This window comes from Phyllobates terribilis, unplaced genomic scaffold (assembly GCF_046119375.1).
Source record: "Phyllobates terribilis strain yellow unplaced genomic scaffold, ASM4611937v1 Scaffold_1__5_contigs__length_1240528914, whole genome shotgun sequence".
NCBI lineage: Eukaryota > Metazoa > Chordata > Amphibia > Anura > Dendrobatidae > Phyllobates > Phyllobates terribilis.
This window is the reverse complement of record NW_027362761.1, coordinates 576880775-577169132: the sequence shown is the minus strand read 5'-3', so window position 1 is coordinate 577169132 and position 288358 is coordinate 576880775.

The following is a 288358-nucleotide window of genomic DNA, read 5'->3' as shown; positions in this document are numbered from 1 at the left end:
CAGAAAAAATATTGGGCTTTTAGCTGTGTGTGGGACTTGTTGTATTAGTCCATCTATACTGACCTCCATCAGGTTGCAAACTGAATATATTTTTTTCTGCATCTACCTCTGAAAAAATATTGGGCTTCTAGCTGTGTGTGGGACTTGTTGTATTAGTCCATCTATACTGACCTCCATCAGGTTGCAAACTGAATATATTTTTTTCTGCATCTACCTCTGAAAAAATATTGGGCTTCTAGCTGTGTGTGGGACTTGTTGTATTAGTCCATCTATACTGACCTCCATCAGGTTGCAAACTGAATATATTTTTTTTCTGCATCTACCTCTGAAAAAATATTGGGCTTCTAGCTGTGTGTGGGACTTGTTCTATTAATCCATCTATACAGACCTCCATCAGGTTGCAAACTGAATATATTTTTTTCTGCATCTACCTCTGAAAAAATATTGGGCTTCTAGCTGTGTGTGGGACTTGTTGTATTAGTCCATCTATACTGACCTCCATCAGGTTGCAAACTGAATATATTTTTTTCTGCATCTACCTCTGAAAAAATATTGGGCTTCTAGCTGTGTGTGGGACTTGTTCTATTAATCCATCTATACAGACCTCCATCAGGTTGCAAACTGAATATATTTTTTTCTGCATCTAGCTCTGAAAAAATATTTGGCCTTCTAGCAGTGTGTGGGACTTTCTCTATTAGTCCATCTATACTGACCTCCATTAGGTTGCAAATTGAATATAATTTTTTTCTGCATCTAACCCAGCCAATAGTTTTGGCCTAATACCACAGTTTGGCCACTCAGCTCTGCTCGGTTCCCATCCATTGTTTTTTTGTGCAAACAACTCCAGAGTTGTTAATTAGTTAACCACCAAAATGAGTGGAAAAAGGCCTGCTGCTGGTGGAAAGGGGAATAGGCGTGTTGGGAAGGGGAAAAAAGGTTGTGTCCGTGGGGTAGGTGTTAAAGCAACAGTAACATCTGCAGAAGAAAGACCATCTTCCAGCCAAACTAAAATGTCTACTTCTTTTAGCGGACAATGTGATAAGATCCCTTTCTTACTGCCACGCCAATCGCTACAAATTCCAGATGAGGCACAAAAACAGCAGGTGCTTCAACGGATATCAAGTGCTCCTTTAAGTGGGCTCTCCTCCACATCAACTTCAACATCACAAATACTCCAGTCCTCAAAGGTGTCACCCCAATCGCACTTGCTTCCTCACAGCTCCCAAATCTCCAGCTGCCCGTCTGAGTATGAGGTAGAACAGATGGTTGAGTCTGCAGAGCTGTTTACTCATACTATAGCCTGGGAATCAGAGGTCGACTCCAGCGCTTCTGTGAATCCAGACGAGGAAATGATCTGCACTGATGCCCAGAATCTTTATGAGTCGGATCCAGGACCAGACGCAGAAGGTTCTGACCATAATGTAGACCCTCATTCCCAAACTGTAACTCCTGTTGGTGGAGACAATGAGGAAGACGATGATAAGACTCAAATACCTGATTGGAGCGACAACTTTAGTTTTTTGTCAGGGCAGGAACAGGTTGGCTCTGAGGACGACGGGTGTGATAACGCACAGGGTGATGATGATGAGGTTGGAGATCCCACTTACTGTCAACCCACAGTCAGCCAAGAGATGAGGTCAGTAGAGGAGGTGGAGGAAGATGCTAGTGACGACGAGGTCAGGTTGCGCCTTCCTGGACAGAGACGTAGTACTGGAAGCACGTCAACAACTGCATCCTCAAACACAACTCTGCCTCTCACCACAAGTCGTGGTGGCTCTTCAGGTCGCATGGGTGCTAAGCCTTGCATAGGCTGGGCATTTTTTCAGATCGATAAAGATGACCCAACTCGTGTTATCTGTAACATTTGTCAGCAAAAGCTAAGTAGAGGCCAAAAAATACATAGTTTGAGTACTTCATGCATGAACCGGCACATGGACATGAAGCATAAGTTGCAGTGGGAAGCTCAGTGTGCTACAATGCGGCCTAGCCGGCCGGGCCAACCACCGTCTGCCATATCTTGTGCATCCGCGGCCTCTTCATCCTCTGTGACTGGGGGGACAGCAGTCACACCTGTTTTGGAGCGCAGACCTGCCACCTCTTTACCCGCAACAGCCAGCGTGATTGGCAGGTCATCATTTTCTTTGGAGGTGGTAACACCAGCTGGTGTTGAGCGCTGTCCGACATCGATAGCACCACCTTTGGATCAAGGCAACCTAACATGTCCGCCTGCATCTTCCTCACAGACCGGCAGTTTGCCGGGGACACCCTTATCAACCCCGTCTAAGCACAATAGCCAGCCCTCGGTCCCTCAGATGTGGACAAGTAAAAGACCATTTCCTCCTAGCCATGAGAAAGCTAAGAGGTTGAATTTCACCATCTGCAAGTTCTTGGCTACAGAAATGCTGCCTTTCCGCCTGGTGGACACAGAGGATTTTTGAGACCTTATGTCCGTCGCAGTGCCCCAGTACCAGATGCCCAGTCGGCACTACTTCTCAAAGAAAGGTGTGCCTGCGCTCCACCAGCATGTCACACACAACATCACCGCTTCTTTGAGAAACTCTGTGTGTGACAGGGTGCATTTCACCACAGACACTTGGACGAGTAGGCATGGACAGGGGCGTTACATGTCGCTGACTGGGCACTGGGTAACTATGGTGACAGCAGGACAAGCGGCTGCTGTCCAAGTCTTGCCGTCCCCACGAGTTGTGCGTCAATCCTCTTTATGTCAAAGTTCCTCCACTGCTTCTGCCTCCTCAACCTCCTCTCGGTCTTCCACCTGCACCCAAAGCCTGTCTGGTCATGCCACAAGCTTTCTAACTGCGCAGAAGGGATCCTGCACACCTCCTTACTATGCTGGCAGTAGGGCTCAACGTCATCAGGCGGTTTTTACATTGAAATGTCTGGGAAATGTGAGTCACACAGCTGAGGAGTTGTGGTCAGCTCTGGAGAACCAATTTCATGAATGGTTGTCTCCACTGGACCTGAAACCAGGGAAGGCCGTGTGCGACAATGCTGCAAACCTGGGTGCGGCCCTTCGCCGGGGCAATGTCACACACGTGTCTTGTATGGCTCACGTGTTGAACCTGGTTGTCCAGCAATTTTTAGCCCACTATCCCAGACTAGATGGCCTTCTGCAGAGGGCACGGTCGCTGTGTGCTCACTTTCGCCGTTCGCATACCGCAGCTCAGCGACTTACATCTCTACAGAAGTCGTTGGGCCTGCCACTTCACCGGCTAAAATGCGATGTGCCTACCCGGTGGAATTCAACTCTGCACATGTTGCAGCGACTGTGGCAGCACCGACAAGCCCTGGTGCAATACGTTCTGACGTATAGCCTGGGCCAGCGAGATCCAGAGGTGGGGCAAATCACGCTGGAGGAGTGGTCTCAGATCAGGGACCTATGCACCCTTCTGCACAGTTTTGAAATGGCGACGAAGATGTTTAGTGCTGACGATGCCATTATCAGCATGACTATTCCGGTGATTTACATGCTGGAGCACATGTTAAACAGAATTCGGATTCAGGTGGTGGCACAAGAGGAGGTGGAGGAAGTAGAGGAGGAGGAGTTGTATGCGGAAGGGCTAACATCTGCAAGGTCCAGACGGTCGGCAGCACCAAGGCGGCAGGCATGTGAGGGTGGGGGAGATGGTTTTACCAGGGCGCATGGTAGCAGCCAAACTAGTGAGGAAGGTGCAGGAGCCCAGGAAGAAGTGGAGGACGAACTGATGGAAGACTCATCAGATGAGGGAGACCTTGATCACATTTCTGTTGTGCGAGGTTGGGGGGAGAGGACAGAGGAAGGAAGCATGATTGTTACCTCGCCATCAACACAACAGGGACTTGGTGCTCCTGGATGCGCAACACACATGAGTGCCTTCTTGCTGCACTACCTGCAACATGACCCTCGAATTGTGAGAATTAGAAATAATCCTGACTACTGGGTTGCCACACTGTTAGATCCCCGGTACAAAAGTAAATTTGCAGAAATTATTCCTGCCATAGAAAGGGATGCACGCATGCAGGAGTATCAGCAGAGACTGTTGCAGAATCTTACATGTGCTTTTCCACAAAATACCAGTGGTGCACGTAGTGAATCTCACAGTTCCAACTTGCCAACCGTGGGACCGTCAAGTGTTCAGCACTCAAACCGTAACAGAACCACAGTATCTGCTGGTAACATCAATTTTGCGGAATCATTTCACCACTTTTTTAGCCCATCCTTTGCAAGGCCACAGGAGACAAGAAGTCTGACACATAGTCAACGCCTAGAGACGATGGTACAGGAGTATCTCCAAGTAAACATTGAAGCCACGACTGTGTCACGGGACCCTTGCTCTTTTTGGGCTTCCAATCTGGATAAATGGCCGGAGCTAGCCACTTACGCCTTGGAGATCTTGTCATGCCCTGCAGCCAGCGTTCTGTCTGAACGTGTGTTCAGCGCTGCTGGTGGTGTGCTGACAGATAAGCGCACGCGGCTCTCCACTGATAATGTAGACAGACTCACGTTCATAAAGATGAACAAATCATGGATCCGAAACGACTTTTCTACCCCTGTGTCATCCTGGGGAGAGTAAAAGCTTGATGATTGGTTAAAATCACCCTACCAACCGTTTTAAGCTTTCAAATTACTAATCATGTTTATCTGTATCTTGGCTGGAAAATAATTTGGGCTTTGTAGCAGTGTGCAGCACTGATTCTATTAGGCCATCTATAATAAGCTCCACCAGATTTAAAATTACTAATCATGTTTATCTGTATCTTGACTGGAAAATAATTTGGGCTTTGTAGCAGTGTGCAGCACTGATCCTATTAGGCCATCTATACTAAAGCTTCACCAGATTTAAAATTAATAATAATTTTTAGCTGCACCTAGCCCGGAAAATAATTTTGGGGCTCCGAGATGCGCAAGACACATAAGTGCCTTCTTGCTGCACTACCTGCAGCATGACCCTCATATTGTCAGAATTCAAAGTAATCATGACTACTGGGTTGCCACACTCTTAGATCCCCCAAACTTTTCGATCAACCTTTTCAATTTAATAAAGACCAAAAAAATGGTCATTTTTGAAATTATAAGCATTAGCAGGTTGTTAGAAACTGAAATCAAACAGTTTTCAACTCAAAACTTTATTCTAGGTGATGTTACATTTTCACATAGGACCCCTTGTTCGAAAGGAGCTTCTGAACTCTCTCGTCCATTGAATTTGTCAGGTTTGGGATGGTTTCTGCTTCAATTGATTTGCATGAGGACAGAATACCCTCCCAGAGCTGTTGCTTAGATGTGAACTGCCTCCCGCCATCATAGACACTCCTTTTAATGATGCTCCAAAGGTTCTGAATGGGGTAGAGGTCAGGCGAGCATGGGGGTCACACCATAAGTTTGTCCCCTTTTATGCCCATATCAGCCAGAGATGCAGATGTTTTAAGTGCAGCATGAGATGGTGCATTATCATGCAGAAAAATGATCTTGCTGTGAAATACACGGTTCTTCTTCTTGAACCATGGCAGGAAGTGCTGTTTGAGAAAATCCACATACATTATGGAGTTCATCTTTAGCGCCTTCAGGGATCCTAAAGGGGCCGACAATCTCTCTCCCCATGATTCCAGCCCAAAACATTACTCCACCTCCTCCTTGTTGGCGCTGTAGCCGTGTTTGCGTGGGGTGTCCATCAACCAGCCATCCTCCACTCCATCCATCTGGACCATCGAGCGCTGCACGGCACTCATCCGTGAACAAAACAGTTTTGAAATCAGTCTTCATGTAATGTTTGGCCCACTGGAGCCGTTTCTGCTTGTGTGAAGTGGATAGAGGAGGTCGACAGGATGGCGTATGCACAGCTGCAAACCTCTGAAGGACCCTGCATCTTGTTGTTCGGGGGACGTTGGAGGCACAAGCAGCTTCAAAAACTTGTCTGCTGCTATGACAAGGCTTTTTTGCCGCTGCTCTTTCAACCTGACGTAATTGCCTGTAGGAAAGAGTCCTCAATTTGCCCTTATCAGCACGCACACGTGTGTACTGTGAATCAGCTACATACTTCTTGATTGCCAAGACACTTCATCCTGATCATCGCACAACGTTGATTGTAGTCATGCCTTGACCTAAACACTCCACAATTTGTTACTTCTCAGCAGCCGACACATCCTTTTTCTTTCCCATTTTGGCAGAAAATGTAGGCTGCTTAATAATGTGAGACAGCCTTCTTAAGTAGTCTTGCCTTTCATTGGACACACCTGCCAAACTAATTAGCACAGGTGTCTGCAATTGCTTACAGTGATATAAAGAGCCCTGACACACATCACCATCAATGAGTTTAACTGACAAACAAACAAATTCTTCCCTTATCACTCCTAAACACTTTTTGCATAATAATTTGGAACACAGTGTACATGTGCTTTTCCACAAAACACCAGTGGTTCACGTAGTGAATCTTACAGTTCTAACTTGCCAACCGTGGTCTGTATGGAGTTGTTCAATAAAGGGCCCAAAATGAAGATAACATAGATGGGAGAGGTCTCTATGAATAGGAATTCCTAAGTATTTGATACCCTGTGAGGGCCAGGCAAAGGGAAAGTTGGACTGGATGGAGTCCTATATGGATTTGGGGAGGGAGACATCGAGGGCCTCAGACTTCGCTGCATTGATTTTAAAATTTGACCATGTAACAAAGTGATCTATTTCAGCCATAACAGCATGGATGGATATATGTGATTGAGTGATATATACTAGGACATCATCAGCAAATAGAGAGCACTTGTACTCGGTGCCTCCCACCTCAATCCACCTAATATTGGGGTTATGGCGAATTGATGAGAGCAGGTGCTCCGTCACTAGGATGTATAAGAGAGGGGACAGAGAACATCCCTGCCTTGTCCCATTGGTGATTGTGAAAGGTGATGAAAATGTTCTGACGCGCCCCCTGGGCCTTGGGACACCCGGAGCCGGACCCTTTTTGGTGGATGCTGGTGGTTGTAGTCTCCGTGGCGGCAACCCGGTTCCGTGGCTCAGGGCGGTCAAACCAGTGGCGGAACTATTTATGTGGTTTTGATGTTTAAATGTCCGAATACGCCACCCGTGGATTGCGGTCAGAGTGAACCGCCGCTCCAGGGCAGACCGCTGAGGCTGGTGTTGTGGGTGCAGCAGAGCGTAGCATAGCTCCCCACGGGAGGAGTATAGCCTCAGGGCAGTGTATGCGGAGGATGGGGGTGATGGTGCAGGGCAGCAGCAGTAATGACACGGAGTCAGTGATGCAGTCCAGGGCCTTTACTCACAGTTCTTATTATCCAGACCACGTCTGCAGGTAACGGCTGCCCACGTCGTACTGTGCTCACCAGGTGAGGGGCTCAGACAACTCCCAGATAACTTTGGAGTGCTTCACAGGACCCCCTTTGTGTGTCCTTTGTCTGGCCTTTCTTACCAACCCTTCTGTCCGGCTGCCTCGGGCCTCCTCTTGGTAAACTTGGCGCCAGTTTCCCTGACCCTATGTGGTGCCTTCCTAGCGGGTGTAGCGAGGGGCTGCGCCACATAAAATGTCACAGCCTCCTGTTTCTAGCTGAGGGTCGTTTCCTGCCTCCACTAGTTTCGGGGACCGGTCTCCCCCTTTGGCCTGACCCCTCCACGCAGGTGGATTCGGGCGTGCGGTGGCGACTCGCCCGTCCGCACCCCTGAGATCCCTTCGTTCCTCGTTCCTGGAGCCTTCTCCGCTCCTCTTCCTTCCTTCTCCCTCTTCCAGGCCTGGGCCTCTGTTACTAGGCCCGCCTCCGGAGCAGAGCTCATGCAGAGCCCCTGCTCCCTGCCACTTCTGCTCAGACTTCTCTGCACTGAACTAAGATGGTGCCCACCTTTTATACTCCCTTCTCAATGCACCCAGGAACTGCTTCCTCCCTGCTCCTGCACTACAGGGTTCCCCTTCCTCAGTGTTCCCTCCCCCCACTCCAGCCAGGGACAGGGACTGTCGTGCCCATCTCAGGGGCATATTGGTCGCCCTGCCCCACGGTGGTGTAATGCATGCAGGTGTCGGGTCCTGATCCACACTACATCCTTACCTGAGAGTGAGATATCACACCTCTGGGTGAGGTGCAATACCTCTGTAGCAACCGAGCCCTCAGGGTGCTACAGTTCCATTTATCTTCAGCCTAGGTGACGTATTGCGATACAGGGCCGTGATTTTGTCTATAAAAGGGTCCCCTAGACCCCTACCCCAAGCTTTTTAAGAGAATCATATATGGCGTGCCAGGAGACTCTATGGAATGCTTTCTCAGCATCCAACGAGAGTAACTAATTACAAATTTTTAACTGCATCTAGCCCAGGAAATACTTTGTGCCTAGTAGCAGTGTCTGCTAGTCAGCGGATTATCCCGGCTGTTAAGCAAGCTACACCACCTGTAGTTTGGACACTTCATTTTTTCAAAGGAAATGCTTCGGGACCACGGGATACTCAGTGAAGAGCATCAGGAGGCACCCCAAGGCATAGGGGCTCGGACTGGCAGTAGGATGCCTTGCGGTGGACAGCCGAGCTCGATCCTTATAAAAGCTTTTTAACTGCAGCAGCTTTAGTGGACGCTACTGGAGCTGGAATTACGCGGCTGCTGGCATGAGACTTGCCCTCCAATAGATCCTTGTAAATGGATTTAAAGTGTATTTATTCAAATTAGAGAGACATTTTAAATTAAAAAGCTTAGAGCTGCCTCCACCACAGGGGGGCTCGCTCGACCCACCAGCGGACAGGCACCAGTATTGGGAGAGGGGGGCTGGCCGTCAGGGTTCACCGCGGCTCTGGCACAAACCCGGCGACACGGAGGTGGCACGGGCAGGAGCGGACTGAACGTGTCGGCTTCTCACTTTTTGGATTTTAGAAGGGCATGACATGCCTATATCTGTGTCTCCCCCTCCTTTTACTCCTCACCTCTTTTCTTTTCGCATGACTATATGTACTTGTCACTTTTCCATGTGTTAGTTGTGTCTTCTGAGCAGTTTGTCAGCTTTTGGACACCTTTGAAGGTGTTTTCTATGTGTTTCTATGTGTTTTTGTTTGCCTGCCATTGGTTTTAACGGTGTTCGAAGGTGTTCGACGAACCGAACCGAACTCGAACACTACGGGGGTGGCTCAACACTACCAAGGACCAAGAACAATCCTAGCACATCTACAGAAGAAATGATTTCTACATCTTCACAAAAGGAATTCTCTAGTGTAACAACAGTGAGACCATAGCAGACAATAAGATTGCAGTTAGAACACTATGCATTCTTCAATTATTAGATGTTAAAGAAAATAAAAAACTCCTAAAGAAGTGTCACTATTTTACAGAACCTTAGTATGACATAAATCCACCAAACCCCGTTTGGTTTTTGGATATTGCACTTTGGGGCCTCAATGTATACGTGCAATCCCAGTTTAAAGGATGAAATCCTACAAGCTGCCAGGTAGATTGTTAATGCGTGTCCCACTTTAACATCGTGGCTGTTTGGTTGATTTGTGAACATTAACATTCGGCACCTGGGGAGATAGGTGACATTACCATAATTAGTGCTGTCAACACCACCTGGTTAGCACTCGACATGAAGGCAGGTTGTAATTCCTCTGTGACCGACCTGACCTAGTTACAGGTTATGAAATCATGTCACTGATCTCATAAGTCAGATATATAATCGAGGATGTCTCATAATAACCACGCAGATAAATTATTAACGAGGCTCTGAATATGCTGTCATATACTGAGAAAGTGACTCACTTTGTATTTGCAGCTATGTTTCAATTTATGTAAAGTTGTTTTAAAGGGGTTTTCCACTTTTATAAGAGGTGACTCAAATGTTTCCTGTCATGTAAAATAACAAGATCAGCTAGTACTCCCCCTCCGCATATCTGATTTTGTTATTTTACATGACAGGAAACATTTGGGTCTACTCTTCTAAAAGTGGAAAACCCTTTTAATTTTTATTGACTTTTTGCAAGGGTGCAATGGGCTGATTCTTTATTTTACTTATACAATATCTTGATCATTCTTTCCCTTGGTGACAGAGAAATTTTGCCCTCCGACACCATCTCCCTACATATCTCCAACAAATGTGGGAAAATGAGGTCCCACAGAACTACATGGGGAGATATGACAACACTGGGTTCTGCTGGGCTTGAAGGGTTTATTGTGCAGCTGTCCATGCCCAAGTTACCTGTAGAATCAAGGGAGTTATTGATACCAGACTTAACAGTATCCATATTGATGGTCTTTGGAAAGCAGAGGTTTCTGGAGAAGTCATTGATGTCCTGCAGGGCCCATTCCGGGGTTCATCTTGTCCTTGCTGGTCTATGGTTCCTGGTCACACTAAGAACATGCAGCAAATGACTGGAGATGCCTGGTCAGCCAATCATCAGCTTCAGCGGTGACCCACTTCAGCCAGTGATTGGCTAAGTGGACAGGAGTGCCCATTCTGTGTGTCTTCACTTTGTATTCGCACATGACCTTGGAATAATAAAGTAGAAAATAATGCGCCAGTGGTGAGTGCCACTCATTTTCCTTCTATACGCATAATTTTTGAAGATTGTATTTTGGCACATTTTAGCACCACCATGTCTGGCCTTCTCTCCTAACCAGCATTGCATGCTCCTGTGGCACATTTTATTATTATTATTATTTATTATTATAGCGCCATTTATTCCGCTTTACACGTGAAAGAGATATACATAGCACAAACAATTACAATAAATCTTGAGCAATACAAGTCAGCGACTGGTACAGGAGGAGCGAGGACCCTGCCCGCGAGGACTCACAATCTACAAGGGATGGATGAGGATATAGTAGGTGAGGATAGAGCTGGTCGTGCAGCGGTATGGTGGAGCGAGGGTTACTGCAGGTTGTAGGATTGTCAGAAGAGGTGGGTCTTCAGGTTCCTTTTGAAGGTTTCCACGGTAGGCGAGAGTCTGATATGTTGGGGTAGAGAGTTCCAGAGTAGGGGGGACGCAAGGGAGAAATCTTGTATACGATTGTGGGAAGAGGAGAAGGAGATAAGAGGGGATATATATTGAGGAGACAGGCTGTGGATGGCTTTGTATATATTTGCAACATTGCCGGTCTGCTGATCTTTTGAAAAGGATGTCATGGTGATTAACAGTTCTTTAATTTTTTAGGCATAATTTATATTTTCAAGGCAAACCTTTAACTTTTAATTACCATACGTAGGTTTTCCTAAATGGAGCTGGATATCATGGATGGAACGTGGAACAGTAAGGACCAGAGAAGCTGGATATGCAGGAAAGGCAACTTGGTACAGCAGAGCTGAGTGTGTGGACAGGCAACTTGATGTGTGGTGCCCCTGCGGGTTCAGTCGCCACAGAGGTACTGCATCTCACCCAGAGGTGTGGTACACAACTCTCAGGTAAGGAGGAAGTACTACTCGGGACCCACCCACCTGCATCCAAGACTACACCATTCCAGACCAGCAGGAGGGGCAAGATGCATGAATCCACTGCTGAACCCTGTCCCTGGTTGGAAGGGGGGGAACCAAGAGAGGGGGAACCATGTAGTGGGTGTGGGTAGAGGAAGTAGTTCAGGGGAGCACCGCCAGGAAGAGTATAAGAAGAAGGGGAATTATCTAGAAGGAGTTCAGAGAGTCAGAGTGAGAGTTGGGAGTGGGAGCTCAGAAGGAGCTCCGCTCTGGAGAAAGGAGAGTGGGCCTGGTAAGAGAGGTCCAGGAGAAAGAGATTGGAGCAGAGGGAAGGCTCCAGAGACAGAGGGGATCCTAGGGGCATGGGAAGTGCAGGAAGCCACCCGTGCGCCCGAATTTACACGGACGTGGAGGGATCAGGCCGCAGAGGGGACCGGCCCCTAAACTAGTGGAGAATAATCAGGCTCAGCTAGATAACCGGAGGTTACTGTACTTGCAAGGTGCAGCTGCCAACCACCACAATTACATCGCCGAAAAGGTGGCCACAGAGGATCCAGGGGACTGTACGTCGCCCGACAAGATCCGAGGCTACTGGCTTGGGACACTGATTGTGAGGTGCAGGGCTGGAGGGTGATAGCCAGCGCAAGGAAGACGACCGAGAAAGGAACACAGAACGGGGTCCCGTTTAAGTACTCCTGAAATACTTGAGAGTTGCTGAACCCCTTCCTTGGTGAACACAGGACAACGTGGGCAGTTATAATCCGGAAAGTGTAACCTGAGGAACTTAACAACTGTGAGTAAAACCTGAAGACTGCACCCCACTGTGTCCTTGAATAATTGCTGCGCCATCACCAGCCCTGCACTACACAGCACCAACAACATCTACCTCATAGTATCACTATATCCTGCTCTGGAGCTTAGCTCTACCTGTGGAGAGCTGAACCAACTCTGCTGCGTCACCATCAGCTCCAGTGGATATGCACCGCAGCGGCGGCCCCATTTAGCCGCATTCCACAGGTGGCATCACGAATATTATCTCTATAAAAACTTCATCTCCCTTTCACCTTTCCCTTTTATTGACCGCCCTGGGTCACGGACCGGGTCACTGCCACTGTGACATCCCCCAGCACCGACCGGCCCGGCTGCCGAGTACCCCACGGCCCAGGGGGGCCGTCATACTTGGCGTCACGAACAGGATGAACCGACCCGTTATCACGGGTCCGTGCGCCTATAGACTGTGCTTTGATACTGAATGTTGCATCCGCCCCAGAAGAACGGGCACCATTATGTGCGTGATCTAGGACGACAAGAAACCTCCCATCATGGGCTGGGTTTCAGAATAGCGCCAAAAGCAGAGCCCGCCCCATGCACCTGTGACCATATACCTAGACGTGTACATCAGTCTGGGAAAACCGCCCCCCAGGTGTGTCTGACAGCAAACTGCCACGGAACCGCCCCAGAAAGGGGAGAGGAGAAGAAAAACCTAACAGACAGGGTGGGGCCTCCAGCAGTGCAGACAGACCGAACCCGGCAGGCAACATGGACGGAGACAAGCAGCAGACTCCCGCCCATGGCCTGCAGCCAGCTGAATCTTCCCTCATCCTGGAGGGGGTCCTCACCAAGCTGTCCCTGGAGGATACTGGTTTCCTCCGCGCTGAGGTACAGGAGCTGGGCCGGCGGATGGAAGAGGCCCAGCACCCTGCCGTCGCGCTGTGGAAAGAAGAGCTGCTGGAGAAGCTGATGACCCAGCAGCAGGCCGCGCAGTGTTCCACCGTCAGCATCCCAGCCCCGGCGGAGCCTCTCCTGGACCTGGAGGCGATATGCAGTGCCGGAGTGGCCGCAGGAGCAGGTAACGACGACATCCCTGCCCCGGCGCCGACAGCGCTAACCTGCTCCTTGGCCCCCTACAGGAGCCTCCTTCTCCGGGCGCTGACAACGCTAACCTGCTCCTGGGCCCCCTACAGGAACCCCCGGCCCCCACACCTGAATGGGTGTACGGATGCCCCACGTGGGACTGATCCGCGAAATATGAGGATCAGCAGGGAGCCCCTCTGAAGCCCACGATCGCGCCCCCGGTCACCTGTAAAGAAGATGGAGAGGAATACAGGTGGGATAATCCGGAGGGTAATCTCATGGGGTTCCCACGGGAGACCCAAGCTGAGGCCCTTAGAAGGGAGGAGCACTGCGAGTGGGAGCTCCGGAAGCTGGCAGCGGAGCGTAAGGAGTGACAGGAGAGTGGGAAAGGATGGCGGCCCGCAATATGCAGGAAAAGACCTGGGCCCGCAAGACCAAGTCCGCCACACCCAGTCCACGTGACGTGCTCCCTGGGCCGTGGGGTACTCGGTGCCGGGCCAGTGGATGCTGGGGAAGGTCACAGTGGCGGTGACCCGGTCCATGACCCAGGGCGGTCAATAAAAGGGGGTTATGGATAGGGGATTTATAGTGTTTTTATAGAGTTCATGATGCCACCTGTGGAATGCAGCTGAAGGGAGCCGCCGCTGCGGAGCAGTCCTCTGAAGCTGATGTTACTGCAGCAGGGATGGTGTGGCTCTCCACAGGAAGAGCTAGCTCCAGGGCAGTGTAGATGTTGTAGGTTAGGCTGGGTGTTGTAGTGCAGGGGTTGATGGCACAGCAAGAAACACAGAAACAAGATAATGCAGTCCCAGGGTCTTTACTCACAGTTGTTGCAGTCCAGATTACAGGGATCCATGTAACTGCCCTCGTTGTCCTGTGCTTACTCAGGGAGGGGTTCAATCTACCCCCAGGTAACTCTGGAGTACTTAGCAGGACCCCCTTCTGTGTGTCCTTGCTCTCTGGCCTTCTTCCTGCACCTCACACCTAGTATCTCCAATTCAGTACCCGCGGGCCTTGGCGGACGACGTCTGTTCCGTCCCCTGGGTCCTATATGGCTACCTTCTCGGTGAGGCTGGCGTGGACTTGCGGCTACAGGACCTAAAGTACTGCAGCCTCCGTTTTCTAGTTGGGCATAAAGTCCTCTGCTAGTTGAGGGACCGGTTCCCTTTGTGTGGCCTGACCCCTACACCGCCTGGTAGATTCGGGCATATGGGTGGCCTTCTGCACGGCCCGTACCCCTGGGGTCCTTTCTTGGTTCCTGGAGCCTTTCTCCTGCTCCCTCTCCTCTCTTCTCTCCTTCTCTTCAGACTTGGGCCTCACTGGCTAGGCCCAACTCTGGAGCAGAGCTCCTGCAGAGCCTCTGCTCCCCTCACTTCTCCTCCTCTGACTGGCTTCGAACTCCCACTCTAAGATGGCTTCCCTTTTTATACCTTACTCTCATGTGCTCCCCTAAGCTAATTCCTCCACCCACACCCACTATGTGGTTCCCCCTCTCCAGGTTCCCCTCCACTCCAACCAGGGACCAGGGACTGTGCTCTCCCTTAGGAGCAATCTCGCCCTGCCCTGCTGAAGTGGACATGTTGGATGCAGGTGTTAGGGTCCTGAGCTGTACTCCTTCCTTACCTGAGAGTGAGATGCCACATCTCTGGCTGAGATGCAACACTTCTGTGGTGACCGAACCCTCAGGGGCGCCACACACGCGCCGAGGGGACTATGGTAAAGTTTGATCTGGACGCCGGATGGGGCTTCATTAGGGAGCCGCAATTGGCTAAGGACTTTTTTTGTCAACCGGCGCGACGTGGAGTCCCATCTCCAACAGGGACATCCCGGCCGGGATCTATACCCTAGTGACAGGGTCACCTATACCCGGCACAAGGGAGAGCGTGGATGGTACGCCCTCCACGTACACAGTGTGGTGGAGGAGGAGAGTATGCCCTCGCCATCTGAAGAAGATGACCCGGCTGGGCCATCTAGTGGTGGGCCAATGTTCCCCTGGAGGGAGCACCACTACTGAACTGCACTGCTTGCATAAAGAGAGACTGTAAATAGTTACCCGGAAGGGTATAGACATGTAATCATTGTGTGTGTTTACAAAGTTTGTCCATTTATTTAACATACCCGGTTAAAAGGACTTATAGGCTGTGGACGGTGAACAACCAAAACACTTTCCCTTGTAAATAGCTTTGCACGTCTTAAAGTGCTTCTTGTTGGTTTTATCATGACCACCGAACAAAAACCCGTTTGGCGAGGCCGAAGACATGGTCCTACCACTGGATCACCTATGCCCTGCAGTCACGCCCAGGGCCTACGTTGAGGGTTTTCGGACGGGTCCCTCAAATTGCACCTTCAGTGTGAGAAAGAATGTTATTAAAAGTGGTTTTATAATGTTTTATATATAAAGATAGAAACATGTAACTTTCAAGGAAATGTGCCTTCCATAAAGGGAAGAAAAATTTATGATTATTCTTCTATGCGAATGCATTCTAAAAAAAATTTTTGTATGTCTTAAAATTAGTTTTACTCTGTTCCAGCCCGAGGACGTGCTGTGTTTAACGAAGGGGGTATGTGGCACTCCTACGGATTCAGTCGCCACAGAGGTACTGCAACTCACCCAGAGGTGTGGTACCCAACTCTCAGGTAAGGAGGGAGTACTGCCCGGGACCCACCCACCTGCATCCAACACTACACAATTCCAGACTAGCAGGAGGGGCAAGATGCATGAATCCACTGCTGAGCCCTGTCCCTGATTGGAAGGGGGGGAACCGAGAGATGGGGAACCATGTAGTGGGTGTGGGTGGAGAAGTAGTTCAGGGGAGCACCGTCAGGAAGAGTATAAGAAGAAGGAAAACCATCTAGAAGGAGTTCAGAGAGTCACAGTGCGAGATGGGAGTGGGAGTTCAGAAGGAGCTCTGCTCTGGAGAGAGGAGAGCGGGCCTGGTAAGAGAGGCCCAGGAGAAAGAGATTGGAGCAGAGGGATTCTCCAGAGACAGAGGGGATCCTAGGAGCATGGGGAATGCAGGAAGCCACCCGTGCGCCCGAATCTACACGGACGTGGAGGGATCAGGCCGCAGAGGGGACCGGCCCCTAAACTAGTGGAGAATAATCAGGCTCAGCTAGATAACCGGAGGCTGATGTACTTGCAAGGTGCAGCTGCCAACCACCACAATTACATCGCCGAAAAGGTGGCCACAGAGGGTCCAGGGGACTGCACGTCGTCTGACAAGATCTGAGGCTACTGGCTTGGGACACTGATTGTGAGGCGCAGGGCAGGAGGGTGAGAGCCAGCGCAAGGAAGACGACCGAGAAAGGAACACAGAACAGGGTCCCATTTAAGTACTCCTGAAATACTTGAGAGTTGCTGAACCCCTTCCTTGGTGAACACAGGACGACGTGGGCGGTTATAATCCAGAAAGTGTAACCTGAGGAACTTAACAACTGTGAGTAAAACCTGAAGACTGCACCCCACTGTGTCCTTGAATAATTGCTGCGCCATCACCAGCCCTGCACTACACAGCACCAGCAACATTTTCCTCAGAGTATCACTATATCCTGCCCTGGGGCTAAGCTCTGCCTGTGGAGAGCTGAACCAACTCTGCTGCGTCACCATCAGCTCCAGTGGATATGCACCGCATCGGCGGCCCCATTTAGCCACATACCACAGGTGGCGTCACAAACATTATCTCTATAAAAACTTCATTCCCCTTTCACCTTTCCCTTTTATTGACCGCTCCTGGGTCATGGACCTGGTCACTGCCACTGTGACATTCCCCAGCACCGACCGGCCCGGCTGCCGAGTACCCCATGGTCCAGGGGGCGCGACTTAGATGCAGCAAAGATGAGCATGAGGACAAGCAACTTGGTACAACTTGGAACAGCAGAATCGAGTGTCTGGAAAGGCAACTTCGTAAAGCAGAGCTAAGTGTGCAGTCAAGCAATTTGGTACAGCACAGCTGAGACTGCAGAAAAGCATCTTGGTACAGCAGTGCTGAGTTTTCAGACAGGCACCTTGGTACAGCAGAGCCAGATGTGTGGGCAGACAGAGTTATATTTATCAGAAGGCCTACTATGGTAGAGAAAGTTGGCCGCTGAGGAGGGCAGAAGAAGATCCTGAGGATGGAGCCGGGCCTGGTGAGTAATAACTTGTTCCTGTTCCTTGTAATCATCCTCACTACCAGATGTTGCAGACAACGTCCTTATCTCAGGACCACCTAAAACTATGTTGAAAACTACCATAATAATTGTAATAACTTCATGAATGAGTTCCAACAGATGTGATATTATATAAAAAAAAAGTAACAGTAAAGCGTCACTTGGAGATAGCAGAGCAACAACTCCTCAGACACAATTCCACAAACAGAAGTGTGAACACACATCCCACGGCAGCATGTTACACAACAGGAACAGGGTGAGCCAGGAACAATCATAATAAGTCACAGCATCTCCAAAAAATGAATACAGATTTACCGCTACAAACTTCACATAGCTGAGATATGTGACCAGACGATCAATATGATGTAAAGTGCTAAAAGTTAAGGATAATGACCCAAAAATCCCAATATGTAACACATAACATTAATGGAAGCAATGGCGCATCCAGGATATTACAATATGTGAAGACACTGTATGATATTACCCCCTTCTTATAAACTAGGGATTGACAAAAAGCATACGCAGGGCATCAACCCATGGCTGGCATCAGCACCCGGCGCACCCGGGCAATGCTGGGGCCCTGGACCATCAGGGGGCCCACTCGCCATCAGGGCCTGGGCCGTTCCCCCAGCAGCTGTGCAGGGCTGCCGGTGCTGTTAGATGGCAGTCACTTTACCATACATGGCCGTGCGCAGTGCACTGTGCGGCTGTGTCTGCTAATAATGACCTGTCCGGGGCGACACACAAGCAAAATTCAAAGCTCAGTGCCGACCTGGCTGCGTCATTGCTAACAGACACAACTGCACAGTGCACTGCGTGTGACCATGTATGTGAAAGTGAGGCAATCAAGCAGCACTCTCTGAATCTGCACAGCCACATGCCAGAGGAGCTGGATGGGAGACAGGCCAGGGCGAGGTGAGCGAGGCTTGTTGCCAGCTTCCCCATAATAAAAATATTTCTAATGTGTCTGTGTGTGTGCATGTATGATGTGAATATCTGTGTATGTCAGTGTGTATGATTGTGTATATATATTTATGTCTGTTTATATGTGTTTTTATGAATCGGTCTTCAAATATGTACATATGCCTGTATGTGTACATATCTGTGTATATGTTTGTGTGTGCGCATATCTGCGTACCATGTGTGTATATGTCTGTGTTTTGTGTGGGTGCAAGTTTGCGTGTGTGCGCATGTCTGCGTACTGTATGTGTGTGAATGTCTGTATACTGTGTGTGTGTGCATGTCTGCGTACTGTGTGTGTGTGAATGTCTGCGTACTGTATGTGTGTGAATGTCTGCATACTGTGTGTGTGAATGTCTGTGTGCTGTGAGTGTGCATGAATGTCTGCGTGCTGTGAGTGTGCATGAATGTCTGCGTGCTGTGAGTGTGCATGTCTGCGTACTGTGTGTGTGCATGTCTGTGTACTGTATGTGTGTGCATGTCTGCGTACTGTATGTATGTGCATGTCTGCATGCTGTGAGTGTGCATGTCTGTGTACTGTATGTGTGTGAATGTCTGTATACTGTGTGTGCGCATATCTGTGTACCATGTGTGTATATGTCTGTGTATTGTGTGGGTGCAAGTTTGTGTGTGTGCGCATGTCGGCGTACTGTATGTGTGTGAATGTCTGTATACTGTGTGTGTGTGCATGTCTGCGTACTGTATGTGTGTGAATGTCTGCGTACTGTATGTATGTGCATGTCTGCGTGCTGTGAGTGTGCATGTCTGTGTACTGTGTGTGTGTGAATGTCTGCGCACTGTATGTGTGTGAATGTCTGCGTACTGTGTGTGTGAATGTCTGTGTACTGTATGTATGTGCATGTCTGCGTACTGTGTGTGTGCATGTCCGCGTACTGTATGTGTGTGCATGTCTGTGTACTGTGTGTGTGGTGGGCCACTGGGGAGGCGCCAGATGTTGCAGAAGGGCCAGCTGGGGTGCGTAGCCTCACTGGCAACAGATAATGATTACATGGTAGCTGAAGTGGGTCCCTGGACCCTTCAATGCTTCCCTCGTGTCCACATCAATTTCAAAAGCGGGAGGTGGCACTTGTGGATGGTATAGGACCCCCCGGGGGCACTCCTGTAGCGGTGGTGTCTGGGTGCAGGGTTTGGAGTGCCCGTGATGTTTGTGCAATCTCAAGCAGGTGAACTTGTAAACAGAACAATTTCACTGAATGAGGTAACAGGGTAAAGTCTCTCTTACAGGCAAAGTTCACAGTATATTGTGCACATAAAAGTTATGGTTTTCTCCTCATGAGACAAGCATTGTTATTGTCCAGGGCGGCTGGAGCAGAGTTCTCTTCACTTGCTTGTACAGTAAATGCTATGCGCAGTCCAGGAAATATTACACTGATGGAGGGACCTTCAAGGATTGTCTCTCTGTGGAAAACACTAAAGTGTGGATGTACTCACAGTTTTTATCCCACCGTTCCCTCTCACAGGGGGTAGGTTTAAGCAAAGTTGGTGGCGTAGCAGCTACGTGGATCTGGTCCTGGCTAGAATCGATCAGGATAACCAGAGAGCAGGAGAGTCCATGTACAGCTTTCTCTCTCCTGAATAGAAGACACTTCACTCTTTTTGTGAAGGAGATTATGTGAGGAAAAATGTCCCCTCAGCGTAGACTGGCATTGAAAACACTTCTCTGAGAGAATAATGTCTCTCCTCAATCTTCCTGAGGCAACAGGAACCTCCCACAACTGGTTTGTACCAGCGTTCTGTCAGAGTGAGCTGGGAGACTGCTCCCAGCCGTTGCTATGGCCACCACTTGTTGCTAGGAGAATAATCATTACTTCATATACACACATTGGCCAGCACATGGCAGGAAAGTACAATTTACAATGAAAGGAAGTACAATTTACAATGTAATGTATTTATATCCCCTAATTTAGTGCACAAAATGGAACAAATCTAGTACCACACTACAACTGTCTCATTTAGCAGCAGTAGAACGGGTACCGGGATGCCACATGTGCATGTCTGCGTACTGTATGTGTGTGCATGTCTGCGTACTGTGTGTGTGCATGTCTGCGTACTGTGTGTGTGCATGTCTGCATACTGTATGTGTGCATGTCAGCGTACTGTGTGTGTGCATGTCTGCGTACTGTGTGTGTGCATGTCTGTGTACTGTGTGTGTGTGTGTCTGCGTACTGTGTGTGTGCATGTCTGCGTACTGTGTGTGTGCATGTCTGCGTACTGTGTGTGTGTCTGCGTACTGTATGTGTGCATGTCAGCGTACTGTGTGTGTGCATGTCTGCGTACTGTGTGTGTGCATGTCTGTGTACTGTGTGTGTGTGTGTCTGCGTACTGTGTGTGTGCATGTCTGCGTACTGTGTGTGTGCATGTCTGTGTACTGTGTGTGTGTGTGTCTGCGTACTGTATGTGTGCATGTCAGCATACTGTGTGTGTGCATGTCTGCATACTGTGTGTGTGCATGTCTGTGTACTGTGTGTGTGTGTGTCTGCGTACTGTGTGTGTGCATGTCTGCATACTGTATGTGTGCATGTCAGCGTACTGTGTGTGTGCATATCTGCGTACTGTGTGTGTGCATGTCTGTGTACTGTGTGTGCATGTCTGCGTACTGTGTGTGTGCATGTCTGCGTACTGTGTGTGCATGTCTGCGTGCTGTGAGTGTGCATGTCTGCGTACTGTGTGTGTGCATGTCTGCGTACTGTGTGTGCAAGTCTGCGTACTGTGTGTGCATGTCTGCGTACTGTGTGTGCATGTCTGCGTACTGTGTGTGTGCATGTCTGCATACTGTGTGGGTGCATGTCTGCATACTGTGTGGGTGCATGTCTGCATACTGTGTGTGTGCATGTCTGCGTACTGTGTGTGCATGTCTGCGTACTGTGTGTGTGCATGTCTGTGTACTGTGTGTGTGCATGTCTGCGTACTGTGTGTGTGCATGTCTGCGTACTGTGAGTGCATGTCTGCGTACTGTGTGTGTGCATGTCTGCATACTGTGTGTGTGCATGTCTGCGCACTGTGTGTGCATGTCTGCGTACTGTGTGTGTGCATGTCTGCGTACTGTGTGTGCATGTCTGCGTACTGTGTGCGTGCATGTCTGTGTACTGTGTGTGTGCATGTCTGCATACTGTGTGCGTGCATGTCTGTGTACTGTGTGTGTGCATGTCTGCGTACTGTGTGTGTGCATGTCTGCGTACTGTGTGTGCATGTCTGCCTACTGTGTGTGTGCATGTCTGCATACTGTGTGTGTGCATGTCTGCGTACTGTGTGTGTGCATGTCTGCATACTGTGTGTGTGCATGTCTGCGTACTGTGTGTGTGCATGTCTGCGTACTCGTATGTGTGTGCATGTCTGTGTACTGTGTTTGTGCATGTCTGCGTATTGTGTGTGTGCATGTCTGTGTACTGTGTGTGTGCATGTCTGCGTACTGTGTGTGTGCATGTCTGCGTACTGTGTGTGTGCATGTCTGCGTATTGTATGTGTGCATGTCTGCGTACTGTGTGTGTGCATGTCTGCGTACTGTGTGTGTGCATGTCTGCGTACTGTGTGTGTGCATGTCTGCGTACTGTGTGTGTGCACATCTGGCTTTTGTATGTGTGCATATCTGCATACCGGGTGTGGATATGACTGCATATTGTGTCTGTGCATGTCTGTGTGTGTGCGCATGTCTGTGTATTGTATGTGTGTGAATGTCTGCATACTGTACTGTTCACTATATAAGGCCAGAGAAATATTACCGAGACAGAACCCTTGTACCTGCATAAATGCTATGCCCCTGCAGTGTTGTGGTTTGTCCAGGGGTTCTTTGTCTTGGTGATTACTTCTCTGATATTCCAGACTGATGATGTTTAAAAGCTCCTTGGTGATGATGTGAGTATGTATATGTAGCACCCCGAGGGCTCGGCTGCTACAGGGGTATTGCACCTCAATCCAGAGGTATGATATTCCACTCCCGGGTAAGGATGGAGTGTGGACTAGGGCTCAGTAAGCTGCATGTACCACACACACCCCATTTCCGAGGGACAGGTCAACGGTGCTCCCACTAGACAGAAGTGCAGGCACGACAGCATCTGTCCCTGGCTGGAGGGGGGCGGGGGGTGGAATACCCAGTGGTGTAGGAGCAGATAGGGGTGGGTTTCTGGGCATAGGTAGGAGCCCATTGGTTGCTAGTCACCTGGGCTCACACATAGAGGGAGGTATATAAGGTGGGCACCATCTTAGGACAGGTTGAGTTCAGTGTTCAGTTCAGTCAGGAGTTCAGCCAGAGAGGGCTGACAGGGAGCTGTGGCTCAGTCTGGGCCCAGCTCAAGAGGCAGGCCTGGAGTGGAGGCCAGAAACAGCAGAAAGAGAGAGGAGAAGGAGCGGAAAGGAAAGTAAGAAAGGAACTGGAACAGAGGAGAAAGGAAGCAAGGAACACAGAGAAAGGCCCAGAGACGCAAGTAAAGAAGGAACCCCATATGCCCAGGAGATACAGGGTGAAGGGTTGGCAGAGCAGGGTACCGGAACACAAATTGGTGGAGGCAACAGATTCCTCAGCCAAAGGCCGGAGCTTGTGTCCACATCTTGGTGCGACCCCTCACTACATCCACCTGGAAAGCATACCGCATAGGGTCAGGGAAACCGGAGATAGGTTTCGCCAAGAGAAGGCCCGAGGGAGCTGGACAAAGGTGGGTCACTGGTGGGGAAGGCCAGAGAAAGGAAAGGAAGGGAGCCCTGTGCCACGCTCTGGAATTGCCTGTGAGTTGGTCGAGTCTCTTGCCTGGTGAACGCAGCACGGCCCAGGCGGTCCCTCATGTGCACAAGTGACCAGAATAACAACTATGAGTAAAGCATTGGAAACTGCAATTACAAGTCTCTGTGTTTCATCGCCGCACCAGCACCATTAGGACTGGGACGCTCACACCATCACTCCCATCATCCACACAAGCTGCCCTGAGGCAATACTTCTCCCGTGGGGAGTTATCCCATACTCGGCTGCGCAAACAACATCAGCCTCAGCGGTCTGCAGCGCAGCGGCGGTCCCCACTGACCGCAATCCACGGGTGGCGAAGTCGGACATTGTTATTACTTAAGACTGCCACTGGTTCGACCACCCTGGGCACGGACCGGGTCACCGCCACACTGAGACTACAACCCCCAGCAATCCAGCTCCGGGTATCCCCTGCACAACACAGGCCCAGGGGGCGCGTCATATATATGTAATTAACCTTTATATGTTAACATATACAAAAGTGTACGCAATATTATAATATCATACTATTCCTTTAATTTTGTATTTTATCTTTTAAATCAACTATTATAAATAAAATTGCAAGTGGTTGCCTTCTTTAAAGCCGTATCCGAACCTTAGTGTTAAAAACTTGGCAAAACAGGCCCACAAAAATCTGCCGCCGGCCCTACATAAATCAAATAGCATGCGGTTTTACTGTGTCTTCCCGCACTCACCCCGTGACGCCGCGAAACCAGAGCAACCGAACAGCTCAAGACAACAACACCCCTGGCTCTGCTGCTCCGCTAGTTGGTACATATCGACGTTGATCTATCCAAAGGGAGAAATGCGGATGTGCTGCGCTGCTGGTGAGGAATTTACAGGATTCAGATGAATAGAAATAGATTATAGTTTATACCCGACGCCTTTCTAGGTGGAACGGTCCTCTTCCTCACCTGCGGCTCCCCTGAGGTAGAGGTCCTCTTGATCTAGAAACACTTTGGGAATAAATTACAATCTATTTCTATTCATCTGAATCTGTCAGCAGGTTTTTGCTATGGAATCTGAGAACAACATGATGTAGAGGCTGAGACCCTGATTTAGCACTTACTGGGCTGCTTGCTGCTGTTTTGATAGAATCCCAGTTTTTTCTGGTGTAGATGTAGCGGTGCTCAGAATGCTGAGCTGTGTATAACCCCGCCCATACCACTGATTGGCTGCTTCCTGTGTACACTGTGCATTGTTAGCAAGCAGCCAATCAATCAGTGCTGGGGGCGGCGTTACACAGATTAGCTGGACTGGATTGCAGGTGACACCAAGTCCTGCAGTGATAATCTCCTTCAGATAAAACACTGATTGTATGGAAACTACAGAAAGCTGCTGAGCAAGTGACATATCCCTGGAATCAGGCTCTCTGCCCCTACATCATGGTGCTGTCAAAATAAATAGCAAAAACACCTGCTGGCAGATTCTCTTTAAATGTCACTGGGTTTGTGTTTATTTAAGTGGATGGGCTGGAGTCTTTATTTTGAAAGCTTGGTCCAGGGTCTGTATTTGTTTAGGGCATGAGGTCTAGTTTATGTTATATTTTTAAGCGGTTTGGTCTGGGGGTCTGCACTTATTTAGAAGGTCTGAAGTCTGTATATTGTTCATGGGTCTGTTTTTCTCTAGCGTGCCTTTACATGGGTCTGTAATTCTTTAGGGAACGTGGTTTGCTTTGGCCATCTTTTTTGGGTTCTATGTTTTTTTAGCTGGTCTGAATTCATTATATATTTTTAAGTAAAAAAAAAATGTAATAAGTGATACCTTCTTTTTTTTTCATGCTCTTATAAAGTGCTTAAAATAATAAAAATAATTTGAATTGAAAGAATTAATAATGAAACAGATAAAAAAGTAAAACAATATAAATGATCATAAAGTTCTCCGTTAAACCCCACACACTACACGGACATCTGGTTCAGTTTCAAGTTTCGCCTCCCAAAAGTCATTCTTGCTATTTGTAAGCAAAAAACAAAGAAGCTCGAAGTTCTTTGGATAATGTAGTTTATTCTAAACACGAGGCAGCGGCACCATAAAGAAAGAATTGGTACAAATTACTGCTACTTTATTCCGTATGATCAAACAAGGCTTAATTTTTCACTTGAAAATGCTAAACAGCCAACTACAAAAGCCCAGCATCTGCTCTGCGGCTGCCACAATGTAACTGTCAGCAGGTAGGAGATTTATTTTTTTAACCCATTTAAATTATCTAGTAAACCCAAGACAACAAAATGAAGGCGAAGCCTTTGATAAAATTTGATAAGATATTTAAATATAGGAATAAAAAAAAAAATGATGAAAGAAGAAGAAAAAGCATCAGAAAACACAAAGCCGCTCTTCAACACAATGGACTGACGGATAGATGTTAAATTATAGAGTAGGAGAGATAACGGTATTTTGCTTCCCGTATTTACCAATCAGGATGTAATGTATCATTTTATATCTCAAGTAAATAAAGATGCAAATGGGACTTTTTTTTTTCTGTAGAAACATAGTGACAAGTAATGAAGGAAACTTTTAAGGGTGGGGAAAGGGAATGTCACTTGTATATAATTATACTCTCATTTCGCGCAGGTTTGTGGTATAATGTGTTCTTTCCTAATGATATAAATATATATATATGTATTCATTGTATTGTGCAAATTTTTAGGGAGGAGTGGAAAAAATGCTGCAAAGTAAAGGTCCATTTACAATGAAAGATTATCGTGAACGAGGAATGGTTTTCTCGTGATAATCTTGCAGTGCAAACAGTCGGCCAATCTCTCATTGAATGAGCAAAACGTTCATTCATCAGGTGAAATTATATCTTGTGCTGATGAGAGCAATGGCAGCCGATGTGCACTGTACAATGCATTGCATATCATTTAGAGCATATTATTTAGAGTGTTCTGCCTGTTTAAACAGGCTGCTAAATGACAAATAAGTAACTTATTGGTGGTTGTTTAGTGGCACCAGACATTAGGTGTAAAGGCCCCTTAAGAACTCCCATACACATGTGACAACCTGCCGAAATTGACGGGTTCGTCAGTGCCATCTAATGGTATGAGGGCGTCAGATGACTAATGGACATGATTGATGTCGATCGTGCATGTCCAATTTTATTGTTCTCCCTGAGATAAGCCGCCGCAAAAGAAAGCTTGGTGTTCGGTGTTGGCTGACATGGCTGTTGGCTGAATGATTGGCCAAAGCGTTGTTTGGTCAACAGCCATCTAATGTGTACATCCGGCCGAGGAATGGTTTACAAAATAGAAGTGTTAATAGTTTTTTTTATCAATTAACAAAAAGTGAATGAACAAGAGAGAAATCTGCATCAAGTCAATATTTGGTGATCACCCTTTGCCTGCAAAACTGCATGGATTCTGTTTTTGAAAGAATTCGGCAGGAGGCTGTTCCAAATGTTTTGGAGAACTGTGGATGTCGCTTGGGCAGATCCTTCTGTCTCTTCATAGTAATCCCAGACAGACTGGATGATGTGAGATCAGGACTTTGTGGGGCCGGATCATCACTTTCAGAAATCCTTGATCTTAATGACATTGGGTAAATGTCTGGGTTGGTTGTCCTGCTGCAGAATAAATTTGGAGCCAATCAGATCCTGATGGTATTACAGGATGGATAAGTATTTGCTTGTATTTCTGAGCGTTGACGACACTAAGAAATGGGCAACGTTGAGGACAGTAGACTCAGTGATGGACCAAGGAAACATGCAGCAGATGAAATACACATCATGCTTACTTTCCTTCAAAATCAGAAGATGACCAGCAGTGCCATCAGCTCGGAACTGGTATCAACCAGTGGGACCCAGTTACACCCATATACTGTTCGGAGAAGTCTGGCCAGAAGTAGTCTTCATAAAAGAATTGTGGTCAAAAACCCTAAACCTTCTACATTTAAATAAGGACCAGTGGCTCAAATTTGTATGAAAACATAAGAACTGGGTGCAGAAAAATGGCAGCAGTTCCTGCAGACTGATGAGTCACAATTAGTGATGAGCGAGCATGCTCTCTACTGCTCGGTGCTCGCCCGAGCATCTCATTGCTTGAGATGCTCGGCGTTCGCCGAGTATTTCCGGGGTTGCTCGGCGGGAGCTCGGGTCCCCTCCCTGCATGTTTGGTGCTCTTTACTGAGCCAATGAACATGCAGGGATTGTCTGCCACTCACTGTAAAGCCATAGCCATGTTGGTTGTGGCATTACAGTGATTGGCTGGCTGCACAGCGTCATCAGGTCTATATCAGACCTGGCGCCGCTGTGCTCGTCACAGTCACTCCAGAATCAGGCAGAGTAGGGAGAGGTGCTGCGGAGCTAGGGAGAGATTCGCTTGCTTCAAGTTAGTGTAGGTATACCAAACTATGTTAGAGACACATATCCATCTCAACAAACAGTCCTTCTGAGGACTAATCCATCTGCAGAGATATCAGGCAGGCAGTGTATATAGGCAGGCAGGCAGGCAGTGTATATAGCAGACTGCAGTGCGTATAGCACAAGAGGCTCCATTCCAGTTTTGTCTGCTGATGCTGCTGTTAGATATTTCTAGAACTAGGCCCAGGTCTCAGGGGCCAGGAATAATTTTTTTTTGAATCTTAATCCTGATTATTTGCTTAAAAAGCAATCCAGAGAACACCGTTTTTCTGCGCCATTTGCTTGTTGGCACTGCAGAATACAGCTAGGTCCTTTCCATATTACAGAGCTAAAAATCCAGCTATTTAAAACTGTGGTTTATCCGTCACATGGATCACATATAATTGCGCTGAAAATACTTCCATTTCTGGCCTCCATTAAACATTTGTTTCAGTGTGTCAGTGAAGCTATTGACACCAGTTTGCTGTTCAAAATAGTTACCTACAGGCCAGGTATTTAATGCTGTGTTTTCTCCGTCACACGGATCACATATACGTTTTCAGAAAATACTGCCATTTCTGGCCTCCATTAAAAATTTGTTTTGTTACAGTGTGTCAGTGAAACTATTGACACCAGTTTGCTGTTCAAAATAGTTACCTACAGGCCAGGTATTTAAAACTGTGGTTTGTCCGTCACACGGATCACATATAAGTTCGCTCCAAATTCAGCCATTTATAGTGAGCGTGGAAGATATTGTCCTCCATTTAAAATGGGCAAGGCACGTGGCAAAAGGACGGGGATATGATGGTGCATGCAGAGGCCAAGGCTCTACCTTCCTGTCCCAATTAATAGGGGACCGCAGAATACCACTATTGAGCACAGAGCAGTGTGAAATGGTTATTGATTGGATAGCAGATAATGCTTCCAGTCATTTAGCCACCACCACCACCACCCTGTCTTCCACACGGTCAAGTCTCAGTAGCTGTGAGTCTGGACCACATATTCCTCACCCTGAACCTCCGTCCTCCCACCATGCCAAGTGCCCAGAGACAACTGATCCCACACTTGGACACTCCGAAGAGCTGTTCACTTTTCCATTTATAGATTCGGGCATCTCGCCTGGTCTACTTGAAGCGGGGCAAGAGGAGATCGCATGTAGTGATGCCCAAATGTTTGAGCAGCCACAGTCACACGAAGGTGACAGTGGGAAAGTGTCACAAGAGGTGGATGATTATGAGACACAATTGCCAAAAAGTCAGGAGGAGGACCAGGGTGCGGAAGTGGAAGACGAGGTGGTGGATGATATAGTAACTGACCCAACCTGGCAGGAGGACATGCAGAGCGAGGAGAGCTGCACATAGGGGGAAGTAGGCAGAGCACCCCAACAGGCAGGAAAAAGCAGTGTGGTGACCGCAGACAGAAGGCAGGCAACCGTTCCGTGTAACACCAGCACGAAGAAAGTTACCAGTACAACTGTTAGGTCTTCCCGAGTCTGGTTGTTTTTTAAAGACTCTGCCGATAACCCCAAAAAGGCCATTTGCACCACCTGCCAGGCCAGCATCAACAGGGGTGGCAAAACGACCAGCCTGACCACCACCAGCATGATCAGGCACATGGCAGCAAAGCACCCGACTTTGTGGGCCGAACCCCAGGGTCCAGTAACAGTGACTGCGGGTGGCACTACTGCTTCTTCCACTTTTGGGCATACAAGCCCAATCCTCTGTCCATGGTGCATGCGAAGATGCCTTGCACCTGTCATTGCACACTCTCAAGTAACAGCATCAGGAGGCACGTCCACATCCTTGACCCAGCACAGCGTTCAGTTGTCCATACCCCAGACCTTGGAACGCAAGAGCAAATATTCAGCCAACGCCCCAACGGCCACACTACTAAATTCCCACATTTTGTGACTGCTTGTGCTCGAAATGTTGCCTTTTAGGCTCGCGGAGATGGAATCATTCCGCAACCTGATGGCGGTGGCCGCTCCTCAGTACTTGGTCCCCAGCTGCCACTATTTCTCCAGGTGTGCCATCCCCACATTACAAAAGCACATGTCCCAGAGCATTACTCGTGCCCTCAACAACGCAGTTACCGGGAAAGTCCACCTAACCATGGACACGTGGACAAGTGTTTGTGGGCAGGGATGGTACATCTCGCTGATGGCACACTGGGTTAACATAGTGGAAGCCGGGACCCAGTGGGCCCTTGGGACAGAACACATCCTCCCGACACCAAGGATTGCAGGCCCTAGGTCAATCAGCGTTGCCCCCATAGTCTACAGCTCCTGCACCTCATCCTCCTCAGCCTCCTCCTCCTCTTCAGCCTCCATCTCCGAAATGACCACATCAGTCAAAAGCTGGAAGCACTGCAGGACTGCCTCAGCCAAGCGGCAACAGGCTGTGTTGAAGCTAATATGCTTAGCTGACAAACCGCACAATGCTAAAGAGCTGTGGACAGCTCTGAAAGAGCAGGCAGTCTGTGGCTCACACCGCTGAACCTACAGCCATGCATGGCCGTGTGTGACAATGGCCGGAACCTGGTAGTGGCTCTGAGGCGAGGCAAGGTCACACGCATACCATGCCTGGCCCAGGTGCTTAACCTCGTGGTTCAGCGGTTTCTCATATCCTACCCGGAGCTGCCGGATCTGATTGTTAGAGTACGCCGCCTGTGGTCACCTACAGCTTCCGCCGCCCTTGCCGTGATTAAGCAGCGCTTGCAACTTCCGGCTCACAGACTGGTGTGTGATGTCCCCACGCATTGGGACTCTACACTGCAGATGTTGGGAAGGATTTGTGAGCAGAAGAGGGAAGTTGTTGAGTACCAGCATCAACAAGGCCGTTGGTATTCAGATCAGACTCCACAGATAAGACCTCAGGAGTAGACATGGATGTCAGACATATGTACCATCCTCCAAAACTTTGAGGACTCCACCAAGATGGTGAGCGGCGATGACGCCATAATTAGCGTCACCGTCCCGCTTCTCTGTCTTCTGAAACGCTCTCTGCTCACAATCAAAGAGGATGCATTGCAGGCGGAGCACGATGAGATGGAGCAAGGAACCATACAGGGTGATTACACACAGCCCAACCTCATCTCATCCCAACATGGATTGGGTGACAATGAGGAAGAGGAGGAGGAGGAGGAAGAACAGGAGCTAGTTTCATGCGCTATAGACGGTACTACCTGCACAACTGTCATACCGTCTGTTCAGCGTGGATGGCCTGAGGACAGAGAGGAGGAGGAGAGCATTGTCACTCGTCCTCTTGGTGAGGACATGGAAGTCTTGCCTGTTAGCAGTCTGGCACGCATGGCTGAGTTTATATTACGCTGCCTTTCCCATGACCCTCGCGTTCTTAAAATTTTGGGTGACTTTCATTACTGGTTGGTGACACTTCTAGACCCACGCTACGAGGAGAACTTTAGATCTCTTATTCCTGAGGCGGACAGGTCTACAAAAATGGGGCAGTACCAGAAGGCCCTTGTTATGGAACTATTAAAAAAATAGAGGCCATAGTTCGCTGGAAAACCAAGGACTACAGGTGAGAGAGACACAACGCCAATCCAGCAGAGGCAGGGGAACACTGTCAAAGCTCTGGGAGAATTTTCTCAGCCCCTCCCATCGCACAGGCCCTGAGGTGCGGGGTACTCTCACAAGGAGTGCAAAGTTTGGAAAGATGCTGAGGGAGTACCTTGCGACCGTACAAACATCCTCCGTGATTCCTCTGTACCTTATAATTATTGGGTAGCCAAGGTGGATACGTGGAATGAACTGGCTCTCTATGCCTTGGAGGTCCTGGCCTGCCTCGCCGCTATAAAAATGAACAAGGGCTGGATTGGGCCAGACTTCTCAACACCACCGAATGATAGCAGCATAACATAAACTCAAATCCAGCGTCTTTTTTTGGGAGGTGTATTCCCATGCACCTTTTCACATCCAAACATGGCTATACGCTTCCTGATTTTGGTTATTTGCTCTTGTCCTCCTCCTTCTCCTCATCCTCACCCTCCACCATCATATCACCAGGGTGACGGTGGTCCGTGATGCAACACCCACATAATTTTTTTAAAGGGTGTTTATGATGCCCGTAAATTTTTTTATACAGTATGTTCATGTATACCCCCCAGGGGTAAATGTTTGTCAGCCCATACACTTAGTGCATGGGCATTACAAGTATAGGAGACCTGCTCCTTTCTAATGGGAAGATTTTTTTATGAGGCTCTCCTCCACGTCTCTTCCAAGGGACATTGGAGTGCCTCACAAATTTTTGGCAGCCCTTGCATTCACTGCATAGGCCAACACTATGGGAGACCCACTTCCTAATAATTGGAACATTTTTTCATGAGGCCCTCTACGTCTCTTCCAAGGGACATTGGAGTGCCTCCCAATTTTTGGCAGCTTTTGCATTCACTGCATGGACAAACACTATGGGAGACCCACTTCCTAATAATGGGAACATTGTTTTTAGGAGGCTCTCTGACCTCTACGTCTCTTGCAAGGGGCATTGGAGTTCCTCCAAATCTTTGGCGGCCGTTGCTTCACTGCAGAGGCAAACAGTATGGGAGACCCTCTCCTTTCTAATGGGAATTTGTCGTTACTGTGGCCCTTTTCTATGTGTCTTTAATATGTTAGTGGGTTTTTTCCTAAATTTTATCGATCGTTGGACTCACTGCATACTCTATAACTGTATAGCACACCCGCTCCTTTGTAATGGAAATATGTCATTACTGTGGCCCTGCTCTATGTTTCTTTAAATTGTTAGTGGGGTTTTTCCCAAATTTTGGCAGACCTTGCAGTCACAGCATGGGCATTACCACTATACGAGACCCGCTCCTTTATAATGGGAACATTTTTTTTACTGAGACCCTCCTCTATGTCTCTTCAAAGGGGTATTGGGTTGCGTCCGAATTCTTGGCAGCCCTTACAATCACTGCATATGCAATAACGGTATAGGAAACCCACTCATTAATAATAGGAACAAAAAAGCATAGCCGGCTGATGACTCTCTAACAATAGCGACGGCCGACTGCTGGCCCTTTAAGAATAGTAAGGGCCGCCTGATGGCCCTATAAAAACAGGCTTTGTGACTTTCAGAGTCCCTCCATAATAAATGAAACAGGATGTGTCTGATGATGTGTCACGCACCACATGGCCAGATAAGGTTGTAGAATGTTAAAATGACATTTCCCATTGAATGCATTTGTCTTAAAAAATAACGTAAAAAAAACAAAACAGTAGGATCTTTCTTTAGTACAAAAAACAGAGTCTCCAATGTAATCTCAATGTAATCACATTGTTCAGATCCTGCACCTCCTCCTCCATCTCCAAAATGACCACACCAGTCACAAGCTGACAGCACTGCAGCACTGCCTTGGCCAAGCGGCAACAGGCTGTGCTGAAGATAACATGCTTAATGCTTAGGTGACAAACGGCCCAGCACTGCAGAGTTGTTGAAAGCTGTAACACAGCAGCCTGATCTGTGGCTCTCACTGCTGAACATACAGCCAGGCATGGTCGTGTGTGACAATGGCCGGAACCTGGTGACGGAGAAATGACAGCCGGAGTAGATACGGTTTCCCTCTATGCCAGTCCTTTCACTGAGCTAAAGAACATGGCTGTGGTGAAATACAATTCCCACTGAGAAGCTGTTTCAGATTGAAAAACATTGGGCCCACCAGAGGATTTGATTCTGAGGGCTCACCTTTCTCCCTCGCTCAAGAGCCCCATAGCAGCTGCAAAGTTAGCGCTATCATGAACTCTCCTGATGTAGAAGCCAGGGCACACCAGAGGATTCTCTGGTTGGACCGTCCAACCCTGCCAAGGAGCAGTCCTGTCTAAGAAAAGTGTGTGGGAAGGTTTACGGACACTCTATGGCTGTTTTTTTACTGAGGTGGAAACCCACACAAACATGGGGAGAACATACAAAATCCTTGCAGCTGTTGTCCTTGCTGGGATTTGAACCCAGGATCGCAGCGCTGCAAGGCTTCAGTGCTAACCACTGATCCAATGTGCTGCCGTTCACCCTCTAATATCTAACAGGCTGGAGAAACTTGCACCTACTGCCACTCTATCTTCAGCTCCTTTGTGAGAAACTAATGTATTTGGGCAGCCACTCAGTCTACCAAATAAAATTCATGAGAAAGAAATTGGGGATGGCTTCGCTACTGGTACTGGGGGCAGTGCTAATACCATGCCGTCATACCATAGTTTACTGGAAATATTTCAGGCTGGTAGGAGGCAAGCAGATTCCCACAGAAAAGTACCAGCAGTAATGTTCAGGGACCCGCGCTTGTAGAAGACGGAGACAATATCGGTAGAAATAGTGGCGGCTGGGGAACGAGTATGGACCCCCGGCTGCCGCCGCCATGAGGGTGTGGACAGCTTCCACCTCCATGAGCCTAAAAGGCCACATTTCAAGTGCAAGCAGCTGCCCAGAAATCTGACAGTTTAGTATTGCGGCCTGTGGGTGGGTGGCTGGCTGCATACTTGCGCTCGCATTCCAAGTAACAGAAAACTAAGCAGATGGTGGCCTCTATCATCATCATGGTCTCACCTCGGCACTATGAACTCTCCTGAGGGAGAAGCCAGGGCCCACCAGAGGAGTCTACGGTTCTCTGGTGGGCCCGTCCAACCCTGCCGAGAAGCAGCCCTGGCTAAGAAAAGTGTGTGGGAAGGTTCCCGGACACTCTATGGCTGATTTTTTAATGTGGATCGGACATGCTTATGCATGTTATTTCTCAAACCGCATTGCAGATCAGGCCATTGCCCAATTCTGTAGTCATGAAATTAAAGGCGCAAAGAAAGATGTTTGTGTGTCGAAGCACCACCGACAAGTGCGAGCTGATGTTCGACGGGCTGCCATTGCTTCTGCAACAAGCTGCATTAGATGTCCTCCTGGGAGAAACGACACCCAGATAGATACGGCTTCCCTCTATGCCAGTCCTTTCACCGAGCTAAAGAATATGGCTGTGGTGAAATACAACTCTCAGCAAAAAAAGCTGTGGACTGGCTCCGTCCCATCCCTGGCCACATTCACTTGACCACGTGTTTGTGGGTAGGCGGTCCTTCCCAGTAAGTGCACTGTGGGACCCGTGCTTGAGGAACGCGGAGACGACACTGGGACAAATAGTGGCGGCTGGGGACCGAGTATGGATACCCGGTCGCAGCCGCCATAAGGTTGTGGACAGCTTCCGCTTTCACGAGCCTAAAAGGCCACATCTCAAGTGCAAACAGCTGTCAAAAATTTGGCAGTATAGTATTGCAGCCTGTGGGTGGGTGGCTGGCTGCATACTTGCGCTTGCATTCCAAGGAATGGGGTAGGGACAACTGAACGCTGCACTGGGACAATGACGTTAACGGTGATTGTTGCAAGTCTGCAATGACAGGTTCATGGCTGGAGGTATCTTCGCATGCGTGAAGGATCACTTATGATGGGCACACTTTTACGCAGTGACCTGGGAGTCAGAGATGCTTCCAGAGGTCTTCCCCATGATTTTCCCATGTCTTTTCAGCACTGTATGCATGTGTCTGATGATGTGTCACACAGCACGTGGCCAGATAAGGTTGTAAAATGTTAAAATGACATTTCCCAGTGAATGCATTTGTCTTGGTTGAAAGCAATGCAAAAGTGCAAAAACGTATCAAAAACGCTATGTGTGAACATAGCCAAGGTGTGAAGGAGCATTTTTGTTTTGGGCTATTTATTTTGCCTTATATACAAGTCATTACCCTGGAAAGGATGTTCCTTAACATATTTCCCAGGAAAATCCATTTTGGTTTCATTTTTGTATGTTTTATTGTGAGTCCGTAAAATTGGCGTAATACCCTGACCACGTTGCTGATAGCAGTGATCTGGGAGTCAGAAATGCTTCCAGGGGTCTTCCCAATGCTGTCCCCATGTCATTTGAGCACTGTTCCCATCTATTTGTGCAATTTTTAGGCCCTCTGCAGACCGCCGGGGGGAGCCGCCTGAAAAATGCTCGAGTTTCCCATAGACTTACATTGGGCTCTTTGCTCGGGTCGAGCACCCGAGTATTCCAATGTGCTCGTCCCGAGCAACGAGTACCTGAGCATTTTAGTGCTTGCTCTACACTAGTCACAATGTGAAATATTTGGTGTAACAGAAGGCAGTCTGTCACCAACGCACGGTGGAGAATCCTGCAAGTTTGGGGCTGCACTTCAGCAAATGGTGCTGGGAATTTGGTCAAGATTAATGGTGTCCTCATTCACACGTAAGTGTTTCACAGATAGAACTCATACCCATTATAGTGTAAGGGACTGTTCACATGTTCAAATATTACTGCGGAGTGAGTGTCAAACACCAAAATCTGGAGATATGTCCCTTTTTGATCTGTGTCATGGATTAAATTCGCCAATGCAAGTCTCTGGGTCCATGAAAAAAAATCGGATAACGCTCAGATCCCATCCATCTACTGTCGAATTTTCATGTCTGTTTGCTTGAAACTAGAAAAAGACTTCTCGTACTCAAAAAAACAAAACAAAAAAGAAAAACTGATGAAACTCTGACAAACTGATAAAACACTGGGAACAGAAGCATTTTCACCAGGTAAAAAAATATTTAGAGTAAGTGATAGATCCTCTTTAAATGGTTTGTCCCCGGAATCATATTTGTCACTTATGAGATGATAAATGTATAATTGCTGTGGGTCTGGCTGCTGAGACCACCACTGGTACCAAGAACTGGGGGTCCAAAGTGATCTGTGTCAACAGAGCATGTGTGACCACCAATCTTACACTCAGTGAATGGAGCAGAGGTCGCACATGCTCACTACTACTCCATTCACACATGGGACTTTCTTTTTGGGAATTCTCAGGATAGGTGGAGGTCCCAGCGGTCATACTTATCTCACCTATCCTGGGAATAAATATTGTTTATGGGAGCCCCTTTAATTACTTAATTTGGATCCTCTTTACTCTTCATTCTTTCCAATTCTGTTTAGACATTTTAAAAATATTATTGTTATAATAAAATAACATTTCTTTAAGATATTGAGAAGTGGCCAGTCTGGTTTAACTTTTTTTGGTAAAAAAAAACCCTGTTTTCTTGTTTGCTTTATTTGTTCACAGCTAAAGATTTCTTCAATGAAAATCAAAGTAAGCCACATTGCGCTTCCTTGATACATTGTAGCCATAATCTTAACATTAGCATAATTGAAGAGCCCGGCATTGTCCGTGCGCACCGCGAATGGTGCGGCAGCTGCTAGGAACAACTTGGTGTTTGATCATTTCCAAGGCTGATCCCACAAAGTAAAGAAATAGAAAGTAGACTGTAATTTTCAGCCATTAAGTCACCGGTAATGAATGCAGACGACGCTCGCTCAGTCACGGATGGAGACTTTAATCCTAAATAAAGTTTTTATTTATTTATTTTTTAAGACAATATACAAAATATAAACATAAATTTGCTTTATTACTGTTATTATTAAGCACAAGACAGGAACAGCTTGGAAATTACTGGTGTGAAGTAAAGGAAATCTGTTGCTTTGATTTCTTTTTTTTTTTTTTATTTTAAGCTAATGCTCTCAGCGGGTGCAATAGAAAGATAGAGAGATAGATAAATATATATAAATATATACAGTACAGACCAAAAGTTTGGACACACCTTCTCATTTAAAGATTTTTCTGTATTTTCATGACTATGAAAATTGTACATTCACACTGAAGGCATCAAAACTATGAATTAACACATGTGGAATTATATACTTAACAAAAAAGTGTGAAACAACTGAAAATATGTCTTATATTCTAGGTTCTTCAAAGTAGCCACCTTTTGCTTTGATGACTGCTTTGCACACTCTTGGCATTCTCTTGATGAAAATACAGAAAAATCTTTAACCAGTTCAGGACCGCCCACTGTACATAAACGTCGGCGCTTGCTGGGCTCTGTGCAGTGCCGACGTTTAAAAATGGTGGGTGGTCCCGCAGCGCTCAGGACCCCCAGGGTCCTGCAAGCGCTGCGGTTCCGGTGCAGAGCGATAGCTCTGATAGGGGACATCATCGGGACCTGATTGGATCAGGTCCCAATGATGTTAACCCTTTGCTATCTTCTATATGCCACGATCTATAGTGATCGCGGCATATAGAAGATAGTGAGAGGAGAGGGGGTTGTCAACTTACCTCTCCGACGGCCCCCTGATGCCTTCCAGGACCTTACGTTGTTATGGCAGCTGGAGGTCACATGACCGCCTCCAGATCTGCCATATATGGTGTCCTGCTAGGCTCAGCCTGCAGCTGAAGCCAGGCAGGAGACTGACTGTGAAACAGTCAGGGAAGATCTCATGTAATGTAATACATGTCTATTACATTGCATGACATCAGTGATTAGAAAAATAAAAATTAATGTTCCATACAGGGACTAAGTAAAAAATGTAAAAAAAAAGTAAAAAAAAATGTTTTCAAACTGTTAAAAAAAAATCACAAAATAAATAAAAATAAATAAATAAAATATTAAACCAATAAATCCGTATATTTATGCAAAAACAAAAAAAGTACACCTATTTGGTATCGCCGCGTCCAAAACAACCCGATCTATAAAACTGTCACACTAATTAACTCCTTCTGTGCTCACCGTAATAAAAATAAATAAAAAACGGAGCAAAAAACTATGCTTTTTCATCATATCGCCAAACAAAAAGTGGAAAAAAATGCAATCAAAAAGCAAAATGGAAATAAAAATGGTACCGCTGAAAACGTCATCTTGATCCGCAAAAAAAAATGCCGCTATATAGCTCAGTCAGCCGAAAAATAAAAAAAGTTATAGCGCTCAGAATAAAGCAATGCAAAAAAAATATTTTTTCTATAAAATTGTTTTATTGTGTAAAAGCGCCAAAACATAAAAAAATATACAGTAAGTGTAGCATCGCTGTAAACGTACTGACCCGAAGAATAATGCTGCCAGATCACTTTTACCACACGCAGAACGGCATAAAAAAAAACCTCAAAAAACAATTCCTGAATTGTTGGTTTTGTTAATTTTACCTCCCAAAAAACGGAATAGAAAGCGATCAAAAAATGTCACGTACCCAAAAATGGTACCAATAAAAATGTAAACTCGTCCCGCAAAAAACAAGCCGTCACATGACTCTGTCGGCCGAAATATGGAAAAATTATAGCTCTCAAAATATGGCGATGCAAAAACTAGATTTTGCAAAAATAAAGCGTCTTTTAGTGTGTGACAGCTGTCAATCATAAAAGCCCAATATAAATCTGGTATCTCTGTAATCGCACCGACCCGAAGAATAAAGTAATCTAATCAGTTATATCACACTAGGAACGGCGTAAAAAATAAATAAAACCAATTCTTCACCTGCTACTGATTGATTATGTCTCCCCAAGATCGCAGTAAGGCTCTGCTCACATTTATCCTGTGCGCTGCGCTGAGCACTTACCCCTGAGTTTCCGTGTAAATCTCTGAAATATGTGATTCAGCCGGAACCTATGACGGAAGATTCCCTGTAATGAGGCAGATATAGGCCACTGTGGATGCCATCTGGTCTGTGATCCCACGGTGTCAGTTTTTTTAGGCGTGCATAAAAGTGCGGTTGGCCACAGTTTTGTGCTCTTCCGAACCCTGCCGTACACCAAAGCAGTGGTTTTCCCCCACATATGGGGTATCGGTGTACTCAAGAGAAATTGCACAACAAATTTCATGGTGCAATTTATCCTATTACCCTTATGACAATGCAAAATTAGGGAATGAAAAACATTTTTTGTGGGAAAAATGTGAAAATTTTATTTTTACGGCTCAATATTATAAACTTCTGTGAAGCACCTGGGGGTTCAAGGTGCTCACCACACATCTAGATAAGTTCCCTAAGGGGTCTAGTTTCCAAAATGGTGTCACTTGTGGGGGGTTTCCACTGTTTAGGCACATCAGGGGCTCTCCAAACGCAACATGGCGTCTGCTAATTATTCAAACAAATTTTACATTCAAAAAGTCTAATGGCGCTCCTTCCCTTCCGAACCCTGCCGTACGCCCAAACAGTGGTTTTCCCTCACATATGGGGTATCAGCACACTCATGAGAAATTGCACTACAGATTGTGTATTCCATTTTTTTCTGTTACCCTTGTGAAAATAAAAAAATTGGGTCTAAAGTAACATTTTTGTGAAAAAAAGTTAAATGTTCATTGTTTTCTTCCACATTCCAAAAATTCCCGTGAAACACCTGAAGGGTTAATAAACTTCTTGAATGTGATTTTGAGCACCTTGAGCGGTGCAGTTTTTAGAATGGTGTCACTTTTGGGTATTTTCTGTCATAAAGGCCCCTCAAAGTGACTTCAAATAAGATGTGGTCCCTAAAAAAATGTTTTTGTAAATTTTGTTGGAAAAATGAGAAATCGCTGGTCAACTTTTAACCCTTATAGCTTCCTAACAAAAAAAAATTTGGGTTCCAAAATTGTGCTGATGTAAAGTAGACATGTGGGAAATGTTATGTAACGGGTCTGGGAGGCGGAACCTCTGAGCTACTATACAAGGGGGCGGTCCTTGTAAAGGAGCGGGTGGCGACCAGGGAAGACGGGCTGGAAGTCTCAGCAGGTGAACGGGACAGTCTCTGAGTGAACGGGACAGTCTCTGAGTGAACGGGCAGGAGGTCACGGCAAGTGACCGGGGCAGTCTCTAGGTATAGGGTTGGTACGACCTGTGGCGGCAGAAGATAGACGTGAGCTCCCAGGTGAGCAGGCGAGAGTCTCTGGATGAACGGGTGGTCACAGCATGTGACGGCGGAGCCTCCAGGAAGACCAGCGGACAGGCGACAGATGAGCGCTCCCAGGTGAGCGGGCAGAAGTCTCTGGACAGGCGGGTGGTCACAGCACGTGACGGCAGAGCCTCCGGGTAGGCAAGCAGACTGGTAGCAGATGAGCGCTCCCAGGTGAGCGGGCAGGAGTCACTGGACAGGCATGTGGTCACAGCACGTGACGGCGGAGCCTCCAGGTAGGCTAGCAGGCAGGTAGCAGATGTGCGCTCCCAGGTGAGCGGGCAAGCTGGTCCATAGACAGACTGACAGGAGTTGGAAGGCAGACCGTCGGACCACAGGCAAGCAGACAGGTAGCTGATGTGCGCTCCCAGGTGAGCGGGCAGGCTGGTCCTTAGACAGACTGACAGGATTAGTAAGGCAGACCGTCGGACCTCAGACTAGCAGGCAGGTAGCAAGTAATCAGGCAGGAATCTGGCAGGTAACTGGCAGGTAACTGGCAACGGGACCTGAGGGCTGAAGCACAGGTGAGACACAGGTGCAAACAACATTGCTCGGGCACCTCCATTTTGGAGGAGGTGCCTTATATATGGTAAAGTCCTCCGGCCATTGGCCGGGGACTCCTTAGGACGGCGCGCGCGGCCCCTTTAAGAGGGAGGGAGGGCGCACGCGCGCGCCCTAAGCACAGTGGCCGGGAAGGAGCGCGCGCTGCCAGCAGAGCGGGAGAGGGACGCCGGGCACGGAGCAGAGCGGTGAGGGGAACAGCGTCCCTGCCTAGCAGAGGGCAGGGACGCCGGCACTACAGTACCCCCCCCTTTAGGCCCCCCCTTTTTTAGGCCAGATAGAAATTTAGCTAGGATGAGAGGGGCATGGATGTTCTCCCGGGGCTCCCACGTTCTCTCCTCAGGACCAAACCCCTTCCAATCTACCAGAAAAAAGGTCTTTCCTCTTACCCTTTTGGTGGCAAGAATGTTCTCTACCTCAAACTCGTCCTCAGCAGAAACCGGAGCAGGAGGCGTACCTGTAGACTTGGAAAAAGAGTTAAGCACCACGGGTTTGAGGAGAGATACATGGAAGGAGTTAGGGATCCGTAAGTTGGCCGGGAGTTTCAATTTATAGGCCACCGGGTTGATCTGACTGATGACCTCCAGAGGACCGATGAACCGAGGACCAAACTTGTAAGAAGGTATCTTAAGTCGAACATATTTAGATGAGAGCCAGACTTTATCTCCTGGACGAAATTGTGGAGGATCCAGGCGTTTTTTGTCAGCGTGTCTTTTCATACGCTCGGATGACCGAAGGAGTGCGGACCGGGTACTCTCCCATATGGAGGAAAATTTGCTAACGAGAGATTCCGCAGCCGGGTTGTCCACAGAGGTGGAGACAGGAAAAGGAATCCGAGGATGCTGACCAAAGACTACAAAAAACGGGGATTTGGAGGAGGATTCACTCTCGTGATTATTATAAGAGAACTCGGCCCATGGTAGGAGATCCACCCAGTCAGAATGGTGGGCATTAACGAAGTGCCGGAGGTAACTGGTCAGGTTCTGATTGATCCGCTCCACTTGACCATTGGACTGTGGGTGGTAAGCGGAAGAGAAGTCCAGGGTGACGTCTAGTAGTTTACAAGTGGCTCTCCAGAAACGTGAGGTGAACTGTACCCCACGATCCGACACGATGTGGAGGGGCAGGCCATGAAGACGGAAGATGTGGCGGATAAAGTGTTTAGCCAGCTCGGGTGCAGACGGAAGGCCTGGCAGGGGAATAAAGTGAGCCATCTTGGAAAAGCGGTCAGCGACCACCCAAATGACCGTACAACCGGCAGAGACGGGGAGATCAGTTATAAAGTCCATTGCTATATGCTGCCAGGGGGCAGCAGGTACAGGAAGCGGAAGGAGGCGTCCGGTTGGCAGATGTCTCGGGACTTTGTTGCGGGCGCAGGACACACAGGCAGAAACAAAGTCTATTGTGTCCTTGTGCAGGGTAGGCCACCAATAGTGCCGGGCAATAAGCTGGAGGGTCTTTTTCTGACCGGCGTGGCCAGCTAGTTTAGACGAATGGCCCCAGTGTAGGATCTTCTCCCGATCAGGTACTGAAACAAACGTCTTACCGGGAGGGAGACGATTTAGACTCACGGGAGCCACCTGCATTACTCTGGCGGGATCGATGATATGTTTAGGTTCTTCCTCGAGATCGGACACCAGAAAGGATTGGGACAAGGCGTCTGCTTTGACGTTTTTGTCAGCCGGGCGAAAATGAAGAACAAAATCAAAGCGAGCAAAAAACAAGGACCACCGGGCTTGGCGCGGGTTAAGTCTCTGGGCATGCTGGAGGTAAGCCAAGTTCTTGTGGTCAGTGTAAATTATTACCGGATAAAGAGCCCCCTCGAGTAGGTAACGCCACTCCTCCAACGCCAGCTTGATGGCCAATAACTCTTGGTCTCCTATGGAATAGTTGCGCTCAGAAGAGGAGAAGAGTTTGGAGAAGAAGCCACAAGTTACCATTCTCCCGGAAGATGATTTTTGAGTAAGTACCGCTCCGGCTCCAGAGGAGGAGGCGTCAACTTCCAGGAAGAACTGCTTGTTGCCGTCCGGGCGATGCAGCACCGGGGCGGAAGAGAAGGCCTGTTTTAGGGAAAGAAAGGCCTCCTCTGCTTCGGGCGGCCACTCTTTGGGATTAGTACCCTTACGGGTGAGCGCGGAAATTGGGGCAGTCCGGGAAGAGAAGTGCGGGATGAAGAGGCGGTAATAGTTGGCGAAGCCCAGGAACCGTTGAATAGCCTTCAACCCCTCTGGTCGGGGCCATTTCTCGATGGCAGACAGTTTCTCAGGATCCATTTGTAGGCCGGTCTGAGAGATAATGTAGCCCAGAAATGGAAGCGAGGTCTGCTCAAAGAGGCACTTCTCATATTTAGCGTAGAGATGGTTCTGCCTGAGCCTGAGCAGGACCTGACGAACATCCCTCCGGTGAGTTTGGAGATCCGGAGAGAAGACCAAGATGTCGTCCAGGTACACCACTACGCAGGAGTAGAGAAGGTCCCGGAAGATGTCATTGACCAACTCCTGAAAGACGGCAGGAGCGTTACAGAGGCCAAAGGGCATTACCAGATATTCATAGTGGCCGTCCCGGGTGTTGAATGCCGTCTTCCATTCATCCCCTGACGGATACGAACCAGGTTGTACGCCCCACGGAGGTCCAGTTTGGTGAAGATTCTAGCCCCCCTCAGACGATCAAATAACTCCGGAATGAGCGGAAGGGGGTACTTATTCTTCACCGTGATCTGGTTAAGGCCTCTATAGTCTATACAGGGACGGAGAGAGCCGTCCTTCTTTTTGACGAAAAAGAAGCCTGCTCCCGCCGGGGAGGTAGATTTCCGGATGAATCCCCTGGCCAGATTCTCCTCAATATATTCGGACATCGACCGGGTCTCAGCAGCGGATAATGGATAAATACGCCCACGGGGAGGAGAAGTACCAGGTAACAGGTCGATAGGGCAGTCGTATGGTCTATGAGGGGGTAGTGTCTCTGCCTCCTTTTTATTAAAGACATCAGCATAAGACCAATAAGGAATCGGAAGTCCAGGTAGATTAGCTGGGGTAGGAGAAGGACGGACGGGATGAACGGGAACCAGACAGGTCTTATGGCAGCCCTGTCCCCAGCGAAGGACTTCTCCGGTCTGCCAGTCAAGAACGGGTGCATGTTTCTGGAGCCAAGGTAGGCCTAGCAAGAGGGCGTGAGAGAGTCCAGGCAGAACATGGAAGGAGATACTTTCAGAATGCAGCATTCCCACCTGCAGAGTAATGGATTCGGTGATGAGTTGGATGGGGTGTGGTAAGAGCCCCCCATCCACGGCAGCAACAGACAAGGGTACAGCCAGAGGTTTGGTGGGGATGCGGTATTTCTCTACCAGGGACTGTGAAATAAGATTCCCGGCTGCTCCAGAGTCCAGTTGGGCTAGTTCGAAATAACGGTTCTCCCCGTAGACGATTGAAACTGACAACAGCAGGGATGGAGAGGATTTATTCTTGTCTAGGTGGACCTCTCTGAGCGAACCTAGACACAGGCGTTTCCCGACCTCTCCGGGCAGGCACGGATCCGGTGCTCCTTACTGCCACAGTAGAAGCAGGTCCCCTCGGCACGGCGTAAGTCCTGACGGGTCTTGACCATCTTGGTCTGGTCGACCTGCATAGGCTCAGGAGGGTGTACCTGGTTAGAGACAGAAGGAGTGACGGGTTTCTGAAAAGTAGGAGCTAGACGTGGTAACCTCCTCTCACGGGTGACCTCTCTGGCACGCTCCTGGAACCGTAGGTCAATCCGGGTGGCAAGAGTTATTAAGTCATCGAGAGTGGTAGGAATGTCCCGACCGGCAAGTTCATCTTTAATACGGCCGGACAGACCCTCCCAGAAGACGGAAACCAGAGCGTCGTTATCCCAGGCCAGCTCCGAGGCAAGGGTACGGAACCGTATGGCATATTGGCCCACGGTGAGACTCTCCTGACGGAGGCGTAGCAACGATGATGCGGATGAGGTCTTCCGTCCGGGTTCGTCGAAGACTTTCCGGAAAGCCGAGAGAAAGGCAGTCAAGTCGGACACCAGGGGGTCTCCTCTCTCCCATAGAGGATTTAGCCAGGCCAGGGCCTCCCCGGTGAGATGGGACATGATGAAGGCAATTTTGGCCCGGTCGGAGTTAAACTGGAGGGACAACAGTTCAAAGTGCAGGGTGCACTGGTTTATGAAGCCCCTAGCTTGAGCGGGGTCGCCTCCGAAGCGTGGAGGTGTAGAAAGCCGGGGTCCGGGGCAGGATGCCATGGTATTGGTGGGCAGCGGCGCTGCCGGGCTTCGAGTCATGACACTAGCGGTGGTTGCTGGTGGAGCAGTCAGAGTGTCCAGGAAAGAGTTGACAATCCGCAGATGACTCAGGATGGACTCCTGTTGGGACCTCTGACGGGACAGTTCATGACGTAGGTCCGAAAGCGAGAGAGCTTGGGTGCCACCGGGTTCCATGGCCCGAGCAAACTGTAACGGGTCTGGGAGGCGGAACCTCTGAGCTACTATACAAGGGGGCGGTCCTTGTAAAGGAGCGGGTGGCGACCAGGGAAGACGGGCTGGAAGTCTCAGCAGGTGAACGGGACAGTCTCTGAGTGAACGGGACAGTCTCTGAGTGAACGGGCAGGAGGTCACGGCAAGTGACCGGGGCAGTCTCTAGGTATAGGGTTGGTACGACCTGTGGCGGCAGAAGATAGACGTGAGCTCCCAGGTGAGCAGGCGAGACTCTCTGGATGAACGGGTGGTCACAGCATGTGACGGCGGAGCCTCCAGGAAGACCAGCGGACAGGCGACAGATGAGCGCTCCCAGGTGAGCGGGCAGAAGTCTCTGGACAGGCGGGTGGTCACAGCACGTGACGGCAGAGCCTCCGGGTAGGCAAGCAGACTGGTAGCAGATGAGCGCTCCCAGGTGAGCGGGCAGGAGTCACTGGACAGGCAGGTGGTCACAGCACGTGACGGCGGAGCCTCCAGGTAGGCTAGCAGGCAGGTAGCAGATGTGCGCTCCCAGGTGAGCGGGCAAGCTGGTCCATAGACAGACTGACAGGAGTTGGAAGGCAGACCGTCGGACCACAGGCAAGCAGGCAGGTAGCTGATGTGCGCTCCCAGGTGAGCGGGCAGGCTGGTCCTTAGACAGACTGACAGGATTAGTAAGGCAGACCGTCGGACCTCAGACTAGCAGGCAGGTAGCAAGTAATCAGGCAGGAATCTGGCAGGTAACTGGCAGGTAACTGGCAACGGGACCTGAGGGCTGAAGCACAGGTGAGACACAGGTGCAAACAACATTGCTCGGGCACCTCCATTTTGGAGGAGGTGCCTTATATATGGTAAAGTCCTCCGGCCATTGGCCGGGGACTCCTTAGGACGGCGCGCGCGGCCCCTTTAAGAGGGAGGGAGGGCGCGCGCGCGCGCCCTAAGCACAGTGGCCGGGAAGGAGCGCGCGCTGCCAGCAGAGCGGGAGAGGGACGCCGGGCACGGAGCAGAGCGGTGAGGGGAACAGCGTCCCTGCCTAGCAGAGGGCAGGGACGCCGGCACTACATTTTATTTATTAAGTATTTTGTGTGACATATCTCTCTGATATAAGGGCATGAAAATTCAAAGTTTGAAAATTGCAAAATTTTCAACATTTTCGCCAAATTTCCGATTTTTTCACATATAAACGCAAGTGATATCGAAGAAATTTTACCACTATCATGAAGTACAATATATCACGAAAAAACATTCTCAGAATCAGGGGAATACGTTGAAGCGTTCCAGAGTAATTACTTCATAAAATGACAGTGGTCAGAAAAAATTGGCCTGGTCACGAAGGAAAAAACAGGCTCTGGCGGGAAGTGGTTAATGAGAAGGTGTGTCCAAACTTTTGGTCTGTACTGTATATATGAGCTAAATAGATAACAGAAAGATAGAAATTAGGTGTTAGATAGATAGACAGACAGACAGATAGTTTTCGTCATGTGACCGCTGATATGCAATTTGCACATTTAGAGTCACTTGCCAACGAGCTGCTGTTCCTGATTCTCTCAATGTTCAATGATAAACTACAGGCCCTGCTTCACTGAAAGGCTGTGTGCCCACTATGCATTTTTTAAGCGTTTCTGCAGCGCCAATTCCGCTGCAGAAACGCTTAAATAACGCTTGGTAGAAGGTCTGCAATATTCCCCAATGATAATCCGCATGTGCTATGCACATGCTGTGGAAATTTCCGCTGCGGATTATCATTGCGGAAAAATCCGCAGCACTACCAATTATTTTGTGTAATCATGGCGATTTTTCCGCCGTTGACTTGCATTGAATCGCTTAATATCCGCATGACTACATGTGCACATGCGGATATTAAGCGATTCAATGTGCGGATGGTACCCGGGTCTGGAGAAGAGGAGACTCTCCTCCAGACCCGGGTACCATAGTACCTGTAAAAAAAAAATTTAAATAAAAAATATACATTATACTCACCTTCTGATGGCCCCCGCTCTCCATAGTGATGCGTCCTGGCTCCCCGACATCTCGCGATGGTCTAAAAGGACCTTCCATGATTTAATTTAGTCATGTGACAGGTCACGCGTCCGCTGATGTCGGCACATGACTAAATGACTTCATGGAAGGTCATTTTACACCACCGCGAGACACCGGGGAGACCGGACGCATTGGATAAGGAGACCGGGGGCCATCGGAAGGTGAGTATATATTTTTTTTGTACTTTGTACAGCCGTGTCTCTGAGCATTGTACACCTTGTACTTCTGTGTCTTGCTCAGTGGTGGTCGAGCTCAGCCTCCTCACCTCGGCCATGTCCCTGAGCACTGAACACCTCGTACTTCTGTGTCTTGCTCAGTGGTGGTCGGGCTCAGCCTCCTCTCCTCAGCCGTGTCTCTGAGCATTGTACACCTTGTACTTCTGTGTCTTGCTCAGTGGTGGTCGAGCTCAGCCTCCTCATCTCGGCCATGTCCCTGAGCACTGAACACCTCGTACTTCTGTGTCTTGCTCAGTGGTGGTCAGGCTTAGCCTCTTCACCTGGGCCATGTCCCTGAGCACTGAACACCTCGTACTTCCGTGTCTTGCTCAGTGGTGGTCGGGCTCAGCCTCCTCACCTCAGCCGTGTCTCTGAGCACTGAACACCTTGTACTTCTGGCCTTCAGGGAGGCTGCAGTTTTGGTATATGACAGCACTGGAGGATGTTGAATATTTGCAACAAAACTTTTGCTGATTCTGTGAACTCCCAAATGTCTGAGGATTTTCTGGAGCTGCATCCAGTGGCATAAAGACCACGGTCGCAGCTGTGTCTGAGGCTGGCAGGCTAGGGACCTGCCTATGCCAGCAGAAACTTCATCTTGATGGGCGTCCTCGGACACCCATCAAGTAGAAGTGTTTTGCACCGCACAGACCCATCAGGTCCATGTGACGCGCCCCCTGGGCCTGTGCTGCTGCTGCTGTGCAGGGGGAATACCCGGAGCCGGATCGCTGGGGGTTGTAGTTCTCCGTGGCGGTGACCCGGTCCGTGCCCAGGGTGGTCAAACCAGTGGCAGTCTATTTGTATGGTAATAAGTGTCCGACTACGCCACCCGTGGATTGCGGTCAGTGGGGACCGCCGCTGCGCTGCAGACCGCTGAGGCTGATGTTGTTTGTGCAGCTGAGTATGGGATGACTCCCCACGGGAGAAGCATTGCCTCAGGGCAGCTAATGTGGAAGATGATGGGAGTGATGGTGTGAGGGTCCCAGTGCTAGTCGTGCAGGAGCGGCAAGGAATCACAGAGACGTGTGGTGCAGTTCAGGGTCTTTACTGATGGTACAAGGCAGACCCTCCCGGGAGTACTGGCTAGTATAAGGGGCCTGGTCAGTCTGCGAGCAAGCAGGAGTTCCCCTGGCCAGGTGGAGTTGTAGGCCTCCCCGTTAATCTGCACTCTTCCTGGCTACCTTGCTGTCAGCGGTTACAAGTAGCCCACGTCCCTGAGTATACCGTGTGGTGCTCACCCGTATGGCTGGTGACTTGGGGCCTTCTGTTAGCCTCCGCTCCTGGATGGCGGCGCTGGTCCCTTGTTTGTGACTGAGCCTCCGGGCTTCTATGGCCAGAGGACCTGGAATCCCCTGCCGGCTGGTTTCTGCTGCTGGGTGTATATCAGTCCCCACAGCCTCGGACTCCTGTGTCCGGTTTTAGTGTCTTCGTCCAGGGCGAGCTCTGCTCAGCTCCAGCCCCTGGACTTCAGCTACTGCTCCTCCAGAGCTCCTAGTTCTTCCTTTCCCTCTCCAGGCTCTGACTGCTCTAATCCCGCCCCAGACCCAGTTTATAAGGGCAGATTCCTCCCCTCCCAGGTCTGGGCGGACCGTGTTGCATGCTTAGGGATCCTGACCAGAGAAACCTCCAACTTGCTCTCAGACATAATATCTCTGTTACTGTGGCAACCAGACCCCTGGGGTGTCACATTCCCCCCTAGTAAATTTTAGTACTCCGTGACTAAACACATTTTTTTAAAGAAACATAAATACAAGGTATAACAATAGTACAATAACATATTCATAAGAAACTTTAGTCTGTAGAGGTCACGGCGTTTCCGTGACCGGGTGTCCATATCACCCAAGGTGAAGTTTATGAAACAAAGGGGGTGTCCATGTCACCCAACAAGGCGAAGTCTTGGCACAGAATAGGGGACCTGTCCAAAGCAAACCCCTTGCGTTGTCCTTGGGCGTGGCTGCAAGGCTAGAGCTAGCTACTTTGGGCCGCAAGTAGACCACGCCAGACAGGTTTTCTCTTCTGCGACCGTCTTCGCAAGAGGCACCAAGGTGCAACTATCTACAAAACTGTTCCGGTTATCCAGTGTCCATAACCTGTTAGTCCAAATAAATCTGCAGGGTAACTGAGAAACATAATTAATAACAGGCAACAAACATAAACCATAAACATTTTTCAATAAACAGTCAACTTTACAGTGCATTGGTTTAGATTCTCCAGCGAGCGGGCATCTGACCTCTAGTGACTCTAGTGGACCTACGGAGCTCACTACCTGGTCCTGCACTACAGGGTGTAGGAGGTCTTATGGGCAAGCTGGGCAGCTTTCTGCGCACTCTTTGGCTCACTAGGGGCACAGCAGGCTCACTACTAGCAGAGGGTTGATCCTCCTGTACTGCTGGTGTGGACTCTTCTGCCTCTTGGGCCGGCTGCTCTTCCAGCTCTACCGGTTCCTCTGTAGGCACTTGCGGGGCTGGCTGGAGAAAGGTGAGGACGGGTACCACAACAGCGCCGTTTACTTGTGTCCAAGACCGGGGGAAGTCTCCGAGTACGGTACTGATCATTTCTTCCCTTTCCTCTGCGGGTTGAGGGTTTTCTTGATCTTCTTCAGGGCTTTGCAGCTGCTCGGGACACTTCTTCAGGTGGTCTCTGGAGACAATGGCTGTGGTTTCTCCTCCATCCTTACTGATTACACAGATTTTTGGGTTCTCATGGCTTGATGGCAGTACGGTGTACGGGTCCTTCTCCCACTGGTCGTCCAACTTGTGGAGCTGTCTCTTCCTCTTCAAGATCTGCTCTCCAGGTACCAGGGGAACAGCGGGAGCATACTGGTTATAAGTAGTGTTGAGCATTCCGATACTGAAATATCGGGTATCGGCCGATATTCGCGGTATCGGAATTCCGATACTTAATTCCGATACTATTGCAATATCGTATACCGGAATCGGAAGTTCCCATAATGCAATGAGACATTTTCATTTTATTCAGCCAATGAGGATCCTAAGAAGTGTGGGCACATCCTGTTAGGCATGTAGGCATCTTAACTAATGGCATGGCTGTGATTGGCTGCTGAAATGATGTCATGATGCACTATAAAAGCCACCGCCGCCATTTTGAGCTCACTCTGCTGTGAATTCAGTTAGGGATAGGACGCTGTTGTTCTGAGGGACAGTTTTAGCTACCTATTTGCTCTATACTGCTTTACCCAAGCTACTTTCTAAATCACTGTGCCTTGCAGTGCTAGTGCACAGTTCCCTGTGCTGTTCACCGCTATCTGCAAGGTCTGTGTGTGTGAGTGCAGCTCACCCTGTAGTGTGTGCTTCAGCCAAGTCTGGTTGTAGTGCACTCAGTGTGTGTCACTGCCTCATACATTGTCCTTTTTTGCCAATTCATAATTTTTCCTGATATCTCCTATTAGTGTGGTGGTTCCATCTGTATTCAGCTAAATTGGTTCCAAACACACTATATAGGAGTAGATAGAGAAATTTTTTTCCGTCTTGCAGCACTAGTGCACAGTGCTCTGCATCTGTACTGTTCACCGCTGTCTGCAAGGTCTGGTGTGTGAGTGCAGCTCACCCTGTAGTGTGTGCTTCAACCCCGTCTGGTTGTAGTGCACTCAGTGTGTGTCACTGCCTCATACATTGTCCTTTATTGCCAATTCATAATTTTTCCTGATATCTCCTATTAGTGTGGTGGTTCCATCTGTATTCAGCTAAATTGGTTCCAAACACACTATATAGGAGTAGATAGAGAAATTTTTTTCCATCTTGCAGCACTAGTGCACAGTGCTCTGCATCTGTACTGTTCACCGCTGTCTGCAAGGTCTGGTGTGTGAGTGCAGCTCACCCTGTAGTGTGTGCTTCAACCCCGTCTGGTTGTAGTGCACTCAGTGTGTGTCACTGCCTCATACATTGTCCTTTATTGCCAATTCATAATTTTTCCTGATATCTCCTATTAGTGTGGTGGTTCCATCTGTATTCAGCTAAATTGGTTCCAAACACACTATATAGGAGTAGATAGAGAATTTTTTTTCCGTCTTGCAGCACTAGTGCACAGTGCTCTGCATCTGTACTGTTCACCGCTGTCTGCAAGGTCTGGTGTGTGAGTGCAGCTCACCCTGTAGTGTGTGCTTCAACCCCGTCTGGTTGTAGTGCACTCAGTGTGTGTCACTGCCTCATACATTGTCCTTTATTGCCAATTCATAATTTTTCCTGATATCTCCTATTAGTGTGGTGGTTCCATCCATATTCAGCTAAATTGATTCCAAACACACTATATAGGAGTAGATAGAGGAGCCTTTCTGCAGCATTGGGCCCTGCAGCCCCAGCCAGATTAGTATTAGCCTATTTTTTGCAGCCTCATCTATTGCATTGTAGGTTACCTTCCTACATTGTAATAGCTACAAAAAGTTTGTGATACTATCGTTATTACATCTTTAGGCACATCCAGTGTCTTTTTGTGACAAAAAAAACCTAAATAAAGTTCACCAAACACTCCACTTTACAGTTGTGTAGGCCACATTAGCTCATATTAAAGTCTAGTCCACACTTTATAAAATTAGTGTTTCTTATACCTGTTAGCAGCTGTTCAGGAATAAGCACACTAAGCCCTTAGTACTTTTCTGCCTATCTTTATCAGTCTACCAAGATGAAGAAGGCAGGGAGTAAGGCATGTGGTCGTGGTCGTGGGCGTGGGCGTGGAGTTTCTGCAGGGAGAGGACGTGAGGATTCTGTGCCTGCAGGGAGAGGACGTGGGGATTCTGTGCCTGCTGCGGGCACCAGTGACTCAGCATCCCCCAGTTTTACCAGGGAACAGTCCTTTATGCGCAGCTTTGTAGGAGCTAGCCGTACCCCACTGCTGCGCGAGGACCAAATTGAAGCCGTTGTCGGATGGATGGCAGCTAACGCATCGACTTCAATTAGTTCCAGATCCTCTCAGGTCCTGAGCACTGAAGAGCACCCATCTGTCTCTTCACCACCTGCCAAATTGCCCAGGCAGTCAGAGAGCCCTGGACAGGAGCCATCTCTACTTCTGTTCTCTGAATCTCTTGGCTTGGAAAGAGGGGGCCAGCCAAGCAGAATTCGAGAATTTGAAGAAGAGGTAGTATGCAGTGATGCGCAACCGTTTTGTCTCTCTGAATCTGAAGAGGCGGGTGGGCCAGTGCCTATGGTCAGCAGCACACCTCAGTACGCATCTGATGATGAGACTCAGGTGCCACTTTCTGGTGCGTACTGTGCTGTCGAGACTACCCAGGAGAAGCAGTTGTTTGAAGAGGGTGGTGTAGATGATGAGGTCCTTGACCCATCATGGCGTGAGGGACAGGAAGGTGGTGGGAGCAGCTCTGAGGAAGAGATTCCCCGAACGGCCCAAAAAGGAGGGAGAGGGAGGGGGCAGACTTGGTTGCCTGTAGCCTCCACTTCGGCACCCATTAGGAGCATGGCTCTTCCAAAATCCAAAGCGGGCGCTCCCAAGACTTGCAGTGCCTGGTCCTTTTTTGACACAGTTGCAGATGACATTTGCTTTGTCAAATGCAAGCTGTGTAATCAGAAGGTGAAAAGAGGGAAAAGTGTCAGCAACCTCAATACCACAAATATGTGGAAACATGTGCGGACCAAGCACGTGGTGGAGTTACACAAACACACTGAAGACCTAGGCCAACCTACAGCGCCACCTACCACCTCTTCAGCTCGTGTTGTAGCCTCTTCCTCCAGCTCACACACAGCTGGTTCGGCTTCCTCACAGGATCGCCATGGAAGAATCTCTGGCACTGTTGTACAGAGACACAGTGTAATTCCACCCACAGCACCACTTTCCCAGTCATCCTCACACTCCCAGGCCAGTCTACAGCCATCGTTAGCACAGGCATGGGAGAAAAGGCGCCCATACTCGGCAAACCACCCCCGAGCACAGGCTCTGAATGCTGGCATTGCTAAACTACTGGCCCTTGAAATGCTATCATTCAGGCTGGTGGAGACTGACACATTCCGTAACTTTATGGCATTGGCAGTCCCACAATACAACGTGCCCAGTTGCTTTTATTTCAGCAGGCAAGCCGTCCCTGCCCTGCAACATCATTTGGAGGGAAAAATTAAACATGCGCTACAAAACGCCGTCAGTAGCAAGGTCCACCTGACCACTGATGCGTGGACCAGTAAGCATGGACAGGGACGATACCTTTCCCTCACTGCCCATTGGGTAAATGTTGTGGAGCCGGGTACAGATCTTGAGAGTGGCGCTGTACGTGTTCTGCCAACTCCAAGGATTGCAGGAATCCAGTCTGTACACATTGACTCCTCCTCATACTCCAGTTCCTCTGAATCAGCGCTGCAGGAGCCGTCACGGTCTACCTCCACATCGACCCGTGAACGGTTACCTGTTATGATGACCGATATGAGCACAGCCGTGGCCAAACGTCAACAGGCCGTATTAAAATTAATTTCTTTGGGGAATCGAAGCCACACAGCGCAGGAGCTCTGGAATGCCATCAAGCAGCAGAGTGACATGTGGTTTGTGCCAGCGAATCTCCAGCCAGGCATGGTAGTGTGTGACAATGGCCGAAATCTGGTGGCAGCTCTGGGCCTAGGCAACCTCACTCACATCCCATGTCTGGCACATGTGCTCAACTTGGTCGTGCAGAGTTTTTTGAGGGACTATCCGGATCTTGATGCACTGCTTCACAAGGTCCGCATAGAGTGCGCTCACTTGCGGCGTTCCAGCAATGCAAGATCACGCATTGCAGCTCTGCAGCGCCGATTATGTCTTCCGGAACATCGCATCATATGTGACCTACCCACCAGGTGGAATTCAACGTTACATATGTTGGAGAGGTTGTGTGAGCAGCAGGCAGCAGTAATGGAGTACCAGCTGCAGCAGGCGCAAACAAGTCGCAGTGCGCGCCGTTCACACTTCACCACCACTGAGTGGGCCTCTATGAAGGACATTTGCCACGTTTTGCGTGCCTTCGATTATTCCACGCGGATGGCGAGTGCAGATGATGCACTAGTCAGCATGACTATCCCCCTTATCTGCCTGCTTGAAAAAACACTGCAAGCACTAAGGGACGAGGTTTTGGAAGAGGTGGAGGATGAGGAGTCACAAATGCCATCTGCTTCTCTACAGTCTGCGCAACGTGGTTCCTCACAAAGGCCTAGGCAGGGGACACTTTGTGAGGAGGATGAGGAGGAGTCAATGGATGAGGAAGACATCTGTCCAGAGGAGGGAGGTACACAATGCTCTAGTAGTCAGTATCTAGAGCGAGGGTGGGGTGATGCAGAGCAGGCAGAGATCACGCCTCAAGCAGGGGACAGCGTTTCTTGGCCAGTTGGCAGTCTGCAGCACATGGTTGATTTCATGCTGCAGTGCCTCAGAAACGACCGCCGCATCGCCCACATTCTCAACACGGCTGATTATTGGGTGTCCACCCTCCTAGATCCTCGCTACCGGGACAACTTACAAAGCCTCATAACACCATTGAACCGGGAGCGTAAAATGCGGGAGTACCAAGACGCACTGGTGCATTCCATCATGTTCTCCATTCCAACCGAGAGCAGTGCTGCTAGTGCTTTACAAAGCAGCTCAGTGCGTCGAGGCAGTGGAGGAAGCTCTGCACAAAGAGGGAGCAGAAGCAGCGCCTCAGCACAAGGCAAGACCAGTATGGCCGAAATGTGGCAAAGTTTTGTGTCCCCGCCGCCACAAATGTCTACACCATCACAGACAGCTCCAGTCAGCAGGAGGCAACGTTTCCGTCAGATGGTGACAGACTACATGTCTTGCCCTCTTAGTGTACTCCCAGACGGCTCTTCTCCCTTCAAGTTTTGGGTCTGTAAGCTGGATACATGGCCAGAGCTTAGTCAGTATGCACTGGAGGTGCTAGCTTGCCCTGCTGCTAGTGTATTATCGGAACGCGTCTTTAGTGCCGCAGGTGGTGTACTAACAGACCGTCGCATGCGACTATCCTCCGATAACGTTGACCGGCTTACTTTTCTCAAAATGAACAAGGCCTGGATCTCTCATGAATTTGCCAGTCCTCTTCCAGAATAAATAATTGGTTGGCAACAGTATCCAGGTCTCCTGTTCTGTTCATGTTTCTACCACCTGAACTGTAATCCCTGAGCTCCAACACCGCCAGTTGGCGCTCGGAAGTGCCGTCTGCACAGTCAACACTTGCTGCCGTGTTATTGGGGTTCAGTAACGTCAGCTGTTCTCCTGCTGTGCGGACGGCAATTTCTCCTGATTTGTCCACATCCACTGTACTACACATTTTAAAGTTGCTCCAATTACTCCTCTGGCTCCTCTGTTTTCATTCTTATCCCTGGGCTCCAGCACCGCCAGTTGGCGCTCGGAAGTGCTGTCTGCACAGTCAACACTTGCTACCATGTTATTGGGGTTCAGTAACGTCAGCTGTTCCCCTGCTGTGCGGACGGCAATTTCTCCTGCTCTGTCCACATTCTCACTACTACAGATTTTAAAGTTGCTCCAATTACACCTCTGGCTCCTCTGTTTTCATTCTTATCCCTGGGCTCCAGCACCGCCAGTTGGCGCTCGGAAGTGCCGTCTGCACAGTCAACACTTGCTGCGGTGTTATTGGGGTTCGGTAACGTCAGCTGTTCCCCTGCTGTGTTCACGGCAATTTCTCCTGCTCTGTCCATATTCACTGTGCTACTTATTTAAAACTTGCTCCAATTACACCTCTGGCTCCTCCGTTTTTAGTATTTACCCTGGGCTCCAACACCGCCAGTTGGCGCTCGGAAGTGCTGTCTGCACAGTCAACACTTGCTGCCGTGTTATTGGGGTTCAGTAACGTCAGCTGTTCTCCTGCTGTGCGGACGGCAATTTCTCCTGCTTTGTCCACATCCACTGTACTACACATTTTAAAGTTGCTCGAATTACACCTCTGGCTCCTCTGTTTTCATTCTTATCCCTGGGCTCCAGCACCGCCAGTTGGCGCTCGGAAGTGCCGTCTGCACAGTCAACACTTGCTGCCGTGTTATTGGGGTTCAGTAACGTCAGCTGTTCTCCTGCTGTGCGGACGGCAATTTCTCCTGCTTTGTCCACATCCACTGTACTACACATTTTAAAGTTGCTCGAATTACACCTCTGGCTCCTCTGTTTTCATTCTTATCCCTGGGCTCCAGCACCGCCAGTTGGCGCTCGGAAGTGCCGTCTGCACAGTCAACACTTGCTGCCGTGTTATTGGGGTTCAGTAACGTCAGCTGTTCTCCTGCTGTGCGGACGGCAATTTCTCCTGCTTTGTCCACATCCACTGTACTACACATTTTAAAGTTGCTCGAATTACACCTCTGGCTCCTCTGTTTTCATTCTTATCCCTGGGCTCCAGCACCGCCAGTTGGCGCTCGGAAGTGCCGTCTGCACAGTCAACACTTGCTACCATGTTATTGGGGTTCAGTAACGTCAGCTGTTCCCCTGCTGTGTTCACGGCAATTTCTCCTGCTCTGTCCATATTCACTGTGCTACTTATTTAAAACTTGCTCCAATTACACCTCTGGCTCCTCCGTTTTTAGTATTTACCCTGGGCTCCAACACCGCCAGTTGGCGCTCGGAAGTGCTGTCTGCACAGTCAACACTTGCTGCCGTGTTATTGGGGTTCAGTAACGTCAGCTGTTCTCCTGCTGTGCGGACGGCAATTTCTCCTGCTTTGTCCACATCCACTGTACTACACATTTTAAAGTTGCTCGAATTACACCTCTGGCTCCTCTGTTTTCATTCTTATCCCTGGGCTCCAGCACCGCCAGTTGGCGCTCGGAAGTGCCGTCTGCACAGTCAACACTTGCTACCATGTTATTGGGGTTCAGTAACGTCAGCTGTTCCCCTGCTGTGTTCACGGCAATTTCTCCTGCTCTGTCCATATTCACTGTGCTACTTATTTAAAACTTGCTCCAATTACACCTCTGGCTCCTCCGTTTTTAGTATTTACCCTGGGCTCCAACACCGCCAGTTGGCGCTCGGAAGTGCTGTCTGCACAGTCAACACTTGCTGCCGTGTTATTGGGGTTCAGTAACGTCAGCTGTTCTCCTGCTGTGCGGACGGCAATTTCTCCTGCTTTGTCCACATCCACTGTACTACACATTTTAAAGTTGCTCGAATTACACCTCTGGCTCCTCTGTTTTCATTCTTATCCCTGGGCTCCAGCACCGCCAGTTGGCGCTCGGAAGTGCCGTCTGCACAGTCAACACTTGCTGCGGTGTTATTGGGGTTCGGTAACGTCAGCTGTTCCCCTGCTGTGTTCACGGCAATTTCTCCTGCTCTGTCCATATTCACTGTGCTACTTATTTAAAACTTGCTCCAATTACACCTCTGGCTCCTCCGTTTTTAGTATTTACCCTGGGCTCCAATACCGCTAGTTGCTGCTCAGAAGTGCCGTCTGCACAGTCAACGCTTGCTCCAGTGTTATTGGGATTCAGTAACGTCAGCTGATCCCCAGCTGTGTGTCCGGCAAATTCTCCTGCTTTGTCCACATCCACTGTAGTACGGATTTAAAACCTCCTCCAAATACACCTCTGGCTCTTCTGTTTTTAGTATTTACCCTGGGCTCCAGCACCGCCAGCTGGTTCTCGGCAGTTCCATTGGCTCTTGTACCTTCTGCTACCCATCCGGGTTCCAGTACCGTCAGCTGGTTCTCGGCAGTGTCTTTGGCACGGGTACTCCCTCCTGCCCAGCCTGGTTCCAGCACGCCAGCTGTTTCCGGGTAGTGTCAACGTCACTTTGCCTCCAATGCGTTGTCCTGTCGTGTTGCGGTCGGGTTAGCCGACTCTATGGTGCCTGCAGTTTAGGTGACTCCTATGTGGGCTGCGGGATCTGGCAATGAAGGCTGGTTCCATAGTGCCAATAGGACAAGCACCCTCTGTAGGACTGTGGGTTTTGGTAACTGCGGCCGGCTCGCGGCCTTGAACTTTTTTTTTACATGGGTACCTTCTGCTACCCATCCGGGTTCCAGTACCGTCAGCTGGTTCTCGGCAGTGCCTTTGGATTAGGTGCCTCCTTCTCGGTATCCAAGTTCCACCAACGTCTGCTGGTCCTTTGTAGTGCTTTCTGGCACAGGTACCTCCTGCTTAGTAACCGAGTTCCAGTAACATCAGCTGGTCCTCGGTACTTCCATTGGCTCTTGTACCTTCTGCTACCCATCCGGGTTCCAGTACCGTCAGCTGGTCCTCGGTAGTTCCATTTGCTCTTGTATCTTCTGCTACCCATCCGGGTTCCAGTACCGTCAGCTGGTTCTCGGCAGTGTCTTTGGCACGGGTACTCCCTCCTGCCCAGCCTGGTTCCAGCACGCCAGCTGTTTCCGGGTAGTGTCAACGTCACTTTGCCTCCAATGCGTTGTCCTGTCGTGTTGCGGTCGGGTTAGCCGACTCTATGGTGCCTGCAGTTTAGGTGACTCCTATGTGGGCTGCGGGATCTGGCAATGAAGGCTGGTTCCATAGTGCCAATAGGACAAGCACCCTCTGTAGGACTGTGGGTTTTGGTAACTGCGGCCGGCTCGCGGCCTTGAACTTTTTTTTTACATGGGTACCTTCTGCTACCCATCCGGGTTCCAGTACCGTCAGCTGGTTCTCGGCAGTGCCTTTGGATTAGGTGCCTCCTTCTCGGTATCCAAGTTCCACCAACGTCTGCTGGTCCTTGGTAGTGCTTTCTGGCACAGGTACCTCCTGCTTAGTAACCGAGTTCCAGTAACATCAGCTGGTCCTCGGTAGTTCCATTGGCTCTTGTACCTTCTGCTACCCATCCGGGTTCCAGTACCGTCAGCTGGTCCTCGGTAGTTCCATTTGCTCTTGTATCTTCTGCTACCCATCCGGGTTCCAGTACCGTCAGCTGGTTCTCGGCAGTGTCTTTGGCACGGGTACTCCCTCCTGCCCAGCCTGGTTCCAGCACGCCAGCTGTTTCCGGGTAGTGTCAACGTCACTTTGCCTCCAATGCGTTGTCCTGTCGTGTTGCGGTCGGGTTAGCCGACTCTATGGTGCCTGCAGTTTAGGTGACTCCTATGTGGGCTGCGGGATCTGGCAATGAAGGCTGGTTCCATAGTGCCAATAGGACAAGCACCCTCTGTAGGACTGTGGGTTTTGGTAACTGCGGCCGGCTCGCGGCCTTGAACTTTTTTTTTACATGGGTACCTTCTGCTACCCATCCGGGTTCCAGTACCGTCAGCTGGTTCTCGGCAGTGCCTTTGGATTAGGTGCCTCCTTCTCGGTATCCAAGTTCCACCAACGTCTGCTGGTCCTTGGTAGTGCTTTCTGGCACAGGTACCTCCTGCTTAGTAACCGAGTTCCAGTAACATCAGCTGGTCCTCGGTAGTTCCATTGGCTCTTGTACCTTCTGCTACCCATCCGGGTTCCAGTAACATCAGCTGGTCCTCGGTAGTTCCATTGGCTCTTGTACCTTCTGCTACCCATCCGGGTTCCAGTACCGTCAGCTGGTCCTCGGTAGTTCCTCAGCTTTCTTGTACCTTCTGCTACATTTCCAAGTTCAAGCTTTTTGAAATGGTTCTTGGTAATCACTCTGGATCTCCCTGACGAGGACCCTGAAGACGAGGACCCTGAAGACCAACCCTAAGAAGACGAGGACCCCGAAGACAATGACCCTGAAGACGAGGACCCTGAAGACCACCCCGAAGAAGACGAGGACCCTGAAGACCACCCCGAAGAAGACGAGGACCCTGAAGACCACCCCGAAGAAGACGAGGACCCCGAAGACGAGGACCCAGAAGACCAACCCGAAGAAGACGAGGACCCCGAAGACGAGGACCCCCGAAGACGATGACCCTGAAGACCACCCCGAAGAAGACCAAGAAGATGACCCTGAAGAAGTTGACCAAGAAGACAAAGAAGAGAAGACAAGCACCAAGATACAGAAAAACAAGAGACAGAAAACCAAGAAGCAGAAATACAAGAAGCTGCAGAACAAAAAGCGGAAGAACATTAAGCATAAGACTAAAAATCAGAGCAAAAGATAATATCTAAATTATAAGCAGAAGATGACTAAGCAGTGTATGGGGGTGAGTCCGTTCCTCCTCGTGGTGCCCCTGGAAAAGACCTGCTGCTGCAGGCCAAACTGAACGCGGACAAATCCTGTTGTAAATCTTTTGTGACGGGCAGAACGAAAGGTGTAATGTCCAACCTTTTATAGATAACAACTACAGGAATGCCTGTCACAAATAAGAATATGATGAAGAAGAAGAATATGAAGAAGATGAAGAAGTAGAATATGAAGAATGTAAAAAAAAGAATAATACGAAGAAGGTGAAGAAGAAGAAGGTGAAGAAGAAGTGGATGAAAAAGATGCTGAGGATGATGAAGGAGAAAGTGTGGGAGAAGTAAAAAAGAAGGTGAAGAGCATGGAAGTAGTGAAACATAAATATCTGACAAAATATAAAAATACTTAACATAGTTAATATTTCCGTAACTCAGAACATAATAAAAAAATATTAATTCCTGCTATTCCATTTGACTGGGCTAAACCTCTATGCCTTTATTGTCTCCCCCACCTCCCCCAATACATTCTACATTATTCTTAGTTGTTTTCCTTCATGTAGAAATAACCTACAAGGAAAGAAAGGGTTTATTTTAATTCCGATATTTATGTCCCATTGACTTGCATTGGTTTCCGGTATCGGAATCGGCGATATCCGATACTTTTTCGGTATCGGTCCGATCCAATCCGATCCGATATTTCCCGATATCGGAAGGTATCGCTCAACACTAGTTATAAGCCTTCTCTTGCCTTTCTCTAGCTTGAGACAGACTTCGCTCGACGCTCTCCTGTACTTTCCGATACTGCTGCTGCCGTTCTGTATCCCAGTCTGCCTCTGGCGAGGTGTCCTCAGGCGTCAGGACTCCCATATCCAGGTCAATAGGCAGCTTACCAGGTCTTGCTCTCATTAGGTAAGCCGGGGTACAGTTGGTGGAACCTACAGGGATGTGGTTATACAGGTCCACCAGATCGGGCAGTTTCTCAGGCCACAGACTGCGTTCTTCCAGGGGCAATGTTTTTAGCAGATCTATCACCACCTGGTTCATCTTCTCGCAGAGTCCATTGGTTTGAGGGTGATAGGGCGTTGTTCTTATCTTCTTGCAGCCATACAGGTTGCAGAACTCCTGGAAGACCTCCGCTTCGAAGGCTGGTCCTTGGTCTGTCAACACTTGGTCCGGGTACCCGTGTGGACGGCAGAAGTGCTGCTGGAAGGCTCTAGCTGCTGTTTGAGCCGTTAAGTCCTTGACCGGGACCACCACCAGGAACCGGGAGTAATGATCTACGATTGTGAGGGCGTAGACATACCCAGATCTGCTTGGAGCCAGTTTCACATGGTCCAGGGCTACCAGTTACAGTGGCTGTCTGGTGATGATGGGCTGCAAGGGAGTCTTCTGGCTGGCACGGTCCTTTCTTCTCAGGTGGCACGGGCCACAGTCTCTGCACCAGCTCTCGATGGCTCCTCTCATGCCTACCCAGTAGAACCGTTCACGCAACAAGAACTCCAGCTTCTTCCATCCGAAATGCCCTGCTCCGTTGTGGTATGCCTCCAGAACCATAGCCGCGTCTCGTCTTGGGACCACTACCTGCCAGGTCAACTCATGTGTTCGAGAGTTAACCATTCTCTGGCACAGCTTTTCCCTGTAGAGGAACTGCTTACTTTTCTCCTTCCACAGTTGCTTGGTCTCCTCCAGAGCGTCTGGGTCAAGACTGGCATCGGCCTGGGTCAGCATTTCCTTCACCAAACGGACTGCGGGATCACTGTCTTGCGTCTCCGCCCAGTTGTAGTGGGGCAAGGGATTGAACGTCACGGAGCGCCTGTCCTTCACACGGTGGGAATACAGGGTAATCCCATGACGGTGGAACCAGGGAGCTCAACTTCTTCCAGATCTTCTGGATCTTCCCCTACGTCCGGTAAGTTCGGCATTCTAGACAGGGCATCCGCGTTGGCATTTGAGCGTCCTGCCCGGTATTTGATGGTGAATTCAAAGTTGGACAGGCGGGCCATCCATCTCTGTTCCAGGGCACCGAGCCTTGCAGTGTCCAGGTGTGTCAACGGGTTGTTATCCGTGTACACGGTGAATTTGGAGGAGGCAAGGTAATGCTTGAAACGTTCGGTCACTGCCCACACTACTGCCAGGAACTCCAGCTTGAATGAGCTATAATTCTCAGGGTTCCTCTCCGTGGGCCGTAGCTTTCGGCTGGCGTAAGCGATTACCCGTTCTTTCCCTTGCTGGATCTGGGACAGTACGGCTCCTAGCCCGATGTTGCTTGCGTCCGTGTGGAGGATAAAGGGCTGGCTGTAGTCTGGATATGCCAGGATTTCATCCCCCGTGAGGGCCATCTTCAGCTGGCAGAAGGACTCCTCTTCCAGCTTTTCCCACCTGAAGGGCGGCTTCTGGTTTTTGGCTTTCCGAGATTGACCTATCAGGAGGTCCTGCATAGGGGCTGCCATTTTGGTGAAACCGGGAATGAATCTTCGGTAGTAGCCTACCAACCCGAGGAACTGCCGCACTTCCTTTATGCTGGAGGGTCTTGGCCAGTCCTTAATTACGGTGATCTTATCAGGGTCGGGAGCCACTCCGTCAGCACTCACCACGTGTCCCAGGTACTGCACCTTTGGTTTCAGGAGGTGACACTTGGAGGGTTTCACCTTTAGGCCGTAGTTTGCCAGAGCTTCAAACACTTCTGCCAGGTGTTTCAGGTGGTCCTCGTAGGTCTTGGAATAGACGATAACATCGTCCAGGTATAACAGGACCGTCTCGAAGTTCCGGTGTCCCAGACAGCATTCCATCAACCGTTGGAAGGTTCCTGGTGCGTTGCAGAGCCCGAACGGCATACAGTTAAATTCACTGAGACCCATCGGGGTGGTGAATGCGGTCTTCTCCCAGTCCGCCTCTGCTACAGGAACCTGCCAGTACCCGCTAGTGAGATCCAAAGTAGAGAAGAAGTTAGCAGATTTTAATGCAGCTAAGGACTCTTCTATCCTTGGTAACGGGTACGCATCTTTGTGTGTGATACGGTTGACCTTCCTGTAGTCTACACACATTCTCATAGTGTTGTCTTTCTTTTTCACTAAGACTAGTGGAGCTGCCCAGGGGCTACAGCTGTCCCTGATTACCCCAGCCTCCTTCATGTCTCTAAGCATCCCCTTGGCGTGTTGGTAGTGTGCCGGGGGTACGGGTCGGTATCTCTCCTTTATGGGAGGATGGTCTCCCATGGGGATGTGGTGTTCTACCCCCTTTACTCACCCGAAGTCTAGCGGGTGTTTACTAAACACTCTCTCGTACTCTCGAACCAACCGATAGACTCCCTGTTTCTGGTGTGAGGGAGTGGAGTCAGTACCCAAATGCAGTTGCTGACACCAGTCCTCCATTGGTTCTTAGAGCCGTTACCTTCCTCTGGTTAAGATGGAGGCAAGGGTTCCACGGCCTGTACAGAATTCTGGTTTATGGTGAACAATTTGGCTAGCGTGGCATACCGGGGCAGGTGTACTTCTCTCTCCCCGATATTTATGATGCGAACGGGCACCCTCCCATGGCGTACATCGACCACCCCCCGTGCTGTCAAAATGGTGGGCCTACTGTCTGAGTAGACGGGTTCTACCATTGCTTGGTAGTCTCTACCTCTTAGACCAATAGCTGCCCGGCACCAAATCATCATCTCACTTTTTGGGGGCATGGCAATAGGGAACGGGTCACACATTCTCACGCTACCTATCTCACCACCAGATAGTTCCACCTGTTGCCGTTTCATCAGTGCCCGGATCTCTTTTTGGAGCACACGCTGCTGGCCGGAACTGGCATTCTTGGCAACCTGCTGTAAAATGAGAATCACCTCTGCAAGACAATTTTCAATCACATTAGTTCCCAAGGTTATTCTAGGGTGACTCTCATGACGGTCTATGTCCACTATTATCAGTCCTTGTGCCGCCAGTTCGACTTTACCGATCTTAATGGTCACCTCTTTGAATCCCACCTGCGGCACGGGCTGACCATTGCTGGCGATGATACTCAGGTCGTCATCTGGGTAGCGGGTTATGTCCGAGTCATTCCAGTACTGTTTAAAGAGCACGTACGGGATGGTGGTCACCTGTGACCCAGTGTCTAGTAGGGCACTCATAGGAATGCCATCCAGTACCACAGGCAAGATTGGACGTCCCCCTACGTATTTATCACGCCAGTTTGATGGGCCTGATGGTCTTATGCCTGGGGGTTGGCCCTCTACCCCAGGTTGTGCCCGTTTAAATGACAGTACCTTGCTACATGTCCGGGTTGATTGCAGCGGCGGCAGATGGGTCGTCCGTCTTCGTTGTATCTGTCGCTGGGTCTTCCTCTGGCCGGTGGGGTCCTCCTCAGTCGGCGCCACGGGACGTCCTCCGGTCCGGATGCCAGCTGGATCTTTCCTAGAGAAGAGACCTGTAAAGACTGCACAGTTCTGGTTAGCGCGGCAACTCTCTTAGTCAGCTCTTGGACCTGATGGTGCAGGTCTGTAGCCGGGTCACTGTTTAAAGCCTGCGCATCAGCTCCCACAGGCCCTGCAGACAAGGGCGCCGTCTCCTGGTGGTAAGTGATAGCAGGGTGCCTGTGGGTCACAGCGCCACCTGGTGCCGGTTCTCGGAGCACCCGGATGGCTCTGTCCTTGAATTGTGCAAAGTCCAGGTCAGGGTCCTGTAAGGCCATTGCCCGCAACTGGGTTCGGTGGGCATTGCACAGTAGACCCTCAATAAATTGTTCAGTCAACAGCTTATCTTCATTTCCCACGCTGTCGGGGTCTGCCTGCTTAATGGCTCTCAGGGCCTCTTGTAGGTTTAGCGCATAGTCTCTTATACTTTCATGTGCCCGTTGTTTGCACCCATAAAATCTTAGTTTCATTTCGGCTGAGGTGCGGGTGTCAAACGTGTCTTTCAGCCGGGCTAGTATCTCTCTGACAGTCCTCTTCCTCCCAGGTGGCCAGGACTTTACCTCCCTTTGGGCTGCCCCAATTAATTGGGCCGCCAGGATGCTCACTTTTTGCTCTTCTGTGAGGGGGTACACCTGGAAGAGGCTATCCAGTCTTTCTCTAAAGTCATTTAGGGTATGTGACTCCCCTGAGTACTGGGGTAGCCAGGTTGCCCCCGGGATATAGGGCATGGTGAATGGCATGACTGTTGCAGCGGTTGCGCTGGCGGTGGCTGTGGCAGTGGAGCTCCCCTCAGTGTCCGGCATCCTCCTCCCCCCTAGTGGACCGTGGCCTACCTTGCGTTGCTCTTCTTCCGTAGGCCGCGGCTCCGCAGTCGATCGTCGGGGTTGAGGACCTGGCGTCGCGCTCCGATGACGTCAGCGTCGCTCTTCCTCCCTTCCAGGACCTTGCGCAGCGTCAGAGCGTGGGGCGGAGCTTCGGATCTCGCGCGCTTTCGGCGTCCACGCCCCTCTTCTTCCCGTGCGGCGTCCCGAAGATGGCGTCCGAAGGCGGGAAGCAGCTGCGGATGGCGGGAAGAAGGCAGAAGACGGCGGGAAACGGTCCAAGATGGCGTCTGATGGCGGGAATTGGCTCCGGATGGCGGGAAACGACTCCGGACGGCGGGAAACTTCACCACAGGTAAGTATAAATGTCTCTTTTTCAGGCACGCAGTACCCGGTGGTTGCGGGCACGAAATCCTGCCGACTACGCCAAAGTTGACGCGCCCCCTGGGCCTGTGCTGCTGCTGCTGTGCAGGGGGAATACCCGGAGCCGGATCGCTGGGGGTTGTAGTTCTCCGTGGCGGTGACCCGGTCCGTGCCCAGGGTGGTCAAACCAGTGGCAGTCTATTTGTATGGTAATAAGTGTCCGACTACGCCACCCGTGGATTGCGGTCAGTGGGGACCGCCGCTGCGCTGCAGACCGCTGAGGCTGATGTTGTTTGCGCAGCTGAGTATGGGATAACTCCCCACGGGAGAAGTATTGCCTCAGGGCAGCTAATGTGGAAGATGATGGAAGTGATGGTGTGAGGGTCCCAGTGCTAGTCGTGCAGGAGGGGCAAGGAATCACAGAGACGTGTGGTGCAGTTCAGGGTCTTTACTGATGGTACAAGGCAGACCCTCCCGGGAGTACTGGCTAGTATAAGGGGCCTGGTCAGTCTGCGAGCAAGCAGGAGTTCCCCTGGCCAGGTGGAGTTGTAGGCCTCCCCGTTAATCTGCACTCTTCCTGGCTACCTTGCTGTCAGCGGTTACAAGTAGCCCACGTCCCTGAGTATACCGTGTGGTGCTCACCCGTATGGCTGGTGACTTGGGGCCTTCTGTTAGCCTCCGCTCCTGGATGGCGGCGCTGGTCCCTTGTTTGTGACTGAGCCTCCGGGCTTCTATGGCCAGAGGACCTGGAATCCCCTGCCGGCTGGTTTCTGCTGCTGGGTGTATATCAGTCCCCACAGCCTCGGACTCCTGTGTCCGGTTTTAGTGTCTTCGTCCAGGGCGAGCTCTGCTCAGCTCCAGCCCCTGGACTTCAGCTACTGCTCCTCCAGAGCTCCTAGTTCTTCCTTTCCCTCTCCAGGCTCTGACTGCTCTAATCCCGCCCCAGATCCAGTTTATAAGGGCAGATTCCTCCCCTCCCAGGTCTGGGCGGACCGTGTTGCATGCTTAGGGATCCTGACCAGAGAAACCTCCCACTTGCTCTCAGACATAATATCTCTATTACTGTGGCAACCAGACCCCTGGGGTGTCACACATGCACCGCAAAACACTCTGTCGGCCAATCAGAGGTAAGCAGCTGATGTCAGCGTGCACGTGACCGGGGGCGCATGGCAGTGACGTCATGTGCTCGCGTCGCAGGATGAAGTCAGCTGCCGACATCCGAAGAGGATGCCGCACAGCGGGGGAGTGCAGAGAAGGTGAGTATTTTTTTTTTAAATCAGTGGCCATACTACTATGTATGACTATGGGCCGTGCATTGTACTTTATGCATGACTATGGACTGAGCATTATACTTTATGGATGACTATGGGCTGTGCATTATACTTTATGGATGACTATAGGCCATGCATTGTACTTTATAGATGACTATGGGCTGTGCATTATACTTTATGGATGACTATGGGCTGTGCATTATACTTTATGGATGACTATGGGCTGTGCATTATACTTTTTGGATGACTATGGGCTGTGCATTATACTTTATGGATAACTATAGGCCATGCATTGTACCTTATGGATGACTGTGGGCCAGCTGTGCATTATAATATATGAATGGCTAAGGGCCGTGCATTATACTTTATAGAGGACTATGGGGAGTGCATTATACTTTATGGATGACCATGTAATAAACCTTGCCGACCGTACCAGCATCCTCTGTGATTCCTCTGTGTCTTACAACTATTGGGTATCTAAGCTGGACACATGGCATGAGCTGTCTCCCTACGCCTTAGAGGTCCCGGCCTGCCCTGCCGCTAGCGTTTTGTCAAAGCGGGTTTTTAGTGCCGCCGGGGATATTATAACGGAAAATGCTGACAGGCTGATTCTTATCAAAATGAACAAGGGCTGCATTGGGCCAGACTTCTCAACACCACTGTGACAGTGACACAGAAACACAGAGCAGCCAGTACAGGGTTAATAAACAGGGGGGGATTTATTGTAACAGGGTCAATCTCCACGCAGGGAGTAACAGGGGAAATATGGGGACAACAAGAGAAGTAGCAGGCAACAGGCTATAACCGACAATCTACATTTTGGCTAGATGTAGCAGAGTCGAAACGGTTGTAATCGGCATTTTTACACTTAGCTGACTATTGTTCCCCACAAGGCAGTTGCTGGCTGATGCCGGTGTTGTTTTCTTCTGGCTTCCCCGCCTAAACAATGCTCTGTCTTCTGGCGGCAGCGGGTGGTCTCCGGTTTGACCCGCTGAGCCCCTAGTCCATAACACTGCACCTCACTTGCTCGGCTCCACGGAACCTGCATCTTTTCTCCCTCTAGTCGGGCTTGACTCCAACTGTCAACTGCCTGCTTTCCCATGCAAACCTCCTTTTTCTTCCTCTTCCTAGACACGCCCCCAGCTCCCTGGTCACCTGACTCCTGAGCTCTCACTCTGGACATGCCCCCAGCTGTCCGGTCACCTGACTCCTGTGTTCGCAGTCTGTCTTCCCAGTGCAACCAGAGGCACGGCCCTGGCAGTTCCGGATCCCTTGTTCTGAAAGTACTTACAGCCCAGTCTTCCCCCTTGCAGCAGCGTAACCTAAACTCAAATACAGTGTTTTTTTGGAGGGTCTATTCCCATGCACCTCTTCACACTCAGACATGGGTATATGTTTCAGGATTTTGTCAATTTTATGTCATCCTCCTCCTTCTCCTCGTTCTCCACCACCATATCGCCAGGAAGACCATCATGCAATGTCCACATAATTTTTTAAGGGTGTTTAACTGTTTATGATGCCCGTAGGAACTATTTTTAGAGACCTACAGTACCTCTAACGTTCTATATAATATATATGTATACCTCCCAGGGGTAAATGTTTTTCAGTCCATGCACTTAGTGCATGGGCATTACCAGTGAAGGAGACCCGCTCCTTAATAATGGAAAATATTTTTTTTACTGAGGCCCTCCACTGCGTCTCTTCAAATTGGCATCGGAGTGCCTCCTAATTTTTGGCAGCTCTTGAACTTGCTGCATACGCAAAAACAGTATAGGAGACCCACTCCTAAATAATGGGAAGGCCAATTCAAATCGATGCTATATTCTACAATATTAACTTTTATCTGAAATTTGTGTACGGGTGAGCTATCGCACTATGGATAGCGTATTACACGCATCCAGACAGGGATTATTGCCCTATACTCTTGCTGCTGCAAGCAAACAAAAAAAATCAGTTCCCTATTGATACCGCTGTTACCTAGCACCTGTCCCTATTCTAAATGCAGCTATCATCAGCTGTAAGTGAGTGTTCATTCTGGTTGCATACATCTCTTACACTAATAACTTGATTGCTTTTTTCCAACTTTTTCCCCTCAGTTAAAAAGAAATCTGTCACTTTGGGGCTACTAACCACGAGCGTGTGGTTATCCTGGGATTTAGGATCACAAACATACCCATGTCAAAACGTCCAGTTCATGATTTAATAGTAAAATGATTTTAACATTTTCAGGATGAGTCCAGGTGGGGAGTCCACAAGCTTCAGGTGCATGCGGACTGCACGGATGAAGTCGTGGATACTAGAGGTCCCTCCATAGCAAGTTACCTTGTTCCATATCTGTGGTTATTATGTTATATCTGCCCATAAAATAATCCAAGCAGTATAGAATAGAAAAAGAAAATGTGAATGCCCATCCTCCTCCCTATGCCTCTAATATTTAATTATGGTACTTCTTGACAAGTATTTCTAAGTGTTATATATTAGTATAAAGTAGAAAATGTGAAGAAATGGGTAGCGCTGTGCATTCATGTCAGGACGGCGCCAGCTGAGCACCTTTCTGTAAGAGTCTTAGTAACTCTGGTTATCGAACTGTTCACGAGAAAATGACAATCAGAGAGATTTTCTCATGTGAACTGAAATTACATAGTGGGGTCCATGCAACCTGGTGTTAATTACAGCCTGCCATGTTTTACTGTACGGTATAGAAAGTGACAGAGCGCAGCGCCTTCTAATATTATGGATAAAAGTTACGTTTATGAAGTGGGTTCCTGTGACCTGCGCCAAGTCCTGCAGTATATTACAATAAAGTTTAGTATTGTACAAGGGACGAATGATTCGGCGACTGACCTCTTGTTTACAAATATACAAAAATAAATTTAAAAAAATGAAAATTACTGCATAATCTGCAATAAGATGAAAGAGGAGAACAGAGAAGAGCCATGTCAAAATATCTAGCCCTGCACTACCCACTATACTTTACCTGATATGGTAAAATAACATTATTCTGGTTTACTTCTGCCACCACTAGGGGGAGCTCTTTGTACTCAGATTTATACAGATCCTAATACATTAAAACGATTGTCCAACTGATTATTTTGCTAAGGTTTGGAGTGGCTTAGAAAATATAGAAGTATCGACACTCTCCCTCACCGGTCTCCACAGCTCTCACTCCGACACTTATACTGTGCCCGTTGGTGTCTACGTTTTAATCTTATCTGGACACTGAGGAAATGGCAAAAAATTATGGCACAGTCAGTGATTGGATGGGCAGGAATTTACTGTTATTTCCTGTGTCGAGATGGGACTAAGGAAATAGAGATCACCTGGGCTTGGGTCAGAAAAGTCTTGGATGGAGGAGGCCTAAAGAGGACCAGTCAACTTGTAAAAAGTGGGCAGTTTTTACTCTTATTTTATTGCTGCTGCTCCCCTGAGTATTCCAGCTTTTACTATTTTTAAATCCGATATATGGTTCAAGAGATGAGGCCCTTTGTATGTAGTATTATTTTTTGCAATATTTATCAAGAGGGTGTGACTCACAGAGAAAACTAAAGACACGCCCCAGAGGATCCTGTGAGCCATGGCCCTTTATTAAAAACCATCAAAATAATACTCAACAAAAAACATTATATTTGGAACTCTATGGCAGATTTAAAAAAAATTGGAATAGTCAGGGGAGTAACAGGAATGAAATAAGAGCAAAGACTGGCCACTTTTGATCACAGGTTTTTATAAATTAAGTTTAATATAGCAAGCAAAATGTAAGGTTACGCTCAAAGGATCCAAAAACTAATTATAATATTTATTATGTAAAACATAAATTTTGGACACAGTACTGATGAATAGTGAACTTTAACTTAGCAACCAATGCCAGGAAGCTGCTGCCAAGGCAAATAAATCATGCGAAGCATCAAAAGCGGTGTAGTATGAGAGCATCAGTCTCTCTCTTTAAAAACCCTGGTTAGACTGCACATGGAATATATTATCCTGGGTAACAGTGTAAAAAACATGCAAAAGATAGAGCTTGGCATGTGAAAAATATATTTTGAGGCTTTTAATTTGAGGTCCAAGATAAAATCCATCACAAGAGACTAGAATAGAAAAACACACTTTAGCAGAATTGTATATTTAGAAAGGAAACCATTGAGTCAAAGCTCTAAAAGATATATTTCTACCACTAGAGGGAGGTCAGGAGCTCAATGCATACAGTTATGTTATTCAGTTCAATGTATAAAAAGTATGCAGCTGTGCTCCCCCTAGTGGTGGCTGGTAGAACTGTATCTTTTAACTATGAGTATGCTAAGGATTTGGTGCAGTACATACCCAGGGAGAAAAGTTATTTTGCTAAATTGTATCATAGTGACTCTATGTGGTACAATTTATAGCATTTGTATCAATAAATGGGAATGTCTGAGATTTTAATTGGCCCATAAGTGATTATGCTTTATATGGAGTAGAACAAATTTAAGCTCTTTTAAAGAAAAAGCACCATTACTGACTTCAAACTGGAGATGAACCGCAATGCCAAATACAGACGATAAATAGAAGTGGTGCTGTTTTTGGCAGAAAGCAGCCAGGTTTTGCTAGTCTGCTACCACTACTTAAAGGCCATTTTCCAAATTGATAGGAAATAGTCCCATATAATATATTACAAAGTCTCTCCAAGCTATGATAATATTAGAATTATAATTACATTTTTTTTTCTGCTTCGGGGTTTTAAACCTGCATTAATAAACTGTAGTGAATGGAAAAGGGTGATGCTTTAATATGTAAATATCTCACTTGCATAATTTTGCATGTATAATTGAATATGTGGAACAATTGAAATATGGTGGCATTTATAAAAAGAGAGACGAGATTAGACCCACCTGATGCTCCTTTAGCTTCATTTCCCCTGTCGGTTCCTGCTTTCGACTTCGCCGAATACCTGGTGAATTCTTCATTTGGAGGGATCGGTTAATTTGCATAGCTTAGAGAATATCAAAGCCCAAACAATATGAAAGCCTCAATAAGACTTTTCATAGGATTTCAGGTTCTCTAATGAATTTCAGTGGAGACGCTCCACTAGCGCTTCGCTAATAATGAATTCCAGCACCAAGCTGAATCAGCCCATGGAAAGCTCATCTGTAGAGAAAGGGGGAGGAAGCAGGTCTCCACATCCGTGTCTGTATTAATGTTCTACTTCGCCCCATGTGACTGATTCTTACATTTTAATACTTTGTTCTTGGTTCTCAGCACGAAATGTTAACTCATTATATGATTCTGTAAGTCAGAAATTTACAAGAAATATTCCCCGGAATGTCTTGCGCATCATTTTATCGTGATGATCACCTTTGTTCTTTGCACCTCTTCTACTTCCCTTGCATCTTCCTCTTCCACCGGACATTCACTACTAAAGCATTCATCCATGATGAACAATTCACATCTGCAAATGATCACATTTTTAGGAACCTCGCTCCAATCTGTGGTAAGTGAGAAATTTATTTATTCACGTGAAACCTCATAAAATGGATTCACGTCTCGTGGGATGATTATGTGATGCCTCCTGTTTGTAAACCTACCAGTCAGGCTATATTCACATGTCCAGTAATCATCAGTTAGAACGGATTCAGCAGCAATCTGTTAGCAAAAAAGTAATGCAGACACAACTTTTTTGTCCAGCTAAAACAATTATTTAATCTGGATCCGTTTTTTTAACATTGAAGAAGTCTATGGAAAACTGATCAGTTAAATAGCCAACAATTTTGTTTCATTTGAAACTGATTCAGTAAGCAAAAAATGGATCCTTCTCCACACCCCTGCCTACAACATATCCTAAGTACTTGGCTTCTTCCACCCCTATGTTAAAGTTCTTCAGGTTGATGGAAAACCCCGCCTTCCTTAAAGCATCAAATATCGCTTGGACTTTGCCTAGATGGCTTCCCCAATCCTGGCTGAAGATCACAATGTCATCCAGGTACGTTGCTACGTTCTTCTTGTGGGGAGCTAGGATTCGATCCTAGGCTCTCTGGAAGGTGCCTGAAGCTCCTTGCAACCCAAATTGCATCCTAACATACTGGAAACAACCATCCATTGAAAAGGCCGTTTTCTCCTTGGCATCCTTGGATGGGGGAATTTGCCAATATCCTTTCATGAGGTCCAGAGTGATGTTGTACCGGGCTGGCCCTAGCCTTTCAATGAGCTTGTCGACATGGGGCATTGGATATGTGTCAAGTTTAGAGACTTCATTCAGCTTCAGGTAGTCATTGCAGAACCACCATTCTCCATCTGGTTTCAGCACCAAGACTATGGGACTGGACCAACCATTCTTGGACTCTTCAGTGGAATATAGGTTCAACATTTGCTTCACCTCCTTTGAAATTACATCTTGCCGGGCTTCGGGACTCCGATATGGCTTCAAATTTATGCAGACATGAGGCTCCGTGATCTGAGCACAACCTGGCAATTTTGAAAATAGGTCTCTGTTCAAATGAAGCAATTCTTGGCACTGCTGCTTTTGGGCACCTTGACATCTTTCACGTCATCTTCGGACTTAGCCACCAAACATAGAGCTTCCACGGCCTCTCTATTTCTCCATGGCTTGATCAGATTGATGTGGTAAACCTAGTAGGGCTTCTTTCTCCCCAGTTGTTGAACTTTATAGTTGACTTCGTAAATCTTTTCGACCACTTCATAGGGGCCCTGCCATTTGGCCAGAAATTTGTTCTCCACTGTGAGTACCAGTACTAGTACCCAATCTCCAGTGCTGAACTGTCTCACCCTTGCTAACCGGTTGTACACCCTTGACGCGCCTCTTGTACCTGGAGGAGGTGATCTCTCACGATGGGCATCACTTCAGAAATCCTTCCTTGCATTTGGGCAACATGCTCGATCATGCTCCAGTAGGGTGTATCCTCTGCTTCCCAGGTTTCCTTCGCTATATCCAAGAGTTCACTGGGGTGTCTGCCATACAGAAGCTCAAATGGGGAAAACCCCATAGAGGCCTGGGGGACTTCTCTGATGAAAAATAGCAGATACGGCAGTAGACAGTTCCAGTCTTGGGGGTCCTTCTCTACAACCTTCATTAGCGTGGCCTACAAGGTTTAATTAAATCTTTCCATGAGACTGTCCATCTACAGGTGGTATACCAAGATCCTAAGTTGTGTGATCTGCAGGGCTTTGCACAACTGTCTCATAACTTTCGACATGAACGGAGTTCCTTGGTCCATTAGGATCTCTTTCAGCAGTCCCATTTGGGAAAAGATATGGACAAGCTCTCGGGCTATACACTTAGTGGAAGAGTTTCCAATGGTTACACCTCCGGGTACCATGTAGCATAATCAAGGAGTACCAGGATATACTGATGCCTTCTGGCTTACTTGGTCAGGGGTCCCACTAAATCCATTGCTATGTGATCAAATGGGACCTCAATGATAGGTAATGGCACTAAGTGACCACAGAAATGAACGACCGGGGAGATTAGTTGGCAGATAGGACAGGACCTATAATACGTAATATAATGATCTCTCGGTGATAGCCGGACCAGTAGAACCTCTGAAGGATCCAATCCTGGGTTTTGTCTACCCCCACTCCACCCAATGTGCCAGGGAGGAGGATTCTGGTTGAATCCACTTTTGAAACAGGTGTAATGGGTCGAATATTTGGGATTGGGGAGGTTTGTTACAATGATAGGCCCAGTGGTGCACCCGTTGTGCCCAGACAGTCAGAGTTACTCCAAAGGGCTCCAAGATTTCCATTTTCATCTTGGTGTACTCTTTTGCGTCCTGCAAGGCCAGGTCATAATAGGTCTTCTGCGGTTACCTCGTTAGATATGGTGCCAGAACCTCCGCCCACTGCTACGGAGGCAGTTTCTCCCATTCTGCGACCCTTTCGAACACCGTCAAGAATGTCTTGACATCATCACCTGGGGTCATCTTTTGCAAGGCTCTCCTTACTGTCTTCCTCACGTGTAAATCATCACCTTGACTTGGGGGTGGGGTGGTTGCCCTGCCATGGATCGCTTCTGTGCTGCTGTTGCTACTGCTGCTGTTGTTGCCATAGCTGTTGCTGTTGGAGATTAGCCTGCACCAGTTGCTTTACCAACTCCTCCATGTTGTCTGCTTTTCCTCCTGCAGCTGCTTTTATCCAAGACATGCAGTTTTCCCTGGTAGTCACACGTACCCCCTGGAATTTGTGCCCACATTCTCCATCAACTGTAAAGTTTCCACTCATTCCGTTGCACTTGAGGTGGGCATGGAAAGCGGTTTAAGTAAAAAATGTTCAGACTGGTTTATTAAGACTTCATAAACCATGCCTCAATCAAAGGAAATAATTGGCTTTTCAGTGAAGAAAAAAAAACAAAGTAAACAATCCAAATAATGACACTATGTTGTTGGTCTGTTACACTCTCTAGCATCTGATAACATCCAGTACACAAACTCAGTTTGGAGACATCACACAGGAGGCCTTCTTACCTCCACACAATGTGCAATAATGATACAGCTGGACTTCCTTACATCCAACATACCACACCCCAAGGTCAGGATATGTGAGCAGCCAGTCCCTCCCATCTCTCTGACTACTCATAAACCTGGCTCTTGCCACACCCTATTAACATTCTCTGCACTATACATACTGAAGCTTGCCTCTGGACTTACATCACTGAGGATAACCCACCTCAGTGATACATATCTCCATTCAATGATTTGTCCAGTGGCCATGTTACAATATATACACAGTACTGTGCAAAGGTTTTAGGCAGTTGTGTAAAAATGCTGCAAAGTGAGAATACTTTCAAAAATAAGAATGTTAATACTTTATTTTTTACAGATTTTAGATTAAAACTAAAGTGAAGTGAATGAACAAAGGAGAAATCTATATCAAATCGGTATTTGGTGTGACATCAATTCTTATAGACACAGTTTTTGAAGGATCTCTGCAGGGAGGGTGATCCAAACATCTTGGAGATCTAACCACAGATCCTCTGTAGATGTCACTTGTGCGGATCCTTTTGTCTCTTCATGTGATCCCAGCCAGACTGGATGATGTAAGATCAGGTCTCTGTGGGGCCATAACATTGCTTTCAGGACTCCTTGTTCTTAATAATATTGGCTGCATGTTTGAGGTCGTTGCCGTGCTGCAGAATACATTTGTAGCCAATCAGACGCCTCCCTGATGGTATTGTGTGATAAGTAGTGATGAGCAAGCATGCTCTCTACTGCTCGGTGCTCGCCTGAGCATCTCACTGCTCGAGATGCAAGGCGCTCGCCGAGTATTTCTGGGTTGCTCGGGTGGGAACTCGGGTCCCCTCCCTGCATGTTTGGCGCTCTTTAGAGAGCCAATGAACATGCAGGGATTGCCTGCCATGCACTGTAATGCCGTAGCCATGTTGGTTGTGGGCATTACAGTGATTTGCTGGCGGCACAGCGTCATCAGGTCTATACCAGACCTGGCGCCGCCATGCTCGTCACAGTCACTCCAGATCAGACAGTGTAGGGAGAGGCGCTGCTGCGTTAGGGACAGATTTGATTGTGTATTAGGTAGTGTAGGGAGAAAAACCGTACATTACACATATCCATCTTAACAAACAGTCCTTCTGAGGACTAATCCATCTGCAGAGATATCAGGCAGGCAGGGTGTATAGGCAGGCAGTGTATATAGCTGACTGTAGTGCATATAGCACAAGAGGCTCCATTCCAATTCTGCCTTCTGCTGCTGTTAAATATTTATATACAAAGGCCCGGGTCTCAGGGGCCAGGAATACTTTTCTTTGGATCTTAATCTTCATTATTTGCTTAAAAAGCAATCCAGAGAACACAGTTTTTCTGCGCCATTTGCTTGTGTAGGGAGAGCTGCTGTGTCAGGGACAGATTTGCTTGCGTATTAGGTAGTGTAGGGAGAAAAACCGTACATTACACATATCCATCTTAACAAACAGTCCTTCTGAGGACTAATCCATCTGCAGAAATATCAGGCAGGCAGGGTGTATAGGCAGGCAGTGTATATAGCAGACTGCAGTGCATATAGCACAAGAGGCTCCATTCCAATTCTGCCTTCTGCTGCTGTTAGATATTTCTATACAAAGGCCCAGGTCTCAGGGGCCAGGAATACATTTCTTTGGATCTTAATCCTCATTATTTGCTTAAAAAGCAATCCAGAGAACACAATTTTTTCTGCGCCATTTGCTTGTTGGCACTGCAGAATACAGCCAGGTCCTTTCCATATTAGAGAGATAGAAATCCAGCTATTTAAAACTGTTTTTTCTCCGTCAAACGGATCACATATACGTTGTCAGAAAATACTGCCATTTCTGGCCTCCATTAAAAATTTCCTTTAGTGTGTCAGTGAAGCAATTCACCGCAGTTTGCTTTTCAAACTACTTACCTACAGGCCAGGTATTTAAAACTCTGTTTTCTCCATCACACGGATCACATATAAGTTCGCTACAAACTCAGTCATTTGTAGTGAGCGTGGAAGATACTGTCCTCCATTTAAAATGGGCAAGGCACGTGGCAAGGGACGGGGAAAAGGACGTGATGGTAATGGTGCTTGCAAAGGCCGAGGACAAGGCCGTGGGCAAGCCGAAATTGTGCCACAACAAACACCCACATCTTCTCGCCTGACCTTCCTGTCCCAATTTCTAGGGGACTGCAGCACACCACTATTGAACCCAGAGCAGTGTCAAAAGGTTGTTGGTTGGATAGCGGATAATGCTTCCAGTCACTTAGCCACCACCACCACCACCCTGTCTTCCACACGGTCAAGTCTCAGTAGCCGTGAGTCTGGACCGCATATTCCTCACCCTGATCCTCCTTCCTCCCACCATGCCGAGTACCCAGAGACAACTAATCCCACACTTGGACACTCTGAAGAGCTGTTCACTTTTCCATTTATAGATTCGGGCCTCTTGCCCGGTCCACTTGAAGCGGGGCAAGAGGAGATCGCGTGTAGCGATGCCCAAATATTTGAGCAGCCACGGTCACACGAAGGCGACGGTGGGAAAGTGTCACAAGAGGTTGACGATGATGAGACACAATTGAAAGAAAGTCAGGAGGAGGACCAGGGTGTGGAAGTGGAAGACGAGGTGGTGGATGATATAGTAACTGACCCAACCAGGAAGGAGGACATGCAGAGCGAGGATAGCAGCACACAGGGGGAGGGAGGCAGAGCAACCCAACAGGCAGGAAGAAGCAGTGTGGTGGCCGCAGACAGAAGGCAGGCAACCGTTCCCCGTAATACCAACACGAAGGAAGTTGCCAGTACAACTGTTAGTTCTTCCCGAGTCTGGTTGTTTTTTAAAGACCCTGCCGATAACCCCAAAAAGGCCATTTGCAACACCTGCCAGGCCAGCATCAGCAGAGGTGGCAAAACGACCAGCCTGACCACCTCCAGCAAAGCACCCGACTTTGTGGGCCAAACCCCAGGGTCCAGGAACAGTGTCTGCGGGTGGCACCATTGCATGCAAGCCAATCTCCTGTCCATGGTGCATGCGAAGACGCCTCCTGCCCTGCACCTGTCGTTGCACACTCTCAAGTAGCAGCATCAGGAAGCACGTCCATGTCCTTGTCGTAGCGCAGCGTTCAGTTGTCCATACCCCAGTCCTTGGAACGCAAGCGCAAATATGCAGCCAACGCCCCACAGGCCACACTACTAAATCCTCACATTTCACGACTGCTTACGCTCGAAATGTTGCCTTTTAGGCTCATGGAGACGGAAGCATTCCGCAACCTGATGGCGGCGGCCGTCCCTCGGTACTCGGTCCCCAGCCGCCATTATTTCTCCCGGTGTGACGTCCCCGCATTACACAAGCACGTGTCCCTAAACATTAGCTGTGCTCTCAACAACGCAGTTACCGGTAAAGTCCACCTAACCACGGACATGTTGACAAGTGCTTGTGGGCATGGACGGTACATCTCGCTGACGGCACACTGGGTTAATATAGTGGAAGCCGGGACCCAGTCAGACCTTGGGACGGAACACGTCCTCCCAACGCCAAGGATTGCGGGCCCTAGGTCAATCAAGGTTGCCCCCACAGTCTACAGCTCCTGCACCTCATCCTCCTCAGCCTCCTCCTCTTCAGCCTCCACCTCCGAAATGACCACATCTGTCACAAGCTGGAAGCACTGCAGCACTGCCTCGGCCAAGCGGCAACAGGATGTGCTGAATCTAATATGCTTAGCTGAAAAACTGCACAATGCTGAGGAATTGTGGACAGCTCTGAAAGAGCAGGGAGATCTGTGGCTCACACCGCTGAACCTACAGCCAGGCATGGTCGTGTGTGGCAATGGCCGGAACCTGGTGGCTGCTCTGAGGTGAGGCGAGCTCACACACGTACCATGCCTGGCTCATGTGCTTAACCTCGTGGTTCAGCGGTTTCTCAAATCCTACCTGGAGCTGCTGGATCTGCTTGTTAAAGTACGTCGCCTGTGTGCCCATTTTTGAAAGTCAGCTACACATTCTGCTGCCCTTGCCGTGCTTCAGCAGCGTTTGCAGCTTCCGGCTCACCGACTGGTGTGTGATGTCCCCACGCGTTGGAACTCTACACTGCAGATGTTGGGAAGTATTTATGAGCAGAAAAGGGCAGTTGTTGAGTACCAGCATCAACAAGGCCGTCGGTATTCAGTTCAGACTCCACACATAAGACCTCAGGAGTGGACATGGATGTCAGACATATGTACCATCCTCCAAAACTTTGAGGACTCCACCAAGATGGTGAGCTGCGATGACGCCATAATTAGTGTCAACTTCCCGCTTCTCTGTCTTCTGAACCGCTCTCTGCTCACAATCAAAGAGGATGCATTGCAGGCGGAGCACGATGAGATGGAGCAAGGAACCATACAGGGTGATTACACACAGCCCAGCCTCCTCTCATCCTAACGTGGATTGGGTGACAATGAGCAAGAGGAGGAGGAGGAGGAAGGACAGGAGCTAGTTTCATGCACTATAGACGGTATTACCTGCACAGCTGTCATACCGTCTGTTCAGCGTGGATGGCCAGAGGACAGAGAGGAGGAGGAGAAGAGCATGGTCAGTCATCCTCTTGGTGAGGACACGGAAGTCTTGCCTATTAGTAGTCTGGCACGCATGGCTGAGTTTATGTTACGCTGCCTTTCTCATAACCCTCGCATTCTCAAAATTTTGGGTGACAGTCATTAATGGTTAGTGACACTTCTAGACCCACGCTACAAGGAGAACTTTCTATCTCTTATTCCTGAGGCAGACAGGTCTACAAAAATAGGGCTGTACCAGAAGGCCCTTGTTGCGGAACTATTAAAAAAATTCCCATCTGAAAACACTGGCGGCAGAGGGCACACTTCATTGGACAACCAAGGAGTACAGGCGAGAGAGACACAACTTCTGTCCAGCAGAGGCAGGGGAACACTGTCAAAGTTCTGGGAGAGTTTTCTCAGACCCTCCCATCGCACAGGCCCTGAGGTGCGGGGTAATCTCACAAGGAGTGCAAAGTTTGGGAAGATGCTAAGGGAGTACCTTGCCGACCGTACCAACGTCCTCCGTGATTCCTCTGTGCCTTATAATTATTGGGCATCCAAGCTGGATACGTGGAATGAACTGGCTCACTATGCCTTGGAGGTCCTGGCCTGCCCCGCCGCCAGTGCTTTATCACAGCGGGTTTTTAGTGCCGCTAGTGAAATTATAACTGATAAGCGCATAAGGCTGTCAACTGAAAATGCTGACAGGCTGACTCTTATAAAAATGAACAAGGGCTGGATTGGGCCAGACTTCTCAACACCACCGAATGATAGCAGTGTAACAAACTCAAATCCAGTGTCTTTTCTTGGGAGGTGTATTCCCATGCACCTTTTCATACCCACACATGGGTATACGCTTCCTGATTTTGGCTATTTGCTCTTGTCCTCCTCCTTCTCCTCATCCTCCACCACCATATCACCAGGGTGACCGTGGTCTGTGATGCAACACCCACATAATTTTTTTAAAGTGTGTTTATGATGCCCGTGAAAATAATTTTTATACAGTTTGTTCATGTATACCCCCAGGGGTAAATGTTTGTCAGCCCATACACTTAGTACATGGGCATTACAAGTATAGGAGGCCCGCTCCTTTCTAATAGGAACATTTTTTTATGAGGCCCTCCTCCACGTCTCTTCCAAGGGTCATTGAAGTGCCTCCAAATTTTTGGCAGCCATTGCATTCACTGCATAGGCCAACACTATGGGAGACTCTCTCCTTTCTAATGGGAATTTGTCGTTACTGTGGCCCTGCTCTTGGTCTCTTTAATTTCTTAGTGGGTTTTTTCCTAAAATTGGTCAGCCTTTGGACTCACTGCATACCCTATAACTGTATAGCAGACCCTCTACTTTCTACTGGGAATTTGTCGTTACTGTGGCCCTGCTCTATGTGTCTTTAATTTCTTAGTGGGTTTTTTCCTAAAATTGGTCATTCTTTGGACTCACTGCATATGACGCGCCCCCTGGGCCTTGGGGTACCCGGCAGCTGGGCCTCTGCGTATGCCGGTGGTGGAATATCACAGTGGCTGGCCCGGTCCGTGACCCAGGGTGGTCAGTAAAAAGGGGAATTTATAGGGGATTTGGAAAGTTTGTGATGCCACCTGGGGAATGAGGCAAAAGGGGTGCCGCCGCTGCGGAGCAGTTCTCTGGAGCTGGTGTTACGGCAGCAGGGATGGTATTGCTCTCCACAGGTAGAGCTAGCTCCAGGGCAGTGTAGGCTGTGTAAGTTGCGCTGGGCGTTGTAGTGCAGGGAGGGAAGATGGCGCAGATGAAAGAAGGGACGGAGGCAGTACGGTGCAGTCATCCGAGTCTTTACTCACAGTTCTTATGACAGTTCCACTGGTGCACTGTACAGGTGTCAGCCTCCCACGTCATGCTGCGTTCAGCAGGTAGGGGTTCAGCACTTCCTCAGGCAAATTAGGAGTACTTGACAGAACCCCACTTTCTTATGTTCCTAGCTAGACCGTCTTCACGCTGGGTTTTTCTCCCTCCTGCCCTGCGCTGCCCACTCTCAATCCCGCTCGGGTGCTCTGAAGTCCCTCCTGTCTCGTCGGAGTTCCGGGACCTGCTTGACCTTCCCGTGGATTAGAATGCGGCTTCGGCAACTGACTATATAAGCCAAAAGCCTCCGGTTTTCCCAGCCGAGACGTAGAGTAACACGGCTGGACCAGGGGCCGGTCCCCTTCTTGCGGCCTACGATCCCTCTGTCTTCTGACAGATTTGGGGCGTACGGGTGCTGTCTTGCACTCGCCATACCCCCTAGGATCCCTTCTGTAGATCGGAGCCTACTCCTCTGCTCCCCACCTGGGCCTCTAGGACTGGGCCCTACTTGTGGAGTAGAGCTCCTCAAGAGACTCTGTTCCCAGACTGTCCTCCTGAACTGTTCTTCTGAACAGACCACTGAACTGCTTCCTCCACCCACACCCACTACTGGTTCCCCCTACCTTTGGGTTCCCCCCACGCCAGCCAGGGACAGGGCTCAGCAGGAAAACACATTGCATCTTGCCCTTTCAGCCGGCCTGAAGCAGTGTAGTGTTGGATGCAGGTGTTGGGGTTACGGGCAGCACTCCCTCCTTACCTGAGAGAAGGAGACACCACACCTCTGGGTGAGGTGCAGTACCTCTGTGGTGACTGAACCCTCAGGGGCACCACACATAACCTATAACTGTATAGCAGACCCTCTCCTTTCTAATGGGAATTTGTCGTTACTGTGGCCCTGCTCTATGTGTCTTTAATTTCTTAGTGGGGTTTTTCCTAAATTTGGTCAGCCGTTGGACTCACTGTATACCCTATAACTGTATAACAGACCCTCTCCTTTCTAATGGGAACATGTTGTACCTTGTTACTGTGGCCCTGCTCCGTGTGTCTTTAAATTCTTAGTGGGGTTTTTCCTAAAATTGGTCAGCCGTTGGACTCACTGCATACCCTATAACTGTATAGCAGACCCTCTCCTTTCTAATGGGAACATGTCGTACCTTTTTACTGTGGCCCTGCTCCGTGTGTCTTTAAACTCTTAGTGGGGCTTTTCCTAAAATTGGTCAGCCGTTGGACTCACTGCATACCCTATAACTGTATAGCAGACCCTCTCCTTTCTAATGGGAACATGTCGTGCCTTGTTACTGTGGCCTTGCTCCGTGTGTCTTTAAATTTTTAGTGGGGTTTTTCCTAAAATTGGTCAGCCGTTGGACTCACTGCATACCCTATAACTGTATAGCAGACCCTCTCCTTTCTAATGGGAACATGTCGTACCTTGTTACTGTGGCCCTGCTCTACGTGTCTTTAATTTCTTAGTGGGGTTTTTTCAAAAATTGGTCAGCCGTTGGACTCACTGCATACCCTATAACTGTATAGCAGACCCTCTCTTTTCTAATTGGAATTTGTCATTACTGTGGCCCTGCTCTGTGTGTCTTTAAATTCTTAGAGGGGTTTTTCCTAAAATTGGTCAGTCGTTGGACTCACTGCATACCCTATAACTGTTTGGCAGACTCTCTCCTTTCTAAATGGAATTTGTCATTACTGTGGCCCTGCTCTATGTATCTTTAAATTCTTAGTGGGGTTTTTCCCAAATTTTAGCAGCCCTTGCAGTCACAGCATGGGCATTACCACCAGCTCCTTTATAATGGGAACTTTTTTTTTACTGAGACCCTCCTCTATGTCTCTTCAAAGGGGTATTGGGTTGCGTCCAAATTTTTGGCAGCCCTTGCAGTCACTGGATACGCAATAACAGTATAGGAGACCCACTTGTTAATAATGGGAACAACAAAGCATAGCCGGCTGATGGCTCTCTAACAATAGCGAGGGCCGACTGCTGGCCTTTTAAGAATAGTAAGGGCCATCTGATGGCCCTATAAAAATAGGCTTTATGACTTTCAGAGTCCCTCCATCAAAAATAAAACAGGATGTATCTGATGATGTGTCACACACCACATTGCCAGATAAGGTTGTAAAATGTTAAAATGACATTTCACGGTGAATGCATTTGTCTTAAAAAATAACGTAAAAAAACCAAAACAATAGGATCTTTATTTAGTATAAAAAACAGCGTCACCAATTTAACAACAATGTAATCACATTGTTCAGCTCATGCACCTCCTCCTCCATCTCCAAAATGACCACATCAGTCACAAGCTGACAGCACTGCAGCACTGCCTTGGCCAAGCGGCAACAGGCTGTGCTGAAGATAACATGCTTAATGCTCAATTGACAAACCGCCCAGCGCTGCAGAGTTGTTGAAATCTGTAACACAGCAGCCTGATCTGTGGCTCTCACCGCTGAACATACAGCCAGGCATGGTCATGTGTGACAATGGGCGGAACCTGGTGACAGAGAAATGACAGCCGGGGTAGATACGGTTTCCCTCTATGCCAGTCCTTTCACCGAGCTAAAGAATATGGCTGTGGTCAAATACAACTCCCACTGAGAAGCTGCTTCAGATTGAAAAACATTGTGCCCACCAGAGGATTTGATTCTGAGGGCTAAGCTTTCTTACCCACTCAAGAGCCCCATAGCAGCTGCAAAGCTAGCGCTATCATGAACTCTCCTGAGGTAGAAGCCAAGGCATACCAGAGGATTCTCTGGTGGGACCGTTCAACCCTGCCGAGAAGCAGTCCTTGCTAAGAAAAGTGTGTGGGAAGGTTCCCGGACACTCTATTTTTACTGAGGAGGAAACACACGCAAACACGGGGAGAACATACAAAATCCTTGCAGATGTTGTCCTTGCTGGGATTTGAACCCAGGATCGCAGCGCTTTTAGGCTTCAGTGCTAACCACTGATCCAATGTGCTGCCATTCACCCTCTGATATCTAACAGGCTGGAGAAACTTGCACCTACTGCCACTCTACGTCCATCTCCTTTGTGCGAAACTAATGTATTTGGGCAGCCACTCAGTCTACTAAAAAAAATTCCTGAGAAGGAAATTGGGCATGGCTTTGCTACTGGTACTGGGGGCAGTGCTAATACCATGGCGTTGTGCCATAGTTTGCTGGAAATATTCCAGGCTGATAGGAGGCAAACAAATTCCCACAGCAAGATACCAGCAGTAATGTTCAGGCCACAATTCAAGTGAAAGCAGCTTTAGAGGACTTCCTGGGAGAAATGACACGCAGAGTAAATACGGTTTCCCTCTATGCCAGTCCTTTCACCAAGCTAAATACAACTCTCAGCAAAAAAAGTTGTGGACTGGCTCCATACCCTCCCTTGCCACATTCACCTGTCCACGTGTTTGTGATTAGGCGGTCCTTCCCAGTAAGTGCACTGGGGAGGGCACGGGTAATGTTGTGGGACCCGTGCTTGTGGAAGGCGGAGGCGATATCGGGAAATATAGTGGCGGCTGGGGACTGAGAATGGACACCCGGCCGCCGCCGGCATGAGGTTGGAAAAGCTTCCGCCTCCACGAGCTTAAAAGGCTTAGTGTTGCGGTCTGTGGGTGGCTGGCTGTATACTTGCACTTGCATTCCAAGTAACAGAAAACTAAGCAGATGGTGGCCTCTATCATCATCATGGCCTCACCTCGGCACTATGAACTCTCCTGAAGGAGAAGCCAGGGCTCGCCGGAGGAGTCTCCGGTTCTCTTGTGGGCCCGTCCAACCCTGCCGAGAAGCAGCCCTGGCTAAGAAAAGCATGGGGGAAGGTTCCCGGACACTCTATGGCTGCTTTTTTAATGTGGATCGGCCATGCTTATGCATGTCATTTCTCAAAATGCATTACAGATCAGGCCATTGTCCAACTCTGTATTCAAGACATTAAATGCACAAAGAAAGATGTGTGTGTGTCAAAGCACCACCGACAAGTGCGAGTTGATGTTGGACGGGCTGCCATTGCTTCTGCAACAAGCTCAATTACAGGACTTCCTGTGAGAAATGACACGCAGGGTAGATACGGTTTCCCTCTATGCCAATCCTTTCTCTGAGCTAAATACAACTCTCAGCAAAAATAGTTGTGGACTGGCTCCGTACCGTCCCTGGCCACATTAACCTGTCCACGTGTTTGTGGTTAGGCGGTCCTTCCCAGTAAGTGCACTGGGGAGGGCACAGGTAATGTTGTGGGACCCGTGCTTGTGGAAGGCGGAGGCAATACCGGTATAGTGGCAGCTGAGTACCGAGTATGGACACCCGGCCGCCGCCGGCATGAGGTTATGAAAAGCTTCCGCCTCCACGAGCCTAAAAGGCCACATTTCAAGTGCAAGCAGCTGTCAAAAATTTGGCAGTATAGTATTGCAGCCTGTGGGTGGGTGTCTCGCTGGCTGCATACTTGCGCTTGCATTCCAAGGAATGGGGTAGGGACAACTGAACGCTGCAGTGGGACAAGGACGTGGACGGTGATTGTTGCAAGTCTGCAATGACAGGTGCATGGCTGGAGATGTGGCACCCCAGGGGTCTGGTTACCACAGTAATAGAAATATTACGTCTGAGAGCAAGTGGGAGGTTTCCTGGTCAGGAGCCCTTAAACATGCAACACCTCCTGTCCCAGACCAGATAGGGGAGGAACCTGCCCTATATAAACTGGATCTGGGGCGGGGTCAGTTCAGTGAGAGCCTGGAGTGAAGTTCCAGAGACAGGGAAAGCAACAGCTAGGAGCTCTGTAGGAGCAGGAGCTGAGTGCCAGGGACTGGAAGCAGATATTGCTCATCCTGGCTGAAGACACTACGACCGGACAATGGAGTCTGAGGCTGTGGGGATCTCTAAGTCCAGCAGCAGAAACCAGCCGGCAGGGGATTCCAGGTCCTCTGGCCATAGGAAGCCCGGAGGCTCAGTCACACACAAGGGACCGGTACCGCCATCGAGGAGCGGAAGCTACCAGAGGGTCCAAGTCACCAGCCATACCGGTGAGCACCACACGGTATACTCAGGGACGTGGGCTACTTCCACTCGCTTACAGCAAGGTAGCCAGAAAGAGTGCAGATAGACGGGGAGGCCTACAACTCCACATGGCCAGGGGAACTCCTGTTTGTTCACAGACTGACCAGGCCCCTTATGCTAGCCAGTACTCCCGGGAGGGTCTGTCTTATCATCATCAGTAAAGACCCTGAACTGCACTGCAAAGACTCTGAGTCGTTCCTGCTTCACCCGTGCACCATCACTCCCATCATCCACACTCACTGCCCTGAGGCTATACTCCTCCCGTGGGGAGTTGTCCCATCCTCTGCTGCGCACATCACACCAGCCTCAGTGGTCTGCCTCGCAGCGGCGGTACACCCTGACCGCAATCCACGGGTGGCGTAGTCGGACATTCAAAACCCTACAAATAGTCTGCCACAGTATTTAGTCTGACCACCCTGAGCCACGGGATCGGGTTGACACAACTACCCCCATCATTGCACTGAAGCCCGGTTCCGAGTGCCAAACGGCCCAGGGGGCGAGTCAGCATTTGGCGTAGTCGGCAGGATTGTGACTAACCCACCACAAACGGGTATTGCGTGCCTGAAAAAGACTTTGCACTTACCTGAGTGAAGTTTACCGCCATCCGGAGCCGTTTCCCGCCATCTTCAGTCGTCTCCCGCCATTTTCAGTCGTTTCCCGCCATCTTCAGCCGTTTTCCCGCCATCGGACGACATCTTCAGGACGCCGCGCAGGAAGAAAAGGGGCATGGACATCCAAACCGCGCGAGACCTGAAGCCCCGCCCTACGCACCGACGTTGCGCAAGGTCCTGGAAGGAGAGACAGCGGCGCTGACGTCACCAGGACGCGACGCAAGGTCCTTGCCCGGAGACCCTGACAGTGTGAGGAATGCAGATGAACTGTTGACTGAGCAATTCATTGAGGGTCTGCTGTCCAACGCCCACCGAACCCAGTTACGTGCAATGGCCTTGCAAAACCCTGGGTTAGACTTTGCAAAGTTCAAAGACAGGGCCATCCGGGTGCTCCGAGAACTGGCACCGGGTAGCGCTGTAACCCACTGGTGCCCTGCTATTACCTATCACCAGGAGGCGGCGCCCATGTCTGCAGAGCCTGTGGGAGCTGGTGCGCAGGCTTTGGATAAAGACCCGGCTGCAGACCAGCACCATCAGGTCCAAGAACTGACCAAAAGCGTTGCCGCATTAACCAGGACTGTGCAGTCGTTACAGGTATCCTCTCCAGGAAGGAACAAGCTGGCCACCAGTCCGGAGGACGCCCCGTGGTGCCGACAGAGGAGGGATCCCATCGTCCAGAGGAAGACCCAGCGACAGATACAGCGAGGACGGACAACCCATCTGCCGCCGCTGCAATCAACCCGGACATATGGCAAGGTACTGTCATTTAAACGGGCACAACCTGGGGCAGAGGGCCAATCCCCAGGCATAAGATCATCAGGCCCATCGAACTGGCGTGATAAATACGTAGGGGGACGTCCAGTCTTGCCTGTGGTACTGGATGGCATTCCTATGAGTGCCCTACTAGACACCGGGTCACAGGTAACTACCATCCCTTATGTGCTCTTTAAGCGGTACTGGAATGACTCGGACATAACCCGCTACCCAGATGATGACCTGAGTATCATCGCCAGCAATGGTCAGCCCGTGCCGCAGGTGGGATTCAAAGAGGTGACCATTAAAATCGGTAAGGTCGAACTGGCAGTACAAGGACTGATTATTGTGGACATTGATCGTCGTGAAACTCACCCTAAAATAACCTTGGGTACTAACGTTATTGAGAATTGCCTTTCAGAAGTAATTGCCATTTTACAGCAGGTTGCCATGAACGCCATCTCCGGCCAGCAGCGGGTCCTACAAAAGGAGATCCGGGCACTGATGAAACGGCAACAGGTAGGACTGTCGGGTGGTGAGATTGGTAGCGTTAGGATGAGTGACCCGTTCCCTATCGCCATGCCCCCAAAGAGTGAGATGATGATCTGGTGTCGGGCAGCTATTGGTCTAAAGGGGTAGAGACTACCAAGCTATGGTAGAACCCCTCTACTCGGACAGTAGGCCCACCATTTTGACGGCACGGGGGGTGGTTGATGTCCGCCATGGGAGGGTACCGGTCCGCATCCTAAACATTGGGGAAAGAGAAGTATACTTGCCCCGGTATGCCACGCTAGCCAAATTGTTCACCATAAACCAAAATTCTGTAAAGGCCGTAGAACCCTTCCTTCCATCTCAACCAGAGGAAGGTAACGGCTCTAAGAAACAAATGGAGGACTGGTGTCAGCAGCTGCATTTGGGTACTGACTCCACTCCCTCACACCAAAAACAGGGAGTCTACCGGGTGGTTCAGGAGTACGAAAGAGTCTTTAGTAAACACCCGCTAGACTTCGAGCAAGTAAAGGGGGTAGAGCATCACATCCCCACAGGAGACCATCCACCCATAAAGGAAAGATACCGACCTGTACCCCCTGCACACTATCAGCATGCAAAGGGGATGTTGCGAGACATGAAGGAGGCTGGGTTAATTAGGGACAGCTGTAGCCCCTGGGCGGCTCCACTGGTTCTAGTGAAAAAGAAGGACAACACAATGAGAATGTGCGTAGACTACAGAAAGGTCAACCGTATCACACACAAAGATGCGTACCCATTACCTAGGATAGAAGAATCTTTAGCTGCATTAAAATCTGCTAACTTCTTCTCCACTTTGGATCTTACTAGCGGGTACTGGCAGGTTCCTGTAGCAGAGGCGGACAAGGAGAAGACCCGATGGGTCTCAGCGAATTCAACTGTATGCCGTTCGGGCTCTGCAACGCACCAGGAACCTTCCAGCGGTTGATGGAATGCTGTCTGGGACACCGGAATTTCGAGACGGTCCTGTTATACCTGGATGATGTCATCGTTTATTGCAAAACCTACGAGGACCATCTGAAACACCTGGCAGAGGTGTTTGACGCCCTGGCAAGCTACGGCCTAAAGGTGAAACCCTCCAAGTGTCATCTGCTGAAACCAAAGGTACAGTACCTGGGACACGTGGTGAGTGCCGATGGAGTGGCTCCCGACCCCGATAAGATCACCGTGATTAAGGACTGGCCAAGACCCTCCAACATAAGGGAAGTGCGGCAGTTCCTCGGGTTGGTAGGCTACTACCAAAGATTCATTCCCGGTTTCACTAAAATGGCAGCTCCTATGCAGGACCTCCTGATAGGTCAATCCAGGAAGGCCAAAAACCAGAAGCCACCCTTCAGGTGGGAAAAGCTGGAAGAGGAGTCCTTCCGCCAGCTATAGATGGCCCTCACGGGGGATGAAATCCTGGTGTACCCTGACTACAGCCAGCCCTTTATCCTCCACACGGATGTGAGCAACATCGGGCTAGGAGCCGTACTGTCCCAGATCCAGAAGGGGAGAGAACGGGTAATCGCTTACGCCAGCCGAAAACTATTGCCCACAGAGAGAAACCCTGAGAATTATAGCTCATTCAAGCTAGAGTTCCTGCCAGTGGTGTGGGCAGTGATGGAACGTTTCAAGCATTATCTTGCCTCCTCCAAGTTCACCGTGTACACGGACAACAACCCGTTGACACATCTGGACACCGCAAAACTTGGTGCCCTGGAGCAGAGATGGATGGCCCGCCTGTCCAACTATGACTTCACCATCAGATACCGGGCAGGACACTCAAATGCCAACGCAGACGCCCTGTCCAGGATGCCGAACTTACCGGACTGAGGGGAAGATCCAGAGGAACTGGAAGAGATTGAACTCCCCGCGTTTCACCGTCATGGGATTACCCAGTATTCCGACCGGGTAAGGGACAGGCACTCTGCCAAGTTCAATCCCTTACCCCACTACAGCTGGGCGGAGACGCAAGACAGTGACCCAGGGGTCCGCCTGGTAAAAGAGATGCTGACGCAGGCTGATGCCCGCCTTGACCCAGATGCCCCGGAGGAGACCAAACAGCTGTGGAAGGAGAAGAGTAAACTGTTTCTCTACAAGGGGAAGCTGTGCCGGAGAACTGTCAACTCCCGGACACATGAGCTGACCTGGCAGGTAGTGGTCCCGAGACGGGATGCGGCTATGGTCCTGGAGGCATACCACGACGGAGCAGGGCACTTCGGATGGAAGAAGCTGGAGTTCCTGTTGCGTGACCGGTTCTTCTGGGTAAACATGAGAGGGGCCATTGAGAGATGGTGCAGAGACTACGGCCCGGGCAACTTGAGGAAGAAGGACCGTGCCAGCCAGAAGACCCCCCTGCAGCCCATCATCACGAAGCAACCACTAGAACTGGTAGCCCTGGACCATGTGAAGCTGGCTCCGAGTAGGTCCGGGTACGTCTACGCCCTCACCATCGTAGACCACTACTCCCGGTTCCTGGTGGTGGTCCCTGTCAAGGACTTAACGGCTCAAACAGCAGCTAGAGCCTTCCAGCAGCACTTCTGCCGTCCACACGGGTATCCGGAGCAAGTGTTGACTGACCAAGGTCCAGCCTTCGAAGCGGAGGTCTTCCAGGAGTTCTGCAACTTGTATGGCTGCAAGAAGATAAGGACAATGCCTTACCACCCCCAAACCAACGGGCTGTGTGAGAAAATGAACAATATCGTCATTGATCTCCTCAAGACGTTGCCCCTGGAAGAACGCAGCCTGTGGCCGGAGAAGCTGCCAGACCTGATTGACTTGTACAACCATATCCCAGTGAATGCTACAAATTGCACCCCGGATTACCTGATGCGCGCAAGACCAGGTAAGCTGCCAATTGACCTGGAGATGGGAGTCTTGACACCCGAGGACACCTCACCAGAAGCAGACTGGGACACGGAACGGCAGCAGCAGTACCGAAAAGTACAGGAGACCGTGGAGCGAAGTCTGTCTCAAGCAAGAGGAAGGCAAGAGAGGACTTATAACCAACATGCTCCCGCTGTTCGCCTGGCACCTGGAGAGCAGGTCTTGAAGAGGAAGGGACGGCTCCACAATTTGGATGACCAGTGGGAGGAGGACCCGTACATCGTACTGCCCTCAAGCCATGAGAACCCAAAAGTATGTGTCGTCAGTAAGGATGGAGGAGAGACCACAGCCACTGTCTCCAGAGACCACCTGAAGAAGTGTCCCGAGCAGCTACAAGGTGCTGAAGAAGACCAGGATATCCTTCAACCCGCAGAGGAAAAGGAAGAAATGATCAGTACCGTACTCGGAGACTTTCCCCGGTCCTGGACTCAAATCAACAACGCAGTCGTGGTACCCGTCCTCACCTTTCTCCAGCCAGCCCCTCAGGTCCTACAGAAGAACAGGGAGTGTCGGGAGAGCAGCCAGCCCAGGAGGCAGAAGGATCCATACAAGCAGCCCAGGAGAATCAACCCTCTGCTAGTAGTGAGCCTGTTGTGCCCCTAGTAAGCCAAAGAATACGCAGGAAGCTGCCAGGCCTACCCGCAACACCTCCTACACCCTGTAGTGCAGCGCCAGATCATGGGTTACGTAGGTCCACCAGGAGCACTAGAGGACAGATGCCCGCTCGCTGGAGAGTCTAGAATGTAATGTGGATTAACCTGTAAATTGCAAATGCTGAAAATGGTTAATGTTTTTGTTACCTGTTTAGTAATTATGTTCCTCTAGTTACCCTGCAGGTTTATTTGGACTGCCAGGTTATGGACGCTGAATATCCAGAACTACATTGTAAATAGTTGCACTTGGTGCCTCTTGCGAAGACGGCCACGGAAGAAAAACCTGTCTGGCGTGGTCCCGTGTGGTCCAAAGTAGTTCGCTTCGCCTTGCAGCCACGCCCAGGGCCAACGTTTGGGGTTTGCTTTGGACAGGTCCCCTACTCTGTTCTAAAACTTCACCTTGGGTGATATGGACACCCGGTTACGGAAATGCCGTGACCATCAAGACAAAATGTACTTTTTCCTGTTATTGTTTATACCCTGTTATATTATGTTTCAAAAATGTGTTTAGTCCCGGAGTACTAAAATTCACTTGGGGGGATATGGCACCCCAGGGGTCTGGTTACCAGAGTAATAGAAATATTACGTCTGAGAGCAAGTGGGAGGTTTCCTGGTCAGGAGCCCTTAAACATGCAACAACTCCTGTCCCAGACCAGATAGGGGAGGAACCTGTCCTATATAAACTGGATCTGGGGCGAGGTCAGTTCAGTGAGAGCCTGAAGTGAAGTTCCAGAGACATGGAAAGCAACAGCTAGGAGCTCTGTAGGAGCAGGAGCTGAGTGGCAGGGACTGGAAGCAGATATTGCTCGTCCTGGCTGAAGACACTACAACCGGACAATGGAGTCCGAGGCTGTGGGGATCTCTAAGTCCAGCAGCAGAAACCAGCCCACAGGGGATTCCAGGTTCTCTGGCCATAGGAAGCCCGGAGGCTCAGTCACACACAAGGGACCGGTACCGCCATCGAGGAGCGGAAGCTACCAGAGGGTCCAAGTCACCAGCCATACGGGTGAGCACCACACGGTATACTCAGGGACGTGGGCTACTTCCACTCGCTTACAGCAAGGTAGCCAGAAAGAGTGCAGATAGACGGGGAGGCCTACAACTCCACCTGGCCAGGGGAACTCCTGTTTGTTCACAGACTGACCAGGCCCCTTATGCTAGCCAGTACTCCCGGGAGGGTCTGTCTTATCATCATCAGTAAAGACCCTGAACTGCACTGCAAAGACTCTGAGTCGTTCCTGCTTCACCCGTGCACCATCACTCCCATCATCCACATTCACTGCCCTGAGGCTATACTCCTCCCGTGGGGAGTTGTCCCATCCTCTGCTGCGTACAACACACCAGCCTCAGCGGTCTGCCTCGCAGCGGCGGTACACCCTGACCGCAATCCACGGGTGGCGTAGTCGGACATTCAAAACCCTACAAATAGTCTGCCACAGCATTTAGTTTGACCACCCTGAGCCACGGGATCGGGTTGCCACAACTACCCCCATCATTGCACTGAAGCCCGATTCCGAGTGCCCCACGGCCCAGGGGGCGAGTCAGAGGCATCTTCGCATGTGCCAAGGATCACTTATGATGGGTACACTTTTAGGCTGTGACCAGGGAGTCAGAGATGCTTCCAGAGTTCTTCCCCATGCTGTTCCCATGTCTTTTCAGCACTGTATGCATGTGTCTGATGATGTGTCACACACCACATGGCCAGATAAGGTTGTAAAATGTTAAAATGACATTTCCCAGTGAAAGCATTTGTCTTGGTTGAAAGCAATGCAAAAGTGCAAAAACGCATCAAAAACGCTATGTGTGAACATAGCCCAAGGTGTGGAGGAGTATTTTTGTTTTTGGTTATTTATTTTTCCTTATATACAAGTCATTACCCTGGAAAGGATGTTCCTTAACATATTTCCCAGGAAAATCCATTTTGGTTTTGTTTTTGTATGTTTTATTGTGAGTCCGTAAAAGTGGCGTAATACTCTGACCACGTTGCTGACAGCAGTGATCTGGGAGACAGAGATTCTTCCAGGGGTCTTCCCCATGCTGTTCCCATGTCATTTGAGCACTGTTCCCATCGATTTGGGCAATTTTTAGGCCCTCTGCAGACCGCAGGGGGAAGCCGCCTGAAAAATGCTTGAGTTTCCCATAGACTTACATTGGGCTTTTTGCTCGGGTCGAGCACCCAAGTATTCCAATTTGCTTGACCCGAGCAACGAGTACCCGAGCATTTTAGTGCTCGCTCATCACTAGTGATAAGTATCTGCCTGTATGTCTCAGCAATGAGGACACCAATAAATGCACAACATTTAGGACCATAGACACAGTGAATGGCGAAAGAAACTGAGTGATGCAAATGAAAGATACATTATGCTTCTCTTCAAAATTGGAAGAACTGGCAGCAATAAGTGGGACCCAGGTACACCCATGTATTGTTCAGAGAAGTCTGTACAGAAGGGGTTTTATAGACGAATTGTAGCAAAAAAACATACTGTACTTTCCACATAGAAACAAGGCCAAGTGACTGAATTACACATGAAAACAAAGGAATTGGAGTGCAGAAAAATGGCAAATGTTGCTCTTGACTTATAAGTCAAAATGGGAAATATTTGGCAGTAAAAGAAGACTGCTCGTTTGCTAAAAGGATGGAGAGTGGTAAAATAATGAGTATTTGCAAGAACAGTGACACGTGGTAGAGGTTTTTGCAGGTTTGGGGATGCAGTTTAGCAATTACAGTTAGTTTGCTTTCTGCAAAGAGTTCCAGCAGCTTTTTTTCAACACAATAACACTAGGCTAAATGTTGCTTGCCCTAATGTGAACATCCTGTGTGGCCTAAATGTCGCGCCCCCAGGGCAATGGGGTACTCGGAGTCCGGGCCGATAGAGGCTGGGGGAAAGGGATATGTCACAGTGGCTGGCCCGGTCCGTGGCCCAGGGCGGTCAACTAAAAGGGGTGAAAGTTTATAGGGGGTTTATAGTTCGATCGTGACTCCACCTGTGGTTTCTGGTAATTTGTACCAGCGCTGCTGCAGACCTCTGAGGCAGTTGATAAGGCAGCTGGGATGGAACGACTCCCCACAGGTGGAGCGGGCCTCAGGGCAGGGTAGAGTTTGATGGTGGGTGGTGTTGCTGGGACCTGTAGTGCAGGCGGAATGGCGCAGTAGGAGTAACTGACACAGGGGATTCGCTTCAATACCTTTACTGGTGCGGATATCAGGTACGGTCCAGGGTACTCAGTAGGATGGGTGCACTTCAGGACTTCTCCCCAGTGAGCGGGTTTAAGGCATCCTGGTCCATGTCTGCCTCTCTGTATGCTCCTGGCCAGCCTGCAACTGGGCCTAGCTTATGTGTTGTGCTGTTCCTTCACCTGTCGCTTGGTAGTAGGACCTTCTGCTGGCAACCACTATCCCTTGTAACGCTGGGGCCTTCGTGGTTCCTGGTTCTGTTAAGGGTTTAGCTTCAGGTCGGCCAGGGACTTGTAGTCCTCCTGGTATTCCGGTGATCCCTACTGGGTATAAAGGACCCTGTAGGCGTGGACCCGGTGTCCGGTTTGTATATTCGGGGTGAGCCTATGATGCTCCTCTGCCCCCTCAACTCCTCTCTCCTCTCCTCCTCGCCGTCGGCCACACTCGGGGCCCTCAGAACTCAGCAGAAGACGTGCTGCGTCTTTGCTGCTCTCAGCGTCAGCATGCTCTCAGACTCTCTGAATCTGTCTGACTGACTGACTGAACTGCCTGGCTCCACCCTCCATATATATATATCCCTAACGGGCTCCCTCTGGTGGTATGAGGTGGAAGGGTGGAGGTGTTTGTATGTAGTGAGGGCCTCTTGTGGAGAAGTCCGTCCATGCACCCTGGGTCCTGTGGTACCTGTGAACAGCAGGGTGCCACATTCCCCCCTAGTACAATTCAGTACTCCTGGACTGAAGCATTTTGCAAAACAGGTTAACAACAATAACAACAATAATAATAATAGAGTTACAGTATGTCCCGTAACCAGGTGTTCATTTCACCGATGAAAATATAGCAGGGAGAAACATGAGGGACCCGCCTGAAAACCCTCAACGTAGGCCCTGGGCATGGCTACAGGGCATAAGTGATCCAGGTGCTGGATCACGTCTTCGGCCACGCCAAACGGGTTTTTGTTCTGTGTTCAAATAAGGGGCTCTTTGATAAGTGCAAACTATATACAAAGACAGTTTTTGGCTGCTCACAGTTCTCAGCCGTTAATGAAGGAGCAGTGGGTGCTGCGGGCACTGGGGTGGCCCCACCCTGGTCATGCTGGATAGCAGTCCCTGATGTTTCCAGGGGCTGAAGGCCCTTAATAGCCATGTCCTTCAGGGTGTCAAAGGTGGCATTTGGATGATCTAAGGCCCACCACCGTACGGTTCTGCTCTCCTCCTGGGACCTCAACCACCGGATGAATTGTTCTGTCAGCATTTTATTCTCATCTTGTATGCTGGCTGGACTAACCTGCTTCAGGGCCCGCAGGGCTTCCTGTAAGCGCCAGGCATAGTCCCGGATACTGTCCTCAGGTTTCTGGGTGCAGTGGTAGAACCTCATCCGGAGATCTGTCTCAGTGCGGTTTTCAAAGACAGTTTGCTGTCTCTTAAAGATAATGGATACTGATTCCTGGTCTGCGGTGGCCACCAGGTTTCAACTTCCCGCTCTGCGGCACCAGTCAATTGTCCCAGCACAACAGCGGCTCTCTGTTTACCAGTCATTGAGTACATATCCAGTACACCGCATACTTTCCTTTTGAATCCAGACAGGGTGTCTAGTTTGCCGTCATACTGGGGAAGCCATTTTGCTCCAGGGATATACGGCAGGGCCATGGGTATCAACGGAGTCACGACCCCTGCTGGTGGGGCGGCCGCTCCGGCCTGTGCAGTGCTGGGCGCAAGTTGAGCATCAGGAGCGTTATCTGGTGCTCCGGCGTCTCGCTGGTCGTCGGCCATGGTTGCGCCTCCCTAGTGAACCGTAGCCTACCTTCTTTACTTTTTCGGGTAGGCCGCAGCTCCGCAGACGACGGTCTCCTTCCAGGACCTGACGCTTCCTGGTGCTGCGTCAGAGCGCGAGGCGGGGCTTGAGCTTCGCGCGCTTCTAGCAGTCACGCCTCTCTGATTCCCGCGGTTACGCCCCTCTTCTTCCCGCGCGGCGACGCGGTAATGGCGGCGATGTTCACCACAGTTAAAACACAGTTCAATTACGGCACACAGTACCCGGTGGCAATGGGCACGAAATCCTGTTCGTGACACCAGTAGTTGTCGAGCCCCCAGGGCAATGGGGTCCGGGCCGATAGATGCTGGGGGAAAGGGGATATATCACAGTGGCTGGCTCGGTCCGTGGCCTAGGGCGGTCAACTAAAAGGGGGGAAAGTTTATAGGGGGTTTATAGTTCGATCGTGATGCCACCTGTTGTTTCTGGTAATTTATACCAGCGCTGCTGCAAACCTCTGAGGCAGTTGATAAGGCAGCTGGGATGGAACGGCTCCCCACAGGTGGAGCGGGCCTCAAGGCAGGGTAGAGTTTGATGGTGGGTGGTGTTGCTGGGACCTGTAGTGCAGGCGGAATGGCGCAGCAGGAGTAACTGACAGAGACAGGGGATTTGCTTCAATACCTTTACTGGTGCGGATGTCAGGTACAGTCCAGGATGCTCAGTAGGATGGGTGCACTTCAGGACTTCTCCCCAGTGAGCGGGTATAAGGCCTCCTGGTCCGTGTCTGCCTCTCTGTATGCTCCTGGCCAGCCTGCAACTGGGCCTAGCTTATGTGTCTTGCTTTTCCTTCACCTGTCGCTTGGTAGTAGGTAGAGATGAGCGGTGTTCGACTCGAACTGTTCGCCAATCTCAAATTCGAGCTGTTTTGGGCGGTGTTCGAGCCGTTCGGCGAACACGAACAATTTGAAAAAAATTCGGCTGTTCGAGGTTATGTTCGATAACTGTTCGTGCACCAAAATCATAACTGGATTTTTTCTCAGTAATGCTGAAAATTAATGTTAATACGCAGTTTGATTGTACAGCGGGGCGGGGGGAGGGGCAGGGGATGGATCTCTGCATAAATAATGAAGATCTCCATTTTTTTTCTCTTTCCCGCATTTACAGTGGGGAGGTGCAATCTGTCAGCCTATCAGCAGCGCACACACGGAGCGAACTGCTTTTTTTCACACAAGCAAGGGCATGTGTCATTGGCTGTGTATGTCACATGTCCTTGCCCTATAAGACCCAGCCATTTTCCCCGTCGCCACCATTTTCTCACTGCTGCAGATGCGTGTTAGACGGCACCGCTGTTGCTGTGTGCGCTATACTTTGTTAATTTTAAGCCAATTTTCGCACAAATCTACAGATAGCTTGGGAGTAGGGAATAGTTGTGATTGCAGTCCTTTTAAGGACTAGGTTACATCATTTCCTACAACTTTTATCAGGCAGGTCTGTGCTCTTAAATAGATAGGTTGGGAGTAAAGACTAATTGTAATTGCAGTCCTTTTCAGGGCTAGGTTACATCAGTTTCTATCACTTTTATCAAGCAGGTCTGTGCTCTTAAATAGATAGGTTGGGAGTAAAGACTAATTGTAATTGCAGTCCTTTTGAGGGCTAGGTTACATCAGTTCCTATCACTTTTGCCAGGCAGGTCTGTGCCAGTGCTGTGCAAGTTTTTTTCACAGCATTTGGCTAAATCTAGCAAAGCAAATCCTTTTTGGCCTCTTGCAGTGTGTGTTAGTCAGTGGAGTAGCCTATCTGTGTTGCAAGCTACACCACCTGTGTATAGAATACAAATTTTTTTACTGCACCTAGTGAAGTGGGTGGGACTTGTTCTTTTAGTCCATCTATACTAACCTCCACCAGATTGCAAATTCAAAATAATTTTTTTCTGCATCTAGCTCTGAAAAAATATTTCGGCTTGTAGCAGTGTGTGGGACTTGTTCTATTAGTCCATCTATACTAACCTCCACCAGGTTGCAAATTCAATATAATTTTTTTCTGCATCTAGCTCTGAAAAAATATTTTGGCTTTTAGCAGTGTGTGGGACTTGTTCTATTAGTCCATCTATACTAACCTCCAACACGTTGCAAATTCAAAATAATTTTTTTCTGCATCTGGCTCTGAAAAAATATTTCGGCTTATAGCAGTGTGTGGGACTTGTTCTATTAGTCCATCTATACTAACCTCCATCAGGTTGCAAATTCAAAATAATTTTTATCTGCATCTAGCTCTGATAAAATATTTCGGCTTGTAGCAGTGTGTGGGACTTGTTCTATTAGTCCATCTATACTAACCTCCACCAGGTTGCAAATTCAATATAATTTTTTTCTGCATCTAGCTCTGAAAAAATATTTTGGCTTGTAGCAGTGTGTGGGACTTGTTCTATTAGTCCATCTATACTAACCTCCACCAGGTTGCAAATTCAATATAATTTTTTTCTGCATCTAGCTCTGAAAAAATATTTCGGCTTGTAGCATTGTGTGGGACTTGTTCTATTAGTCCATCTATACTAACCTCCACCAGATTGCAAATTCAAAATAATTTTTTTCTGCATCTAGCTCTGAAAAAATATTTCGGCTTGTAGCAGTGTGTGGGACTTGTTCTATTAGTCCATCTATACTAACCTCCACCAGGTTGCAAATTCAATATAATCTTTTTCTGCATCTAGCTCTGAAAAAATATTTTGGCTTTTAGCAGTGTGTGGGACTTGTTCTATTAGTCCATCTATACTAACCTCCACCAGGTTGCAAATTCAAAATAATTTTTATCTGCATCTGGCTCTGAAAAAATATTTCGGCTTGTAGCAGTGTGTGGGACTTGTTCTATTAGTCCATCTATACTAACCTCCACCAGGTTGCAAATTCAAAATAATTTTTTTCTGCATCTAGCTCTGAAAAAATATTTCGGCTTGTAGCAGTGTGTGGGACTTGTTCTATTAGTGTTATGATAGGCTGCAAGCACTAAGGAAAGACAGGAGATCAGTCCCTACAATAGAACTAAGCCAGATCCCTACGATGTGACGGGGAACCTGATCCTGCGATCAGACCCGCTAAAGTCCTCAGCTAGTCTGAACGAAGACCTATAGATGTGAGGGAGGGATCCCTACAAGAACTAGGGACTGGGAGAAAGATGGACACCTCCTAGCAGAAATTGTAGCAGTAAAAAGACAAACACACAACATAGAATATAAAGGTCAAAAGACCTACCTAAACTGACTGAGAAAGGTTACAAAGCACCTGGCTAGCTTAAGAGCAGAAATTAGAATGAAGTCCAGCATGGCCAGAAGGGCGGAGCAGGATTAAATAGGCAAAAGGTCATGTGACCAGCAAAATAGAAAAAACCTAACAGGAGCGTTCTAACAGTACCCCCTCTTCTAAGAGGATCCTCTGGATCCCCTAGGCCCAGGCTTATCCGGAAACCTCTTGTGAAACGCTCTGACAAGTCTGGAAGCAGAAACATCATCAGCCCTCACACATGAGTTATCCTCGGGACCGAAACCCTTCCAAGCGCCGAGATACTGCAAACTCCCCCTATAACGTCTAGAATTAAGGATGCGGGAAATTTCATATTCCCCGTCCTCCACCACCGGAGGAACAGTGGCAGTGGCGTCTCTATTTCATACATCAGCTTTTTTCAATAGAGAAACATGAAACACCGGATTAATCTTCCAGGAGGTAGGAACCTCCAACCTAACAGCAGATTGGTTAACTACCTGAAGCACCTTAAAGGGCCCTACAAACTTGGGACCCAATTTTTTAGAAGGAATCCTCAACCGCAGATTCTTAGAGGACAACCAAACCATGTCACCAACCGTAAACAAAACCTCTTGACGTTTCCTGTCAAAGTACCTCTTAGATTTTTTGTTAGCCTCCTGAAGATTACCACGCACATCTGTCCAAACTCTCTCCAAATCACCGGAAAAACTTTCCTCCTCAGGCACAGCCGATACCAATTTGGAGAATGACCCAAAAGACGGATGTCTCCCAGAACAACAAAAAAAAGGCAAACACCCAGCAGAAGAGGATGTATGGTTGTTAAGAGCAAATTCAGCAAGCGGCAGAAACTCAGACCACCCCTCTTGATTGTCTGCCACAAAACAACGCAAGAACTGCTCAACATCCTGATTCTTCCTTTCTGTCTGGCCATTAGACTCAGGATGATATCCAGATGAAAACGACAAATGAACTCCCAACCTGTCACAAAAGGCACGCCAAAAATGAGCCACGAACTGAGGTCCCCTATCAGAAACAATGTCAGTAGGAACACCATGGAGTCTGACAATTTCCTTGACAAAGGCCTTAGCGAGTGTCTTAGCGCAGGGCAGTTTGATGAAGGGAACCAAGTGACACATCTTGATAAACGGTCCACGACCACCCAGATGACCGTGAAACCCTCAGAGGAGGGAAGGTCAGTAATAAAGTCCATAGCCAGATGTGTCCAAGGTGCACTAGGAACCTCCAGAGGGCAAAGCAACCCCGCAGCAGGAGTATGAGAAGACTTAGATCTAGCACACACAGTACATTGACGCACCCACTTAATGACTTCTTTCTGCCATCCAGGCCACCAAAAACTGCGACCCACAAGTCTCTTGGTCTCAGAAATTCCTGGATGACCTGCCAACCGAGACTCATGACACTCAACAAACAAATCTCTCCTAAAGGTCCTAGGCACAAACAACCTCCCATGGGGAGTGTTAGACGGGGCATTCTCCTGTGCTTTAAGAATCTCATCTTCCAAAATGGAGTCCAATGCAGCAATCCCAACACCTTCTTGTAAAATGATCTCCTCCTCCTCAGCACCGACCATGGGAGAAAAGCTGCGAGACAACGCATCAGCTTTAACATTCTTGGTACCCAGGATGTAAGTAACGGAAAAATTAAACCGCGAAAAAAAAAGTGGCCACCTAGCCTGACGGGCATTCAAGCGCTTGGCAGCATCAAGATAGTTCAGATTTTTATGATCAGTGAAAACCTGAATGGGAAATTCAGCACCTTCCAAGAGATGACGCCAGTGTTCAAATGCGAGTTTAATAGCCAGCAATTCCCGATTACCAATATCGTAATTAAGTTCAGTCTCAGAAAAATTTTTTGAAAAAAAGGCACAGGGATGTACTCCATCATTGTTTTCCAGAGACAACACCCCACCGACCCCCACAGAAGAAGCATCAACCTCAACCAAAAACGGCTTAGTCACATCAGGCTGCATAAGGATGGGGGCAGAGCTGAACCTCTCCTTTAGAAACACAAACGCTTCAATGGCCTCAGTTGTCCACTGAACCGTATTAGAACCTTTCCTGGTGAGATCGGTCAGTGGTTTAACAATAATAGAAAAATTTTTAATGAATTTTCTGTAATAATTGGCAAAACCCAAAAACCTCTGTATCGATTTCAAACCAATAGGCCTAGGCCATTCCTGCACAGCTTGAACTTTCACCGGGTCCATCTCAAAGCCCTCGCTGGAGATAATGTAGCCCAAAAAACTAATTCTCTGTACAGCGAACTCACATTTCTGTAGCTTAGCAAAAAGCGAATTGTCAATTAATAACTGTAATACCTCACGTACGCTCCGCCAATGAGACTCCAGATCAGGCAAATAAATCAAAATGTCATCCAAATACACAACCACATTTTTGCCGATCAAAGGTCTAAGGATGTTTTTAATAAGATTCTGAAAAAATGCTGGTGCATTGGTAAGACCAAAAGGCATAACCAGATTCTCAAAATGACCCACAGGAGTGTCAAAAGCAGTCTTCCATTCATCACCCTCCTTCATGCGCAACAAATTGTATGCCCCCCGGAGATCAATTTTAGAGAACCACTTGGCCCCCACTAACTGGTTAAACAAATCAGGAATCAATGGCAGTGGGTAAGGATTACGTACAGTAATTTTATTAATCTCACGAAAGTCCAGACAAGGACGTAAACCTCCTTCCTTTTTTTAAACAAAAAAAAATCCAACAGCCACAGGTGACTTAGAGGGTCTGATATGACCGGCGGCCAAGCTCGTCTGTATGTATTCCTCCAAAGCCTTTCTCTCAGGAATAGTAAGATTAAATAAACGACTTTTAGGAAGAGTCGCTCCAGGGACAAATTCAATGGTACAATCATAGTCTCTATGGGGAGGCAAAATTTGCGACTCCTCAGAAAAAACTTTCCAAAAATCCTGAATAGGTACAGGTAATTCCCCTTTATCCACAGCAGCAGCGCCCGTTACAACACTTGTCATAACACTTCGGGCTCCAGGACTTAATTTCATTAGTAGACCAATCCAGTACAGGATTGTGCAATGTTAACCAGGGTAACCCCAAAATTACTGGAGAAAGCAAATTATTTAATACTACCAAATCCAAATTTTCTTGGTGAATACCATTAATAGTGAGGGGAAATTCATAAACCTTGTGAGTAACACATTTCAAGGGAGAGCCATCGACAGAAACCACGGCAATAGGGGATGACAAAGGTTTGGGTTTTAATTTAAGTTTTTCCAAGAATCCCCCATCAATCACATTCAGAGTAGAACCACAATCCACAAATACCCGAAATTCAATTAATTCTTCCTGAGCTGCAGTAGTAGCAGAAAGAAATACCCCCTTAGTGTTTAAACAGGCTATACGGGCGTAACTGACCTCTTTTTTTTTTCTTTGTTCATACGAAGCACACAGTTCATAATGAAATGGTCAGATTTTCCGCAATAAAAGCACAAACCTTCAGAAAACCTGCGGTCTTTTTCCTGAGAGCGGGGTGACCGCCCCAATCTCCATCGGCTCTCCAATGTCAGTACAGACCCTCTCAAGACTAGGCGCTGACATGGCAAAGGATTTACTCTCATTAACCCTTGCACGCAGTCTCCTGTCCACCCGTATAGCTAATTGCATTGCCTCCTGCAAGTTTCCAGGTGTAGGATAAGCAATAAGCAGATCCTTAACCCTTTCACCTAGCCCAGCAAGAAACAAACTTTTCAGAGCTGAATCGTTCCACCCCACCTCAGCAGACCACCGACGGAAGTGAGTACAATAATTTTCCACATTACCTGATCCCTGTCTCAAAAGTCTCAATTCCGTCTCAGCTGATGAGACACGATCAGGATCATCATACAACAACCCCAAAGCAGAAAAAAAACTATCCACTGATCTAAAGCACGGATCACTAGGTTGAAGAGAAAAGGCCCATCCCTGAGGTTCTTTGCGCAAAAGTGACATTATGAACCCTATGCGCTGTGATTCATCACCAGAGGATCTGGGTCTCAAACGAAAATACAATAAACAAGCATTTTTAAAGGAAAAAAAATCTTGTTGTTCACCAAAAAATAAATCAGGCAATCGTACCTTTGGCTCCACAAAATGCGCTCCAGAACAGCTACTCACATGTTGTTGGAGCTCGGCCACCTCCAGAGAGAGTCCCTGCAGGCGTTGAGCCAAATCTTGAACCGACACCATGATGGAAACTGGAGGTCTTTTCCTTAGAGATATTTTTGGGCTGGACTTATTGTTATGATAGGCTACAATAGAACTAAGCTAGATCCCTACGATGTAACGGGGAACCTGATCCTGCGATAAGACCCGCTAAAGTCCTCAGCTAGTCTGAACGAAGACCTATATATGTGAGGGAGGGATCCCTACAAGAACTAGGGACTGGGAGAAAGATGGACACCTCCTAGCAGAAATTGTAGCAGTAAAAAGACAAACCCACAACATAGAACATAAAGGTCAAAAGACCTTGCTAAACTGACTGAGAAAGGTTACAAAGCACCTGGCTAGCTTAAGAGTAGAAATTAGAATGAAGTCCAGCATGGCCAGAAGGGCGGAGCAGGATTAAATAGGCAAAAAGGTCATGTGACCAGCAAAATAGAAAAAACCTAACAGGAGAGTTCTAACAATTAGTCCATCTATACTAACCTCCACCAGGTTGCAAATTCAATATAATTTTTTTCTGCATCTAGCTCTGAAAAAATATTTTGGCTTGTAGCAGTGTGTGGGACTTGTTCTATTAGTCCATCTATACTAACCTCCACCAGGTTGCAAATTCAAAATAATTTTTATCTGCATCTAACCCAGCCAATACTTTTGGGCTAATACCACAATTTGGCCACTCAGCTCTGCTCGGTTCCCATCCATTGTTTTTTGTGCAAACAACTCCAGAGTTGTGAATTAGTTAACCACCAAAATGAGTGGAAAAAGGCCTGCTGCTGGTGGAAAGGGGAATAGGCGTGTTGGGAAGGGATAAAAAGGTTGTGTCCGTGGGGTAGGTGTTAAAGTAGCAGTAACATCTGCAGAAGAAAGACCATCTTCCAGCCAAACTAAGATGTCTACTTCTTTTAGCGGACAATGTGATAAGATCCCTTTCTTACGGCCATGCCAATCGCTACAAATTCCAGATGAGGCACAAAAACAGCAGGTGCTTCAACGGATATCAAGTGCTCCTTTAAGTGGGCTCTCCTCCACCTCAACTTCAACATCACAAATACTCCAGTCCTCAGAGGTGTCACCCCAATCGCACTTGCTTCCTCACAGCTCCCAAGTCTCCAGCTGCCCATCTGAGTATGGGGTAGAACAGATGGTTGAGTCTGCCGAGCTGTTTACTCATACTATAGCCTGGGAATCAGAGGTCGGCTCCAGAGCTTCTGTGAATCCAGACGAAGAAATGATCTGCACTGATGCCCGGAATCTTTATGAGTCGGATCCAGGACCAGACGCAGAAGGTTCTGACCATAATGTAGACCCAAGTTCCCAAACTGTAACTCCTGTTGGTGGAGACAATTAGGAAGACGATGATGAGACTCAAATACCTGATTGTCTGTCAGCAAAAGCTAAGTAGAGGCCAAAAAATACATAGTTTGAGTACTTCATGCATGAACCGGCACATGGATATGAAGCGTAAGTTGCAGTGGGAAGCTCACTGTGCTACAATGCGGCCTAGCCGGCCGGGCCAACCACCGTCTGCCCCATCTTGTGCATCCGCGGCCTCTTCATCCTCTGTGACTGGGGGACAGCAGTCACACCTGTTTTGGGACGCAGACCTGCCACCTCTTTACCCGCAACAGCCAGCGTGATTGGCAGGTCATCATTTTCTTTGGAGGTGGAAACACCAGCTGGTGTTCAGCGCTGTCTGACATCGATAGCACCACCTTTGGATCAAGGCAACCTAACATGTCCGCCTGCATCTTCCTCACAGACCGTCAGTTTGCCGGGGACACCCTTCTCAACCCCGTCTAAGCACAACAGCCAGCCCTCGGTCCCTCAGATGTGGACAAGTAAAAGACCATTTCCTCCTAGCAATGAGAAAGCTACAGTAAGAGGTTGAATTTCACCATCTGCAAGCTCTTGCTACAGAAATGCTGCCTTTCTGCCTGGTGGACACAGAGGATTTTCGAGACCTTATGTCCGTCGCAGTGCCCCAGTACCAGATGCCCAGTCAGCACTACTTCTCAAAGAAAGGTGTGCCTGCGCTCCACCAGCATGTCGCACACAACATCACCGATTCTTTGAGAAACTCTGTGTGTGACAGGGTGCATTTCACGACAGACACTTGGACAAGTAGGCATGGACATGGGCGTTACATGTCGCTGACTGGACACTGGGTAACTATGGTGACAGCAGGACAAGGGGCTGCTGTCCAAGTCTTGCCGTCCCCACGAGTTGTGCGTCAATCCTCTTTATCTCGAAGTTCCTCCACTGCTTCTGCCTCCTCAACCTCCTCTCGGTCCTCCACCTGCACCCAAAGCCTGTCTGGTCATGCCACAAGCTTTCTAACTGGGCAGAAGGGATCCTGCACACCTCCTTACTATGCTGGCAGCAGGGCTCAACGTCATCAGGCAGTTTTTACTTTGAAATGTCTGGGAAATGTGAGTCACACAGCTGAGGAGTTGTGGTCAGCTCTGGAGAACCAGTTTCATGAATGGTTGTCTCCACTGGACCTGAAACCAGGGAAAGCCGTGTGAGACAATGCTGAAAACCTGGGTGCGGCCCTTCGCCGGGGCAATGTCACACACGTGCCTTGTATGGCTCAAGTGTTGAACCTGGTTGTCCAGCAATTTTTAGCCCACTATCCCAGACTAGATGGCCTTCTGCAGAGGGCACGGTCGCTGTGTGCTCACTTCCACCATTCGCATCCCGCAGCTTAGCGACTTACATCTCTACAGAAGTCGTTGGGCCTGCCACTTCACCGGCTAAAATGCGATGTGCCTACCCGGTGGAATTCAACTCTGCACATGTTGCAGCGACTGTGCAGCACCGACAAGCCCTGGTGCAATATGTTCTGACGTATAGCCTGGGCCAACGAGATCCAGAGGTGGGGCAAATCACGCTGGAGGAGTGGTCTCAGATCAGGGACCTATGCACCCTTCTGCACAGTTTTGAAATGGCGACGAAGATGTTTAGTGCTGACGATGCCATTATCAGCATGACTATTCCGGTGATTTACATGCTGGAGCACATGTTAAACAGAATTCGGAGTCAGATGGTGGCACAAGAGGAGGTGGAGGAAGTAGAGGAGGAGGAGTTGTATGCGGAAGGGCTAACATCTGCAAGGTCCAGACGGTCGGCAGCACCAAGGCGGCAGGCATGTGAGGGTGGGGGAGATGGTTTAACCAGGGCGCATGGTAGCAGCCAAACTAGTGAGGAAGGTGCAGGAGCCCAGGAAGAAGTGGAGGACGAACTGATGGAATACTCATCGGATGAGGTAGACTTTGATCACATTTCTATTGTGCGAGGTTGGGGGGAGAGGGCAGAGGAAGGAAGCATGATTGTTACCTCGCCACCAACACAACAGGGACTTGGTGCTCCTGGATGCACAAGACACATGAGTGCCTACTTGCTGCACTACCTGCAACATGACCCTCGAATTGTGAGAATTAGAAATAATCCTGACTACTGGGTTCCCACACTGTTAGATCCCCGGTACAAAAGTAAATTTGCAGAAATTATTCCTGCCATAGAAAGAGATGCACGCATGCAGGAGTATCAGCAGAGACTGTTGCAGAATCTTACATGTGCTTTTCCCCAAAACACTAGTGGTGCACGTAGTGAATCTCACAGTTCCAACTTGCCAACCGTGGGACCTTCGAGTGTTCAGCACTCAAAATGTAACAGAAACACAGTATCTGCTGGTAACATCAATTTTGCGCAATCATTTCACCACTTTTTTAGCCCATCCTTTGCAAGGCCACAGGAGACAAGAAGTCTGACACATAGTCAACGCCTAGAGACGATGGTACAGGAGTATCTCCAAGTAAACATTGGAGCCATGACTGTGTCACTGGACCCTTGCTCTTTTTGGGCTTCCAATCTGGATAAATGGCCGGAGCTCGCCACTTACGCCTTGGAGATCTTGTCATGCCCCGCAGCCAGCGTTCTGTCTGAACGTGTGTTCAGCGCTGCTGGTGGTGTGCTGACAGATAAGCACACGCGGCTCTCCACTGATAATGTAGACAGACTCACGTTCATAAAGATGAACAAATCATGGATCCGCAAGGACTTTTCTACCCCTGTGTCATCCTGGGGAGAGTAAAAGCTTGATGATTTGTTAAATTACCTCACCAACCGTTTTAAGCTTTCAAATTACTAATCATGTTTATCTGTATCTTGGCTGGAAAATAATTTGGGCCTTGTAGCAGTGTGCAGTACTGATTCTATTAGGCCATCTATACTAAACTCCACCAGATTTAAAATTACTAATCATGTTTATCTGTTTCTTGGCTGGAAGATAATTTGGGCCTTGTAGCAGTGTGCAGTACTGATTCTATTAGGCCATCTATACTAAGCTCCACCAGCTTTCAAATTAATAATAATTTTTAGCTGCATCTAGCCCGGAAAATAATTTTGGGGCTCCTAGATGCGCAAGACACATGAGTGCCTTCTTGCTGCACTACCTGCAACATGACCCTCAGATTGTCAGAATTCGAAATAATCCTGACTACTGGGTTGCCACACTCTTAGATCCCCCACACTCTTCGATCAACCTTTTCATTTTAATAAAGAACAAAAAAATTGTCATTTTTGAAATTATAAGCATTAGCAGGTTATTAGAAACTGAAATCAAACAGTTTTCAACTCAAAACTTTATTCTAGGTGATGTTAAATTTGCACATAGGACCCCTTGTTCGAAAGGAGCTTCTGAACTCTCTCGTCCATTGAATTTGTCAGGTTTTGGATGGTTTCTGCTTCAATTGTTTTGCATGAGGACATAATACCCTCCCAGAACTGTTGCTTAGATGTGAACTGCCTCCCGCCATCATAGACACTCCTTTTGATGAAGCTCCAGAGGTTCTCAATGGGGTTGAGGTCAGGGGAGCATGGGGGTCACACCATAAGTTTGTCCCCTTTTATGCCCATATCAGCCAGAGATGCAGATGTGTTATGTGCAGCATGAGACGGTGCATTATCATGCATGAAAATGATCTTGCTGCGGAATACACGGTTCTTCTTCTTGAACCATGGCAGGAAGTGCTGTTGGAGAAACTCCACATACATTATGGAGTTCATCTTTACCCCTTCAGGGATCCTAAAGGGGCCGACAATCTCTCTCCTCATGATTCCAGCCCAAAACATTACTCCACCTCCTCCTTGTTGATGCCGTAGCCGTGTTTGCATGGGGTGTCCATCAACCAGCCATTCTCCACTCCATCCATCTGGACCATCGAGCGTTGCACGGCACTCATCGGTGAACAAAACAGTTTTGAAGTAAGTCTTCATGTATTGTTTGGCCCACTGGAGCCGTTTCTGCTTGTGTACAGTGGATAGAGGAGGTCGACAGGATGGCTTACGCACAGCTGCAAACCTCTGAAGGACCCTGCATCTTGTTGTTCGGGGGACGTTGGAGGCACCAGCAGCTTCAAAAACTTGTCTGCTGCTATGACAAGGCTTTTTTACCGCTGCTCTTTTAACTTGACGTAATTGCCTGTAGGAAAGAGTCCTCAATTTTCCCTTATCAGCACGCACACGTGTGTACTGTGAATCAGCTACATACTTCTTGATTGTGCGATGATCAGGATGAAGTGTCTTGGCAATGTTGATTGTAGTCATGCCTTGACCTAAACACTCCACAATTTGTTGCTTCTCAGCAGTCAACACATCCTTTTTCTTTCCCATTTTGGCAGAAAATGTAGGCTGCTTAATAATGTGGGACAGCCTTCTTAAGTAGTCTTGCCTTTCATTGGACACACCTGCCAAACTAATTAGCACAGGTGTCTGCAATTGCTTACAGTGATATAAAGAGCCCTGACACACATCACCATCAATGAGTTTAACTGACAAACAAAAAAATTCTTACCTTATCACTCCTAATCACATTTTGCATAATAATTTGGAACACAGTGTACATGTGCTTTTCCACAAAACACCAGTGGTTCACGTAGTGAATCTTACAGTTCTAACTTGCCAACTGTATGGAGTTGTTCAATAAAGGGCCCAAAATTAAGATAACATAGACGGGAGAGGTCTCTATGAATACGAATTCCTAAGTATTTGATACCCTGTGAGGGCCAGGCAAAGGGAAAGTTGGACTGGATGGAATCCTGTATGGATTTGGGGAGGGAGACATCGAGGGCCTCAGACTTTGCTGCATTGATTTTAAAATTTGACCATGTAACAAAGTGATCTATTTCAGCCATAACAGCAGGGATGGATATATGTGATTGAGTTATATATACTAGGACATCATCAGCAAATGCAGAGCACTTGTACTAGGTGCCTCCCACCTCAATCCACCTAATATTGGGGTTATGGCGAATTGATGAGAGCAAGTGCTCTGTCACTAGGATGTATAAGAGAGGGGACAGAGGACATCCCTGCCTTGTCCCATTGGTGATTATGAAAGGTGATGAAAATGTTCCATTTATCTTCAGCCTAGGTGACGTATTGCGATACAGGGCCATGATTTTGCCTATAAAAGGGTCCCCTAGACCCCTACCCCAAGCTTTTTAAGAGAATAATATATGGCGTGCCAGGAGACTCTATGGAATGCTTTCTCAGCATCCAACGAGAGTATCTAATTTCAAATTTTTAACTGCATCTAGCCCAGGAAATACTTTGCGCCTAGTAGCAGTGTCTGCTAGTCAGCGGACTATCCCAGCCAGGGGCGGAACTACCGCTCGTGCAGCTCGTTCTTTGAACGGGGGCCCTGAGGGAGAGGGGGCCCCTCCAGCCTCCAGCAGGGCCGCCATCAGGGCATGACTGCCCTGACTCCAGTATGGGGCCCCGCCGGTAGGGGCCCCCTCGGAGCCCCGTTGGGGGCCCCCCTCTTGTGCGTCTCTCTCCTCATGGGGCCCCCGGCCCCATGCTAAGCGCCGGGCCCGGGACATCTTAGAGCTGCGCTGCGCTGCTGCGGCAGCGCCTTCATGATTCCCCTGACTTCCGGTCATGTGACGGCGCCGTCACATGGCCGGAAGTCAGGAGAACCTGGTGTCAGCGATTTGGACGAGCGCCAGGATTCTGCAGGGATCGCATGGGGGTAAGTATAACAAGTTTTCTTTTTTTTTAAATACAATTAACTAGAAGTGGGGGGAGATGAGAGCTGCACATGTGGGGGGGGGGGAGATGAGAGATGCACATGTCGGGGGGGATGAGAGATGCACATGTGGGGGGGGGAGATGAGAGATGCACATGTGGGGGGGGAGATGAGAGATGCACATTTGGGGGGGGAGAGGTGAGAGATGCACATGTGTGGGGGGGGAGATGAGAGATGCACATGTGTGGGGGGGGAGATGAGAGATGCACATGTGTGGGGGGGGAGATGAGAAATGCACATGTGTGGGGGGCGAGATGAGAGATGCACATGTGTGTGGGGGGGTGAGAGATGCACATGTGGGGGGGAGATGAGAGATGCACATGTGGAGGGGGAGATGAGAGATGCACATGTGGGGGGTGAGAGATGCACATGTGGGGGAGGGGGATGAGAGAGGTGCACATGTGGGGGAGGGGGATGAGAGAGGTGCACGTGTGGGGGAGGGGGATGAGAGATGTGCACATGTGGGGGAGGGGGATGAGAGATGTGCACATGTGGGGGAGGGGGATGAGAGATGTGTACATGTGGGGGGGGGTGAGAGATGTGCACATGGGGGGATGAGAGATATGCACATGGGGGGGTGAGAGATGTGCACATGGGGGGGTGAGAGATGTGCACATGGGGGGGATGAGAGATGTGCACATGGGGGGATGAGAGATGTGCACATGGGGGGATGAGAGATGTGCACATGGGGGGGATGAAAGAGGTGCACATGTGGGGGAGCGGGATGAGAGATGTGCACATGGGGGGATGAGAGATGTGCACATGGGGGGGATGAGAGATGTGCACATGGGGGGGATGAGAGATGTGCACATGGGGGGATGAGAGATGTGCACATGGGGGGGATGAGAGAGGTGCACATGTGGGGGAGCGGGATGAGAGATGTGCACATGGGGGGATGAGAGATGTGCACATGGGGGGAGATGAGAGCTGCCCATGGAGGGGTGAGAGCTGCCCATGGAGGGGTGAGAGCTGCACATGGGGGGGTGAGAGCTGCACATGGGGGGGTTTGAGAGCTGCACATGGGGGGATGAGAGCTGCACATGGGGGAATTGGGAGAAAATGAGCTGCACATGGGGGAATTGGGAGTAGGGGGATAATGAGCTGCACATAATGAATGTGGGGTGGGGGAGAGTAAATGATGATGGGGTGGGGAGAGCACGGACATGATATAATGAATTGGGGCAGGGGGTGCATGTAAATAATGAATGCGGGGAGCAGGAAGTATAGAGTAGGGGGCGTTGCAGATGCAGGAGTGTAACTGGTAACAAATTGGAGGAAAGAGTAGAGGTTCTAATTAAATTATATATTAAGTGCCTATTTACAGTTAATGGGGGCACCGTGGTGGATTACAATTTATATTTGGAATGGTAGGTTGTATAATAACTAGCCATATATTGATGGTGGATGCACGTCTGTATTCAGCTGCGTAATGTAGAAGTTGGGGAATGTGCTCTAGATAACTGTGTTATTTTATGCAGAGATGAGTCCTGGCTGGAAGACGTGATGGCGGTCTGTGCTGGATGAAGGAGAAAAGCGTAGCTGAAGGACTTCACCTAGAGACGTCACCAGTGAGTCAGTGTATTACATGTACACTTACACTATATACTATGTACCAGGCTCCTGTGTATAATGTCACTGGTGATCACTGTATTACCTGTACACTATATACAGAGCTCCTGTGTATAATGTCACTGGTGATCACTGTATTACCTGTACACTATATACAGAGCTCCTGTGTATAATGTCACTGGTGATCACTGTATTACCTGTACACTGACACTATATACAGAGCTCCTGTGTATAATGTCACTGGTGATCACTAGATTACCTGGACACTTACATTATACATACCATGTATAGAGCTCCCATGTATAATGACACTTATGGTAATATTAGTAATGTGGTGGTAATATTAGTAATGTGGTGGTAATATGTGGTCTGATCATGGTGTGGCAGTTTTTCTCCCTTCTGTGTGGCATTATTCGGTCAATATGTTGTGGTAATATGTGGTCTGGTCATGGTGTGGCGGTATTCCCTGTATGTGGTATTATTGGTCATTTTAAAAAAAAATGTATATGACACATTCCCTTAAAGAAAACTAAATAAAAATATATCTAAAAAGAGTATTGGATATTTTAAGAAAATTTTAATAGGTTAGAGTAGGGCCCGGCCAGAAGAGTCTACCTTATCGTGGTGGCGGCTTTAAAAATCTTTTTGCCAAAACAAAAGCTGCTGGCTATGCATGTGGCGCCGTCACATGGCCGAACGTCAGGAGAACCTGGTGGCAGTGACGTGGACGAGCGCCAGGATTCTGCAGGGATCGCATGGGGGTAAGTATAACAAGTTTTATTTTTTTTAAATACAATTAATTAACTAGGAGTGGGGGGAATCAGAGATGCACGGGGGGGATGAGAGATGCACAGGGGGATGAGAGATGCACAGGGGGATGAGAGATGCACGGGGGGGATGAGAGATGCACAGGGGGATGAGAGATGCTCAGGGGGATGAGAGATGCACAGGGGGATGAGAGATGCACAGGGAGATGAGAGATGCACATGAGGGGATGAGAGATCCACATGGGGAGGATGAGAGATGCACATGAGGGGGTGAGAGATGCACATGGGGGGGATGAGAGATGCACATGGGGGGGATGAGAGATGCACATGGGGGGGGTGAGAGATGCACATGGGGGGGTGATGAGAGATGCACATGGGGGGGTGAGAGATGTACATGGGGGGATGAGAGATGCACATGGGGGGGATGAGAGATGCACATGGGGGGGATGAGAGATGCACATGGGGGGGTGAGAGATGCACATGGGGGGATGAGAGATGCATGGGGGGGATGAGAGATGCACGGGGGGTGAGCTGCACATGGGGGGATGAGAGATGCACGGGGGAGGATGAGAGATGCACATGGGGGGATGAGAGATGCACATGGGGGGGTGAGAGATGCACATGGGGGGATGAGAGATGCATGGGGGGGATGAGAGATGCACGGGGGGGTGAGCTGCACATGGGGGGGATGAGAGCTGCACATGGGGGGGTGAGAGATGCACATGGGGGAGTTATGTTTACATAACTTTGTTGCCTTATGAAGGGCAGGGGGGGGCCCCCAAAAATTTCTTGCACAGGGGCCCACTACAGTCTGTGTCCGCCCCTGATCCCAGCTGTTAAGCAAGCTACACCACCTGTAGTTTGGACACTTAATTTTTCAAAGGAAATAGTTCGGGCCCCCGGGACACTCAGTGAAGAGCATCGGGGAGGCACCCCAAGGCACAGGGGCTGGGACTGGCGGTAGGACGCACCGGCGGACAGGCACCAGTATTGGGAGAGGGGGGCTGGCCGTCAGGGTCCACCGCGGCTCTGGCACAAACCTGGCGACACGGAGGTTGCACGGGCAGGAACGGACTGGCCATGTCGGCTTCGCACTTTTTTGGTTTTAGAAGGCCATGACATGCCTATATCTGTGTCTCCCCCTCCTTTTACTTCTCCACCTCTTTTCTTTTCGCATGACTATATGTACTTGTCACTTTTCCATGTGTTAGTTGTGTCTTCTGAGCAGTTTGTCAGCTTTTGGCTCAACACTAGTAGTAGGACCTTCTGCTGGCAACCACTATCCCTGGTAACGCTGGGGCCTTCGTGGTTCCTGGTCCTGTTAAGGGTTTAGCTTCAGGTCGGCCAGGGACTTGTAGTCCTCCTAGTATGCCGGTGATCCCTACTGGGTATAAAGGACTCTGTAGACGCGGACCCAGTGTCCGGTTTGTATAGTCGGGGTGAGCCTATGATGCTCCTCTGTCCCCCCATAACTCCTCTTTCCTCTCCTCCTCACCGTCGGCCACACTCGGGGCCCTCAGAACTCAGCAGCAGACATGCTGCGTCTTCGCTGCTCTCAGCGTCAGCACGCTCTCAGACTCTCTGACTCTGTCTGACTGACTGAACTGCCTCGCTCCACCCTCCATATATATATCCCTAACGGGCTCCCTCTGGTGGTATGAGGTGGAAGGGTGGAGGTGCTTGTATGTAGTGAGGGCCTCTTGTGGAGAAGTCCGTCCATGCACCCTGGGTTCTGTGGTACCTGTGAACAGCAGGGTGCCACATTAACATCCTCCCATGGCTGCAGCGTCTCCGGATTTGTTTCCCATCGAGCACATCTGTGATGTCATTAGTCGGCAATTGCAAAGGAGCTGCCAGCAGCGGATCTTGATGATTTACCCAAGTGCATTCAGCGGCAGAACCTTCCTCAGATGACCATTAGTAAACTCACTAGCTCAGAATCCAGGCTCAAAAAATCAAGAAAGATTTTATTTACATTTTTCTATCATTTGTGCATCAGTAGCATATCTATCCTTCCTGGGATTTCCACAGGACCACAACGTTTCCTTCTTGGTGTTGCAATTCCAATGTTGAGTATTGTACTAATAATAATAATAATAATTTTTATTTCTATAACGCCAACATATTCCATAGCACATTACATTTCAGAGGGAACTTGTACAGAAAATAAAGACATTACAGAATAACACATAACTCAGATGCCAATAGGAGTGAGGGCACTGCTCGCAAGCTCGCAATCTGTGAGGAAATGGGGGGGGACTTGAAAGGTAATTAGTAAAAAGTGCTTGTAATGCATGGTCCAGCCATAAATATTAATAAATATATATATATATATATATATATATATATATATATATATATATATATATACAGTAAAGACCTAAAGTTTGGACACACCTTCTCATTTAAACATTTTTCTGCATTTTCATGACTATGAAAATTATACATTCACACTGAAGGCATCAAAACTATGAATTAACCCATGTGGAATTATATATTTAACAAAAAAGTATGAAACAACTGAAAATATGTCTTATATTCTAGGTTCTTCAAAGTAGCCACCTTTTGCTTTGATGACTGCTTTGCACACTCTTGGCATTCTCTTGATGAGCTTCAAGAGGTAGTCATCGGTAATGGTTTTCACTTCACAGGTGTGCCCTGTCAGGTTTAATAAGTGGGATTTCTTGCCTTATAAATAGGGTTGGACCATCAGTTGTGTTGTGCAGACGTCTGGTGGATACACAGCTGATAGTCCTACTGAATAGACTGTTAGAATTTGTATTATGGCAAGAAAAAAGCAGCTAAGTAAAGAAAAATGAGTGGCCATCATTACTTTAAGAAATGAAGGTCAGTCAGTGCGAAAAATTGGGCAAACTTTGAAAGTGTCCCCAAGTGCAGTTGCAAAAACCACCAAGCGCTACAAAAGAAACTGGCTCACATGAGGATCGCTCGAGGAAAGGAAGACCAAGAGTCACCTCTGCTTCTGAGGATAAGTTTATCCGAGTCACCAGCCTCAGAAATCGCAGGTTAACAGCAGATCAGATTATAGACCAGGTCAATGCCACACAGAGTTCTAGCAGCAGACACATCTCTTCAACAACTGTTAAGAGGAGACTTTGTGCAGCAGGCCTTCATGGTAAAATAGCTGCTAGGAAACCACGGCTAAGGACAGGCAACAAGCAGAAGAGACTTGTTTGGGCTAAAGAACACAAGGAATGGACATTAGACCAGTGGAAATCTGTGCTTTGGTCTGATGAGTCCAAATTTGAGATCTTTGGTTCCAACCACCGTGTCTTTGTGCGAAGCAGAAAAGGTGAACGGATGGACTCTACATGCCTGGTTCCCACCGGGAAGCATGGAGGAGGAGGTGTGATGGTGTGGGGGTGCTTTGCTGGTGACACTGTTGGGGATTTATTCAAAATTGAAGGCATACTGAACCAGCATGGCTACTACAGCATCTTGCAGCGGCATGCTATTCCATCCTGTTTGTGTTTAGTTGGACCATCATTTATTTTTTTTTTGGAAATGCTGCCTTTTAGGCTGGTGGAGACGAAATCCTTCCACAACCTTATGGCGGTGGCCGTCCCTCGGTACTCAGTCCCCAGCCGACACTATTTTGCCCGGTGTGCCATCCCCGCACTACACAAGCACGTGTCCCAAAACATCTGCCGTGCCCTCAACAACGCAGTTACTGGGAGAGTCCACCTGACAACGGACACATGACAAGTGCTTGTGGCCAGGGATGGTACATCTCCCTGACGGCACACTGGGTAAACATAGTGGAAGCCGGGACCCAGTCGGACCTTAGGACGGAACACATCCTCCCCACACCGAGGATTGTGGGCCCTATGTCAGTCAGAGATGCCCCCACAGTGTACAGCTCCTGCGCATCATCCTCCTCCTCCTCCTCATGTTCAGCCTCCATCTCAGATATCATCACATCAATTACAAGCTGGAAGCACTGCAGTACTGCCTCCGCCAAGCGGCAACAGGCTGTGCTGAAACTCATAAGCTTAGGTGAGAAACCTCACACTGCTTGTGAGCTGTGGACAGCTGTGAAAGAGCAGGCAGATCTGTGGCTGAGACCGCTGAACCTACATCCAGGCATGTTCGTGTGTGACAATGGCCGTAACCTGGTGGCGGCTCTGAGGCGAGGCGAGATCACACACGTACCATGCCTGGCTTATGTGCTTCACCTCGTGGTTCAGTGGTTTCTTAAATCGTACCCCGAGTTGCCAGATCTGCTCGTCAAAGTACGCCGCCTGTCAGCTCATTTTCGCAAGTCAGCTACAGCTTCCGCCGCCCTTGCTGTGTTGCAGCAGCGTTTGCAGCTTCCGTCACACCGACTGGTGTGTGATGTCCCCACACGTTGAAACTCTACCCTCCACATGTTGCAAAGAATTTGTGAGCAGAAGAGAGCAGTTGTGGAGTACCAGCTGCAACAAGGCCGTCGATATTCAGGTCAGACTCCAAACATAAGACCTCAGGAGTGGACATGGATGTCTGACATATGTACCATCTTGACAAACTTTGAGGAGTCCGCCAAGATGGTGAGTGGCGATGAGGCATTGCAGCCAGAGTATGATGAGATGGATCAAGAAGCCGTAGCGGTCGATTACACACAGCCCAGCCTCATCTCATCCCTACGTGCATTGGGGGACAATGTGGGAGAGGAGAAGGAGGAGGAAGAACAGGAGCTTGTATCATGCGCTGTAGATGGTAGTACCTGTACAACTGTCATACCGTCGGTTCAGCGAGGGTGGCCTGAGGACAGGGGGGATGAGGAGGAGGAGGAGGAGGAGAGCATGGTCAGTCGTCATCTTGGTGAGGACACGGAAGTCTTGCCCGTTACCAGTCTGGCACGCATGGCTGACTATATGTTATGCTGCCTTAACCGTGACCCTCGCATTGTCAAAATGTTGGGTGACAGTCATTACTGGTTGGTGACACTTATAGACCCCCGCTACAAGGAGAACTTTCACTCTCTTATTCCTGAGGTGGAGAGGTCTACAAAAATGGGGCAGTACCAGAAGGCACTTGCTGCAGAACTGTTAAAAAAATTCTCATCTGAACACGCTAGCGGCAAAGGTCACAGTTCGTTGCCCAACCAAGGCGTACATGCGAGAGAGACGCAACTCCAATCCAGCAGAGGCAGGGGAACACTGTCAATGTTTTGGGACAGTTTTCTCAGACCCTCCCTTCGGACAGACCCTGAGGCGCAGGGTACTCTCACAAGGAGTGGAAAGTTTCAAAAGATTGTGAGGGAGTACCTTGCCGACCGTACCAGCGACCTCCGTGATTCCTCTGTGCCTATTAATTATTGGGTATCCAAGCTGGACACTTGGAATGAACTCGCTCTGTACGCCTTGGAGGTCCTGGCCTGCCCTGCTGCTAGCGTGATATCGGAGCGTGTTTTTAGTGCCGCTGGGGGAATTATAACTGATAAGCGCACTCGCCTGTCAACTGACAATGCTGACAAGCTGACCCTTATCAAAATGAACAAGGGCTGGATTGGACCAGACTTCTCATCACCACCAAATGACAGCAGAGTAACATAAAGACAAATCCACTGTGTTATTTTGGGAGGTGTATTCACATGCACCGCTTCACACCCACACATGGGTATACGCTTCCTCATTTTGGCTGTTTTATATTCTTCTCCTTATCCTCAGCCTCCACCACCACTATACCACCAGGGTGACCGTGGTCCGTGTTGCCATTATTGAAAGTTCCTCCGTCCTTATTTTTGTCAGCTTTTGCTTGGAAGGCATAAGCAAAGACTGTGGGAGACCCACTCCTCAATAATGGGAATAATATTTTTAAGATGCTGTACTGTATGGCTCTTGTAAGGGGCATTCAAACTGTCTTGTTAAGCTACTGGGACCTCCACGTCTCTTCCAAGGGGCATTCAAACCGTCTTGTTAAGCTACTGGGACCTTCACGTCTCTTCCAAGGGGCATTCAAACCGTCTTGTTAAGCTACTGCAACCTCCACCACTTTTCCAAGGGGCATTCAAACCGTCTTGTTAAGCTACTGTGACCTCCACCACTTTTCCAAGGGGCATTAAAACCGTCTTGTTAAGCTACTGGGACCTCCATGTCTCTTCTGAGTGGCATTAAAAGCGTCTTGTTAAGCTACTGGGACCTCCACGTCTCTTCTGAGGGGCATTAAAAGCATCTTGTTAAGCTACTGCGACCTCCACCACTTTTCCGAGGGGCATTAAAACCATCTTGTTAAGCTACTGGGACCTCCACGTCTCTTCCAAGGGGCATTCAAACCATCTTGTTAAGCTACTGCGACCTCCACGTCTCTTCTGAGGGGTATTAAAAGTGTCTTGTTAAGCTACTGCGACCTCCACCACTTTTCCGAGGGGCATTAAAACCGTCTTGTTAAGCTACTGTGACCTCCACCACTTTTCCAAGGGGCATTAAAACCGTCTTGTTAAGCTACTGGGACCTCCACGTCTCTTCCGAGGGGCATTAAAACCATCTTGTTAAGCTACTGGGACCTCCATGTCTCTTCCAAGGGGCATTCAAACCGTCTTGTTAAGCTACTGCAACCTCCACCACTTTTCCAAGGGGCATTAAAACCGTCTTGTTAAGCTACTGGGACCTCCACGTCTCTTCTGAGGGGCATTAAAAGCGTCTTGTTAAGCTACTGGGACCTCCACGTCTCTTCCAAGGGGCATTAAATCTGTCTTGTTAAGCAACTGGGACCTCCACGTCTCTTCCAAGGGGCATTCAAACCGTCTTGTTAAGCGACTGCAACCTCCACCACTTTTCCAAGGGGCATTCAAACCGTCTTGTTAAGCTACTGTGACCTTCACCACTTTTCCAAGGGGCATTAAAACCATCTTGTTTAGCTACTGGGACCTCCACGTCTCTTCTTAGGGGCATTAAAACTGTCTTGTTAAGCTACTGGAACCTCCACGTCTCTTCCAAGGGCATTCAAACCATCTTGTTAAGCTACTGCAACCTCCACCACTTTTCCAAGGGGCATTAAAACCGTCTTGTTAAGCAACTGGGACCTCCACGTCTCTTCTGAGGGGCATTAAAAGAGTCTTGTTAAGCTACTGGGACCTCCACGTCTCTTCCAATGGGCATTAAAACCGTCTTGTTAAGCAACTGGGACCTCCACGTCTCTTCCAAGGGGCATTCAAACCGTCTTGTTAAGCGACTGCAACCTCCACCACTTTTCCAAGGGGCATTCAAACCGTCTTGTTAAGCTACTGTGACCTTCACCACTTTTCCAAGGGGCATTAAAACCATCTTGTTTAGCTACTGGGACCTCCACGTCTCTTCTTAGGGGCATTAAAACCTTCTTGTTAAGCTACTGGGACCTCCACGTCTCTTCTGAGGGGCATTAAAAGTGTCTTGTTAAGCTACTGCGACCTCCACCACTTTTCCGAGGGGCATTCAAACCGTCTTGTTAAGCTACTGTGACCTCCACCACTTTTCCAAGGGGCATTAAAACCGTCTTGTTAAGCTACTGGGACCTCCACGTCTCTTCTGAGGGGCATTAAAAGCATCTTGTTAAGCTACTGGGACCTCCACGTCTCTTCTGAGGGGTATTAAATGCGTCTTGCTAAGCTACCGCGACCTCCACCACTTTTCTGAGGGGCATTAAAACCGTCTTGTTAAGCTACTGTGACCTCCACCACTTTTCCAAGGGGCATTAAAACCGTCTTGTTAAGCTACTGGGACCTCCACATCTCTTCCAAGGAGCATTCAAACTGTCTTGTTAAGCTACTGCGACCTCCACCACTTTTCCAAGGGGTATTAAAACCATTTTGTTAAGCTACTGGGACCTCCACGTCTCTTCTGATGGGCATTAAAAGCGTCTTGTTAAGCTACTGGGACATCCACATCTCTTCTGAGGGGCATTAAAAGCGTCTTGTTAAGCTACTGGGACCTCCACGTCTCTTCCAAGGGGCATTCAGACCGTCTTGTTAAGCTACTGCGACCTCCACCACTTTTCCGAGGGGCATTCAAACCTTCTTGTTAAGCTACTGTGATCTCCACCACTTTTCCAAGGGGCATTAAAACTGTCTTGTTAAGCTACTGGGACCTCCACGTCTCTTCCGAGGGGCATTAAAACCATCTTTTTAAGCTACTGGGACCTCCACGTCTCTTCCAAGGGGCATTCAAACCGTCTTGTTAAGCTACTGCGACCTCCACCACTTTTCCGAGGGGCATTCAAACTGTCTTGTTAAGCTACTGTGACCTCCACCACTTTTCCAAGGGGCATTAAAACTGTCTTGTTAAGCTACTGGGACCTCCACGTCTCTTCTGAGGGGCATTAAAAGCGTCTTGCTAAGCTACTGGGACCTCCATGTCTCTTCTGAGGGGAATTAAAAGCGTCTTGTTAAGCTGCTGTGACCTCCAGCTTCAATCTTTACTGGGATCCTGTCCCACTAGGGGTTCACTTGCCTGAACTTCTGTGACAGACAGATCACACACCACTCATTCCTTCAGCTGCTGCCAGAATAGTAAACAACTTCCCCACAATCCCCCTGGGGCTCTGCTAGTCACTCCCTGTCTCCTGTATTAACCCCTCTAGTTGCTGGATGCTTCTGAAGCAAAACACTTCCTGTCTATTGTGATTGTGTTAACTCTTATGTTTGCACTACTTCTGCATGTCACAACATATATATTTACACATAACCAAAATTGCCCTTTTCCATTCCTTAAGTGACAAAAAAAACATTTTAAACGCTACATTTTTTAAAAATTTTTTAGCTGTATGATTTGCACATCTGAGAAATAAATTATTTATACTGGTCATTAAGGTCCGGAATGCTTCTGCGATACATATTATCCATGTGTGGTAGCAATTTCCTCTCACAGCTGTAGCAAAAAATTCTTTGGAGAACACTGAATATTTTTGGATCCAGCTCCACTCGTCCTTCAACCCACGAGGGCCTGAAGTTTTATCTTTTATTTTAGAATACAAAAGAATACATAGAAAGCTGAACATTTCATCTCTATGCATTCACATAAAAAAATACAGCTTAATGAGAATCCCGCCATCGCCCAACTTCTTCTGCATAACATCAAATGTTTAATCACTGACCTTTGCTCTGCAATGGCGTTAACCCACAATATCCTGCAGAACAATGATTTCCAGTACAATAAAGTAAGGAAACTATTGAATATGTAATTAACCTTAGAACTTTCTAGCTCGTCCTTACATCACAGCTCTCGAGACCTAATCTGTGTTATGTTAAATTGCTTTCAGGTCCCCAAAGGCTTTGTCAGTTGGCTTGTCTCCATGTCATTGCTGGCCTTTTCCACTCTCATCTCTTAGAATTTTGATATAATGCTCGGCCCTGGAACAACAAACTTTCCCAGCCATCAGGGAAATTAAAAGTGTTGATTTGTAGTGGTTATTTGCTCAAACAGTTCATAAACTGTGTTGCTCCACTGCCAAAACAAATGCCTCAGTTCTGATCGGATTGTGTAAAAAAAAAATCTAAAAACATATATGGACCAAGGTGTAAGTTGCGTCTCCTGGGGTCAATGCAAAATATACACCCATTCCCCCACCAACCATGGGCCATTTATATATTTGCATCGTCTTATGTGGAGCTTTGGACAGCCTGTGGGAACAGGGCACAAGTTCAACTACTTTGCACATTGTTGCATCTCTACCTGGACGTACTCCAACGTCTGCCTCTGTCACCAGGCACTGCTGTATTCACCCACTAAGTGGCACTGCTGATGGAATCCACATCATGGCCTATATCACTGGGTAATATAGGTTTTGTCTAGCCAGAGATATTAATGTGGCTGTGTAAGGTGGGCAGCGCAGTAGTCTTGGGCGAGGGGCTGCAGTGTTCCAACACCCTGGCACCCTACAGTTAAATGGTGTCCCAGTGGGTATACTGCATAACACTAACGTTTTGGCCAGAGGTCTCCGCTGTCTCCATGTTTCTGGATCCAGGAATATCCACACATAAATCAGGGTACACTTGTCACAAAAAATGTGGGGATTCGTGGTAGCTCTGGGTTTGCTGCAATTTAAATGTATTTTTTTCCTTTTGGTCCAGCAAGGGTTAATCTTCGTCTCTTGCTGGCAGCCTTTTGAGGATGGTCAGCTGATGTTGGTTGGTGCCACTCCCACCTCCTTTTAAATAGCCACATGGTCCATCAGCTGATCGCCGGTTATAGTTCATTCTATGCTGACATCTTTAAAGGAGCAGTTTCTGGAGAAGCTGTGGTGTTTGTTCCAGTTGCAGCGGTGAAGTTTTCTGTTGGAGAGATAAGTGTATTTTATGTTGTTATCTTCCCATTGTTTGTCATACCTTCCTTGTGTTGTCCTATTGTAGTGGTGAGACTAGAGTCTTGCTGGCCTGCGCAGTAGCCAGGTTAAGTCCAGGGCCAGCAAGGGCTTAGACGCGTGATCACGCATGGGGGGAAGGACCCCCTATTATCCCGTTGTATACGTGTGTTGTGCCATCTGCCGGACATCCCCTTGTCGTTGCATGACATTACTTGTTCCATAACCAACAGTGCAACTTTATCTAGCAGTCTATGTTCAATCGATGTTCAAGCACAGTACGTTTTCATGTTCTCTGTTCGTTCGGCCTGAGCCATCCCTTCACTTAATGTATCCCGTGGCCCCTGGAGATACTCTGTCCCGTCTCCCTAACGAGTCTCCCCTTTCGGCTTCCACTTGTGGGAAGGGAATAAGGCACATTTTCCAGTGCCTAATTATGGCCGTAGGCTCCGAACATTGTAGGCATGTCTGCAGAAAACAGTGGCCGACGTTCTCATGCTGCCCGAACAGTCCATACTTTCCATGCCCTCCAGCCCTCTCGCCTTTAACACTGCTGACACGCTCTCACTTACAATCTAATCTTCCAACATTGCTTTCTAAAGCAGGAAGTGTTCCCCTTTTTAACTAACCGTTACCGTGCCCCTCCCAAATTGGGGCTGTTCACTAACACTTAACTGTTCCTATCATGTACCTATCTCCTTCCTGAATATATTGTGCCCTCCACTGCCCTTTCCCATTCCTTATCTATTTCTCCCACTTTATCCTATTTCTATACCTATGTCCTAATTTCTTACCCTTATACTTTCTCTATATTTCATACATCAACACGATATGAGTTTCACATCACTAGAATTTAAAATATTCTATAAAATTGTTCATATTACATCATTCACATTAGTGGCCGTAATATTCTATGCACTTAAAATAAATTTTTAATACACAAAGGCACATCCGTTTTATTAGAGAGGAAAAAGAGCATGATTGTCCCTGACACACTCTTTGCTGTGAGCTGTGGTGCTGTTAGGCAGAATGGCTGTGTGTGCTGTCCAACAGAAGTAATCAGCTCTCTGTTGTGGCCATTGGGACAGCGCTGTACCCTGCTTACTGCAGGGCATTGCCAGTTATTGTTTGGATTTTCCCTGATTCACTATTCCTAATGCTCTTATCCTGATTCTTACCCAACCCCTGACTCCAACTATGTCTATTTTGTATTGGTGAGGTGTACAGTATGGAGGTATTGATGAGGTGTACAATATGGAGGTATTGATGAGGTGTACAATATGGAGGTATTGGTGAGTTCTACTATATGGAGGTATTGGTTAGGTGTTCAATATGGAGGCATTGGCTAGGTGTACAATATGAAGGTATTGGTGAGGTGTACGATATGGAGGTATTGGTGAGGTGTACAGTATGGGGGTATTGGTGAGGCTTATGATATGGAGGCATTGGTGAGGTATATAATATGGAGGTTTTGATGAGGTGTACAATATGAAGGTATTGATGAGGTGTACAATATGGAGGCATTGGTGAGGTGTATAATATGGAGGTTTTGATGAGGTGTACAATATGGAGGCATTAGTCAGGTGTAAAGTATGGCAGCATCACTTCGCTTGCAGTATGGTGACCCTGGTTAGGTGACCAGTAGTGATGAGCGAGTATGTTTTGTTAATCCTTTCGCCGAGTATGCTCGGGCAAGCACCGAGTAGTTACAGCTGCTCGGTGTTATGTTTGAATCACTCCCGTGTGCATGATTTGCGACTGTTTGACAGCTTTAATACATGTGAGGAATGTCTATTTCTTACACATTCCTCACATGTATTAAAGCTGTCAAACAGTTGCAAATCATGCACAAGGGAGTGATTCAAATATAACACCGAGCAGCTGTAACTACTCGGTGCTCGCCCGAGCATACTCGCTCATCACTAGAGGTGGACAATTGCCAGAAAGTCAGGAGGAGGACCAGGGTGCAGAAGTGGAAGATGAGGTGGTGGATGATATAGTAACTGACCCAACCTGGCAGGAGGACATGCAGTGCGAGGACAGCAGCACACAGAGGGAGGGAAGCAGAGCACCCCAACAGGCAGAAAGAAGCAGTGTGGTGGCCGCAGACAGAAGGCAGGCAACCGTTCCCCGTAACACCAACACAAAGGAAGTTGCCAGTACAACTGTTAGGTCTTCCCGAGTCTGGTTGTTTTTTAAAAAGTAGAGAAAATCCCGGCACTCACGTGTGTTCAATCAATTCATTTATTTCACATGTAGGGAAACTACATAAGACGTTTCAGCCCCTTACAGGCTTTTTCCACAATTGAAAAAATCCTGTAAGGGGCTGAAACGTCTTGTGTAGTTTCCCTACATGTGGAATAAATAAATTGATTGAACACACGTGAGTGCCGGGATTTTCTCTACTTTGTCCGCAACTTCTCCACGTGCACCACTATTACTAACGAGGTTTATGGAGTGCCGACTATTTTGAACCTACATTGGTTATTTTTTAAAGACTCTGCCGAAAACCCCAAAAAGGTCATTTGCACCACCTGCCAGGCCAGCATCAGCAGGGGTGGAAAACCGACCAGCCTTACCACCACCAGCATGATCAGGCACATGGCAGCAAAGCACCCGACTTTGTGGGCCGAACCCCAGGGTCCAGGAACAGTGTATGCTGGTGGCACTACTGCTTCTTCCGCTGTTGTGCATGCAAGCCAATCCCCTGTCCATGGTGAATGCGAAGATGCCTCCTGCCCTGTACCTGTCGTTGCACACTCTCAAGTAACAGCATCAGGAAGCATGTCCACGTCCTTGTCCCAGCGCAGCTTTCAGTTGTCCATATCCAAGTCCTTGGAACGCAAGAGCAAATACGCTGCCAACGCCCCAAACGCCACACTACTAAATTCTCACATTTCTTGACTGCTTGCGCTCGAAATGTGCCTTTTAGGCTAGTGGAGACAGAAGCATTCCGCAACCTGATGGCGGCGGCCGTTCCTCGGTACTCGGTCCCCAGCCGTCACTATTTCTTCCGGTGTGCCGTCCCCGCATTACACAAGCACGTGTCCCAAAACATTAACCGTGCCTTCGACAACTCAGTTACCGGGAAAGTCCACCTAACTACGGACATGTGGACAAGTGCTTGTGGGCAGGGATGGTACATCTCGCTAACGGCACACTGGGTTAACATAGTGGAAGCTGGGACCCAGTCAGGCCTTGGGACGGAACACATTCTCACGACGCCAAGGATTGCGGGCCCTAGGTCAATCAGGGTTGCCCCCACAGTCTACAGCTCCTGCACCTCATCCTCCTCAGCCTCCTCATCCTCTTCAGTCTCCATCTCCGAAATTACCACATCAGTCACAAGCTAGAAGCACTGCAGCACTGCCTCGTCCAAGCGGCAACAGGCTTTGCTGAAGCTAATATGCTTAGCTGACAAACCGCACAATACTGAAGAGTTGTGCACAGCTCTTAAAGATCAGGCAGATATGTAGCTCACACCGCTGAACCTACAGCCAGGCAAGATCATGTGTGACAATGGCTGGAACCTGGTGGGGGCTCTGAGGCGAGGCGAGCTCACACACGTACTATGCCTGGCCCATGTGCTTAACCTCGTGGTTCAGCGGTTTCTCAAATCCTACCCAGAGCTGCTGGATCTGCTTGTTAAAGTGCACCGCCTGTGTGCCCATTTTAGAAACTCACCTACAGCTTCCGCCGCCCTTGCCGTGTTTCAACTGGTGTGTGACGTCCCCATGCGTTGAAACTCTACACTGCAGATGTTGGGAAGGATTTGTGAGCTGAAGAGGGCAGTTGTTGAGTACCAGCATCAACAAGGCTGTCAGAATTCAGTTCAGAATCCACACATTAGACCTCAGGAGTGGACCTGGATGTCAGACATATGTACCATCCTCCAAAACTTTGAGGACTCCACCAAGATGGTGAGCGGCGATGACACCATAATTAACGTCACCATCCCCCTTTTCTGTCTTCTGAAACACTGTCTGCTCACAATCAAAGAGGATACATCGCAGGCGGAGCATGTTGAGATGGAGCAAGGAACCATACTGGGTGGTTACACACAGCCCAGCCTCATCTCAGCTCAACGTGGATTGGGTGACAATGACGAAGAAGAGGAGGAGGAAGAACAGGAGCAAGTTTCTTGTGCTATAGACGGTACTACCTGCACAACTGTCATACCGTCTGTTCAGAGTGGATGGCCTGAGGACAGAGAGGAGGAGGAGGAGAGTATGGTCAGTCGTCCTCTTGGTGAGGACACGGAAGTCTTGCCTGTTAGCAGCCTGGCATGCATGTCTGAGTTTATGTTACACTGCGTTTCCTCTGTGCCTTATAATTATTGGGTATCCAAGCTGGATCCGTGCAATGAACTGGCTCTCTATGCCTTGGAGGGCCTGGCCTGCCCTGCCGCCAGCGTTTTATCAGAGCGGGTTTTTAGTGCCGCTGGTGGAATTATCTCTGAAAAGCGCATATGCCTGTCAACTGAAAATGCTGACAGGCTGACTCTTATAAAAATGAACAAGGGCTGGATTGGGCCAGACTTCTCAACACCACCGAACGATAGCAGCGTAACATAAACTCAAATCCAGTGTCTTTTTTTGAAAGGTGTATTGCCATGCACCTTTTCACATCCACACATGGGTATACGCTTCCTGATTTTAGCTATTTGCTCTTGTCCTCCTCCTCATCCTCATCCTCCACCACCATATCACCAGGGTGACCGTGGTCCGTGATGCTGTGGCACCCTTCTACCACAGGTACCACAGGACCCAAAAGGGTGCATGGATGGACTTCTCCACAAGAGGCCCTCATTACATAACAGACACCTCCACCCTTCCACCTCATACCACCAGAGGGAGCCCTGTTAGGGATATATATACTGGAGGGTGGAGTTAGTTAGGCAGAGAGTGTGCTGGCACTGAGATCAGTAACGAAGCAGCATGTGAGCTGCTGTGCTGAGGGCCAGCCAGGGCCTAAAGCATGTGCTGAAGCCTTGGGGCCTAGAGCGGGGCCGGAGGCAAGGAGAAGAGTGAGAGGACTTATCGGGGCAGAGGAGCATCTTAGGCTCACCCCAGAACACACGCCGGACACCGGGTCCGCGCCTACAGGGTCCTCTATGTCCAGTAGGAATAACCGGTATACCAGGAGGATTCTAAACCACTGGTCAACCTGAAGCTACAATCATTTAAAGAACTAGGAACCACGAAGGCCCCAGCGTCCAGGGATAGTGGTAGCCAGAAGAAAGTTCTTATCACCAAGCATGCAGGTGAGGAGAGTGAAAGAGTACAGAAGCTAGGCCTAGTTTCAGGCTGGTCAGAAGCTTCAGAGAGAGCGGAAGAAACAGATCAGTGTTCCCTTCCTATCAAGTACCCTGGACCGTACCCGCCGTCTACACCAGTAAAGGTACTGAAGCGAACCCCCTGGGTGCGTGTCTGTTATTCTCCCCTGGCCCAGCTGGGCCACCTCTCACCTGCATTCCTTCCATCAACCCTGCCCCGGGGGCCCACTCCGCCTGTGGGGAGCAGAAACATCCCAGCTGCCATCCCATCACCCCCGGAGGTCTGCAGCAGCGCTGGTACTCATTACCAGAAGCCACAGGCAGCATCACGAGACAAAACTGTTAACAAAACCCCTTTTAAAGAGTGACCCCAGGGTACGGGCCCGGGAGCCGACTGCTGTGACATCCCATAGAAGGTCAAGGCCCGGGTACCGAGTAACCCCCGTATCTCCCTGGGCGAGTCAATGCAACACCCACATAATTTTTTTAAAGGGTGTTTATGTATACCCCTCAGGAGTAAATGTTTGTCAGCCCATGCACTTAGTGCATGGGCATTACAAGTATAGGAGACCTGCTCCTTTCTAATGGGAACATTTTTTTATGAGGCCCTCCTCCACTTCTTTTCCAAGGTGCATTGGAGTGCCTCCCAATTTTTTTCAGCACTTGCATTCACTGCATAGGCCAACACTATGGGAGACCCACTTCCTAATAATGGGAACATTTTTTCATGAGGCCCTCTACGTCTCTTCCAAGGGGCATTGGAGTGCCTCCCAATTTTTGGCAGCCCTTGCATTCACTGCATAGGCCAACGCTATGGGAGACCCACTTCCTAATAATGGGAACATTGTTTTCAGAAGGCCCTCTGACCTCCACGTCTCTTCCAAGGGGCATTGGAGTGCCTCCAAATTTTTGGCAACCCTTGCATTCACTGCATAAGCAAACACAATGGGAGACCCACTTCCTAAAAATGGGAACATTTGCTTTCAGGAGTCCCTCCTCTATGTCTCTTCCAAGGGTCATTGGAGTAGGTCCAAATTTTTGGCAGCCCTTGCATTCACTGCATAGGCAAACAGTATGGGAGACCCACTTCCTAATAATGGGAACATTGTTTTCAGGAGACCCTCCTCTAAGTCTCTTCAAAGGGGTATTGAAGTGTGTCCAAATAAATTTTCAAAGGGGTATTGGGGTGCATCCCAATTTTGGGCAGCCCTGCCACTCACTGCATACGCAATAACAGTATAGGAGACCCACTCTTTAGTAATGGGAACAACAAAGCATAGCCGGCTGATGGCTCTCTAAGAATAGTGAGGGCCGACTGCTGGCCCTTTAAGAATAGTAATGGCCGCCTGATGGCCCTATAAAAATAGGCTTTGTGACTTTCAGAGTCCCTCCTTCATAAATGAAACAGGATGTGTCTGATCATGTCTCACACACCACATGGCCAGATAAAAAAAAATGTTAAAATGACATTTCCCGGTGAATGCATTTGTCACAGTTGAAAGCAATGCAAAAGTGCAAAAACGCATCAAAAACGATCCGTGTGAACATAGCCCAAGGTGTGGAGGAGTATTTTTGTTTTTAGTTATTTATTTTGCTTTATATACAAGTCTTTACCCTGGAAAGGATGTTCCTTAACATATTTCCCAGGAAAATCCATTTTGTTTTCGTTTTTGTATGTTTTATTGTGAGTCTGTAAAAGTGGCGTAATTCCTCTGACAACATTGTTGACAGCAGTGATCTGGGAGTCAGAAATGCTTCCAGGGGTCTTCCCCATGCTGTTCCCATGTCATTTGAGACTGTTCCCATCGATTTGGGCAATTTTTAGGCCCTCTGCAGACCGCCGGGGGGAGCCGCCTGAAAAATGCTCGAGTTTCCCATAGACTTACATTGGGCTCGTTGCTTGGGTCGAGCACCCGAGTATTCCAATGTGCTCGACCCGAGCATCGAGCACCCGAGCATTTTAGTGCTCGCCCATCATTAGTGACCAGTATGGAGGCATCAGGGCAGTACAGTATGGTGCCATTGTTCAGGTCGTCCCATTCTCAAGACAAATGATTTGGGCAGAACACAAATCTAAGGAGTTTTTTTTAAAACAAAAGATAATTTATTGCTTTTGAATGAGATTAATGCTGATAATATTTCTTGATCGGTGAGATGAAAACTGTAAAACTAAGTGAGAGATGTTCTAAATATGAATCCATTGAATAAAGATGTGAGATTCATCATGTAAGTATTATGCAAACGAGAGATAAGCAGAATTAATTTACCCTGACAACATTTTATTATTTATAGACCTATGGGCACTGCTGAGAACCAGTTACAATACACAACAACATGTGTGTTCATTCTAGTCGTGACATCTGCTTTTTCTGAATTGTTCTGACCTTGTATAAGTAATGCTTCCTTATACCCCCATATTGTACATATTGCACAATATTTTCATATGATGTCTGCACAATACTGCTATTCTGTGCTCTAAACAATGCCACCAAATAGTACAGTCAAATATTACCATATAGTGGCAACTTTATACTGCCATATAATTCCCACACAATACTGCTATTTAGCATCCGCATAATCCAATACAAAAGAGTCAAGGTGTCAATATTATTATCCCTGGTGGTTTATAAAAAGAAAAACTCGATTAGTCCTAGGGACCCGCTAAGAAATAGCAGCTGTGGGCAACTGCCCAGTTTGCCACCCATGAAAACAAGTCATGGAGAAATTGTAAGGTAGTTTTTAGTTTAAAAAATATTCATTCCAGATTATGTGCTTTGCATTCATGCATTTTCTAATATGGTGGAGGACCTACATATTTGCACATACCATGCACAACACATTGATTCAAATGGGGATGCTGCTGGAATATTGAACACTTTAATTATCCAGCAACTGGTGTAACATAATCTATGATTAAGTTATGCTGTATGTAAATTACTACTGTCAGTTCAGCAAACCTTGCATAAATCAAATGTACAAGAAACTTTGTAATATATTTTATCAGAGAAATATACCTTTTTCTCCACTTATGAGCCACTTCTTCTCCTCCCTCCTTCCTCTTGAACTCATTAACTATGAAATAACAACTAAAATCTATCTATGTCAAGAAAAGATGGACTGCCAGCTAACTGAGGAATCAGATTATAAATTTCCTTTAAAGTTTATGGAGAAGGAAGGGTAAGGAGGAGCAAAGAGAAAAGTTTAAGAGGCACACACAAATAATGCTATTTGTTTCAAAAAAAGTTTTATTTCACCACAGTACTGGATTTACAACAACAACACTGAGTACTATTGTATAATATTATCAATCCTGCTGCTTCTGAACGTGTTCTATATAGAGACAGGAGAGTGGGAATCCCTCATGTCTATGTGTGCTGTGTATGGGAGACATTATAGCAGCTAGTCTCAACTTACCAGCTCAGAGACAACTGAAAATTAGACATAGAGCCTACAAAAGGGAAAACTGAAAATACATACAAGAAGCAAAAATGAACATAAACCCTGCTGTAAAAAAATAAGACGCAAAAGTGCATTTAAATAACAGGGTTCTTAGTAACACTGTTTTTGATCAAAAATAGTATAAAAGCCACCAGACCACAGCACAGTAACCCCATTTGGGATGGTCCTCCTCTGTCTAATATTTAAAACCTTACCATGTGTCAAAGTTGACTGCAGTGTGTGAATAAAGGCAGACAATGGACCGGGTCCTGAACTGTGGACACAAGCCCAGCGAAACTATATAAATGTGATTTCCAGCTGAAGGAAGGGAGGCCACACCTTGGCTTGCACAAAATGCAAAGATACAAAGAAAAAGACACAAAAACTGAGCTTGGTTTAAGTTAGAATACATGCAGCACATAAATGCACATTTATACTGGCCATAAATCAGAAAATACCTATGTAATGAGCTGCCCACTTGCTAAAAACTATGAGACTTTTTCTGCATGGAGCTCCGTTTCCATCGATATTATTATTGTATTTTATTAGCGATTTGCTTGCTGTGTTATTAATGTTCAGTTTGCTCGTCAGTTCATGTACATTAATTTTACTTGTAAAGTGTCCAGCATTCCAGTAATCTCATCAGTATTTCAGGAGCCTTAAGCCATTGTTCAAACAATGACTAGGCCCATTGTGTGAGTGTTGAAAGTAGATCTGGCAGAGCCGTCACCACAGGGAGTCTCACACACAGACCCAGGTGATTGATTCCACCTGAGAAAAATACCACCACTAATGCACACTTAGCTTTGGAGGGGGGGTGAGAGCAGTTCTGCCCATTCAGAGGGCTGATCCCAATGAAGGAGAAAAGAAGCCACATGTTTAGTAGGGAGTTGGTGAAATGATGTTGAAGGGGTAGGATCTAATCTGAGGACCTGGACCATGGATGGCATATGGAGTCTTGGAGATCGGTACCGACTGGGCTGGATGAACGTTGTGGGATATGTCATTGGGACTTAAACCTTGTTAAAGGACTGTTGCTACTGGATGCTTGTGCTTCCATCATTTTATCTGTCATCTGGAGGATCGTGGACTGTGGCTACAGACTATACTGGCTGGAGATACAGAATCTGTGGGCCAACCAAAAGTTGGGAGACAATGAGTATCGCCTGATACAAAGTCAGTGGAACTACTGATCCCAGGTTGGGAACTTGAGGAGTGAAAGAACTGTATTTTGGCCATTTACCTGGAATTGTTGTATTACCTTGGATGTGAGGAATAAAATATTGTTGCATCATTAACCTGCCTAGGTGATTATTTACAACCCACAACCTCAGATCTTTACAATCTAAAAGAAGCAAAAATGAACATAAACACTGCTGTAAAAAAATAAAAAGCAAAAGTGCATTTAAATACCATAGGGTTCTTACTAACACTGTTTTTGATCAAAAATAGTATAGAAGCCATCCCACCATGGCACGGTGACCCCATTTGGGATGGTCCTACTCTGTCTTATATTTAAAACCTTTCCATGTGTCAAAGTTGACCTCAGCATGTGAATAAGAGCAGATATCGGACCGGGTCCCAAACTGTGGACACCTGCCCAAGGAAGCTATATAAATGTGATTTCCAGCTCAAGGAAAATTGGTAAAAATGGCAGATACAAGTCATAAAATTGCCAGAAATACCGCCATTCCTTATCTACACACAGGACAGATTATTCTGAAGTCACCGAAAATGAGAGGTATGCTCTGAAGGGATTTATCTAACAAATAAGGATTCTAAAAAATAGAGAGCCCCTTTAGGAAATATCAGCCTGTGATGAGGGAATTTTCTGAAACTCGAATTTGGTAGCTTTGCTAAACTTGCCTGGGAGATTTGATTCTAGTTAGCTTGCCACAAATCAAAAGTGCTACAAAGCCCCCAACTGCCCTGAAAAGAAGTGTGTAACACTCTAAGGTCACATAGGACTGTATCCCTTTCAAGCTCTTTCAGGCAAAGACAGCCTTATTAATGTCAAAGTATCCTCAACATCTATAAGTAAATGGAGTGGTAAGCAACATCCTAACTAATAGCACACTGCTGAGAGACCTTGTAATGCTTTATAAAATAAAAAAATCCAAAAATGATCCCTTTTGGTAACAGGTGACTGTCGGTGTGGTATCAGAATTCAAAAGAATCAATGGGTTCTAAACAAGCAGTCTGCTAATATGTTTCTCTGAGACAAAGAAAGACGAAAGTGACCTGCGTTGGGTATTACTGCTGCCTGGATCACAGGTGCTGGTGGTGTTGCTATCTGTGAGCTTCATATTCTTCTGTGGTATGTTTTCTGTTCTTTTACATTGCCACGTCTATTGCCATTGTTACTTTTTCTTTTACCATACATTTTTTTTTACTACCATAGAAGTTTTATTTTAAAAAACATTTCCCTCCTTCCCAAAAAGGTCGCAACTAAAAATGATAGATAAATGCCAACAAAAATAACAGCAGCTACAGCCCTCAGTATTGCTATGGCATGTACATACGTCAAATCAGAGTAATAAGATGCATGTGCAAAAAAAAATCTAATTTGCGAATTTAAGCAATTCACTTATTGTTCTACTTCGTCAGCTTCAGCAAATTCTTAAAAATTCAACACTTATTTGATTAGTTTAGAATCGATTGTTGAGCGGCCACAATGCGTAATTAAAACCCATGGTGCAGATGGCGCAGATTGAAATATAGTTTCCTGGTTCACAGTTCTTTCACTTTTAAGAAAACTTTCTATAGTTGTTGCTCTGAATCTATTAATGCAGTATTTTTTCATTTTCTTCTATCTGTTCTGTATATAATAGCATCTGTGCTCTGCCGTAAGCAGACTGACTGTAAATTATATTTTCGGTGCTAATCACAACATTGCTTTTTTAATAAGGAAAGTTATATAATCCTAAAATTGTAAGTAAATTCAAATTATCTGTATAGCTTCACATGGATGGGTGTCTCAGTCGGGCTTGTGTCCTCCTCTGCCCTTATTCACATTGACGTCACATGGTAAGGTATTAATATTAGAGACAGGTTAGGACTGTCCCGATTGGGTGCACTATGTCGTGGTGGGATGGGTTTTACACTTTTTTGATCAAAAAGTGTGCATCATCAGTACTCTGATGTTGCAGTCTTGTGACTCACAGTGACCGCTGGAGCGTGGACATAGTCGGAAGTCTTAGAGATGTGTAATTTCTTACACATTCCTCACATGTATTAAAGCTGTCAAACAGTTGCAAATCATGCATACGGGAGTGATTCAAACATAACACCGAGCAGCTGTAACTACTCGGTTCTCGCCCGAGCATACTCGGTGAAAGGGTTAACAAAACATACTCGCTCATCACTAATAACTAGTGATGGGAGAGCACTTAAATGCTTGGGTGCTCAATGCTCGGGTCGAGCACATTGGAATACTCGGATGCTCAACCCGAGCAATAAGCCCAATGTAAATCTATGGGAAACTCGAGCATTTTTCAGGCGGCTCCCCCGGCGGTCTGCAGCGGGCCTAAAATTTGCCCAAATCGATGGGAACAGGGCTAAAATGACATGGGAACAGCATAGAGAAGACCCCTGGAAGCATCTCTGACTCCCAGGTCACTGCTGTGAGCAACGTTGTCAGAGGTATTACTCCACTTTTACAGACTCAAAAAAAATGGATTTTCCTGGGAAATATGTTAAGGGACATTCTTTCCTGGGTAAAGACTTGTATATAAAGCAAAATAAATAACTAAAAACAAAAATACTCCTCCACACCTTTGGCTATGTTCACACGTAATGTTTTTGATGCGTTTTTGCACTTTTGCATTGCTTTCAACCGTGACAAATGCATTCACCAGAAAATGTCATTTTAACATTTTACAACCTTAACTGGCCATGTGGTGTGTGAGACATGATCAGACACATCCTGTTTCATTTATGAAGGAGGGACTCTGAAAGTCACAAAACCTATTTTTACAGTGCCATCAGGTGGCCTTTACTATTCTTAAAGGGCCAGCAGTCGGCCATCACTATTCTTAGTGAGCCATTAGCAGACTATGCTTTGTTGTTCCCATTACTAAAGAGTGGGTCTCCTATACTGCTATTGCATATGAAGTGAGTGGCAGGGCTGCCCAAAATTTGGACGCACCCCAATACCCGTCTGAAAATTTGGATGCACCCCAATACCCATTTGAAGAGACTTAGAGGAGGGCCTCCTGAAAACAATGTTCCTATTATTAGGAAGTGGGTCTCCCAAACTGTTTGCCTATGCAGTGAATGCAAGGGCTGCCAAAAATTTGAACCTACTCCAATGCCCCTTGGAAGAGACATAGAGGAGGGCCTCCTGAAAAAAAATGTTCCCATTATTAGGAAGTGGGTCTCCCATTGTGTTTGCCTATGCAGTGAATGCAAGGGTTGCCAAAAATTTGGAGGCACTCTAATTCCCCTTGGAAGAGACGTGGAGGTCAGAGGGCCTCCTGAAAACAATGTTCCATTATTAGGTAGTGGGTCTCCTATATTGTTTGCCTATGCAGTGAATGCAAGGGCTACCAAAAATTTGGACCTACTCCAATGCCCCTTGGAAGAGACACAGAGGAGGGCCTCCTGAAAATATAATGTTCCATTATTAGGAAGTGGGTTTCCCATTGTGTTTGCCTATGCAGTGAATGCCAGGGTTGCCAAAAATTTGGAGGCACTCAAATGCCCCTTGGAAGAGACGTGGAGGTCAGAAGGCCTTCTGAAAACAATGTTCCCATTATTAGGAAGTGGGTCTCCCATAGTGCTGGCCTATGCAGTGAATGCAAGGGCTTCCAAAAATTAGGAGGCAATCCAATGCCACTTGGAAAAGACATGGAGGAGGTCCTCATAAAAAAATGTTCTGTCGTGCTCGTTACAGTCTACTCCTCAATCAGGCAGTGAAGGGAGAGGTGCTGCTGAGCTAGGGAGAGATTTGATTGTTTATTAGCTAGTGTAGGTATTCCACAAGATTCTCTACATATCCATCTCAACTAACAGTCCTTCTGAGGACTAATCCAGCTGCAGAGATATCAGTGCTAGGCAGGCAGGGTATATAGCAGACTGCAGTGCATATAGCAAGAGGGTCCATTCTAGTTCTGTCTGCTGGTGCTTTTACAGATATTTGTAGAAATAGCCCCAGGTATCAGGGGCCAAGAATATTTTTTTTTATGTTAATCCTGATTATTTGCTTAAAAAGCAATCCAGAGAACACCGTTTTTTGTGCCATTTGCTGGATGTCACTGCAGAATACAGCCAGGTCCTTTTCATATTAAAGCGCTAAAAATCCAGCTATTTAAAACTGTGGTTTGTCCGTCACACGGCCCCATTGAAATTTTGTTGCAATGTGTCAGCGAAGTTATTGACACAAGGTTGCTGTTAAAAATAGATACCTACAGGCCAGCTATTTAAAACTGTGGTTTGTCCGTCACATGGATCACATATAAGTTCGCTGAAAATTCTGGCATTTCTGGCCTCCATTAAAATTTTGTTTCACTGTCAGCGAAGTTATTGATACCAGTTTGCTGTTAAAAATAGTTCCATACAGGCTAGCTATTTAAAACTGTGGTTTATCCATCACACGGATCACATATAATTGCGCTGAAAATTCTGCCATTTCTGGCCTCCATTGAAATTTTGTTGCACTGTGTCAGCAAAGTTATTGACACAAGGTCTCTGTTAAAAATAGTTACCTACAGGCCAGCTATTTAAAACTATGGTTAATCCGTCACACGGATCACATATAATTGAAATGGAAATTCTGCCATTTCTGGCCTCCATTAAAATTTTGTTTCAGTGTCAGCTAAGTTATTGACACCAGTTTGCTGTTAAAAATAGTTACCTACAGGCATGCTATTTAAAACTTGTGGTTTGTCCGTCACACTGATCACTTATAAGTTCGCTCCAAATTCAGCCATTTGTAGTGAGCATGGAAGATATTGTCCTCCATTTAAAATGGGCAAGGCACGTGGCAAGAGACGAGGAACTGGACATGATGGTGATGGTGATGGTGCATGCAGAGACCGTGAACAAGTTGAAATTGTGCCACAACAAACACCCACATCTTCTCGCCCAACCTTTCTGTCCCAATTACTAGAGGACCGCAGCACACCACTATTGAATCCAGAGCAGTGTCAAAAGGTTGTTGGTTGGATAGCGGATAATGCTTCCTGTCACTTTGCCACCACCACCCTGTTTTCCACACGTTCATGTCTCAGTATTCATGAGTCTGGACCGCATATTCCTCACCCTGATCCTCCTTCCTCCCACCATGCCGAGTGCCCGGAGACAATTGATCCCACACTTGGAAACTCCGAAGAGCTGTTAACTTTTCCATTTATAGATTTGGGCCTCTCGCCTGGTCCAATTGAAGCGGGGCAAGAGGAGATCGCATGCAGCGATGCCCAAATATTTGAGCAGCCACGGTCATATGAAGGCGACGGTGGGAAAGTGTCACAAGAGGTGGACGATGATGAGACACAACTGCCAGAAAGTCAGGAGGAGGACCAAGGTGCGGAAATGGAAGACGAGGTGGTGGATGATATAGTAACTGACCCAACCTGGCAGGAGGACATGCAGAGTGAGGACAGCAGCACACAGGGGGAGGGAGGCAGAGCACCCCAACAGGCAGGAAGAAGCAGTGTGGTGGCCACAGACAGAAGGTGGGCAACTGTTCCCCGTAACACCAACAAGACGGAAGTTGCCAGTACAACTGTTAGGTCTTCCCAAGTCTGGTTGTTTTTTTAAGACTCTGCCGATAACCCCAAAAAGGCCATTTGCACCACCTGCCAGGCCAGCATCAGCAGGGGTAGCAAAACTATCAGCCTGACCACCACCAGCATGATCAGGCACATGGCAGCAAAGTACCCCACTTTGTGGGCCGAACCCCAGGGTCCGGGAACAGTGTCTGCAGGTGACATCACTGCTTCTTCCGCTGTTGTGCATGCAAGCCAATCCCCTGTCCATAGTGCATGTGAAGATGCCTCCTGCCCTGCACCTGTCGTTGCACTCTCTCAACTAGCACCATTAGCAAGTACGTCCTTGTCACAGCGCAGCGTTCAGTTGTCCATACCCCAGTCCTTGGAACCGCAAGCGCAAATACGCAGCCAATGCCCCACAGGCCACACTACTAAATTCCCACATTTCGCGACTGCTTACACTTGAAATGTTGCCTTTTAGGCTCGTGGAGACGGAAGCTTTCTGTGACTTGATGGCGGCAGCCGTCCCTCGGTACTCGGTCCCCAGCCACCACTGTTTCTCCCGGTGTGCCATCCCCGCATTACACAAGCACGTGTCCCACAACATTAGCCGTGCCCTCAACAATGCAGTTACTGGGAAAGTCCACCTAACCACGGACACGTGGACAAGTACTTGTGGGCAGGGACGGTACATCTCGCTGACGGCACACTGGGTTAACATAGTGGAAGCCGTGACCCAGTTGGACCTTGGGACGGAACACATCCTCCCGACGCCGAGGATTGCAGGCCTAGGTCAATCAGTTTTGCCCCCACAGTCTTCAGCTCCTGCACCTCATTCTCCTCAGCCTCCTCCTCCTCTTCAGCCTCTATCTCCGAAATGATCACATCAGTCACAAGCTGGAAGCACTGCAGCACTGCCTCAGTTAAGTGGCAACAGGCTTTGCTGAAGCTAATATGCTTAGGTGACAAACCGCACAATGCTGAAGAGTTGTGCACAACTCTGAACGTCAGTCAGATCTGTGGCTGACACCGCTGAACCTACAGCCAGGCATGGTCATGTGTGACTATGCCTGGAAGCTGAGGCAGCTCTGAGGCGAGGCGAGATCACACAAGTACAATGCCTGGCTCATGTGATTAACCTCGTGGTTTAGCGGTTTCTCAAAAGCTGCCCGGAGCTCCCGGATCTGCTTGTCAAAGGACGCCGCCTGTGTGTCCATTTTAGAAAGTCAGCTACAGCTTCTGCAGCATTTGCCATGCTTCAGCAGCGTTTGCAGCTTCCAGGTCACCGACTGGTGTGTGACTTCCCCACACATTGGAACTCTACACTGCAGATGTTGGGAAGGATTTGTGAGCTGAAGAGGGCAGTTGTTGACTACCAGCATCAACAAGGCCATCAGTATTCAATTCAGACTCCACACATAAGACCTCAGGAGTGGACATGGATGACAGACATATGTATCACCCTTCAAAACTTTGAGAACTCCACCAAGATGGTGAGCAGTGATGACGCCATAATTAGCATCACCATTCCGCTTCTCTGACTTCTGAAACGCTCTCTTCTCACAATCAAAGGGGATGCATTGCAGGCGGAGCACGATGAGATGGAGCAAGGAACTATACAGGGTGATTACACACAGCTCAGCCTCATCTCATCCCAACGTGGATTCGGTGACAATGAGGAAGAGGAGGAGGAACAACAAGAGCTAGTTTCATGCGCTATAGACGGTACTACCTGCACAGATGTCATACCGTCTGTTCAGCGTGGATGACCTTAGGACAGAGAGGAGGAGGAGGAGAGCATGGTCAGTCATCCTCTTAGACATGAAAGTCTTGCCTGTTAGCTGTCTGGCATGCATGGCTAAATTTATGTTACGCTGCCTTTCCCGTGACCCTCGCATTCTCAAAATTTTGGATGACAGTCATTACTGGTTGGTTACACTTCTAGACACACGCTGCAAGGAGAATTTTCTATCTCTTATTCCTGAGGCAGACAGGTCTACAAAAATGGGGCAGAATGAGAAGGCCCTTGTTGCGGAACTGTTAAAAATATTTTCATCTGAAAACGCTGGCGGCATAGGTCACAGTTCTTTGGACAACCAAGGAGTACAGGCGAGAGAGACACAACTCTAATCCAGCAGAGGCAGGGGTTCATTGTCAAAGTTCTGGGAGTATTTTCTCAGCCCCTCCCATCGCATAGGCTCTGAGGCGCGGAGTACTCTCACAAGGAGTGCAAAGTTTGGAACGATGCTGAGGGAGTACCTTGCCGACTGGACCAACGTTCTCCGTGATTCCTCTATGCCTTATAATTATTGGGTATACAAGCTGGACATGTGGAATGAACTGGCTCTCTACGCCTTGGAGGTCCTGGCCTGCCCTGCCGCTAGCGTTTTATGAGAGCAGTTTTTTAGTGCCGCTGGTGGAATTATCACTGATAACCGCATCTGCCTGTCATCTGAAAATGCTGACAGGCTGACTCTTATAAAAATGAACATGGGCGGGATTGGGCCAGACTTCTCAACACCACTGAATGATAGCAGCGTAACATAAACTCAAATCCAGTGTCTTTTTTTGGGAGATGAACAAGGGCTGGATTGGGCCAGACTTCTCAACACCACTGAATGATAGCAGCGTAACATAAACTCAAATCCAGTGTCTTTTTTTGGGAGGTGTGTTCCCATGCACCTCTTCACACCCACACATAGGTATACACTTCCTGATTTGGGCTATTTGTTCTTGTCCTCCTTCTTCTTCTCATCCTCAACCTCCATCACCATATCACCAGGTTGACCGTGGTCCGTGATGCAACACTCACATAATTTGTTTAAAGGGTGTTTATGATGCCCGTAAATTTTTTTTTATACAATATGTTCATGTATACCCCCCAGGGGTAAATGTTTGTCAGCCCATACACTTAGTGCATGGGCATTACAAGTAGAGGAGACCCGCTCCTTTCTAATGGGAACATTTTTTCATGAGGCCCTCTACATCTTTTCCAAGGGGCATTGGAGTGCCTCCCAATTTTTTTCAGCACTTGCATTCACTGCATAGGCCAACACAATGCGAGACCCACTTCCTAATAATGGGAACATTGTTGTAGCGTCAGCGTCTTTGCCTCCTGCTGGGCAGAGACGCCGTTTCCCTCACCGCCGTGGTCCCGGTCCGGCGCCCTCCAGCTCCCCCAGCTCCGCTGCTGTTGCGCGTATTGCGCGCAACTTCCCGGCACTGTGCTTAGGGCGCGCGCTCCCTCACTCTTAAAGGGGCCGCGCGCGCCGTCCTAAAGAGTCCTCGGCCAATGGCCGGAGGACCCCTCCTATGTAAAGCACCTCCTCCAAAATGGAGGTGCCTGTGCAAGGTTGTTGTTTGTGTGCTAACACTCTCCTCAGCCCTCAGGTTCCAGTACCTGCCAGCCTGTCTTTTAGCCATGCCTGCCAGCCAGTCTATCAGCTGTGCCTGCCAGCCTGTCTATCTGCCGTGCCCACCAGCCTGTCTGTCAGCCGTGCCCGCCTGCCTGTCTATCCGGAACACCTGTCTGGCTACCTGTCGAGCCCGCCTGCCTGCCTACTCGGACCACCCATCAAGCTACCTGCTGTGCTCATTCGCTGTACCTGTCAGCTTCAGCCATCTGACCCGTAAGTCACCTGCTCTCACACAAGGTCAGTCCCAGAGTGGCACCTGGTCCACCTGCTGATCCCTTCCTGGTTTACGGAGTCGATTTAGCCGCCTTATGGCCAGGGTCCGTCTGAGTTGGCACTTAGTTACGCCCCTGTGGTCCCTCCTTGCATCTCAGCACAGAGGTTCCACCACCCGGACCCGTAACATTTTGCACAGGCCATGGAACCCGGTGGCTCCCAGGCTCCTTCGCTCTCAGACCTGTACCAAGAGGTTTCTCGCCAGAGATCCCAACAGAATACTATCCTGTCCTATCTGCAGACAGTCAACTCCCGCCAGTCAGCGATATCCACCCCGACTGTGTCCATCTCCAACTGAGCGGCACCCGCTCCGGCGGCACCTCAACCCAGTGGCGCTATGCACCCGGCTTTGGACCCCGGCTCTCTGCGCCTCCACATTTTGGTGGTGACCCCATTCTATGTTGGGCTTCATAAATCAGTGCAAGCTGCACTTTGAACTCCTGGCACACCAGTTCACCTCCGACAGGGCCAAGGTGGCGTTCATCATGTCTCACCTCACCGGAGAGGCGTTGGCATGGCTTAACCCTCTGTGAGAGAGAGGGGATACCCTGGTGTCCGATCTTCAGGCTTTCCTCGCTGCTTTCCGAAAGGTGTTCGATGAGCCAGGACGAAAATCTTCTACTGCCTCCTCACTTCTCCGTCTCCGCCAAGGGAGTCTCACTGTGGGCCAGTATGCTGTGTGTTTCCGTACCCTCGCATCTGAACTTGCTTGGAACAATGAGGCTCTGGTGTCCACCTTTTGGGAGGCCCTTTCCGGACGGATCAAGGATGAGCTAGCCAGTTGTGACATACCACCCTCCCTTGATGACTTGGTGTCAATAGCTATCCGGATTGACATCCGTTTCCTGGAACGTGCCAAGGAGATGACCCGTGAGAGGAGACCTCCGTGTCTCGCTCCCATCTTCCAAAGTCCATTCTCGCAACCTGCCCTCCCCTGGGTGTCTTATCCAGAACCGATGCAAATTGACCAAGCCAAGATGGTCAAGTCTCATCAGGAGACCCGTCGTGCCGTGGGGAGTTGCTTCTATTGTGGCAATATAGAGCATCAGATCGGCTGTTGCCCAGTGAGACTGGGAAACTCCAGTGTCTAGGACCACACGAAGAGGTCGTCCTAGACAAAAGTTCTTTCTCTCCGCTCTTGACTCTTGAGCCACTGGGAATCTCATTCAACAGGCCATTGTGGACCGTTTTCATATTCCTACCATACGACTGGCGGATCCTTTAGCAGTTTCCTCTGTGGATAGAAAACTTCTTCTTGAAACCATCTTGTTGGTCACTGAGCCGGTAACTCTTCAGGTGGGAATGCTGCACTCGGAGAAGATCTCCTTTTACGTATTGTCCGGTCTCTCTCATCCCATCTTGCTTGGCCTGCCTTGGTTACAGAGACATGAGCCCGTTCTGAATTGGAGCTCGGGAGAGGTGCTTCGTTGGGGGCAGGAATGCCATAAGACCTGTCTGATTCCAGTTCGTCCTGCTCGACCCCCGTCTACTCCGGCTAACCTACCTGGCTTGCCTGTGTCCTACTGGTCCTATGGGGATGTTTTTGATAAAAAGAAGGCAGAGACACTACCACCTCATAGGCCGTATGATTGCCCCATCGACCTAATACCTGGTGCTTCACCTCCTCACGGGTGAATCTACCCCTTGTCGCTGGCCGAAACCCATGCCATGTCTGAATACATTGAAGAAAATCTTGCTAGGGAATTTATCCAGGAATCCACCTCTCCGGCTGGAGCAGGATTCTTCTTCGTCAAGAAGAAGGATGGCTCTCTTCGTCCTTGCATCGACTATAGGGCTCTAAACCAGATTATCATCAAGAATAAGTACCCCCTGCCTCTCATCTCCGAGCTGTTTGACCGCCTAAAGGGAACCAAGGTCTTCACTAAGCTCGACCTGCGTGGGGCGTACAATCTGGTCCGGATCCACCATGGAGACAAATGGAAGACGGCAATCAACACCCGGGATGGTCACTACGAGTACCGCGTGATGCTTGAGGGGGCTCTGCACCCGGTGGTCATCTACACTGACCATAAAAACCTCGCGTATTTGCAAACCTCCCAGAGACTAAACCCGCGTCAGGCCAGATGGTCTTTGTTCTTTGCTCGATTCTGCTTCAACCTCCATTACCGCCCGGCAGAGAAGAACATTAAAGCCGACGCTCTATCCCGCTCTTTTCTGTCTTCCGACCTGGAGGAGGAGCCTCTGCACATCATTGATCCCTCCAGAATAATACTGTTGCTCCGTTTGACCTGTCTCATCTTCCCCCTGGTAAGACCTCTGTAGTGGCTCAGGATGGGAAGAGGGTCTTAGTCTTGAGCCATTCATCAAACTGGCTGGCCATGCCAGCCAGAGGAAGACACTTCTGCTAATTACCCGGCACTATTGGTGGCCCACCCTGGGCAAGGATGTTGCGGATTTTGTCGCGGCTTGTTCCTATTGTGCCCGTAACTAGTGTTGAGCCACCCCCGTAGTGTTCGAGTTCGGTTCGGTTCGTCGAACACCCGTGTGTTCGCCGAACTGTTCGTCGAACTGTTCGTCGAACACCTTCGAACACCGTTAAAACCAATGGCAGGCAAACAAAAACACATAGAAACACATAGAAAACACCTTCAAAGGTGTCCAAAAGCTGACAAACTGCTCAGAAGACACAACTAACACATGGAAAAGTGACAAGTACATATAGTCATGCGAAAAGAAAAGAGGTGGAGGAGTAAAAGGAGGGGGAGACACAGATATAGGCATGTCATGCCCTTCTAAAATCCAAAAAGTGAGAAGCCGACACGGCCAGTCCGCTCCTGCCCGTGCCACCTCCGTGTCGCCGGGTTTGTGCCAGAGCCGCGGTGAACCCTGACGGCCAGCCCCCCTCTCCCAATACTGGTGCCTGTCCGCTGGTGGGTCGAGCGAGCCCCCCTGTGGTGGAGGCAGCTCTAAGCTTTTTAATTTAAATTGTCTCTCTAATTTGAATGAATACACTTTAAATCCATTTACAAGGATATATTGGAGGGCAAATCTCATGCCAGCAGCCGCGTAATTCCAGCTCCAGTATCGTCCACTAAAGCTGCTGCAGTTACAAAGCTTTTATAAGGATCGAGCTCGGCTGTCCACCGCAAGGCATCCTACTGCCAGTCCCAGCCCCTATGCCTTGGGGTGCCTCCTGATGCTCTTCACTGAGTATCCCGTGGTCCCGAAGCATTTCCTTTGAAAAAATTAAGTGTCCAAACTACAGGTGGTGTAGCTTGCTTAACAGCCGGGATAATCCGCTGACTAGCAGACACTGCTACTAGGCACAAAGTATTTCCTTGGCTAGATGCAGTTAAAAATTTGTAATTAGATACTCTCGTTGGATGCTGAGAAAGCATTCCATAGAGTCTCCTGGCACGCCATATATGATTCTCTTAAAAAGCTTGGGGTAGGGGTCTAGGGGACCCTTTTATAGCCAAAATCACGGCCCTGTATCGCAATTCGACACCTAGGCTGAAGATAAGTGGAACTGTAGCACCCTGAGGGCTCGGTTGCTACAGAGGAATTGCACCTCACCCAGAGGTGTGATATCTCACTCTCAGGTAAGGATGGAGTGTGGATCAGGACCCGACACCTGCATGCATTACACCACATTGCCGTGGGGCAGGGCGACCAATGTGCCCCTGAGATGGGCACGACAGTCCCTGTCCCTGGCTGGAGTGGTGGGAGGGAACCCTGTAGCGCAGGAGCAGGGAGGAAGCAGTTCCTGGGTGCATTGAGAAGGGAGTATAAAAGGTGGGCACCATCTTAGTTCAGTGCAGAGAAGTCTGAGCAGAAGTGACAGGGAGCAGGGGCTCTGCATGAGCTCTGCTCCGGAGGCGGGCCTAGTAACAGAGGCCCAGGCCTGGAAGAGGGAGAAGGAAGGAAGAGGAGCGGAGAAGGCTCCAGGAACGAGGAACGAAGGGATCCCAGAGGTGCGGACGGGCGAGTCGCCACCGCACGCCCGAATCCACCTGCGTGGAGGGGTCAGGCCAAAGGGGGAGACCGGTCCCCGAAACTAGTGGAGGCAGGAAACGACCCTCAGCTAGAAACCGGAGGCTGTGACATTTTATGAGGCGCAGCCCCTCGCTACACCCGCTAGGAAGGCACCACATAGGGTCAGGGAAACTGGTGCCAAGTTTACCAAGAGGAGGCCCGAGGCAGCCGGACAGAAGAGTTGGTAAGAAAGGCCAGACAAAGGACACACAAAGGGGGTCCTGTGAAGCGCTCCAAAGTTATCTGGGAGTTGTCTGAGCCCCTCACCTGGTGAGCACAGTACGACGTGGGCAGCTGTTACCTGCAGACGTGGTCTGGATAATAAGAACTGTGAGTAAAGGCCCTGGACTGCATCACTGACTCCGTGTCGTTACTGCTGCTGCCCTGCACCATCACCCCCATCCTCCGTATACACTGCCCTGAGGCTATACTCCTCCCGTGGGGAGTTATGCTACGCTCTGCTGCACCCACAACACCAGCCTCAGCGGTCTGCCCTGCAGCGGCGGTTCACTCTGACCGCAATCCACGGGTGGCGTAGTCGGACATTTAAACATCAAAACCACATAAATAGTTACGCCACTGGTTTGACCGCCCTGAGCCACGGAACCGGGTCGCCGCCACGGAGACTACAACCACCAGCATCTACCAAAAAGGGTCCGGCTCCGGGTGTCCCAAGGCGCAGGGGGTGCATCAGAACATTTTCATCACCTTTCACAATCACCAATGGGACAAGGCAGGGATGTCCTCTGTCCCCTCTCTTATACATCCTAGTGACGGAGCACCTGCTCTCATCAATTCGCCATAACCCAAATATTAGGTGGATTGAGGTGGGAGGCACCGAGTACAAGTGCTCTCTATTTGCTGATGATGTCCTAGTATATATCACTCAATCACATATATCCATCCATGCTGTTATGGCTGAAATAGATCACTTTGTTACATGGTCAAATTTTAAAATCAATGCAGCGAAGTCTGAGGCCCTCGATGTCTCCCTCCCCAAATCCATACAGGATTCCATCCAGTCCAACTTTCCCTTTGCCTGGCCCTCACAGGGTATCAAATACTTAGGAATTCCTATTCATAGAGACCTCTCCCATCTATGTTATCTTAATTTTGGGCCCTTTATTGAACAACTTCATACAGACCACGGTTGGCAAGTTAGAACTGTAAGATTCACTACGTGAACCACTGGTGTTTTGTGGAAAAGCACATGTACACTGTGTTCCAAATTATTATGCAAAAAGTGTTTAGGAGTGATAAGGGAAGAATTTGTTTGTCAGTTAAACTCATTGATGGTGATGTGTGTCAGGGCTCTTTATATCACTGTAAGCAATTGCAGACACCTGTGCTAATTAGTTTGGCAGGTGTGTCCAATGAAAGGCAAGACTACTTAAGAAGGCTGTCCCACATTATTAAGCAGCCTACATTTTCTGCCAAAATGGGAAAGAAAAAGGATGTGTCGGCTGCTGAGAAGCAACAAATTGTGGAGTGTTTAGGTCAAGGCATGACTACAATCAACATTGTGCGATGATCAGGATGAAGTGTCTTGGCAATCAAGAAGTATGTAGCTGATTCACAGTACACACGTGTGCGTGCTGATAAGGGCAAATTGAGGACTCTTTCCTACAGGCAATTACATCAGGTTAAAAGAGCAGCGGCAAAAAAGCCTTGTCATAGCAGCAGACAAGTTTTTGAAACTGCTGGTGCCTCCAACGTCCCCCGAAAAACAAGATGCAGGGTCCTTCAGAGGTTTGCAGCTGTGCATACGCCATCCTGTCGACCTCCTCTATCCACTTCACACAAGCAGAAACGGCTCCAGTGGGCAAAACATTACATGAAGACTGATTTCAAAACTGTTTTGTTCACGGATGAGTGCCGTGCAACGCTCGATGGTCCAGATGGATGGAGTGGAGGATGGCTGGTTGATGGACACCCCACGCAAACACGGCTACAGCGCCAACAAGGAGGAGGTGGAGTAATGTTTTGGGCTGGAATCATGGGGAGAGAGATTGTCGGCCCCTTTAGGATCCCTGAAGGCGCTAAAGATGAACTCCATAATGTATGTGGATTTTCTCAAACAGCACTTCCTGCCATGGTTCAAGAAGAAGAACCGTGTATTTCACAGCAAGATCATTTTTTTGCATGATAATGCACCATCTCATGCTGCACATAAAACATCTGCATCTCTGGCTGATATGGGCATAAAAGGGGACAAACTTATGGTGTGACCCCCATGCTCCCCTGACCTCTACCCCATTCAGAACCTTTGCAGCATCATTAAAAGGAGTGTCTATGATGGCGGGAGGCAGTTCACATCTAAGCAACAGCTCTGGGAGGGTATTCTGTCCTCATGCAAAACAATTGAAGCAGAAACCATCCAAAACCTGACAAATTCAATGGACGAGAGAGTTCAGAAGCTCCTTTCGAACAAGGGGTCCTATGTGAAAATGTAACATCACCTAGAATAAAGTTTTGAGTTGAAAACTGTTTGATTTCAGTTTCTAACAACCTGCTAATGCTTATAATTTCAAAAATGACCATTTTTTTGGTCTTTATTAAAATGAAAAGGTTGATCGAAAAGTTTGGGGGATCTAAGAGTGTGGCAACCCAGTAGTCATGATTACTTCGAATTCTGACAATATGAGGGTCATGCTGCAGGTAGTGCAGCAAGAAGGCACTTATGTGTCTTGCGCATCTCGGAGCCCCAAAATTATTTTCCGGGCTAGATGCAGCTAAAAATTATTATTAATTTTAAATCTGGTGAAGCTTTAGTATAGATGGCCTAATAGGATCAGTGCTGCACACTGCTACAAAGCCCAAATTATTTTCCAGTCAAGATACAGATAAACATGATTAGTAATTTTAAATCTGGTGGAGCTTATTATAGATGGCCTAATAGAATCAGTGCTGCACACTGCTACAAAACCCAAATTATTTTCCAGCCAAGATACAGATAAACATGATTAGTAATTTGAAAGCTTAAAACGGTTGGTAGCAGTGAGGGCCAGGCAAAGGGAAAGTTGGACTGGATGGAATCCTATATGGATTTGGGGAGGGAGACATCGAGGGCCTCAGACTTCGCTGCATTGATTTTAAAATTTGACCATGTAACAAAGTGATCTATTTCAGCCATAACAGCATGGATGGATATATGTGATTGAGTGATATATACTAGGACATCATCAGCAAATAGAGAGCACTTGTACTCGGTGCCTCCCACCTCAATCCACCTAATATTGGGGTTATGGCGAATTGATGAGAGCAGGTGCTCCGTCACTAGGATGTATAAGAGAGGGGACAGAGAATATCCCTGCCTTGTCCCATTGGTGATTGTGAAAGGTGATGAAAATGTTCTGACGCGCCCCCTGGGCCTTGGGACACCCGGAGCCGGACCCTTTTAGGTGGATGCTGGTGGTTGTAGTCTCCGTGGCGGCGACCCGGTTCCGTGGCTCAGGGTGGTCAAACCAGTGGCGGAACTATTTATGTGGTTTTGATGTTTAAATGTCCGACTACGCCACCCGTGGATTGCGGTCAGAGTGAACCGCCGCTCCAGGGCAGACCGCTGAGGCTGGTGTTGTGGATGCAGCAGAGCGTAGCATAACTCCCCACGGGAGGAGTATAGCCTCAGGGCAGTGTATGCGGAGGATGGGGGTGATGGTGCAGAGCAGCAGCAGTAACGACACGGAGTCAGTGATGCAGTCCAGGGCCTTTACTCACAGTTCTTATTATCCAGACCACGTCTGCAGGTAACGGCTGCCCACGTCGTACTGTGCTCACCAGGTGAGGGGCTCAGACAACTCCCAGATAACTTTGGAGCGCTTCACAGGACCCCCTTTGTGTGTCCTTTGTCTGGCCTTTCTTACCAACCCTTCTGTCCGGCTGCCTCGGGCCTCCTCTTGGTAAACTTGGCGCCAGTTTCCCTGACCCTATGTGGTGCCTTCCTAGCGGGTGTAGCGAGGGGCTGTGCCACATAAAATGTCACAGCCTCCTGTTTCTAGCTGAGGGTCGTTTCCTGCCTCCACTAGTTTCGGGGACCGGTCTCCCCCTTTGGCCTGACCCCTCCACGCAGGTGGATTCGGGCGTGCGGTGGCTACTCGCCCGTCCGCACCCCTGGGATCCCTTCGTTCCTCGTTCCTGGAGCCTTCTCCGCTCCTCTTCCTTCCTTCTCCCTCATCCAGGCCTGGGCCTCTGTTACTAGGCCCGCCTCCGGAGCAGAGCTCATGCAGAGCCCCTGCTCCCTGCCACTTCTGCTCAGACTTCTCTGCACTGAACTAAGATGGTGCCCATCTTTTATACTCCCTTCTCAATGCACCCAGGAACTGCTTCCTCCCTGCTCCTGCACTACAGGGTTCCCCTTCCTCAGTGTTCCCTCCCCCCACTCCAGCCAGGGACAGGGACTGTCGTGCCCATCTCAGGGGCACATTGGTCGCCCTGCCCCACGGCAATGTGGTGTAATGCATGCAGGTGTCGGGTCCTGATCCACACTACATCCTTACCTGAGAGTGAGATATCACACCTCTGGGTGAGGTGCAATACCTCTGTAGCAACCGAGCCCTCAGGGTGCTACAGTTCCATTTATCTTCAGCCTAGGTGACGTATTGCGATACAGGGCCGTGATTTTGGCTATAAAAGGGTCCCCTAGACCCCTACCCCAAGCTTTTTAAGAGAATCATATATGGCGTGCCAGGAGTCTCTATGGAATGCTTTCTCAGCATCCAACGAGAGTATCTAATTACAAATTTTTAACTGCATCTAGCCCAGGAAATACTTTGTGCCTAGTAGCAGTGTCTGCTAGTCAGCGGATTATCCCCGCTGTTAAGCAAGCTACACCACCTGTAGTTTGGACACTTAATTTTTTCAAAGGAAATGCTTCGGGACCACGGGATACTCAGTGAAGAACATCAGGAGGCACCCCAAGGCATAGGGGCTGGGACTGGCAGTAGGATGCCTTGCGGTGGACAGCCGAGCTCGATCCTTATAAAAGCTTTTTAACTGCAGCAGCTTTAGTGGACGCTACTGGAGCTGGAATTACGCGGCTGCTGGCATGAGACTTGCCCTCCAATAGATCCTTGTAAATGGATTTAAAGTGTATTCATTCAAATTAGAGAGACAATTTAAATTAAAAAGCTTAGAGCTGCCTCCACCACAGGGGGGCTCGCTCGACCCACCTGCGGACAGGCACCAGTATTGGGAGAGGGGGGCTGGCCATCAGGGTTCACCGCGGCTCTGGCACAAACCCGGCGACGCGGAGGTGGCACGGGCAGGAGCGGACTGAACGTGTCGGCTTCTCACTTTTTGGATTTTAGAAGGGCATGACATGCCTATATCTGTGTCTCCCCCTCCTTTTACTCCTCCACCTCTTTTCTTTTCGCATGACTATATGTACTTGTCACTTTTCCATGTGTTAGTTGTGTCTTCTGAGCAGTTTGTCAGCTTTTGGCACCTTTGAAGGTGTTTTCTATGTGTTTCTATGTGTTTTTGTTTGCCTGCCATTGGTTTTAACGGTGTTCGAAGGTGTTCGACGAACAGTTCGACGAACAGTTCGGCGAACACACGGGTGTTCGATGAACCGAACCGAACTCGAACACTACGGGGGTGGCTCAACACTAGGAGTAATGTTTTGGGCTGGAATCATGGGGAGAGAGATTGTCGGCCCCTTTAGGATCCCTGAAGGGGTAAAGATGAACTCCATAATGTATGTGGAGTTTCTCAAACAGCACTTCCTGCCATGGTTCAAGAAGAAGAACCGTGTATTCCACAGCAAGATCATTTTTATGCATGATAATGCATCATCTCATGGTGCACATAAAACATCTGCATCTCTGGCTGATATGGGCATAAAAGGGTACAAAGTTATGGTGCGACCCCCATGCGCCCCTGGCCTCTACCCCATTCAGAACCTCAGGAGCATCATCAAAAGGAGTGTCTATGATGGCGGGAGGCAGTTCACATCTAAGCAACAGCTCTGGGAGGGTATTCTGTCCTCATGCAAAACAATTGAAGCAGAAACCATCCAAAACCTGACAAATTCAATGGACGAGAGAGTTCAGAAGCTCCTTTCGAACAAGGGGTCCTATGTGAAAATATAACATCACCTAGAATAAAGTTTTGAGTTGAAAACTGTTTGATTTCAGTTTCTAATAACCTGCTAATGCTTATAATTTCAAAAATGATCATTTTTTTGGTCTTTATTAAAATGAAAAGGTTGATCGAAAAGTTTGGGGGATCTAAGAGTGTGGCAACCCAGTAGTCATGATTACTTCGAATTCTGACAATATGAGGGTCATGTTGCAGGTAGTGCGGCAAGAAGGCACTTATGTGTCTTGCGCATCTCGGAGCCCCAAAATTATTTTCCGGGCTAGATGCAGCTAAAAATTATTATTAATTTTAAATCTGGTGGAGCTTAGTATAGATGGCCTAATAGAATCAGTGCTGCACACTGCTACAAAGCCCAAATTATTTTCCAGCCAAGGTACAGATAAACATGATTAGTAATTTTAAATCTGGTGGAGCTTAGTATAGATGGCCTAATAGAATCAGTACTGCACACTGCTACAAAGCCCAAATTATTTTCCAGCCAAGATACAGATAAACATGATTAGTAATTTTAAATCTGGTGGAGCTTATTATAGATGTCCTAATAGAATCAGTGCTGCACACTGCTACAAAGCCCAAATTAGTTTCCAGCCAAGATACAGATAAACATGATTAGTAATTTGAAAGCTTAAAACGGTTGGTGAGGTGATTTTAACCAATCATCAAGCTTTTACTCTCCCCAGGATGACACAGGGGTAGAAAAGTCATTTCGGATCCATCATTAGTTCATCTTTATGAACGTGAGTCTGTCTACATTATCAGTGGAGAGCCGCGTGCGCTTATCTGTCAGCACACCACCAGCAGCGCTGAACACACGTTCAGACAGAACGCTGGCTGCGGGGCATGACAAGATCTCCAAGGCGTAAGTGGCTAGCTCCGGCTATTTATCCAGATTGGAAGCCCAAAAAGAGCAAGGGTCCAGTGACACAGTCATGGCTTCAATGTTTACTTGGAGATACTCCTGTACCATCGTCTCTAGGCGTTGACTATGTGTCAGACTTCTTGTCTCCTGTGGCCTTGCAAAGGATGGGCTAAAAAAGTGGTGAAATGATTCCGCAAAATTGATGTTACCAGCAGATACCGTGGTTCTGTTACGGTTTGAGTGCTGAACACTCGACGGTCCCACGGTTGGCAAGTTGGAACTGTGAGATTCACTATGTGCACCACTGGTGTTTTGTTTAAAAGCACATGTAAGATTCTGCAACAGTTTCTGCTGATACTCCTGCATGCGTGCATCCCTTTCTATGGCAGGAATAATTTCTGCAAATTTACTTTTGTACCGGGGATCTAACAGTGTGGCAACCCAGTAGTCAGGATTATTTCTATTTCTCACAATTCGAGGGTCATGTTGCAGGTAGTGCAGCAAGAAGGCACTCATGTGTGTTGCGCATCCAGGAGCACCAAGTCCCCGTTGTGTTGGTGGCGAGGTAACAATCATGCTTCCTTCCTCTGTCCTCTACCCCCAACCTCGCACAACAGAAATGTGATCAAGGTCTCCCTCATCTGATGAGTCTTCCATCAGTTCGTCCTCCACTTCTACCTGGGCTCCTGCACCTTCCTCACTAGTTTGGCTGCTACCATGCGCCCTGGTAAAACCATCTCCCCCACCCTCACATGCCTGCCGCCTTGGTGCTGCCGACCGTCTGGACCTTGCAGATGTTAGCCCTTCCGCATACAACTCCTCCTCCTCTACTTCCTCCACCTCCTCTTGTGCCACCACCTGACTCCGAATTCTGTTTAGCATGTGCTCCAGCATGTAAATCACCGGAATAGTCATGCTGATAATGGCATCGTCAGCACTAAACATCTTCGTCGCCATTTCAAAACTGTGCAGAAGGGTGCATAGGTCCCTGATCTGAGACCACTCCTCCAGCGTGATTTGCCCCACCTCTGGATCTCGTTGGCCCAGGCTATACGTCAGAACGTATTGCACCAGGGCTTGTCGGTGCTGCCACAGTCGCTGCAACATGTGCAGAGTTGAATTCCACCGGGTAGGCACATCGCATTTTAGCCGGTGAAGTGGTAGGCCCAACGACTTCTGTAGAGATGTAAGTCGCTGAGCTGCGGGATGCGAACGGCGGAAGTGAGCACACAGCGACCGTGCCCTCTGCAGAAGGCCATCTAGTCCGGGATAGCGGGGTAAAAATTGCTGGACAACAACAGGTTCAACACGTGAGCCATACAAGGCACGTGTGTGACATTGCCCCGGCGAAGGGCCGCACCCAGGTTTGCAGCATTGTCGCACACGGCCTTCCCTGGTTTCAGGTCCAGTGGAGACAACCATTCATGAAATTGGTTCTCCAGAGCTGACCACAACTCCTCAGCTGTGTGACTCACATTTCCCAGACATTTCAAAGTAAAAACCGCCTGATGACGTTGAGCCCTACTGCCAGCATAGTAAGGAGGTGTGCAGGATCCCTTCTGCGCAGTTAGAAAGCTTGTGGCATGACCAGACAGGCTTTGGATGCAGGTGGAGGACAGAGAGGAGGTTGAGGAGGCAGAAGCAGTGGAGGAAATTTGAGATAAAGAGGATTGACGCACAACTCGTGGGGACGGCAAGACTTGGACAGCAGCCCCTTGTCCTGCTGTCACCATAGTTACCCAGTGCCCAGTCAGCGACATGTAACGCCCATGTCCATGCCTACTCGTCCAAGTGTCTGTGGTGAAATGCACCCTGTCACACACAGAGTTTATCAAAGAAGCGGTGATGTTGTGTGCAACATGCTGGTGGAGCGCAGGCACACCTTTCTTTGAGAAGTAGTGCCGACTGGGCATCTGTTACTGGGGCACTGCGACGGACATAAGGTCTCGAAAATCCTCTGTGTCCACCAGGCGGAAAGGCAGCATTTCTGTAGCCAAGAGCTTGCAGATGGTGAAATTCAACCTCTTAGCTTTCTCATGGCTAGGAGGAAATGGTCTTTTACTTGTCCACATCTGAGGGACTGAGGGCTGGCTATTGTGCTTAGACGTGGTTGATAAGGGTGTCCCCGGCAAACTGCCGGTCTGTGAGGAAGATGCAGGCGGACATGTTAGGTTGCCTTGATCCAAAGGTGGTGCTATCGATGTCGGACAGCGCTCAACTCCAGCTGGTGTTACCACCTCCAAAGAAAATGATGACCTGCCAATCACGCTGGCTGTTGCGGGTAAAAAGGTGGCAGGTCTGCGCCCCAAAACAGGTGTGACTGCTGTCCCCCCAGTCACAGAGGATGAAGAGGCCGCGGATGCACAAGATATGGCAGACGGTGGTTGGCCCAGCCGGCTAGGCCGCATTGTAGCACAGTGAGCTTCCCACTGCAACTTATGCTTCATGTCCATGTGCCGGTTCATGCATGAAGTACTCAAACTATGTATTTTTTGGCCTCTACTTAGCTTTTGCTGACAAATGTTACAGATAACACGAGTTGGGTCATCTTTATCGATCTGAAAATATGCCCAGGCTATGCAAGGCTAAGCACCCATGCGACCTGAAGAGCCACCACGACTTGTGGTGAGAGGCAGAGTTGTGTTTGAGGATGCAGTTGTTGACGTGCTTCCAGTACTACATCTCTGTCCAGGAAGGCGCAACCTGACCTCGTCGTCACTAGCATCCTCCTCCACCTCCTCTGCTGACCTCATCTCTTGGCTGACTGTGGGTTGACAGTAAGTGGGATCTCCAACTTCATCATCATCACCCTGTGCGTTATCACACCCGTCGTCCTCAGAGCCAACCTGTTCCTGCCCTGACAAAAAACTAAAGTTGTCGCTCCAATCAGGTATTTGAGTCTCATCGTCGTCTTCCTCATTGTCTCCACCAATAGGAGTTACAGTTTGGGAATGAGGGTCTACATTATGGAAAGAACCTTCTGCGTCTGGTCCTGGATCCGACTCATAAAGATTCTGGGCATCAGTGCAGATCATTTCTTCGTCTGGATTCACAGAAGCGCTGGAGTTGACCTCTGATTCCCAGGCTATAGTATGAGTAAACAGCTCTGCAGACTCAACCATCTGTTCTACCTCATACTCAGACGGGCAGCTGGAGATTTGGGAGCTGTGAGGAAGCAAGTGCGATTGGGGTGACACCTTTGAGGACTGGAGTATTTGTGATGTTAAAGTTGATGTGGAGGAGAGCCCACTTAAAGGAACACTTGATATCCGTTGAAGCACCTGCTGTTTTTGTGACTCATCTGGAATTTGTAGCGATTGGCGTGGACGTAAGAAAGGGATCTTATCACATTGTCCGCTAAAAGAAGTAGACATTTTAGTTTGGCTGGAAGATTGTCTTTCTTCTGCAGATGTTACTGTTGCTTTAACACCTACCCCACGGACACAACCTTTTTTCCCCTTCCCAACACGCCTATTCCCCTCTCCACCAGCAGCAGGCCTTTTTCCACTCATTTTGGTGGTTAACTAATTCACAACTCTGGAGTTGTTTGCACAAAAAAACAATGGATGGGAACCGAGCAGAGCTGAGTGGCCAAACTGTGGTATTAGACCAAAACTATTGGCTGGGTTAGATGCAGAAAAAAATTATATTCAATTTGCAACCTGATGGAGGTCAGTATAGATGGACTAATAGAACAAGTCCCACACACAGCTAGAAGCCCAAATATTTTTTCAGAGGTAGATGCAGAAAAAAAATATATTCAGTTTGCAACCTGATGGAGGTCAGTATAGATGGACTAATAGAGAAAGTCCCACACACTGCTAGAAGGCTAAATATTTTTTCAGAGCTATATGCAGACAAAAAATTATTTTTAATTTGCAACCTGATGGAGGTTAGTATAGATGGACTAATAGAGAAAGTCCCACACACTGCTAGAAGGCCAAATATTTTTTCAGAGCTAGATGCAGACAAAAAATTATTTTGAATTTGCAACGTGATGGAGGTCAGTATAGATGGACTAATAGAACAAGTCCCACACACTGCTAGAAGGCTAAATATTTTTTCAGCTCTAGATGCAGAAAAAAATTATATTCAGTTTGCAACCTGATGGAGGTCAGTATAGATGAACTAATAGAACAAGTCCCACACACAGCTAGAAGCCCAAATATTTTTTCAGAGGTAGATGCAGAAAAAAAATATATTCAGTTTGCAACCTGATGGAGGTCAGTATAGATGGACTAATAGAGAAAGTCCCACACACTGCTAGAAGGCCAAATATTTTTTCAGAGCTAGATGCAGATAAAAATTATTTTTAATTTGCAACCTGATGGAGGTCAGTATAGATGGACTAATAGAGAAAGTCCCACACACTGCTAGAAGGCCAAATATTTTTTCAGAGCTAGATGCAGATAAAATTTATTTTTAATTTGCAACCTGGTGGAGGTCAGTATAGATGGACTAATAGAACAAGTCCCACACACTGCTAGAAGGCCAAATATTTTTTCAGAGGTAGATGCAGATAAAAATTATTTTTAATTTGCAACCTGATGGAGGTCAGTATAGATGGACTAATAGAGAAAGTCCCACACACTGCTAGAAGGCCAAATATTTTTTCAGAGCTAGATGCAGACAAAAAATTATTTTGAATTTGCAACCTGATGGAGGTTAGTATAGATGGACTAATAGAACAAGTCCCACACACTGCTAGAAGCCCAAATATTTTTTCAGAGGTAGATGCAGAAAAAAATTATATTCAGTTTGCAACCTGATGGAGGTTAGTATAGATGGACTAATAGAACAAGTCCCACACGCAGCTAGAAGCCCAAATATTTTTTCAGAGGTAGATGCAGAAAAAAATTATATTCAGTTTGCAACCTGATGGAGGTCAGTATAGATGGACTAATAGAACAAGTCTCACACACAGCTAGAAGCCCAAATATTTTTTCAGAGGTAGATGCAGTAAAAAAATATATTCAGTTTGCAACCTGATGGAGGTCAGTATAGATGGACTAATAGAGAAAGTCCCACACACTGCTAGAACGCCAAATATTTTTTCAGAGCTAGATGCAGACAAAAAAATATTTTGAATTTGCAACGTGATGGAGGTCAGTATAGATGAACTAATAGAACAAGTCCCACACACTGCTAGAAGGCCAAATATTTTTTCAGAGCTAGATGCAGAAAAAAATTATTTTCAATTTGCAACCTGATGGAGGTCAGTATAGATGGACTAATAGAACAAGTCCCACACACTGCTAGAAGGCCAAATATTTTTTCCGAGCTAGATGCAGAAAAAAATTATATTCAGTTTGCAACCTGATGGAGGTCAGTATAGATGGACTAATAGAACAAGTCCCACACACTGCTAGAAGGCCAAACATTTTTTCAGAGCTAGATGCAGAAAAAAATTATATTCAGTTTGCAACCTGATGGAGGTTAGTATAGATGGACTAATAGAACAAGTCCCACACACTGCTAGAAGCCCAAATATTTTTTCATAGCTAGATGCAGAAAAAAATTACATTCAATTTGCAACCTGATGGAGGTCAGTATAGATGGACTAATAGAATGATGCTATGCCCAAAAGATTTTACTTCACTAGGTGCAGTAAAAAAATTGGTATTCTCTACACAGGTGGTATATCTTGCAACACAGATAGGCTACTCCACTGACTAACACACTCTGCAATAGGCCAAAAAGGATTAGCTTTGCTAGATTCAGCCAAATGCTGTGAAAAAACTTGCACAGCACTGGCACAGACCTGCCTGGCAAAAACTGATAGGAACTGATGTAACCTAGTCCTGAAAAGGACTGCAATTACAATTAGTCTTTACTCCCACAACCTATCTATTTAAGAGCACAGACCTGCCTGATAAAAGTCGTAGGAAATGCTGTAACCTAGTCCTTAAAAGGACTGCAATCACAACTATTCCCTACTCCCAAGCTATCTGTAGATTTGTGCGAAAATTGGCTTGAAATTAACAAGGTATAGCGCACACAGCAACAGCGGTGCCGTCTAACACGCAGCTGCAGCAGTGAGAAAATGGTGGCGACGGGGAAAATGGCTTGGTCTTATAGGGCAAGGACATGTGACATACACTGCCAATGACACATGCCCTTGCACCTCCCCACTGTAAATGCCGGAAAGAGAAAAAAAAATGGAGATCTTCATTATTCCTGCAGAGATCCATCCCCTGCCCCTCCCCCCGCCCCGCTGTACACTCAAACTGCGTATTAACATTAATTTTCATCATTACTGAGAAAAAATCCAGTTATGATTTTGGTGCAAGAACAGTTATCGAACATAACCTCGAACAGCCGAATTTTTCTCAAATCGTTCGTGTTCGCCGAACGGCTCGAACACCGCCCAAAACAGCTCGAATTTGAGATTGGCGAACAGTTCGAGTCGAACAACGCTCATCTCTACCCGTAACAAGATACCCAGGCACCTTCCAGCCGGTCGTCTCCTTCCTCTTCCCGTGCCTTCCACTCTGTGGCAACATATTGCAATGGATTTCATCACGGATCTTCCTGTATCGGCCAGTTGTACTGTCATTTGGGTGGTCACCGACTGCTTCTCCAAGATGGCTCACTTCATTCCTCTGCCTGGTTTTCCATCTGCACCTGTGCTGGCTAAGGACTTTATCCGTCACATCTTCCGTCTCCACTGCTTTCCCCTCCACATTGTCTCGGACCGAGGAGTTCAGTTCACTTTTCGCTTTTGGAGAGCCATGTGCAAGCTGCTGGATGTCTCTTTGGATTTTTCTTCTGCCTACCATCCTCAGTCCAATGGTCAAGTGGAACATATCAATCAGATCCTTACCAGCTTTCTTCAGGACTTTGTCAACGCTCACCATAGCGATTGGGTTGAGCTCCTACCCTGGGCCAAGTTCTCCTATAACAACCATGTGAGTGAGTCCTCTGCTAAGTCTCCGTTTTTCGTGGTCCACCCCCAGATTCTGTTTCCCATCTCTGCTTCAGTGGACAATCCTGCCACGGAGTCTCTCGTTAGTGAATTTTCTGCAATTTGGGAGGACACTAGATCTGCGCTTCTTCAGTCCTCTGAGCGGATGAAGAAGCATTCTGATAAGAGACGTCTGGATCCGCCTCGATTCTGTCTGGGAGACAAGGTCTGGCTTTCCTCCAAATATGTCCGTCTCACGATACCATCATCTAAGTTGGGTCTGCGGTTCATCGGTCCATTTAGAGATTCTGAATAAAATAAATCCAGTGGCTTATAAGCTGAAACTCCCGGCCTCCTTATGGATCCCAACTCCTTTCACGTGTCTCTCCTCAAACCTGTTGTCCTTAATTCTTTCTCTGATGATACAGGTACCGCTCCAGATCCAGTCTCCGCTGAGGACGTCTTTGAGGTAGAGAACATTTTGGCCATCAAGAGGGTAAGAGGAAAGACTTTCTTTCTTGTGGATTGGAATGGGTTTTGGTCCTGAGGAGAGATCTTGAGAGCCTAGGGAGAACATTCATGACCCTCGTCTTCTTGAAAAATTTCTTGCGGGCCTAAAGAAGAGGGGGCGTAAAGGGGGGGAACTGTAGCGTCGGCGTCTCTGCCTCCTGCCAGCCAGAGAAGCCATTCCTCTCACCGCCGCGGTCCCGGTCCGGCGTCCTCCAGCTCCCCTGTTGCTGATGCTGTTGCGCTCACCGCGCAAAGCTTCCCGGGCACTGTGCTTAGGGCGTGCGCGCTCTCCCTCCCTCTTAAAGGGGCCGCACGCGCCGTCCTAAAGAGTCCCCAGCCAATGGCCAGAGGACCACTCCTATATAAAGCACCTCCTCCAAAATTTAGATGCCTGTGCAAGGTTGTTGTTTGTGTGCTAACACTCTCCTCAGCCCTCAAGTTCCAGTACCTGTCAGCCTGTCTGTTAGCCGTTCCCGCCAGCCAGTCTATCAGTCGTGCCTGCCAGTCTGTCTTTCAGCTGTGCCCGCCAACCTGACTATCAGCCGTGCCCGCCAGCCTGTCTATCTGCCGTGCCCGCCTGCCTGTCTGTTAGCCATGCCCGCCAGCCTGTCTGTCAGCCGTGCCCGCCTGCCTGTCTACCCGGATCACCTGTCCGGCTACCTGCCGAGCCCACCTGCCTGTCTACCCAGACCACCCGTCAAGCTACCTGCCATGCTCATTCGCTATACCGGTCAGCTTCAGCCATCTGACCCATGGGAGTCGCCTACTCTCACACAAGGTCGGTACCAGAGTGGCACCTGGTCCACCTGCCCGGTCCCTCCCTGGTTCACGGAGTCGATTAAGCCGCCGTGTGGCCAGGGTCGGTCCGAGTTGGCACTTAATTACGCCCCTCTGGTCCCTCCTTGCATCTCAGCACAGAAGTTCCACCACCCGGACCAGAAACAATTGTTTTCAGGAGGCCCTTTGATCTCCACGTCTCTTCCAAGGGGCATTGAGTGCCTCCAAATTTTTGGCAACCCTTGCATTCACTGCATAGGCAAACATATTGGGTGACCCACTTCCTAATAATGGGAACATTGATTTCAAGAGGCCCTCCTCTAAGTCTCTTCAAAGGGGTCTTGGGGTGCGTCCAAATTTTCAAAGGTGTATTGGGGTGTGTTCAAATTTTGGGCAGCCCTGCCACTCACTGCATACACAATAACAGTATAGGAGACCCACTTTTTAGTAATGGGAGCAACAAAGCATAGCCGGCTGATGGCTCTCTAAGAATAGTGAGGCCTGACTGCTGGCCATTTAAGAATAGTAAAGGCCGCCTGATGGCCCTATAAAAATAGGTTTTTTGACTTTCAGAGTCCCTCCTTCATAAATGAAACAGGAACACCATTCACAATAGCTGAGGTCAAAGCTCTCCTCCTCCTGTACAATGACTGATAACACCTCTATATACAGCAGATAACACAGGATCCACCATTCCCAATAGATGATGTCACAGCTCACCTCCTCCTCCTGTACAATGACTGATAACACCTCTATATACAGCTGATAACACAGGATCCACCATTCCCAATAGATGATGTCACAGCTCACGTCCTCCTCCTGTACAATAACTGATAACACCTTTATATACAGTAGATAATACAGGATCCACTATTCGCATGTCACAGCTCACCTCCTCCTGTACAATGGCTGATAAGTCTGTAAGTGCATTGGAGTTGTGTTGCTATATGCAGAGTACACTGACACACCCCAATGCACCTTCAGGAAAATTTACATGTGTCTAACTATTTCTTTCCCAGCACTGATACATCGGATCACTCCAAGACAGGTTTCCTTTTTATTGTTGTACTATGACTAGTAATGAGCGAGCACTAAAATGCTCGGGTACTCGTTGCTCGGGTCGAGAAAATTGGAGTACTCGGGTGCTCGACCCGAGCCACGAGCCCAATGTAAGTCTATGGGAAACTCGAGCATTTTTCAGGCGGCTCCCCCTGGCTGTCTGCAGAGGGCCTAAAAATTGCCCAAATCGATGGGAATAGTGCTCAAATGACATGGGAACAGCATGGAGAAGACCCCTGGAAGCATTTATGACTCCCAGGTCACTGCTGTCAACAACGTTGTCAGAGTATTACGCCACTTTTACGGACTCACAATAAAACATACCAAAACGAAAACCAAATGGATTTTCCTGGGAAATATGGTAAGGAACATCCTTTCCGTGACATGTTCAATGTATATAAAGCAAAATAAATAACCAAAAACAAAAATACTCCTCCACACCTTGGGCTACGTAGCGTTTTTGATACCTTTTTGCACTTTTGCATTGCTTTCAACAAAGACAAATTCATTCACTGGGAAATGCCATTTTAACATTTTACAACCTTATCTGGCCATGCGGTGTGTGACAAATCATCAGACACATGCATACAGTGCTGAAAAGACATGAGAACAGCATGGGGAAGACCTCTGGAAGCATTTCTGACTCCCAGGTCACTGCCTAAAAGTGTGCCCATCATAAGTGATCCTTGGCGCATGTGAAGATGCCTCCAGCCATGCACCTGTCGTTGCAGACGTGCAACAATCACCGTCCACGTCCTTGTCCCAGTGCAGCGTTCAGTTGTCCCTACCCCATTCCTTGGAATGCAAGCGCAAGTATGCAGCCAGCCACCCATCCACCCACAGGCTGCAATATTATACTGCCAAATTTTTGACAGCTGCTTGCACTTGAAATGTGACCTTTTAGGCTCGTGGAGTCGGAAGCTTTTCATAACCTCATGCCGGCGGCGGCAGGGTGTCCATACTTGGTCCCCAGCCGCCACAGTTTCTCCCGGTGTCGACTCCACCTTCCACAAGCTCGGGTCCCACAACATTACCCGTGCCCTCCCCAGTGCACTTACTGGGAAGGACCGCCTAACCACAAACACGTGGACAGGTGAAAGTGGCCAGGGATGGTACGGAGCCAGTCCACATCTTTTTTTGCTGAGAGTTGTATTTAGCTCGGTGAAAGGACTGGTATAGAGGGAAACCGTATCTACCCTGCGTGTCATTTCTCCCAGGAAGTCCTCTAATGCAGCTTGTTGCAGAAGCAATGGCAGCCCGTCCAACATCAACTCGTACTTGTCGGTGGTGCTTTGACACACACACATCTTTCTTTGCACGTTGAATTTATTGAATACAGAGTTGGACAATGGCCTAATCTGTAATGCGGTTTAAGAAATAACATGCATAAGCATGGCCAATCCACATTAAAAAAGCAGCCATAGAGTGTCTGGGAACCTTCCGCTACACTTTTCTTAGCCAGGGCTGCTTCTCGGCAGTGTTGGATGGGCCCACCAGAGAACCGGAGACTCCTCCGGTGGGCCCTGGCTTCTCCTTCAGGAGAGTTCATAGTGTCGAGGTGAAGCCATGATGATGATAGAGGCCACCATCTGCTTAGTTTTCTGTTACTTGGAATGCAAGTGCAAGTATGCTGCCAGCCACTCACCCACCCACAGGCCGCAACACTAAACTGGCAGATTTCTGGGCAGCTGCTTGCACTTGAAATATGGCATTTTAAGCTCGTGGAGGCGGAAGCTTTTCACAACCTCATGCCGGTGGCGGCCGGGTGTCCATGCTCGGTCCCCAGCCGCCACTGTTTCTCCCGGTGTTGCCTCCACCTTCCAGAAGCACGGGTCCCACAACATTACCCGTGCCCTCCCCAGTGCACTTACTGGGAAGGACCGCCTAACCACAAACACGTGGACAGGTGAATGTGGCCAGGGACGGTACGGAGCCAGTCCACAACTTTTTTTGCTGAGAGTTGTATTTAGCTCGGTGAAAGGACTGGCATAGAGGGAAACCGTATCTACTCTGGCTGTCATTTCTCCGTCACCAGGTTCCGCCCATTGTCACACACGACCATGCCTGGCTGTATGTTCAGCGGTGAGAGCCACAGATCAGGCTGCTGTGTTACAGCTTTCAACAACTCTGCACTAGAGATGAGCGTTGTTCTACTCGAACTGTTCGCCAATCTCGAATTCGAGCTGTTTTGGGCGGTGTTCGAGCCGGTCGGCGAACACGAACAATTTGAGAAAAATTCGGCTGTTCGAGGTTATGTTCGATAACTGTTCGTGCACCAAAATCATAACTGGATTTTTTCTCAGTAATGATGAAAATTAATGTTAATACGCAGTTTGAGTGTACAGCGGGGCGGGGGGAGGGGCAGGGGATGGATCTCTGCAGGAACAATGAAGATCTCCATTTTTTTTTCTCTTTCCCGCATTTGCAGTGGGGAGGTGCAATCTGTCAGCCTATCAGCAGCGCACACACGGAGCGAAGTGCTTTTTTTCACACAAGCAAGGACATGTGTGATTGGCAGTGTATGTCACATGTCCTTGCCCTATAAGACCAAGCCATTTTCCCTGTCGCCACCATTTTCTCACTGCTGCAGCTGCGTGTTAGACGGCACCGCTGTTGCTGTGTGCGCTATACCTTGTTAATTTCAAGCCAATTTTCGCACAAATATACAGATAGCTTGGGAGTAGGGAATAGTTGTGATTGCAGTCCTTTTAAGGACTAGGTTACAGCATTTCCTACGACTTTTATCAAGCAGGTCTGTGCTCTTAAATAGATAGATTGTGGGAGTAAAGACTAATTGTAATTGCAGTCCTTTTCAGGACTAGGTTACATCAGTTCCTATCAGTTTTTGCCAGGCAGGTCTGTGCCAGTGCTGTGCAAGTTTTTTTCACAGCATTTGGCTAAATCTAGCAAAGCTAATCCTTTTTGGCCTATTGCAGAGTGTGTTAGTCAGTGGAGTAGCCTATCTGTGTTGCAAGATATACCACCTGTGTATAGAATACCAATTTTTTTACTGCACCTAGTGAAGTAAAATCTTTTGGGCATAGCATCATTCTATTAGTCCATCTATACTGACCTCCATCAGGTTGCAAACTGAATATAATTTTTTTCTGCATCTAGCTCTGAAAAAATATTTGGGCTTCTAGCAGTGTGTGGGACTTGGTCTATTAGTCCATCTATACTGACCTCCATCAGGTTGCAAATTAAAAATAATTTTTTTCTTCATTTAGCTCTGAAAAAATATTTGGGCTTCTAGCAGTGTGTGGGACTTGTTCTATTAGTCCTTCTATACTGACCTCCAGCAGGTTGCAAATTGAATATAATTTTTTTCTGCATCTAGCTCTGAAAAAATATTTGGGCTTCTAGCGGTGTGTGGGACTTGGTCTATTAGTCCATCTATACTGACCTCCATCAGGTTGCAAATTAAAAATAATTTTTTTCTGCATCTAGCTCTGAAAAAATATTTGGGCTTCTAGCAGTGTGTGGGACTTGGTCTATTAGTCCATCTATACTGACCTCCATCAGGTTGCAAATTAAAAATAATTTTTTTCTTCATTTATCTCTGAAAAAATATTTGGGCTTCTAGCAGCGTGTGGGACTTGTTCTATTAGTCCATCTATACTGACCTCCATCAGGTTGCAAATTAAAAATAATTTTTTTCTGCATCTAGCTCTGAAAAAATATTTGGTCTTCTAGCAGTGTGTGGGACTTGGTCTATTAGTCCATCTATACTGACCTCCATCAGGTTGCAAATTAAAAATAATTTTTTTCTGCATCTAGCTCTGAAAAAATATTTGGGCTTCTAGCAGTGTGTGGGACTTGGTCTATTAGTCCATCTATACTGACCTCCATCAGGTTGCAAATTGAATAAAAAAATTTTCTGCATCTAGCTCTGAAAAAATATTTGGGCTTCTAGCGGTGTGTGGGACTTGGTCTATTAGTCCATCTATACTGACCTCCATCAGGTTGCAAATTAAAAATAATTTTTTTCTGCATCTAACCCAGCCAATAGTTTTGGCCTAATACCACAGTTTGGCCACTCAGCTCTGCTCGGTTACCATCCATTGTTTTTTTGTGCAAACAACTCCTGAGTTGTGAATTAGTTAACCACCAAAATGAGTGGAAAAAGGCCTGCTGCTGGTGGAAAGGGGAATAGGCGTGTTGGGAAGGGGAAAAAAGGTTGTGTCCGTGGGGTAGGTGCAGAAGAAAGACCATCTTCCAGCCAAACTAAAATGTCTACTTCTTTTAGCGGACAATGTGTTAAGATCCCTTTCTTACGGCCACGCCAATCGCTACAAATTCCAGATGAGGCACAAAAACAGCAGGTGCTTCAATGGATATCAAGTGCTCCTTTAAGTGGGCTCTCCTCCACATCAACTTCAACATCACAAATACTCCAGTCCTCAAAGGTGTCACCCAAATCGCACTTGCTTCCTCACAGCTCCCAAATCTCCAGCTGCCCGTCTGAGTATGAGGTAGAACAGATGGTTGAGTCTGCAGAGCTGTTTACTCATACTATAGCCTGGGAATCAGAGGTCGACTCCAGCGCTTCTGTGAATCCAGACGAGGAAATGATCTGCACTGATGCCCAGAATCTTTATGAGTCGGATCCAGGACCAGATGCAGAAGGTTCTGACCATAATGTAGACCCTCATTCCCAAACTGTAACTCCTGTTGGTGGAGACAATGAGGAAGACGATGATAAGACTCAAATACCTGATTGGAGCGACAACTTTAGTTTTTTGTCAGGGCAGGAACAGGTTGGCTCTGAGGACGACGGGTGTGATAACGCACAGGGTGATGATGATGAGGTCGGAGATCCCACTTACTGTCAACCCACAGTCAGCCAAGAGATGAGGTCAGCAGAGGAGGTGGAGGAAGATGCTAGTGACGACGAGGTCAGGTTGCGCCTTCCTGGACAGAGACGTAGTACTGGAAGCACGTCAACAACTGCATCCTCAAACACAACTCTGCCTCTCACCACAAGTCGTGGTGGCTCTTCAGGTCGCATGGGTGCTAAGCCTTGCATAGCCTGGGCATTTTTTCAGATCGATAAAGATGACCCAACTCGTGTTATCTGTAACATTTGTCAGCAAAAGCTAAGCAGAGGCCAAAAAATACATAGTTTGAATACTTCATGCATGAACCGGCACATGGACATGAAGCATAAGTTACAGTGGGAAGCTCAGTGTGCTACAATGCGGCCTAGCCGGCCGGGCCAACCACCGTCTGCCATATCTTGTGCATCCGCGGCCTCTTCATCCTCTGTGACTGGGGGGACAGCAGTCACACCTGTTTTGGGGCGCAGACCTGCCACCTCTTTACCCGCAACAGCCAGCGTGATTGGCAGGTCATCATTTTCTTTGGAGGTGGTAACACCAGCTGGTCTTGAGCGCTGTCCGACATCGATAGCACCACCTTTGGATCAAGGCAACCTAACATGTCCGCCTGCATCTTCCTCACAGACCGGCAGTTTGCCGGGGACACCCTTATCAACCCCGTCTAAGCACAATAGCCAGCCCTCGGTCCCTCAGATGTGGACAAGTAAAAGACCATTTCCTCCTAGCCATGAGAAAGCTAAGAGGTTGAATTTCACCATCTGCAAGCTCTTGGCTACAGAAATGCTGCCTTTCCGCCTGGTGGACACAGAGGATTTTCGAGACCTTATGTCCGTCGCAGTGCCCCAGTACCAGATGCCCAGTCGGCACTACTTCTCAAAGAAAGGTGTGCCTGCGCTCCACCAGCATGTCGCACACAACATCACCGCTTCTTTGAGAAACTCTGTGTGTGACAGGGTGCATTTCACCACAGACACTTGGACGAGTAGGCATGGACAGGGGCGTTACATGTCGCTGACTGGGCACTGGGTAACTATGGTGACAGCAGGACAAGGGGCTGCTGTCCAAGTCTTGCCGTCCCCACGAGTTGTGCGTCAATCCTCTTTATGTCATTTTTCCTCCACTGCTTCTGCCTCCTCAACCTCCTCTCGGTCTTCCACCTGCACCCAAAGGCTGTCTGGTCATGCCACAAGCTTTCTACCTGCGCAGAAGGGATCCTGCACACCTCCTTACTATGCTGGCAGTAGGGCTCAACGTCATCAGGCGGTTTTTACATTGAAATGTCTGGGAAATGTGAGTCACACAGCTGAGGAGTTGTGGTCAGCTCTGGAGAACCAATTTCATGAATGGTTGTCTCCACTGGACCTGAAACCAGGGAAGGCCGTGTGCGACAATGCTGCAAACCTGGGTGCGGCCCTTCGCCGGGGCAATGTCACACACGTGCCTTGTATGGCTCACGTGTTGAACCTGGTTGTCCAGCAATTTTTAGCCCACTATCCCAGACTAGATGGCCTTCTGCAGAGGGCACGGTCACTGTGTGCTCACTTCCGCCGTTCGCATCCCGCAGCTCAGCGACTTACATCTCTACAGAAGTCGTTGGGCCTGCCACTTCACCGGCTAAAATGCGATGTGCCTACCCGGTGGAATTCAACTCTGCACATGTTGCAGCGACTGTGGCAGCACCGACAAGCCCTGGTGCAATACGTTCTGACGTATAGCCTGGGCCAACGAGATTCAGAGGTGGGGCAAATCACGCTGGAGGAGTGGTCTCAGATCAGGGACCTATGCACCCTTCTGCACAGTTTTGAAATGGCGACGAAGATGTTTAGTGCTGACAATGCCATTATCAGCATGACTATTCCGGTGATTTACATGCTGGAGCACATGTTAAACAGAATTCGGAGTCAGGTGGTGGCACAAGAGGAGGTGGAGGAAGTAGAGGAGGAGGAGTTGTATGCGGAAGGGCTAACATCTGCAAGGTCCAGACGGTCGGCAGCACCAAGGCGGCAGGCATGTGAGGGTGGGGGAGATGATTTTACCAGGGCGCATGGTAGCAGCCAAACTAGTGAGGAAGGTGCAGGAGCCCAGGAAGAAGTGGAGGACGAACTGATGGAAGACTCATCAGATGAGGGAGACCTTGATCACATTTCTGTTGTGCGAGGTTGGGGGGAGAGGACAGAGGAAGGAAGAATGATTGTTACCTCGCCACCAACACAACAGGGACTTGGTGCTCCTGGATGCGCAACACACATGAGTGCCTTCTTGCTGCACTACCTGCAACATGACCCTCGAATTGTGAGAATTAGAAATAATCCTGACTACTGGGTTGCCACACTGTTAGATCCCCGGTACAAAAGTAAATTTGCAGACATTATTCCTGCCATAGAAAGGGATGCACGCATGCAGGAGTATCAGCAGAGACTGTTGCAGAATCTTACATGTGCTTTTCCACAAAATAACAGTGGTGCACGTAGTGAATCTCACAGTTCCAACTTGCCAACCGTGGGACCGTCAAGTGTTCAGCACTCAAACCGTAACAGAACCACAGTATCTGCTGGTAACATCAATTTTGCGGAATCATTTCACCACTTTTTTAGCCCATCCTTTGCAAGGCCACAGGAGACAAGAAGTCTGACACATAGTCAACGCCTAGAGACGATGGTACAGGAGTATCTCCAAGTAAACATTGAAGCCACGACTGTGTCACTGGACCCTTGCTCTTTTTGGGCTTCCAATCTGGATAAATGGCCGGAGCTAGCCACTTACGCCTTGGAGATCTTGTCATGCCCCGCAGCCAGCGTTCTGTCTGAACGTGTGTTCAGCGCTGCTGGTGGTGTGCTGACAGATAAGCGCACGCGGCTCTCTACTGATAATGTAGACAGACTCACGTTCATAAAGATGAACAAATCATGGATCCGAAACGACTTTTCTACCCCTGTGTCATCCTGGGGAGAGTAAAAGCTTGATGATTGGTTAAAATCACCCTACCAACCGTTTTAAGCTTTCAAATTACTAATCATGTTTATCTGTATCTTGACTGGAAAATAATTTGGGCTTTGTAGCAGTGTGCAGCACTGATCCTATTAGGCCATCTATAATAAGCTTCACCAGATTTAAAATTAAAAATAATTTTTAGCTGCATCTAGCCCGGAAAATAATTTTGGGGCTCCGAGATGCGCAAGACACATAAGTGCCTTCTTGCTGCACTACCTGCAGCATGACCCTCATATTGTCAGAATTCGAAGTAATCATGACTACTGGGTTGCCACACTCTTAGATCCCCCAAACTTTTCGATCAACCTTTTCATTTTAATAAAGACCAAAAAAATGGTCATTTTTGAAATTATAAGCATTAGCAGGTTGTTAGAAACTGAAATCAAACAGTTTTCAACTCAAAACTTTATTCTAGGTGATGTTACATTTTCACATAGGACCCCTTGTTCGAAAGGAGCTTCTGAACTCTCTCGTCCATTGAATTTGTCAGGTTTTGGATGGTTTCTGCTTCAATTGTTTTGCATGAGGACAGAATACCCTCCCAGAGCTGTTGCTTAGATGTGAACTGCCTCCCGCCATCATAGACACTCCTTTTAATGATGCTCCAAAGGTTCTGAATGGGGTAGAGGTCAGGGGAGCATGGGGGTCACACCATAAGTTTGTCCCCTTTTATGCCCATATCAGCCAGAGATGCAGATGTTTTATGTGCAGCATGAGATTTTGCATTATCATGCAGAAAAATGATCTTGCTGTGAAATACACGGTTCTTCTTCTTGAACCATGGCAGGAAGTGCTGTTTGAGAAAATCCACATACATTATGGAGTTCATCTTTAGCGCCTTCAGGGATCCTAAAGGGGCCGACAATCTCTCTCCCCATGATTCCAGCCCAAAACATTACTCCACCTCCTCCTTGTTGGCGCTGTAGCCGTGCTTGCGTGGGGTGTCCATCAACCAGCCATCCTCCACTCCATTCATCTGGACCATCGAGCGCTGCACGGCACTCATCCGTGAACAAAACAGTTTTGAAATCAGTCTTCATGTAATGTTTGGCCCACTGGAGCCGTTTCTGCTTGTGTGAAGTGGATAGAGGAGGTCGACAGGATGGCGTATGCACAGCTGCAAACCTCTGAAGGACCCTGCATCTTGTTGTTCGGGGGACGTTGGAGGCACAAGCAGCTTCAAAAACTTGTCTGCTGCTATGACAAGGCTTTTTTGCCGCTGCTCTTTCAACTTGACGTAATTGCCTGTAGGAAAGAGTCCTCAATTTGCCCTTATCAGCACGCACACATGTGTACTGTGAATCAGCTACATACTTCTTGATTGCCAAGACACTTCATCCTGATCATCGCACAATGTTGATTGTAGTCATACCTTGACCTAAACACTCCACAATTTGTTGCTTCTCAGCAGCCGACACATCCTTTTTCTTTCCCATTTTGGCAGAAAATGTAGGCTGCTTAATAATGTGAGAGAGCCTTCTTAAGTAGTCTTGCCTTTCATTGGACACACCTGCCAAACTAATTAGCACAGGTGTCTGCAATTGCTTACAGTGATATAAAGAGCCCTGACACACATCACCATCAATGAGTTTAACTGACAAACAAACAAATTCTTCCCTTATCACTCCTAAACACTTTTTGCATAATAATTTGGAACGCGGTGTACTTGTGCTTTTCCACAAAACACCAGTGGTTCACGTAGTGAATCTTACAGTTCTAACTTGCCAACCGTGGTCTGTATGGAGTTGTTCAATAAAGGGCCCAAAATTAAGATAACATAGATGGGAGAGGTCTCTATGAATAGGAATTCCTAAGTATTTGATACCCTGTGAGGGCCAGGCAAAGGGAAAGTTGGACTGGATGGAATCCTATATGGATTTAGGGAGGGAGACATCGAGGGCCTCAGACTTCGCTGCATTGATTTTAAAATTTTACCATGTAACAAAGTGATCTATTTCAGCCATAACAGCAGGGATGGATATATGTGATTGAGTGATATATACTAGGAGATCATCAGCAAATAGAGAGCACTTGTACTCGGTGCCTCCCACCTCAATCCACCTAATATTGGGGTTATGGCGAATTGATGAGAGCAGGTGCTCCGTCACTAGGATGTATAAGAGAGGGGACAGAGGACATCCCTGCCTTGTCCCATTGGTGATTGTGAAAGGTGATGAAAATGTTCTGACGCACCCCCTGGGCCTTGGGACACCCGGAGCCGGACCCTTTTTGGTGGATGCTGGTGGTTGTAGTCTTCGTGGCGGCGATCCGGTTCCGTGGCTCAGGGCGGTCAAACCAGTGGCGGAACTATTTATGTGGTTTTGATATTTAAATGTCCGACTATGCCACCCGTAGATTGCGGTCAGAGTGAACCGCCGCTACAGGGCAGACCGCTAAGGCTGGTGTTGTGGGTGCAGCAGAGCGTAGCATAACTCCCCACGGGAGGAGTATAGCCTCAGGGCAGTGTATGCGGAAGATGGGGGTGATGGTGCAGGGCAGCAGCAGTAACGACACGGAGTCAGTGATGCAGTTCAGGGCCTTTACTCACAGTTCTTATTATCCAGACCACGTCTGCAGGTAACGGCTGCCCACGTCGTACTGTGCTCACCAGGTGAGGGGCTCAGACAACTCCCAGATAACTTTGGAGCGCTTCACAGGACCCCCTTTGTGTGTCCTTTGTCTGGCCTTTCTTACCAACACTTCTGTCCGGCTGCCTCGGGCCTCCTCTTGGTAAACTTGGCGCCAGTTTCCCTGACCCTATGTGGTGCCTTCCTAGCGGGTGGAGCAAGGGGCTGCGCCACATAAAATGTCAGAGCCTCCGGTTTCTAGCTGAGGGTCGTTTCCTGCCTCCACTAGTTCGGGGACCGGTCTCCCCCTTTGGCCTGACCCCTCCACGCAGGTGGATTCGGGCGTGCGGTGGCGACTCGCCCGTCCGCACCCCTGGGATCCCTTCATTCCTCGTTCCTGGAGCCTTCTCCGCTCCTCTTCCTTCCTTCTCCCTCTTGCAGGCCTGGGCCTCTGTTACTAGGCCCGCCTCCGGAGCAGAGCTCATGCAGAGCCCCTGCTCCCTGCCACTTCTGCTCAGACTTCTCTGCACTGAACTAAGATGGTGCCCACCTTTTATACTCCCTTCTCAATGCACCCAGGAACTGCTTCCTCCCTGCTCCTGCACTGCAGGGTTCCCCTTCCTCAGTGTTCCCTCCCCCCACTCCAGCCAGGGACAGGGACTGTCGTGCCCATCTCAGGGGCATATTGGTCGCCCTGCCCCACGGCAATGTGGTGTAATGCATGCAGGTGTCGGGTCCTGATCCACACTCCATCCTTATCTGAGAGTGAGATATCACACCTCTGGGTGAGGTGCAATACGTCTGTAGCAACCGAGCCCTCGGTGCTACAGTTCCATTTATCTTCAGCCTAGGTGACGTATTGTGATACAGGGCCGTGATTTTGGCTATAAAAGGGTCCCCTAGACCCCTACCCCAAGCTTTTTAAGAGAATCATATATGGCGTGCCAGGAGACTCTATGGAATGCTTTCTCAGCATCCAACGAGAGTATCTACTTACAAATTTTTAACTGCATCTAGCCCAGGAAATACTTTGTGCCTAGTAGCAGTGTCTGCTAGTCAGCGGATTATCCCGGCTGTTAAGCAAGCTACACCACCTGTAGTTTGGACACTTAATTTTTTCAAAGGAAATGCTTCGGGACCACGGGATACTCAGTGAAGAGCATCAGGAGGCACCCCAAGGCATAGGGTCTGGGACTGGCACTAGGATGCCTTGCGGTGGACAGCCGAGCTCGATCCTTATAAAAGCTTTTTAACTGCAGCAGCTTTAGTGGACGCTACTGGAGCTGGAATTACGCGGCTGCTGGCATGAGACTTGCCCTCCAATAGATCCTTGTAAATGGATTTAAAGTGTATTCATTCAAATTAGAGGGACAATTTAAATTTAAAAGCTTAGAGCTGCCTCCACCACAGGGGGGCTCTCTCGACCCACCAGCGGACAGGCACCAGTATTGGGAGAGGGGGGCTGGCCGTCAGGGTTCACCGCGGCTCTGGCACAAACCCGGCGACACGGAGGTGGCACGGGCAGGAGCGGACTGGCCGTCTCGGCTTCTCACTTTTTGGATTTTGGAAGGGCATGACATGCCTATATCTGTGTCTCCCCCTCCTTTTACTCCTCCACCTCTTTTCTTTTCGCATGACTATATGTACTTGTCACTTTTCCATGTGTTAGTTGTGTCTTCTGAGCAGTTTGTCAGCTTTTGGACACCTTTGAAGGTGTTTTCTATGTGTTTCTATGTGTTTTTGTTTGCCTGCCATTGGTTTTAACGGTGTTCGAAGGTGTTCGACGAACAGTTCGACGAACAGTTCGGCGAACACACGGGTGTTCGACGAACCGAACCGAACTCGAACACTACGGGGGTGGCTCAACACTACTCTGCACCACTGAGCAGTTTGTTAATTAAGCATTAAGCATGTTATCTTCAGCACAGCCTGTTGCCGCTTGGGCAAGGCAATACTGCAGTGCTGTCAGCTTGTGACTGATGTGATCATTTCGGAAATGGAGGAGGAGGTGCATGAGCTGAACAATGTGATTACATTGTTGTTAAATTGGTGACGCTGTTTTTTATACTAAAGAAAGATCCTATTGTTTTGTTTTTTTTTAGTTTTCTTTTAAGACAAATGCTTTCACCGGGAAATGTCATTTTAACATTTTACAACCTTATCTGGCAATGTGGTGTGTGACACATCAGACACATCCTGTTTTATTTATGATGGAGGGACTCTGAAAGTCATAAAGCCTATTTTTATACCTTACTATTCTTAAAAGGCCAGCAGTCGGCCCTCGCTATTGTTAGAGAGCCATCAGCCGGCTATGCTTTGTTGTTCCCATTATTAACAAGTGGGTCTCCTACAATGTTATTACGTATCCAGTGTATGCAAGGGCTGCCAAAAATTAGGACGCAACCAAATACCCTTTTGAAGAGACATAGAGGAGGGTCTCAGGAAAAAAAAAATTCCCATTATAAAGAAGCGGGTCTCCTATAGTGGTAATGCCCATGCTGTGACTGCAAGGGCTGCCAAAATTTGGGAAAAACCCCACTAAGAATTTAAAGACACACAGAGCAGGGCCACAGTAACAAGTACGACATGTTCCCATTAGAAAGGAGAGAGTCTGCTATGCAGTTATAAGGTATGCAGTGAGTCCAACGGCTGACCATTTTAGGAAAAACCCCACTAAAAATTTAATGACACATAGAGCAGGGCCAAAGTAACAAGATACGTCATGTTTCCATTAGAAAGGAGAGAGTCTGCTGTACAGTTATAGGGTATGCAGTGAGTCCAACGGCTGACCAATTTTAGGAAAAACCCCACTAAGAATTTAAAGACACATAGAGCAGGGCCAGAGTAACAAGGTACGACATGTTCCCATTAGAAAGGAGAGAGTTTGCTATACAGTTATAGGGTATGCAGTGAGTCCAACTGCTGACCAATTTTAGGAAAAACCCCACTAAGAATTTAAAGACACATAGAGCAGGGCCACAGTAACAAGGTACGACATGTTCCCATTAGAAAGGAGAGAGTCTGCTGTACAGTTATAGGGTATGCAGTGAGTCCAACGGCTGACCAATTTTAGGAAAAACCCCACTAAGAATTTAAAGACACATAGAGCAGGGCCACAGTAACAAGGTACGACATGTTCCCATTAGAAAGGAGAGGGTCTGCTATACAGTTATAGGGTATGCAGTGAGTCCAACGGCTGACCAATTTTAGGAAAAACCCAACTAATAATTTATAGATAGAGCAGGGCCACAGTAACGACAAATTCCCATTAGTGTTGGCCTATGCAGTGAATGCAAGGGCTACCAAAAATTTGGAGGCACTTCAATGCCCCTTGGAAGAGACGTGGAGGAGGGCCTCATAAAAAAATGCTCCCATTAGAAAGGAGCGGGCCTTCTATACTTTTGTAATGCCCATGCACTACGTGTATGGGCTGACAAACATTTACCCCTAAGGGGTATACATGAACATACTGTATAAAAATTTTTTTTACGGGCATCATAAACACCCTTTAAAAAAATGATGTGGGTGTTGCATCACGGACCACGGTCACCCTGGTGATATGGTGGTGGAGGATGAGGAGAAGCAGCAGGACAAGAGCAAGTAGCCAAAATCAGGAAGCGTTTACCCATGTGTGGGTGTGAAAAGGTGCATGGGAATGCACCTCCCAAGAAAAGACACTGGATTTGAGTTTATGTTACGCTGCTATCATTCGGTGGTGTTGAGAAGTCTGGCCCAATCCAGCCCTTGTTCATTTTTATAAGAGTCAGCCTGTCAGCATTTTCAGTTGACAGGCGGATCCGCTTATCAGTTATAATTCCACCAGCGGCACTAAAAACCCGCTCTGATAAAACGCTGGTGGCAGGGCAGGCCAGGACCTCCAATCATAGAGAGCCAGTTCATTCCATGTATCCAGCTTGGATACCCAATAATTGTAAGGCACAGAGGAATCACGGAGGACGTTGGTACGGTCGGCAAGGTACTCCCTCAGCATCTTCCCAAACTTTGCACTCCTTATGAGAGTACCCCGCGCCTCAGGGCCTGTGCGATGGGAGGGTCAGAGAAAACTCTCCCAGAACTTTGACAGTGTTTCCCTGCGTCTGCTGGATTGAAGTTGTGTCTCTCTCTCTCCTGTACTCCTTGGTTGTCCAACGAACTGTGCCCTCTGCCGCCAGCATTTTCAGATGGGAATTTTTGTAATAGTTCTGCAACAAGGGCCTTCTGGTACAGCCCCATTTTTGTAGACCTGTCCGCCTCAGGAATAAGAGATATAAAGTTCTCCTTGTAGCGTGAGTCTAGAAATGTCACCAACTTCTGCTCTTCTGCTCACAAATCCTTCCCAACATCTGCAGTGTAGAGTTCCAACACGTGGGGACATCACACACCAGTCTGTGAGCCAGAAGCTGCAAACGCTGCTGAAACACGGCAAGGGCGGCGGAAGCTGTAGCTGACTTTCTAAAATGGGCACACAGGCGGCGTACTTTAACAAGCAGATCCGGCAGCACAGGGTAGGATTTGAGAAACCGCTGAACCACGAGGTTAAGCACATGGGCCAGGCATGGTACGTGTGTGAGCTTGCCTCGCCTCAGAGCCACCACCAGGTTCCGGCCATTGAAACACACGACCATGCCTGGCTGTAGGTTCAGCAGTGTGAGCCACAGATCTGCCTGCTCTTTCAGAGCAGTCCACAACTCTTCAGCATTGTGCGGTTTGTCACCTAATCATATTAGCTTCAGCACAGCCTGTTGCCGCTTGGCCGAGGCAGTGCTGCAGTGCTTCCAGCTTGTGACTGATGTGGTCATTTCGGAGATGGAGGCTGAAGAGGAGGCGGAGGCTGAGGAGGATGAGGTGGCGGAGCTGTAGATCATGGGGGCTAACCTGATTTGACCTAGGGCCCGCAATCCTTGGCGCCGGGAGGACGTGTTCCGTCCCAAGGTCCAACTTGGTCCCGGTTTCCACTATGTTAACCCAGTTTGCCATCAGCGATATGTACCGTCCCTGCCCACAAACACTTGTCCACGTGTCCGTGGTTAGGTGGACTTTACCGGTAACTGTGTTTTTGAGGGCACGGCTAATGTTTTGGGACACGTGCTTGTGTAATGCGGGGACGACGCACCGGGAGAAATAGTGGCGGCTGGGGACCGAGTACTGAGGGACGGCTGCCGCCATCAGGTTGCGGAATGCTTCCGTCTCCACGAGCCTAAAAGGCAACATTTTGAGCGCAAGCAGTCGTGAAATGTGAGAATTTATTATTGTGGCCTGTTAGGTGTTGGCTGCATATTTGCGCTTGCGTTCCAAGGACTGGGGTATGGACAACGGAACGCTGCGCTGGGACAAGGATGTGGACGTGCTTCCTGATGGTGCTAGTTGAGAGTGTACAACGACAGGTGCAGCGCAGGAGGCATCTTCGCATGCACCATGAATGGGGATTGGCTTGCATGCACAACAGTGGAAGAAGCAATGGTGCCACCCGCAGACACTGTTCCTGGACCTGGGGTTCGGCCCACAAAGTCGGGTGCTTTGCTGCCTTGTGCCTGATTATGCTGGTGGTTTTCAGTCTGGTCGTTTTGCCACCCCTGCTGATGCTGGCCTGGCAGATCGTGCAAATGCAGTTTTGGGGTTATCGGCAGAGTCTTTAAAAAACACCCAGACTCGGGAAGACCTAACAGTTGTGCTGGCAACTTCCTTCGTTTTGGTGTTACTGGGAACCGTTGCCTGCCTTCTGTCTGCGGCCACCACACTGCTTCTTACTGCCTGTTGGGGTGCTCTTCCTCCCTCCCCCTGTGTGCTGCTGTCCTCGCTCTGTATGTCCTCTTGCCAGGTTGGGTCAGTTACTATATCATCCACCACCTCGTCTTCCACTTCCACACCCTGGTCCTCCTCCTGACTTTCTGGCAATTGTGTTTCATCATCGTCTACCTCTTGTGACACTTTCCCACCGTCGCCTTCGTGTGACCGTTGCTGCTCCAATATTTGGGCATCGCTACGCGTGATCTCCTCTTGCCCCGCTTCCAGTGGACCGGGCGAGAGGCCCTAATCTATAAATGGAAACGTGAACAGCTCTTCAGAGTGTCCAAGTGTGGGATCAGTTGTCTCTGGGTACTCGGCATGGTGGGAGGAAGGAGGATCAGAGTGACGAATATGCGGTCCAGACTCATGACTACTGAGACTTGACCATGTGGAAGACGGTGGTGGCTAAGTGACTGGAAGCATTATCCGCTATCCAATCAACAACCTTTTGACACTGCTCTGGGTTCGATAGTGGTGTGCTGCGGTCCCCTAGAAATTGGGACAGGAAGGTCAGGCAAGAAGATGTGGGTGTTTGTTGTGGCACAATTTCAGTTTGCCCACGGCCTTGTCCTCGGCCTCTGCATGCACCATTACCATCACTTCCAGTTCCCCTTCCCTTGCCACGTGCCTTGCCCATTTTAAATGAAGGACAGTATCTTCCACGCTCACTTCAAATGACTGAGTTTGGAGCGAACGTATATGTGATCCGTTTGACAGAGAAAACACAGTTTTAAATAGCTGGATTTCTAGCACTCTAATATGGAAAGGACCTGGCTGTATTCTGCAGTGCCAACAAGCAAATGGCGCAGAAAAAATGGTGTTCTCTGGATTGCTTTTTAAGCAAATAATGAGGATTAAGATCCAAAGAAAAGTATTCCTGGCCCCTGAGACCTGGGCCTTTGTATAGAAATATCTAACAGCAGCAGAAGGCAGAATTGGAATGGAGCCTCTTGCGCTATATGCACTGCAGTCTGCTATATACACTGCCTGCCTATATACACTGCCTGCCTGATATCTCTGCAGATGGATTAGTCCTCAAAAGGACTGTTTGTTAAGATGGATATTGTAACATACCTGGCGGCGTCCTTGCATGGTGGTCCATCTCCCACTGTGCAAGAGCGCGCACTTGATCTCCAGTCCAGAATGTCTCTCTGGCTTCCCTCCATGCTGTCTGTTTGTGTCTGTTTCTGCTGCTTAAGGGTGGCGCCCGATCACTTCCTGCTTTTTGTACCTGCTGTGGGTCACACCCCTTGTGCGTCCTCAGCCTATTGCTGTCTGTCACCTGGTATATAGCTCAGCTGCTCCCATCTATTCCTGCCTGAGCATAGTGTTTCATTCAGTGTGTGCTTGCACTCTGAAGGTGCCAGGTCCCGTTCTGTGTTCTCTTGTCTGCCTATCCTGGAGGCTGTATTTCCAGGCCTGTCTGAACACGCTCCTAGCCTGTTCCTCCTGCCTTCTAGGGGCCGATTACCTAGACCCGTTCCTGTATCTTGTCTGACCTGTCTGAACACGCTCCTAGCCTGTTCCTCCCGCCTTCTAGGGGCCGATTACCTAGACCCGCTCCTGTATCTTGTCTGTCCTGTCTGAACACGCTCCTTGCCTGTTCGTCCTGCCTCTCTGGGGGCCGTATTCCCAGACCCGCTCCTGTATTCCGCTGCAGTGTCGGTCTCCTCCGTACACTCAGTTCCAGTCTGAACTCTCTCCTATCCTTTACCTGTTTTGCCTCTATGTCCGTTCCCTTCCTTTTTCTGCAGAGTCTGAACTCGTACCTAACTCCTGCTTGTTGTCTCTGTACTCCCGTTTGTGAGTTTGTGGTCCACTCGCTACTTCTCTGCAAGTACCCTGTGGGTGTCTGGCTCTGCCTTTCCCTTCCTGTCTGTTCCGTGTGAACAGAGCCCTGTCCCCCCTACTCAGCCTTGCCTGCTCTGACTCCTTTGCTCACTGCTCCGGCGGTTCTAGCCTGCTCTGACTCCTTTGCTCACCGCTCCGGCGGTTCTAGCCTGCTCTGACTCCTTTGCTCACCGCTCCGGCGGTTCTAGTCTGCTCTGACTCCTTTGCTCACCGCTCTGGCGGTTCTAGCCTGCTCTGACTCCTTTGCTTACCGCTCCGGCGGTTCTAGTCTGCTCTGACTCCTTTGCTCACCGCTCTGGCGGTTCTAGCCTGCTCTGACTCCTTTGCTTACCGCTCCGGCGGTTCTAGCCTGCTCTGACTCCTTTGCTCACCGCTCCGGCGGTTCTAGCCTGCTCTGACTCCTTTGCTCACCGCTCCGGCGGTTCTAGTCTGCTCTGACTCCTTTGCTTACCGCTCCGGCGGTTCTAGCCTGCTCTGACTCCTTGCTCACTGCTCCGCAGCCTTGCTCCGCTCTGACCCTTTTGCTCACTGCTCCGGCAGCCTTGCTCCGCTCTGACCCTTTTGCTCACTGCTCCGGCAGTCCTGTCCTGCCCTGCTTCTGCCCGCTGCTCCGGCAGTCCTGTCCTGTCCTGCCCTGCTTCTGCCCGCTGCTCCGGCAGTCCTGTCCTGCCCTGCTTCTGCCCGCTGCTCCGGCAGTCCTGTCCTGCCCTGCTTCTGCCCGCTGCTCCGGCAGTCCTGTCCTGCCCTGCTTGTGCTCGCTGCTCCTGCAGCCCCGTCCTGCTCTGTTCTTGCCCACCGCTTCGGGCATTCCCTCTCTGCTGTGGTTGTCTACCGCATCTGCGGTTCTGTGACCCAGTCTGTACTGGGTCTTAACCTTTCTGTGCTCCAGCCCGTCCTTTCGGCCAGTACCTCCCTGCCTGCATACTCGCCTGTATCCACCCATCTGCATACCTGCCGTGTTTGCTTACATCCACCAGTCTGTGCCAGCCTAACCTGCCTGTTCCAGTAATCCCAGTGTGGGTCAACCCCCGTGTCCGGAGTTTGACCTGGAGTAGCACCTGGTCCCTCTGCCCGGTTTCTCCCTGGTGCACTGGCGTCGTATGCCGTCGTGCCACCTTGGTCGGATCGGCCAGATACTTAGTCACGCCCCTCCAGGCACTCTCCGGTCCATGGTCCAGTGGAACCACAACACCCGCACACGCCAGTCAGTCCGGGCGTGTGCATAACAGATATGTGTAATGTACGGTTTTTCTCCCCACACTACCTAATACACATGCAAATCTTTCCCTGACGCAGCAGCACCTCTCCCTACATTGTCTGATTCCAGAGTGACTGTGACAAACATGGCGTCGCCAGGTCTGATATAGACCTGATGATGCTGTATGGCCAGCCAATCAATGTAATGCTGTGGCGCCCCTGAGGGTTCGACCGCCACAGGGATACTGCACTTCTCTAATGGAGTGTAGTGTTCCTCCTTTGAGGTAAGAACAGTGCGATGGTCACGACCCTTCCTCCACATCCAACACCACACTTCTCCCACCAGAGGGGGCTAGTAGGCACCAGGTGCTGCCCCTACTGGAAGTTGGGAGACTGGGGAACCAAAAGATAGGGGAACCAATTAGTGGGTGAGGGTGGAGGACTCACATTTTAGTGACACTTTAAATTTCATATTTAATACACAGCCATCTTGGTTCATGGTCCTTTTTGATGGTTCTTTGATCATTCTTCCATCGTGTCCTTCCTCCCTGAGAGTGGATCCTGTGTGGACCTGCAGAGGATGGAGGCACGGCCCTCGTACCCTGGCCTTGGGTCGAGGGGCAGGTTGCAGATAATGAATGTCTCAGCCCGGTCAAGGACCATGACCAAGAAGGCCCGGACCTTAGGAGTGTAGCTCCACCGCAAATGGAACCCAGGGAGGATGCAGACGGAGCGGTATACGCCACCTGTCCTCGCCTACCTGATCTATTCAGAAGGATTCCGGCTGCAAGAGGAGTACCGGGCCCCGACACCTGACCTTGCTACTCTACGTCCTGGTCAGGGAAGTCCGGTAGGCGCTGAGGATCCCACCGGGTATCGGAAGGAGCGGAGCTGCCACCCGTACCCTTTTTCTGAGTGAAGTTCAGAAGGAGACCCGGCCTATCTACACACACACAGACAGGAAAGGACCCGGTCTGAAGTCTAGGAACACTCTGGTGCAGGGTCCTGATTGAACACTGGACTTACTCGGAGGTTTTCGGACCCCCCCGTCTCGGGTGACCGCAGAACTCCGCGAGGAGCAGGGAGAAGCCTTTCAACTGCAATCTCCACCATGAGTAAAAACCCTGGAAGTTAACCCCTATGGCCTCCGGACTCTTTATTCTGCATTACACCGCACTACGCAGCACCAGACCTTCTAGACTACAACCCCCTCCATCCTGTCCCTCTGCCCTGAGGCCCTGCTCTGCCTGTGGGGAGTAGTAACAATGATGGCTGCAATAACACCCTGCCTCAGCGGACTGCAGCAGCGCTGGTGGCCTTCACCAGGTGCCACAGGTGGCGTAGTCGAGATCAGCCACTCAACCCGGATAAGCCCGTACCATCCTTTTTAGTGCGACGGCCCTGGGCACGGAGCGGGTCCGGGCCACGGCTGCACCCCATCTACAACATGGGACCCGGCTCCGAGTCCCCCATCTCCCAGGGTAGGGCTTTCAAGCGTCACACTACTTGGCGTAGTCGGCAGGATCGCGTGCCCATAGCAAAGGAAGGAATTACCCATTGCTACCGGGTACTGTGTGCCTTACACCTTGGACTGTCGTTTCCACTTAAAATGGCGCCCGCCCAAGAAGAACAGACATAGTAACATAGTAACATAGTTTTTAAGGTTGAAGGAAGACTAAGTCCATCTAGTTCAACCCATAGCCTAACTTGTTGACCCAGAGGAAGGCAAAAAAAACCCATGTGGCAAACACTAAGCTCCACATTGGGCAAAAAAATTCCTTCCCGACTCCATCAAGGAATCTAGTATTTCTAACCTGTAATATTATACTTTTCAAGAAAGGCATCCATGCCCTTCTTAAATTTTAACAGTGAATCACTCATTACAACATCATGCGGCAGAGAGTTCCATAGTCTCACTGCTCTTACAGACGCCATAGTGCATCAGAAAGACGGTCTCCTAACACCTCCTATCATGGGCCAGGCTCCCACATGGCGCCAAAAGTGCGGACCGCCCCTTCCATCAGAAACTGTCCGCGGGGTAATGCCCGTCAAAATGGATGGGCTGAACGAAGGCGTGCCTGTCAGCCTACCGCCCTGGAGCCTCCCTGAAAGAGGAGGGAAGAAGAAAAACAACAAGGTGCGGCCATTGCAGTTGGAGTTTGGCCACCTTCAGGAGCGGACATGGACGCTGCTGGAGTGCAACAAACGGAACCTTCCCCCGGCAGGGAGCGAAGCGGCACAAGACTTACAGCGGGAGATATTGAATTTCTCCACCAGGAAGCCCCGGGTCTTGCAAGGAGACTGGATGAGGCCCAGAAGGCGGCATCTGCTACGTGGCGGGAAGAAATGCTGCTGCACATCCGGACCTGCCGCCAAGGAGCCGAAGCTCAGGGAGAAGCGGTGACTGAGGTCGTGAGCGGCCCAGAGGCGGGTGAGTGTGCTTCCCCTGCCCCGGCTGCTGAACCTACCGTGCCCGTACTGGACCTCATGGCAGAGTATCTCTTGCCCTGCGCGGTCACCTGGGAGCAGGACTTTGCCCCGGAGCTGCATGCTTCAGCTATAGGCGGAGACCTGCACTGCCGCCCAACTCCTGACTCGGAAGTACCTGAGGCTGCAGGGGTAACCGCCAACCCCAACCCGGACTGGTCCACACTTGCATAGGGCCCGCAGCAGCCCCTGCTGACACCGCTGCCCGCACCGACAGTCACCTGGCCGTCAGCTGAGGAGTGGGCCTGGGACAACCAGGGGGGGGACCTGATGGGCTTCCCCCGGGAGACTTGGGCTGAAGCGCGCAGGAGGAGCGAGCTGTGCCGTCAGCAGATCCTTCAACTCAGCCGGGAGCAACGCCAGAGGGAGATCCGCTGCGAGCGCCTCGAGGTGCGCGCCAAGGCTGCAAAGTCCCGGGCCTGCCAGGAGGAGGCGACCCGTCCAAGCCCCCCGTGTGGAAGGGCAAGTTGTCCGCTTCCACCATGAGGCGGGGTGGGGATTCATTCGGAGTTCCCAGCACGAGCACGACATCTTCGTCAGCCGGCGGGAAGTTGAGTTTCACCAGGGGGGAATGTGGCGCCCCTGAGGGCTTGACCGCCACAGGGATACTGCACTTCTCTAATGGAGTGTAGTGTTCCTCCTTTGAGGTAAGAACAGTGCGATGGTCAGGACCCTTCCTACACATCCAACACCACACTTCTCCCACCAGAGGGGGCTAGTAGGCACCAGGTGCTGCCCCTACTGGAAGTTGGGAGACTGGGGAACCAAAAGATAGGGGAACCAATTAGTGGGTGAGGGTGGAGGATTCACATTTTAGTGACACTTTAAATAAATTTCATATATAATACACAGCCATCTTGGTTCATGGTCCTTTTTGATGGTTCTTTGATCATTCTTCCATCGTGTCCTTCCTCCCTGAGAGTGGATCCTGTGTGGACCTGCAGAGGATGGAGGCACGGCCCTCGTACCTTGGCCTTGGGTCGAGGGGCAGGTTGCAGATAATGAATGTCTCAGCCCGGTCAAGGACCATGACCAAGGGAGACCCGGCCTATCTACACACACAGACAGGAAAGGACCCGGTCTGAAGTCTAGGAACACTCTGGTGTGGGGTCCTGATTGAACACTGGACTTACTCGGAGGTTGTCGGACCCCCCCATCTCTGGTGACCGCAGAACTCCGCGAGGAGCAGGGAGAAGCCTTTCAACTGCAATCTCCACAATGAGTAAAAACCCTGGAAGTTAACCCCTATGGCCTCCGGACTCTTTATTCGGCATTACACCGCACTACGCAGCACCAGACCTTCTAGACTACAACCCCCTCCATTCTGTGCCTCTGCCCTGAGGCCCTGCTCCACCTGTGGGGAGAAGTAACATCGATGGCTGCAATAACACCCTGCCTCAGCGGACTGCAGCAGCGCTGGTGGCCTTCACCAGGTGCCACAGGTGGCGTAGTCGAGATCAGCCACTCAACCCGGATAAGCCCGTACCATCCTTTTTAGTGCGACGGCCCTGGGCACGGAGCGGGTCCGGGCCACGGCTGCACCCCATCTACAACATAGGACCCGGCTCCGAGTCCCCCTTCTCCCAGGGTAGGGCTTTCAAGCGTCACACTATGCCACAACCAACATGGCTACGGCATTACAGTGAGTGGCAGGCAATCCTTGCATGTTGATTGGCGCTCTAAAGAGCCCCAAACATGCAGGGAGGGGACTCAAGCTTCCGCCGAGCAACCCCGGAAATACTCGGCGAGCGCCGAGCATCTCGAGCAGTGAGATGCTCGGCCGAGCACCGAGCTTTAGCGAGCATGCTCGCTCATCACTAACTATGACCTATGCAGTCATACTACTAATTTAGTGGTAAAATTCAACTGACAGATCCCCTACCACTTTCAGAAAAGTTTTTAATAGATGGATAGAGTCTACATGGGCAAGCGGCTACACACCCACTGGACATTGCCAGACGCAGGCTAAAGAATTGTAAATATAATATGTGATTTTGTTATATAAAGTTCTAATTTAGTGTTCACTTTTGAATTTTATTACCATACTGTAATGCTGCTATAGACTTTTTAAATAGTGCCGCCATACAGAGCCCATCTACCTCCACCGTACTCAGCCAGAATAAAACTGTCTAAAGTACAATACAAAAATTTAATGCAGTGATTCAAGGGTTGATATCCTCCATGATTGTACTTTGCACTTGGTGGAATCGATCATGGAGATTTTCATCAACCGTGGAACCTTGTAGCACATTGTGCCGCCCCACCTGCAGCACACTGCCGACTCCCCATGTGATGTAACATCTCCCCATATTCTCCTTTGGCAGAGCATTTGCAGAGCTGTGCACTTTTTAGCAGATTACTTTTTATTGAAAATGTGATGTGATCTTGCTTGACATTGGTAATATGCTCTCTGGGACTTAATAAGACGCCGCGCGCTTCTGTATCATTAGGTCAAGTACACAACCAGGAGATAAGTGACATCTGATAGCAGTCGGACGTCTCCGAGGGTTAAGCCTCTGTGAAATGTCAAATTTGAAATATATTTTAGGTGAAGGATAATTCATAGCTGACTTTGTGATTTATTGGATTACCTGAAGTTTTTGATGCCTGTTAGTAAAACACAATATAAAGTAGATTTAAAGCTGTAAAATCAGAGCCATTCACAATACTTAAAGGGGTATTCCAGTCTCCAAAAATTATTAAGTATAAATTATATTGGTGATATATATGTGTCACACTGGCCTGGATGCCACAAAATCTAATAAAGCTGTGTCTGAGAGCAAGGGGGAGGTTCTCTAGTCAGGGGAACATTAGCATGCAATGCCTCCTGTCTCAGGCCAGTAGGGGGAGCAGGCTGCCCCTATAAAAGCTGGTACTGGGGGCAGGGTTAGGGAGAACTGGATGACCTGTCTCAGCACTGAGACGTGTCCCGGAGCAGAGCAGGGACAGAAAGTTGTATTGCACCTAAGAGGAAGTGTGGCAGGAGGAGAGCCACAAGCCAGAGACAAGAGGCGAATAGAGCCTGTCTTGGCCGATAAAGGACTTAATTTACCAGACTTTGGTGTCTGAGGCTGGGAGGATTCCACATTCTCCAGCAGATAACCAGTCCGCAGGGGACTGTATATTCCTTGGCCTAAGAAGCCTGGAGGCTCTGCCAAAACAGAAGGGACCAGAAAAGCCGTACCAGGCCGGGAGCAGAAAGGAACCCACGTTGCAGGCCATACAGGCGAGAATACACAGAGAGCTCGGAAACGTGGGCTGTTACCCTATAAGGAGGAGATAGCCAGAAGGAGCGCAGAAAGCACGGTAGGCCTACACCCTGACCAGGGCCAATTTCCCCATTGCTCTCAGACTTCCAGGTCCCCTCCTAGCCGGGACTGTTTGTGGGTCAGTTTACCTGTTCTAGTAAAGACCCTGGACTGCAACCTGTTGTCTGTGTGCTCCTTGCTCCTCCAGCACTATCAGCATTAGGACTCTCACTACCATCACTCCCACCATCCATTATACTGCCCTGGGGCCGCACTCTTCCCGTGGGGAGTCACACTACCCTAGCTGCACACCTCATCAGCCCCAGCGGTCTGCATGCAGCGGCGGTTCCTAATAACCGCAATCCACGGGTGGCGTAGTCGGACACTATCTAAAGTACAGTAGCAGACTACCATTGGTCTGACCACCCTGAGCCGCGGGACCGGGCCGCCACTACTACTCCCAGCGTCTCCCTATTGCCCGGATACGCGTGCCCCACGGCCCAGCGGGCGAGTCATATACAGATGAGCGAATACATTCAATGCAGATAGAATTTGTGTCGAAGTTTAGGAAATTCATTGTATCCGGCAAATTGAACCAATTTCTAATCTGATTTGTCAAAAATAGCAAAAAAAAAATTACCTGCTGATACATTACACATTGCAGAATATTGCATTAATTTGCATTAACCAGAGAAGGTGTCAGGAATTCTGTTGCCTTCTCCAGTTTGACCACTAGAGGCCGCTTTGTTCACTTTAATAATTGTGCTGCAGTTTCACTCCTTACCCCTGTAGGCTGCTGTTATGTTCTAAAATTGCCCTTTTCCAAGATGGCGGATTCTGAATCTATGGAATCCATCTTGTTTCCTGTTTGAGCCTACTTAAAGCTGCATGATCTCTCACTCATTGTTTGAGGATTGTGTCTAGCTGTTAGCTTAGCTTCAGTCTCCAGCTCCTGAACATTCTTACCCAGTATGTTCTAATTTATGGATTGTTTCTTACAACTCCTTGCTTTCTCCAAAAACTTCTACTACCGCTTGCTGCTCTTGTTGTGCTTCTTCGGCCACTGTTTTCCAGCATTACTATGCCAGTATTGTAGCAAATGTATGGGGGCCATTATTATACTGTATAGAGCAATATATGGGGCCACTAGTGGTCAATCTGTAGAAAGCAACAGAATTCCTGACAGAAGGCTCTCATGACCCTGCAGGCTTCCTCATAATACCATTCAGCTATCACATTTTATGGTACAGTGGAGCAAAGCAGGAGGGACTATCGTAATCTGTATAAAAGCAGAGGAAGGGGATGAGGAAGCCATTTTAGGCTGAATCTGGAAAGTCAGACGACGTGAGATCTCATAACATTGCAATAGTGATAGGGAGAGAAAGTCATAAACACTGAATAAACATTACAGATGGTGTGTGACAGCTCAGCAGTGAACAATGATTACCATCTGTTTACCCATAGCAATATATGCCGAGGTCACTTGGACATTACTAATACTGTGTTTGTGTTAAAGAGCTTGAAAGAGGTTCAATACAGTCCTAGGAAACCTCAGAGTGTTACATACGTCTTTTCCGGTCAATTAGAGGCTTTGGAGCATTTGCAATTTGCTCTGAATGAAACATTTCATTGGAGCACTTTTTTGTGGGACTTTATAAACCGGGACCCCTACAGATCACCAGAATAGGGGGTTACATTTCCCGTTCTCTTCTAGCTGGAAGAGCAGGAACAGAAGGAGTTGAATGAAGTAACGATTCCGAAGACGTGATGCCCCTCCATTTATTGTCTGTGGCACCGATGAAGATATCATCGTCAGTCTCATAGACAATGAATGGAAGGGCAGGGTGAATGCATGATTAGCTGCTCCATCCTACTCCTCCTGCCCTGGTTATGGCGAGTGGTGGGCGGTCACAGTAGGAGGAGCCACACGGGTATAATATTTACTATCTATGCAGTGGTTAGGTGATAATTTTTGGAAACTGGAATATCCCATTAAAGGAAATGTAGTATCACGCAGTGCCTTGGGACTGTGGGCGCTAACCAGGTCCCTACAACTATGGGTGCCCTAGTCTATCCCTGTCCCCTGGATTACTCCTGAAAAGCTGTGTAAAGGAGCTATCATTGCCAAATTTAAGAGGAAAAATTAATTTCCAAAAAAATCCTGGGATCAATTATTTATTTCCAGTATCTAGATACATATACAGCACCTCATTATATTAGCAATGCAGGCTTCCAAGCCCCTAATTAACCCCTTCAATGAATCTATAATATCAGCCTCCCTGCTCTTACAGTAAAGAATCCTCATCTTTGATTATGTAAGGTAAAGGAGGATGCCCTGTGTCATAGTTACAAGGTGTTTGCATAGTGTTTTGCTCAGATGCATTGTCTAGGCTGTATAGTATAGAGGTGCCCAGCTTACTAACTTTTATTCAGGAGCCTCAGCACCAAAAGCATTTGCCAGATCATTTTTTTCAGAAGTCCCGGTATTACAGATGAGCAAATCCATTCAATGTTAATTGGATACATTTAGAATTTACCAATCTCCACCCACTATCCATATCTCTTGTGTAAGTACACATATACCATCGGAGCAACTGATGCAACTGATTTGGGGCCCAGAAGAAAGGAGGACCATTCGTGGTTGGACTTGGTCCCATTTTAGTGGGTACTAAGAGCTGTAGCAAAAATGTTCTGTAGTCAGACATTGAATTTAATCACCAGGATCTGTACTCAGAAGAGTTTGGAGCAACTCAAAGGAACCTTATTTTATTTTCTATGGGTGCCCATTTTCTGTAGTGGTCATTTCTAGTGTGGCTCTATTTCCAAAACCAACCCAAGGTATAATGCCAAGACTGTGGATACTTCTTCAAATGATGTCCCAGACTTATTATAAAAGGATTTATTGCAGGCTAATAATAATAATAATATTTATTTATATAGCACCAACTTATCCAGCAGTGCTTTGCAATTCAGGCTATATACATATTAGGGTCTATGAAAGGGTTAGAAACCGGACCGCTGCCTCAGATCCATGCAAAAACCAAGTAAACAACACTGATCACGGGTGAAAATTTTTTATTGTGGTCATCCAACATGGCAGAATAGTATCAGCTTATATACGCAACTTTCACAAGCAATGAGGCAGCAGCCTTGGGAGAATGGGTTTCATCGAGAGTCTAGGGATATAATTTTTCTCCTTGCGGAGAGCACTGGTTGGCAGAGGGAAGCGCATACAACTTATAGGGTAAGCAATACTCCCTGGGAAAATGGTATGCATATTGGCTTTGTTTCTTCTACTATTTTCTCCACAAGGAGAAAAATGACCTGCAAGATATCCGATAGGTACCTTACTCTTCACAGAAAAGAAGCTCTAAAATGGATGGAGAGCTTTTTCTTTTGGGAAAGATTCTGGTTTGTCTTAAAGTCCTAGGCCATGTGGCAAGGCTCGTTAAAGGAATTTGCCCAAAATTGCAAGGAAGCCATCCCTAGAGCAAGGTTCTGGAATGCCATATAGAGCACTATTCTATTTTCTGCAGTCCCATACACAATGAATTGACTGGAGGCCAAATATGAAACAAGCACACCTCCAGACTAGAGATGAGCGTTGTTCTACTCGAACTGTTCGCCAATCTCAAATTCGAGCTGTTTTGGGCGGTGTTCGAGTCGTTCGGCGAACACGAACGATTTGAGAAAAATTCGGCTGTTCGAGGTTATGTTCGATAACTGTTCGTGCACCAAAATCATAACTGGATTTTTTCTCAGTAATGATGAAAATTAATGTTAATACGCAGTTTGAGTGTACAGCGGGGTGGGGGGAGGGGCAGGGGATGGATCTCTGCAGGAACAATGAAGATCTCCATTTTTTTTTCTCTTTCCCGCATTTGCAGTGGGGAGGTGCAGTCTGTCAGCCTATCAGCAGCGCACACACGGAGCGAACTGCTGTTTTTCACACAAGCAAGGGCATGTGTCATTGGCAGTGTATGTCACATGTCCTTGCCCTATAAGACCAAGCCATTTTCCCCGTCGCCACCATTTTCTCACTGCTGCAGCTGCGTGTTAGACGGCACCGCTGTTGCTGTGTGCGCTATACCTTGTTAATTTCAAGCCAATTTTCGCACAAATCTACAGATAGCTTGGGAGTAGGGAATAGTTGTGATTGCAGTCCTTTTAAGGACTAGGTTACAGCATTTCCTACGACTTTTATCAGGCAGGTCTGTGCTCTTAAATAGATAGATTGTGGGAGTAAAGACTAATTGTAATTGCAGTCCTTTTCAGGACTAGGTTACATCAGTTCCTATCAGTTTTTGCCAGGCAGGTCTGTGCCAGTGCTGTGCAAGTTTTTTTCGCAGCATTTGGCTGAATCTAGCAAAGCTAATCCTTTTTGGCCTATTGCAGAGTGTGTTAGTCAGTGGAGTAGCCTATCTGTGTTGCAAGATATAACACCTGTGTATAGAATACCAATTTTTTTACTGCACCTAGTGAAGTAAAATCTTTTGGGCATAGCATCATTCTATTAGTCCATCTATACTGACCTCCATCAGGTTGCAAATTGAATATAATTTTTTTCTGCATCTAGCTCTGAAAAAATATTTGGGCTTCTAGCAGTGTGTGAGACTTGTTCTATTAGTCCATCTATACTGACCTCCATCAGGTTGCAAACTGAATATAATTTTTTTCTGCATCTAGCTCTGAAAAAATATTTGGCCTTCTAGCAGTGTGTGGGACTTCCTCTATTAGTCCATCTATACTGACCTCCATCAGGTTGCAAATTAAAAATAATTTTTATCTGCATCTAGATCTGAAAAAATATTTGGCCTTCTAGCAGTGTGTGGGACTTTCTCTATTAGTCCATCTATACTGACCTCCATCAGGTTGCAAATTAAAATAATTTTTATCTGCATCTACCTCTGAAAAAATATTTGGGCTTCTAGCTGTGTGTGGGACTTGTTCTATTAGTCCATCTATACTGACCTCCATCAGGTTGCAAACTGAATATAATTTTTTTCTGCATCTAGCTCTGAAAAAATATTTGGCCTTCTAGCAGTGTGTGGGACTTTCTCTATTAGTCCATCTATACTGACCTCCATCAGGTTGCAAACTGAATATATTTTTTTTCTGCATCTACCTCTGAAAAAATATTGGGCTTCTAGCTGTGTGTGGGACTTGTTCTATTAATCCATCTATACAGACCTCCATCAGGTTGCAAACTGAATATATTTTTTTTCTGCATCTACCTCTGAAAAAATATTGGGCTTCTAGCTGTGTGTGGGACTTGTTCTATTAATCCATCTATACAGACCTCCATCAGGTTGCAAACTGAATATAATTTTTTTCTGCATCTAGCTCTAAAAAAATAGTTGGCCTTCTAGCAGTGTGTGGGACTTTCTCTATTAGTACATCTATACTGACCTCCATCAGGTTGCAAATTAAAAATAATTTTTATCTGCATCTACCTCTGAAAAAATATTTGGGCTTCTAGCTGTGTGTGGGACTTGTTCTATTAGTCCATCTATACTGACCTCCATCAGGTTGCAAACTGAATATAATTTTTTTCTGCATCTAGCTCTGAAAAAATATTTGGCCTTCTAGTAGTGTGTGGGACTTTCTCTATTAGTCCATCAATACTGACCTCCATCAGGTTGCAAATTAAAAATAATTTTTATCTGCATCTAGCTCTGAAAAAATATTTGGCCTTCTAGCAGTGTGTGGGACTTTCTCTATTAGTCCATCTATACTGACCTCCATCAGGTTGCAAATTAAAAATAATTTTTATCTGCATCTACCTCTGAAAAAATATTTGGGCTTCTAGCTGTGTGTGGGACTTGTTCTATTAGTCCATCTATACTGACCTCCATCAGGTTGCAAACTGAATATAATTTTTTCTGCATCTAGCTCTGAAAAAATATTTGGCCTTCTAGCAGTGTGTGGGACTTTCTCTATTAGTCCATCTATACTGACCTCCATCAGGTTGCAAATTAAAAATAATTTTTATCTGCATCAAGATCTGAAAAAATATTTGGCCTTCTAGCAGTGTGTGGGACTTTCTCTATTAGTCCATCTATACTGACCTCCATCAGGTTGCAAATTAAAAATAATTTTTATCTGCATCTACCTCTGAAAAAATATTTGGGCTTCTAGCTGTGTGTGGGACTTGTTCTATTAGTCCATCTATACTGACCTCCATCAGGTTGCAAACTGAATATAATTTTTTTCTGCATCTAGCTCTGAAAAAATATTTGGCCTTCTAGCAGTGTGTGGGACTTTCTCTATTAGTCCATCTATACTGACCTCCATCAGGTTGCAAACTGAATATATTTTTTTGCTGCATCTACCTCTGAAAAAATATTGGGCTTCTAGCTGTGTGTGGGACTTGTTCTATTAATCCATCTATACAGACCTCCATCAGGTTGCAAACTGAATATTTTTTTTTCTGCATCTACCTCTGAAAAAATATTGGGCTTCTAGCTGTGTGTGGGACTTGTTCTATTAATCCATCTATACAGACCTCCATCAGGTTGCAAACTGAATATAATTTTTTTCTGCATCTAGCTCTAAAAAAATAGTTGGCCTTCTAGTAGTGTGTGGACTTTCTCTATTAGTCCATCAATACTGACCTCCATCAGGTTGCAAATTAAAAATAATTTTTATCTGCTTCTACCTCTGAAAAAATATTTGGGCTTCTAGCTGTGTGTGGGACTTGTTCTATTAGTCCATCTATACTGACCTCCATCAGGTTGCAAACTGAATATAATTTTTTTCTGCATCTAGCTCTGAAAAAATATTTGGCCTTCTAGTAGTGTGTGGGACTTTCTCTATTAGTCCATCAATACTGACCTCCATCAGGTTGCAAATTAAAAATAATTTTTATCTGCATCTAGCTCTGAAAAATATTTGGCCTTCTAGCAGTGTGTGGGACTTTCTCTATTAGTCCATCTATACTGACCTCCATCAGGTTGCAAATTAAAAATAATTTTTATCTGCATCTACCTCTGAAAAAATATTTGGGCTTCTAGCTGTGTGTGGGACTTGTTCTATTAGTCCATCTATACTGACCTCCATCAGGTTGCAAACTGAATATAATTTTTTTCTGCATCTAGCTCTGAAAAAATATTTGGCCTTCTAGCAGTGTGTGGGACTTTCTCTATTAGTCCATCTATACTGACCTCCATCAGGTTGCAAATTAAAAATAATTTTTATCTGCATCTAGCTCTGAAAAAATATTTGGCCTTCTAGCAGTGTGTGGGACTTTCTCAATCAGTCCATCTATACTGACCTCCATCAGGTTGCAAATTAAAAATAATTTTTATCTGCATCTAGCTCTGAAAAAATATTTGGCCTTCTAGCAGTGTGTGGGACTTTCTCTATTAGTCCATCTATACTGACCTCCATCAGGTTGCAAACTGAATATATTTTTTTTCTGCATCTACCTCTGAAAAAATATTGGGCTTCTCGCTGTGTGTGGGACTTGTTCTATTAATCCATCTATACAGACCTCCATCAGGTTGCAAACTGAATATAATTTTTTTCTGCATCTAGCTCTAAAAAAATAGTTGGCCTTCTAGCAGTGTGTAGGACTTTCTCTATTAGTACATCTATACTGACCTCCATCAGGTTGCAATTTCAAAATAATTTTTTGTCTGCATCTAGCTCTGAAAAAATATTTGGCCTTCTAGCAGTGTGTGGGACTTTCTCTGTTAGTCCATCTATACTGACCTCCATCAGGTTGCAAACTGAATATATTTTTTTTCTGCATCTACCTCTGAAAAAATATTTGGGCTTCTAGCTGTGTGTGGGACTTGTTCTATTAGTCCATCTATACTGACCTCCATCAGGTTGCACATCGAATATAATTTTTTTCTCCATCTAACCCAGCCAATAGTTTTGGCCTAATACCACAGTTTGGCCACTCAGCTCTGCTCGGTTCCCATCCATTGTTTTTTTGTGCAAACAACTCCAGAGTTGTGAATTAGTTAACCACCAAAATGAGTGGAAAAAGGCCTGCTGCTGGTGGAAAGGGGAATAGGCGTGTTGGGAAGGGGAAAAAAGGTTGTGTCCGTGGGGTAGGTGTTAAAGCAACAGTAACATCTGCAGAAGAAAGACCATCTTCCAGCCAAACTAAAATGTCTACTTCTTTTAGTGGACAATGTGATAAGATCCCTTTCTTACGGCCACGCCAATCGCTACAAATTCCAGATGAGGCACAAAAACAGCAGGTGCTTCAACGGATATCAAGTGCTCCTTTAAGTGGGCTCTCCTCCACATCAACTTCAACATCACAAATACTCCAGTCCTCAAAGGTGTCACCCCAATCGCACTTGCTTCCTCACAGCTCCCAAATCTCCAGCTGCCCGTCTGAGTATGAGGTAGAACAGATGGTTGAGTCTGCAGAGCTGTTTACTCATACTATAGCCTGGGAATCAGAGGTCGACTCCAGCGCTTCTGTGAATCCAGACGAGGAAATGATCTGCACTGATGCCCAGAATCTTTATGAGTCGGATCCAGGACCAGACGCAGAAGGTTCTGACCATAATGTAGACCCTCATTCCCAAACTGTAACTCATGTTGGTGGAGACAATGAGGAAGACGATGATGAGACTCAAATACCTGATTGGAGCGACAACTTTAGTTTTTTGTCAGGGCAGGAACAGGTTGGCTCTGAGGACGACGGGTGTGATAACGCACAGGGTGATGATGATGAGGTTGGAGATCCCACTTACTGTCAACCCACAGTCAGCCAAGAGATGAGGTCAGCAGAGGAGGTGGAGGAAGATGCTAGTGACGACGAGGTCAGGTTGCGCCTTCCTGGACAGAGACGTAGTACTGGAAGCACGTCAACAACTGCATCCTCAAACACAACTCTGCCTCTCACCACAAGTCGTGGTGGCTCTTCAGGTCGCATGGGTGCTAAGCCTGCATAGCCTGGGCATTTTTTCAGATCGATAAAGATGACCCAACTCGTGTTATCTGTAACATTTGTCAACAAAAGCTAAGTAGAGGCCAAAAAATACATAGTTTGAGTACTTCATGCATGAACCGGCACATGGACATGAAGCATAAGTTGCAGTGGGAAGCTCAGTGTGCTACAATGCGGCCTAGCCGGCCGGGCCAACCACCGTCTGCCATATCTTGTGCATCCGCGGCCTCTTCATCCTCTGTGACTGGGGGGACAGCAGTCACACCTGTTTTGGGGCGCAGACCTGCCACCTCTTTACCCGCAACAGCCAGCGTGATTGGCAGGTCATCATTTTCTTTGGAGGTGGTAACACCAGCTGGTGTTGAGCGCTGTCCGACATCGATAGCACCACCTTTGGATCAAGGCAACCTAACATGTCCGCCTGCATCTTCCTCACAGACCGGCAGTTTGCCGGGGACACCCTTATCAACCCCGTCTAAGCACAATAGCCAGCCCTCGGTCCCTCAGATGTGGACAAGTAAAAGACGATTTCCTCCTAGCCATGAGAAAGCTAAGAGGTTGAATTTCACCATCTGCAAGCTCTTGCTACAGAAATGCTGCCTTTCTGCCTGGTGGACACAGAGGATTTTCGAGACCTTATGTCCGTCGCAGTGCCCCAGTACCAGATGCCCAGTCGGCACTACTTCTCAAAGAAAGGTGTGCCTGCGCTCCACCAGCATGTCGCACACAACATCACCGCTTCTTTGAGAAACTCTGTGTGTGACAGGGTGCATTTCACCACAGACACTTGGACGAGTAGGCATGGACAGGGGCGTTACATGTCGCTGACTGGGCACTGGGTAACTATGGTGACAGCAGGACAAGGGGCTGCTGTCCAAGTCTTGCCGTCCCCACGAGTTGTGCGTCAATCCTCTTTATCTCAAAGTTCCTCCACTGCTTCTGCCTCCTCAACCTCCTCTCGGTCTTCCACCTGCACCCAAAGCCTGTCTGGTCATGCCACAAGCTTTCTAACTGCGCAGAAGGGATCCTGCACACCTCCTTACTATGCTGGCAGTAGGGCTCAACGTCATCAGGCGGTTTTTACTTTGAAATGTCTGGGAAATGTGAGTCACACAGCTGAGGAGTTGTGGTCAGCTCTGGAGAACCAATTTCATGAATGGTTGTCTCCACTGGACCTGAAACCAGGGAAGGCCGTGTGCGACAATGCTGCAAACCTGGGTGCGGCCCTTCGCCGGGGCAATGTCACACACGTGCCTTGTATGGCTCACGTGTTGAACCTGGTTGTCCAGCAATTTTTAGCCCACTATCCCAGACTAGATGGCCTTCTGCAGAGGGCACGGTCGCTGTGTGCTCACTTCCGCCGTTCGCATCCCGCAGCTCAGCGACTTACATCTCTACAGAAGTCGTTGGGCCTGCCACTTCACCGGCTAAAATGCGATGTGCCTACCCGGTGGAATTCAACTCTGCACATGTTGCAGCGACTGTGGCAGCACCGACAAGCCCTGGTGCAATACGTTCTGACGTATAGCCTGGGCCAACGAGATCCAGAGGTGGGGCAAATCACGCTGGAGGAGTGGTCTCAGATCAGGGACCTATGCACCCTTCTGCACAGTTTTGAAATGGCGACGAAGATGTTTAGTGCTGACGATGCCATTATCAGCATGACTATTCCGGTGATTTACATGCTGGAGCACATGTTAAACAGAATTCGGAGTCAGGTGGTGGCACAAGAGGAGGTGGAGGAAGTAGAGGAGGAGGAGTTGTATGCGGAAGGGCTAACATCTGCAAGGTCCAGACGGTCGGCAGCACCAAGGCGGCAGGCATGTGAGGGTGGGGGAGATGGTTTTACCAGGGCGCATGGTAGCAGCCAAACTAGTGAGGAAGGTGCAGGAGCCCAGGAAGAAGTGGAGGACGAACTGATGGAAGACTCATCAGATGAGGGAGACCTTGATCACATTTCTGTTGTGCGAGGTTGGGGGGAGAGGACAGAGGAAGGAAGCATGATTGTTACCTCGCCACCAACACAACAGGGACTTGGTGCTCCTGGATGCGCAACACACATGAGTGCCTTCTTGCTGCACTACCTGCAACATGACCCTCGAATTGTGAGAATTAGAAATAATCCTGACTACTGGGTTGCCACACTGTTAGATCCCCGGTACAAAAGTAAATTTGCAGACATTATTCCTGCCATAGAAAGGGATGCACGCATGCAGGAGTATCAGCAGAGACTGTTGCAGAATCTTACATGTGCTTTTCCACAAAACACCAGTGGTGCACGTAGTGAATCTCACAGTTCCAACTTGCCAACCGTGGGACCGTCAAGTGTTCAGCACTCAAACCGCAACAGAACCACAGTATCTGCTGGTAACATCAATTTTGCGGAATCATTTCACCACTTTTTTAACCCATCCTTTGCAAGGCCACAGGAGACAAGAAGTCTGACACATAGTCAACGCCTAGAGACTAGTGTTGAGCCACCCCCGTAGTGTTCGGGTTCGGTTCGGTTCGTCGAACACCGGGATGTTCGAGGAACTGTTGGTCGAACTGTTCGTCGAACACCTTAGAACACCGTCGAACACCGTTAAAACCAATGGCAGGCAAACAAAAACACATAGAAACACATAGAAAACACCTGCAAAGGTGTCCAAAAGCTGACAAACTGCTCAGAAGACACTCTCTTTAAAAAAGCCGGCCGGCAAATTCAGCAGCGGCATACACCGGTACCCGACAATTTAGACAAGAAGGAATAGAGCATCACACATAGATTAGATAGATAGAAACATGTCAGTCACACATATAAGAAGCACAGTGACAGTGTTGGTTACTGCACTTGTCATTTAGTGTAAAGGATTTATTAAAAAAAATATTAGTGTTTTCATGCACCGTCTCTTTAAAAAAGCCGGCCGGCAATTCAGCATCTGTACCCGACAATTTAGAACAGAAAGAATAGAGCTTCACACATAGATTAGATAGATAGAAACATGTCAGTCACATATATAATAAGTACAGTGATAGTGTTGCTTACTGTACTTGTCATTTAGTGTAAAGGATTTATTTAAAAAAATAATAGTGTTTTCATGCACTGTCTCTTTAAAAAAGCCGGCCGGCAATTCAGCATCTGTACCCGACAATTTAGAACAGAAAGATAGAGCATCACACATAGATTAGATAGATAGAAACATGTCAGTCACATATATATGAAGTACAGTGATAGTGTTGGTTACTGTACTTGTCATTTAGCGTAAAGGATTTATCAAAAAAAATAATAGTGTTTTCATGCACCGTCTCTTTAAAAAAGCCGGCCGGCAATTCAGCAGCGGTACCCGACAATTTAGAATAGAAGGAATAGAGAATCACACATAGATTAGATAGATAGAAACATGTCAGTCACATATATATGAAGTACAGTGACAGTGTTGGTTACTGTACTTGTCATTTAGTATTAAAATAAAGGATTTATTATTAAAAAAATTGGCGTGGGGTTCCCCTTAATTTTAGGCTCTAGCGGAGGTTAAGCAGACGGCTGGGGCAGATGTTTGAAGCCTGGGAAGGGGGTAATACCCACGGAGCTTCCCAGGCTACTAATATCAGCCCCCAGCTGAATACATAGCCTTTACTAGCTATTAAAATGGGGGACCCCCCAAAAATAATGACGTGGGGTCCCCCCTAATTTAATAGCTAGCAAAGGCTAGGCAGACAGCTGGGGGCTGATATTAATAGCCCAGGAAGGGAGCCATGAATATTGGCCCCCTCCCAGGCTAGAAACACCAGCCGTCAGCCGCCCCAGAAATGGCGCATTCATAGGATGCGCCAATTCTGGCACTTAGCCTCGCTCTTCCACGCTGCCCTGGTGCGGTGGCAGGGGGTAATAGGGTTGGGGTTGATGTCAGCTCATAATGCCAGCTGACATCAAGCCCAGGTTAGTAATGGAGAGGCGTCTATAAGACACCCCCATTACTAACCCCATAGTCAAAGTTAAAAAAAACACAAACACCCAGAATAAAGTCCTTTAATTGAAATAAAGACACAATCCTTTATTGTTCTAAATTAAACCATACTTACCATCACGCCCATTCCAGCTGAAGCCAACGATCTCCTGCAATAAAAGAAAAATAATAAAGCAACCTCATCCTTACCTTTCCATGGTTCCCATGACAGCTTCAGCTCTGCTACATCGAGATGACTGGCTGGACCGCAGCAGAACGCTGCCATCCAGCCTGTCATCCCGCAGACACTGAGAAGCGCAGGCATGCTTGCGCTGCTCAGCGTCTCTCTGTGACGACATCCAGATGAGCCGAGTTCATGTCCAATGAACTCGGCTCACCTCACGCACGTCACTGACAGCGTGGGAAAATTCTCACGCTGAAGCGCTGATTGCAGGAGAATTTTCCCACGCTGTCAGTGACGTGCGTGAGGTGAGCTGAGTTCATTGGACATGAGCTCACCTCATGCACATCACTGACAGCGTGGGAGAATTCTCCTGCACTCAGCACTTCAGCGTGAGAATTTTCCCACGCTGTCAGTGACGTGCATGAGGTGAGCCGAGTTCATTGGACATGACCTCGGCTCATCTGGATGCCGTCACAGCGAGACAGTGAGGAGCGCAAGCAAGCCTGCGCTTCTCAGTGTCTGCGGGATGACAGACTGGATGGCAGCGTTCTGCTGCGGTCCAGCCAGTCATCTCGATGTAGCAGAGCTGAAGCTGTCGTGGGAACCATGGAAAGGTAAGGATGAGGTTGCTTTATTATTTTTATTTTATTGCAGGAGATCGTTGGCTTCAGCTGGAATGGGTGTGATAGTAAGTATGGTTTAATTTAGAACAATAAAGGATTGTGTCTTTATTTCAATTAAAGGACTTTATTCTGGGTGTTGTGTTTTTTTTAAATACTTTACTAGAAATTCATGGCGGTCATGTCTAATACTGGCGTGACCCCATGAATTTTGGGCTTGGGGCCAGCTGATAATACCAAGCTGGCCCTAACCCCTTTATTACCCAGTGAGCCACCGCATCAGGGCCCTGGATGAGTTGGGTACAGCGCCAGAAGATGGCGCTTCTATGAACGCGCCATTTTCCGGGGTGGCTGCGGACTGCAATTTGTAGCGGGGGGTGGGGGCCCAGAAAGCTTGGGCTTCCCTGCGCTGCAGATTCCAGCCCCCAGCTGCCTAGTTGTACCTGGCTGGACACAAAAATAGGGCGAAGCCCCACGTACTTTTTTTTTAATTATTTCATGAAATTCATGAAATAATTAAGAAAAAAAGGCCTTCCCTATATTGTTGTGTCCGGCCAGGTACAAATAGGCAGCTGGTGGTTGGGGGCAGCCCGTTCCTGCCTGCTGCACCTGGCTGGACACAAATATAGTGCGAAGCCCCACTTCAATTTTTTTTAATTATTTCATGAAATTCATGAAATAATTAAGAAAAAAAGGGCTTCCCTATATTGTTGTGTCCGGCCAGGTACAAATAGGCAGCTGGTGGATGGGGGCAGCCCGTTCCTGCCTGCTGTACCTGGCTGGACACAAATATAGTGCGAAGCCCCACTTCAATTTTTTTAAATTATTTCAGGAAATTCATGAAATAATTTAAAAAAAATTGACGTGGGGCTTCGCACTATATTTGTGTCCAGCCAGGTACAGCAGGCAGGAACGGGCTGCCCCCAACCACCAGCTGCCTATTTGTACCTGGCCGGACACAACAATATAGGGAAGCCCTTTTTTTCTTAATTATTTCATGAAATAATTTAAAGAAAATTGACGTGGGGCTTCGCCCTGTTTTTGTGTCCAGCCAGGTACAACTAGGCAGCTGGGGGCTGGAATCCGCAGCGCAGGGAGGCCCAAGCTTTCTGGGCCACCCCCGCTGCAAATTGCAGTCCGCAGCCACCCCGGAAAATGGCGCGTTCATAGAAGCGCCATCTTCTGGCGCTGTACCCAACTCATCCAGGGCCCTGATGCGGTGGCTCACTGGGTAATAAAGGGGTTAGGGCCAGCTTGGCATTATCAGCTGGCCCTAAGCCCGAAATTCATGGGGTCACGCCAATATTAGACATGACCACCATGAATTTCTAGTAAAGTATTTAAAAAAAACACAACACCCAGAAAAAGTCCTTTAATTGAAATAAACACACAATTCTTTATTGTTCTAAATTAAACCATACTTACCATCACGCCCATTCCAGCTGAAGCCAACGATCTCCTGAAATAAAAGAAAAATAATAAAGCAACCTCATCCTTACCTTTCCATGGTTCCCATGACAGCTTCAGCTCTGCTACATCGAGATGACAGGCTGGACCGCAGCAGAACGCTGCCATCCAGCCTGTCATCCCGCAGACACTGAGAAGCGCAGGCTTGCTTGCGCTCCACAGTGTCTCTCTGTGAGGGCATCCAGATGAGCCGAGTTAATGTCCAATGAACTCGGCTCACCTCATGCACGTCACTGACAGCGTGGGAAAATTCTCCTGCACTCAGCGCTTCAGCGTGGGAGAATTCTCACGCTGAAGCGCTGAGTGCAGGAGGATTCTCCCACGCTGTCAGTGACGTGCAGGAGGTGAGCTGAGTTCATTGGACATGAGCTCACCTTATGCACGTCACTGACAGCGTGGGAGAATTCTCCTGCACTCACCGCTTCAGCGTGAGAATTTTCCCACGCTGTCAGTGATGTGCATGAGGTGAGCCGAGTTCATTGGACATGAACTCGGCTCATCTGGATGTCGTCACAGAGAGACGCTGAGCAGCGCAAGCAAGCCTGCGCTTCTCAGTGTCTGCGGGATGAGAGGCTGGATGGCAGCGTTCTGCTGCGGTCCAGCCTGTCATCTCGATGTAGCAGAGCTGAAGCTGTCGTGGGAACCATGGAAAGGTAAGGATAAGGTTGCTTTGTTATTTTTCTTTTATTGCAGGAGATCGTTGGCTTCAGCTGGAATGGGCGTGACGGTAAGTATGGTTTAATTTAGAACAATAAAGGATTGTGTCTTTATTTCAATTAAAGGACTTTATTCTGGGTGTTTGTGTTTTTTTTAACTTTGACTATGGGGTTAGTAATGGGGGTGTCTTATAGACGCCTCTCCATTACTAACCTGGGCTTGATGTCAGCTGGCATTATAAGCTGACATCAACCCCAACCCTATTACCCCCTGCCACCGCACCAGGGCAGCGTGGAATAGCGAGGCTAAGTGCCAGAATTGGCGCATCCTATGAATGCGCCATTTCTGGGGCGGCTGACGGCTGGTGTTTCTAGCCTGGTAGGGGGCCAATATTCATGGCTCCCTTCCTGGGCTATTAATATCAGCCCCCAGCTGTCTGCCTAGCCTTTGCTAGCTATTAAATTAGGGGGGACCCCACGTCATTTTTTTTGGGGGGTCCCCCATTTTAATAGCTAGTAAAGGCTATGTATTCAGCTGGGGGCTGATATTAGTAGCCTGGGAAGCTCCGTGGGTATTACCCCCTTCCCAGGCTTCAAACATCTGCCCCAGCCGTCTGCTTAACCTCCGCTAGAGCCTAAAATTAAGGGGAACCCCACGCCAATTTTTTTAATAATAAATCCTTTATTTTAATACTAAATGACAAGTACAGTAACCAACACTATCACTGTACTTCATATATATGTGACTGACATGTTTCTATCTATCTAATCTATGTGTGAAGCTCTATTCTGTCTGTTATAAATTGTCGGGTACCGATGCTGAATTGCCGGCCGGCTTTTTTAAAGAGACGGTGCATGAAAACACTATTATTTTTTTGGATAAATCCTTTACGCTAAATGACAAGTACAGTAAGCAGCACTTTCACTGTACTTCGTATATATGTGGCTGACATGTTTATATCTATCTAATCTATGTCTGAAGCTCTATTCTTTCGGTTCTAAATTGTCGGGTACAGGTGTATGCCGCTGCTGAATTGCCGGCTTTTCATGTTTCACTGTGAGCACTGTTCCCATCGATTTGGGCAATCACTGTAATGCCACAACCACCATGGCTGTGGCATTACAGTGAGTGGCAGACAATCCCTGCATGATTGGTGCTCTAAATAGCGCCAGACATACAGGACACGCTTTTGGTGCACGAACAGTTATCGAACATAACCTCGAACAGCCGAATTTTTTGCAAATCGTTCGGGTTCGTCGAACAACTCGAACACCGCCCAAAACAGCTCGAATTTGAGATTGGCGAACAGTTCTAGTCGAACACCGCTCATCTCTACTAGAGACGATGGTACAGGAGTATCTCCAAGTAAACATTGAAGCCATGACTGTGTCACTGGACCCTTGATCTTTTTGGGCTTCCAATCTGGATAAATGGCCGGAGCTAGCCACTTACGCCTTGGAGATCTTGTCATGCCCCGCAGCCAGCGTTCTGTCTGAACGTGTGTTCAGCGCTGCTGGTGGTGTGCTGACAGATAAGCGCACGCGGCTCTCCACTGATAATGTAGACAGACTCACGTTCATAAAGATGAACAAATCATGGATCCGAAACGACTTTTCTACCCCTGTGTCATCCTGGGGAGAGTAAAAGCTTGATGATTGGTTAAAATCACCCTACCAACCATTTTAAGCTTTCAAATTACTAATCATGTTTATCTGTATCTTGGCTGGAAAATAATTTGGGCTTTGTAGCAGTGTGCAGCACTGATTCTATTAGGCCATCTATAATAAGCTCCACCAGATTTAAAATTACTAATCATGTTTATCTGTATCTTGGCTGGAAAATAATTTGGGCTTTGTAGCAGTGTGCAGCACTGATCCTATTAGCCCATCTATACTAAGCTCCACCAGATTTAAAATTAATAATAATTTTTAGCTGCATCTAGCCCGGAAAATAATTTTGGGGCTCCGAGATGCGCAAGACACATAAGTGCCTTCTTGCTGCACTACCTGCAACATGACCCTCATATTGTCAGAATTCGAAGTAATCATGACTACTGGGTTGCCACACTCTTAGATCCCCCAAACTTTTCGATCAACCTTTTCATTTTAATAAAGACCAAAAAAATGGTCATTTTTGAAATTATAAGCATTAGCAGGTTATTAGAAACTGAAATCAAACAGTTTTCAACTCAAAACTTTATTCTAGGTGATGCTACATTTTCACATAGGACCCCTTGTTCGAAACGAGCTTCTGAACTCTCTCGTCCATTGAATTTGTCAGGTTTTGGATGGTTTCTGCTTCAATTGTTTTGCATGAGGACAGAATACCCTCCCAGAGCTGTTGCTTAGATGTGAACTGCCTCCCGCCATCATAGACACTCCTTTTGATGATGCTCCAGAGGTTCTGAATGGGGTAGAGGTCAGGGGAGCATGGGGGTCACACCATAAGTTTGTCCCCTTTTATGGCCATATCAGCCAGAGATGCAGATGTTTTATGTGCAGCATGAGATGGTGCATTATCATGCAAAAAAATGATCTTGCTGTGAAATACACGGTTCTTCTTCTTGAACCATGGCAGGAAGTGCTGTTTGAGAAAATCCACATACATTATGGAGTTCATCTTTAGCACCTTCAGGGATCCTAAAGGGGCCGACAATCTCTCTCCCCATGATTCCAGCCCAAAACATTACTCCACCTCCTCCTTGTTGGCGCTGTAGCCGTGTTTGCGTGGGGTGTCCATCAACCAGCCATCCTCCACTCCATCCATCTGGACCATCGAGCGCTGCACGGCACTCATCCGTGAACAAAACAGTTTTGAAATCAGTCTTCATGTAATGTTTAGCCCACTGGAGCCGTTTCTGCTTGTGTGAAGTGGATAGAGGAGGTCGACAGGATGGCGTATGCACAGCTGCAAACCTCTGAAGGACCCTGCATCTTGTTGTTCGGGGGACGTTGGAGGCACCAGCAGCTTCAAAAACTTGTCTGCTGCTATGACAAGGCTTTTTTGCCGATGCTCTTTTAACCTGACGTAATTGCCTGTAGGAAACAGTCCTCAATTTGCCCTTATCAGCACGCACACGTGTGTACTGTGAATCAGCTACATACTTCTTGATTGCCAAGACACTTCATCCTGATCATCGCACAATGTTGATTGTAGTCATGCCTTGACCTAAACACTCCACAATTTGTTGCTTCTCAGCAGCCGACACATCCTTTTTCTTTCCCATTTTGGCAGAAAATGTAGGCTGCTTAATAATGTGAGACAGCCTTCTTAAGTAGTCTTGCCTTTCATTGGACACACCTGCCAAACTAATTAGCACAGGTGTCTGCAATTGCTTACAGTGATATAAAGAGCCCTGACACACATCACCATCAATGAGTTTAACTGACAAACAAACAAATTCTTCCCTTATCACTCCTAAACACTTTTTGCATAATAATTTGGAACACAGTGTACATGTGCTTTTCCACAAAACACCAGTGGTTCACGTAGTGAATCTTACAGTTCTAACTTGCCAACCGTGGTCTGTATGGAGTTGTTCAATAAAGGGCCCAAAATTAAGATAACATAGATGGGAGAGGTCTCTATGAATAGGAATTCCTAAGTATTTGATACCCTGTGAGGGCCAGGCAAAGGGAAAGTTGGACTGGATGGAGTCCTATATGGATTTGGGGAGGGAGACATCGAGGGCCTCAGACTTCGCTGCATTGATTTTAAAATTTAACCATGTAACAAAGTGATCTATTTCAGCCATAACAGCATGGATGGATATATGTGATTGAGTGATATATACTAGGACATCATCAGCAAATAGAGAGCACTTGTACTCGGTGCCTCCCACCTCAATCCACCTAATATTGTATAAGAGAGGGGACAGAGGACATCCCTGCCTTGTCCCATTGGTGATTGTGAAAGGTGATGAAAATGTTCTGATGCACCCCCTGGGCCTTGGGACACCCGGAGCCGGACCCTTTTTGGTGGATGCTGGTGGTTGTAGTCTTCGTGGCGGCGACCCGGTTAGGTGGCTCAGGGTGGTCAAACCAGTGGCGGAACTATTTATGTGGTTTTGATGTTTAAATGTCCGACTACGCCACCCGTAGATTGCGGTCAGAGTGAACCGCCGCTGCAGGGCAGACCGCTGAGGCTGGTGTTGTGGGTGCAGCAGAGCGTAGCATAACTCCCCACGGGAGGAGTATAGCCTCAGGGCAGTGTATGCGGAGGATGGGGGTGATGGTGCAGGGCAGCAGCAGTAACGACACGGAGTCAGTGATGCAGTCCAGGGCGTTTACTCACAGTTCTTATTATCCAGACCACGTCTGCAGGTAACGGCTGCCCACGTCGTACTGTGCTCACCAGGTGAGGGGCTCAGACAACTCCCAGATAACTTTGGAGCGCTTCACAGGACCCCCTTTGTGTGTCCTTTGTCTGGCCTTTCTTACCAACACTTCTGTCCGGCTGCCTCGGGCCTCCTCTTGGTAAACTTGGCGCCAGTTTCCCTGACCCTATGTGGTGCCTTCCTAGCGGGTGTAGCGAGGGGCTGCGCCACATAAAATGTCAGAGCCTCCGGTTTCTAGCTGAGGGTCGTTTCCTGCCTCCACTAGTTTCGGGGACCGGTCTCCCCCTTTGGCCTGACCCCTCCAAGCCGGTGGATTCGGGCGTGCGGTGGCGACTCGCCCGTCCGCATCCCTGGGATCCCTTCATTCCTCGTTCCTGGAGCCTTCTCCGCTCCTCTTCCTTCCTTCTCCCTCTTCCAGGCCTGGGCCTCTGTTACTAGGCCCGCCTCCGGAGCAGAGCTCATGCAGAGCCCCTGCTCCCTGCCACTTCTGCTCAGACTTCTCTGCACTGAACTAAGATGGTGCCCACCTTTTATACTCCCTTCTCAATGCACCCAGGAACTGCTTCCTCCCTGCTCCTGCACTACAGGGTTCCCCTTCCTCAGTGTTCCCTCCCCCCACTCCAGCCAGGGACAGGGACTGTCGTGCCCATCTCAGAGGCATATTGGTCGCCCTGCCCCACGGCAATGTGGTGTAATGCATGCAGGTGTCGGGTCCTGATCCACACTCCATCCTTACCTGAGAGTGAGATATCACACCTCTGGGTGAGGTGCAATACCTCTGTAGCAACCGAGCCCTCAGGGTGCTACAGTTCCATTTATCTTCAGCCTAGGTGACGTATTGTGATACAGGGCTGTGATTTTGGCTATAAAAGGGTCCCCTAGACCCCTACCCCAAGCTTTTTAAGAGAATCATATATGGCGTGCCAGGAGACTCTATGGAATGCTTTCTCAGCATCCAACGAGAGTATCTAATTACAAATTTTTAACTGCATCTAGCCCAGGAAATACTTTGTGCCTAGTAGCAGTGTCTGCTAGTCAGCGGATTATCCCGGCTGTTAAGCAAGCTACACCACCTGTAGTTTGGACACTTAATTTTTTCAAAGGAAATGCTTCAGGACCACGGGATACTCAGTGAAGAGCATCAGGAGGCACCCCAAGGCATAGGGGCTGGGACTGGCAGTAGGATGCCTTGCGGTGGACAGCCGAGCTCGATCCTTATAAAAGCTTTTTAACTGCAGCAGCTTTAGTGGACGCTACTGGAGCTGGAATTACGCGGCTGCTGGCATGAGACTTGCCCTCCAATAGATCCTTGTAAATGGATTTAAAGTGTATTCATTCAAATTAGAGAGACAATTTAAATTAAAAAGCTTAGAGCTGCCTCCACCACAGGGGGGCTCGCTCGACCCCCCAGCGTACAGGCACCAGTATTGGGAGAGGGGGGCTGGCCATCAGGGTTCACCGCGGCTCTGGCACAAACCCGGCGACACGGAGGTGGCACGGGCAGGAGCGGACTGAACGTGTCGGCTTCTCACTTTTTGGATTTTAGAAGGGCATGACATGCCTATATTTGTGTCTCCCCCTCATTTTACTCCTCCACCTCTTTTCTTTTCGCATGACTATATGTACTTGTCACTTTTCCATGTGTTAGTTGTGTCTTCTGAGCAGTTTGTCAGCTTTTGGACACCTTTGAAGGTGTTTTCTATGTGTTTCTATGTGTTTTTGTTTGCCTGCCATTGGTTTTAACGGTGTTCGAAGGTGTTCGACGAACAGTTCGACGAACAGTTCGGCGAACACACGGGTGTTCGACGAACCGAACCGAACTCGAACACTACGGGGGTGGCTCAACACTACTCCAGACCACTCAATATGGGGCACTACAGAACCCCGTTCACAGGATTGCTGGGACTTTTCACGATCAGCATTTTTGGAAAATCCCATTAAAGTTAGACATTGACTTCTAGTGCAGCTGCCGTCAACAGGTGAACCAATAAAACCAATTTTCCTCCTTTTGGAGAGAATAGAATTTCATAGCTATTAAAAGTGGTTTCCAGGCTTGAGTTTCAAGTCTACAGTCATTCTGTGTGACTGCAGACTTGTCATTAATCACAGTGCTCAGTGAGCATGTTGTCAGGATTCTCTGGCGGGTGCATGAATGCAAGTATGCAATTTACATACATGCGGTCACGTGCTGACTAGATGTGTGAGGCCGGACACTTCTAGTCAGAATGTGTCCGAAAGCAGGGAAATTGGATACTTGCTGTCACATGACAGCTCACACCTGGTGCTGGAGAATCCTGACTGCAGACTTGTACCTCAAGCCTAGGAAAATCCCTTTAACTAATGATACAGAGGCCTAAAAACATATTGATAAATATTCCCCATTGTAGGGATTGTACTCACTCAGGTGCAGTGAGAGGCAAACAGAAGGCAGGTTCCTTTAAATGTTCATAGCGGTTTATTGGCTTCATAAACCGTTCAGAAAGTAAAATGCAAACAAACAGCCTTTAGGGCAGGCAAAAACAAAGAAAACAGTCCTTTAAGCAACGTGTTTGGTAAACAGGACCTGTGGTCACACAGGTTGGTATTTATCCAGCACACAGCTCAGTCTAGAGACAACACACACAAGAGGCCTTCTCCCTCCAAACACACAGACCATGTGCCAAACAACAGCCTCCATTTTATAGACTGTTAACCACACCCATAGGTGAGGTATGTGGGTAGCTGGACCCGCCCATTCTCTCCTAGCTACCCATAACCCGGCTCCCAGGTGCACCAAATGATCCTCTTAGTGCTTATGTGCACTAGAGAAACAATCCGGGGTACATCACAGAGACCAGCCATCTCTGTGATATATACCTCCCATTGACAACGCGACCATTAGCCACCTTATATACCTCCCCCCTCTGCCTAAAGTCGTGAGGCTTGGCACCTTCTAGTACCAGACAGGGGATTCTCGAGAGGGCATCAGCATTACCATGTAGCTTCCCTGCTCTATGTTCTACATGGAAGTTGAAGTCCTGTAGGGATAAAAACCAGCTGGTGACCCTGGCATTTTTTCCCTTTGTTTCCCTCATCCATGTGAGTGGGACATGGTCGGAAACCAATATAAATTTTCGACCTAGCAGATAGTACCGCAACATGTCCACCATCCACTTTATGGCCAAGCACTCCTTCTCTTTGACTGAATAATTTTTTTCGCAGGAGGACAGCTTCCTACTCAGGTTGAGGACAGGGTGCTCCTCCCCGTGTATCTCCTGGGAAAGGACTGCTCCTAAACCGACATCTGAGGTATCTGTCTGGAAAATAAACTCTTTCTTGAAGTCGGGGACAACCAGGACCGGTTGACTACACAGAGCCACTTTCATGTCTTGAAAGGCCGTCTCCGCCTCTGCAGTCCACTCAGCCATGTCTGATTTTGTCCCTTTAAGGAGGTCAGTCAGGGGTGCGGCCATCATGGCGAAGTTTGGGATGAACCTCCTGTAGTATCCCAAGATTCCCAGGAGGGCTCTAACTTGCTTTTTCAACAACGGTCTCGGCCAAGTTTGGATTGCTTCCACTTTAGTAATTTGGGGTTTGATCTCACCTCTATCCACTACATATAAGAGGTACTTGGCTTCTTCTTTCCCCATGTCACACTTCTTCGGGTTTATTAAAAACCCCACCTTCCTCAGAGCATCAAACACTGCCTGGATCTTTTCCAGATGACTCTCCCAGTCTGGGCTGAAGATAACAATATCATCCAGATATGCTGCAGCGTATTTCCTATGGGATGCAAGGATGCGATCCATGGCTCTCTGGAAGGTTGCAGGGGCCCCCCGCAGTCCAAACAACATCCGGACATATTGGAAGCATCTGTCCGGCATAGAAAATGCAGTCTTCTCTTTGGCTTCCTGTGCCATGAGGATCTGCCAATATCCCTTCGTCAAGTCCAAGGTGGTTATGTATCTTGCTAGCCCAAGCCCCTAGATAAGCTCATTGACACGTGGATTTCTTCTGCAGCAACTTCAGACACTGCTTTTCCTGGGCCTTTGTTACCGTTTCCACTATTGTGACTCCTCCAACGTCACCTTGTGGCTTGCCCTGCAAGCATAGAGCTTCCACAGCCTCTCTGTCTTGCCACGGGTTGATGAAGTTAACGTGGTATATCTGGTACAGCTTTCGTTGTCCCGGTTGATGAACCTTGTAGTTCATTTCACCAATTTTTTCCACCACCTCATAAGTCCCTTGCCATTTGGCCAAGAACTTACTCTCCACCGTAGGAATTAGCACGAGGACTTGGTCTCCCAGATTGAATTGCCTCACTCTGACTGACCGGTTGTAGACCCTGGCCTGAGATTCTTGTGCCTGGAGGAGATGTTCTTTTATGATGGGCATTACCTTCGCAATCCTCTTTTGCATCAGAGTGATGTGCTCGATGACGCTCCTGTGGGGCGTGACCTCAGCTTCCCAGTTTTCCTTTGCGACATCCAGGAGACCCCGCGGGTGTCGGCCATACAGGAGTTCGAATGGCAAGAACCCCGTAGAGGCCTGTGGAACCTCTCGGATGGAGAACAACAGATACGGTAGGAGACAGTCCCAGTCTCTACTGTCCTTTTCTGTAGCCTTCCTCAGCATACTCTTCAAAGTCTTGCTAAACCTTTCCACAAAGCCATCTGTCAGAGGATAGTATACTGAAGTCCTCAGTTGGGAGATTTGCAGGACTTTGCATAACTCCCACATCACCTTACTCAGAAAGGGAGTTCCCTGGTCGGTCAGGATCTCCTTTGGTAAGCCTGTTTGGGAAAAAACGTGGACCAACTCGCGGGCTATACTCTTTGCGGAGGAGTTTCTCAGTGGAATCGCTTCAGGATAGCGGGTGGCATAGTCCAGGATAACTAATATATATTGATGCCCACGAGCAGATTTAACTAGGGGTCCAACCAAGTCCATAGCAATTCTCTCGAAAGGCAGTTCAATAATGGGCAATGGCACGAGCGGACTTCGAAAGTGAGAGGTGGGGGCGGTTAACTGGCACGTAGGGCAAGACCTGCAGTACTCCAATATTTCCCGGTGACATCCAGGCCAATAGAACCTTTGCACGATCTGTTCCTGTGTTTTTTCCAGTCCTAGATGTCCCCCCAATACATGTGAATGTGCCATGTCCAACACCTTCCGTCTATAGGGTCTATTAACTGCTTCACACGCTCCTCTCACACTTTCGTGACCTGGTACAACTCCCCACTCATCATAATATGGGGAATCCTTGTGTCAGCTCCCAGCTCCTGTGCAACCCCATTTATAACAGTGGCATTATTAACGGCTTCCTTCAGAGTTAGATCCCTATGTTGGGCAGACCCCAAATTCTCGCTGGACACCCCTAACTCTGGAATGTCAGACTCAGGGGGCACTACCTCCTCTTCTCCCACAAGAACGCAAAAAGGAAACCCATCTGGCTCTGGGTGTGGTGATAACTCATCAGGGTTAACTAGTTTCTTATCTGAGTCAGCGAACCCGGAACCCTTCTCCCACAGATCCCAAAATAAACAAAAGTCCTGGCCTATAATGATGGGGTGCAACAAGTCCTGAACAACGCTGACCTCGTGGAACTCAGTACCGTGGGCCATTTCAATGTCCACTCTGGCCATGGGACAGACCTTAGCATCACGATTTTTGCACCGTATGCCAACTTTTACCCCGGGATCAGTCGGAGAGGGAGGGTGGCCCTCCCAAGGGCCACCAGACTACCGAAGCCTAGCAATGCTGTTACCTCCCGTCCGTTCACCTTCACATGCTTGAGGCCCCTCGCTGGGTGGACAGTTCACACTGCAGGCCAGATAAGCATAATATGAACAACGGCGTCCTATGCTGCAGTCTATCGGCTCAGGAGTCAGGGGACAATGGGCGGCTGTATGGCCTGGGCTGTGGCACATCCAGCAAAAAACATCACCTGTAGGGACCTTGGGCACCTCCTCCCCCACTCTTTTGGATCTTGAAAGCTCCACCCCATTTTGGGCCTCCGCTTCTTGATGGAGTGGGCTGCCTTCCCAAGGAACCTTTTACCACCTGGTATCTCTCGGCCAGTCAGACCAGTTCATCCACATTCTGGGGATCACCCTGGGCAACCCAAGTCGGTATTGGCCTCCGTAGGGTATGCAAAAACCGGTCCATCACTACCCACTCTACCATCTGCGCAGGCGTAGAGGACTCTGGATGCAGTCACTTCTGGACCAGATGCAACAGGTTTAACATTTGGGAGCGAGGTGGTTTGTCCCAGTGATACGGCCAGCGTTGAACCCGCTGTAACCTGTTAGTCATTGTCACCCCAAGCATGCAAGAATCTCAGTTTTTAGATTGCCATACTCTTCGATGTCCTGCAAAACTAGGTCATAGTATGCTTTCTGGGGCTCCCCTGTCAGGTATGGCGCCAGCACCTCTGCCCACTGCTCTGGCGGAAGTTTTTCCCTCTCGGCGACCTTTTCAAATGTGCCACCCCAGAAGTCCGATTGCCACATTGGCATTGCCTCCTTCACAGGGGGTGATGCCATGCCTGGAAGAAAGTAGGGGTCCCCTTATCAGGTGACACCAGCATCCAACACTTTTCCTGGCTCCAGAACAGAAAGGGGAGCTCTAACCCAGTTTCAGGGAAGCTTCCCCTTTAAATTGGGGCCCAGAGGCAGGGGTTAGGAGAGTCAGTTGGAGACGGAGGAGAGTCAGTTGGGGACGGAGGAGAGCGAGTGGAAGATGAGGGAGAACCTGGGGATGGGAGCTGTGACCAAGCTCGCCCCAGAGAAAAGCGCCAGAAACTGTACACCGAAGTCCGTGGTTGCTCGGGTACTGTAGTCCCGGCAGCTAAATCCAGAGGGCAGGAGACTGCAGGTCTCCTGGCCCCACCAAACACCCGGCGGCTCTGCAGCATACTAGAGCCCGGTGCCGCTGTGGCGCCCAGCTGCGCTTGGTACCACAAATCCTGGAAGGGTGCATGAACGGATTCCTCCACAAGGGGCCCCCACAGCATACACACACCTCCACCTTAGACCACCAGAGGGAGCCCGATAGGGATATAAATAGGGAAGGTGGAGCTAGGCAGTTCAGTCTAGTCTGGAGTCGACAGAGAGTCAAGTCTGTTGGGAGAGTTCCTGCAGTAGTTAAGCCTGAGAGAGGTCAGCCTGCAGTGGAGCCCAGTCCAGACTCAGTCGTAGTTCAGGTTAGTGAGCTAGGAGCGTGCCGATGCTCAGAGAGTGGCAGAAGAAGCGGCCTGCTAGCAGCCAGTGTGTATAGGCTAGTGAGGGCCCCGAGTAGGCCGAAGGCTAGAGGAGTGAGTAGCATTGGGGGCAGAGGAACTGTACAAGCTCACCCCAGAAAACATATACCTGACACCGGGTCCGCGTCTACAGGGCCGTATAACCCCCTGTAGAGACAACCGGAGACCCCTGTAAGACTTCAAGTCCCAGGATCACCCAAGAGCTGATACGTAACAGAGCCAGGAGTCACGGAGGCCCCGCATGCTGGAAGCGCGTACTCCAAGAGAAGGCCCTACCACAAAGTCAGCCGGTGCAGGACAGAGACAAAGTTAGGCCTAGCTCCAGGCAGGTCAGAAACTTACTACAGAGAGGCAAGAAACAGGAGGCCCTACACCTGCTCACTGGGGAGAGTCCTGAAATGCACCATTCACCCTACAGTGCTCCGGGATGAGCCTGAATTTCCATCAGTAAAAGGTACTGAAGTGACTATCGTGTCTGTCCCTGTTCTTACTCTGGCCCGGCTGGGTCACCTCTGTCCTGCATCCCTTCTCCTACACTGCCCTGAGGCCTAGCTCCACCTGTGGGGAGCTATACCACGCAAGCTGCCTTAACACCGGCCTCAGTGGGCTGCCGCAGCGCTGGTGATTCTCACCAGACACCACACGTGGCGTCACGAACTTATAAACATAACTATCCACCCCCCCCTTTATAAAGAGAGGCCCAGGGTATGGGCCCAGGAGCCGACCACCGCGACATCCCCCAGAGTCAGGCAACAAGGCCCGGGCGCCAAGTCCTCCCCATCCCCTGGGCTACACATTCTCTTTCCTGGCGTCATGAACAGGATTGCGTGCCGGCTGCAACGACGGAGTGTTATGCCCGTTTCCACCGGGTACTGTGCGCCTTTAATCCAAAACTGTTTATTAAACAGTGGCGAAGATTGCCGCCATTGTTGGGCCGCCGAGGGGGAAGAAGGGTGCAACCGCGGGAAACTGAGGGGCATACCTGCAAAAGTGCGCGAAGCCCCGGACACGCCCCATGCCTCGACGTCAAACCAGGAAGCGCCAGGTCCTGGAAGGAGCGTCGCTGAACGCTTTGGCGTAGGACGCAAGCGACGTAAGGTCCTGAAGGAGACTGTCACCTGCGGAGCTGCGGCCTACCGGAAGAAAAGAAAAGAAGGTAGGCCACGGTTCGCTAGGGGGGCGCCAGAATGTTAGAGGAACAGCACGACGCCGGAATACCGGTTAACGGCCCTGATGTTCAACCTGCGCCCGACGCCGAGCAGGCCGAAGCGGCCGCTCCACCAGCAGCGCCTGTAGCCCCTGTCATACCCATGGCCCTACCATACATCCCTGGAGTGAAGTGGCTCCCCCAGTACAGCGGCAAACCAGATACCCTGTCTGGATTTAAGCGGAAAATATGTGGTATTCTGGACATGTACTCTATGACAGGCAAGCAAAGAGCCGCTGTTGTATTAGGACAATTGACTGGTGCTGCGGAACAAGAAGTAGAAACCTGGTCGGCCGCAGACCAGGAGTCAGTGTCCGCCATCTTTAAAAAATTACAGACTGTCTTTGAGAATCGTACTGAGACAGACCTCCGGATGAGGTTCTACAACTGCTCTCAGCAACCAGAGAACAGTGTTCGGGACTATGTCTGGCGTCTACAAGGGGCCCTGCGGGCTCTGAAACAGGTTAGTCCAACCAGCATCAATGATGAAAATAAAATGCTGAAATAACAGTTTATCTGGGGACTGAGGTCCCAAGAGGAGAGCAGGACTGTGCGTTGGTGGTCCCTGGATCATCCAGATGCCACCTTTGACACCCTTAAGGACATGGCTATAGAAGGACTGCAACCCTTGGAAACAAATGCTATCCAATGTTACCAGGGTGTGGCCACTCCAGTGCCAGCAGCGTCCACCTTTTCCCCAGTGGTTGCTGGAGCCAAGGTGCAAGCAACGTCCCCTAGTGACCTGGACACCCTGCGCTCTGAAGTGCGTCAGTTGAGCAAAACACTGACCACTGTGCTGAGTGCCTTGCAGCTGCGGACGGAGCCCGAGGAGGAGGAAAGGATCCTGCTAGCCGACAGCCCTGAGGATGTCCCCTGGATGAGAAGTAGGAAGAGGACAACGCCACCCCCTGGGAGGATCAGCGACCAACGCCGTCCACCGAGGGACCCTGTCTGCCACCGCTGCCACAAGTCTGGCCACACCATCCAGAGCTGTCCTTTAAACGAGAAAACCCTGGGGCCGAGGGCCGACACCCAGGAGTAAATTCCCCAGGCCCCTCAGACTGGTACAGCAGGTTCGTGAGAGGAAGACCTTTCCTGTCCATTGTGCTGGACGGCATCCCGACACATGCTCTGCTAGACACAGGATCTCAGGTAACCATCATGCCTGATGTCCTCTATAGTGTTGAGCCACCCCCGTAGTGTTCGAGTTCGGTTCGGTTCGTTGAACACCCGTGTGTTCGCCGAACTGTTCATCGAACTGTTCGTCGAACACCTTCGAACACCGTTAAAACCAATGGCAGGCAAACAAAAACACATAGAAACACATAGAAAACACCTTCAAAGGTGTCCAAAAGCTGACAAACTGCTCAGAAGACACAACTAACACATGGAAAAGTGACAAGTACATATAGTCATGCGAAAAGAAAAGAGGTGGAGGAGTAAAAGGAGGGGGAGACACAGATATAGGCATGTCATGCCCTTCTAGAATCCAAAAAGTGAGAAGCCGACACGTTCAGTCCGCTCCTGCCACCTCCGTGTCGCCGGGTTTGTGCCAGAGCCGCGGTGAACCCTGATGGCCAGCCCCCCTCTCCCAATACTGGTGCCTGTCCGCTGGTGGGTCGAGCGAGCCCCCCTGTGGTGGAGGCAGCTCTAAGCTTTTTAATTTAAATTGTCTCTCTAATTTGAATGAATACACTTTAAATCCATTTACAAGGATCTATTGGAGGGCAAGTCTCATGCCAGCAGCCGCGTAATTCCAGCTCCAGTAGCGTCCACTAAAGCTGCTGCAGTTAAAAAGCTTTTATAAGGATCGAGCTCGGCTGTCCACCGCAAGGCATCCTACTGCCAGTCCCAGCCCCTATGCCTTGGGGTGCCTCCTGATGCTCTTCACTGAGTATCCCGTGGTCCCGAAGCATTTCCTTTGAAAAAATTAAGTGTCCAAACTACAGGTGGTGTAGCTTTCTTAACAGCCGGGATAATCCGCTGACTAGCAGACACTGCTACTAGGCACAAAGTATTTCCTGGGCTAGATGCAGTTAAAAATTTGTAATTAGATACTCTCGTTGGATGCTGAGAAAGCATTCCATAGAGTCTCCTGGCACGCCATATATGATTCTCTTATAAAGCTTGGGGTAGGGGTCTAGGGGACCCTTTTATAGCCAAAATCACGGCCCTGTATCACAATACGTCACCTAGGCTGAAGATAAATGGAACTGTAGCACCCTGAGGGCTCGGTTGCTACAGAGGTATTGCACCGCACCCAGAGGTGTGATATCTCACTCTCAGGTAAGGATGGAGTGTGGATCAGGACCCGACACCTGCATGCATTACACCACATTGCCGTGGGGCAGGGCGACCAATATGCCTCTGAGATGGGCACGACAGTCCCTGTCCCTGGCTGGAGTGGGGGGAGGGAACACTGAGGAAGGGGAACCCGGTAGTGCAGGAGCAGGGAGGAAGCAGTTCCTGGGTGCATTGAGAAGGGAGTATAAAAGGTGGGCACCATCTTAGTTCAGTGCAGAGAAGTCTGAGCAGAAGTGGCAGGGAGCAGGGGCTCTGCATGAGCTCTGCTCCGGAGGCGGGCCTAGTAACAGAGGCCCAGGCCTGGAAGAGGGAGAAGGAAGGAAGAGGAGCGGAGAAGGCTCCAGGAACGAGGAATGAAGGGATCCCAGGGGTGTGGACGGGCGAGTCGCCACCGCACGCCCGAATCCACCTGCGTGGAGGGGTCAGGCCAAAGGGGGAGACCGGTCCCCGAAACTAGTGGAGGCAGGAAACGACCCTCAGCTAGAAACCGGAGGCTGTGACATTTTATGTGGCGCAGCCCCTCGCTACACCCGCTAGGAAGGCACCACATAGGGTCAGGGAAACTGGCGCCAAGTTTACCAAGAGGAGGCCCGAGGCAGCCGGACAGAAGGGTTGGTAAGAAAGGCCAGACAAAGGACACACAAAGGGGGTCCTGTGAAGCGCTCCAAAGTTATCTGGGAGTTGTCTGAGCCCCTCACCTGGTGAGCACAGTACGACGTGGGCAGCCGTTACCTGCAGACGTGGTCTGGATAATAAGAACTGTGAGTAAAGGCCCTGGACTGCATCACTGACTCCGTGTCGTTACTGCTGCTGCCCTGCACCATCACCCCCATCCTCTGCATACACTGCCCTGAGGCTATACTCCTCCCGTGGGGAGTTATGCTACGCTCTGCTGCACCCACAACACCAGCCTCAGCGGTCTGCCCTGCAGCGGCGGTTCACTCTGACCGCAATCCACGGGTGGCGTAGTCGGACATTTAAACATCAAAACCACATAAATAGTTCCGCCACTGGTTTGACCACCCTGAGCCACGGAACCGGGTCGCCGCCACGAAGACTACAACCACCAGCATCCACCAAAAAGGGTCCGGCTCCGGGTGTCCCAAGGCCCAGGGGGTGCATCAGAACATTTTCATCACCTTTCACAATCACCAATGGGACAAGGCAGGGATGTCCTCTGTCCCCTCTCTTATACATCCTAGTGACGGAGCACCTGCTCTCATCAATTCGCCATAACCCCAATATTAGGTGGATTGAGGTGGGAGGCACCGAGTACAAGTGCTCTCTATTTGCTGATGATGTCCTAATATATATCACTCAATCACATATATCCATCCATGCTGTTATGGCTGAAATAGATCACTTTGTTACATGGTCAAATTTTAAAATCAATGCAGCGAAGTCTGAGGCCCTCAATGTCTCCCTCCCCAAATCCATATAGGATTCCATCCAGTCCAACTTTTCCTTTGCCTGGCCCTCACAGGGTATCAAATACTTAGGAATTCCTATTCATAGAGACCTCTCCCATCTATGTTATCTTAATTTTGGGCCCTTTATTGAACAACTCCATACAGACCACGGTTGGCAAGTTAGAACTGTAAGATTCACTACGTGAACCACTGGTGTTTTGTGGAAAAGCACATGTATACTGTGTTCCAAATTATTATGCAAAAAGTGTTTAGGAGTGATAAGAGAAGAATTTGTTTGTTTGTCAGTTAAACTCATTGATGGTGATGTGTGTCAGGGCTCTTTATATCACTGTAAGCAATTGCAGACACCTGTGCTAATTAGTTTGGCAGGTGTGTCCAATGAAAGGCAAGACTACGTAAGAAGGCTGTCTCACATTATTAAGCAGCCTACATTTTCTGCCAAAATGGGAAAGAAAAAGGATGTGTCGGCTGCTGAGAAGCAACAAATTGTGGAGTGTTTAGGTCAAGGCATGACTACAATCAACATTGTGCGATGATCAGGATGAAGTGTCTTGGCAATCAAGAAGTATGTAGCTGATTCACAGTACACACGTGTGCATGCTGATGAGGGCAAATTGAGGACTCTTTCCTACAGGCAATTACGTCAGGTTAAAAGAGCAGCGGCAAAAAAGCCTTGTCATAGCAGCAGACAAGTTTTTGAAGCTGCTGGTGCCTCCAACGTCCCCCGAACAACAAGATGCAGGGTCCTTCAGAGGTTTGCAGCTGTGCATACGCCATCCTGTCGACCTCCTCTATCCACTTCACACAAGCAGAAACGGCTCCAGTGGGCCAAACATTACATGAAGACTGATTTCAAAACTGTTTTGTTCACGGATGAGTGCCGTGCAGCGCTCGATGGTCCAGATGGATGGAGTGGAGGATGGCTGGTTGATGGACACCCCACGCAAACACGGCTACAGCGCCAACAAGGAGGAGGTGGAGTAATGTTTTGGGCTGGAATCATGGGGAGAGAGATTGTCGGCCCCTTTAGGATCCCTGAAGGCGCTAAAGATGAACTCCATAATGTATGTGGATTTTCTCAAACAGCACTTCCTGCCATGGTTCAAGAAGAAGAACCGTGTATTTCACAGCAAGATCATTTTTTTGCATGATAATGCACCATCTCATGCTGCACTTAAAACATCTGCATCTCTGGCTGATATGGGCATAAAAGGGGACAAACTTATGGTGTGACCCCCATGCTCCCCTGACCTCTACCCCATTCAGAACCTCTGGAGCATCATCAAAAGGAGTGTCTATGATGGCGGGAGGCAGTTCACATCTAAGCAACAGCTCTGGGAGGGTATTCTGTCCTCATGCAAAACAATTGAAGCAGAAACCATCCAAAACCTGACAAATTCAATGGACGAGAGAGTTCAGAAGCTCGTTTCGAACAAGGGGTCCTATGTGAAAATGTAACATCACCTAGAATAAAGTTTTGAGTTGAAAACTGTTTGATTTCAGTTTCTAATAACCTGCTAATGCTTATAATTTCAAAAATGACCATTTTTTTGGTCTTTATTAAAATGAAAAGGTTGATCGAAAAGTTTGGGGGATCTAAGAGTGTGGCAACCCAGTAGTCATGATTACTTCGAATTCTGACAATATGAGGGTCATGTTGCAGGTAGTGCAGCAAGAAGGCACTTATGTGTCTTGCGCATCTCGGAGCCCCAAAATTATTTTCCGGGCTAGATGCAGCTAAAAATTATTATTAATTTTAAATCTGGTGGAGCTTAGTATAGATGGGCTAATAGGATCAGTGCTGCACACTGCTACAAAGCCCAAATTATTTTCCAGTCAAGATACAGATAAACATGATTAGTAATTTTAAATCTGGTGGAGCTTATTATAGATGGCCTAATAGAATCAGTGCTGCACACTGCTACAAAGCCCAAATTATTTTCCAGCCAAGATACAGATAAACATGATTAGTAATTTGAAAGCTTAAAACGGTTGGTAGGGGATTTTAACCAATCATCAAGCTTTTACTCTCCCCAGGATGACACAGGGGTAGAAAAGTCGTTTCGGATCCATGATTTGTTCATCGTTATGAACGTGAGTCTGTCTACATTATCAGTGGAGAGCCGCGTGCGCTTATCTGTCAGCACACCACCAGCAGCGCTGAACACACGTTCAGACAGAACGCTGGCTGCGGGGCATGACAAGATCTCCAAGGCGTAAGTGGCTAGCTCCGGCCATTTATCCAGATTGGAAGCCCAAAAAGAGCAAGGGTCCAGTGACACAGTCATGGCTTCAATGTTTACTTGGAGATACTCCTGTACCATCGTCTCTAGGCGTTGACTATGTGTCAGACTTCTTGTCTCCTGTGGCCTTGCAAAGGATGGGCTAAAAAAGTGGTGAAATGATTCCGCAAAATTGATGTTACCAGCAGATACTGTGGTTCTGTTGCGGTTTGAGTGCTGAACACTTGACGGTGCCACGGTTGGCAAGTTGGAACTGTGAGATTCACTACGTGCACCACTGGTGTTTTGTGGAAAAGCACATGTAAGATTCTGCAACAGTCTCTGCTGATACTCCTGCATGCGTGCATCCCTTTCTATGGCAGGAATAATTTCTGCAAATTTACTTTTGTACCGGGGATCTAACAGTGTGGCAACCCAGTAGTCAGGATTATTTCTAATTCTCACAATTCGAGGGTCATGTTGCAGGTAGTGCAGCAAGAAGGCACTCATGTGTGTTGCGCATCCAGGAGCACCAAGTCCCTGTTGTGTTGGTGGTGAGGTAACAATCATGCTTCCTTCCTCTGTCCTCTCCCCCCAACCTCGCACAACAGAAATGTGATCAAGGTCTCCCTCATCTGATGAGTCTTCCATCAGTTCGTCCTCCACTTCTTCCTGGGCTCCTGCACCTTCCTCACTAGTTTGGCTGCTACCATGCGCCCTGGTAAAACCATCTCCCCCACCCTCACATGCCTGCCGCCTTGGTGCTGCCGACCGTCTGGACCTTGCAGATGTTAGCCCTTCCGCATACAACTCCTCCTCCTCTACTTCCTCCACCTCCTCTTGTGCCACCACCTGACTCCGAATTCTGTTTAACATGTGCTCCAGCATGTAAATCACCGGAATAGTCATGCTGATAATGGCATCGTCAGCACTAAACATCTTCGTCGCCATTTCAAAACTGTGCAGAAGGGTGCATAGGTCCCTGATCTGAGACCACTCTTCCAGCGTGATTTGCCCCACCTCTGGATTTCGTTGGCCCAGGCTATACGTCAGAACGTATTGCACCAGGGCTTGTCGGTGCTGCCACAGTCGCTGCAACATGTGCAGAGTTGAATTCCACCGGGTAGGCACATCGCATTTTAGCTGGTGAAGTGGCAGGCCCAACGACTTCTGTAGAGATGTAAGTCGCTGAGCTGCGGGATGCGAACGGCGGAAGTGAGCACACAGCGACCGTGCCCTCTGCAGAAGGCCATCTAGTCTGGGATAGTGGGCTAAAAATTGCTGGACAACCAGGTTCAACACGTAAGCCATACAAGGCACGTGTGTCACATTGCCCCGGCGAAGGGTCGCACCCAGGTTTGCAGCATTGTCGCACACGGCCTTCCCTGGTTTCAGGTCCAGTGGAGACAACCATTCATGAAATTGGTTCTCCAGAGCTGACCACAACTCCTCAGCTGTGTGACTCACATTTCCCAGACATTTCAAAGTAAAAACCGCCTGATGACGTTGAGCCCTACTGCCAGCATAGTAAGGAGGTGTGCAGGATCCCTTCTGCGCAGTTAGAAAGCTTGTGGCATGACCAGACAGGCTTTGGGTGCAGGTGGAAGACCGAGAGGAGGTTGAGGAGGCAGAAGCAGTGGAGGAACTTTGACATAAAGAGGATTGACGCACAACTCGTGGGGACAGCAAGACTTGGACAGCAGCCCCTTGTCCTGCTGTCACCATAGTTACCCAGTGCCCAGTCAGCGACATGTAACGCCCCTGTCCATGCCTACTCGTCCAAGTGTCTGTGGTGAAATGCACCCTGTCACACACAGAGTTTCTCAAAGAAGCGGTGATGTTGTGTGCGACATGCTGGTGGAGCGCAGGCACACCTTTCTTTGAGAAGTAGTGCCGACTGGGCATCTGGTACTGGGGCACTGCGACGGACATAAGGTCTCGAAAATCCTCTGTGTCCACCAGGCAGAAAGGCAGCATTTCTGTAGCCAAGAGCTTGCAGAAGGTGAAATTCCACCTCTTAGCTTTCTCATGGCTAGGAGGAAATGGTCTTTTACTTGTCCACATCTGAGGGACCGAGGGCTGGCTATTGTGCTTAGACGGGGTTGATAAGGGTGTCCCCGGCAAACTGCCGGTCTGTGAGGAAGATGCAGGCGGACATGTTAGGTTGCCTTGATCCAAAGGTGGTGCTATCGATGTCGGACAGCGCTCAACACCAGCTGGTGTTACCACCTCCAAAGAAAATGATGACCTGCCAATCACGCTGGCTGTTGCGGGTAAAGAGGTGGCAGGTCTGCGCCCCAAAAGAGGTGTGACTGCTGTCCCCCCAGTCACAGAGGATGAAGAGGCCGCGGATGCACAAGATATGGCAGACGGTGGTTGGCCCGGCCGGCTAGGCCTCATTGTAGCACACTGATCTTCCCATTGCAACTTATGCTTCATGTCCATGTGCCGGTTCATGCATGAAGTACTCAAACTATGTATTTTTTGGCCTCTACTTAGCTTTTGCTGACAAATGTTACAGATAACACGAGTTGGGTCATCTTTATCGATCTGAAAAAATGCCCAGGCTATGCAAGGCTTAGCACCCATGCGACCTGAAGAGCCACCACGACTTGTGGTGAGAGGCAGAGTTGTGTTTGAGGATGCAGTTGTTGACGTGCTTCCAGTACTACGTCTCTGTCCAGGAAGGCGCAACCTGACCTCGTCGTCACTAGCATCTTCCTCCACCTCCTCTGCTGACCTCATCTCTTGGCTGACTGTGGGTTGACAGTAAGTGGGATCTCCAACCTCATCATCATCACCCTGTGCGTTATCACACCCGTCGTCCTCAGAGCCAACCTGTTCCTGCCCTGACAAAAAACTAAAGTTGTCGCTCCAATCAGGTATTTGAGTCTCATCATCGTCTTCCTCATTGTCTCCACCAACAGGAGTTACAGTTTGGGAACGAGGGTCTACATTATGGTCAGAACCTTCTGCGTCTGGTCCTGGATCCGACTCATAAAGATTCTGGGCATCAGTGCAGATCATTTCCTCGTCTGGATTCACAGAAGCGCTGGAGTCGACCTCTGATTCCCAGGCTATAGTATGAGTAAACAGCTCTGCAGACTCAACCATCTGTTCTACCTCATACTCAGACGGGCAGCTGGAGATTTGGGAGCTGTGAGGAAGCAAGTGCGATTGGGGTGACACCTTTGAGGACTGGAGTATTTGTGATGTTGAAGTTGATGTGGAGGAGAGCCCACTTAAAGGAGCACTTGATATCCGTTGAAGCACCTGCTGTTTTTGTGCCTCATCTGGAATTTGTAGCGATTGGCGTGGCCGTAAGAAAGGGATCTTATCACATTGTCCGCAAAAAGAAGTAGACATTTTAGTTTGGCTGGAAGATGGTCTTTCTTCTGCAGATGTTACTGTTGCTTTAACACCTACCCCACGGACACAACCTTTTTTCCCCTTCCCAACACGCCTATTCCCCTTTCCACCAGCAGCAGGCCTTTTTCCACTCATTTTGGTGGTTAACTAATTCACAACTCTGGAGTTGTTTGCACAAAAAAACAATGGATGGGAACCGAGCAGAGCTGAGTGGCCAAACTGTGGTATTAGGCCTAAACTATTGGCTGGGTTAGATGCAGAAAAAAATTATATTCAATTTGCAACCTGATGGAGGTCAGTATAGATGGACTAATAGAACAAGTCCCACACACAGCTAGAAGCCCAAATATTTTTTCAGAGGTAGATGCAGAAAAAAATTGTATTCAGTTTGCAACCTGATGGAGGTCAGTATGAATGGACTAATAGAACAAGTCCTACACACAGCTAGAAGCCCAAATATTTTTTCAGAGGTAGATGCAGAAAAAAAATATATTCAGTTTGCAACCTGATGGAGGTCAGTATAGATGGACTAATAGAGAAAGTCTCACACACTGCTAGAAGGCCAAATACTTTTTCAGAGCTAGATGCAGACAAAAAATTATTTTTAATTTGCAACCTGATGGAGGTCAGTATAGATGGACTAATAGAGAAAGTCCCACACACTGCTAGAAGGCCAAATATTTTTTCAGAGCTAGATGCAGAAAAAAATTATATTCAGTTTGCAACCTGATGGAGGTCAGTATAGATGGACTAATAGAACAAGTCCCACACACAGCTAGAAGGCCAAATATTTTTTCAGAGGTAGATGCAGATAAAAATTATTTTTAATTTGCAGCCTGATGGAGGTCAGTATAGATGGACTAATAGAGAAAGTCCCACACACTGCTAGAGGCCAAATATTTTTTCAGAGCTAGATGCAGACAAAAAATTATTTTGAATTTGCAACCTGATGGAGGTCAGTATAGATGGACTAATAGAGAAAGTCCCACACACTGCTAGAAGGCCAAATATTTTTTCAGAGCTAGATGCAGAAAAAAATTATATTCAGTTTGCAACCTGATGGAGGTCAGTATAGATGGACTAATAGAACAAGTCTCACACACAGCTAGAAGCCCAAATATTTTTTCAGAGCTAGATGCTGATAAAAATTATTTTTAATTTGCAACCTGATGGAGGTCAGTATAGATGGACTAATAGAGAAAGTCCCACACACTGCTAGAAGGCCAAATATTTTTTCAGAGCTAGATGCAGATATAAATTATTTTTAATTTGCAACCTGATGGAGGTCAGCATAGATGGACTAATAGAGAAAGTCCCACACACTGCTAGAAGGCCAAATATTTTTTCAGAGCTAGATGCAGAAAAAAATTATAGTCAGTTTGCAACCTGATGGAGGTCAGTATAGATGGATTAATAGAACAAGTCCAACACACTGCTAGAAGGCCAAATATTTTTTCAGAGCTAGATGCAGATAAAAATTATTTTTAATTTGCAACCTGATGGAGGTCAGTATAGATGGACTAATAGAGAAAGTCCCACACACTGCTAGAAGGCCAAATATTTTTTCAGAGCTAGATGCAGAAAAAAATTATATTCAGTTTGCAACCTGATGGAGGTCAGTATAGATGGACTAATAGAACAAGTCTCACACACAGCTAGAAGCCCAAATATTTTTTCAGAGGTAGATGCAGATAAAAATTATTTTTAATTTGCAACCTGATGGAGGTCAGTATAGATGGACTAATAGAGAAAGTCCCACACACTGCTAGAAGGCCAAATATTTTTTCAGAGCTAGATGCAGCCAAAAAATTATTTTGAATTTGCAACGTGATGGAGGTCAGTATAGATGGACTAATAGAACAAGTCCCACACACTGCTAGAAGGCCAAATATTTTTTCAGAGCTAGATGCAGAAAAAAATTATATTCAGTTTGGAACCTGATGGAGGTCAGTATAGATGGACTAATAGAACAAGTCCCACACACTGCTAGAAGCCCAAATATTTTTTCAGAGCTAGATGCAGAAAAAAATTATATTCAATTTGCAACCTGATGGAGGTCAGTATAGATGGACTAATAGAATGATGCTATGCCCAAAAGATTTTACTTCACTAGGTGCAGTAAAAAAATTGGTATTCTATTCACAGGTGGTATATCTTGCAACACAGATAGGCTACTCCACTGACTAACACACTCTGCAATAGGCCAAAAAGGATTAGCTTTGCTAGATTCAGCCAAATGCTGTGAAAAAAACTTGCACAGCACTGGCACAGACCTGCCTGGAAAAAACTGATAGGAACTGATGTAACCTAGTCCTGAAAAGGACTCCAATTACAATTAGTCTTTACTCCCACAATCTATCTATTTAAGAGCACAGACCTGCCTGATAAAAGTCGTAGGAAATGCTGTAACCTAGTCCTTAAAAGGACTGCAATCACAACTATTCCCTACTCCCAAGCTATCTGTAAATTTGTGCGAAAATTGGCTTGAAATTAACAAGGTATAGCGCACACAGCAACAGCGGTGCCGTCTAACACGCAGCTGCAGCAGTGAGAAAATGGTGGCGACGGGGAAAATGGCTTGGTCTTATAGGGCAAGGACATGTGACATACACTGCCAATGACACATGTCCTTGCTTGTGTGAAAAAAAGCACTTCGCTCCTTGTGTGCACTGCTGATAGGCTGACAGATTGCACCTCCCCACTGTAAATGCGGGAAAGAGAAAAAAAAATGGAGATCTTCATTATTCCTGCAGAGATCCATCCCCTGCCCCTCCCCCCACCCCGCTGTACACTCAAACTGCGTATTAACATTAATTTTCATCATTACTGAGAAAAAATCCAGTTATGATTTTGGTGCACGAACAGTTATCGAACATAACCTCGAACAGCCGAATTTTTCTCAAATCGTTCGTGTTCGCCGAACGGCTCGAACACCGCCCAAAACAGCTCGAATTTGAGATTGGCGAACAGTTCGAGTCGAACAACGCTCATCTCTAGTCCTCTACAGAAGGTTCTGGTCCATGGATGATCTGCGCCCGCCAGCTCCAAATCTTTCCGTCTATGCCTCAAACGGCCTCCCCCTTAACCTACTCGGGGTTAAGGAGGTGGCAGTGAAGGTGGGGAGAGTGGAACTGAAGGACCAGGGACTAATTGTAGTAGAGACTAATCCTGATGATACCAATTTGTATATGTTGCTTGGCACTAATATTGTTGGTAACTGTTTGGGAGAAGTTGTATTCTTGCTCCAACAGATAGCTGACACCGCCAGACCAGGGCAGAGGAGGGCGCTGCAGAAGGAGATCCGAGCCCTGATGTACCAGCAATAAGTAAAGCTATCCGGTGATTGTGATTCCCCCAATGAGTGAAATTCTTATCTGGTGTAGAGCCGCAATAGGTCTTAAAGGACAGAGCTACCAGGCAGTAGTAGAACCCCTTAGCTCCAAGCACAGACCTACACTGTTAACTGCCAGAGGGGTAGTGGATGTACGCAATGGTAGGGTGCCCGTCCGTCTTCTCAACTGTGGGGAAGATGAGGTCAGATTACCACGCTATGCCACTGTTGCCAAGTTGCATGTTGTAAATAACAACTCCATTTACATGGCGGAGTCCTTGACCTCCCCAGACCAGGTGGAGAATAATGACCCTACAACCCAGGAGGAGGATTGGTGTCAACAGCTCCATGTTGGGACAGACACCACTCCTGCCCACCAGAAGCAGGGTGTACACCGGGTGGTTCAGGAATACGCGCAGGTATTCAGTAAGCACCCACTTGACTTCGGGAGGATTAAGGGGGTTCAACACCATATCCCCACAGGTGACCATCCAACCATCAAGGAACGTTATAGGCCTATACCACCAGCACACTACCAGAAGGCCAAGGAGATGTTGCACGACATGAAGAAGGCAGGGGTAGTAAGAGATAGTTGTAGTTCCTGGGCAGCTCCCCTAGTGCTAGTCAGGAAAAAGGATGGAAGCATGAGAATGTGTGTAGATTACTGACAAGTAAGTTGCATTACACATAAAGATGCATACCCTTTACCACGTATTGAGGAATCCCTGGCTGCCTTAAAGTCTGCAAATTACTTTTCCACCCTTGACCTCACTAGTGGGTACTGGCAAGTAGCTGTGGCTGAGGAGGATCGAGAGAAGACGGCCTTCACCACCCCAATGGGACTCTGCGAGTTCAACAGTATGCCGTTTGGACTCTGCAATGCCCCCGGAAAGTTCCAGAGATTGATGGAGTGCTGCCTGGGACACCACAACTTCGAGACTGTGTCACTATACCTGGATGATGTGATAGTGTACTCCAAGTCGTATGAGGACGACTTGAAGCACCTGGCAGAGGTATTTGAGTCACTGTCCCGATACGGAATGAAGCTGAAGCCCTCAAAGTGCCACCTGCTCAAGAGAAAGGTACAGTACCTGTGGCATATTGTCAGTCCAGAAGGGGTAGCACCAGACCCGGAGAAGGTCACTGCCATCCAGAAATGGCCGGAGCCGAAGAGCCTCAAGGAGGTGCGCCAGTTCCTGGGACTAGTAGGATACTACCGGAGGTTTGTAAAAGACTACACTAAAAAGCAGCCCCTCTGCAAGACCTCCTGGTAGGACAGTCCCCCAAAGGCAGAAATCCCCCGTTCCACTGGGGTAAGGAGCAAGCCGAGTCATTTCAGGAGATGAAGGAGATCCTGACAGGCGACGAGATCTTAGCCTACCCTGACTACAGCCAACCGTTCCTGCTGTATACTGATGCCAGCAACGAAGGATTGGGAGCTGTCCTAAGTCAGAAGCAGAATGGCCAAGAGAAAGTGATCGCATACGCAAGCAGGAAGCTCCGCCCGACCGAGAGAAACCCAGAGAACTATAGCAGCTTCAAGTTGGAGTTCCTGGCCCTGGTCTGGGCCATCACCGAACGGTTCAAGCACTATCTAGCCTCCAGTAAGTTCACCGCCTTCACTGATAACAACCCCTTGACTCATCTTGAAACAGCCAAGCTAGGAGCCCTGGAGCAGCGATGGATGGCTCAGCTGTCAAACTACCAATTTACAGTTAAATACCAGGCGGGCCGCAAGAATGCCAACGCCAATGCCCTGTCCAGGATGCCTCACCAGTCAGACACAGAAGAAGAAGTGGATGACCTGGAAGAGATTGAGCTACCTGCCTTTCACCGGAATGGGATGATCCACGAGCAACGAGCCTCCAGGAGGCAGCGTGGAAAGACGTTAAACCCCCTGCCTCAACACAGCTGGAAAGAAACCCAGGACAGTGACCCAGTTGTCAGCCATATCAAGGAGCTGATAACCCAAGAAGGTTCCTCCCTGGAAAAGGAAGCGTCTCTGCAAGCAAAGCAGCTGTGTAACGAGAGAAGCCGGCTGTTTATCTACCGTGAGAAGCTGTGCCGGAGGTACGTCAATCCAAAAACCCATGAGATGGTATGGCAGATAGTGGTCCCCAAGACGGACATCCAAATGGTGTTGGAAGCCTACCATTATCAGGTGGGGCACTTTGGCTGGAAGAAGCTAGAGACCCTGCTGAAGTTTCGATTCTACTGGGTAGGAATGCGCAGCTCCATTGAGCGGTGGTGCCGAAACTGTGGACCCTGTAGCCTCAGAAGAAAAGACTACAGCAGCCAGAAGGAACCCCTGCAACCCATCAAGACGACTCGACCCCTGGAGATCGTGGCCCTGGACCATGTCAAGCTGTCACCCAGCAGGGCAGGGTACTCCTATGCCCTGACCATGGTGGATCGCTACTCCAGGGTCCTGGTGGTCGCCCCCGTGAAAGACCTAATGGCAGAGACAGCAGCAAAGACGTTCCAAGTGTATTTCTGTAGACCCCATGGATACCCTGAGCAGGTGCAGACGGACCAAGGCCCGGCCTTTGAGGCTGAGTTGTTCAAGGAGTTCTGCCATTTGTACGGGTGTAAGAAGATAAGAACTACACCGTACCACCCCCAAACCAACGGTCTCTGTGAAAAGATGAATAACATCATTATCGACCTGCTGAAGACCATACCACTTGAGGAGAGAAACCAGTGGCCAGACCTACTACCTGATCTGGTAGATCTGTACAATCACATACCAGTAAGTTCCACCAACTGCACTCCGGCATACAGTACAGATCAAAAGTTTGGACACACCTTCTCATGTAAAGATTTTTCTGTATTTTCATGACTATGAAAATTGTACATTCACACTGAAGGCATCAAAACTATGGATTAACTCATATGGAATTATAAACTTAACAAAAAAGTGTGAAACAACTGAAAATATGTCTTATATTCTAGGCTCTTCAAAGTAGCCACCTTTTGCTTTGATGACTGCTTTGCACACTTTTGGCATTCTCTTGAGAAGGTGTGTCCAAACTTTTGGTCTGTATTGTATCTCATGCAGGCAAGACCAGGAAAGCTGCCCATGGACCTGGAGCTTGGTGTAGTAGAACCAGAAGCGGATGTGACCACTGAGGACTGGGACACAACCAGACAGGAGCAGTACAGAAGAGTACAAGCCTGTGTCGAAGACAGTCTCACTCGGGGAGGGACAAGCAGGAAGTAGTATTAAAAAGAAAGAGAAGAAACCACAAACTTGATGACCAGTGGGAGAGGGAACCCTACAATGTGTTAAACTCAAGATTTGATAATAAGAAAACCTGCAAATTAGTAGAGAGGGAGGAAGAACGACTGCAACAGTATCCAGGGACCATCTGAAGTTGTGTCCAGGTCGGCTAAAGCCCCAAGAAGAAGTGCCTCTCACCGTACCGGAGGAGCCTGAAGAAGCAGTAATACACACTGATTTAGGAGATTTCCCGGCAGATTGGCCTCAACTAGGAGGAGCAGTAATCATACCTGTAATCACCTTCTACCCACAGCAAGAAGAATCTGTAGGTGCCCCAGAAGAGCCTGCTCAAGAAGAATTCCTGGAAGAAGGATCCCCGGCTGGAGCAGAGCAAGAAGGCCCAGCTAATGGTATACTTGCCAGTCCCGCAGAGAGGCCAAGGCAGTCTAGCAGCCCCTTCACACCTAGTACTGACAGAATGGGAGGTAGTGCAAGTACTAGTGCCTCACGCATCCCAGTACCACACAGATCCATATGTAGTACTAAAGGTCAACCCCCTGTCAGATACACTGAGTAAAATAGTTAAACTTCTGACAAGTGTAGATAGTTACCCCTGGGGTATTATATAGCATTGTATTGTATTATATTGAATTATATTATGTATTTTCTGGTGTATGCATTTAACTTATATTTTAGCCTTTATTAATGGACAATTCAAGTGATACGGACACTTCCCTTGTTACATACAGAACTTTGTGGCTGAGGACTATGTGAAGCCCAAAAAACTATTCCTTGTTAATAATTGCACTCCCTGGAGTGCCCCCTTTAGGTGACCTCAGAAGAAAAACCTGTCTGGAGTGGCTCTGCTGGAGGTCCAACTTGGGATCTTCATACCCTGCAGCCACGCCTGGGCCTACGTTGAGGGTTTGGGACAGGTCCCTCAAGCTACCAAGTACTCTGCCCTGTGAGATGGACATCCTTTCGGGGAACCTCACCAAAAGAGACTTAAATTCTGAGGTTGTTTATGGTATATATGTATATATTTGTTATTTGTAATGTTACATGCAACGTTTAAGAATGTGCCTCCCATAAAGGGAAGATTGTTATAGTTCATGTTTATTCAAAATGTACTTCAGCCCGGGAGTGCTGAGCTTTGCTAGGGGGGAATGTGGCACCCAGCTGCGCTTTGTACCACAAATCCTGGAAGGGTGCATGAACGGATTCCTCCACAAGGGGCCCCCACAGCATACACACACCTCCACCTTCCACCTCAGACCACCAGAGGGAGCCCGATAGGGATATAAATAGGGAAGGTGGAGCTAGGCAGTTCAGTCTAGTCCGGAGTCGACAGTCAAGTCTGTTGGGAGAGTTCCTGCAGTAGTTAAGCCTGAGAGAGGTCAGCCTGCAGTGGAGCCCAGTCCAGACTCAGTCGTAGCTCATGTTAGTGAGCTAGGAGCGTGCCGACGCTCAGAGAGTGGCAGAAGAAGCGGCCCGCTAGCTGCCAGTGTGTATAGCCTAGTGAAGACCCTGAGTAGGCCGAAGGCTAGAGGAGTGAGTAGCATTGGGGGCAGAGGAGCTGTACAAGCTCACCCCAGAAAACATATACCGGACGCCGGGTCTGCGTCTACAGGGCCGTATACCCCCCTGTAGAGACAACCGGAGACCCCTGGAAGACTACAAGTCCCAGGATCACACAAGAGCTGATACGTAACAGAGCCAGGAGTCATGGAGGCCCCGCAAGCTGGGAGCGAGTACTCCAAGAGAAGGCCCTACCACAAAGTCAGCTGGTGCGGGACAGAGACAAAGTTAGGCCTAGCTCCAGGCAGGTCAGAAACTTACTACAGAGAGGCAAGAAACAGGAGGCCATACATACACCCGCTCACTGGGGAGAATCCTGAAATGCACCCTTCACCCTACAGTGCTCCGGGATGTGCCTGAATTTCCATCAGTAAAAGGTACTGAAGTGACTATCGTGTCTGTCCCTGTTCTTACTCTGGCCCAGCTGGGTCACCTCTGTCCTGCATCCCTGCATCCCTTCTCCTACGCTGTCCTGAGGCCTAGCTCCACCTGTGGGGAGCTATACCACGCAAGCTGCCTTAACACCGGCCTCAGTGGGCTGCCGCAGTGCTGGTGATTCTCACCAGACACCACTGGTGGCGTCACGATCTTATAAACATAATTATCCAACCCCCCCCCCCATTTTTAAAGAGAGGCACAGGGTACGGGCCCGGGAGCCGACCACCACGACATCCCCCAGAGTCAAGCAACAAGGCCCGGGCGCCGAGTCCTCCCCATCCCCTGGGCTACACACTGCCATGAAGGAGCGACACCTGTAGAAGGCTCAAGCTGCCTGCCATACGGGCTAGGATTTAACTATCACTCAGGAAAGAGGGCCGCAGCATAGCTTTAGGCAGCAGGACCAAAGAGGACAGCGCAGAAGGAAGGCCTTCAACCCCACCTGGCGAGGTGGATCCCAAATTGCTTCTAGGCTGCCCGGATCAACATTACCTTCTGTTACCAATGTCCCGGTCTGCACCATCAAACATCAAGTAAAGGTAGAGGAAACCACCATTCCTGTGTCGTCTGGTCATTATCTGCACCCTCAGTCCTGCACCCCAACATCCACAATCCCCTACATAAACCCTACCGGTAGCCCTGGGGCCCCGCTTTAACTGTGGGGAGCAAATCCATCCCAGCTGCGTCACCAATGGCCCCAGGGGTCTCTATCAGCAGTGGCGGCCACCTATTGCCGCATACCACTGGTGGCGTCATAAAACTTTTCCCCTAAATAAACTGTCCTTTTTATTGACTTCCCAGGGCCCCGGACCGGGTCACGCCCCTGTGACTGTCCCAAGAAACCGACTGACTCGTCGGCGAGTACCCCACAGTCCTAGGGGGCGCGTCATTTTTGGCGTCACAAACAGGATTGTCGTAGCCTGGTATAACCGGGTACTGTGTGCCATAGACTTTGTTGAACTGTATAATCGCGTCATTTGACGTCAGCCAGGGGGAAGGAGGAGGCCCCGATCCGGAACTGCCGAGTAAGCGATCCCTCTCGCTTGCAGAGCAGCAGACCGATATGCCAGCAGAGACCCAGGACTTGGCTGAGGTTCACTTGGGGGGGAGGAAGATGCCCAACCTAGAAGAGGATTCAGCTGCGGGCGCAGCCGCAGCAACTGAAATGCCTTTATCCATGCCGTATATCCCAGGGGCGAGGTGGTTGCCTCAGTACTCAGGGGAGTCGCACACCCTGAGTGAATTTGAGGAGAGACTGCATAGTTTGTTCGAAGTGTACCCCCTGTCTGAGAAGCAAAAAGTCAGCATCCTCATAGGCCAGCTAATCGGTGCAGCCCAGAGGGAGGTGAGGTCCTGGCCGGCCAGGGACAAAAGAACTGTTAAGCAAATTCTGGCAAGGTTGAAGGATACCTTTGACACCCGCACAGCAGCAGAGATTAAAATGAAGTTCTACGGGTGCAAACAAAGGGTGCAGGACAGTGTACGGGACTATGCTCTAAACCTGCAGGAGGCACTGCGGGCCATTAAACAGGTAGACCCCGACAGTGTGCGAGACGAGGACAGACTCACTGGACACAGCTGCGCATTATGGCTCTGCAAAACCCTGATCTAGACTTTGCGCAATTTAAAGACAAGGCTATCCGAGTGCTGCAAGAATCAACCCCAAGTGGCACTGCACCCCTCCGGCGCCCAGCTATCACATACCACCAGGAGGCGGCGTCCTGTTCCCCGGCACCTGTGGAGGCTGACGGGCAGACCCTAGATAATGACCCGTCTGCAGACCTACGCCTTCAGGTCCTGGAGCTGACCAAAAGTGTGGCTACACTAACCAAAACCATGCAGGCCATGCAAGTGTCTCCAAAGGAAAGGATCCAGCTGGCTTCCAGTCCAGATGAAGTCCCATGGTGACGACAGAGAAGAATTCCACCGACCAGAGGGGGAGACAGCGATCGCTAGACCAGAACGGACAACCCATCTGCCGCCGCTGTCAAAAGGCGGGGCACATCGCAAGATTCTGCGAGTTAAACGAGCAACCCCTGGGGCAGAGGGTCAACCCCCAGGAATAAGACGACCAGGCCCACAAAGCTGGCGAGACAAGTACTTGGGAGGACGACCGGTCCTGCCTGTCGTGCTTGATGGCATCCCGGTGAACGCGTTACTGTACACTAGTTCACAGGTGACAACGATGCCATATATCTTTTTTAAACACTACTGGGCTGATTCAGACATTACCAGCAGTCCAGATGAACACTTTAACATCTTTGCCAGCAATGGTCAGCCCTTGTCTCAGGTGGGGTATAAAGAAGTGACCATAAAGGTTGGCCGAGTAGAACTGCCATCACAGGGGTTGATTATTGTAGATATTGATCGTCGAGAAAGCCATCCTATGATAACCTTAGGCACCAATGTGATAGAGAATTGTCTTGTGGAAATTATTGTTTTTTTGCAACAGGTCGCAGAGACTGCCAGTTCTAGTCAGCAACGAGTTCTGCAGAAGGAGATCAGAGCCCTGATGAAAAGACAACAGGTAGAACTGTCTGGTGGGAGAAGTCGGCAGTGTCAGAGTGAGTGATCCATTCCCCATTGCAATACCCCCTAGGAGTGAAATGTTAATATGGTGTCGGGCAGCAATAGGTCTCAGGGGTCAAGATTATCAGGCCCTGGTAGAACCCGTGTACTCTGATAGTAGGCCCATCATCTTGACGGCCAGGGGGGTAGTCGATGTCCGCAAGGTGATAGTACCGATATGCATCCTGAATTGTGGGGAGAAAGAGGTCCATTTACCCCAGTATGCTACCCTTGCTAAGCTGTTCGCTGTCAGTAACAATGCAATAAAAGCAGTGCAACCCTTGCCTCCGCACGAACAGGCGGAGGACAATGGCTCCAAGGGGCAGATGGAGGATTGGTGTCAGAAGCTACAAGTAGGCACTGACTCCACCCCTTCACACCAAAAGCATGGGGTGTACCGGGTGGTCCAAGAATATGAGCGAGCCTTTAGCAAACACCCACTAGACTTTGGGCAGGTAAAAGGGGTCCAACATCATATCCCCACAGATCATCCGCCCATTAAAGAGAGGTACCGGCCTGTACCCCCATCTCACTATTAATGTGCCAAGGGAATGTTACGGGAGATGAAGGAGGCTGGGGTGATCAGAGATAGTTGAAGCCCCTGGGCAGCTCCATTAGTCCTCGTTAGAAAGAAAGATGGTACAATGAGGATGTGTTTTGATTATAGGCAGATGTGGTTAACATTACACATAAGGGCGCCTACCCATTACGCAGAATTGAGATGAGATCCGCTAACTATTTCTCCACTTTAGATCTCACCAGTGGGTATTGGCAGGTTCCCGTGGCAGAGTCGGACAGAGAGAAGACTACGTTTACGACACCAATGGGCCTCTGCAACACCCCGGGAACATTCCAGCTGTTAATGGAGAGTTGCCTAGGACACAAAAACTTCAAAACGGTTCTGCTGTACCTGGATGACGTAATCGTCTACTTCTACTAAAAGACGTACGAAGACCACGTAGAGCACCTGGCCGAGGTGTTCGAGGCCTTATCGGGTTTTGGCCTGAAAGTAAAGCCATCCAAGTGCCACCTGTAGAAGCCCAAGGTGCAGTACCTAGGCCATGTGGTAAGCGCCGAAGGTGTAGCACCAGAACCTGAAAAAGTCACCGTGATCAAGGACTGGCCAAGACTCTCCACTATCAAGGAAGTGCGGCAGTTCCTCGGGCTGGTAGGTTACTACAGGAGATTCATCAAGGGTTTCACCAAGATAGCGTTCAAAGAAGGCCAAGAACCCGAATCCTCCGTTCGAGTGGGGTAAAAAAGAAGAAGAATCCTTCACTCGGCTGAAGGTGGCTCTTATGGGAGATGAATTCGTGGCCTACCCCGGCTATGGCCAACCCTTTATACTCTATATGGATACCAGCAACGTGGGATTGGGAGTGGTGCTGTCCCAGGTACAGCAAGGCAAAGAGAGAGTGATTGCCTACACCAGCAGGAAGCTCCGTACCACGGAAAGGAACCCCGGCAACTATAGTTCCTTTAAGTTGGAGTTTCTAGCCATAGTCTGGGCTGTAACGGAGCGCTTCAAACACTACCTGGCTTCAATGAAGTTTACCATTTTCACAGACAATAATCCGCTGACCTATCTTGAAACGGCGAAGCTAGGTGCGCTGGAGCAGCGATGGATGGCCTGGCTGTCCAAGTACGAGTTTACCATCAAGTATCGGGTGGGGCATAAAAACGCTAATGCTGATGCGCTAACCAGGATGCCCGACATGCCATATAGGGGAGAATACCTGGAAGAGCTGGAGGAGATAGAGCTACCGGCGTTCCATCGTCATGGGGTGACCCAGTGCTCCCGCTGTGTGAGGGACAAGCACTCTGCCAACAGAGAGGCCACGTTTAACCCATTGCCCCATCATGGATTGGCAGAGACGCAGGACAGCGACCTGGCTGTCCACCTAGTAAAGGAGTTGTTGACACAAGCTGACTCGCACCCTGGTCCAGATGCTACACAGGAGACCCAACAGTTGTGGAAGGAGAAGGGCAAGCTGTTTATCTACGGAAAGCTGTGTCGAAGAAGTATCAACTCCCGGACACACAAACTGGTCTGGTAGGTGGTAGTCCCGAAGCGGGATACACCAATGGTCTTAGAGGCATACCACGATGGAGCAGGACACTTCGGGTGGAAGAAGTTGGAAGTCCTGCTACGTGAGTGATTCTACTGGGTTGGCATGAGGAAAGCAATCGAGAGATGGTGTCAAGAATGTGGTCCATGCAACCTGAGACGGAAAGACCATGATAGCCAGAAGGTTCCCCTGCAGCCCATAGTCACCAAACAACCACTTGAGCTGGTAGCCTTGGACCATGTGAAGCTAGCCCCAAGCAGGTCAGGCTATGTCTACGCTCTCACCATAGTAGACCACTACTCACGGTTCCTGGTAGTAGTGCCAGTGAAGGAACAGACGGCTAAGACGGCAGCCAAAGCGTTTCAACAACATTTTTGTCGCCTGCTCGGTTACCCTGAACGAGTGCTTACCGACCAAGGCACAGCCTTTGAAGTAGAAGTGTTTCAGGAGTTCTGTAACTTGTACAGCTGCAAGAAAATAAGGACGACGCCGTATCTTCCCAAGACCAACGGGTTATGATAGAAAATGAACCAGGTAGTAATAGACCTGTTGAAGACGCTGCCCCTTGAAGAGTAAACAGGGGGGAAAGAAACCAACCATAAAGTCCCAAGCGTGAAATTAAGTGGAAAAATATATATTTTTATTGATCACAGGTGACAAAAAATGGATAGCAAACAATGTCAATGATAATAAAATATTTAAAAACATCTAAAAACAGGGGCGCATATCCGGGTTATGTATAGAAAAATTCATGTTGGGAACAGCCAATTAATGGATAGAAAATCTAATCAATAGACCACAAATTACATATATACATGTGCATACATGTGACCGTCACATAAGAATCATATAGAAGATAAACAAAATATGAGGTATATAAAGTGCTAGTGCGTATAATATATCACTCTCTCTCCCAAAAATGTGGAAAGTTGCAATATATATCTCTCTCACTTTCTCCCAGTATGTGCAAAGTTGCAAAATATATATCTCACATTCCTACAATGTGTAAAGTTGTAAAGAATATATATAGAGAGGGGAGGAGAGGCTATGCGACAGCCAAATATCACAAAATAAGTAGTCAGGTAATCATTATGATAGGGTAAACTCCAAGGCAAAATGTGCACAGGGAATGCTCCTTAATCATTGGACCACATAGTTGGCATGTATCATATATATAAGATACTTATAATGAATTACAAAAGTTCCCAATCCCGGTCTGCGTCTGTGGATAAATCGCACAGTGCATAAAAATAATGATAAATAATAAAGGGTATTTAGTTAACATAATTTTGATCAAAATAATGCAAAAGCCATCCCGCCACGTCACGGCAACCCTTATGGGACAGTCCTAACTCTAATATTATGCAAATTGCCTCTTTGGAGAAAAAGAGGACTTGTACTCTATAGTGCCACCTATTGGAAGCAGTGATCCTACAAGTCACAATCAATATGACTTAGGATAAGAGACAAATCAGAATCTCAATTTGCAGACACGGTGTTGCGGGCTGTTGGCCCTCATCAGTGTAAAGTATGAGAACTGATTTGGCTAGGTGAGAGGCTCTGGACTGAGGTCTAAGGGATAGCGTTTCTCCTTATGGAGAGTGATACACTGTTATGATCTGCTACAGGAACTAAGGAAAGAAAGGGAATCTGTCCCTAAAATAAGACTGAGCTGATTCCCTACGTTGCAGCGGGCGACCTGTTCCTTGTGAACAGACCCGCCTTCGTCCTCAGCTAGTCTGAACAAAGACCTATAGAATAAAGGGAGGGGTCCCTAAAAGAACTAAGGACTGGGACAAAATTGGACACCTCCTAGCAGAAGTTGTAGTGGAGCAAAAAGACAAACAGACAAAAAGTACTTATAGGTCCAAAGGACCAAACGAACTAGAGAGATAGGTACAAAAGCACCTGGCTAGATAAAGAGTCAAATAACACTGAAGTCCAGCAAAGCCAGAAGGGCGGAGCTGGAAAAATAGGCAGCAAGTCACGTGACCAAAATAGAAAAAAAACTAACAGGAGAGTTCTAACAGTACCCCCTCTTTTATGAGGATCCTCCGGATCCTCCAGGCCCAGGCCTATCAGGAAACCTCCTGTGGAACGCTCTGACAAGTGGAGCAGAGACATCATCCGCCCCTACCTAGGAGTTATCCTCGGGACCGAAACCTTTCCAAGCGACGAGATACTGCAATCTCCCTCTATGTCCTCTGGAATTCAGGATACGAGAAATTTCATATTCGCCATCCTCCACCACCAGAGGAACTCTGACAGTAGCATCCCTATCCGATACATCAGCCTTTTTCAACAAGGAAACATGAAAAACAGGATTAATCTTCCAGGAGGTGGGGACCACTAACCTAACAGCAGACTGATTAACCACCTGAAGCACCTTAAATGGCCCCACAAACTTCGGACCCAATTTTTTAGAGGGAATCCTCAACCGCAGATTCTTTGAAGGCAACCAAACCATGTCAACCACCGTAAACAAAACGTCTTTACGTTTCCTGTTAAAATACATCTTGGACTTTTTGTTAGCCTCTTGAAGGTTACAACGTACGTCAGTCCAGACTCTCTCCAAATCACCGGAAAAATTCTCCTCCTCCGGCACAGCCGACACCAATTTGAAGAATGAACCAAATGACGGATGTCTCCCAGTACAACAAAAAAAAAGAACACCCAGCAGAAGAGGATGTATGGTTGTTAAGAGCAAATTCAGCGAGTGGCAGAAACTCAGACCATCCCTCTTGATTGTCTGTCACAAAACAATGCAAAAACTGTTCAACATCCTGGTTCTTTCTTTCTGTCTGTCCATTAGACTCAGGATGATATCCAGATGAAAATGACAAATGGACTCCCAACCTGTCACAAAAAGCACGCCAAAAGCGAGCCACAAACTGAGGTCCCCTATCCGAAACAATGTCGGTGGGAACGCCATGGAGTCTGACAATTTCCTTAACAAACCCCTTAGCGAGTGTCTTAGTGCAGGGTAGTTTAATGAAAGGAACCAAATGACACATCTTGCTAAAACGGTCCACGACCACCCAGATGACAGTGAAACCCTCGGACACAGGAAGGTCGGTAATAAAATCCATTGACAGATGCGTCCAAGGTGCACTAGGAACCTCCAGAGGACAAAGTAACCTCGCAGCAGGGGTATGCGAAGCCTTTGACCTAGCACACACCGTACATTGACGCACCCACTTGATGACTTCCTTCTGCCACCCAGGCCACCAAAAACTGCGACTTATAAGTCTCTTAGTCTCAGAAATTCCTGGATGACCTGCCAACCGAGACTCATGATATTCCACAAACAAATCTTTCCTAAAGGTTCTAGGCACAAACAACTTCCCATGGGGAGTGTTAGATGGGGCATCCTCCTGGGCTTTCAGAATCCCATCTTTCAAAACGGAGTCCAATGCTGCTACCACAACTCCTTCCTGTAAAATGCTCTCCTCCTCCTCGGTATCAACCATGGGAGAAAAACTGCGAGATAAAGCATCGGCTTTAACATTCTTGGTACCAGGGATGTAAGTAACAGAAAAATTAAACCGAGAAACAAAAAGTGCCCACCTAGCCTGATGGGCATTCAAGCGCTTGGCAGCATCCAGATAAATCAAATTTTTATGATCAGTGAAAACCTGAACCGGAAATTTAGCACCTTCCAAGAAATGCCGCCAATGTTCAAACGCGAGTTTAATAGCCAGCAATTCCCGATTGCCAATATCGTAATTAAGTTCAGTTTCAGAAAAATTTTTTGAAAAAAGAGCACAGGGATGTACTCCATCCTTGTTCTCCTGAGACAAAACTGCACCGACCCCCACCGAAGAAGCATCAACCTCGACCAAAAAAGGCTTGGTCTCATCAGGCTGCATAAGGATAGGGGCAGAAATGAACCTCTCCTTGAGATACACAAAAGCTTCAATGGCCTCAGTAGTCCACTGGACAGTATTCGCACCTTTCCTGGTGAGATCGGTCAGCGGCTTAACAATTATAGAAAAATTCTTAATGAATTTTCTGTAATAATTGGCGAAACCCAAAAATCTCTGTATTGATTTCAAACCAATAGGCCTAGGCCATTCCTGCACAGCCTGAACCTTCACCGGGTCCATCTCAAAGCCCTCGCTGGAGATAATGTAGCCCAAAAAACAAATTCTCTGCACAGCGAACTCACATTTCTCCAGCTTATCAAAAAGTGAATTGTCACTTAATAACTGCAATACCTCACGTACGCTCTACCAATGAGACTCCAGATCTGGCAAATAAATCAAAATGTCATCCAAATACACAACCACATTCTTACCAATCAAAGGTCTAAGGATGTCATTAATAAGGTTCTGAAAAAACGCGGGAGCATTGGTAAGACCAAAAGGCATCACCAGATTCTCAAAATGACCTACCGGAGTGTTAAAAGCAGTTTTCCATTCATCACCCTCCTTTATTCGTAACAAATTATATGCCCCCCCGGAGATCAATTTTAGAGAACCACTTGGCCCCCACTAACTGGTTAAACAAATCAGGAATTAACGGCAATGGGTAGGAATTGCGTACGGTAATTTTATTAATTTCGCGAAAGTCCAGACATGGACATAAACCACCGTCCTTTTTTTTTTACAAAAAAAAATCCAACAGCCACAGGTGACTTAGAAGGTCTAATGTGACCAGCAGCCAAGCTCGTCTGTATGTATTCCTCCAAGGCCTTTCTCTCAGGGATAGTTAGATTAAATAAGCGACTCTTGGGAAGAGTAGCTCCAGGAACAAACTCAATGGTGCAATCATAGTCCCTATGAGGAGGTAAAACTTGCGACTCCTCCTCTGAAAAAACCTTCCAAAAATCCTGAATAGGTACAGGTAATTCCCCTTTTTCCACAGCCGCAATGCGACCATTACAACACTTATCATAGCACTTAGGACTCCATGACTTAATCTCATTAGTAGACCAGTCCAGTAAAGGATTGTGCAGTTTTAACCAAGGCAAACCTAAAACTACTGGAGAAGGTAAATTATTTAGTACCACCAAATCCAAATTTTCCTGGTGAATACCATTGATAATGAGGGGAAATTCAGCAACCTTGTGAGTAATACATTTCAAAGGAGTGTTATCAATTGTAATCACAGAAATAGGAGATGACAAAGGTTTGGATTCCAATTTAAGTTTTTCCAAAAACCCCTTATCAATCACATTAAGTGTTGAACCACAATCCACAAATACCTGAAATTCAATCAAATGTTCTTGCAATAAGGTACTTCCTGAAAGAAATACTCCCTTAGAATTTAAACAAGCAATACGGGCATAACTGACCTTTTCTTTTTCTTTGCTTAAATGAAGCTCACAGTTCTTAATTACATGGTCAGATTTACCGCAGTAGAAACACAATCCTTTGGAAAACCTGCGGTCTCTTTCCTGAGAGCGGAGTGACATCGCCCCAACCTCCATCGGTTCTCCGCCGTCCGAGCAGACCCTCTGAGGACTAGGAGCTGCCATTGCAGGAATTTTCTCATCATTAACCCTGGCACGCAGTCTCCTGTCCACACGTATAGCTAATTGCATGGCTTCTTGCAAGTTTCCAGGTGCAGGGAATGCAATCAGCAGATCTTTAACCCTTTCACTTAGACCGGCAAGAAACTAACATTTTAACGCCGAATCATTCCACTTCGCTTCTGAAGACCACCTTCTGAAGTGTGTACAATAATTTTCAACATCACCTGACCCCTGCTTCAAACATCTCAGTTCTGTCTCAGCAGATGAGACTCGATCAGGATCGTCATACAATAGCCCCATAGCAGAAAAAAAATCCTCAACTGAACTAAAACACGGATCATTAGGTTGGAGAGAAAAGGCCCACCCCTGTGGTTCCTTGCGCAAAAGTGACATGATAAACCCAATGCACTGTGATTCATTCCCAGAGGACCTGGGTCTCAAACGAAAATATAATAAACAAGCATTTTTAATGGAAAAAAAATCTTGTTGTTTACCATCAAAAATATCAGGCAGTCCTACCTTTGGTTCCACAAAATGCGCTCCAGGACAGCTACTCACGTGTTGCTGGAGATCGGCCACCTCTAGAGACAATCCCTGCAGGCGTTGAGCCAACTCTTGGACAGACACCATACTGATCCCAGGATTTCTTTCCAAGTTTAGTTTGGGCTGGACTTACTGTTATGATCTGCTACAAGAACTAAGGAAAGAAAGGGAATCTGTCCCTACAATAAGACTGAGCTGATTCCCTACGTTGCAGCGGGCGGCCTGTTCCTTGTGAACAGACCCGCCTTCGTCCTCAGCTAGTCTGAACGCAAACCTATAGAATAAAGGGAGGGGTCCCTAAAAGAACTAAGGACTGGGACAAAATTGGACACCTCCTAGCAGAAGTTGTAGTGGAGCAAAAAGACAAACAGACAAAAAGTACTTAGAGGTTCAAAGGACCAAACGAACTAGAGAGATAGGTACAAAAGCACCTGGCTAGATAGAGAGTCAAATAACACTGAAGTCCAGCTAAGACAGAAGGGCGGAGCTGGAATAAATAGGCAGCAGGTCACGTGACAAAAATAGAAAAAAAACTAACAGGAGAGTTCTAACACACACCAGCTCTGGCATGTCAAGGTAAGGAGGCTTATTCGCCATGCAATGCTCCTCTGGGAAATTTAATATGCAAATTGCCTCTTTGGAGAAAAAGAGGACTTGTACTCTATAGCGCCACCTATTGGAAGTAGCGATCCTACAAGTCACAATCAACCCTTTAACGAGTCATGCAATATGACTTAGGATAAGAGCCAAATCAGAATCTCAATTTGCAGACACGGTATTTCGGGCTGTTGGCTCTCATCAGTGCAAGGTATGAGAACTGATTTGGCTAGGTGATAGGCTCTGGACTGAGGTCTAAGGGGTAGCATTTCTCCTTATGGAGAGTGACACACCAGCTCTGGCATGTCAAAGTAAGGAGGCTTATTCGCCATGCAATGCTCCTCTGGGAAATTTAATATGCAAATTGCCTCTTTGGAGAAAAAGAGGACTTGTACTCTATAGCGCCACCTATTGGAAGTAGCGATCCTACAAGTCACTTTGCACTGACGAGGGCCAACAGAGGCAATTTGCATATTAAATTTCCCAGAGGAGCATTGCATGGCGAATAAGCCTCCTTACCTTGACATGCCAGAGCTGGTGTGTCACTCTCCATAAGGAGAAACGCTACCCCTTAGAACTCTAATATTAAAACCCTACCATTTGTCAAGTGACATACATATGGATAAGGGCAGAGACACTGAAACCCTAGTAGAAGCATAGACCTTAGAGGCAGAATGCACCTTTCAGCTCAAACAATATATGCACTGAAGCACACTAAACTACAAAGAAAAAACCTGGGAGTCTGAACTGAAACGTAAATTCATGTGCATGCAAAATATAAATGCATGTTCACATAAGTCCACTAGACAGAGAAAAAACAAAGACAAGCAAAATACCCAAGTACCTGGAAGTAAATGGATAAATCGTACAGTGCATAAAAATAATGATAAATAATAAAGGGTACTTAGTTAACATAATTTTGTTCAAAATAGTGTAAAAGCCCTTGAAGAGTGTAGCCTGTGGCCAGAGAAGTTACCGGATTTGGTAGACCTATATAATCACATCCCGGTGAACTCCACCAACTGTACACCTATCTACCTGATGAGGGCAAGACCTGGCAAGTTACCCATTGACTTAGACATGGGAGTTTTAACACTTGAGACGACATCACCAGATGCAGACTAGGATACAGAGCGGCAGCAGCAATACCGCAAGGTGCAAGAATATGTAGAGAGAAGTTTATCCCAGGCGAGACAGAGGCAGGAAAGAACTTATAACCAGCACGCACCTGCAGTTCCCTTATTACCTGGAGAACAGGTACTCAAAAGGAAGAGACGAGTTCACAAATTAGACGATCAGTGGGAGGTTGAGCCATACACCGTCTTACCTTCAAATTTCAAAAACACCAAGGTATGCCTCATCAGTAAACATGGAGGAGAGACTTCAGCGGCAGTGTCAAGAGACCACCTAAAGATATGCCCTGATCAATTGAGACACCAAGAGGAAGACCAAAACAGCCCCCAGCCACAGAAAATGTGGAAGAGACGGTCCATACCATCCTTGGAGAATTTTCCCGGTCTTGGACGCAGGTGAACCAAGCAATCGTGGTACCTGTCCTGACCTTTCCCCAAGTAGCATTACAAGAAGCCGCAGAGACTCTAAAACAGCTGGGAGACCAACCGCAGTGGAACGAGTGAATCTACCCCCTGCTAGCGGTGAATCTGTCAGTCCCATGGTGAGTTTAGGAGTTAGCAAAAGGCAATCTGATATACCAGTACTACGTAGGTCCACAAGTAGCGTCCGTTGTTTCCGATGCTGCACATCTCGTATCTTCACAGCATAGACACTTGCCTTCAGATGACCCCAAAGATAAAAGTCTAAGGGGGTCAGATCGGGAGACCTTGCTGGCCATTCAACAGGCCCACGATGACCAATCCACTTTCCAGGAAACTGTTCATGTAGGAATGCTTGGGCCTGACACCCATAATGTGCTGGTGCACCATCTTGTTGGAAAAACTCAGGGAACGTGCCATCTTCAGTGCATAAAGAGGGCAACACATCATCATGTAGCAATTTCAGATATCCAGTGGCATTGACGTTTCCATTGATGAAGGATGGCCCCACTATCTTTGTACCCCATATACCACACCATACCATCAAGATAAGAGATGTGCAGCATCTGAAACAACGGATACTGGAAGCCTGTGCTAGCATTTCTTCTGTGGTGTTGCTATCAGTGTGTCAAGAGTGGGAGAAGAGGGTTGCATTGACAATCCAACACAATGGGCAGCACTTTGAACACATTTTATAAGTGGTCATTAACTTGTAAAAAAATCATAAAAAAATAAAGTTACGTTAAAACCAAGCACACCATTGTTCTTCTTATGAAATTCTCAATAAGTTTGATGTGTCACATGACCCTGTTCCCATTGAAAAAAAAAAGTTGGATCCAAAATGGCCAACTTCAAAATGGCCGCCATGGTCACCACCCATCTGGTAAAGTTTTCCCCTCTCATATACTAATGTGCCACAAACAGGAAGTTGATATCACCACCATTCCCTTTTAATTTAGGGGTAACCTTTTAAATGGCCCACCCTGTACTCACTCAGGTGCGGTGTGAGGTAAACAGGAGGCATGTTCCTTTAAATGTTCATAGGGGTTTATTGGCTTCATAAACCGGTCAGAAAGTAAAATGCAAACAAACAGTCTTTAGGGCAGGCAAAAACAAAGAAAACAGTCCTTTAAGCAAAGTCTTTGGTAAACCGGACCTGTGGTCATACAGGGTGGTACGTATCCAGCACACAGCTCAGTCTGGAGACAACACACACAGGAGTCCCTCTCCCTCCAAACACAGACCCTGTGCCAAACAACAGCCTCCAGGTGCACCAAACCATCCTCTTAGTGCTTACATGCACTAGAGAAAACACTCCGGGTTACATCACAGAGGACAGACATCTCTGTGACACATATGTGTCACCCTGGCCTGGATGCCACAAGTGTAATTAAAGCTGTGTCTGAGAGCAAGGGGGAGGTTCTCTAGTCAGGGGAACATTAGCATGCAATGCCTCCTGTCTCAGGCCAGTAGGGGGAGCAGGCTGCCTCTATAAAAGCTGGTACTGGGGGCAGGGTTAGGGAGAACTTGAAGGCCTGTCTCAGGACTGAGACTTGTCCCAGAGCAGAGCAGGGACAGACAGTTTTGTATTGCACCTAAGAGGAAGTGTGGCAGGAGGAGAGCCACAAGCCAGAGACAAGAGGCGAAGAGAGCATGTCTTGGCAGATAAAAGACTTACTTTACCAGACTTTGGTGTCTGAGGCTGGGAGGATTCTACATCCTCCAGCAGAGAACCAGTCCGCAAGGGACTGTATATTCCTTGGCCTAAGAAGTCTGGAGGCCCTGCCACAACAGAATGGACCAGCAAAGCCGTACAAGGCTGGGAGCAGAAAGGAACCCACTTCGCAGGTCATACAGGCGAGAATACACGGAGAGCTCGGAAACGTGGGCTGTTACCCTATAAGGAGGAGATAGCCAGAAGGAGCGCAGAAAGCACGGTAGGCCTACACCCTCACCCTGACCAGGGCCAATTTCCCTGTTGCTCTCAGACATCCAGGTCCCCTCCTAGCTGGGACTGTTTGTGGGTCAATTTACCTGTTCTAGTAAAGACCCTGGACTGCAACCTGTTGTCTGCGTGCTCCTTGCTCCTCCAGCACTATCAGCACTGGGACTCTCACTACCATCACTCCCAACATCCACTACACTGCCCTGGGGCCGCACTCTTCCCGTGGGGAGTCACACCATCCCAGCTGCATACATCATCAGCCCCAGCGGTCAGCCTTGCAGCGGCGGTTCCTAATGAACGCAAATCCACGGGTGGCGTAGTCGGACATAATCAACAGCACTTAGCAGACTACCACTGGCCTGACCACCCTGAGCCACGGAACCGGGTTGCCACTACTACTCCCATCGTTCCCCCTATTGCCCGGATCCGAGTGCCCCACGGCCCAGGGGGCGAGTCAGCTTTGGCTTAGTCGGCAGGATTGAAACCAACCCGCCACAAACGGGTATTGCGTGCCTGAAAAAGACTTTGCACTTACCTGAAAAGAGGTTTCCCACCATCCGGAGCCGTTTCCCGCCATTTCCAGCCGTCTCCCGCCATCTTCCATCGGTTCCCGCCATCTTCAGCCGTTTTCCCGCCATCGGACGCCATCTTCAGGATGCCGCGCGGGAAGAAGAGGGGCGTGGACGTCCAAACCGCGCGAGATCTGAAGCTCCGCCCTACGCACCGACGCTGCGCAAGGTCCTGGAAGGGAGAGAGAGCGACGCTGACGTCATCAGGACGCGACGCAAGGTTCTCGTCCAGAGCAGCAGCAGCGGAGCCGCGGCCTACAGAAGAGGATCGTCGGAAGGTAGGCCACGCTTAACTAGGGGGGAGGAAGATGCCGGATACAGAGGCGCCCACTACCACCAACGCAGCTGCAGCAGCGGTGATGCCCTTTTCCCTGCCCTACATCCCTGGAGCGGCCTGGCTGCCCAAGTACTCAGGGGAGCCCCATGCCCTAACTGACTTTAAGGAAAGGCTGTACAGTTTGTTCCAGGTTTATCCCCTGACAGAGGAACAGAAGGTTAGCATACTAACAGGGCAGTTAACTGGCACAGCCCAAAGGGAGGTAAAATCATGGCCCACTGAGGAGAAAAGGACTGTGAAGGGTATTCTGGCCCGGCTGCGCGGTACCTTTGACACATGTACCTCCGCTGAGATTAAAATGAGGTTCTATGGATGTAAGCAGCGGACACAGGACAGCATCAGAGACTATGCCCTAAATCTGCAGGAAGCCCTAAGGGCCATCCAACAAACTGACCCTGGCAGCGTGCAGGAAACGGATAAGTTACTAACAGAACAATTCATAGAAGGACTGCTGTCCAGCGCCCACAGGGCCCAGCTGCGCCTCATGTTCTTTCAGAACCCTGATCTGACCTTTGCCCAATTTAAGGACAGTGCCATAAGGGTTCTCCGTGAATCTGCAACCAGTGGCGCTATAAACCCCCGGTGCCCTGCTCTCACCTACCACCAGGAGGCGGCGCCCTCCTCTATGGACCCCGTGGGGGCTGATGCACAGGCCCTGAACCAAGCCCCGTCGAAAGATCTGCACCACCAAGTCCAGGAGCTGATCAGGAGCGTCGCGGCGTTGACCAGGACTGTCCAGGCGTTGCAAGTGGACCCGTCAAGACCCATCGAGCTGGCTTCAAGTCCGGAGGATGTCCCGTGGCGTCGACAGAGGAGGATCCCGTCGTTCCGAGGGAGGCCCACAGACCGCTACGCAGAGGAAGGACAGCCCATTTGCCGTTGATGCAACCAGCCCGGACACATTTCCAGGTACTGTAATTTAAACGGGTCCAACCTGGGGCAGAGGGCCAACCCCCAGGCATAAGATCACCAGGCCCTTATAATTGGCGCGATAAGTACGTTGGGGGGCGCCCGGTTTTACCCGTGGTGCTGGACGGTATCCCCATGAGCGCCTTGCTGGATACTGGGTCGCAAGTAACCACTATCCCTTATGTACTTTTTAAGCAGTATTGGACTGATGCTGATATCACACGGTATCCAGACAGTAACTTGAGCATCATCGCCAGTAATGGCTTACCCGTGCCGCAGATGAGGTTCAAGGAGATGACCATTAAAATTGGTAAAGTTGAACTGCCGGCACAGGGAGTGATTATTGTGGACATTGACCGTCGTGAAAGTCACCCTAAAATAACTGTGGGTACTAACGTGATTGAAAATTGTCTTTCAGAGGTAATTGTAATCTTACAACAGGTGGCAGTGAATGCTAGTTCCAGCCAACAGAGAGTCCTCAACAAGGAGATAAAAGCCCTGATGAGACGGCAGCAGGTAGAACTGTCTGGTGGTGAGATCGGTAGCATAAGACTGAGTGACCCATTCCCCATTTCCATGCATCCCAAAAGTGAAATGATGATCTGGTGTCGGACTGCAATCGGGTTGAGAGGTAGAGACTACCAAGCCATGGTAGAACCCGTGTACTCAGACAGCAGGCCCACCATTTTGACAGCCCGGGGGGTGGTTGATGTCCGTCATGGGAGGGTGCCTGTCCGCATTCTCAACATTGGGGAGAGGGAGGTACACTTACCCAGGTACGCTACACTTGCCAAACTGTTTGTTGTCGAACACAAAGCTATCAGGGCTGTGGAACCCTTGCCTCCATCTCCACAGGCGGAGGGTAATGGCTCCCAGAAACAAAAGGAGGACTGGTGCCAGAAACTCCATGTGGGTGCTGACTCCACTCCCCTGCACCAAAAACAAGGAGTCTACCGGGTGGTACAGGAGTACGAGAGAGTCTTTAGTAAGCACCCGCTAGACTTCGGCAGAGTAAAGGGGATAGAACACCACATCCCCACAGGGAGCTACCCACCGATAAAAGAAAGACACAGACCTGTACCCCCTGCACATTATCAGAACGCAAAGGGCATGCTAAGAGAAATGAAAGAGGCTGGGGTCATTAGAGATAGCTGTAGCCCCTGGGCAGCCCCCTTGGTTCTGGTGAAAAAGAAGGACGGCACCATGAGAATGTGCGTGGACTATAGACAAATCAACCGTATCACCCACAAAGACGCATATCCGCTGCCTAGAATAGAGGAGTCTTTAGCCGCACTAAAATCAGCTAACTTCTTTTCTACTTTGGACCTTACTAGCGGGTGCTGGCAGGTTCCTGTGGCAGAGGCTGACAAGGAGAAGACCGCCTTCACCACCCCGATGGGACTGAGCGAATTCAACTGTATGCCTTTCGGGCTCTGCAACGCACCAGGGACCTTCCAGCGGCTGATGGAATGCTGTCTAGGGCACCGAAACTTCGAGACGGTCTTCCTTTACCTGGACGACGTGATCGTCTATTCGAAAACCTACGAGGACCATCTAAAGAACCTGGCCGAGGTGTTCGAAGCCCTGGCAGGCTGCGGCCTGAAGGTGAAACCATCGAAGTGTCACCTGCTGAAACCAAAGGTCCAGTACCTAGGGCACGTGGTAAGTGCGGAAGGAGTGGCCCCTGACCCTGACAAGGTCACGGCAATCAAGAGCTGGCCAAGCCCCTCGAACATCAAAGAGGTGAGACAGTTTCTCGGGTTGGTAGGCTACTACCGAAGGTTCATCCCCGGGTTCACTAAGATGGCAGCTCCTATGCAGGACCTCCTGATCGGACAGTCTAAGTCCAGGAGTCAAAAGCCACCCTTCAAGTGGGATAAACCGGAAGAGGAGTCCTTCCGCCAGCTAAAGATGGCCCTCACGGGGTATGAGATCCTGGCCTACCCTGATTATGGCCAGCCTTTCATTCTCCACACAGACGCCAGTAATGTGGGACTGGGAGCCGTACTGTCCCAAAACCAACAGGGCAGAGAACGGGTGATAGCATACGCCAGCGGGAAGCTGAGGCCCACCGAGAGGAACCCGGAGAATTACAGCTTCTTCAAGCTAGAATTCTTGGCGGTGGTGTGGGCCGTGACGGAACGCTTCAAGCATTACCTGGCCTCCGCGAAGTTCACTGTGTACACGGACAACAACCCGTTGACACACCTGGACAATGCAAGACTGGGTGCCCTGGAACAGCGGTGGATGGCCCGTCTCTCCAACTATGACTTCGTGATCAAGTACCGGGCAGGAAAAACCAATGCCAACGCGGACGCCCTATCAAGAATGCTTCACTTACCTGAAGGTGACGAAGACCCAGAAGAGCTGGAGGAGGTAGAACTCCCCGCGTTTCACCGGTATGGAGCCGCTCAATACTCCCACTGCGTGAAGGAGGAGGATCTAACAACCGTGATGATCAATCCCCTACCTCACCACAGCTGGGCCGAGACCCAAGATAGTGACCCTGCCATCCGCCTGGTGAAAGATCTGTTGACCCAGGAAGACGCCCGCAAGGATCCGGATGCCCCAGAGGAAGCCAAGCAGCTATGGAAGGAGAAGAGCAAGCTGTTCCTCTACGAAGGCAAGTTGTGCAGAAGGATTGTCAACCACCGGACGCACGAGCTGACCTGGCAAGTCGTTGTCCCAAGGCGGGATGCAGCTATGGTCCTGGGGGCTTACCATGACAGAGCGGGACACTTCGGTTGGAAGAAACTGGAGTTCCTGCTAAGAGGAAGGTTCTTTTGGGTCGGCATGAGAGGAGCTGTAGAAAAGTGGTGCAGAGACTGTGGCCCTTGTCACCTGAGGAGGAAGGACCGCACCAGCCAGAAGACACCCTTGAGGCCCATCGTCACCACGCAGCCTCTTGATCTGGTAGCTCTGGACCACGTCAAATTGGCTCCAAGCCGGTCAGGATACATCTACGCCCTGACAATCGTGGACCACTATTCCCGTTTTCTAGTGGTGGTCCCGGTAAAGGACTTGACAACCCAAACAGCGGCCAGAGCCTTGCAGCATTACTTCTGCCGTCCACACGGGTATCCGGAACAGGTCCTGACAGACCAGGGTCCAGCGTTCGAGGCTGAAATCTTCCAAGAGTTCTGCAACCTCTATGGCTGTAAGAAGATTCGGACAACGCCTTACCACCCACAAACCAACGGGATGTGTGAGAAGATGAACAATATAGTCATTGATCTCCTGAAGACGTTGCCCCTGGAGGAACGCAGCCTGTGGCCAGAAAAACTGCCGGACCTGATAGACCTATACAACAATATCCCGGTGAATGCTACAAACTGCACCCCGGCTTACCTGATGCGAGCTAGACCCGGTTAGCTGCCCGTAGACCTGGAGATGGGAGTCCTAACACCTGAGGACACCTCCCCGGATGCAGACTGGGATACAGAAAGGAAACTGCAGTACAAGAAGGTACAGGAGAGTGTGGAGAAGAGCCTGGCCCAGGTGAGAGAGAGGCAAGAAAAACTCTTCAACCAACACGCCCCTGCTGGTCCCCTAGAACCTGGTGAGCAAGTCCTAAAGCGGAAGAGAAGGCTACATAAGTTGGACGACCAGTGGGAAAGGGAACCCTACACCGTACTGCAGTCTGATCACGACAACCCGAAGGTGTGCGTGATCACCAAGGACGGAGGAGAAACCACTAGCACCGTCTCCAGAGACCACCTCAAAAGATGCCCCGAGCAACTCCGTAGTGCAGAAGAGGATCAGAGTGACCTTGAACCCGCAGAGGACAAGGAAGAAATGATCAGCACCGTTCTCGGAGAGTTCCCTCAGTCCTGGACTCGCATAAATGATGCCATAGTGGTACCTGTCCTGCATTTCCTGCAACCAACTGCGCAACAACCAACACCAGAGCCGGAAGGTGAAGAGGAGCAAGCGGTTCCAGAGGCAGAAGAGCCTGTACCAGCAACCCAGGAGAGTCAAGCCTCTGCTGACAGTGAGCCTGCCATGCCTGCGGTAAGCCAAAGGACCCGCAGACAGCTGCCTGCCCTACCTGTACACCCAGCTGGTAGCTGTACCCCTAACGCTAGTGGGGAAAGCCAGGTTGGTCCACCACCAGACAGTGGGCTACGTAGGTCAACCAGGAGCACAAAGGGGCAGATACCCGCTCGCTGGAAAATATAGAGTGCACTAAAATTGTAAATAACCCTGTTGCCAAATGTTGAAATGTTTGCAAAGTTACATGCATGTTTGGTAATTCTGTGTTTCAGTTTCTTGCAGCTATCGTAAGGACTCAAAGGTTATGGACTTTTTATAACCGGGACCTTGTCTGGACTGCGTTCGGAGCCTAACCCAGGAATGAACGAAGACTGTAAAGGACTTGGGGTAGGACAGACCCCCACCTGGTTAAGGCTCCCCGTTGGGTTGGTGATATGGACACCCGGTCACAGACCACACTGTGACCTTAAGAACTCAATCTGTGCGTCACTTTCCTGTTAATGTTTTATAGTCATGTATATTGTCTTTGTTTGCTGTTTAGTCCCGGAGTACTAAATTTCACTAGGGGGGAATGTGTCACCCTGGCCTGGATGCCAAAAGTGTAATTAAAGCTGTGTCTGAGAGCAAGGGGGAGGTTCTCTAGTCAGGGGAACATTAGCATGCAATGCCTCCTGTCTCAGGCCAGTAGGGGGAGCAGGCTGCCTCTATAAAAGCTGGTACTGGGGGCAGGGTTAGGGAGAACTTGAAGGCCTGTCTCAGGACTGAGACTTGTCCCAGAGCAGAGCAGGGACAGACAGTTTTGTATTGCACCTAAGAGGAAGTGTGGCAGGACGAGAGGCACAAGCCAGAGACAAGAGGCGAAGAGAGCCTGTCTTGGCAGATAAAAGACTTACTTTACCAGACTTTGGTGTCTGAGGCTGGGAGGATTCTACATCCTCCAGCAGAGAACCAGTCCGCAAGGGACTGTATATTCCTTGGCCTAAGAAGCCTGGAGGCCCTGCCACAACAGAAGGGACCAGCAAAGCCGTACAAGGCTGGGAGCAGAAAGGAACCCACGTCGCAGGTCATACAGGCGAGAATACACGGAGAGCTCGGAAACGTGGGCTGTTACCCTATAAGGAGGAGATAGCCAGAAGGAGCGCAGAAAGCATGGTAGGCCTACACCCTCACCCTGACCAGGGCCAATTTCCTCGTTGCTCTCAGACATCCAGGTCCCCTCCTAGCTGGGACTGTTTGTGGGTCAATTTACCTGTTCTAGTAAAGACCCTGGACTGCAACCTGTTGTCTGCGTGCTCCTTGCTCCTCCAGCACTATCAGCACTGGGACTCTCACTACCATCACTCCCAACATCCACTACACTGCCCTGGGGCCGCACTCTTCCCGTGGGGAGTCACACCATCCCAGCTGCATACATCATCAGCCCCAGCGGTCTGCCTTGCAGCGGCGGTTATTAATGACCGCAAATCCACGGGTGGCGTAGTCGGACATAATCAACAGCACTTAGCAGACTACCACTGGCCTGACCACCCTGAGCCACGGAACCGGGTTGCCACTACTACTCCCATCGTTCCCCCTATTGCCCGGATCCGAGTGCCCCACGGCCCAGGGGGCGAGTCACATACCTCCCATCAACTATGCGACCATTGGCCACCTTACACCATTTAGTAAATTGCTGGTTTATAGAACAACTGGATACTCTATATAATCTAATACCAAACAATTTTTGAAAGCGGGAAGAAGAGTTAAATATCCAAAATAAAGTGAAAATGTCTGACTTTTATTCCAGTGTGACTTTTCCCGTTTCTCGTCAGCCTGTATCGCCATCACTTGACTCAAGCAGTTTCTTTCATCATTTATGCCCTGTCAGGTCGCGTCACATCACAGCACCAGGTTCCAAGTAAAACTATGCCTCGGTGCCGGTCACCCATGTCCGTGTTCTGTTTATGAACTTTATGTAACAAATAATGTCAGACAACATTTGGTAATGAGCACGGGATGTGAACTTTATGAAACTTTCGAAAACTTTTTCTTACATCATTTGTAAAACATAAAAAAACAACGATATATCGTCTCAAAGAATAATCTAGTGAGGACATGGCAGGATATACATATTGAAATGTACACAGCAGGAACAGAACCGGGGGGTAAGGATGATTTGTTTCTGCAGTTCAGGCTCTTCTGGGGAATAACTGATGATTTGGGTGTTTTTACAGCAACTTCAATTTTGAAATCAAAATAGATTAATTTTCCAACTTATGTAGTTGTCGACTGTCCAGGAATTCCCAGGACTCCTGGGCTAAAAAGTGTTAAAGGAAAAGTGAGTGTTTTTAGTTTATAGGGGACATTCCCAGGAGGAGTGGGGTCATTTCTATGAAGACCGGGGTTGGGGTTGGGGTAAGTACTTAAACACCCTCAGAAATGTTGGCAACTATGACTCTTAAAGGGGTTCTTCATTTTGCAATCCTTTTTTGTTGGAAGTTATAAGTTAATCACAGGTTGTCTTGGGCAGCCCCCTCCTCCCTCTGGCAATTAATGGCAATGGTAGAAGAGCCAGGAAAAAGTGTTTAATTCCCCTGCAGCTCTACTGCAGGACAGATGAAGAAACACACAACTGTCATTGAAAGTAATAGACACTCTGTGTAATGAATGGTTATTTCGGGCCCTCCAGAGCAAAAAATGCTCTTTGTAGCTAAGACCAGGATGAGTATTTCTGCAATTGGCAAATTTCTGTCTTTCAAAAGCTAATTCAGACCACAGCTTACCCTTCACTCTCCACAAGGAGAGACTTTACCCCTTACAAAACCTATCAGACGCCTCTCACCCAGCCAAACCAGATTTTTTTTTGCTTTTCTCTGATGAGAGGCAAACACCCCAAAACACGTCTTCAAACAGTGTTTCTGGTGTGGCTTTTTTTCCCTATGCCATGTGGCAAAGCTCTTTAAAGTATCGATATTGACTTTTAGGGGTGTTACTTCCAGTAGGTGGTACTTGTCTAAATCTGCCTGGCACCTCCATTCATCCTTATGACCAGTAGATAGCTAACCTTCATGGAATAACCTCCAAATTGGCCACAGCTATGCATGTACAAATGTGTACTCCATCCAGCACTTAGCACTTACAGACTACAGCCAGAAGCATCACATATTCTAAAAAGTAATTTTTGGTATTGGAGCCCAATCTATTTAAAGGGGTTTTCCCATCTCTAAATTTATATTCCAAAACAGTGAAAACAGTGGCCAAACTGATATACGGTTGTAATAACTCCTCCCTCGTAATAGTTTTGTTGTGGTAGCCCTTTCAAGAAGAGCTCATTTGAATTGAGATAACAAATTTTTACAATTCTGACCACTGTTACTTTATGAGGTAATTACTCCGGAACGCTTCAACGGATCCCCCTGATTCTGAGACTGTTTTTTCGTGATATATTGTACTTCATGATTGTGGTAAAATTTCTTCGATATCACTTGCATTTATTTGTGAAAAAAAACGGAAATATGGCGAAAATTTTGAAAATTTAGCAATTTTCAAAATTTGAATTTTTATGTCCTTAAATCAGAGAGATACAGTTATATGAAAAAGTTTGGGCACCCCTATTAATCTTAAGCTTAATGTTTTCTTAAAATTGGTGTTTTTGCAACAGCTATTTCAGTTTGATATACGTAATAACTGTTGGACACAGTAATGTTTCTGCCTTGAAATGAGGTTTATTGTACTAACAGAAAATGTGCAATCTGCATTCAAACAAAATTTGACAGGTGCATAAGTACGGGCACCCTTATCATTTTCTTGTTTTAAATACTCCTACCTACTTTTTACTGACTTACTAAAGCACTTTTTTGGTTTTGTAACCTCATTGAGCTTTGAACTTCATAGCCAGGTGTATGCAATCATGAGAAAAGCTACTTAAAGTGGCCACTTGCAAGTTGTTTTCCTGTTTGAATATCCTCTGAAGAGTGGCACCATGGGCTCCTCAAAACAACTGTCAAATGATCTGAAAACAAAGATTATTCAACATAGTTGTTCAGGGGAAGGATACAAAAAGCTGTCTCAGAGATTTAACCTGTCAGTTTCCACTGAGGAACATAGTAAGGAAATGGAAGAACACAGGGACAGTTCTTGTTAAGGCCAGGAGTGGCAGGCCAAGAAAAACATCAGAAAGGCAGAGAAGAAGAATGGTGAGATCAGTCAAGGACAATCCTCAGACCACCTCCAGAGAGCTGCAGCATCAACTTGCTGCAGATGGTGTCACTGTGCATCGGTCAACTATACAGCGCACTTTGCACAAGGAAAAGCTGTATGGGAGAGTGATGCGAAAGAAGCCGTTTCTGCAAGCACGCCACAAACAGAGTCGGCTGAGGTATGCAAAAGCACATTTGGAGAAGCCAATTTCTTTTTGGAAGAAGGTCCTGTGGACTGATGAAACAAAGATTGAGTTGTTTGGTCATACAAAAAGGCGTTATGCATGGTGGCAAAAAAACACAGCATTCCAAGAAAAACACTTGCTACCCACAGTAAAATTTGGTGGAGGTTCCATCATGCTTTGGGACTGTGTGGCCAATGCCGGCACCGGGAATCTTGTTAAAGTTGAGGGACGCATGGATTCCACTCAGTATCAGCAGATTCTTGACAATAATGTTCAAGAATCAGTGATAAAGTTGAAGTTACGCAGGGGATGGATCTTTCAGCAAGACAATGATCCAAAACACCGCTCCAAATCTACTCAGGCATTCATGCAGAGGAACAATTACAATGTTCTGGATTGGCCATCCCAGTCCCCAGACCTGAATATCATTGAACATCTGTGGGATCATTTGAAGAGGGCTGTCCATGCTCGGCGACCATCAAACTTAACTGAACTGGAATTGTTTTGTAATGAGGAATGGTCAAAAATACCTTCATCCAGGATCCAGGAACTCATTAAAAGCTACAGGAAGCGACTAGAGGCTGTTATTTTTGCAAAAGGAGGATCTACTAAATATTAATGTCACTTTTCTGGTGAGGTGCCCATACTTATGCACCTGTCAAATTTTGTTTGAATGCAGATTGCACATTTTCTGTTAGTACAATAAACCTCATTTCAAGGCAGAAACATTACTGTGTCCAACAGTTATTACATATATCAAACTGAAATAGCTGTTGCAAAAGCACCAATTTTTATAAAACATTAAGCTTAAGATTAATAGGGGTGCCCAAACTTTTTCATATAACTGTATATCACACAAAATAGTTAATAAATAACATTTCCCACATGTCTACTTTACATCAGCACAATTTTGGAACCAAATTTTTTTATTATTAGGGAGCTATAAAGGTTAAAAGTTGACCGGCGATTTCTCATTTTTCCAACAAAATTTACAAAACCATTTTTTTAGGGACCACATCACATTTGAAGTGACTTTGAGGGGTCTTTATGACAGAAAATACCCAAAAGTGACACCATTCTAAAAATTGCACCCCTCAAGGTGCTCAAAACCATATTTAAGAACTTTATTAACCCTTCAGGTGCTTCACAGGAATTTTTGGAATGTGGAAGAAAAAAATTAACATTTAACTTTTTTCACAAAAATGTTATTTTAGACCCAATTTTTTTTATTCACGCAGGGGTAACAGGAAGGGGTAACAGATGCTTTGCAGAAGTTTAGAAATTGAGCCGTAAAAATAAAATTTTCACATTTTTGCAACACAAATGTTTTTCAGCTTCCAATTTCGCATTTTCATGAGGGTAACAGGAGAAATTGCACGATGCAATTTGTTGTGCAATTCCTCCTGAACACGCTGATACCTCATATGTGGGGAAAAAACACTGTTTGGGCGCACGGCAGGGTTCGGAAGGGAAGGAGCGCCATTTGACTTTTTGAATGTAAAATTTGCTTGAATAATTAGCGGACGCCATGTCGCGTTTGGAGAGCCCCTGATGTGCCTAAACAGTGGAAAGCCCCCCACAAGTGACACCATTTTGGAAACTAGACCTCTCAGGGAACTTATCTAGGTGTGTGATGAGCGACTTGAACCCCCAGGTGCTTTGCAGAAGTTTAGAAATTGAGCCGTAAAAATAAAATTTTCACATTTTTGCAACAAAAATGTTTTTCAGCCTCCAATTTTGCATTTTCATGAGGGTAACAGGAGAAATTGCATGATGCAATTTGTTGTGCAATTCCTCCTGAGTACGCTGATGCCCCATATGTGGGGGAAAACCACTGTTTGGGCGCATGGCAGGGCTCGGAAGGGAAGAAGCGCCATTTGACTTTTTGAATGTAAAATTAGCTTGAATAAAAAGCGGATGTGCCTCTGATGTGCCTAAACAGTGGAAAACCCCAACAAGTGACACCATTTTGGAAACTAGACCTCTCAGGGAACTTATCTAGATGTGTGGTGAACACCGTTAACCCCCAAGTGCTTTACAGAAGTTTATAACATGGAGCCGTGAAAATAAAAAAATCTAACTTTTTCCACAAAATTATGTTTTAGCCCCAATTTTTTTATTTTCACAAGGTTAAGAGGAGAAATTGAACTCCAAAAACTTTTGTGCAATTTCTCCTGAGTATGTCAATACCCCATATGTTGGGAAAATACAGTGTTTGGGCGCATGGCAGAGTTCAGAAGGGAAGGAGCACTGTGTGACTTTTTGAACGCAAAATTGGCTGGAATTAAGAGCGGATGCCATGTCGCGTTTGGAGAGCCCCTGATGTGCCTAAATAGTGGAAACCCCCCACAAGTGACCCCATTTTGGAAACTACATCCCTCAAGGATTTTATCAAGGGGTATAGTGAACATTTTGAACCCAGAGGTACGACACAGAATTTGATAACATTAGGTCATCATATTGAATAAGTTGCCTTTCGTCTTGAGCGCAAGTGCTCGCTACTTGAGTTTGCATCGGGTACTCAGGTATGCACCATATATCGCGCATGCTCAAGTTGCATGCTCGAGTCCCCGCCCGCATGTTTCACGGTTATTAGACACACAAAAACATGTGGGGATCTCTAGTACATGGCAGGCAATCCCCGCCATTTTTTGGCCACGAAGCATATGGGGTGGAGACTCGAGCATATCACTTGAGCACCCTTGATACTCAGTGCATACTCGAGCACCCGATGCATACTCAAATAGCGAACACTTATGCTCAACACTAGTCGCCCTATCGTCATCTTTTTTTTTTTACTTTTGAAAAAAATCCCAGCCCTAACCCTAGCCCAACCCTAACCCCAACCCCAACTATAACCCTTGCCCAATCCTAGCCCTAACCCAACCCTAACCCCAACCCTAACCCTATCCCAACCCTAACCCCAACCCTGACCCTAGCACAACCATAACCCTAGCCCAACCCTAACCCCAACCCTAACCCCAACCCTAGCCCAACCCTAGCCCAACCTTAACCCAACCCTAACCCTATCCTAGCCCAAACCTAACCCTAGCCCAACCCTAACCCCAACCCTAACCCTAGCCCAACCCTAACCCCAACCCTAATCCTAGCACAACCCTAACCCTAGAGTTTATTTTTTACACCATTCCTCGTGCGGTATAAGTGATTGCACGACTTTATTCTTCGAGTCGGTGCGATTACAGCGATACTAGATTCATATCGAGTTTTTATGATTGCAGCTGTCACACACTGAAAGACACATTTTTTTGTAAAATCTAGTTTTTGCATCGCCATATTTTGAGAGCTATAATTTTTCCATATTTTGGCTGACAGAGTCATGTGACGGCTTGTTTTTTGCAGGATGAGTTGACGTTTTTATTGGTGCCATTTTCAGACATTTTTTAATCGCTTTCTATTCCGATTTTTGGGAGGCAGAATAAACAAAAAACAACAATTCAGGAATTGTTTTTTTGTTACATTTTGTTATGCCGTTCCGCGTGTGGTAAAATTGATAAGGTAGCTTTATTCTTCGGGTCAGTACATTTATAGCGGTACCACATTTATATTGTTTTTCTATGTTTTGGCGCTTGTACACAATAAAAGCTATGTTATAGAAAAAATTATTTTTTTGCATCGATTTATTCTGAGGGCTATAACTTTTTTATTTTTCAGCTGATAGGGCTGTATGGCGGCTTGTTTTTGATCGCGTGTTATTCCATTTTTTGTTTGGCGGCATGATTATAAAGCATTGTTTGTTGCTTAGTTTTTTTTTTTTTTTTTACCGTGTTCACTAAAGGGGTTAACTAGTGGGTCAGTTTTATAGGTCAGGTCGTTCTGGATGCAGCGATACCAAATATATGTAGATTTATTGTTTTTTTTGTTTTTTTATAATAATATTTATTGATGGGTACATTATATTTTTATTTTTGGTGGATTATTTTTTTATTTATTTTTTATATTTTTACAATTTTTTTTTTAACACTTTTTTTACTTTTATTCTTTGTCCCTCTATGGGACTTTAATTTTTTTTATTCTGATCGCCTGTACAGCATAGGGATGGAGCACCAACCCTGTGCTATACAGGCTGTCAGCGCTGCAGAGACGGAAGATACTTTGGTCATGCACTGCGCATGACCAAAGTATCTTCCTGCTGTCTGGTGACCCGGATGTTGTCATGACGACATCGGGTCATCATGGCAACATCCGTGAAGCCGTGGCAGACCGCGCTGGAGGCCGGCAGGGGAGGTGAGTATCGCGATCACCTCCCCTTGCCACCGCAATTCTGCGATCGGCTTCGATCGCAGCATTGCGGGGGTTAATGTGCCGGGAGCGGTGCAGGACCGCTGCCGGGAGTGGTGCAGGACCGCTCCCTGCATATAGCACCGGGTGTCAGCTGTAACAATCAACTGACACCCGGCGGCGATCTCACCCGCACAGCCTGTGTGGGGGCGAAATCTCAAAGGCGTACTAATACGTACCAGGCTCTTAAGTCCCAGGGCACAGGTACGTATTAGTACGCCTTGGGCTTTTAAGGGGTCAATGAGCAGGCCAAATTTTACAATTCTGACCAGTGTCACTTTATGAGGTAATAACTCTGGAACGCTTCAACGGATCCCGCTAATTCTGAGATTGTTTTTTCATAACACATTATTTATGATAGTGTTAAAATTTCTTCAATATGACTTGTGTTTATTTGTGAAAAAAAATGGAAATTTGGCAAAAATTTGGAAAATTTCACAAATTTCAAACTTTGAATTTTTATGCCCTTAAACCAGAGAGTTACTTTATGTCACACAAAATAGTTAATAAATAACATTTCACACAAGCATACTTTACATCAGCACAATTTTTGAAACATAATATTTTTTATTAGGAAGTTAGAAAGGTTAAAAGTTGACCATTTTTTTTAGGGACCACATCACTTTTGAAGTGACTTTGGGGGATCTTCATGGCTATAAAATACCCAAAAGTTAAACCATTCTTAAAACTGCACCCCTCCAGGTGATCTAAACCACATTCAAGAAGTGTTGAGCACAAGTGTTCGCTACATGAGTTTGCATAGGGTGCTAGGGTATGCACCGAGTATCATGAGCGCTTCAGTGACATGTTCGAGTTCCCGCGCCCCCATGTTTTCCGGATATTAGACAGTCAAAAAAAAAAACATGTGGGGATTGCCTATGTATTGCAGGCATTCACAGCTTGTTTTCTTGAATATCTAACAGCCACGAAACATGTGGAACGGGGACTCGAGCATGTCACTCGAGCACCTGCGATAATTGGTGCATACCCGATGCAAACTCGAGTAGCACTTGAGCTGAACACTAGTTGTCATATCGTTATCGTTTTTTTTTACTTTTGAAAAAACACCCAATTGTGACATGCAGAAGTAGTGTTGTTGCTTCAAAAGCATCCAGCAACTATTACAAATAACACAAGCACAGGAGACAGGAAGTGTTGTGCTCCAGAAGCATCCAGCAACTAGATGGGTTAACACAGTCACAGGAGACAGGGAGTGTTTTAGCAGAGTCCCAGAGGGCTTGTGGGTAAGTTGTTTACGGTCTGGCTGGAGCCGAAGAGAAAGGTGGTGTGTGATCTGTATCTCACAGAAGGCAAGGGAACAGAATTTAGCTCAGGAGAGAAGCTAAAGACAGGTCAGATAGACTCTCTGAGCTAACAGTGTGGAGTATTATCAGGCAGAAAGATAAGGACTGGAAGGAATCGTGTCATAGGGATCTTCTCCCTCATCAAACCCTCCCCCCCTCCAACTCCATGCAGAATAAAGAATGATGTGTACTATTGTGTCCTTGTGAAGGAAAAGCCTGTGGTTGTGTATGCATAGAAGTGTGCTACTAATAGATCTAATCTATGCTGAATTAGGCTGCTGAAGAGACTGTATTACTGTGCCTTGCGAATAAACTACTGTACTTACTGTTACCGGAGCCGGTTGCTCAAGAAACTCAGACTGTACTGTATTGAAGATTGTTGCTGTAATATCCCTGAATTGCACTGGTCGTAGTTCAGAGTAAAGTCCACTGTTAAACTGTTGAAAAAGACTCTTGTAAGATGTATCTGGTCAGCAATTGAATCTATCGTGTGCCTGAGAGACGCTGCAGCCTATGATAGGCCTGAGTAACAGCTCCCCCAGGATTTCAAAGAATTCATGAAGCCTCTCTCGCCTCTATCTAAAAATCCTAACTCCAACCCCAACCCTAACCCTAACACAACCCTAACCCCAACCATAACCCTAACACAACCCTAATCCTAACACAACCCTAACCCCAAACCTAACCCTAACCACAAAGAATTTAAAAAACTTTTTTTTTTCCATAATTTCTATCTAACTAAGGGAATGACAAAGGAGAATTTTGTTTACTAATTTTTGACGTTTGATCACTGTGATAGGGTCTTTCACAGTGATCAAAAGGAAACAATAGGAAAAATACCCTATTTTACTGGCCGGCAGATTTTGGTGGGCGCATTGCATTTTTTTCAGGAAGATGATGCGGAGGGCCGGAGGATGGAGCAGGAGGGACCAGTAGATGTCGGAGATACCGGGGGATATAATTTCTCTCTCCTCTAACATGTATATCATGTCATAAGAGAAAAATCATTTTAATAGAGTGCACAGGTTTTTTTTTGTGATTCCTGTTATTCACTGAATAACAATGATCACGTGATCGGGGACCAGAAGATCCGGCCCTGATCATGTTCTCCAAGTTTTCCAACTCTGGAGGACTCTACAGCCTTATTCCTGATTGCCATTTTAAAACGGCAATGAGGAAATAAGGCCCCTTAACAGCCACAGTTTTAATGCTTACCGGCGGGTGTTAAGGGGTTAACTTCTTAATGAAGAAAACAGATGGCATTGCAAAAATAAAGTCTTGTTGATTGAGGTTAGAACATATATACAAGGGGTAATAGGAACAATGCGTGGCTTTTTCTTCTGCATTACATGACAGAGGTTTGTGCATAAGGATTAGTGTTGAGCCACCCCCGTAGTGTTCGAGTTCGGTTCGGTTCGTCGAACACCCGTGTGTTCGCCGAACTGTTCGTCGAACTGTTTGTCGAACACCTTCGAACACCGTTAAAACCAATGGCAGGCAAACAAAAACACATAGAAACACATAGAAAACACCTTCAAAGGTGTCCAAAAGCTGACAAACTGCTCAGAAGACATAACTAACACATGGAAAAGTGACAAGTACATATAGTCATGCGAAAATAAAAGAGGTGGAGGAGTAAAAGGAGGGGGAGACACAGATATAGGCATGTCATGCCCTTCTAAAATCCAAAAAGTGAGAAGCCGACACGGCCAGTCCACTCCTGCCCGTGCCACCTCCGTGTCGCCGGGTTTGTGCCAGAGCCGCGGTGAACCCTGACGGCCAGCCCCCCTCTCCCAATACTGGTGCCTGTCCGCTGGTGGGTCGAGCGAGCCCCCCTGTGGTGGAGGCAGCTCTAAGCTTTTTAATTTAAATTGTCTCTCTAATTTGAATGAATACACTTTAAATCCATTTACAAGGATCTATTGGAGGGCAAGTCTCATGCCAGCAGCCGCGGTAATTCCAGCTCCAGTAGCGTCCACTAAAGCTGCTGCAGTTAAAAAGCTTTTATAAGGATCGAGCTCGGCTGTCCACCGCAAGGCATCCTACTGCCAGTCCCAGCCCCTATGCCTTGGGGTGCCTCCTGATGCTCTTCACTAAGTATCCCATGGTCCCGAAGCATTTCCTTTGAAAAAATTAAGTGTCTAAACTACAGGTGGTGCAGCTTGCTTAACAGCCGGGATAATCCGCTTACTAGCAGACACTGCTACTAGGCACAAAGTATTTCCTGGGCTAGATGCAGTTAAAAATTTGTAATTAGATACTCTCGTTGGATGCTGAGAAAGCATTCCATAGAGTCTCCTGGCACGCTATATATGATTCTCTTAAAAAGCTTGGGGTAGGGGTCTAGGGGACCCTTTTATAGCCAAAATCACGGCCCTGTATCGCAATACGTCACCTAGGCTGAAGATAAATGGAACTGTAGCACCCTGAGGGCTTGGTTTCTAAAGACGTATTGCACCTCACCCAGAGGTGTGATATCTCACTCTCAGGTAAGGATGGAGTGTGGATCAGGACCCGACACCTGCATGCATTACACCACATTGCTGTGGGGCAGGGCGACCAATATGCCCCTGAGATGGGCACGACAGTCCCTGTCCCTGGCTGGAGTGGGGGGAGGGAACACTGAGGAAGGGGAACCCTGTAGTGCAGGAGCAGGGAGGAAGCAGTTCCTGGGTGCATTGAGAAGGGAGTATAAAAGGTGGGCACCATCTTAGTTCAGTGCAGAGAAGTCTGAGCAGAAGTGGCAGGGAGCAGGGGCTCTGCATGAGCTCTGCTCCGGAGGCGGGCCTAGTAACAGAGGCCCAGGCCTGGAAGAGGGAGAAGGAAGGAAGAGGAGCGGAGAAGGCTCCAGGAACGAGGAATGAAGGGATCCCAGGGGTGCGGACGGGCGAGTCGCCACCGCACGCCCGAATCCACCTGCGTGGAGGGGTCAGGCCAAAGGGGGAGACCGGTCCCCGAACTAGTGGAGGCAGGAAACTACCCTCAGCTAGAAACCGGAGGCTCTGACATTTTATGTGGCGCAGCCCCTCGCTACACCCGCTAGGAAGGCACCACATAGGGTCAGGGAAACTGGCGCCAAGTTTACCAAGAGGAGGCCCGAGGCAGCCGGACAGAAGTGTTGGTAAGAAAGGCCAGACAAAGGACACACAAAGGGGGTCCTGTGAAGTGCTCCAAAGTTATCTGGGAGTTGTCTGAGCCCCTCACCTGGTGAGCACAGTACGACGTGGGCAGCCGTTACCTGCAGACGTGGTCTGGATAATAAGAACTGTGAGTAAAGGCCCTGAACTGCATCACTGACTCCGTGTCGTTACTGCTGCTGCCCTGCACCATCACCCCCATCATCCGCATACACTGCCCTGAGGCTATACTCCTCCCGTGGGGAGTTATGCTACGCTCTGCTGCACCCACAACACCAGCCTCAGTGGTCTGCCCTGTAGCGGCGGTTCACTCTGACCGCAATCCACGGGTGGCGTAGTCGGACATTTAAACATGAAAACCACATAAATAGTTCCGCCACTGGTTTGACCGCCCTGAGCCACGGAACTGGGTCGCCGCCACGAAGACTACAACCACCAGCATCCACCAAAAAGGGTCCGGCTCCGGGTGTCCCAAGGCCCAGGGGGTGCGTCAGAACATTTTCATCACCTTTCACAATCACCAATGGGACAAGGCAGTGATGTCCTCTGTCCCCTCTTTTATACATCCTAGTGACGGAGCACCTGCTCTCATCAATTCGCCATAACCCCAATATTAGGTGGATTGAGGTGGGAGGCACCGAGTACAAGTGCTCTCTATTTGCTGATGATGTCCTAGTATATATCACTCAATCACATATATCCATCCATGATGTTATGGCTGAAATAGATCACTTTGTTACATGGTAAAATTTTAAAATCAATGCAGCGAATTCTGAGGCCCTCGATGTCTCCCTCCCCAAATCTATATAGGATTGCATCCAGTCCAACTTTCCCTTTGCCTGGCCCTCACAGGGTATCAAATACTTAGGAATTCCTATTCATAGAGACCTCTCCCATCTATGTTATCTTAATTTTGGGCCCTTTATTGAACAACTCCATACAGACCACGGTTGGCAAGTTAGAACTGTAAGATTCACTACGTGAACCACTGGTGTTTTGTGGAAAAGCACATGTACACTGCGTTCCAAATTATTATACAAAAAGTGTTTAGGAGTGATAACGGAAGAATTTGTTTGTTTGTCAGTTAAACTCATTGATGGTGATGTGTGTCAGGGCTCTTTATATCACTGTAAGCAATTGCAGACACCTGTGCTAATTAGTTTGGCAGGTGTGTCCAATGAAAGGCAAGACTACTTAAGAAGGCTGTCTCACATTATTAAGCAGCCTACATTTTCTGCCAAAATGGGAAAGAAAAAGGATGTGTCGGCTGCTGAGAAGCAACAAATTGTGGAGTGTTTAGGTCAAGGCATGACTACAATCAACATTGTGCGATGATCAGGATGAAGTGTCTTGGCAATCAAGAAGTATGTAGCTGATTCACAGTACACACGTGTGCGTGCTGATAAGGGCAAATTGAGGACTCTTTCCTACAGGCAATTACGTCAGGTTGAAAGAGCAGCGGCAAAAAAGCCTTGTCATAGCAGCAGACAAGTTTTTGAAGCTGCTTGTGCCTCCAACGTCCCCCGAACAACAAGATGCAGGGTCCTTCAGAGGTTTGCAGCTGTGCATGCGCCATCCTGTCGACCTCCTCTATCCACTTCACACAAGCAGAAACGGCTCCAGTGGGCCAAACATTACATGAAGACTGATTTCAAAACTGTTTTGTTCACGGATGAGTGCCGTGCAGCGCTCGATGGTCCAGATGGATGGAGTGGAGGATGGCTGGTTGATGGACACCCCACGCAAACACGGCTACAGCGCCAACAAGGAGGAGGTGGAGTAATGTTTTGGGCTGGAATCATGGGGAGAGAGATTGTCGGCCCCTTTAGGATCCCTGAAGGCGCTAAAGATGAACTCCATAATGTATGTGGATTTTCTCAAACAGCACTTCCTGCCATGGTTCAAGAAGAAGAACCGTGTATTTCACAGCAAGATCATTTTTCTGCATGATAATGCACCATCTCATGCTGCACATAAAACATCTGCATCTCTGGCTGATATGGGCATAAAAGGGGACAAACTTATGGTGTGACCCCCATGCTCCCCTGACCTCTACCCCATTCAGAACCTTTGGAGCATCATTAAAAGGAGTGTCTATGATGGCGGGAGGCAGTTCACATCTAAGCAACAGCTCTGGGAGGGTATTCTGTCCTCATGCAAAACAATTGAAGCAGAAACCATCCAAAACCTGACAAATTCAATGGACGAGAGAGTTCAGAAGCTCCTTTCGAACAAGGGGTCCTATGTGAAAATGTAACATCACCTAGAATAAAGTTTTGAGTTGAAAACTGTTTGATTTCAGTTTCTAACAACCTGCTAATGCTTATAATTTCAAAAATGACCATTTTTTTGGTCTTTATTAAAATGAAAAGGTTGATCGAAAAGTTTGGGGGATCTAAGAGTGTGGCAACCCAGTAGTCATGATTACTTCGAATTCTGACAATATGAGGGTCATGCTGCAGGTAGTGCAGCAAGAAGGCACTTATGTGCCTTGCGCATCTCGGAGCCCCAAAATTATTTTCCGGGCTAGATGCAGCTAAAAATTATTTTTAATTTTAAATCTGGTGAAGCTTTAGTATAGATGGCCTAATAGGATCAGTGCTGCACACTGCTACAAAGCCCAAATTATTTTCCAGTCAAGATACAGATAAACATGATTAGTAATTTGAAAGCTTAAAACGGTTGGTAGGGTGATTTTAACCAATCATCAAGCTTTTACTCTCCCCAGGATGACACAGGGGTAGAAAAGTCGTTTCGGATCCATGATTTGTTCTTCTTTATGAACGTGTCTGTCTACATTATCAGTGGAGAGCCGCGTGCGCTTATCTGTCAGCACACCACCAGCAGCGCTGAACACACGTTCAGACAGAACGCTGGCTGCGGGGCATGACAAGATCTCCAAGGCGTAAGTGGCTAGCTCCGGCCATTTATCCAGATTGGAAGCCCAAAAAGAGCAAGGGTCCAGTGACACAGTCGTGGCTTCAATGTTTACTTGGAGATACTCCTGTACCATCGTCTCTAGGCGTTGACTATGTGTCAGACTTCTTGTCTCCTGTGGCCTTGCAAAGGATGGGCTAAAAAAGTGGTGAAATGATTCCGCAAAATTGATGTTACCAGCAGATACTGTGGTTCTGTCACGGTTTGAGTGCTGAACACTTGACGGTCCTACGGTTGGCAAGTTGGAACTGTGAGATTCACTACGTGCACCACTGGTATTTTGTGGAAAAGCACATGTAAGATTCTGCAACAGTCTCTGCTGATACTCCTGCATGCGTGCATCCCTTTCTATGGCAGGAATAATTTCTGCAAATTTACTTTTGTACCGGGGATCTAACAGTGTGGCAAACCAGTAGTCAGGATTATTTCTAATTCTCACAATTCGAAGGTCATGTTGCAGGTAGTGCAGCAAGAAGGCACTCATGTGTGTTGCGCATCCAGGAGCACCAAGTCCCTGTTGTGTTGGTGGCGAGGTAACAATCATGCTTCCTTCCTCTGTCCTCTCCCCCCAACCTCGCACAACAGAAATGTGATCAAGGTCTCCCTCATCTGATGAGTCTTCCATCAGTTCGTCCTCCACTTCTTCCTGGGCTCCTGCACCTTCCTCACTAGTTTGGCTGCTACCATGCACCCTGGTAAAACCATCTCCCCCACCCTCACATGCCTGCCGCCTTGGTGCTGCCGACCGTCTGGACCTTGCAGATGTTAGCCCTTCCGCATACAACTCCTCCTCCTCTACTTCCTCCACCTCCTCTTGTGCCACCACCTGACTCCGAATTCTGTTTAACATGTGCTCCAGCATGTAAATCACCGGAATAGTCATGCTGATAATGGCATCGTCAGCACTAAACATCTTCGTCGCCATTTCAAAACTGTGCAGAAGGGTGCATAGGTCCCTGATCTGAGACCACTCCTCCAGCGTGATTTGCCCCACCTCTGAATCTCGTTGGCCCAGGCTATACGTCAGAACGTATTGCACCAGGGCTTGTCGGTGCTGCCACAGTCGCTGCAACATGTGCAGAGTTGAATTCCACCGGGTAGGCACATCGCATTTTAGCCGGTGAAGTGGCAGGCCCAACGACTTCTGTAGAGATGTAAGTCGCTGAGCTGCGGGATGCGAACGGCGGAAGTGAGCACACAGCGACCGTGCCCTCTGCAGAAGGCCATCTAGTCTGGGATAGTGGGCTAAAAATTGCTGGACAACCAGGTTCAACACGTGAGCCATACAAGGCACGTGTGTGACATTGCCCCGGCGAAGGGCCGCACCCAGGTTTGCAGCATTGTCGCACACGGCCTTCCCTGGTTTCAGGTCCAGTGGAGACAACCATTCATGAAATTGGTTCTCCAGAGCTGACCACAACTCCTCAGCTGTGTGACTCACATTTCCCAGACATTTCAATGTAAAAACCGCCTGATGACGTTGAGCCCTACTGCCAGCATAGTAAGGAGGTGTGCAGGATCCCTTCTGCGCAGTTAGAAAGCTTGTGGCATGAACAGACAGGCTTTGGGTGCAGGTGGAAGACCGAGAGGAGGTTGAGGAGGCAGAAGCAGTGGTGGAACTTTGACATAAAGAGGATTGACGCACAACTCGTGGGGACGGCAAGACTTGGACAGCAGCCCCTTGTCCTGCTGTCACCATAGTTACCCAGTGCCCAGTCAGCGACATGTAACGCCCCTGTCCATGCCTACTCGTCCAAGTGTCTGTGGTGAAATGCACCCTGTCACACACAGAGTTTCTCAAAGAAGCGGTGATGTTGTGTGCGACATGCTGGTGGAGCGCAGGCACACCTTTCTTTGAGAAGTAGTGCCGACTGGGCATCTGGTACTGGGGCACTGCGACGGACATAAGGTCTCGAAAATCCTCTGTGTCCACCAGGCGGAAAGGCAGCATTTCTGTAGCCAAGAGCTTGCAGATGGTGAAATTCAACCTCTTAGCTTTCTCATGGCTAGGAGGAAATGGTCTTTTACTTGTCCACATCTGAGGGACCGAGGGCTGGCTATTGTGCTTAGACGGGGTTGATAAGGGTGTCCCCGGCAAACTGCCGGTCTGTGAGGAAGATGCAGGCGGACATGTTAGGTTGCCTTGATCCAAAGGTGGTGCTATCGATGTCGGACAGCGCTCAAGACCAGCTGGTGTTACCACCTCCAAAGAAAATGATGACCTGCCAATCACGCTGGCTGTTGCGGGTAAAGAGGTGGCAGGTCTGCGCCCCAAAACAGGTGTGACTGCTGTCCCCCCAGTCACAGAGGATGAAGAGGCCGCGGATGCACAAGATATGGCAGACGGTGGTTGGCCCGGCTGGCTAGACCGCATTGTAGCACACTGAGCTTCCCACTGCAACTTATGCTTCATGTCCATGTGCCGGTTCATGCATGAAGTACTCAAACTATGTATTTTTTGGCCTCTACTTAGCTTTTGCTGACAAATGTTACAGATAACACGAGTTGGGTCATCTTTATCGATCTGAAAAAATGCCCAGGCTATGCAAGGCTTAGCACCCATGCGACCTGAAGAGCCACCACGACTTGTGGTGAGAGGCAGAGTTGTGTTTGAGGATGCAGTTGTTGACGTGCTTCCAGTACTACGTCTCTGTCCAGGAAGGCGCAACCTGACCTCGTCGTCACTAGCATCTTTCTCCACCTCCTCTGCTGACCTCATCTCTTGGCTGACTGTGGGTTGACAGTAAGTGGGATCTCCGACCTCATCATCATCACCCTGTGCGTTATCACACCCGTCGTCCTCAGAGCCAACCTGTTCCTGCCCTGACAAAAAACTAAAGTTGTCGCTCCAATCAGGTATTTGAGTCTTATCATCGTCTTCCTCATTGTCTCCACCAACAGGAGTTACAGTTTGGGAATGAGGGTCTACATTATGGTCAGAACCTTCTGCGTCTGGTCCTGGATCTGACTCATAAAGATTCTGGGCATCAGTGCAGATCATTTCCTCGTCTGGATTCACAGAAGCGCTGGAGTCGACCTCTGATTCCCAGGCTATAGTATGAGTAAACAGCTCTGCAGACTCAACCATCTGTTCTACCTCATACTCAGACGGGCAGCTGGAGATTTGGGAGCTGTGAGGAAGCAAGTGCGATTTGGGTGACACCTTTGAGGACTGGAGTATTTGTGATGTTGAAGTTGATGTGGAGGAGAGCCCACTTAAAGGAGCACTTGATATCCGTTGAAGCACCTGCTGTTTTTGTGCCTCATCTGGAATTTGTAGCGATTGGCGTGGCCGTAAGAAAGGGATCTTATCACATTGTCCGCTAAAAGAAGCAGACATTTTAGTTTGGCTGGAAGATGGTCTTTCTTCTTCACCTACCCCACGGACACAACCTTTTTTCCCCTTCCCAACACGCCTATTCCCCTTTCCACCAGCAGCAGGCCTTTTTCCACTCATTTTGGTGGTTAACTAATTCACAACTCTGGAGTTGTTTGCACAAAAAAACAATGGATGGTAACCGAGCAGAGCTGAGTGGCCAAACTGTGGTATTAGGCCAAAACTATTGGCTGGGTTAGATGCAGAAAAAAATTATTTTTAATTTGCAACCTGATGGAGGTCAGTATAGATGGACTAATAGACCAAGTCCCACACACCGCTAGAAGCCCAAATATTTTTTCAGAGCTAGATGCAGAAATTTTTTTTATTCAATTTGCAACCTGATGGAGGTCAGTATAGATGGACTAATAGACCAAGTCCCACACACTGCTAGAAGCCCAAATATTTTTTCAGAGCTAGATGCAGAAAAAAATTATTTTTAATTTGCAACCTGATGGAGGTCAGTATAGATGGACTAATAGACCAAGTCCCACACACTGCTAGAAGCCCAAATATTTTTTCAGAGCTAGATGCAGAAAAAAATTATTTTTAATTTGCAACCTGATGGAGGTCAGTATAGATGGACTAATAGAACAAGTCCCACACGCTGCTAGAAGCCCAAATATTTTTTCAGAGATAAATGAAGAAAAAAATTATTTTTAATTTGCAACCTGATGGAGGTCAGTATAGATGGACTAATAGACCAAGTCCCACACACTGCTAGAAGCCCAAATATTTTTTCAGAGCTAGATGCAGAAAAAAATTATTTTTAATTTGCAACCTGATGGAGGTCAGTATAGATGGACTAATAGAACAAGTCCCACACGCTGCTAGAAGCCCAAATATTTTTTCAGAGATAAATGAAGAAAAAAATTATTTTTAATTTGCAACCTGATGGAGGTCAGTATAGATGGACTAATAGACCAAGTCCCACACACTGCTAGAAGCCCAAATATTTTTTCAGAGCTAGATGCAGAAAAAAATTATTTTTAATTTGCAACCTGATGGAGGTCAGTATAGATGGACTAATAGACCAAGTCCCACACACCGCTAGAAGCCCAAATATTTTTTCAGAGCTAGATGCAGAAAAAAATTATATTCATTTTGCAACCTGATGGAGGTCAGTATAGATGGACTAATAGAATGATGCTATGCCCAAAAGATTTTACTTCACTAGGTGCAGTAAAAAAATTGGTATTCTATACACAGGTGGTATATCTTGCAACGCAGATAGGCTACTCCACTGACTAACACACTCTGCAATAGGCCAAAAAGGATTAGCTTTGCTAGATTCAGCCAAATGCTGTGAAAAAAACTTGCACAGCACTGGCACAGACCTGCCTGGCAAAAACTGATAGGAACTGATGTAACCTAGTCCTGAAAAGGACTCCAATTACAATTAGTCTTTACTCCCACAATCTATCTATTTAAGAGCACAGACCTGCCTGATAAAAGTCGTAGGAAATGCTGTAACCTAGTCCTTAAAAGGACTGCAATCACAACTATTCCCTACTCCCAAGCTATCTGTATATTTGTGCGAAAATTGGCTTGAAATTAACAAGGTATAGCGCACACAGCAACAGCGGTGCCGTCTAACACGCAGCTGCAGCAGTGAGAAAATGGTGGCGACGGGGAAAATGGCTTGGTCTTATAGGGCAAGGACATGTGACATACACTGCCAATCACACATGCCCTTGCTTGTGTGAAAAAAAGCACTTCGCTCCGTGTGTGCGCTGCTGATAGGCTGACAGATTGCACCTCCCCACTGCAAATGCGGGAAAGAGAAAAAAAAATGGAGATCTTCATTGTTCCTGCAGAGATCCATCCCCTGCCCCTCCCCCCGCCCCGCTGTACACTCAAACTGCGTATTAACATTAATTTTCATCATTACTGAGAAAAAATCCAGTTATGATTTTGGTGCACGAACAGTTATCGAACATAACCTCGAACAGCCGAATTTTTCTCAAATTGTTCGTGTTCGCCGACCGGCTCGAACACCGCCCAAAACAGCTCGAATTTGAGATTGGCGAACAGTTCGAGTAGAACAACGCTCATCTCTAATAAGGATTTCAGGAGGCACAATACTTGTGAAAAATGTTACATATACACAAGAGGTTATGCTGGGAGCCTCCATCTTCTCGATACAGGGGCACACAGGTCAATGTGTTATGCTGTGCCACTGTACCCTAGCTGCACTCTTGTGAACGGTGCAAGGGAGCTCTCACTAGCTACCACCTTATGGACATGCTCCAGCCTGACTGGTATTCCTTCACTACGGACCTCAAGGTCTGGCTAATACTAAGACTTGCTTTAACTCTTTCTCTTAGGTGCCCCAACTTGCTTGCTATGAGGAAAACTTTTGCCCCTGTGGATTTCTTACTGAATGGCTTGCTCACTTGACGGTCTGTTACTTCCACACACACACACACCCAGTGATGATAGAGCTCTTTGGGAATGTCCTTTTTCCTCTCTCGACTCTTAACTAACGTCTAAAACCAGGAACTCACACACTAGTCCCCATTACTCCTCCCCCACTATGGGCTGGCCCTACAGTTAACCCTGTCACCCATAACTAACAGGAACTACAGCCTTCAGGAGGATAAAACATGTAATACAATAAAATTTGCACACAATAAAACAACAAGGGTCTTCAGAGGGGTGATAGCCATCTTCTCTACCTTTACAAGACCACCAGCTTACTTCTTGGAACATTGGCATACTTTTTGTATCAGACTCATGAATCTCTGGAGGATCCTCTTCAACTCTGGTGAGCCAGTCTGACCCTTGATATCATGCGTACTGTTACTTGGAGCTATTTTAGCAAGGTGTCTATAAAAGCAGTCAAGTTTTTTTCATGTTCCTATTTTTCCCTTTAAATCTGAACAACCAGAAATTTTCTAGAGGAGACAAATCATCTCTTTTCTCATATTTACAGGATTCTGGCTTTTCTTTTATCCTTTCATGAGGATTTTTTTCACCAATATGGCCGACACTCTTGATCATAGCTTGGCACCTGTCTCACCCCCACCGGTGTGTCTGGTTTGCCAAGGATATTAGTTAGTCTGGGAGTTTGTGTCCCTTGAAGCAGAACTGTGAAACATCATTCTCTCCTGTTTTGTGAGCTCCGGTTCATTGAGCTCAGGTGTTCCGGCTAATGATCTGCCAGTCTACCGGATAGAGGAGTCATAGCCTTCTTTATCAAGCTAAATAGCTGTCAGCATAGATGATGCACCTCCAAGCTTCTCTCTACTACTTTTCTTTGGAATTTTTTTCTGTACTTGAAGTAGATTGTAAGTGTCAGCTGAGAGCTTTCCACCCACATAAAAAATACAGCAGGTTGTTTTTTGACTGCACAGTCGAGAAGGCTCCTATTGAGTTTCATTTCTTTTACTTTTTTAGCATTTTTGCGACTTAAAAATCCTGTAAAATAAAGGGTTGTAGAAACAATAATACTGTACATTAGAAGACAAAATTCATATGTGGAGGTTCTACTGGAGACAAACGTAAACTCGTTAAAGAAGACCTGTCACTTGCTATAAATATGTAATTTTTTTTTTACCTGGTGTAAATGCCGCTGTTCTCCTGTATCTGGGGCTGTTTTACTTTTGCTCCTGCTCCGAGATGTAGCCAGAGGTTTAGCTCAGTGGGGGTAAAACTAAAAGAGTAGGCCCCTAAGCAGCTAACCCTGATTACAACGATGGTGGTGCACTCTAATCATAGTGGGTATAGGGAACCTCAGCAGATGACCGCACTGTTACTGAAAACAAATCTCTATACCAAGACCAACACCGATATAACCACCACATGGTGACCATGTAGTGGTAGATGCCAGTCCTGCAGAAGATGTAAGAGATTACAATACAGTTATATACAGTAACTTACAGATGGCGTTCTTTCTGATAGAATCGTTTACTTTTCACGTCTTTTCCATCTGCTCTAAATTGACATGTCTTCTCCAGCCAGGACTCGTCTGCAGAGATTACAGCAAAGACCCATTTGACTTCTCACATTTCCTGCACCATTCCCATCTATTCCCAACTTGCACAACTTCCCCATCCTACTGATACCTCAATACTGAGCCACTCCTGCCATAAGTGTACCTGCTACTGGACCTCCTGTGGGGCACAAAAACTCCTCTAAGTAATACCCACCACTATGCTCCTTACGCTGTGCCCCTTACAAAGTGAAATGTCTCCTTTGTTACCTCTAGCTGGTAAAATTGCCCCTTAGAAAACATTAATGCCGTGTGCAATTGCCCTAAAAAACAATGGCCACATTTTGCCCCTAGAATGTAATAATGCCCCCATATACATAATGCCCCCATGTTTTATGTCCCCCTGTAACAATAAAGATTAAGTGCCCACTTAACATTTAATAATTTGACTCAAACTTTATCCTCTGTGAATTGATGGGCTCACCACTATTAGTATCCACTGTTTATTAGTTTTCATCACTGGAGGTCTAGATAGTGAGACCTCCATTAATCACCTAAAGGAAGAGCTCATCTTATCCTCATGAGAAGAGCGATATACTATCTTAATAGAAAATCCGTGGGTCCATTTAGTGATCTACTGGATCATAATCTTCTCTTCTATCCCTTTCATTAAGACATCAATGGGGGTCTTAAGACATACTAACAATAATAAATTCTATATAGCGCCAACATATTCCGCAGCACTTTACAATTAAGAGGGGACATGTACAAACAATGAAAACAATACAAAGTAACACACAGTTCAAGAGTTACAGGAGCGAGGGTCCTGCTGACAAGCTACAATCTATAAGGAAATAGGGGGACACAATAGGTAGAATGTGCTGTTATGTATGGTCCTGGCATCAGTATAATAGGGGCAATCATATAAAGCTGCTTGATCCATCATCAGCCAGTATCTGTCTAGGCACAGTTATCATGTGTTATTGGGTGCAAGGAGGATGTGGAGACAGATGAATAGGAGGGAGCAGATTATGATTAACATTTAGAAGGAAGGAACAGGGGAGAGTAAGGTTAGTGAGTTGAGGTAATAGGACTGTCTGAAGAGATGTATTTCTAAAGCATGCTTAAATACATGGGGGCTAGATATTAGTTGGATGATTTGGGGTAGTGCATTCCAGAACACTGGCGCAGCACGTGAGAAGTCTTGGAGACAGAGGTGCGAAGTTTGGATTATGGGGGATGTTAGTCTTAGATCAGTTACAGAACGGAAGGACACGGGAGGGTGATAGACAGAGAGGAGGGATGAGATATAGGGCGGTGCATAACTATGGAGCACTTTGTGGGTGAGAGAGATAAGTTTATATTGTACTCTGTAGTGGATGGGCAATCAGTGTAATGACTGGCACAGGCTGGAGGCATCGGTGAAGCAGCTGGACAGAAATATGACCCCAGCTGCTATATTCAGGATGGATTTTAGAGGAGAAATTTGGTTACATGGAGACAGATCAGTAAAGACTTGCAGTAGTCCAGACAAGAATGAATAAGAGCGACAGTAAGAGTTTTTGCAGTTTCAAGGGTGAGAAAAGGTCGGATTCAGGAGATGTTTTTTAAGATGAAGGTAACATGAGCGAGTGAGTGATTGGATACAGGGAATAAAAGATGGATCTATTTCAAATATTTTATGACAGCGGGCGTGCCGAATGAGAGTTATGGTAGAACCACCTAAGGTAATTACAGTGGATGGTATAGGTAGGTTAGTAGAGGAAGGAGCTGGATCTCGACTGATTTGAGTTGATGCAAATTGATTCACAGGACCCAGTTCATAGGCCAAGTCAATTTTCTGTGGCCATTGCATGGGAACCCAGAGAACCACTATACCTCCTACTTATTGGCAAGAACCAGAGCAAGGAATATTCCCTTTCCTGAGGTCTGGGTGCTTGGACTTGGTTGTCTTTACTTTTCTGGATATTAGCTCTTCACAATAGCACAATTTTTTATATTTTACCAGAAGTTCCTCTTTTAAAATAAATAATAGAAATGTTCTAGTTTCATATGTGTAATCGTAATTATGAGCTGTTTACATGGGTTGCCTTGAAAAAGTAACTCACTCCACAAATACAATTTCTGCTAATGGAGTATTTTTCGGCCCTATTATCTGGCGCTCTCAACAGGACATTTAGTTGGACCTGTAAAATGGTGCATCAATAATTACGGCACTCTAAAGGCTGCACAATCCATTCGAGGCACTCAATGAACTCTTATGTCATTTAGAGGCACATGTCCAAAGTGGCACGTGGAAATATCTATTACGCTGTGCACACGTGAGCCAATGGTTTTTCACCATTTTTTTTACAAATCCAGCTCTTTGCAATCCATTAAAGCGATTACCCATCACAAGAAATAATGCCGTATTGACACTTTCACATCGTTGGATTGAATTGCTGGGGCATCCACAAGTCCTCAGTATACCATGATGCAGATCTTTCACAGTTTAAAAAAAAAAAGATGAGGGATGAAGGAAACGTAGGGATTAGTACAATGGGTAATTTAGCATGGCCATACACATGGGCCTAAACAGTTACGGCGGTTATCCAAAAATATGACGTTCCATAAAAAATAAATGTCATTTTACTTCAGTCCTGGACCAGTGGAAATGATTAACTTTGGCTGCTACTATTTGATTTTTTCCTTGAAAGGGATGGCCCACCACGAACACTTTCACGGAATAGGTGATCAATGTGTGACCACTTGAGTTCCCGCCATTAGGACATTCAATGCAACTGAAAGGAATAATGCATGGGGGTTACCAGCGGTGGCACCATTGTGGATCATATATTTAACACTTATAATGGTAAAACATATTTTTTGAGGCCAACCGTTTTAGGAAATCCTAATGCTAGACCAGTAGGTGGTCACCATAAAAATTCTCCCCTAAAGTTAGATTTTCCTATTGGGTTTTGCCATGAAGAAGAATAGAAGAAAAAAAATTTTGTTATAGGATAAATAAGGACATGAGCTTTGTACTTCTGACTGTTTTGTAAGGTAAAGATTGGTCTTTTTTGTTTGTCATTGATATGCACGATAGATTCCCACAATCAATAGGATTATAAACCTTTTTGCAAGAATGGATTGAAACCTGGCCGTCTGAATTTTAATTGCTACTATACTGATGACTTCGGGCCCATAAGACAGAGCTCAGGTTGGAATCTGGCCCTGTTTCAAAACCCATAAGTATTGAATCATTTCACATCCCCAAATTAAGGGACATTATTCGCAGCCAGAGACTACTGATACGTTTGTCAGATGCAATTCTTACTAACATGGTGTCTGCTTTAATAATGCAATAAAATAATATGGGAATTTTTACTCAAGGAGATAAATTTGAGCTTACAATTGTGTTGCCAGCGCCAGTTTTAGGTGCTGACACATTGGGAAATCACACTTAGTCTTCTGAGCCAGAAAGTACATCTGTATGTCCACTGTGTGGGAGTATTATATAGGGATTTGCAAAGGGGCCCATCTGGTGAGGTGGATTGTCAAAGTCTTAGGTCAACATGAGAAGCAAGGACAGAAAGCAATAGTACATGAGAGTGGGTTTTGCTGGGTGGTACTTGGATTAGCAAGGACCCATACAGAAGGGTATGGATGGCAGTCAAACAAGCGGAGCAGGATGCACTAGATAAAGCTGAGGCAGGTGTGTGGGTACCCACAGGAAAAGTATATGTATAGACAATTTGGTAACTTGCTTGTAGAGATGAAATAAACACACGAGTAAAAGATGTATAGGCAATCTAGTAACTTGCTTGCAGAGATGTGATTACACACAGGAACGATATATGTGTAATAGTGGGGAAGGGCGTAGCCTTCCCTTGGCACTGAAATAGTTAAAGGAAGTGTTCCTGAAGTCAGACCTCTCTGAACTGTTGGTAGACCAAGCTAAGGGGTTAGCTTTAGTGGTCCAGTCAGTAGAGTAGAGGGGGGACTTAGTGCCCTGATCAAGCCTTGAGTGATATAGAGCTTGTTCCTGGCATAATTCCTTGTGGGCAGCAGTACCTGTAAACAGCCACAAGATGCCAATGTCCTTTGTGCAGATGTCCGGTTGAGTCTGCTAGCAGTGTTACAGACAGTGATGAGTTAATGCTGTGTGATGACAGCTCACTGAGGGTGGGCACATTAGGAAAATCTCTGTTTAGTTTCCAGAATCAGGAAGTGATTCTTCATTAAGAGATAGGACAGAGAACCATACAGGCAGCCTGAATATATATTGGCTGCTAGGGTAGACGGGAGCTCCATACCCTCAGACAGTGGGATCACCAGTGTGAAAGTCTCCCTACGCAAGAGCAAGAGCCCTGTTAGCCGGCCGAAGAAACTCATCAAAAGTAGTGAGGACCCGGGGCACTTCTAGTCTGCAGGAAGCAGAGGAAGATAAATAGGACTCCAGGCTAAGATGTGGGGGAGAGATATCGCATCCAGATCACTGTTGGTATTTCAGAAGAGTCTCTTGGGCCAGAGATTAGAGTCACAGAGATGCTTCACTTAAAGAGGGAACCAGGGCTGAAGGAGTTACCAGCGCCTGTGAGAGAGATGATAACCTGTCGGGCCTTATCCATTATATCTGCCTGTAAATATTGTACATATTCCTCTTCCCCAAGTAAAGTTCAAGTTCTGGTTAAGAACCTCGTGTCCTCTGAATTTATTGCTGCCCTGGTCCCAGAAAAGAAATGCCTGGAGACAGCCGCGATCGGATGGTTTGAAGTAAGTGGAGAGCACCACATACACAGCCACACATCAGAGGGAGGACACAAATTGTCTGTAGGGTGCCAGAGCGAGAGGGGGCTAAGGCTCGCCCACGACTACCTCACTGGGGCACCTTACATATGTATGGGCAATCTGGTAACTTGCTTGCAGAGACATGGCTACACACAGGAATAGTAAAGATGAATAGTAATCAGGTATGTAGTTGGCAGAGACAAGGATGTGACTAGCACCAGTTGTAGGAGAAATAAATCTGTTAACAGGTACCTATAGAACATAGTTGAGAGTGTAAGAGCACCAAGATTCACAGGACTGAGCTACAAAGTAGTTACAGATTGTAGAATGGCATGCAGGTGTTTGCTCATTAGACACCTAGCTGGAGCTGAGTGAAGTGGATGATGAGGATAACTCTTGTAACCCACGTGGTAGCTGGGACAAATGCTAAACATTCAGGCAGCACGACTGCCTGAGATGGCCTTAAAAGGCCTAAGGTGATGATGGCAGAGGTGTTTGTTGGGTCATCACCGAAACCTGGCTTGGACTAGTACATAGAGATCCGACCATAGAGAAAGGGAAGAAAGCCTGAAGCTGGAGCCGGATAGGTGAGTAACGGTTTTATATGTCAGTACCATTTGGATAATGAATAGTAGGTGTATATGGCAACTGATAGTATTGAGTGGACTTCATATGGAATTTCTATTAGGGCACTACATGATTGTATAATTTGTATAGATAGTATTTAGGTGTTACAAGGCGGCATTATTTTTTATGCAGCTTTTAAAATAACAACAGATGTTTAAAAAAATGGAGAACTGGGGGGGCCTGACTTTTATTTTGGATAAAACCTATAAGCAATATAAAAATATAATAATACATGATAACCTCCTTCTGTCACCATACAGTGTAATTTGTATATATAATATTTTTTAAAATGCATACTTTTATCTTTCCAAAATATATTTGAATTCTGATTTTCAAGGCTGTGTCCATTCTCTTTGTTTTTATCTTTTACAATTCGCTTTGGCCATATTTTATATTTTGTACCTGATGAAGACCCTAATTTTTGGTAGAAACATGTTGTACATTTTTTGGAAAAAAAATTACTCTTTATTATATACGTTTCCCTGGTGTTAAATAGAAGCGCCAAAGACAGCTGACCTTTACTTTACTCTGAATTAAACACCACAGCATCACCACAGATCCTGATAAGAAACTTGTGGTCTTCGTCCTTAATCCTCATGATCAAAGTAAGAGTTGTATCTAAAATTGGCACAACTGGTTCAGGTGAGAATCCATCTATAGGTGTATTTAGGTAACTGCTGATCCAAACAAAGTAGTACATTCAGAGAATACCTTCCTTCTTTCTTCATTGCTTATTCCTGGATCTTGGATTTAGTTTATTGAACTCTAGAGTCATTAGAAATATTAGCGCTACAGATCGTCTACAAATTTCTTTGTAGTCAATATCACAGGGGGGACTTCGAATTTCATTTTGGGCACCAAAATGCACTTGAAACCCCATCTACCCCTCTGCATTCCTTCATTATAACATATTCAAACTGGTTCTTTTTAATTATGATGCCTGTGCAATATTTCTATATTTTGATACATGAAACCAAAGCGACACCCGTTCCTTCTACGCTGATCTAGAATAAGCCCGTCTATGGGTTACTGAATGTTATTTCTAGCATTTGATAACACCCTATTGATAACTATACACTAATTATTCCATAAAAGTTCACATCTATATTAGCTATGGATAATTAGTAACCATAATGAATGAATCACAGGCCCTAATGATGCTGTTTACCATTGACCGGATGAATGGATTTCCGATAACGGATTACAAAGGAATTAAACCATTGAGGGCAATTCTTGTTTTTTTTTGTTTTCCCTTCAAGAACCTTAATAGATTTCTCTCACTTTGCTGGTTCTGTACATGATGCCTTAAATCTTTAAGACATATTAATCTTTTTCTCTAGCTCTTGCATGTTAAGGGGCTCTTCTATTGTTTATAAGGTTCAGCAGTTTTGAAACTCTTTGTTCAGAATTAACTTTGTAAGCTCCTTAATAAAACCCTTTGTAAACGGCCTAGTTTTTTCGATGGCTTCCTGATTTCATTATAATTTGTTATACACTGTAGCACCAACAGTCTGCTGTATTATAGAGAGACAGTCAATGCCATCAAACTTCTTCACTAATGGGGCTCACAATCTAATTTCTCTCCACCGCAATCCGGTTCCAAGATGATTGAGTGGCATGTACAGTGTGTATGGAAAGTATTCAGACCCCTTTAAATTTTTCACTGTTTGTTTCATTGCAATCATTTGGTAAATTCTAAAAAGTTAATTTTTTTTCTCATTAAGGTACACTCTGCACCCCATCTTGACTGAAAAAAACAGAAATATAGACATTTTTGAAAATGTATTAAAAAAGAAAAACTGAAATATCACATGGTCATAAGTATTCAGACCCTTTGCTTAGTATTGAGTAGAAGCACCCTTTTGAGCTAGTATAGCCATGAGTCTTCTTGGGAATGATGCAACAAGTTTTTCACACCTGGATTTGGGGATCCTCTGCCATTCTTCCTTGCAGATCCTCTCCAGTTCCGTCAGGTTGGATGGTGAACGTTGGTGGACAGCCATTTTCAGGTCTCTCCAGAGATGCTCAATGGTGTTTATTTCAGGGCTCTGGCTGGGCCAGTCAAGAATGGTCACAAAGTTGTTCTGAAGCCACTCCTTTGTTATTTTAGCTGTGTGCTTAGGGTCATTGTCTTGTTAGAAGGTGAACCTTCGGCCAAGTCTGAAGTCCACTCTGGAAGAGATTTTCATCCAGGATCTCTGTACTTGGCCGCATTCATGTTTCCTTCAATTGCAACCAGTCGTCCTGTCCCTGCAGCTGAAAAACACCCCCATAGCATGATGCTGCCACCACCATGTTTCACTGTTGGGATTGTATTGGGCAGGTGATGAGCAGTGCCTGTTTTTTTCCACACATACCGCTTAGAATTATCACCAAAAAGTTCTATCTTCGTCTCATCAGACCAGAGAATCTTATTTATCATAGTCTGGGAGTCCTTCATGGGTTTTTGAGCAAACTCTATGCAGGCTTTCATATGTCTTGCACTGAGGAGAGGCTTCGGTCGGGCCACTCTGCCATAAAAGCCCGACTGGTGGAGGGCTGCAGTGATAGTTGAATTTGTGGAACTTTCTCCCATCTCTCTACTCTCTGGAGCTCAGCCACAGTGATCTTCAGGTTCTTCTTTACCTCTCTCACCAAGGCTCTTCTCCCAAGATTGCTCAGTTGGGCTGGACGGCTAGGTCTAGGAAGACTCCTGGTGGTCCCAAACTTGTTCCATTTAAGGATTATGGAGGCCACTGTGCTCTTAGGGACCTTGAGTAATGCAGAAATTCTTTTGTAACCTTGGTCAGATCTGTGCCTTGCCACAATTCTGTCTCTAAGCTCCTTGGGCAGTTCCTTTGAACTCATGATTCTCATTTGGTCTGACATGCACTGTGAGCTGTGAGGTCTTATATAGACAGGTGTGTGCCTTTCCAAATCAAGTCCTATCAGTTTAATTAAACACAGCTAGACTCCAATGAAGAAGTAGAACCATCTCAAGGAGGATCACAAGGAAATGGACAGCATGTGACTTAAATATGAGTGTCTGAGCAAAGCGTCTGAATACTTATGACCAAGTGATATTTCAGTTTTTCTTTTTTAATAAATTTGCAAAAATTTCTACATTTATGTTTTTTTCAGTCAAGATGGGGTGCAGAGTGTACTTTAATGAGAAAAAAAATGAACTTTTTAGAATTTACCAAATGGCTGCAATGAAACAAAGAGTGAAAGATTTAAAGGGGTCTGAATACTTTCCGTACCCGCTGTAGTCACTTAACAATAAGAGGACCTTTCTCTATTTTTTTTTTATTTAACTCAGTACCTCCTTCAACTGCTTCTGCTCAACAGATTCTGGAACAGTTTTTTTATTTTTTCTTCTATGCCCCTCCATTCTAAAGTTATGTCTCTGGGAAATACAGATGCAAATTTTCCCTTCAACGAACTGGACGTATTACACAGAACTTCTCTGTGGTTATGTCAGTGGTTTGATTGGCCCGGCATAAGAGAATAAAAAGCAAACGCCCTCGAAGAACTTCTGTGCTATGTGCCCAGTTGGATGAAAGAAATTTGCATCTTTATTTCCAAGGGGTATGACTTTGGAACAGAGGGGCACAGAAGGAAAAGAAAACCTGTTCCAGAATCAGTGGAGCAGCACCTAATGGTGAAAGTACTCAGTTTAAATTTAAAAAATCCAGTAAAAGATCCTTTTTAAGTCCCCTTCTGGAAAATCCCCAAAATGGCCATTGTAGGATGGAGTTTGCAAAACCCTCATCTTGAAGAAAATTTTGCAA